Genomic DNA, 243,793 nt, shown 5'->3' with positions numbered 1-243,793 from the left:
CTCTATGGCCACCCCGCTACCAAAAACCAGGCCATGCAAAACCAACACACCTACCTAGACATGAATTGTCATAGCACGGCATCCCTGGCTGGGTAATAATTAGCATTGACTCCATGATTCCAGAAGGCTGATCAATCGCTTTATAATACTATACTTATTAAGAAACCCATCGCCCTTACAGACAGTCTGATACAGTTTTGACCTAATTGGTCCTTGAATCCAAACACCATCCCCACTGGCCAATTAAGAAATCACCCTTTGGTAAACAAGTGTCCATAACACATTCCACATGTTCACAACAACAGGTGCAGCAAGTGAAGATAAGAATTGTTTCTCATTCTTTTCTCTGATCTTCTCACAGCCTTCCCCAGGACAATGCCTGGGAAAGTTGTGCCTGTTGCTCTCTGTGGCCAGAGAGCTGCTGCCACAATGAATCACATTCATATTTCAAATTAATTCTTTATTAAAGCAATTAGTCACTTTTTTTTTTTTAATCCAGAAACCTGCAAAAAGAAAGTTGATTGGAATTTGGCTATCAAGTTAGATATTTTTTCATGTGAAAGCATTTTAGAAAGTTCTCTATAGTGGCTAAACTAGCCTTCTAACCTGCAGCAGATAGCCCTCTTAGACATCCTGTGGCCCTCATGAAGAAACAGTACAGTGAGAACAGAAAATGAATGTGCAATAAAATGAAATAAACACAAATAACTCTTTAAATTATAGCTGTTAACATAAATTTGTAATGAAATGTAATTTATTGATTATAAAATAAAAATGGAAAAGGAATAAGGATAAATACATCAGTAGACGTTTTCTAAATGCTGAATACTCCTCTTATAACTTTAAAAAAATTTCTATTTTCTACCTGGACACATATTTACAACTTGCTTCTCAGTGTGGTCATAGGGACAAACATCAGTCTATCTACTTTGTCAGCACTTCAGAAGATGTTTGGATGCTCCATTACTGAGCCAGAAACCAGTGTTAACTTCATGTGATTTCATTTCTTACAGACTTGCAATAGCATGTATTCTGATGCACAAAGCCTTTTTTTTTTTTTTTTAACTTTTGATGGGGACAATAACTGGTCCATAAAATTGAATTATTGACTCAGAGAAGCTGCCCATGGTTTTACAGTGCAATTAAGTACAGATAAATGTCTCTGCCTGGGTGATGCAACTCCGTTATAGTGTAAAAAAAAAAAAAAAAAAAGATTGAGTCAAGAATACACCTTTTAGGAATGCTTAACATGAAATTTTCAAATAGCCATATGTGGGGTGTGAGATTTGTTGTGGTAGCTCAGGATAGTTCCCCTCCCCTGACTGAGTATGTAAGAGTCCCGAGCACATCCTATCTCATCATCACGTAACCCAAGATAGTTCGCTTCCCACCCCTCCACAATTGCATATATCCCTGTATGGGTGCCAGCCTGGCAGCCAGCTGAGGATCTCAGAATTCAGACAACAATACCTGCACTACATCAGAGTTCACTAATGAGCAAAACAAGACATTACATATATATGATATGTTAATCAGTGCAAGTTTTATTACCCACCCCTGTGATTTCTTTTGAGCTTCACTTCCTAGCAGGGGTCCACTGTGTCAGGTCCCCATTTGATTAGAATCAGTGTCCCAGGGCTTCCGCCATGGTAATGCTTTCATTAAATCAAATTATTTCAGTTGCTGAGTGTTGTGCCTCATCCCTGGGGAAACTGCACCTGCTTTTTGCTCATAGCACCATAACTTAAAAACCAAGTCAAGATGATCTATTAATGAAAATTAATCTTTTATGTACTGTGATGTATTTAAATTCTAGGTTTCAATGTTTAAATTTCTCTATTTGTCCTCCCAATGTTTTAAAATCCTACATGACTTCCCTCAGATTCCCTAAACATAATTGCCCTTTGAAGACAAGAACAGCATAGAAAACCTTGGCCTAAGAGGTATATATTTTGAAAAATAATGGAATAAACCTGAGCAGTTTTCTTAAAGGTTTTGGATAGGTATATGGAAATTGTTCACAAATCTTGACTATAGTAAAAAAACACCAGTGTGCACAGCATTGTTAAATTATGTTAATTTATAGATTAGTTACTATTGAACATTTTATAGGTTTACCAACTTCCTTTACTGTATTCCCAGTAAATATTTCAATACAGTGCAAGTAATCATGAAAAATCATGTAGTGAATCTTCTAAAGAGGCTGTAATATGTATACCTGTGCTTTTGCTAGTACGTTTTCCATGCAGAGTTCAATGTATTAGGATGGCCTGTTATCCATAATTTTGTTGTTAGAGGAAACATATTACTGCTAGTTATCATAGACAATGTTCTTTAAAATCACTATAAATAGTTAAATTTTCTGGAACAAGAACAGCCTTCATGAGAACACGAATACATGTCACCACCCAAAACAAAGGCACATGTATGTGTCGTGTATTAGTGAATATTTTGAGGATAGGCATGTATGAGAAAAAAAGAAATAACATGTCACAGATACAGATGCAGAGAAGATGCTGTCTTGGTTTGAAAGACAGGTGCCTGCCAAGGAAGGTAGGAACTTCCCTTGGAATGGAAAATATTACTCACTTGTCTCCAAATTACTATAACTTTGAAATTATGGGGCTTTCAGGCAAAGATTGGGAAATACAGTTCTTTACTAAGATAGATATAGATATAGATAGATATAGATATAGATATATAGATATAGATATAGATATAGATGTATAACAAGACAAACAACAACAACGGAAGCAACAACAACCAAACAAAAAAGTCCCAATAACAGCCTTCTCTCGGCTGTCAAGCACTTTCCCCTTCAATGTAGTTAATGGTCACAGGTGGCAGGGGTGCTGTTGGCTCCCAGGCAGGTAGGGCAGGTGCGATAATTCCCCCGCGGATGCAGGGGGCGCTGTGGCGTGAGTTTAGCCTCCTCTTCACGAGATAATGGCGGCTCAGCTGGTGGGAAGAGATAGAAAAGGGGCTTCCTTTGCAAATTCACAAGAAGCAGCCGGTCTCAGAGCCCCTCAGGAAGCTGAATGGACTGTAGTAGGAATCTGGGACCAGCAGTCTGGAACACCAGAGGTGAGGAAACATCATGCATGAGATATATGAATATGCAACCGGCTACTTCTTTTAAGGGTTATTCCTTTGTTCACAAGGCATGTTTTTGGCAGCTTAGTGTCCAAAAATGTCCGGAGGTCCGTAATTATTTGCTTTTTATTGTCTTGCAATTGTCCTAACTCTAAATTTTATTGCTCTAATTGTATTACTATATTTATAATTATTAAACTTGTGAAATTTTAAAAACCAAGTGATTGGCGTTTTTCACAATTATGGTAGCAGAAGATGGTTTCTAACACCTCTCTGCCAGTGCCTTAGGAGGGTCAGGGTGAGGAAGACTCGTCCTGCCCTGATTAGGCAGCCTCACTCTGTTCCCCTGGAGTGTACAAGAAGAACAAAACCCAAGGACAAAGGATAGATGAGTATTTGTTGGATGGGGCGGATAAAGGGGGATGAATGTGTGTGAATGAGAGGCTGGCTGGTTATCCCAGACTTGCCAAGTGAGAGTGGAAGTCTCCCATGCTGCATTTCCGTCTTTTTCTCGAGAAAAGCGGCCAGTAAAGAGACCAAGTGAATGATAACAAAAAAGTGAGAGAATCCCCCCAGGGAAAACTGGGACTGGGTCTCAGGGAAGGAGTGGGACCCCTTGGGGAGAAGAATAAGAGGGTTTTTCTGGCATAATCCATTGGGGAAGAAAAGTAAAAGGTAAAAAGTGGGTTTTCTTGGCATAATTCATTGGCGAAAAATAAAAGCTAAAATGAGTGAGAGTGGCCCCTAAAAATTCTGGATTGAGGGATAAGATTGCCTAGGAGCATCCAGGATTCAAACCTGCTGCGTTGAGGGATTAACATTCCAAGAACATCCAGGGCTGCCGGAGTTAGAATATGCCCAAGAGGATCTATGTGGATATTCTCACTTCAGACAGAGAGATAATAGAGGGTTTCTAACCAGGCAGAAGCCTGGGAAACAGTTGCTAAGGAATGTAAACAATTTATTATCTCTCTTGTTGTTCACATTGTTTATAGATAAGTTCTGCCACTGAGTGTCATCCACTGCACACCAATGGTTTTGAGATGTTTTTATTTACTCTAGGACCAATATGAAATGAATAGGGTCTATGCCTTTATTAGTGTTCAGCTCTTTATTAAAAAGTCAGCTCGGCAGGGGGGTGTTGTAGCTTCTTCCGGTAGCCGAAGGGTGAGAAGCCGTGCAGAGTCTGTCCCTGGAGTCTCCGTGGCACACTGGTAGCCGGAGGTGAAGAGGTGTCCAGTCTGTATTTGAAGTCCCGATCAGCAGACCGTCCTCTCTCCTTTCCTCCTGGCACACTGGTAGCTGAAGGGTGGGGGGATGTGCAGAGCCTGCTGCTGAGGTCCAGCAGCAGCTGTCCCTCTCCTTCCCTCCTGGTAACACCAGGAAGAGTGTCTGATACCTTGTGTCTGCTTCCCACAGCCCAGTCCAATCTGGTCCTCTGCAGGTTATAGTGACAGGTTAAACACAGACTAGGGATGGGGTTCCCTTTTCCCCAACCAGCACACCCATCCAGCCCCCTCCATTGTGCCCCTCTTTTTCATTTTGGGGTGTTTTTCATCCCCAAAACCCCCTCTCATTATTCCACTGGATTATTTTGCATCCCAATCCTAGTTTGGGTGGGGGTGTAGGTGATTCCCAGGAGCAATTGGCTAATTAACATTTCAATGTCAGTACTTAGTTCGAGCCAAGTGTCCCAGCCAGGCTGTTTTGTTCATAACAAATAGAATTGGTGTGGACGATGTTCTCTATAAAAGAGTAATGTATTTGAAATAAATCAGAGTTTTACTCTCAAACCTTCTGAACTGGAGTTCTTTCTTACAGTCCTGCCTCAACGGCGTCAGATCTGGGGTTGGACAACACAGCTGGACTGAGGGATAAAAATGTCCAAGGGGAACTGGGGTTGAAAAACACAGCTGGATTGAGGGATATCCAAGAACACCGGGACTGGCCAGTAACACCTAAAAGTGTAATCAGGTGAATTGAAAGTAAAAGGTACTTTGTTGTCTTGCTGTGTATGTGAGGGTGGGTCCCACAGCAACAAGCAGTTTCCCCTGTGGGTGGGGGCTGAGGCAAAACCCGAAAAACAAGCCTTGTTCCCCCGGGCATGAGGGGGAAGCTGTGACTCCAAGGTGTGAGTGGCATGCAGCCAGCCTCAAAGGTGAATTGGCACCAGAGGCAACCAAATTCAGGGCACTTCCCGGAGGGCTGGAGGCCTGGCAGTACTGAAGCCCAGAGAGGCTGACCCCAAAGCAAGGATGGCTCAGTATCCTAGGACCTTTTAGCACCGCGGCTGCGCAGGGTAGTTGTGTAACCCATTCCCCCGGGGAGGGGGGGGGGGGGGAGCCAGATCCGGCAAGGTGCAGAGGTCTGAACTCCTGACTCTGAGGCTATATCTAGGGAAGAGGAATAGCCAAACCTCGGGGAGGTGAAAGGGGTTAGGGAGGAGGCTTACACGATCCGGGATTCTCTGGCTACAGAAATCGCTTTGTCTAAGTCTAAGAGGTTTGCTAACGTTTCCTTCCTCTGTGCAATAAAATAAAGGGAAATGTATGAAGTGCTGAAACTAAGTCAGTGAGAAACTTAGGGGTGTCAGTACTTAAGGTTCTGGGGGTAAAACGCACATGGGGAATGCCAGGTTTGTGAGGTATGCGCCCAGGATCCCCAGGCAGAAGTCGAGAAGTATGAATGAACAGGCCTGAGGGTGTGAATGTCTGAGAGTGAGTAAAAAAATAAAGGTGAGTAAATGGAGATGAATGGAAGTATATGTAATGTAGATTGTTTATTTTGAGCTTTACTTTATCTCCTTGGAGGGAGGTGTATTGTGTTGAATAGTATTGTGAGAAAAAGTATTTTTTGTGTGGGTAGTTGAAAGAAGGTGGTATTCAGGTTGTTAGAGAAAGTGGGAAACAGAGGCAGGGGTTGAATAGATAAGATCTTGAAAAATGGGACAGAAAACCAGTAAGTTGGGGAAAAAAAAAAAAAAGAAAAGAAAAGAAAAAGGGAGTAAAAGGGTACCAGCAGAGATACCCCAAGATAGCCCTTTGGGGGGTTATGTTACCTAACAGATACAAATCCCTGTACAAAGAGAAAATACAGGGTATGCAGTAGTTGATGGGAAAAAACATGCAAACTGTGAGAAACTGCATTGACTTGTTTGTTCATCAAAAGTATGAAATTAGGATAAAAGGGGGGGAAGTCGGGACATGGAATTTGCAGGCTTGACTGGTAACCACAAACAAAGATTGTGAAAGATTTTGCAGGACTGGCTGGAACTGATAACCGCAGTGGAAACCCATTGTTGCTGAAAACTGATAAACCCCAGTGGAAGGAGACACACCACCCCACTTGTGAAACCCATTGTTGCTGGGACTGATAACCACGGTGGAACTGAGACTCACCACCCCCACTCATGCAAGATAAAAAGGGACTGAAGAGAAGGAAAGGTTGTCAGCTTTTGGCAGAGCCAGGCTCCCAGCTGAACCCAGCGCTGTTTTGCTTGCTATCGCTTGCTGTAATTAATAAAATTATTAATTGATCTTAACAGGCTGAATCAAATTATTCGCCTCAACTTATAACAAATTTGGTGCCGTGACTCGGATCGGAACACCTGGAGAGGAGGTCTCCTAAGGAGGCGCCCCACTGCCTTTGCTTTAACAGTGGCCTTACGGGGACGCTCCTCCCCGGACTCCGACCGACGAACCTAAAATCCGATAGCAAGCAAGGAACTGCCGGCTACCCCCTTAATCTTTGTGCACGAAGCCCCAGGCGAAGACACCGGATGGTGTAAGTATTTTCCGAAGGACCTGGTGTCCGGAGGAGGCCTGTTCTGGGAGAACGGGACCGCCTGGTCGGGGGTCGGGGATCCTGGAGTGTGACGAGTGTGGTGTATGAGAGGGGAGCCAGCAGCTCGGACTCCCCAAGCAAGTGCGGACCTCATAGTAGTGCGGTTCCCATATCCGGTGACGGACTGGGCCACGAATTGAGGGAAGCAAGTGTGTGTGTGTGAGAAGGCACTCCAGAAGATGGGTCAGAGGAAAAGCAAGCCTGCTGAACCCATGGGTGGGGGAATCCCTGTAAAACTTCCCCATATTTCAGAGGATAGTCCATTTTTCTTAATGATTAAATATTGGAATGCCTTTCCTTCTAGGAAGGGAAAAGATAAAGTGAAAATGGCTCATTACTGCATGGAAGTTTGGGGGGGGAAACAAATAAGAGGGGATCAGTTATATTGGCCAGTATTTGGGTCTTCTGAGGATTGGATCTGTCAGGCCCTAAATATTTACGTTAATTCAAAAGAACCCTTTAATCTAGAAGAAAGTTAATATGCAACCCTCTGGATAAGAGGAGAGACAAGGGCAAAATTATTTGCTCTCAATACCGAGAGGAAGAAAAAGAGGTCAAAATAAATTGAATTACCTCCAGGCATTCCCCCTCCATACATACCGCCACCACCCCCACCTCTTCCATTGCCACCTCCACCGCCACAGCTTTTAGACCCCCCCCTCCCGGAACCTTCGCTAATCAACCACCCGGGTCCCTCGGCACCCACCCAAGAATTATCGGAGGATGAGGGACCGGAAGGTGAAAGGTTGGAGGAAAATATCCCTGAGGGTTCTCGGCGAGTAACCCGAAGCCAGACCCAACAAAAGGGAAAGCAAGAATTGGGTATATTTCCCCTTAGAGAGCATGGAATGGGAATGGTGCCTAACCCAAATGCTGCGCAACCAGGACAGCCTGCCCAGATTCTGGGAATAGGATATATATATCCGTTCCATTAAACTCAGGGGATGTTAGGGAATTTAAAAAGGAAATGGGACATTTGTTAGAAGATCCTTTAAGGGTGGCAGAGCGGTTGGATCAATTTTTGGGATCTAATATTTATACTTGGGAGGAGATGCAATCCATGTTAGGGATTTTGTTTTCTGCAGAAGAAAGAAGAATGATTAGAGAAATGGGCATGAGAATCTGGGATGATGAACATCAACAGGGACCATTAGCAGATATTAAATGGCCCCTACATAATCCCCAGTGGAATAATCAAGACCCGTTACACCGTACCCATATGGGCGATTTGCGAAATATAATAATACAGGGAATAAGGAAGGCTGTCCCTCGTGGACAGAATGTACAAAAGGCATTCAAGGAACAACAAAAGAAGGATGAAGATCCAACTGAGTGGTTGGAGAGGCTGAGAAAAGCCTTTCAGTTATATTCAGGGGTGGACCCTAACACTCCTGAAGGAGAGACATTGTTGAAAGTTCATTTTGTGGTAAATTCGTGGGTGGATATTCGAAAGAAGTTGGAAAAGTTAGAAGGGTGGCAAGCAAGGGGGCTGGATGAGTTACTGCGGGAGGCTCAGAAGGTTTATGTTAGGAGGGAGGATGAGAACTACAAAAAGCAGTATAAAAATATGTTAGCAGCTGTAAGGGAAGGACAGAGGCAATCTCCCCAAAGAAGGGGTGGTAGTCACCCAGGAGGTTTGAGGGGAGCTGGTCAACAGGTGCATGAAGGAAGACAAGGTGGAGGAGATAGGATTGTTTGTTTTTACTGTGGGAAAAGGAACATATGAAATGGGAATGTCGACAAAGGATGGCTGATGAAAAGCAGTTTAAGGAAGATTAGGGGTGTCAGGGGCTCCATGTGCTGGGGACAAGAGAAAGAACAGAGCCCCTGGTAAAATTAAAAATAGGTCCCCAGCAGCAAGAATATGAGTTCCTTGTGGACTCAGGGGCGGAAAGATCGACCGTCCAGACCCTTCCCCAAGGGTGTAAGATTTCATCTGAAATAATACAGGTGATTGGAGCCAAAGGGGAACCCTTTGGAGTACCTATAATCAAGGATGTACTCTTAGAAAGTAACTCCAAATTAGGAATTGGGTCATTTTTATTAGTACCAGAGGCAGATTATAATTTACTGGGAAGGGATTTGATGATTGAATTGGGGATAGGGATAGATATTAGTGAGGGAGAACTGACAGTAAAATTGTGTCCTCTCCGGGCTGAGGATGAGAAAAAGATTAATCCAGAGGTTTGGTACACCCCTGATAGTGTAGGAAAATTGAATATTGAACCCTTTGAAGTAACTATTAGGAACCCAGAGATACCTGTCAGAATTAGGCAATATCCTATATCTAAGGAGGGGAGGCAAGGACTGAAACCGGAAATAGAAAGGCTTTTAGAAAAGGGACTTTTAGAACCATGTATGTCCCCTTTTAATACCCCCATTTTACCAGTAAAGAAACCCAATGGTAGTTATAGGTTAGTACATGATTTACGGGAAATTAACAAAAGAACCGTTGAAAGGTTCCCCGTGGTAGCTAACCCACATACCCTTTTAAGTCAACTTGGCCCAGAAAACCAGTGGTATAGTGTAATAGATCTCAAAGATGCCTTCTGGGCTTGTCCCCTTAAGGAAACTTCTAGAGATTATTTTGCCTTTGAATGGGAGGATCCAGATACACATAGAAAACAACAATTGAGGTGGACAGTCCTTCCCCAGGGATTTACAGAATCCCCAAATCTGTTTGGACAAGCTTTGGAACAAGTACTGGAAGGTTATTCTTTAGGGGAAGGGATGGTGTTACTACAATATGTGGATGATTTATTAATTGCAGGGAAAGAGGAAAAAAAGGTAAGGGAAGAAAGTATAAAACTCCTAAATTATTTAAGCCTTAAGGGACTTAAAGTCTCTAAGTCAAAATTGCAATTTGTAGAAGAAGAGGTCAAATATCTCGGGCACTGGTTAACAAGGGGAACCAAGAAATTGGACACTGATAGAATCCAAGGAATACTTTCCCTACAGGCCCCACAGAACAAAAGACAAGTCCGACAGTTACTGGGACTCTTCGGGTATTGCCGACAATGGATCGAAAATTTTAGTGGAAAAGTCAAATTTTTATATGAAAAATTAACTAATGATGGGTTATTGAAATGGAGCACCAATGATGAAGATCAATTAGAAGCATTAAAAACTGAACTAGTCAATGCTCCAGTCCTTAGCATTCCAGATTTAAAGAGATCATTTTACTTATTTATTTGTGCAAATGAGGGAGTAGCATATGGTGTATTAGCTCAGGATTGGGCTGGGAAAAAGAAACCAGTAGCATACCTCTCCAAACTCCTGGATCCCGTTAGCCGGGGGTGGCCCACATGCTTACAGGCTATAGTGGCTGCTGCTCTCCTGGTAGAGGAAGCTGGGAAGATAACCTTTGGAAGTGAGCTAAAAGTCTTATCTCCCCATAACATTCGTGGAGTTTTGCAACAGAAGGCTGATAAATGGATAATGGATGCCAGACTTCTAAGGTATGAAGGCATCCTAGTCTCTTCTCCTAAGTTAAGTATAGAAACAACGAGCCTGCAAAACCCGGCCCAGTTTTTATATGGAGAACCAATTACAGAACTAACACATGATTGCCTTCAACAAATAGAGGAACAAACAAAAATAAGGCCGGATCTTGAGGAAGAAGAGCTAGAGGAAGGGACTCGATTGTATGTAGATGGGTCCTCTCGAGTTCTGGAAGGGAAAAGGAAATCCGGGTATGCTATAATAGATGGGAAAACATTTAAGACAGCAGAATCGGGTCCCCTTAGCCCCAGCTGGTCAGCCCAAGCATGTGAATTATATGCGGTGCTTAGGGCTCTAAAATTATTGGAAGGAAAAAGTGGGACTATTTTCACTGATTCTAAATATGCCTATGGAGTAGTTCATACTTTTGGAAAAATCTGGGAAGAAAGGGGACTTATTAACTCACAGGGAAAGGGGCTGGTACATAAAGAATTGATTCGGCAGGTATTACAAGCTTTGAGAGGGCCAGAGAAAATAGCCATTGTCCATGTAAAAGGACATCAAGCAGGGATTGGAAATTCGATACGAGGAAACAATTTGGCGGACCAGGAAGCGAAACGAGCGGCCCTGATGAATTTAAAGCCATGGACAGGGCTTGTCACAAGGAGAGAGGATTGCTCCACTTGTGGAGCTGACTTAGAAGATCCACCGTGTTGGGTTTGCTGGAAATACTATGGGATAGACTCAATAAAATGTGCCTGTGATACCCCTCAAAAGAAACATTGCTGGTTTCATGGACCTATTGATTACATACTAGCCTTCACTGTGCAAGAAAAGGAGAAATTAGGCCAGATGGGGATAAGAGAAAAAGAGGAAGGCAAGTGGGTATTGTCCGACGGGCGGGAAGTACTCCCAAAAGGGATGGCAATGAGGGTCCTACAAGCAATCCATGAGAAAACCCATTGGGGTACACAAACCTTGGTTGATCACTTTGCTATAAAATATATGTGTATAGGAGTCTATAACCTTGCAAAACAGGTAACTCAACAGTGTTTAACTTGTCAAAAAGTGAATAAACAACAACTGAGAGAAAGACCAATGGGTGGCAGGGAGCTAGCACAAAGACCCTTCTCACACATACAAGTAGATTTTACAGAATTACCAAAGGCGGGGAGGTATAAATATTTATTGGTACTGGTAGACCATTTGACCCATTACGTGGAAGCCTATCCTACTGCCCGAGCCACCTCAAATACCGTAGTAAAAGTGTTACTAGAACAAATTATTCCCCGATATGGATTAATTGAATATTTAGACTCAGATAGGGGACCTCATTTCACTTCTAAAATCGCAAAAGATGTTTTAACGGCCTTAGGAACCCAGTGGAAATATCACACTCCTTGGCATCCACAGAGCTCGGGGAGAGTGGAAAGGATGAACGGGGAAATAAAAAAACAACTGACGAAGTTGATGATAGAAACCAAGATGTCATGGGTAAAATGTTTGCCTCTGGCTTTATTAAATATTCGAACTCAACCCCGAACTGATGTAGGAATCTCCCGATTTGAAATGCTATTTGGAATGCCTTATGATATGGAAGCCCCTACAGACCATCCGTGCTTGAAGGATTCTCAGATTAAGCATTATATCATACAAATTATGAGCCAAAGGCAGGAATTGAGGGAAAAAGGGATGTTGACACAGAGGCCACCTTTAGACATTACAATACATAAAATCAAACCAGGGGACAATGTGCTTATTAAATCCTGGAAAGAAAATTCTTTAACCCCACGTTGGGAAGGCCCCTTTGTTGTTCTGCTTACCACAGGAACTGCGATACGGACAGCCGAGAAGGGGTGGACACATGCCAGTCGAGTTAAAGGTCCGATCACCACAGATGACCAGTGGAAAGTGACCAGCCTGCCTGGGGATTTGAAGGTTACCATTAAGAAAAACCGATGAACTCTGTGTGTACCATTCAAGTTGATCACAAAGGGGAACAAAAGGGATATGATTACCTGCTTGTTAGTGATTATTTGATAATTTGTAATAAGGTAGATTGTGATTGTTATCCTTTTGTGTGCTTTGCGTGTAAAGTTTGCCAAGAACGGTGGTGGGTCCATTGCCAAAAGGGGAGGCCGCCAACTGGGGTCTGTACAGAATGCTATAAGGCTGAACGAAAGTTAACCAAAATTGTGTTAAAATTAGGGGAATTGGAAAAACAGTGGGTTCGTTTCGAGTCTGAGGATTGGTGGAAAATATACACAAAAGGAGTGCATCCAGGAAACTTTTGTTTCCATACTAACGAACCCACTCCATTTGTTGCCCAAATTATAAAAGGGTGTTGTCGGAGGGAACTAAAGGGGGTCCCGTGCGACCTACCCCCGGTCAAGGATAAAAATTGGGAACAGTACAAGGTTAGGCAGGAGCAGGGGAAGGGACGCCCAGGCGAGTACCGCTGCTGCCGAGAAGATGGTTCACCTCGCGGCTCGAAGCAACCGGGTCGGCGAGCGAGGCAGAGGGGAAAAAGCCAGGTCCCCCCGCAATGGAATAATGCTGAAATGCTCCAACTATTGCTAACCGAGTACTAGGTTCCCCTGGACGACCCGTCTGATTGCCTCTGAAACACCAAAAAGGCAACAAACCCAAAAAGGGAAAACAGGATATTATGCAGTAAAAACAAGGTCAGGACCCCACCCTTATTGGCAGATTATAAGTATTTTAATGCTTTGTATCATACATAAAGGGGAGGGTTCCCCGGCTCTGCACCAGCCCTTTAAGTGGACGCTAACCGGAATAGATGGCAGGGTAATTCGGAGTCAGATAACATCCGGACCCCCTATTTTTACCCCACAGTTATGTGAACTAGCCCCTGTAGAGCCCTGTTTTAATACCGCAGGATTTTACATGTGTCCAGCATTGAACCCAGGAAAGGGGTATTGCAATTACCCTGGAGAATATTTCTGTGGGTACTGGGGGTGTGAAACAATAGCCTCAGACTGGCAAGCAGCAGGAGATAAATTTCTTAAAGTATCATGGGGACCCTATGGGTGTACCCCTCCACAAAAGGATTCTAGTGGCGCCTTCTTGGGCGGGTGGAAAGGGAGTTGCCAATTTGTGCATTTAAACATAACTGAGCCCACAGACCCAGGATGGATGGTGGGAAGATCATGGGGCTTTCGGTATTGGGAACCTGGAAAAGACAGAGGGAGCGTATTTACCATAAAGAAAGGGCCTGTACCAGCAGACACACAGGCAGTGGGCCCTAATCCTGTAATAGTTGGGGATTTAACAGCTAGGAACCTGATAACGGATAACCAAACTACAACTCCTACAACACCGCCAAGTGGGGATTCCCGGTTTAACACTCTCTGGAAATTAATGGAGGGAGTATATAAAGTCTTAAATGCTACTCAGCCAGAATTAACAGAACACTGTTGGCTCTGCTTTGATGTTAGGCCTCCATTTTACGAAGCTGTAGGGATATCTGAAAAAGCGAGACGTCTTAATGGTAGCAATCCCCCGCAATGTAATTGGAAAGATTCCCGGGGTAAAGGAATGACTTTGGCTTCAATAACAGGGAGGGGACGATGTATTGGCAGAGTACCCACACACCTGGAATATTTATGTGAGACTGTTACTAAAGCTAAACGGGAAGATACTCCAGCTAAATGGCTAGTTCCCGCTAAAAACACCAAGTGGATCTGCTCAAAAGGAGGATTCACCCCCTGTATTTCCTTAGAAATATTTGACGAAACCTCTGACTATTGTATACAGGTGGCTGTGATTCCCAAAATTATCTATCACCCCAACGAATATATGTATAATGTACAAAACATCCCAGAACACCACATACAAAAACGAGAGCCTTTCACCGCACTTACAGTGGCAGTTTTAATGCTTGCAGGGGGAGCAGGTGTCGGTACAGGAGTAGCCTCCCTAGTAAAACAAACAAAGGAGTTTAATTCCCTGAGGATTGCTGTAGACGAAGATTTGGAACGTATAGAACAATCAATATCAGCATTGGAAAAGTCAGTAAGGTCCTTATCGGAAGTAGTTCTGCAGAATAGAAGAGGACTAGATCTTCTATTCTTACAACAGGGAGGACTGTGTGCGGCTCTCCGGGAAGAATGTTTTATGTATGCAGATCACACTGGGGTGGTACGAGACACTATGACAAAACTGAAAGCAGGACTTGAGAAAAGGAAAAGGGAAAGGGAGGCCCAGCAGAGCGGGTATGAGACCTGGTTTAATCACTCCCCTTGGTTAACTACCTTGCTATCTACAATTGCGGGTCCTTTAATATTATTAGTGTTAGGATTAACATTTGGCCCATGTATATTCAACAAGGTAATTGAAATAGTAAAAAGAAGATTGGAAGCAGCACACCTGATGCTAATCAAAGCCAAATATGAAACTCTCCCTAGAGATCCTGAAGTAGAAGAGACTTTGATTCTAGCCCACCAAGAAATAAAACGATTTGATTAACAAAATGATAAAATATGAAATGGGGGACTGTGAGAAACTGCATTGACTTGTTTGTTCATCAAAAGTATGAAATTAGGATAAAAGGGGGGGAAGTCGGGACATGGAATTTGCAGGCTTGACTGGTAACCACAAACAAAGATTGTGAAAGATTTTGCAGGACTGGCTGGAACTGATAACCGCAGTGGAAACCCATTGTTGCTGAAACTGATAACCGCAGTGGAAGGAGACCCACCACCCCCACTTGTGAAACCCATTGTTGGTGGAACTGATAACCACGGTGGAAGGATACCCATCACCCTCACTTATGCAGGATAAAAAGGGACTGAAGAGAAGGAAAGGGGGTCAGCTTTTGGCGGAGCCAGGCTCCCAGCTGAACCCAGCGCTGTTTTGCTTGCTACGGCTTGCTGTAATTAATAAAATTATTAATTGATCTTAAAAGGCTGAATCAAATTATTCACCTCAATTTATAACATCATTTTCTGTCATTTAGTAGCCATTTCTGGATCTGTAGTCATGGCTACTATCTGCATCCCCTTAATCACATGTTGAATAAGTTGCACTAAGGAAGGGATCATGCATTGGTGTTGGGCGTTGTTTTTTTTCTGATCTTTCCTTGTTATCTGTGGAATTTTGTTCCCATTGTGTTGCTAATAAGCACTGATGAAGCGCTAATGGTGGGGAGGGGGAACTCCCTCGGTTTTTTCTGGTTTCTGGGGGGGCGGGGGGGGGCAGAGATAGCGCGGGAATGGGGCAGGTGAAAAAGGAGACGGGGGTTGAGGGCAGCCGTCTCTCGTTTTCTGGCATCAGAGGAGGACAGCCAGGCTGTCGCTTACTTCGAGGAAAATTCACCAGCACCGCTGGAGCTCAACCCTGAGGGACCGATCACTATTTGCTGGTGTGCCCCAGGAATCCTGAACTTAGCCTCTCCCTGCCCTGCTCAGAGCCAGGCGCCGCTGTCCCACCCCCGCTGTTTCTTCGGTACTGCTCTGCATTTTCTCCAATCTGTAGCCCCCACCCTGCTGCCTGGCTGGCACATCCCTGCAGGTTCCAACTATTTGCCATCGAGTTTTGAGACATTCTCGTTCACTGCCCCGGGATTTCTGCTCATTCCTGCTGTTAAAAACGGGACCACACTCCTGGTACTAAAAGGGATTTATTATAATAAAAAGAAAGGCCTAAAGCAAGGGGCTCGCGGGCCGAGCAGGAGCATTCCCGTTGAGGATGCTGCAGCGCCGGCGCTGGGTCTTCCTGAGCAGCGATGTCCTTGATGTTCGATGTTCCAGGTGGAGCGGCACAAATTCAGTGGGTCAGATGCCCCTTTTATCCCATTTTTTGTCCCTTTGGATTGGTTTCTTTTTGGATCCTTCATTTGCATGAAGGTTTAAGGAACTTGATTGGCCCATTACAGTTCTGTCCAGGCTGGCTCGTTTCGCTTGGGGGGGTGGTGCACTTTACTTAGGTGTAATATGGTACATTGAGTGCCATATTTCTTATAACTACCCTTTTAACCCCTTTTACCACAAACAAACTAACAGTACATGATTAACAATTATCAACTATTTTACAACCGTTTCTAACCTATTTTTTACACCTGCCATTCCAGCCTGCTGCTTCTGAGTGTTATATGTGGTAAATGTAATTCACACCAGTATGGTATGATATGTATAATATTTGATATTGTTGCAAGCACACACGCCAGCACTGAGAGCTGCCCCCACATATTTGAAAAACCAGTTTTCTGACAAAGCCTCATTTGCAACCTAATACATGTGGCTGCATGGAGATGGGTTGGTCCTCAAGGTGATACAGGAATGCCCCATCATTGATCATCCTGGCAATGACTTGAGATTGGGATCACCAAAATCATCCAGACTGATACATCTGAAAGCCATGTTCCAGTAACTCCATCAAGGAGAGTCATCACCACCAAACCCTGGATTGTTCTACCCCAGCACAATGAAAAGAGACTTTATGAATATGTGAGACTTTGAATGGGAAGAAAAGACAGATTGCCGAAATCCCGGCCTCAGGCAGAAAATTTCCTATAAAAACTGCCTGTGCCAAGAGGGTGATGTGTGTGCATAGGGAGAACCTCTGCTCTGTGATGCACCCAGCACCGATCCCGGGCTCGGCACTGTCCTTTTCCTTGTGGCTGGCTCAGAGAAAATTTGATCTTAAATAAAATTGTTATTTTTCATTTTTAATTTGGCTGGATCAATTTTTATCTATAACAATCTTGGTGATCCCAGCGTGATCTGATTTGGGGCGTCCAGGGGGTTCCCTGCCTTCAATCTGAACATCGCCCCGCTGATTTCAGCAGCCGGACGGGATTAGGGAAATCCTCGGAACCAGATTCTGAAAAAATAGCCAAAAAAACACGATAAGGAAGGGATATAAATGGGACCAGAGCTCTCGAATACTCAGAGTCGGAATCTCTGAGGCTGCTGCAGCATCTTTTTCACTCATAAAAATCTATGTGCATGAAGAATCCACATGGGAAAAGGAGCTGTAAGTATTGCGTGGTTGAGTGGGTGTGATTGAGTGTGTGTGTGAGACATGAGTCTGTCACGACGCGAGAGCGTTCCCCAAGGTCACAGGTCCACTACCCCTCGAGGGAATTAGTCGGTCAAGGGGGAAGCGAACAAGGTTGGGTTTACCCATGACACACGCACAACCTGCAACTCGGGGAGTTCCAGGGATTCAATCACAGAAAGGGTGGGGGAGGGAAGGTACGTTCCTGTAGGTTTGGGAAACTGGTAAACCTCTTCAATCCAGGGCTCGGGGAGTCCGGGGAAAAAAGGTAAGAGAGATCAATTCTTCCAGCTGAAAATCCACAGACTGGTTCGCTGTGTGATTAGTAGGTTGGTAAGGCGCAGTCAGGGGACAGACCAATTTACACTTGGAAATTGACTAACTGGCTTTTTGGATGGATCACGGAAATCGACTCAGAGACACGGTAAGAGAAACTTAAAACATGGGTCAAAGGAAAAGTAAAATCCAGGGAAAAACCCAAGGGAAAATTGCAAAAACTGAGAAAGAGGGAAGGGATGGGTTGCCTGAGATTCCGAGGGAAAGCTCCTTGGGGTGGATGTTAGAACATTGGGAAGATTGCTCCGCAAGGCAGAGAAAGTCCAAAGAGAAAATGATATATTATTGTGTAGAAGTATGGGGAAACATGGAGATTGGGAAATACCAGCACTGGCCCATGTTTGGAACTTTTGAGACTAAGCTCTGCCAGACATTGTCGGACCACCTATACGAGGAAGGTGGGATAGACGATGAGGAATTAGAGTACGCCAGGTTATGGGAATATGCCAGCGCACGGCTGTTCCCAGTTAAAACCTCTGGCAACAAGGTAAGTCAAAGTAAAGCATGGGAACCCCTGGAAAACTTGCGTCCCCCTTACTAGATTCACCCTCCCCAAGCACAAGTCCCTGTAGCTGCTCCAAAAGCTCCCCTGGCCCTGTCTGCACCGCCATTTAATGCACAGCCATCGGCTACGGCGATGCTGGACACACCGGGACCCTCTCAGTCCCTTCACCTCACACAGCACATGGACACTCACAATCACACGTTCCATGCTGGGGGCCACACATCTCCCACCAGTAGAACTCAGTGAAAAACAAGGAGGGAAAACATGGAGGATAGTGATGATGAAAGGAGCAGACCCAATCTATACCCCTTAAGGGAAGTCCTGACTGCCCCCACGGTCATCGGGTTCGTAAATGTCCCTATTAACATGGGGGGATCTAAGAGCTTTCAAAAAGGAGATGTGTTGGGAAGGATGGATAAATATAGTTGCCTGGCAGAAGATTCACAATAGTACAGCCAGGATAAAAACAATCCCCCTACTGGCTGGACAATACCCTTACCTACAGATAAGTCCAAAAGCCAAATGGACTGTTCCATCTCAACCCCCAAAATGTATGGTTCATCCCACACCTGTAACCCTCCCCTGAAGCATCAAGTGTCTGTAACCCCATTGGCCCAAAGTCTTGTTCCAGCCCACCTTGAAGCCCCCTGATAAGGGGTCTCCGAGGGGCCAGACACCCTCTCTTGGAACTTCCCCTGTCTTGGAACTTCCCCTCTCTTAGATCTTCCCCCCTCTTAGAACTTCCACCCTCTCCTAGAGCATCCTCTCTACCCCTTGTCTCTCCCCTCCCCCATCCCCTCAGGCCTTGCCACATGCTGCATCTGGCAGCTCCGAGCAAGACCTTTCACCATCCCTAATAAACCTTATATTCTAAGAGCAGCCTTCAGAAATCTCTCGTCTCCATTCATCTAAGCCGTCCTGGAGCCCAGCGTCCCCTACAGAGATGGGAAAGTTAATGGATGATCCTTTAGGGGTGGCGAAGAGATTGGACAAATTTTTGGGGAACAGCATTTATTCATATGACAATATCATGGCTATATTAAGGTCTTTGTTTAATGTGGAGGAACGAGATATGATCAGGCAGGCGGCCATAAAAGACTGGGAATTCGGAAACCCCCAGGGAGGGAGTGGGGCGGAGAAGTGGCCCGAACAATGACCCTCGTGGGATGCCCAGGCGGAAGCAGACCAAGCAAAAATGATTGGATTAAGGAATATGGTAATACAAGGTATTCATGGAGAGGTATCAAAGGGGCAAAATATTAGCAAGGCATTAGGAGAATGCCAAGGGAAGGATGAGACCCCCACTGAATGGTTTGAAAGAATCAGGAAGAGCCTCCAAATGTACTCCAGAACAGACCCTGACTCTCCTGTGGGGGGAATTTTGTTAAAAACTCAATTTGTGGCAAAATCATGGGAAAACATTCAAAGGAAATTGGAGAACACAGAAAATTGGTGTCTAGGTTCGAGACAGGAGTCTGTGAAGGAGGGCTAAAGCCTCCTGTGCAATGGAGAAGGTAAACCCCCTCCCTCTGAATTACTAGGAGTTTTAAATCAAAAGGCTCTCAGGCAAAGATATGGGAATGGGAGTAACAATTCTTTACTAGGAGAAAACTAGACAACAATTTAAAAAGGCAAATGCAATCGGTACAAACAAAACCAGCGAAAAAGTCCAGAACCTGAGAATTCGGGGTGCCAGCAGCAGTCCCGCTGGGACAATTGCTCCCCTTGCAGTAGTCGATGAATTGCAGCTGCAGTGGTGATCTTTAGAAGGGTATAGTTTTCCTCTGAAGATCTGGTGGCAGTGGGGCCGGTCTTCCTCTGCGCCGGGGTTGCCTCTGAGCTCCGCCGCTGTCGCCTCAGTGCGCTCCGGCAGCTTCGCTGCGAGTGCCACCGAAGAGAGCTGCTTCTCTGGGAATCCTGCGAAGAGAGAGCGAGCTGCCTCTCTCCCCAAAAGCTACCCCTTTTAAAAAATAATAGAGTGCTTGGCTTCCCCCTCTGGGTGGGACCCCTCACAATGGGATGGTGTTACATTTACCAGCCCGGCAGTGAGTCAGTCAATAGTGTATAAACAAACCATTGCCTCTACGGGGCAAACCATTGTCTCTGAGAGAGATAACAAAAACCTGTCCAACCGGTTTGCCTTCAACAGATGGCAAATGGAATACAAGCTTATCTTACAACCCAGGACATTATCCACCCCTTATTCTATTTCCATCTGCACACCATGAAATCTTACACCCAGTTCTCTCTTAAGACCAAGTTTCCCTGTGGTACACAGCGGGTCTCCCCATCTTTCTGCATTACCCACCAAGTGTAACCAGGTCCTTGAGCAAAGACAATCCCACGAATGGGTTGGTCTTTGCCTGAGGTGGGATTAATCCAAACAGTTTTCCCTAAAATACCTTTCATATGTACTACAGGGACCTTATCTCCATCTACTGCGTGTAAGGGTTCTGACTGAGCAGGGCCAGCTCGATTGACAGACCCCCGGGTGTTGACCATCCAGGTTGCTTTTGCCAGGTTAATTTCCCAGTTTCTAAATGTTCCCCCACCAAGTGCCTTCAGGGTAGTCTTAAGGAGTCCGTTGCACCGTTCAACTTTGCCGGCAGCTGGAGCATGATAGGGAATATGATATATCCATTCGATACCATGTTCTCTGGCCCAGGTGTTGATAAGGCTGTTCTTGAAATGGGTACCGTTGTCAGACTCAATTCTCTCAGGGGTGCCGTGTCTCCACAGGATTTGCTTTTCCAAGCCTAAGATGGTGTTCCGGGCAGTGGCATGAGGTACAGGGAAAGTCTCCAGCCATCCAGTGGTGGCTTCCACCATGGTCAGCACGTAGCGCTTGCCTTGGCGTGTCTGGGGCAGTGTGATGTAGTCAATCTGCCAGGCCTCCCCATACTTGTACTTGGACCACCGCCCACCATACCATAGGGGCTTCACTCTCTTGGCCTGTTTGATGGCAGCACACGTCTCACAGTCATGGATAACCTGAGAAACACTGTCCATGGTTAGATCCACCCCTCGGTCTCGTGCCCACTTGTAGGTGGCATCTCTGCCCTGATGACCTGAGGCATCATGAGCCCATCGAGCCAGGAACAACTCCCCCTTATGGTGCCAATCTAAGTCTATCTTTGACACCTCTATTTTTGCTGCCTGATCTACCTGCTCGTTGTTTCGGTGCTCCTCATTAGCCTGACTTTTGGGGACATGGGCATCTACATGACGGACTTTCACCGTCAGCTTTTCCACCCGAGAGGCAATGTCTTTCCATATATCAGCAGCCCAGATTTGCTTTCCTCTACGTTGCCAGTTGGCCTTCCTCCACCTTCCCAGCCAGCCCCACAGAGCATTGGCTACCATCCACGAATCAGTATAAAGGTAGAGCTTTGGCCACTTCTCCCTTTCAGCAATGTCCAGAGCCAGCTGAACAGCCTTGAGTTCGGCGAGTTGGCTCGATCCACCTTCTCCTTCGGTAGCTTGTGCAACTTGGCGTGTGGGGCTCCATACGGCTGCTTTCCACTTCCGGTTCATCCCTACAATGCGACAGGAACCGTCAGTGAAAAGAGCGTAGCAGGTCTCCTCTGCTGGTAGTTGGTTGTATGGTGAAGCTTCTTCGGCCCTTGCCACTTGTACCTGCTCCCCATCATCAGTGAGACCAAAGTTTTCACCTTCTGGCCAGTTCGTAATTATCTCCAAAATCCCAGGGCGATTCAGGTTTCCAATACGGGCACGTTGAGTGATGAGGGCAATCCATTTGCTCCATGTGGCATCAGTGGCATGGTGGGTAGTAGGAACCTTTCCTTTAAACATCCACTCCAGCACTGGTAGTCGGGGTGCCAGGAGGAGTTGTGTTTCTGTGCCAATTACCTCTGAGGCGGCTTGAACTCCTTCAAAGGCAGCCAAGATTTCCTTCTCTGTGGGAGTGTAGTTGGCTTCAGACCCTCTGTAACTTCGGCTCCAGAATCCCAGTGGTCGGCCTCGAGTCTCCCCAGGCACTTTCTGCCAAAGGCTCCAGGACAACCCATGGTTCCCGGCTGCAGAGTAGAGCACATTCTTGACCTCTGGTCCCGTCCTGACTGGGCCAAGGGCTACAGCATGAGCGATCTCCTGCTTGATCTGGGTGAAGGCTTGTTGCTGCTCAGGGCCCCAGTGGAAATCATTCTTCTTTCGGGTAACCAGATAAAGAAGGCTCACAATCTGGCTATACTCAGGAATGTGCATTCTCCAGAAACCTATGGCACCCAGGAAAGCTTGTGTTTCCTTTTTGCTGGTTGGTAGGGACATAGCTGTGATCTTGTTGATGACCTCAGTGGGAATCTGGCACCGTCCATCTTGCCATTTCACTCCCAGGAACTGGATCTCTCAGGCAGGTCCCTTGACTTTGCTCTTCTTGACGGCAAAGCCAGCTTCTAGTAGTATCTGGATGATCCTCTCACCTTTCTCAAACACTTCTGCCGCTGTGCTCCCCCACACAATGATGTCATCAATGTATTGCAGGTGTTCTGGAGCCTCACCCTTTTCTAGTGCAGCCTGGATCAGTCCATGGCAGATGGTGGGGCTGTGTTTCCACCCCTGGGGCAGTCGGTTCCAGGTGTACTGCACGCCCCTCCAAGTGAAAGCAAACTGAGGCCTGCATTCTGCTGCCAGAGGAATGGAGAAAAATGCATTAGCAATATCAATGGTGGCATACCACTTTGCTGCCTTGGACTCCAGCTCGTACTGGAGTTCCAGCATATCCGGTACAGCAGCGCTCAGCGGTGGAGTCACTTCATTTAAGCCACGATAGTCCACAGTCAATCTCCATTCTTTGTCAGATTTGCGCACAGGCCAGATGGGGCTGTTGAAGGGTGAGTGGGTTTTGCTGACCACCCCTTGGCTCTCCAGCTCCCGAATCATTTTGTGGATGGGGATCACGGCATCTCGATCCGTCCGATACTGCCGGCGGTGCACTGTCGAGGTCGCAATTGGCACGCGTTGTTCTTCCACCCTTAGGAGTCCTACTGCAGAGGGGTTTTCTGACAGTCCAGGCAAGGTGTTCAATTGCTTAATGTCTTCTGCCTCTACAGCGGCTATTCCAAAAGCCCACCTGAGTCCCTTTGGGTCTTTGTAATATCCGTTCCGGAGGAAGTCTATGCCTAGGATACACGGAGCATCTGGGCCAGTCACTATAGGATGTTTCTTCCACTCCTTCCCAGTCAGGCTCACCTCGGCTTCCACCAGAGTCAATTGTTGTGATCCCCCTGTCACACCAGCAATGGAAACAGGCTCTGCCCCCACATGTCCCGATGGTATCAGAGTACACTGTGCACCAGTATCAACTAAAGCATCATATTTTTGTGGCTCTGATGTGCCAGGCCATCGGATCCACACTGTCCAGAAGATCCGGTTTTCCCGTGCCTCTCCCTGGCTAGAGACAGGGCCCCTCTAACACTGGTTATCATTCCTTTCCTGGGCATACATACTAGAGGTCCCTTCAAGGGGGTCTGACAGATCGTACCCACAAGCTTGGTCACGGGAGGTTGAGGCTACCTTCACTTTGGTGGAACTCCCCCGGTTAGAGTTTCCCTCCTTAAGTTGACGGACCCGTGCTGCCAGGACAGAAGTGGGTTTCCCATCCCACCTCCCCATGTATTCCCCATGGTCACGCAGGAAGAACCACAGATTAGCCCTTGGGGTGTACCCTCTCTCTCTAGCTGGGGATTGTTGGGCGCTGATTCTGGGGCCTGTGACTCTCACGGGTGCTGTATTAACCTTCCTTATCTCCTCCCTCATCTCCTCTTTAAACTCCTTAATCACGGCTGAGATATGAGCCTGCATTGGGCCATTAATCATACTCTCATAATTCCTAAGTTTGTTGGCAACAGAACCTATTGTCTCCCGGTGGGCGTCAGCATTGATTGTTGCAATGAAGGTGGTGTATTGAGATGGCCCAAGATTTGCCAGACTCCACAGCATTTGTCCCGTACACCTGACCTTGTCAGGGTCATTATTGTGTCGTCCATCCCTCCCAAAGAGTACCTCCAATACTGCCACTTACCTCAGCTGTTGGATCCCTTCCTCGAGGGTCTTCCAGCGCATTCTATGATGGTGCTTTTGCATTCTCTCTCTGTGGACAAACCTCTCCCTGACACTCATTAAGAGCCGCTCCCAGAGAGAAAGGGATCCTGGTTCCCTTACAAAAGTCTGATTTATACCCGAGTCCTGGGTCAAGGGTCCCAAGTTCCTTGCCTCACCACCGTCCAGCTGCACGCCTGTACCCATAAGATCCCAAACCCGGAGTAGCCAGGTAGCATAAGCCTCACGCCCTCGTCGCACAATGTCTTTATGCAGATTACGAAGACTTTCGTACGTCAGGGGCTCGGTGATGATAGCAATCTCTGGCTCCCCTGTGGGTTGTGAGGTTCCTCCATTCCTGTCCCTATCTGCAGGGTGCTCTGCTTTCACCTTAGACTTCCTTGTTTCTACCGGGGCCACTGCTGCTGACCGTGACTGCCTTTGTGGTTCAGCTGGAACCTGGACAGTTGTAACATTTGTGGGTTCCACAGTTGTACTATTAGACTGTCCCTCCTCAAGGCAAAGGGCCGGTTTCTCACCAGCTGGGGAAATGCACTCCTTCAGCATCTCTCGTATCTCCTTAACCAGAACCCTCACCCAATCTGGCCGGTTCATTTCTGAGGTCGGCTGTGGGGCAGGGTCAGGCTCTGGAGCAGCAGCATCTCGAGTCTGTGGTGTAGGTGTGAGGGTAGTTATCCAGGTTAATCTTCCCTTATCTCTGAATGCTAAATATAACAGGACTATCAGCAACACCACCCATTGTATGGTATCATTAGCACTTAGAAAGGATCTTAACCCTTTGAGAACTGGTGGAGCAGACCCAAAAAGATGGTTAAAAGTTTGCGAGAAAGTTTGCCCAGGTGCTATTTCCTCGCAGTAGGTACCGTTATTAAAGTAACCCCAAAAACATACAGTTAACGTGTGATAGCTATGAATCCATGTACCTGCCTTCCAGAGGAAATTAAAGATCCATGAAATCCTCACCCAATTAACCCAGAAGCCAAACTTGATAACAGACACCGTAGACTTAGTTATAGGACCCATTTTTAGATAAGGGTCTGCAAATGGGAAAAGTATAGCTACGATCACGTGCCACCCAAACGAAGGTAAACTAGACCACATGGTGATGCTGAAGATGTTTTTACACGCAACAAAAAACCAAATTACTTAAGAACTGTTAATCCTTTTTCCCTCTCAATGCCCTCGAGCCCCACATTGGGCGCCAAAATCTGTCTAGGTTCAAGACAGGAGTCTGTGAAGGAGGGCTAAAGCCTCCTGTGCAATGGAGAAGGTAAACCCCCTCCCTCTGAATTACTAGGAGTTTTAAATCAAAAGGCTCTCAGGCAAAGATATGGGAATGGGAGTAACAATTCTTTACTAGGAGAAAACTAGACAACAATTTAAAAAGGCAAATGCAATCGGTACAAACAAAACCAGCGAAAAAGTCCAGAACCTGAGAATTCGGTGTGCCAGCAGCAGTCCCGCTGGGACAATTGCTCCCCTTGCAGTAGTCGATGAATTGCAGCTGCAGTGGTGATCTTTAGAAGGGTATAGTTTTCCTCTGAAGATCTGGTGGCAGTGGGGCCGGTCTTCCTCTGCGCCGGGGTTGCCTCTGAGCTCCGCCGCCGTCGCCTCAGCGCGCTCCGGCAGCTTCGCTGCGAGTGCCGCCGAAGAGAGCTGCTTCTCTGGGAATCTCGCGAAGAGAGAGTGAGCTGCCTCTCTCCCCAAAAGCTACCCCTTTTAAAAAATAATAGAGTGCTTGGCTTCCCCCTCTGGGTGGGACCCCTCACAATGGGATGGTGTTACATTTACCAGCCCGGCAGTGAGTCAGTCAATAGTGTATAAACAAACCATTGCCTCTACGGGGCAAACCATTGTCTCTGAGAGAGATAACAAAAACCTGTCCAACCGGTTTGCCTTCAACAGATGGCAAATGGAATACAAGCTTATCTTACAACCCAGGACAATTGGCAAGAGAAAAGTTTGCAGGAGTTGTTAAGGGAGGCTCAAAGGGTGTACATGAGGAGGGATGAGGAGAAACAAAAGACACAGGCAAGGGTGTTGGTGGCAGCAGTTAGGGAAGCCCACAAACAGGAACAAGCTCAAAAGACGGGAAAACAAACTCAAGCTCGGAAGCCCCAAGGAAAGCTAGGACCCTCACAGAAGAAGGACAAACAGGTAAGTACCCCCAAGTGCTTTTACTGCAAACAAAAGGGGCACCTCAAGAGGGATTGTAAAGGAGGATGAAAGATTAAATGATTTTCTAGGAGGAATAGAGGTGTTAGGGGCCCTATAATTTGGGGTCCAGAACATCTGGAGAGCCCTTGATAAAATTAAAAGTCGAACCCCAAAAACAGGAGTTGGTCTTTCTAGTTGATTCAGGAGCTGAGAGGACTACGGTTCAGCGGCTGCTTCCTGGGTGTTCAAAGAGTAAGGATTCAATGGCAATTGGAGCAAAGGGGGAACCCTTCCAAGTTCCCATTTTAAAGGATGTGGAAATTGAATCTGATAATAAAATTTGCTTGGGAAATATTTTATTGGTAGAGGAAGCAGATTATAACTTACTGGGAAGAGATTTGATGGTGGTACTAGGAATAAGTGTAATTGCAAGGGATTCACGGCTAATGGTAAGTCTGTATAAATTAACCACTGAGGATGAGGAAAGGATCAATCTCAGGGTCTGGCACACTCCAGGGGAGGCCGGGAAATTGGACATGAAACCAATACATATAAAAATTGAGAGACCAGAAGATCCCATAAGGATCAAACAGTACCCCATTCCTTTACAAGGGAGAAGGGGACTGAAACCAATAATTGAGGATTTATTAAAGAAGGGTACACTAAAACCCTGCATGTCCAGACATAACACACTTATATTGGCAGTACAAAAACCTGATGGCAGTTACAAATTGGAACAGGATTTAAGGGCTGTAAATCAGCGAACCAAAACCCTGTTCCCCATGGTCTCTAATCCTTATACTCTATTGAATAACATATCTCCCAAAGACACTTGGTATAGTGTAATTGACCTAAAGGATGCCTTTTGGACTTGTCCTCTAGCTGAGGAAAGTCGGGACTATTTTGCCTTCAAGTGGGAAGACCCGAAGGCACAAAGAAAACAACAATTAAGGTGGACCTCACTCCCTCAAGGGTTTGTGGAGTCACTGAATATTTTTGGCCAAGCCCTTGAGAAATTATTAAGTGAGTTTGTGCCAGTTCCGGCGACAAAATTGTTGCAATATGTAGATGATCTATTTGTGGCTGGTCCTAATGAGGAGGATGTAAGGGCAGGAACTATAGCCCCATTAAACTTCTTTGGAAAAAGTGGTTTAAAGGTTTCAAAATCCAAATTACAGTTCACAGAGCCTGAAGTGAAGTACTTTGGGCATTGGTTGGCAAAGGGGAAGAAGAAATTTGACCCGGACTGGGTGTTGGGGATAATCACATTGCCTCCCCCACGGACAAAGAGAGAGATCAGACAATTACTAGGACTTTTGGGCTATTGCAGACAATGGATTGAAGGTTACAGTGAAAAGGTAAGATTTCTTTATGAAAAACTTACCACAGATAGGCTCAAATGGACTAACCAAGAGGAGGAAGGCTTTAAGGAGCTAAAAGAAACCCTTATGACAGCTCTGGTGCTGAGTATCCCCAATGTAAAAAGGCCCTTCCATTTATTAATGGATGTAAGTAATCACACTGCCCATGGAGTTCTGACTCAGGACTGGACACAGACCAAAAAGCCTGTTGGATATTATCAAAACTCCTCAATCCTGTCAGCAGGGGGTGGCCCACTTGCTTACAAGCAATTGTGGCGGTAGCATTATTGGTAGAAGAAGTCAAAAAGGTAAGCTTTGGGGCTTCTTTAGCAGTCTACACCCCCAACAATGTAAGGAACATCTTACAATAAAAGGCAGACAAATGGCTGACAGACGCTAGGCTCCTAAAGTATGAGGCTATCCTGATTCACTCCCATGACCTAGAATTGAGAACCACCTCAGCCCAAAACCCAACGCAGTTTTTGTTTGGGGAAGCCACCGGGGCCCCTTCTCACAATTGTGCTGATGCGGTGGAATTACAAACCAAGATAAGACTTGATTTGGAAGAAGAACTCGAGGAAGGGGATAAGGGGGCTCCGAGGGGCCATGCGGCCTCTTGGAACCTCTCCCCCTCTTGGAACTCCTTCCCCCTCTTGGACCTCTCCCCCTCTCTTAGAACCTTTCCCTCCCCTCCTAAACCCTCCGTTTGTCTCTCCCCTCCCCCGTCCTCTTAAGCCCGGCCACGTGCTACGCCTGAGAGCACGAGGCTCGGTCCTTCCTGGTCCCCCAATAAACCTCTTTCCCCAAGAGCAAGCTTCAGAGATCTCTGCCTCCCTCCACCCACACCGTGCTGGAGCGTGATCCCTCCCACAGTAAAGGACTAATACATGAGGAAACAATTAAAAATATTCTAAAGGCAATCAGGGGACTGGAGGCTATTGCTGTCATCCATGTAAAAGGACACCAAACTGAGTTGCAGTTTAGGATCTGGGGGAAAAACTTAGCAGACAAGGAGGCAAAAAATGCCACATTACTGAAGGTAAGGACACCGGAGGTTGAGGAAGAGAAGACCCAGGAGCTTTCCCCCCATTCCCTCTCCAAAGGAGGTGGAAAGTTACCAGAAGATCAAGGGTCGTCGGGAGGAAGGTAAGTGAAAGTTACCAGATGGGAGAGAATTATTATGAAAGGAATACACAAGGAAAATTTTGGGAAGGTTACACCAACAAACACACTGGGGGGCCCAGGCACTCGCCAAACAATTCCTGAGATTTTTAGGTTGCAAAGGCATCTATGAATTAGCAAGACAGGAAGGGCAGGGATATAGAATATGCCAAAAGGTAAATTGTACAAACTCTCAACAAATAGCTCTGGGAAGCCGCCCAGCAGCCTATTGGCCTTTTGAGAGAATCCAGGTGGATTTCACCAATTTACCAATGGTGGGGAGGTACAAGTTTTTACTGGTCATGGTAGATAAATTAACCCAATGGGTGGAAGCTTACCCAAGCTCCCGGGCTACAGCCCAAACACTATCGAGATTTCTATTGGAAGATATCATATCTCAATATGGGTTAGTAAGCTACATAGACTTGGACCAAGGAACGCATTTCACATCAAAGGTTATCAAACAACTAGCTAGTGCTCTGGGAATCTGATGGGAATACCACACTCCATGGCATCCCCAGAGCTCTGGCCAGGTCAAAAAAATGAATCAAACACTAAAAACTCAATTAGCAAGATTAATGCTGTAAACCAAGATGTCATGGGTAAGATGCCTCCCCTTGACCTTATTAAACATTCGGACTATGCCCCATTCTGAAACTGGTCTCAGAAGCTAGGGCCATCTTATAATATGAGGGGAGCTGGACTGGACAAATGCAGATCAAGCCAATATGGTTAAAGCTGCGTTCTCCGTTTATTGTCTAAAAGATGACAGTTTATATACACTTCATCATAGTTTACAAGTTATGAGCACACTATCATTGGTCAGCAAACATTGTTTGTCCCTGTCTCAAGGTGGCAATAGTTTCACAGTTTCATGCTGCAGTTCTACACTAATTCACACCCAGAAAGCCTATTAACACTGTGGTTACCTTAAATTAATTTCTAACTGTGCAACAACTAGTTTCTTACTACACAAAAGGCTTCACAGGCCCCACCAAGGCCGCTTATCTGAGGCCCAGTCAGAGGGTAGCTCAAATCCTTACTCCAAATACAAATCATGTCCTCTCTCTCTCAGAAATACTACAACAATTCCCTCTTTTTCTTTTTGAGCTACTCAGATTGACTTAAATGCACGGTTAGTAATTTTCTGCATGCAATGTAATAAATAAGGTATAAGAACTAGAATGATTATAATAATAAGAAAAAATACAATACCAATATGAACTAAATCTTTGACCCAACCAGAAAAACCTAAAGAATTGAGCCAATTTGCCAACGGAGTGTCTACCACGACAAGTTTCTTCATGTTGTCTTTCAGTAGCCTTAACTGCTTGTAAATTGATTGAGAATGGTCAGATAAATTCATGCAAAACATGCCTTCAAATTCTTCACACCCATGTCCTTGTGCTAAAAGGAGGAAGTCAATGGCAGCTCTGTTTTGAAGAACTGCATGACGGGTGCTATCTACATTGGTAGCAAGCTCACTTAACATTTTAGATGTCAGATTAATTTGCTTTCCTGTCTAGCAGGCCAGGGTTTTCAATTGTGTGAGAGCCTGCGCTGAAGCAACTCCTGGGGAGAAAATTGAGGCTAGCATTACAGATGTGCACCCCCACAATGATACTTGATCTATACAATTGGGGTCTAACTGGAGAACACTCCATTTGGCTTGTTGGAAATTCTGAGGCAATCCAAGAACCTGACGAATGGTGGGAGCACACAGTGTCAATTTACCAATGTAACATGGGCCTCCCATAGCTTTTTGGGGCACTGCAGACCAGGCTCGATCCCCACAAATGAGGAAAATTCCTGGTGACAGTTTTCTTGGGGCAGTTTTTGGTGGTATCATAGATTGTGTTGTTATAATACAATGGAGATCTGGGAGACAAACAAATGTTGTCATCTGTTGGCTGTTTTCCTTCTTTTGTTGGTTTTGTAGCATAAGGTCCAAATATCAAACAGTAATTTCCTGGGACAGAACCTAAAAGATCAAATTCTTGGGGTTTGACATTAATAAACAAAAGATTTTGCATAACTGCAACAGCTTGTGCTCCCAGAACACTTTTTGGATTTATTCTGGCCAGAGTCCAAGCTTTGAACTCTGCTATTGAAACCAGTGGAACTCCAATCAAACAAATACAAAAAGGATTGGACAGGGTGGTGTTCTGGTTTGAAAGCAAAACCAGTGAGAAACTCCAAGTCAGAAATACAATTTATTGGGAAAAGGGAAAAAGACAAAAATACATGCAATGATACAAAAGGAAGACCACTGACAAAGTCAGAATACAACCTGACACCCCTCTGGCCAGCATGCTAGTAGCAGTCCAAATTGGAGTGGCTGCAGTCCTCTTGGAATGGCAGATGTGGTTGCTGTGTCTTCTCGGAAACCTGTGGAAAGGCTGCCTCTCTGTCTAGAAATCCCCGGATTTATCCAGGTGGGAATGCCTAGCTCCTCCCCCTGGGTGGAGCATCTCACAATGGGCTGATGTTATTCTGAGTCACGAGGTGTGTCCTTAATCACCTGTTAAACAGAATTGGTTCTTGGAGAGTGTTATTTCTGAGTCATGTGGCAAGACATTGATGGGCCTATTAACAGGAGATAAGGAAAACTGCCCAGAAACAACTGCTACTCAGATGGTAATAGGAAACATCTTCATGCTTCACTCTTGGACATTATCCACCCCTTTTCCTATTTCCATCTGCATCATTATGAAACCTTACACATAGTTCTCACTTAAGACTAAGTTTCCCTGTGGTACACAACGGGTTTCCCCAGCCTTCTGCACTACCCAACAAGTATAACCGGGTCCTTGAGCAAAAACAATCCCACGGATGGGTTTGTCTTTGCCTGGGGTGGGATGAATCCAAACAGTCTTTCCTAAAATACCTTTCATATGTACCACAGGGACTTTATCTCCATCTACTGTGTACAAGCGTTCAGATTGGGCAGGACCATCTCTATTGATGGACCCCCTGGTGTTGACCATCCAGGTAGCTTTTGCATAGTTCAATTCCCAATTCCTGAAGATTCTCCCACCGAGTGCCTTTAGGGTGGTCTTAAGCAGTCCATTGCATCGTTCAACTTTCCCGGCAGCTGGTGCATGATAGGGGATATGATATATCCACTCAATCCCATGTTCTTTGGCCCAGGTGTTGATAAGGCTGTTCTTGAAATGGGTTCCATTGTCTGACTCAATTCTCTCAGGGGTGCCGTTTCTCCACATGATCTGCTTTTCTAGGCCTAAGATGGTGTTCCGGGCACTGGCATGAGGCACAGGGTAGGTTTCCAACCATCCTGTGGTTGCATCCACCATGGTCAGTACATAGCGCTTGCCTTGGCGGGTTTGGGGAAGTGTGATATAGTCAATTTGCCAGGCTTCCCCATATCTGCATTTCAACCATCGCCCACCGTACCAGAGAGGCTTCATACGCTTGGCCTGTTTGATTGCAGCGCAGGTCTCGCAGTCGTGCATGACCTGTAAGATGTTGTCCATAGTAAGGTCCACCCCTCGGTCACGGGCCCATCGGTATGTTGCATCTCTCCCCTGATGACTAGAAGCATCATGGGCCCAAACAAACTAGGAGTAATTCTCCCTTATGCTGCCAATCTAAGTCTACTTGTGATATTTTCACCTTGGCAGCTCAGTCTACCTGTTCGTTGTTGTGATGCTCCTCAGTAGCCCGACTCTTGGGTATGTGTGCATCCACGTGTCGAATCTTCACGGTCAGCTTCTCTATTTGGGTGGCAACGTCCTGCCAGATCTCGGCGGCCCAGATGAGTTTCCCTCTGCGCTGCCAGTTGGCCTTTTTCCAGCGACTCAGCCATCCCCACAGAGTATTAGCTACCATCCATGAGTCGGTGTAGAGATAGAGCCTTGGCCACTTCTTTCATTCAGCAATATCCAAAGCCAGCTGGATGGCTTTAAGCTCTGCAAGCTGACTCGATCCACCTTGTCCTTCAGTAGCTTGTACCACTTGTCATGTGGGGCTCCACACTGCAGCTTTCCATTTCCAGCTAGTGCCTATGATTCGGCAGGAACCATCCGTAAAAAGGGCATATTGTCTTTCAGTTTCCGGTAGCTCATTATATGGTGGGGCCTCCTCGGCACGTGCCACTTGCTCCTCTTCTTCAGAAGACAATCTAAAAGTCTCCCCCTCAGGCCAGTTTGTTATAATTTCCAGAATCCCAGGACGATTCGGATTTCCAATATGGGCGCGCTGAGTGATGAGGGCAATCCATTTACTCCATTTATGTCTGGGTGAATTTCAAAGTGGCAAATGCCTTGATCAGTGTCAAGGCGTACGTCTTGAGCACTAATCAGATTACTCTCACAGATGAATCCCTGCTGTTCTTGAGCAATGAAAGGCTCTAGGTTAATGGTTTGCCATTTCCCTTGGTTTTTCCAGGCCCATGCCCTGTGTTCTGAGGGGTATAGTACTGACTTTTCATGACTCAACCCTAGAGAAACAATGGGGTGAATAGTATGAACCGTGGCATTACGAATAGTGAGCACAAAGGCAGTAGCAGTGTTAGTGGTGGGATCATATGTAAGATTTACCATGGTCCACCAAGACTGGAGGTCTCTCTCAAAGTCGGTAGCACTGTCCCAGACAACTTTTTGTATTTCAGCTGGAAACACCCCTTCACTCCCTTCCCTTATGATTAAAGCAGCTGTTGACTGTATCCATAATTGCGCTTGTATACAGCTAAGGGCTAAAGATATGTTCTCTTGTGCTCCTTCTAATGCATCTACCAGTAAGCTATGGTCTTGATCTTCAAAGTCTCTCCATTTTGGCAGCACTTTTGAGACTTGCCACTGACTATTTCCTAGTGCTAATAGAGATGACTGTAAAGGCTGTTTTAATTTTGTTACATCGCTAGTCGCTATAGCTAATTTATTCATTAATATTTCGGAGTCAATCCCATTCAAAACTCCCAACCCGGTCCCTAATATCCCAGTTAAATCCCTTTGCATTCTATCTCGGAGGTGTACTTGTTTTCGTAGCCACTTTGTCCATCCTTCGAAGGATGACCTTAGGAAAGGGGAGCAGGCTGGCTGAACTGTCGAGATATTAGCTTGCATTAACAGTTCAACACGTTTAAGGGACCATTCTGGGTTAAATAACAGTTTCTGTTGACCCGTATTCCTTATAACATATGGCCCAATTTCATAAACTCTGGATTCAAGATTGAATGGTATATTTTGGGTTTGCGCTTGAGTGCTGGAGCAGGTTGTAGTAGGTTTGGCTATAGCACTTATTGTAAATTTGAAAGACAGCCCAATAGTGTCACGGGCCCAGAGGCAAACCACATCAACAGCTTGTCTTAATTTGAATTTGTACCAACAGTCTAATTCACTTGGATGATTGCAGATCTTCTGGCGCTTATTCACACTGATTTGGGTTACTTTATTGTGGGTAGTCCCATTAATCATCCGACACCCTATTTCAATTACCTCTCCTATGGTCCCTTGAAGTGACCACAACTTCTGTTTTTGCCACTTTTGTTGTGTATATATTTGGTTACTGTGCATGACCAGAGTTGTTAGATTTAAACCTTTTAAATCGGAAGACTTCCCCATGGATCCCGTGTATTGATTAAAGGCTTGGGACCAAAGCCATTTAGCGTTGTTCTGACTAGGTTTACCTTCTAATTGTTGGAATACAGCTATGATTGTAAACAACATTTCAGCAAGAGTCCCCACCCTCCATGATACATTCATTTTGTCCGAGTAAATTTTAGTTTCAGTTCACCATCACCCGGTGTTATCTTCCAAGTGTCTTCCGGAGCTTTCTTAACCCGGCTGTGGTGAATCCACGTGTTTTGTTCTTTAATCTTGATTGCAGTGAAGGTAGTAAGGAGTACCTGGTATGGTCCCTCCCACTGTGGTTCCAGGGCTTTCTCTGTAAGAGACTTAACATATACATAGTCTCCAGGTTGTACGTCATGTACCGGTGCGTCCAGCCCTGCACCCCGAGTTCCGGCCACATATTTCTCGATTGCTCTAAGTTGTTTATTTAGAGCGATCATATAGGAGGTTAGTGGTATGTCCTGGGCAGACGTTCCCTTCTGTACCCCATATGGTCTCCCATAAAGCAATTCAAAGGGACTCAGTTTTTCTTTGGTCCTGGGTTTGGTTCGAATCTGCAGTAGTGTTAATGGGAGGGATTGAGGCCACGGCAAATTAGCCTCCTGTCCCAATAGAACAATTTGTTGTTTGATCAAATTATTCATTTTCTCTACTTGACCACTTGATTGTGGGTTATATGGGGTGTGAAGTTCTCAGTCTATGCCCAAGTATTGGCTCATCTGTTGTACTAATTTTGCAATAAAATGTGGTCCTTTATCTGAGGAGATTGTAGCCGGGACCCTGAATCGTGGTATGATTTCTTGTACCAATACCTTAGTTACTTCCCAAGCTTTAGAAGTCCTGGTGGGGAATGCTTCTGGCCATCCTGAAAAGGTATCTGTTAAGACCAGTAGAAACTAATACCCCCCTTTTCTTGGCAATTCCGTGAAATCAATCTGCCACTGTTGCCCCGGCCCCTGGCCTTTCCCAATCTGGCCAAGTTTTGGTTTGGGAATATTCTTGGGGTTTGTCTGGAGGCAGAGGTCACATTGTAAAGTCACTTGAGTGATAGTGGCTCGTAAATGTCTGGCTATGATTCTTTCATTTAGATATTTATACAGAGAATCAATTCCCCAATGTGTTTTCCGGTGCTCCTCCCTTACTAGGGACCATAATAAATAGGAGGGTATGACTAACTTTCCTTCTGTGGTGGCCCATCCCTCTGGGTTATAATCCCCTTTTTGCTCTTGAATCAATTTTGTGTCCAATTTATTGTATTTTGGCTTACCTTCAAGGGAAATTTGCCCATCTGGAATCAGGGCTGCCTCATTTATTATTTCAATTTTTGCTGCTTCTTTTGCTTTCCTATCCGCCAGCTCGTTTCCTTCTTCTAATTCTGAGTTTATCCTCTGATGTGCTTTAATGTGCATAATCGCTACTTTCTCTGGCAACTGAACTGCTTCCAGAAGTCTCAGTATTTCAGATGCATGTTTAATGTTGTTCCTTTGAGAGTTCAGCAGTCCTCTCTCTTTCCAGATGGCTCCATGAGCGTGCACTACTCCAAATGCATACTTTGAGTCCGTATATATATTTATCTCTTTCACTTTTGCCAATTCTAAGGCCCGAGTTAGAGCGACTATCTCAGCCTTTTGTGCAGAGGTATTCGTTGGCAGGGGTCCAGATTCTATTACCTCTTTGCAGGTAGTTACTGCGTACCCGGCGCATTCTCAAGAGGGGTGTCCTTCAGGTCAGGGCGGCTGGAATAGGTGGCCTCAATGGTCTCTAGGCAGTCGTGTTCTACTGGTTCTCCTTGGTTTCCACTGAGGAAGGAGGCTGGATTGACAATGTTAGTCACCACTATCTCTACATCATCTTGCTCTACCATAATAGCTTGGTATTTCAGGAATCGTTGTGGGGAAAGCCAGTGCCCGCCTTTCACCTCCAGTACTGCAGACACTGTGTGGGACACTAGCACAGTCATTTTCTGGCCCAGGGTGAATTTACGTGCTTCTTGGATGTTCATGATGACTGCTGCCACAGCCCTGAGGAACCCAGGCCACCCTTTAGCGGCTGTATCTAATTGCTTAGAGAAATAAGCAACTGCTCTCCGGTATGGGCCGAGGTCCTGTGCTAATATTCCCAAGGCAATCCCTTGCTTCTCATGGGAGAACAAAAGGAAAGGCTTACTCACGTCTGGCAATCCCAGAGCTGGAGCTGACATGAGGGCTTTTTTCAGTTGGTTGAAAGCCTGCGTAGCTTCCTTTGTCCATTGGATGTCCCTGCTTTCGGTTGCAATTAGTTCATATAAGGGCTTCACAAACAGTCCATAATTATAGATCCATAATCTGCACCACCCTGTCACCCCCAGGAAAGTTCATAATTCCTTTAGAGTTTGAGGTTTTGGGGTTTGACATATTGCTTCCTTCCGGCTTTGGCCCAGGCTACGTTGTCCAGCACTGACTTCGTAACCCAGATAACTTACTTTCTGTTTGACTACTTGGGCCTTTTTCTTTGATACCCGGTACCCTTGGAGCCCCAGAAAGTTCAAGAGGCTTACCGTCCAGGCCACGCATGCTTCCTTCGTTCGTGTGGCTATCAGGATGTCATCTACGTACTGTAGCAGCTTCCCTTCTTTGGGAGGGGCTTTCCAGGTCTCTAATTCCTTTGCAAGTTGCTCTCCAAACAGAGTGGGTGAGTTTTTGTATCCTTGTGGGAGTCTCGTCCACGTAAGTTGGGTCCTTCGCCCACTTTTGGGGCTTTCCCATTCAAATGCAAAAATTTTCTGACTGGCTTCATGGATAGGAAGGCAAAAGAAGGCATCTTTTAAATCTAAAACGGTAAACGAAGTTAATTCGGGTGTTAAGCAAGTTAATAACATGTAGGGATTGGCCACCACAGGATACAGATCTTCAGTTACCTTGTTCACAGCTCGCAGATCTTGTACTAACCGGTATGACCCATCAGGTTTGCAAACTGGTAGGATAGGGGTATTAAAATCAGACTGACATTCCTTTAATAATCCTAGACGCAAAAAGTTCTCAGTTGCTGGGCTAATCCCTTCCCTATCCTCCCTCTTCAAGGGATACTGTTTAACTCTGACCGGTTGCTTTCCTTCTTTTAGCCGGATCTGTATAGGGGAAGCATTTTTTGCTCTCCCTGGTACATCAGAGGCCCACACCCCAGGGAATACCTGATCCGTTACCTCTTTATCAATTTCAGTTTCTCTCGTGACTTCATTAGTGGTTAATATTAAACTTAATATTTCTACATATTTTTGATCGTTTACCTCCAGGGTCATCTCCCCATTTTTAAATGCAATGGTTGCTTGTAATTGTGCTAGCAAATCTCTGCCCAAAAGTGACTCAGGGGAGTTGGGCATATATAGGAATTTGTGGATTCCCCACTGCTTTCTCAGTTTGTATTTGAGTGGCTTGAAGAAAAATGCCTTTTCAGTTTGGCCAGTCGCACCCGTAACTATAGCATAATCATCTCTTATGGGCATCAAAGCTGTATTTAGAACTGAGTATGTTACCCCAGTGTCAATTAGGAATTTTACTTTTTTCTCCATTTCCCCCAGCTTCAGATTTACAACCAGAGGGCCTGCTGGGTTGGTCTCCTCCGGTCCCCCTTATTTTTCTTGCACATGGGCCACTACTTCCCCCCTTTGATTCCCTTGTCCATTTTGTTTCCATTCTGGACAGTCCCTCTTCCAATGGCCCTGTTTCCGACAGTTTGCACATTGATTTCTGCCCAACCGGGGGGGGGGGGGGGGGGCTTGCCTGGATGGCCCCTGCCTGCTTCCATGTTTTCCTCTCTGCTCCTTCTGTACTATTGCTACTAAATTTTTCATCCCTCACTTATATCCTTCTTCCCTGTTGCTAAACACCCTCCAAGCTTCTTCCAGTAGAGTTTCTAAATTCCAGGCATTTTCTTCTCGAACCTTTTGGAGTTTGCGCCTAATATCCCCTGTGGACTGCCCCAAAAATAGATTAACTAGTTGTTGTATCCCCACCTCAGATGCAGGGTCTAGTGGTGTATAGCGCCGCATTGCATTTCTCAAATGGTCTAGGAACTCTGTGGGGGATTCTGAGGGTCCCTGTTTAATAGCATATAGAGCTGACCAATTTATGGTTTTAGGCATTGCTCTTTCCACTCCCAATACCACCCAGTCTTGATATTTCTTTAGCTTTTGTCTCTCTTCTGGTTGGTTTGGGTTCCAGCCCGGGTCTTGAAGTGGAAAATGTTCTCTTAGATCGACTTGTTGTTGCCTAAAGTGATCTGCTACCAGATCTCCTGCTGTTTTTAGAACTAACTGCTTTTCTGTTTCAGTGAATGCATCTAATAACAATTGAATGTCACCCCAGTCTGGGTTGTGTTGCTTCATAATGTATCGTAAACGTTTAGCAGTGTTGACTGGGTCATTTCGGTAATCTCCTGCGACCCTTTCCCATGCTTCTAAATCAAGGGTGGATAATGGTACCTTAACTAGTACCTTTTCTCCCTCCAATGTTATTGTTTCTCGTAAAGGAGCTTGCAATATTTGTCCTCTGGTTCGAGATGCAACTGGGCTGCTTATGGGGGTTGGAGCGTGTGTTCTTTCTGAAGGAAGAGAAGGGGTAGGTGGAACAGGTGGTGTATGTGGTATAGGTGGTGCAGGTGATACAGGTGATGCAGGTGGTGTGTGTAGTGTAGGTGTTGCAGGTGGTGCAGGTGGTGCTGATGCCTCTCCTAAGTTCTCACCCCTTCCTTCTTGCCTTCCTAAGTGAGGACTAAATAGATCGCTTGGATCTTGTTCTTGTTCTTCTAGTGCTGTGCGATAAACTTTATCTATCCTGGTGCACCTCTGTCCTATACTACAGGCTGAGCAGCACCGTTGAAGTTTCCTCATTTTGCCTCTGTTTTCTTTTTCAAGAGCTAGAACGAGGGGATCAGAGGGGGCTCTGATGCCACAGTCCCTTTGCCAATCAGGGTTATTCCGGAGGGAGAAAAACATATCACAATAAGAAACTTCCTCCCATTTCCCTTCCCTTTGTAAAAATAGCATTATCTGTAACAAGGTATTATATTTTAATGTACCTGTAGGAGGCCATCTGGCCCCCTCCTCTAGGCGATAGAGTGGCCACCAATGGGAGCAATATTTGATTAAACTCTTTATTTTCCACACCCCCTTTGCCTGCTATTTCTTTCCAGTGAGCTAAGATGCATCCTAATGGACTGGCCTTGGATACTTCTTTACTTTGCTTTGCTCCCATTATGTCTCTTTAACTTATTTTAATCACGTATATAACTTGTTGTTTGCCCCTTCCCGCACAAATTACAAATTCCTACGAGTTTAATCCAGACTACTGGGAATTTTTTTTTTTTTTTTTTTTTTGTAGTTAGAAATCAGCAGCAGATGCTCTTGATCCTGAACGGCAGTATCACCGCATAACAAACTCTTAGGAACCAGTGATGCTTGTAAGTGGTGATTGCAAGTCCTAACTTGTACTAGCTGCGCTAGTAGCTAGCCGTGTTTAAAGCGATCTTACAAACCGCGGCTTGTGCACGCCCACTGCGCTATTGGCCAAACCAGGCTTAGAGCACTTCTGTTAGCTCTGAGCTGCCCTCTCGCTCACCAGAGACAGCCCTTGCCCTGCATGCACGCTGCTTCTCAAGCAGATGTGCCCACCTGTCCTATCAGATAGTGCTGACTGAGAGCTGCCTCACCCCCGCGCTTTCAATATCGCAACGCCGCGCCGCGTTCAGGTATCTTAGCACTGCCACGCCTCACCCCCGCGCTTTCAATATCGCCACGTCGCGCCGCGTTCAGGTATCTTAGCACCGCCACGTCTCACACTCTTAAACTCACACAGACACCCACATGTATGCAAGCACGCACGTCCGGACGTAACAAACACACCACACTGAAACTGGGATTTCTCCCTTTCCCCAAGCCGCTCTATCGACCACGGGGAAACCTTCCCCCCCCCCCCCAGCTGCACAATCAGCGTCGGGGGAGAACCTCTCTCCCTCCCCGAGCTGCACAATCAGCGTCGGGGAAGAACCTCTCTTCCGCCGATCTGCTTGCAAGCCCCTTTGGCAAACCTGCGCGCAAAAACGTCTTAATGCGACTTATCAGTGCCTTTCCTTAACAAAAGAAAAGAATACATACCGCTTTTGGTCTGCTTATCGATGGGCCGTAGTCTGCTCTCCGTAGTGTACAGCCGAGGCACAGAGTCCCTCCGGGGAAGTGCCCCTCGGTGCCTGAGGGTCTCTGCCCTCAACTGGACCCACAGATGAGCAGAGAAGTCCCTTCGTGGTCGCCAAATGAAGCGGTATGCAGAATAAATAAATAGACTCCACAACTCAATGTAGTTATGAAGTGGGTATGTATGACAGTGCCTGGCACAAGTGAGATAGCTCTCCAAAATCTTGTGCCCCGAGCTGGAGTTTGTCCCACAATTTTATTCACAAAGGTGTTCCATATGCAATACATTACACAACTTTTCTATGCATATTCAACCCCTGGCCCCGCCTGTCTTCGCCTCTCATGCTAAATAGGTCCACGCCCTTCTGGGCATGCGTGGTTTTTTGTGGTGGTCTTTCCGGGGGTCTCTGATGGCCTTTTGAGGCTGAAACCATAGTCTTCTTCTGCATTGAACTTTTGAACTCTTCTCCTCTGCGCATGCGCTTTTGGTCTTCCGCTCTGTTATCTGGATAAGTCCATCATCCTTGACAGAGGGGCCTCCTTATCTGAGTTCTTTGCATTCCTGGTCTTCTCTGGTATTTGTCTTTTTGCAAGAAGCTTTAAAGAATTTCTTTTTTCTATGTCTTTTGCGCCATGGCAGAGGTTTCTTAAAATTCAACACATGATTCTACAAACATGATACATTCATTTTGATACATTCATTTTTGATACATTCATTTTGTTAGCTCAAGTGATCTCTGGAAAATCTCTTATTTCAGGTACACGTTGCTCTCTTCCTGTAAATAGGTTCTTGAGGTTCCTTCAAGAGGATCAGTTATATCATCATTCCCATATTGTCTGGAATTCTGTGTGTGAGAGACTGGAGCAGCATTGACTCTAGATGAGCTTTTTGTGTTAGGTGTTCTTTTTAGTTCACGTACTCGGGCTGCTAAGGAGGAGGTGGGCTTTCCATCCCATTTCCTCATGTCTTCTCCATGCTCCTGAAGAAAAAAACAGAGGTTTCCTCATGGAGTGTATCCTCTCTCCTTGACTTGGCAACACCGGCTCCTAATGGCAGAGACTCTTGTTGGGTCTGGTGAAATATGGTAGACTTCTTCCTTAAGTTCCTTTTTTAGTTTCTGATTACTTTCTTCAATCAAGTCCCAGACTTGCTCAGCCAACCTTGTTTCCACAGACGAGACATGGGTACGAAATGGGGTGGTGACAGTATCCTCATAAATTCTTAATTTATTGGCTAAGACGCCCACCCTGTCCTCGCCTTCTCTCCACTGCAGTGTTGCCAGGTAACGAGAGTACATCTCTGGTCCAAGCTGTGCAAATCTCAACCACATTTTTGATGTGCACTGGACACAATCTGGACTCTTAGGAAATCTCTCGTCTTCTGAGAAAATTATCTCCAACACAACCAATTCCCTCAGGCATCGGATACCTTGTTCCATGGTGTTCCATTTTCCTTGGTGAACCTGGAGGTCTTCTTTACAAAGGTATCTGTCCCTTACATTTGCGAGCAGTCGTCGCCAGAGGCTGAGAGTTTCTTGGGTTCTCCCAATTCCCTGGTCAATGACCACATCCCGGGACAGCGCTCCCAGTTGCCTGGCCTCACTTCCATCCAGAATGGTGTAATTGGCTGCAGCATCCCAGATGTGGAGCAGCCAGGTCAGGATGGACTCGTTCGTCTGGCGGGTGAATTCTCTCCGCAGGTCACACAGCTCACCCAGGGATAGAGACCGAGTGTTGATTTCCAGCTCTGTCTCCTCTGTTGGGTGCAAAGGTCCAGTCACTTCTTCGTCAGTCAGTATGTGGACTGATTTGCTCCTTGATTTCTTCTTCTGAATGGGGGCAACTACTATTGGTTCAGGCTGCTCTGGTTTGGTGATGGTTTGTGTGGAGATGCTGATGGCGCTTTTGGTTCCTTCCTCCTCTGTGCCAGTCTGTGTAGACATAGACACTCTTGCTTTGCTTTTGGTTTCCTCCTATGTGACAGTCTGCGTCGACATGGATGCTGTTGTGGTATTCTGTACAGACACGGACACTGCTGCTTTGCCTCTTGTTTCCTCTTCCTCAAGAAGACGCTGCACCACACTATGTAGTGTTTTGTTTCTAAGCATGTTGCAGACTGTGCAGAGAAGACAAAGCAGAACTAACAACAACATTATGCTGTCCTTGGCATCCAGAGGGAACTTAACATTTTCAAAAACTGCTATGTCAAACCTGAAAGGTTGGAAAAAATCAATCTTTACCCCTCCCCCCAGGGGCTAGGTGTGGTTGCCAAGGCCCCAGATGTAGCAGCCTAGAGTAGGACAAACAAACAGAATTGAGTACATATTCCAAATCATGTTCATTGCCTCCAAGGTTATAATGCAATAGACATAATAGATCAATAAAGCAATTTTCATACCATACCCTGGTCTACACATGAGCATTACAATTGCCAGATAATTCCCCATGTTTGGGAAAATATAGAGAGCTAGGTATAAGACCCAAAAGAGCATGTTAAGCATCATAGTGAATAGGTACCCTCTACAATACAAAATTTTAACTCTGACTTTTCTCAGTACCTTTTTGCCCCACATTGGGCGCCAAAAATATGTTCTGGTTTGAAAGCAAAACCAGTGAGAAACTCCAAGTCAGAAATACAATTTATTGGGAAAAGGGAAAAAGACAAAAATACATGCAATGATACAAAAGGAAGACCACTGACAAAGTCAGAATACAACCTGACACCCCTCTGGCCAGCATGCTGGTAGCAGTCCAAATTGGAGTGGCTGCAGTCCTCTTGGAATGGCAGATGTGGTTGCTGTGTGTTTTCGGAAACCTGTGGAAAGGCTGCCTCTCTGTCTAGAAATCCCCGGATTTATCCAGGTGGGAATGCCTAGCTCCTCCCCCTGGGTGGAGCATCTCACAATGGGCTGATGTTATTCTGAATCACGAGGTGTGTCCTTAATCACCTGTTAAACAGAACTGGTTCCTGGAGAAAAGCCAGGAAAATCTCAGGAAAACAGGAAGCTGGACAAGACAAACGCAGATCTGAACCAATGTGGTTAATCAATTGTTCTCCCTTTATTCGAGATAAGATGGTAGTTTATGTAAGCTTCTACATAGTTTACAAAAACAAAGACACTCTGATTGGCAAACTAACATTGTTTACCTTTTCCTTAAATTGGCCTAAACCTTACACTATAAACTTATACTAATTCACACTCAAACAGCCCAGTGGTCCCCCCCACACCTTAATACTATTTCTAACTGCGCCACAAACTCTTAATTTCTAACTGCGTCAGAGGCTTGAAGGCCTCACAAGGCTCAAATCTGAGGCCTAGACTGGAGTAGCTCAAATCTCATAATTCATGTCCTCTTTCTCTCAAAAATGCTGCAACACTGGAGTGTGTTATCTCTGAGTCATGTGTCATGACATTGATGGGCCTATTAACAGGAGATAAGGAAAACTGCCCAGAAACAACTGCTACTCAGATGGTAATAGGAAACATCTTCCTGCTTCACTCTTGGACAGGTGGTTAACGAGAGGCAGAATCAATCTTGCCCACTTTGTTTGGCCCAAGTGATACACATATTTTGTCTCTTGTCAATGTCAAGCATTCCAGGTACTTCAGTTACTAAAACACTGCTTAACAAAAACACTCTGACCCACCACATATTTCCCATGTTCTTGGTTACCCTCTTTAACAAAAGAGAAACAAACTTAATTCTAAATATAAACTATGACAATGATAAACTTAATGTTATGCTTATGATTATCTAACTTATTTTCTCGTACTCTACAAAGTTAATTTTCATCAGAACTAGATTTGTCACGGCACGTTCCAGGTAAGTCGTTGTCATCAACATTGTTATCACTGTTGACTGATATCTCTGCTTGTGGACACGCACGTGTGAAGCTGTTCGACAGCCAAACTGGATCAGTACCTGTTGAGACACACATATAACCTCTACCATTAAGCAACACAGGACTTGGCCCTTGCCATTCACCCATCCGCATGTCCTTGTGATAAAGTCCTGGAATTGCTTGTGGTCTTCCTTCTTTCACTGCTTGGTGGTGTATTACACCCGCAGGTTCTTCTCTACCTTCTGCCAAACACAAATAGTTTAGAGTAAACAATACTTTTGATAATCGATTAAATACATCAGTCTCATCATTTTGCTTTTGTTTTCCTAAATATTCTTTCAGGGTACAATTTGCCCTTTCTACAATAGCTTGACCTGTAGATGAGTGAGGGATTCCTGTGGTGTGTTTCACCCCCCCTTTTGCATAAATGTAGCAATTTGTTGACTAACATAAAATGGAGCATTGTCGGTCTTAATTTCCACTGGCACACCCATCACTGCAAAATAGGCAAATAAATGTCTTTTTACATGCAGAGCCTTTTCCCCTGTCTGTGCTGTTTCCCAAATGAATTTTGAGTATCTACAGTGACATGGACATATTTCAGCCTACCAAACTCTGGAACATGAGTCACATCCATCTGCCACAACTCTAAAGCTTTCAGACTCCTTGGGTTTGTGCCAAGTCCGAGGCCAGGCCCATAATGACTACATTGAGGACAGGCACGGACAATCCCTTGCGCATCATTCATGGGGATCTGAAACTGTCAGTGCATGGCTCTCGCATTTTGGTGGAATGTATCATGACTGTTGCGAACTCTCTCAAACTTATTTTGTGGGGGAACATGGACAGCATAACTGACCGCAGCATCCACCAATGCGTTGCCTTCTCCTAAACTGCTATTACATCAATGGCTTCAAATGTGCATGATACAAAAGACATGCTGGCGTTGTTTCAACACACTCCGCAACTGCAGGAACAGTTGTCCAAGATGTTTGTTTTGAGTTCTTCTGAGGAGTGCATCTTCAATCCTTTGCACAATTCCAACTACATGTAATGAATCATAAATGACATTGAGCGGTTCTTTGTTCCAGGTTTGAAAAGCCCAACACACAGCCTTCAATTCAAGGGTTTGTAGACTATCTTTTGCATCACCTCTGATTACATGTTTCAAACATTTCCCTCGTTGTTGCCAAGCGCACACAGCTTTCTTTGTTCTTCGACTGGTGTCGGTAAAGACTGTCTTTCTTTCAACTGCTTTCAATGAACACAAGGGTCTTTCCAACCACTGGTAATGTTTGATGAAATACCACATTGGGCCTTTCGGTTGTTTGTTGTGCACCACTCCTGTGAACCCTTACAATGCTTCCTGCTGCGCAACAGAGTGTCTGAGCAGCCATTCTAGATCTTCATTTTTCACAGGAACGCTAATGTCTGCTGGTTCTTTTCCATCCATTTCTAGAATTCTGTCTCTGCCCTTTTGTATCAATGCAGCAAGAGCATCTGTCCTGCTCATCACACAACTTTTTGGTTGAACTGGTAAAAACACCCATTCAAGCAGAATCACTGCTGAACCAGGTTGGGACTCCCTCTTTTTCTCTTGCCATTGAAAAACAATGGCAAGTCGACAGACATCTGCGTTGGAGAGGAACAGTGACAATGGCAGGTGTTCAACACGGCGAGCACTCCAGCCATGTTGCAGTTTTTCTGAGACTCGACTCAAAGCTTTTTGTTGATCAGGGGTACAAACTCAAGGACTGTTGGCGTCATTGCCATGAAGCCATGGCAAGAAGGGTTGTAGATCATCATTGGTGATTCCCACAATGGTAAGAATCCACTGTAGGTCTCCAAACAGTCTCTGAGCATCATGTAAGGTAGAAATGTCAATGTGTAAGGTAATTTTTTTGAGGTAGAATTTATGCATCTGTGATCAGCCAGCCTAGGTATTTGCAGGGAGCTGATCGTTGTACTTTTTCTGGAGATACTGTCAGTCCATGATGCTTCAATCACAAAAAGAGCCAATTTAAATCTGCATCTGCCAATGGCTGTTTGGTGGTAATGAGAATGTCATCCATATAATGATAAATCATTGCTTTGGAAAAATGTCGACGAATTGGTCACAGGGCCCAATCAACAAACAGCTGACACATGGTCGGAGAATTGCACATTCTTCGAGGGAGAGAAACCCACTCATACCATTTTGCTGGTGCTGCTCTGTTGATAGATGGCATGGTGAAGGCGAATCGCTGGGTATCATGTGGATGAAGCAGAATGGTAAAGAAACAGTCCTTTAAATTGATAACAACAGTGTTCCATCCTTGTGGAATCATGGTTGGTGCTGGCAAACTGGGTTGCAAGGCACCCATTGCCTACATTTGTTAGTTTACTTTTCGTAGATCGTGCACCAACATCCATTTTCCTGATTTCTTGGGGACGATGAAAATTGGAGTGTTCCATGGACTCACAGAGGGCTGAATGTGTCCAGCTTCAAGTTGCTCTTGCACTAATTGTTCAGCAATTCGCAGCCTTTCTCTTGACATTGGCCACTGCTCAATCCACACGGGCGTCTCAGTCAACCAGGTGATCTTGAAAATGGGCGGCTGCTCTGCAGTGGCCATTAAGGAAAATGCTGGTCTGTGGTCAAAACCATTCCAAGCTGAGAGAGTACATCTCTACCTATCAATCCTGGAAGCAGTTTGGGCAAAGGCATGACATATAATTGAGCTACAATAACTTGATTGTCTTCAAAGATGATGCTGATGGGGTCTCTGCTTATTGAAGGAATTTTCACTCCACCCACTCCTACAATGTGGGAACTTGGGGCTTGCAAAGGCCAGTTAGATGGCCAGTACATCTGATTAATAATTGAGATATCTGCACCTGTATCAAGGATTGGTTCCAATTGGATACAGTGGGAACTGCATTGTAATTGTATTTTCTTGTGTGTGATCATTCAGGTCAATCGTGAAAAAGACATCATGACCAGTTGATCCAAAGCCATTGTTTTGTCTTTCAGATTCAGTTGGTTCTTTTGGGCATTGGCGATGTGGTAGGATATTTTTAATTGCTATAATTTGAGCAATCTTGCTTCCTTTTGGAGTTGTCATGGGTGGTTGCAAAGCATAAACCATTATCTTCACTTGTCCAGTGTAATCTGCATCAATGACACCTGGAATCACAATCACACCCTGTTTACTTGTAGAGGACCTTCCAAGCAACAAACCTCCAACTAAAGAAGTTGTGCTGTACATTGGACCATATACATTGGTAGGAATTAAGGTTATTTGTTTATCATTGTCCTGGTTTGTAAGATAAGCTTGTATTCTATTTGCCATCTGTTGGAGGTTGGGCAGGTTTGTTATCTCTTCCAAGAAGAACGGTTTGCTCTGAAGAGGTAATAGTCTGTTAATGGGCCATTGACTGACTCACTGCAGGCCCGGTAACGTAACACCATCCCATTGTGAGATGCTCCACCCAGAGGGGGAAGCCAAGCACTCTTTTATTGTATAAAGGGGTACCTTTTGGGAGACAGAGAGGCTCTCTCTTCGCGGGATTTCCCAGAGAAGCAGCTCCTTCAGCAGGATTCCCAGAGAAATGGCCGGAGCTCAGAGGCGGCCCTGGCGCAGAGGAAGACCGGCCCAACTGCCACCAGATCTTCAGAGAAAACTATACCCTTCTAAAGATCACCACTTCAGCTGCAATTCATCAGCCACTGCAAGAGGAGCAGCTGTCATTTCAACCGGACTGCTACCAACACCCCGACTCCTCAGGGTGTCAGGTTATGGACTTTATCACTAGTTTTGTTTGTACCAATTGCATTTGCCTTTTTAAATTGTTATCTAGTTTTCTCCTAGTAAAGAATTGTTACTCCCATTCCCATATCTTTGCCTGAGAGCCTTTTAATTTAAAAATCCTGGTACTTCGGAGGGAGGGGGTTTACCTTCTCCATTGCACAGGAGGCTTTTGCCCTCCTTCACAGACTCCTGTCTTGTCAAACCAAGACAATCATTTAAAGTGACTTCTGTTGCTGTGGCCACATCCACTCCGAAGCTTCCCTAGGTAGCAGGTTGATTTTCAGCAGGAAACTGTTTTCAGAGTCTGTGGGATCAAGGCATAGATTTATTTCTTTGCGTGGTGCCTTGACGTGCTGTGCTGGGAGTTTCCCGACTTGTGACAAGCCTCTGTGGCATGACTGTACATGTTACCCTTGTTACACCATACAGTCTTTTGGCAGTTTCGTCGGAGATGACCTGATCCACTGCATCGAAAGCAGGTGATGTTAGTTGATCTGATGTTGGGTTGACTTTTGCTGCAACTGAGAGGGTTGCCGAAGTTGTTGCTTGACAGAACAGCTGCAATGATGTGTCCTTGTTGTTGCATTGCATCTTGAATTGCGGCTGTGAACGCTGCAGCTTGATTACTCTGTTCTGCTCGGGTAGCTCGGACAAGCATCTCATCAACTGCACAGCCCTGAGGGAGAGTGGCTAAAATGTTTCTTGTATGTGAGTTAGCATTTTCAAAGGCAAGGGAGCGAAACAAATGTTCTTGAACATCTGTGGGAACATCAGGAGCATCTTTCAAAGCAGCTGACAACCTGTCAATAAATTGTCCATAAGCTTCTGTGGTTCCTTGTTTTATAGTTGCATAAGGTGCTGGCTTCATCTTATCTGGTACTGAAAGCAAAGCCTGATGGGCCAGCTGTTGTGACAGTTGATGCATTTCAATTGGGTAGGAAAGCTGGACCTTGGTTGTAGCATAAGGTCCATGTTCAGTCAGCATATCTGGCTGGATTCCATAAAAAGGGTCACCCACTGCTGTATGTTTGTTGGCTTCTTCAACTGCTAAACGTCTCCACTCCCTCTCAAATATGAGGAACTGTGAAGGTGTCAGCAACAAGGATGCAATACTAGATGAGTCAGAAGGACAAAGCACATCTGCTTTAAATATATATTGAATTATGTTCCTGACTGCTTCTGATCTGATCCCATAATTGGTGACTGCTTGGCTTATTGGAGTATTTTCCACTCATGGGGTTGCCAAGAAGCGCTGTTATTTGCTACAAGGACAGGGCAGGCTAAAGAATTGGCAGCGTCCCCATCACCATCTAATATAGAATTCTTCACCACTGGAAGCCCACCGAGATTGTATTGGATTTTTTAAAAGAACTGATAAAGTCAATTGCTGCTCTGAGGAAGATTCCTCTAATTGAGCTTGCTGATTTGATAGATTGGCAAGCTGGGCTATTTTATGCTGTAATGTATTTATTTTCTGCCCCTTGTTCTGTGAGTGCTTATTTTTGTGGCAATTAAAATCAGGGCACTCCAAATCTGTCTCGTCTGAGTTAGAATTCGGTGGGAGGGGACATCGCAGCACTGCCGCAGTGTGGCGTGAGCTGCCTGCCTCAGGCTGTACAGCCATTGTCTGTGTAGTCGCCTCTGCTGTCCTGTGACCACGGTCATGTTCACACTCGCCCCCTCTCATGTGGGCTTCTGCTGTCTCGCAGCCGCGGCCACGCGCCGTTCCACCCCCCCGTGCGGGGAGCTCTGCTGCCGGTGCCAGGACTCACTGAGCTAACTCTCCGGCGCGCACGCGAGCGGCCGCCGCTGCCGCGTTTCCAGGGAGATGCAGGGGCGGGGCCACCCCGCTCCCATCTCTGCCTTGGTCTCCGCCCCGGTGTTCCCTCTCGTGAGCCAGCCCCATTTCATCATCAACTCCACCTGACTCCTCGCGTTTCACCCCGCCCACAGAGTGGGGCAGTGGGGCTACTTCCTGTTGCTTCTCATTATGCCTGACCATCGTTAGAGACACATCCGCTGACTGCGTGCCCAAGTCCGCTGCGACTGCATGGCTGGCTCCCGCAACTGCTTCCATCCGTGCCACAACTTCCTTCACCGAGGAGCTAACTGGGGCTCTTTGTCCGCGCATCGGCCGTATATTATAAGCACCAAAAAGCCTCTCAACCTGGGATGGCTTCTGCACTTCTGTTTTTTCCACCCTGGGCCCCTCAAATGCTTGGACGGCCACCTCTGCTGCCTTTTTCTCAGCGGACATGCTTTGCAAGGTACATAAAACTTTCTTCCACACTGCTCTGAGTTCCAATACTAATTTTTTATCTTTTCCGCCTTCAACGGCAGAATCCCAAAGCAATTGCCTTAGTTCTTGCCACTCCATTTCGCTAAAAACGAGTGAGGGCTTCTGTAACTTTCCCTTATTTCTCGCCCAGAGAGCCAGCTGTTCTAACTCGGACTGTTATTTTTTCCCCTCTCTTAGAGAGAATATGTGAAAGGAGCCATAGGGCCGCCTCTAAATCGCCATCCATGATGAATTTCTATTTGCATGCGGCTTACCTTTCCAACCAGTGCAAGGCGCTCCTAGTTTTCTCTTGAGCCAGCAGAAACACCCGCTCCAGCCCTCTACTCCGTTTTGTCCACACGAGCCGTGTGGGGCACTGCGTGAACTGCGGAGTCTTCAGTGCCTATTTTGTGCTCCCGTATTCCCCGTCACAAATGCGCGATTTGGAAATCGGTCTTCCTTGTCGTGGCCAGCACGATTTGGAATGTGGAGATTTCACTGCTCTGGCATTCCGATCCCCGTTACTTATAAAATCAATTTGGGATCGAAGTTTCCCGTCACGTGTCATCCCCTCACATGAGTCGGAAATTGCTCCCCGTTGCCCCTAAGGCAATTTGGGAGCCCCTCGGAGCCTCCCAAGTCCCTGCTCCGGGCGCCAGAAGCAGCTAGGGACTTCTTGTAATATGAGGGGAGCTGGACTGGACAAATGCAGATCAAGCCAATATGGTTAAAGCTGCGTTCTCCGTTTATTGTCTAAAAGATGACAGTTTATATACACTTCATCATAGTTTACAAGTTATGAGCACACTATCATTGGTCAGCAAACATTGTTTGTCCCTGTCTCAAGGTGGCAATAGTTTCACAGTTTCATGCTGCAGTTCTACACTAATTCACACCCAGAAAGCCTATTAACACTGTGGTTACCTTAAAGTAATTTCTAACTGTGCAACAACTAGTTTCTTACTACACAAAAGGCTTCACAGGCCCCACCAAGGCCGCTTATCTGAGGCCCAGTCAGAGGGTAGCTCAAATCCTTACTCCAAATACAAATCATGTCCTCTCTCTCTCAGAAATACTACAATAGGTCCCTCCCCTTTTGAAATGTTATATGGGATGCCTTAAGCACAAGGCATGACAATAGGGCACCCGAAATTGGAAGATGGGCAAATGCAACCATATTTGAAAGCTTTAAATAAGAATCCCCAGAAATTGCGAAAGCAAGGGGTGATTATGCAGAGCAGCCCTCTCGGCTTCGCAATACGCAAAATAGAGCTGGGGGACAAGGTGTTCATAAAGGCATGGAAAGAGGTCACATTATCGCCTCATTGGGAGGGTCCCTTTCTTATCCTTTTGACAAGACACAGCAATTCGAACTGCGGTCCGGAAAGGATGCCAGAGTGGAAGGTCACCTCCCCCCCCCCCCCCCCCCCAGAGACTTGAAAATAACCCTGTGCCGGCCAAGTAAATGACTGAAAGCATTTCAGTCAGGTGCACTGTACCGGATTGTGATTGTAATAAGGTGTGGGTTACACATTGCTGGGCTGGAATTCGGTCAAGTGGATTGTGTTTAAATTGTTTTGAACAGAAGTAGAGCTTGACTAACCATTTTCTGCACCTAGCCACAAGGCTGAGATTGATTGATTTGGATTCTCTGATCTGGTTTGTGTATTTCAGAATGGGTTGAGGGGAAAGTTACAAGCAATGGCCCGAGTCATTACTGTTGAGTGCCACAGATTAAATAAGGTACCCTGCAGTGCAGATCCTGTCGAGCTAGGCCGGTGAGGCATTTTTAAGCAAAGATATGCAGCTCAGCCCTGGCATGAAACCACAGACGACGATTCCTTCTGCCAAGAAGATGGTCTACCCCGCTGCTGGCCGCAGCCCAGTGGGCATCAGGCAAGGCAGAGGAATACTAGTGGTGGGAGTTTCTCTGAGAAGCCTGAATCTAGCCATGTGCCTCAGTAATTTATCCAACCCCGGAAAAAGGGGTCCCAGCAACGAATATGGATACAGCATACAAGCTGTTGAAGAAGGACACGGGAGGTCAGAAGGTCTGATCCTCCCTGCCCTGAGGAACTGCAATAAGGGTAAGCCCAGCAAGCCTTGCCTCATGATTAACACTCAGCAGGGGCCACTCAAATTGGGAAAGAAATTTGAAAACCGCTCCTTAAGGGCAGGTCAAGAAAATGGGCAGTCAGCACACTCAATACACTGAAGGAGGGTTGAAGCAATATCAATTCCTGCTTGTAATAAATATAACCGCACGGTGGGGATTGGAGGGAAAGGGGAATCAATCATTGTGGCCTATTTCCAAGCAAATGCATTGTGTTATGACTCAAAATTAGAAATGTGTATGATGGGAGGAAAAACCTACTGGGTGGGAAATAATTTAAAATATGAAAACAAAGTGCCTCCCAAAAATGAACTAATCATCCTGGACCTCTTGGAGGACCAACACGACAGGATCTGCCTACAGTATGAAAAAACATTATGTTTTGCAAGAGATGAGGAAGGAATGGACACAGAAAATAAGAATAAACAAGTAACACAAGAGGTAAAAAGACAGGAGGTTGAAATAAGGAGAAAAAGGATAGAACAAGAAAGGTTGAGAACTCTAAGTGAACAATATGATCAGTTGGAAAAACAATATACAAATTGGGGCTTACCAGCCTCAGATCAAAATTTATTTGTGGATTTGATGCAAGAAATTGCTACAGAATTAGGTCTGTCTAATTGATGGATCTGTGTCGGGCTTAAGTCCACTGAAAAATGGCCCTATAAAGGTGAGAACTTAACCCCAGAGCAATTGTTAAATTTAAACAATGATAAAGGCCCCAAAGGTAACTCAATGACCTGAAGGGTGGGTCCTAGACACAAGAGTGATTGGGACATTCTGTCTCAGCAGAGAGGGGAGGGAGTATTCTGAAGTGGTGGGATACACCCCGTGTGTATCCACTCTAACCATGAATTCTACTAGCAAAGGCAAAGTCTGGCAACCAGAAAACCCTACCGGGTACTGGAGCCAGGAGAAAAAGGGCCAGTGCGAATGGAGTGACAAGCTCAGACTCTGTTGGAACAAAAGTTCTGGAGCCAACCCCTTCCAATCATTGAGTGAGATAAGTAAGTACTGGGATGAACCTGAGAGTGTCAAAAAAGGATGGAAAGCACCAAATGGCCTGTATTGGATCTGTGGAAAGAAAGTCTACAGTGAGCTTCCACAAAGCTGGAAAGGATCTTGTACGGTAGGACTGATAAGACCTGTTTTTTTTACCCTACCCCGATCTGAACATAGCTCACTGGGGGCCCCCTTGTATGAGTCCTTAAGCCGGGAGAGGAGAAGCTTAAAGAAAAAGTTTCCTCTCTGCGGGAGGGTCACGCTCCAGCACGGTGTGGGTGGAGGGAGGCAGAGATCTCTGAAGCTTGCTCTTGGGGAAAGAGGTTTATTGGGGGTGTAGGAATGTTATAAACGAGCACAATAGGCTGTCAAATCCAATTAAAAGGATTTATTAATAGCGGAAAGCGAAAGCAAACCAGCGCGCGCTGGGCGGCAGTTGTTTCAACTACCGCGCCTAGTTCCCCGTTTCCCCCCCACTTATTGGGTTGTCTCTTCCGGATGTGTGACGTTCTGGTGACGCTCTGGTGTCTCTTCTGCGCAGGCGCACCCTGTTGTTAGGTGGTCGTTCTCTGCCTCTTGGTGGCGCCAGTGGTCTTCTTTAAGGTTGTCTCTGCGACCTGGAAATTCCCTCAAAAACAAGAAATGTTATCTCTAGGCACGTTTACATGTTTTGCTAAGTCTGTAACGGAACTGTCCTTGAAACATATCTATTCGCTTAGGTGTTTGGGTGCCTAGCAGCAGCTTTCTCAAAACAGTTTTAACTCCCTAAAAAGTTTGTAACGAAGTCGTCCTTGAGAGATAGTCACTGGAATGCCTGGCAAAATGAGAACATGTTCAGACAAGTGAAAACTCTAATTAAAACTCTATTCTGTGAATATGAGAGACTCTATATTATGAACAAAAAGGCCTTATTTTCCTAACAATATCCCCCCTTTTTATTTTAACCTCCTTTTTGTTCATTAAAGCGCTCTAATTCCCTTTTGCTCAATTCTAAATACTCTTCAGTCTCTACTTCGCTAAGTGGCTCATACTTTGGCCTTACTATCATTAAATGTGCAGCTTCTAACCTATTTTTCACTAGTGTAATAAGTTTGCTAAGAATGCATGGCCCAAAAGTAAGTATTAGAATTAGTAAAATTACTGGTCCTGCAAGGGTGGATAATAGAGTGGTTAGCCAGGGAGAATAGGTGAACCAGGATTCATACCAACTCTGCTGGGATTCTCTTTCTCTTTTTCGTTGTTCTATTTGTTTGCGTAACTCAGCCATCGTGTCTTTTACAATACCTGTGTGATCTACATAAGCGCAACATTCTTCTTGCAAAGCAACACATAGTCCCCCTTGCTGTAAGAATAACAAATCTAATCCCCTTCGGTTTTGGAGGACTACCTCAGAAAGGGATTTTATTGATTTAACTAGTTCACTTATGGCTTTATCTATTCTACTCAGATCTTCATCTACAGATGTGCGCAGAGCTTTCATACCTTGGGTTTGACTTACTAGGGAGGCGACCCCTGTTCCTACTCCTGCTCCTCCTATGCTGAGCAAGATTGCTACTGTTAGTGCTGTAAGTGGTTCCCTTTTAACCAGGTAGTGTTCAGGGGTCTTCTGATGTTCTAACACGTATTCTTTTGGGTGGTATACGATTCTGGGGATTATTAGAACTTGAATGCAGAAGTCTGAATTATTAAAGGCTCTTACCGATAGGCAGGGTGTGACTCCAAGTTGTTGACATACCCATTTAGTATTGACTGCTGGCATAAGCCAATCAAAAGGCTTGTCTGTTCTGCTAATGCTCATTGTTGTGTTGCAGAGGTGTCGCATATCTGCTGGAACTTCTCCTACACATCTTCCTTGCCCACTAACCTGGGACAAGGTAATGCCTGGAACATTATCTCCTTCTTTTTTCCAGAGACACTCTTTTGGATTTGTACCATTTATTTCCCTTGCCTCAGATGTAATCCCAATAGCTTCATAAAAGGGTTGATTTATCATATAGCAAAGCCAACATCCTTTAGTTAGGTTAGGATGGGTATGATTCAAAACTCCAAAGGTAGCTTGCATGATTTTCCATAAAGTTGTATACCTCTGCACTAATAACTGAGGTTCTTGATTACTTTTGTTTATAACATTATCTCTGGTTTTATTATTCTTTTTTAAGTCATTGCTTATTACTGGATTTGGGCCTATAGGGCTAGGGTCATGTGGCGCTACTTCCTTTTTTATTTGAATCAGATTTCCCGGATCATGTCCTTCTATCCAATGCCTAACCCCCCATGTTTTGCCTATTAACCATCCAGAATCGCTTGGTTGAGTGACATTTAGGTAAAGAAAGGTGCAGTTCCCAAGTAAGTTTTTCCCAGTCCAAGGCCACTCTCGTGGTCGTTTACATCCTGCTGGTCCATGTCCTACTTTTAAATATTTGTCTAATCCCCCACCCGGAGCCCACGCTGATGCTATTGTTTCACAGCCCCAATAGGCACAGTAATAATGTTTGGGGTAATTACAGTATTGCTTCCCTGGGTTTGAAGCGGGGCACATATAGAAGCTTGTTAAATTTAACAGCCGCCCGCATTTTAAATTCCGAGTTAGATCACAGATCCCAACTTTGAAGCTTGGTGCCCCAGGTCCCGTTATTGTTTGTAAAATATGACGGGTATCGTGATCCTCCCATCTGCTTAAGGTCCATTTAAAGGGTTCATGTATATTAACTGTAGCACTCTGAAGGGGAAACCATACAAACATAAAAACCCATAGGATTGAGTGATACGCACTGCAGGGGAGGGTGTTACTTATCATGCTCAGTTTTACATTCCCATTTTCCCCCATTCCGTTGTCACCATTCTCATACTCATGATGATTTACGTTCTCTTTCAAGGTTTGGGAGGGCCCCTCATCCCCACTATCTACCTCTCTGTCTCGCCTGTCAACTTGGTTGCTACAAGTTACAGGGCAAGCCATCTTCCCGACAGCAGAGATATTCTTCAGGGGTGGGATCGTTCCCTCTTTCCCACTTTGATCTCCGGGAGATCCAATTTTTCGTATTCAACTGTGGGGTGTCGCACCTGAGTCTTTTGACTAATTTGCGACACTTGACCTGGACTATATCCGTGAGGAACGGACCCAGGGGTTCATTGGAATGGTAACAGTGGAATTCAGGGTTTATTCCCTTTATGAAAACCTCCCACCACTCAGGGGATCCTTTAGTCAATTCCCGAGTGGCAACCTTGTAATTTAGTACTTCAGATGTCAATTTGCGCTGCTCCAGCCAGCAGCGTTGACATACACTTCTTGGAGCTCTCCCCTTTCTGCAGTGAGCCCACCACAATCCTTTACAGATTTTGCAGGAAAAACAGGCAAAAGGGTAACAATGACAATCTAACCAGCTACACCTTACTCTAATACTTTGATGTTCAGCGTGGCCCTCCCCTTCCCAAGGTCTCTGTTCTTTTTCAAGTCGGATGAACCGATAGAAGGGCTGCTGGGCTGAATCCTCTAGACGTTTACAGTATCCTGGGGGCTTTGTTTCTCCAACTAGTTGTACTTGCAGTCCCCAGTTATCTCCAACCCAAATGTCTCTAGAGCTGATAGAGTTCATGAAAATTATTTGTAAGTCCTTTTTACTGTTAGCTTTAAATCCCCCGGCTTCCCGTCAATTTTCCAGCTCGTTTCTTTGGAAGCTGTATGAAATCGAGTTGGATCCACCGGCCCCTTTATTCTGCTAGCATGAGTCCATCCCTTCTCTGCTGTGCGGACTGCGGAGTCAGTGGTGATTAAAACCAGGTATGGTCCGTCCCACTTTGGGGTGATTGAATCTTCCTTCCAGCTCCGGATGAGGACCCAGTCGCCGGGTTGTACCTGGTGTAACACAAGATCTAGGGGTGGTCTTTGGGCCCACATCCCTTTTTCCCATAACTGTTTTTTATATTTCATTAAAATGGTTAAGTATTTATTAATACTTTGATCAGTAATGTTCGGATTGGTTTGAACTTTTTCTAGGGAATAGGGCATCCCATACAGCATTTCAAATGGGGACAGTCCTATATCAGCTCGTGGCTGAGTTCGAACATTTAATAATGCCAACGGCAAACATTTTATCCAGGATAATTTAGTTTCTAGTACTAATTTGGTGAGTTGTTTCTTAATTTCCCCATTCATTCTTTCTACCCTTCCCGAACTCTGTGGATGCCAGGGAGTATGTTGTTCCCATTTTATGCCCAGAGCTTCTGCTAGCATCTGTGTTATTTTTGAAGTGAAATGGGGGCCTTTATCAGAGTCTATCGTCTCTGGGACCCCATATCTAGGTATTATTTCTTCCAGCAAGGCTTTTGTTACTGTCCGAGCTGTTTCTCTGGCAGTGGGGATTACTTCTACATAATGTGTTAAATGATCCACTATAACCAAAAGATATTTTAGTCTCCCTATCTTGGGGAGCTCAGTAAAGTCTACTTGCAGATTTGAAAAGGGCCTCTTTGCCACTGGCCTCCCACCCAGGGGTAGTTTTCTTAGGTTTCTCCTGTTTACCCGTAGACAGGTTGGACAACTTCTAGTAATCCCTTTTGCTAAGTCATGTAGGCCCACCGTCATATAATGGGTGGCAAAGTGATCCACCAGTCCTTGAGCGCCCCAGTGTGTTCTCTGGTGTAATTTACTGAGCATCCGCTGGGCTACGGCTCTAGGTAGAACTTCCCTCCCATCCTTTAACAGCCATTTCCCTGATTCCTCTTTTATTCCTAATTTTGTAAGCTTCTCCTGTTCTTCTATTGTAAATATAAGCTTATCCTGGGTAGTCGACTCAGGGTCCTTTGGGGTATCCACAAGGTCCTTCCTAATTCCCTCACTTAAAGTTAATGTTTTAATAATTGCAGCTTTCTTTGCCTCATAGTCTGCCGCATTGTTACCCCTACTCCGGTAATCCATTCCCTGTTGATGCCCTTTTAAATGGACCACTGCTATCCTAGTAGGGCCTCTCAAAGCCCTCAGGAGGGCTATTATTAGTTTCTGATGGATTAAGTCCTTTCCCTGTGAATTCACGAGGCCTCTCTCTTCCCATAACTTCCCAAAAGTGTGCACCACGCCGTATCCATATTTAGAATCTGTATAGATGGTCCCCTCTTTTCCTTCTAATAGTTCCAAGGCTCTTAGAATAGCGTATATCTCGCAGGCTTGGGCTGACCATGTTTTGTCTAGGGGTCCAGATTCGATTACCTTTAAATCAGGCCCCCCCACTATGGCATATCCTGATCTCCTTTGACCCTCAACTACTCTGGATGATCCATCAACAAACAATTTTTCCCCAGTCTCTAATTCCTCTTCCTCCAGGTCAGGTCTAATTTTGGTTTGTTCTTCTATAGTAATTACACAGTCATGTATCAGTGATTCAGTTTCGGGCTCTCCGAAGAGGAAGGAGGCTGGATTTTGCAATGAGGTGGTTTCTAAAGTGAAATTAGGGGTTTCTAATAGAATCCCCTCATATTTTAGGAGCCTGGCATCAGAGATCCATTTGTCTGCTTTTTGCTGTATCACACTCCGTATGTTATGTGGAGTTAACACCTTCAGAGTGGCATTAAAGGTGATCTTCCTTGCTTCTTCTACTAACTCCGCACAGCCTGCAATTATTTGTAAACAGCCCGGCCATCCCCTGCTTACAGGGTCTAAAATTTTAGACAGATATGCAATAGGTTTCTTTTTCCCCACCCAGTCCTGGGTAAGTACTCCATAAGTTACTCCATCTGTGATATTAACAAATAAAAAGAAGGGCCTCTTTAAATCTGGGAGGCTTAGGACTGGAGCATGGACCAGAGTTTCTTTTAATTCTTGGAATTTAGATTTTTCCTCCTCTGTCCACTTGAGGTGCCCATCTTGGGTAAGTTTTTGATACAGAAACCTTGCCTTCCCGCTATAGTTCTCAATCCACTGCCTACAATATCCTGTAAGTCCTAATACCTGACGAATTTGTCGCTTACTTTGCGGTAGAGGCAGAGATAGGATTGCTTGTACTCTATCTGGATCAATTCTCTTTTCTCCCTTTTTCAAATAATGTCCCAGGTACCTAACTTCCTCTTCCACAAATTGTAGTTTTGCTTTAGAGACTTTTAATCCTTTCAGTCCCAGGAAATTCAATAGTTTGATACTTTCCTTCCGGACTTTATCTTCTTCTTTACCTGCTATTAACAAATCATCCACATACTGAACTAGCTTTACCTCTGGGTCTGTTTTATAGTCTTGCAAAATTTGTTCCAGGGCTTGCCCGAATAAATTGGGTGATTCCGTAAAGCCTTGAGGAAGTACCGCCCACCTGAGTTGCTGTCGCCTCCCCGTGTCTGGGTCCTCCCATTCAAAGGCAAAATAATCTCGACTGGATTCGTCCAGAGGGCAGGCCCAAAAGGCATCCTTCAGGTCTATGACACTATACCATTCGTTCTCAGGTCCCAGTTTGCTCAAAAGAGTATAGGGGTTTGCCACTACTGGGAATCGGGCCACGGTTCGCTTATTAATTTCCCTAAGGTCGTGCACCAGCCGATAGGATCCGTCTGCCTTTTTTACCGGGAGTATAGGGGTGTTAAAAGGCGACATACAAGGTTCTAGCAGTCCTTGGTTTAACAGCCTTTCAACCTCAGGTTTTAACCCTCTCCTCCCTTCTAGTGAAATTGGATACTGTTTTATTCTTACCGGGATTTCGGGATTTCTGATTTTTACTGTAAATGGGGTTATATTTAATTTGCCCACAGTCCCTGGATTATACCACACTTCGGGGTTTATTTTCTCTTCATCTTCTAAACGGAGGGAACAGAGTCTGATCTTTAATTCCTTCTCTACCACCTCAATTTGAACTCCCAATTCAACAATCAAGTCTCTCCCTAACAAATTGTAATCTGCTTCAGGAACTAATAGGAAGTCACCCATCCCCACTTTAGTTCCCGATTCTACCACCACCCCTTTAATAATTTGTACTTCAAAAGGTTCCCCCTTAGCCCCTATTACCGTGGCTGTCTGTTTTGACAAATTACAGCCCTGAGGCAGAAATTGAATAGTAGATCTTTCTGCCCCTGTATCGACCAAGAAATCTATTTCCTGGCCCTGGGGACCCACCTTCAATTTTATCAAGGGCTCTTTTTGATGTTTCCTGGTCCCCATAAAATAGAGCCCCTGACTCCCCTATTCGATTTTGAACTCCTCCTCGTCCCTTAGCCTCCTCCTGCACTCCCTCTTGAAATGTCCCTTCTTACCGCAATAATAACATACCCTTTCTCCTACCTTTCCCTTGTCACCCCCCCCATTCCGAGTGACTCTCTTTTGTTCTTCCTCCACCCGCCTGCTTTCCCTCACTGCAGCAACCATCATTTTCACCTGTCTCTTCTGACTTTCATCCTCTCTGCGGACATAAACCTTCTGCGCCTCTCGCAATAATTCTGCTAAATCCCTGTCCTGCCAATCATCCATTTTCTGTATCTTCCTCCTAATATCATCCCAGGATTTAGAGACAAACTGGACTTTAAGAATTGCCTGTCCCATTGGGTTATTCGGGTCTAACCCCGAGTACAGCTGAAAACTTTTCCTTAACCTCTCTAACCATTCAGTGGGGGTTTCATCCTTCTTTTGTCTGTCGTTAAATGCTTTATTTATATTCTGGCCCCTAGGAACGGACTCTCTTATGCCATCGATTAATATGGTCCGAAAGTCCTGCATGTTAGCTCTATGGGCCGCATCCTGGTTATTCCAATTAGGATTCTGGAGAGGCCATTTGGTGTCGGCTGGCTGCTGGGCATGTGCGGGTTGGGCATCCCAGGCCCGCATTCCAGCAATTCTTATCATGTTCTTTTCCTCGGCCATGAATAAAATGTTAAGTATAGATTGTAATTCCTCCCAAGTGTATATATTAGGACCTAAAAATTGATCCACCCAGTATCGGGGCGCGGCTCTCCGGTACGGAGGCTCCGCCGATACGGTGGTAATAAGAATGCGTACACCACGGCAGGTCGTCTCTCAGACGCTGCTTTATTCGCTGAGGGCTGGGTGTCAGGGAGGATCCGCGACCCGTCCGCTCGGCAAGGGAGCAGGCTCCGAGAGCCCCGAATAAGGGGCGGGGTGGGGCTTATAACAGGTGGCAAATAGGAGGGACAGGGTACAAAGGGTCCAGTAGGAATGGGGTTCGGAGGAGGAGTTGGGGTGGAATAATTGGGGTACAGCAAATGGGGATGAGGGAAGGGGGCGATAACCGGGGAAGAGCCAATTACAGATAGAGAACTTAGGAACATTCTGGAACTAAAGGCAAGTACAAAAATGATTGACATAAAGATGGACATAACTGACAGTTACATAACATAAGGGGAGTGGTAGATTCGATGGGCAGCTTGGAGGCGGGAATTTATACAACAGCCTCCTCCCAAGGCATATTCGGGGGGGCTTTTCCCAAGTCCCCTACCGCACCACCCGCTCTGCCACGCCCAGGGGGTCTTCTAGCAAATTTCCCATCTCCTTCTTAAAGTCTCTAACATCCCCCGAATTTAAGGGCACCGAAATAAATCCAATCCCCGGCTGTGGTCCCCCCATCGGCATTTCCCTTAAAGGAAATAGTTTGCCTTGCGTCTTACTTCGGGTAAGAGGACCACGCGAGCCTGAGGGTTGATCAGAGTCTGAGTCTGATTCTTCCCCATCCGATTGTGGAGGAGGAGGGGGTGCATTTGGCGCAGGGGGAATGTAGGGCGGGGGTGCAATAATTACTTCTTTCGCTCGCCCCTTCTTTTTCTTTCCCCCTGAAACCTCCGAGAGTTTAAATACGAGCACCTCCGGCTTTTCTATCCAGACTCGGGCATAGACACTCTCCTCAGGGTTAGGAGGTTGTTTAGCGTGTATCCAACCATTCAACAGTTGCTTTACCCAGTCCTCTGAGGACCCAAAGATGGGCCAAAACACACCTTTAGAAATCTCTTGTCCTCCCCATACTTCTATGCAATAGTGTATCATCTTTGCCTTATCCTTCCCAGGTGCCCCTGGAAAGTGCTCCCAATTTGTCAGCATAAACCCTAAGGGACTCTCCTTAGGAATTGGGGGAAGTTTTACCCCCACCGGGGAGGGGGATTTATCCTTGCTTTTCCCCTGCCCCATGTCCTCCGGAGTACCTTCAATCACTCACGACAGCACAATCGCTTCCCCTGGTTCGTGGCTCAGGCCCTCGCGGGCTCTGGAAAACGCACTACTAAGGGTCCACACTCGCTTGGAGAATCCGGCTGCCAGTCCTCCTCTCATACACACACACACTCGCCGTACTCCGGGATCCCGAACCCCGCCCGAACGGATCCCCTTTATACTTACGCGTCCTGCGTCTTCGTCCGGACTTTTGTGCACAAAAATTACGAGGTACCCTGGGCCCGCTTCCCTTTCTTTGCTTTCGCTCTCTAGGCTTTTAGGTTCGTCGGTCGGGATGAGGGTAAAAACCCCGGTCTGAGTCCGCTCAAAGGAGCGGAATCGTGGCGCCCCTCTCAGAGAGAGGTTCCCCAGATCCCGATCCGAGTCACGGCACCAAATTGTTATAAACGAGCACAATAGGCTGTCAAATCCAATTAAAAGGATTTATTAATAGCGGAAAGCGAAAGCAAACCAGCGCGCGCTGGGCGGCAGTCGTTTCAACTACCGCGCCTAGTTCTCCGTTTCCCCCCCACTTATTGGGTTGTCTCTTCCGGATGTGTGACGTTCTGGTGACGCTCTGGTGTCTCTTCTGCGCAGGCGCACCCTGTTGTTAGGTGGTCGTTCTCTGCCTCTTGGTGGCGCCAGTGGTCTTCTTTAAGGTTGTCTCTGCGACCTGGAAATTCCCTCAAAAACAAGAAATGTTATCTCTAGGCACGTTTACATGTTTTGCTAAGTCTGTAACGGAACTGTCCTTGAAACATATCTATTCGCTTAGGTGTTTGGGTGCCTAGCAGCAGCTTTCTCAAAACAGTTTTAACTCCCTAAAAAGTTTGTAACGAAGTCGTCCTTGAGAGATAGTCACTGGAATGCCTGGCAAAATGAGAACATGTTCAGACAAGTAAAAACTCTAATTAAAACTCTATTCTGTGAATATGAGAGACTCTATATTATGAACAAAAAGGCCTTATTTTCCTAACAGGAAGGCCCGAGCCTAGTGCTCCCAGGTGTAGCACGTGGCCGGGCTTGAGAGGACGGGGGAGGGGAGAGACAAACGGAGGGTTTAGGAGAGGGGAAGCCCCAGGAGGGGAGGGAGAGGTCCTAAGAGAGGGGGAGAGGTCCAAGAGGGGGAAGGGTCCAAGAGGGGGAAAAGGTCCAAGAGGGGGAAGGGTCCAAGAGGGGGGAGAGGTTCCAAGAGACCTCATGGCCCCTCGGAGCCCCTTTATCAGGGGCTCCCAGGTGGGCCAGGACAAGGCATGGGCCAATGGGGTTACAGACACTGATGTTTTAGGGGCAGGTACAGAGGTGTGGGATGAGCCACACATCTTTTGGGGGGTGGGATGGAACAGTCCATTTCACTCCAGGATTCATCCAAGGGCAGAAGTGACATCCGGCTAGCTGAGAGAACAATCATATCTATCTATCATCTGCAACACCTCTCTTCAGTGGAGGGCACACTTGGGGTGGGGAGGAGTGGCCTGCTGAAAGAATTATTGAATACTATGGCCCTGCCACTTTGGCACAGGATGGGACATGGGGATATAGGACCCCAGTCTATTTGCTAAACCATCTCATCAGATTACAGGCTGTGGTGGAGATTGTAACAAATCACACCTCTGACACACTCGAATTATTATCTAAAGAACATTCCTAGATGAGGGCCTTTGTATATCAAAACAGAATAGCCCTCGCTTACGTACTAGCTGAAGAAGGTGGGGTTTGCAGAAAATTTAATGAATCACAATGCTGTGTGGAGATCGATGATTATGGAGAAACTATTAGGGACCTAGCCACAGAAATTGAGTGGCCAATGTCCCAGTGCTAAAGTGGAACTCGATACTCCAGGCATCTTGGTGGGATCATTTGTTTGATGGGGCATGGTGGAAAAAAGTAATTTTCTTTATCTTGTGTTCAGTAGCTGGACTCATCTTTCTGTCCTGCCTCATACCCTGTTTCATAAGATTGATATACTCAGTGGTACAGGGGATGCAGGTAGCAGCCATGCCCACTGATTCGGAAGGTGCAATAGGAAAAACCAATCAGGTATCCAAAATAATGAAGTTAGGGAGGACAACCCACACTGCAGAGCCACCAAAGCCCTAGCCAAGTTTGAGGGACAAATAAGAGAAGAAGGAAGTACTTATCGATTTTATCACGAAATTCCAAGTGAGGATTGGGATAATGAAAATTAAAGGAGACTAAAGAGGGTTTTTTTTGAAACAACAATAAAATAAAAATTAATAGATTTAGACCTTAGGGCATGAATTAATGGATTAATGTAACGAATTAATATAAAAGGGGAGGGATTGTTATATGTGATGAATGTAATTTGTGCCAGTATGATATGATATGTGTAATATTTGATATTGTTGTAAGCACATACACCAGCACTGATAGCTGCCCCCACATATTCAAAAAACCCTCATTTGCAACCTAATACCTCAAGGTGATACAGGAATGCCCCAGATGGATGCATCTGAAAGCCATGTTCCAGTAACTCCATCAAGGAGAGTCATCACCACTGACTCGGATTATTCTACCCCAGCACAGTGAAAAGAGACTTTATGAATATGTGGGACTTTGAATGGGAAGAAAAGACAGATTGCTGAAATCCTGGCCTCAGGCAGAAAATTTCTTATAAAAACCTGCCTGTGCCAAGAGAGTGGTGTGAGTACATAGGGGGAACCTCTGCTGAGGTTATCCGCTCTGTGATGCACCCAGCACTGATCCAGCTCGGCACTGTCCTTTTCATTGTGGCTGACTCAGAGAGAATTCGATCTTAAATAAAATTGTTATTTTTCATTTTTAATTTGGCTGGATCAATTTTTACCTATAACACAAGTGTGTCTTTTCTTTAATTTGATATTTGTTCAAATACCTGTTCCCCCCACGTTCCTAATCTCCTCCTCTCCCCAGTTGTCAGTCTTCCCTAGCTCTCCCCTAATCCCCTCATCTCCAAGTTGTCAATCCTCCCTTTCCCTGCCCCTTTCCCTGTGTGAAAAACTGCATTGACTTGTTTGTTCATCAAAAGTATGAAATTAGGATAAAAGGTTGGGGGGTCGGGGCATGGAATTTGCATGCTTGGGCAAGGCTGGTAACCGCAAACAAAAATTGTGAAAGATCTTGCAGGACTGGCTGGAACTGATAACCGCAGCAGAAGGACACCCACCACCCCCACTTGTGAAACCAATTGCTGCTGGAACAGATAACCGCAGCGGAAGGAAACCCATCACCCCCACTTGTGCTGGATAGAAAGGGACTGAAGAGAAGGAAAGGTTGTCAGCTTTTGGCGGAACACAGATTCCCCAGCTGCACCCAGCGCTGTTTGCTTGCTATCGCTTGCTGTAATTAATAAAATTATTAATTGATTGTTATAAGTTGAGGCGAATAATTTGATTCAGCCTTTTAAGATCAATTAATAATTTTATTAATTACAGCAAGCGATAGCAAGCAAAACAGCGCTGGGTTCAGCTGGGAGCCTGGCTCCGCCAAAAGCTGACAGACTTTCCTTCTCTTCAGTCCCTTTTTATCTTGCATGAGTGGGGGGTGATGAGTCTCGTTCCACCGTGGTTATCAGTCCCAAAAACAAAGGATTTCACAAGTGGGGTGGTATGTCTCTTTCTACTTCGGTTTATCAGTTTTCAGCAACAATGGGTTTCCACTGCGGTTATCAGTTCCAGCCAGTCCTGCAAAATCTTTTACAATCTTTGTTTGTGGTTACCAGTCAAGCTTGCAAATTCCATGTCCCAACTTCCCCCCCTTTTATCCTAATTTCATACTTTTGATGAACAAACAAGTCAATGCAGTTTCTTACAGTCCCCCATTTCATATTTTATAATTTTGTTCATCAAATCGTTTTATTTCTTGGTGGGCTAGAATCAAAGTCTCTTCTACTTCAGGATCTCTAGGGAGAGTTTCATATTTGGCTTTGATTAGCATCAGGTGTGCTGCTTCCAATCTTCTTTTTACTATTTCAATTACCTTGTTGAATATACATGAGCCAAATGTTAATCTTAACACTAATAATATTAAAGGACCTGCAATTGTAGATAGTAAGGTAGTTAACCAAGGGGAGTGATTAAACCAGGTCTCATACCAGCTCTGCTGGGCCTCTCTTTCCCTTTTCCTTTTCTTAAGTCCTGCTTTCAGTTTTGTCATAGTGTCTCGTACTACTCCAGTGTGATCTGCATACACAACATTCTTCCCGGAGAGCTGCACACAGTCCTCCCTGTTGTAAGAATAGAAGATCTAGTCCTCTTCTATTCTGCAGAACTACTTCCAATAAGGACCTTACTGACTTTTCCAATGCTGATATTGATTGTTCTATACGTTCCAAATCTTCGTCTACAGCAATCCTCAGGGAATTAAACTCCTTTGTTTGTTTTACTAGGGAGGCTACTCCCGTATCAATACCTGCTCCCCCTGCAAGCATTAAAACTGCCACTGTAAGTGCGGTTAAAGGCTCTCGTTTTTGTATGTGGTGTTTTGTGATGTTTTGTACATTATACATATATTCGTTGGGGTGATAGATCCTAGCTGTTAAATCCCCAACTATTACAGGATTAGGGCCCACTGCCTGTGTGTCTGCTGGTACAGGCCCTTTCTTTATGGTAAATACGCTCCCTCTGTCTTTTCTAGGTTCCCAATACCGAAAGCCCCATGATCTTCCCACCATCCATCCTGGGTCTGTGGGCTCAGTTATGTTTAAATGCACAAAATGGCAACTCCCTTTCTACCCGCCCAAGAAGGCGCCACTAGAATCCTTTTGTGGAGGGGTACACGCATAGGGTCCTCATGATACTTTAAGAAATTTATCTCCTGCTGCTTGCCAGTCTGAGGCTATTGTTTCACACCCCCAGTACCCACAGAAATATTCTCCAGGGTAATTGCAATACCCTTTTCCTCGGTTCGATGCTGGACACATGTAAAATCCTGCGGTAATAAAATAGGGCTCTACAGGGGCTAGTTTACATAACTGTGGGGTAAAACTAGGGGGTCCGGATGTTATCTGACTCTGAATTACCCTGCCATCTATTCCGGTTAGCGTCCACTTAAAGGGCTGGTGCAGAGCCGGGGAACTCTCCCCCTTATGTACGATATAAAGCATTAAAATACTTATAATTTGCCAATAAGGGCGGGGTCCTGACCTTGTTTTTGTGGCATAATATCCTGTTTTCCCTTTTTGGGTTTGTTGCCTTTCTGGTGTTTCAGAGGCAATCAGACCGGTCATCTGGGGGAGCCTAGTACTCAGTTGGCAATAGTTGGAGCATTATTCCATGGGGGGGGCACATGGCTTTTTCCCCTCTGCCTCGCTCGCCGACCCGGTTGCTTCGAGCCGCAAGGTAAATTATCTTCTCGGCAGCAGTGGTACTCGCCTGGGCGTCCTTTCCCCTGCTCTCGCCTAACTTTGTACTGTTCCCTATTTTTATCTTTGACCGGGGGTAGGTGGCATGGGACCCCTTTTAGTTCCCTCTGACAATACCTTTTTAGAATTTGGGCAACAAATGGAGTAGGTTTGTTAATATGGAAACAAAAGTTTCCTGATGCACTCCTTTGGTGTATATATATATATATATATATATATATATATATATATATATATATTTTTTTTTTTTTTTTTTTTACCAGTCCTCAGGCTCTAAACAAATCTACTGATTTTTCAATTTTCTTGATTTTACCACAATTTCTGTTCAGACCCCAGTTGGTGGCTTCCCCCCTTGGCAATGGACCTGCCACCGTTCTTGGCAAATTTTACATGTAAAGCACTTAAAAGGACAACAATCACAATTTACCTTATTACAAATTATTAAATGATCATTAAAATAATTACTAACACATACAAAAGGATAATAATTATAATTTACCTTATTATAAACTACTAAATAATTACTAATAAGTAGGTAATTATATTCCTTTTTGTTCTCCTTTGCGATCGACTTAAATGATGTACACAGAGTTCATCGATTTTTCTTAATGGTAACCTTTAAATTCCCAGGCTGGCTGTCTACTTTCCACTGGTCATCCGTGGTGGCTGGACTTTTAACTCGACTGGCTTGCATCCACTCTTTTTCGGCCATCTGTATTGCAGTTTTTGTAGTCTTCTTTTCTTCTCAAATTTTACCAAAAGTATGAACTACTTTATGGGCATATTTAGAATTAGTAAAAATAGTCCCACTTTTTCCTTTCAATAAATTTAGAGCTTTAAGCACAGCATATAATTTGCATGCTTGGGCCGACCAGCTGGGGCTAAGGGGACTAGATTCTACTGTCTTAAATGTTTTTCTCATCTATTGTAGCATACCCGGATTTTTTTTTTTTTTTTTTTTTTTTTTTTTTTTTTTTCTCAGAACTTGAGAGAACTTGTCCACATATAATTGAGTCCCTTCTTTTAGTGTTTCTTCCTCAAGGTCTGGCTTTATTTTTTTTGTTCTTTTATTTGTTGGAGGTAATCATGTGTTAGTTCTGTAATTAGTTCTTTATATAAAAAAAAACCAAAAAAACTGGGCTGGGTTTTTCAGGCCCATTGTTTCTTAACTTAGGAGAGGAGACTAGGATGCCTTCATACTTTAGAATCTGGCATCCGTTATCTATTTGTCGGCCTGCTGTTGCAAAACTCCATGAATATTATAGGGAGATAAGATTTTTAGCTTACTTCTAAAGGTTATCTTCTCAGCTTCCTCTACTAGGAGAGTAGTGGCTACTATCGCCTGTAAGCTTGTTTTTTTTTTTTGTTTTGTTTTGTTTTTTTTTTTTTTTAAGCCTTTCTATTTCTGGTTTCAGTCCTTGCCTCCCCTCCTTAGATATTGGATATTGTTTAATTTTGACAGGTATCTCCGGGTTCTTAATAGTTACTTCAAAGGGTTTAATACTTAATTTTCCTATACTATCAGGGGTGTACCAAACTTCTGGATTAATCTTTTTTTTTTATCTTCAGCCCGGAGAGGACACAATTTTACTGTCAGTTCTCCCTTATTAATCTTTATCTCTGTTTCTAATTCAATCATTAGATCCCTTCCCAGTAAATTATAATCTGCTTCTGGTACTAATAAAAATGACCCAATTCTTAATTTGGAGTTCTTTTTAAGAGTACATCCTTGATTATAGGTACTCAAAAGGGTTCCCCTTTTGCTCCAATCACTTGTATTATTTCAGATGAAATCTTACACCCTTGGGGAAGGGTCTGGACTGTCGATCTTTCTGCCCCTGAGTCCACAAGGAACTCATATTCTTGCTGCTGGGGAGTTATTTTTTTAATTTTACCAGGGGCTCTGTTTTTTCTTTTGTCCCCAGCAGATAGAGCCCCTGACCCCTAATCTTCCTTAAACTGCTCTTTATCAGCCATCCTTTGTCAGCATTCCTGCTTCATATGTTCCTTTTCCCCACAATAAAAGCAAACAATTCTATCTCCTCCACCTTGTCTTCCTTCATGCACGTGTCAACCAGCTCCCCTCAAACCTCCTGGGTGACCACCACCCCTTCTTTGGGGAGATTGCCTCTGTCCTTCCCTTACAGCTGCTAACATAGTTCTCATCCTCCCTCTTAACATAAACCTTCTGAGCCTCCCACAGTAACTCATCTAGCCCCCTCGCTTGCCATCCTTCTAACTTTTCCAACTTCTTTCAAATATCTACCCACGAATTTACCACAAAATGAACTTTCAACAATGTCTCTCCTTCAGGAGTGTTAGGGTCCACCCCTGAATATAACTGAAAGGCTTTTCTCAGCCTCTCCAACCACTCAGTTGGATCTTCATCCTTCTTTTGTTGTTCCTTGAATGCCTTTTGTACATTCTGTCCACGAGGGACAGCCTTCCTTATTCCCTGTATTATTATATTTCGCAAATTGCCCATATGGGTACCGTGTAACGGGTCTTGATTATTCCACTGGGGATTATGTAGGGGCCATTTAATATTTGCTAATGGTCCCTGTCGATGTTCATCATCCCAGATTCTCATGCCCGTTTCTCTAATCATTCTCCTTTCTTCTGTAGAAAACAAAATCCCTAACATGGATTGCATCTCCTCTTATTTGTTTCCTCCCTGCAAACTTCTATGCAGTAATGAGCCATTTCTACTTTATATTTTCCCTTCCTAGAAGGAAAGGCATTCCAATATTTAATCATTAAGCCTAATGGACTATCCTCTGAAATATGGGGAAGTTTTACAGGGATTCCCCCACCCATGGGTTCAGCAGGCTTGCTTTTCCTCTGACCCATCTTCTGGAGTGCCTTCTCTCACACACACACTTGCTTCCCTCAATTCGTGGCCCAGTCCGTCACCAGATATGGGAACCGCACTACTATGAGGTCCGCACTTGCTTGGGGAGTCCGAGCTGCCGGCCCCCCTCTCATACACCACACTCGTCACACTCCAGGAACCCCACCCCCGACCAGGCGGTCCTGTTCTCCCAGAACAGGCCTCCTCCGGACACCCGGTCCTTCGGAAAATACTTACACCATCCGGTGCCTTCGCCTGGGGCTTCGTGCACAAAGATTAAGGGGGTAGCCGGCAGTTCCTTGCTTGCTATCGGATTTTAGGTTCGTCGGTCGGAGTCTGGGGAGGAGTGTCCCCGTAAGGCCACTGTTAAAGCAAAGGCAGTGGGGCGCCTCCTTAGGAGACCTCCTCTCCAGGTGTTCCGATCCGAGTCACGGCACCAAATTTGTTATAAGTTGAGGCGAATAATTTGATTCAGCCTTTTAAGATCAATTAATAATTTTATTAATTACAGCAAGCGATAGCAAGCAAAACAGCGCTGGGTTCAGCTGGGAGCCTGGCTCCGCCAAAAGCTGACAGACTTTCCTTCTCTTCAGTCCCTTTTTATCTTGCATGAGTGGGGGGTGATGAGTCTCGTTCCACCGTGGTTATCAGTCCCAAAAACAAAGGATTTCACAAGTGGGGTGGTATGTCTCTTTCTACTTTGGTTTATCAGTTTTCAGCAACAATGGGTTTCCACTGCGGTTATCAGTTCCAGCCAGTCCTGCAAAATCTTTTACAATCTTTGTTTGTGGTTACCAGTCAAGCTTGCAAATTCCATGTCCCAACTTCCCCCCCTTTTATCCTAATTTCATACTTTTGATGAACAAACAAGTCAATGCAGTTTCTTACATTGATCTTAAAAGGCTGAATCAAATTATTCGCCTCAATTTATAACACCTGGAACCTTCCCTGTCATTCCTCCTAGCCCCCTCCTCTGCTTCCAGAGCATTCCCTGTCTATTTAGTGAGACTCGAAACCCTATTGCTTATTTTGTGTTATTCCACTTCCCTGCTTCCCCTGATAGGTTTGTGATGGGTTAATTCTGCCCTAAACTCCTCCCTTGCTATTCTCTCATTAGTTGCTGTTCCTACACCCATCTCCCTGAATTCTTGTATAAAACCTCTGCCCCCGCTCCCAAGGGGGTCTTGGGGCTCACTGAATAAAACCATCCTGTTCACCCCCAGGTCCACTGTCGCCTCCATCTGTTCCCGCACCACCGACTGGGACGGCAGAGCACTCTGGGGGGGAGTGGCCGCCCATTCTCTTCCCTCGCCGCCCAGCACGCCTTCCGCTCCGGGAATCGCGGTGAGGGGAGCGCATACTGTGATACAACAGGCTACCCCAGGGATTTGTGAAGCAAAGACTCTCTTCCATCCCTTCCTGTCTCAGCTGAACTGCCATTGCCACGTGCTCCCCAAGCCCGCGCCAGAGTGCCCCCTGCAGCCACACAGGGTTCAGCGTCCCTGCCAGCTGTGACCGTAACTACACCAAAGGGGAAAATGCCACTGCTGAAAAGGCTGTTACTGGGTTCCTGGTTCTGTTTGTTGTTAATGCCATAGTTGTTGTTTGTTTGCTTTATTATACATACTAGTAAAGAACTGTTATTCCTATTCCCATATCTTTGCCTGAGAGCCCCTTAATTTCAAAATTCTAATAATTCAGAGGGAGGGGGTTTACATTCTCCATTCCAAGGGAGGCTTTTCAGCCTTCCCTAGCAGATGCCTGTCTTGTAAACCAAGATAATGGTAAAAAAAGATTAGTGTTGCTACAGAACATAAGAGGAGAAAAAGCATTCATTTAAACCATAGTCCACCAGGTAACCACAAAAACATGTCCCATTCCCATCCTTTCCATGTTTGAACTGGTACATGAGCTAACTTGCTTATTCCCTTTATTTGTTTTACCACTTTTCCATTGTCCTCTATTTGCAAACAGCAGTTTGAGCAGTTTAATTTTCCATATGCTCCCCCTTCTTCTGCTAATAGATAATTTAATACCATCTGATGTTGAAATATTGCATTTCTCATCTGAGTGGATTGGTCAGCAAGAAGGTCAAGAGCTGTAGCTGTGTGGTTGGTTATTATTTGAAAGACAGCTTGTAACTTAATTATCTGATTTAAATTATAAATGGGTTCTCTGGCACCTGATATTAATTAATTAGGGATTCCATGTGGCTGGACCGTAGTGTTGTATGATTCTCTCAGGTGGCCATTCAACTTTTCCCCACTTTTGGGTGCTCCCTCCAGCCAGAGATGCATCAACTGACTGCGTTTTTTTCTAATTAGATAATTATATATCTTGAATCCTGATTTCCCTGAACTTGTGGTAGCAAAAAAGAACAATGGTTTAATATACTTTACATAACATATTCTGCCACAGTGCCAATCTGAAGCCCCCTGGCTCCACCTGCCCGGCAGAGGCACAGTCAGCTGTGGGGAACACTCCCCTGTATCTTGAGGACAGTTGGGGAGAGGCTAAGGCAGAGTGCTATGCTGTCTGCCTTGTATGGAAGAGAGGTGGCATCTGAGGAGGTAATAAGGGAGTCGACTCAAGGCTGGGAAAACAGTTTCAGGTTTAATCCAGGCTCCGGGGAGCTCTGAATTACAGAGTATCCAACAGTTGAAAGCACTCTTGAGGCTTTTGCAATATCTTAAATACCAGGGTGGTAGCAAGGGGAAGGGAACGCCCATTGACCAACGGGGGGATTTGGGTGAGTGGAAGGTGAAAGGATAGACAGATACAAAAACCAATGGGGGAAACTTAAGGGAGGGACCCCGGGCCCTCATCCAATCCCTCAACGCCCAGGGTAGAAGATTCTGGAAGAATGGGAGGGGAGTCGAGTGACGGACAAGCTACCAGGGAGGAGAGAGGGGAAGTGACTAAGCATTTTCATGGAGATTGACATTGAGGGGAGGGTGAGAAAACTCGGGGTGGAACCATTGTGAGAAAATGGGGGGTGGAGGGGAAAACCATTGCAGAAGTGTTACAGAAATATAAAAACACAATACAACAATATTCCTTACCAATTTGGAGGTAACCACCCTGTTGTCAGATCTTCCTGGCCTTCTGCAGATCTAACAATTACTAAAGTTGAAGGGTTTTGCTACTGTAGTGGTTTCGGTTTGCCATCCGAGTCACAGCGCCAATTTGATATGGTGGGTTCAGCGCTGGCCAAATGTTAGTGCGCTTACTGGAATTATTTATTCATTTTCTGCTGTTAGATAAGGATTAGGAGAAGGGCAAAAGCAGGCTCAAAACTTTGAAGGGTATAAAGAAAGCTTTATTAACAGAACTAAAAGAAAAATAAGAAGAAATCAGAATAAGCTTTCAGAACACTTTTCTGCCCCCCAACACTTTTTTTCTTTCCCACTGACAATGTAAAGACACAAAACTTGGGACTGCCAGTCAGATTACCACCTCTAAAATAGACTTTTTTCAGTTCACTTAGGGAGAGGAGTTTCTCTTGCCATGCCATGGAGACTTTTCCATAAGAAACAGTTCTCTTGTGGCATCAATGTCACAGTGAATCAGCTGCCCAGGAAAGAAAAATCTGTTTGCAGCGAAAGTCCCTCCCCTCGACATATAGCTTTCCCCAAAACTGTTTTTGAGGGCTCAATCTTTAGGTAATGGGGTACACTTTTAAGGATGAGCTCTTCAGAAGCAAAGGTTCTCTTCATACATCTCTGAAATTATCTTAATCTCTGGGAACAGAAATCTTCCTCTTCTTCCCTGGAGGCAAAGGGAAATGGACAGGGGTCTATGCCTTTATTAGTGTTCAGCTCTTTATTAAAAAGTCAGCTCGGCAGGGGGGTGTTGTAGCTTCTTCCGGTAGCTGAAGGGTGAGAAGGCGTGCAGAGTCTGTCCCTGGAGTCTCCGTGGCACACTGGTAGCCGGAGGTGAAGAGGTGTCCAGTCTGTATCTGAAGTGCCAGCAGACCGCCCTCTCTCCTTTCCTCCTGGCACACTGGTAGCCGAAGGGTGGGGGGATGTGCAGAGCCTGCTGCCGAGGTCCAGCAGCAGCTATTCCTCTCCTTCCCTCCTGGTAACACCAGGAAGAGTGTCTGTTTTCCTTGTGCCTGTTTCCCACAGCCCAGTCCAGTCTGGTCCTCTGCAGGTTATGGTGAGAGGTCAAACACAGACTAGAGATGGGGTTCCCTTTTCCCCAACCAGCACACCCATCTAGCCCCCTCCACTGTGCCCCTCTTTTTCATTTTGGGGTGTTTTTCATCCCCAAAACCCCCTCTCATGATTCCACTGGATTATTTTGCATCCCAGTCCTAGTTTGGGTGGGGGTGTAGGTGATTCCCAGGAGCAATTGGCTAATTAACATTTCAGTGTTAGTACTTAGCTCAAGTCAAAGTGTCCCAGCCAGGCTGTTTTGTTCATAACATGTTCGTGCCACTTTGCCACCAGTGGTGCATTGTGGATATTCTCAGTTCAGTCAGAGAGAAAACAGAGGGTTTCTAACCAGGCAGGAGCCTGGGAAACAGTTGGGAAATAATGTAAATAATTCTTTACCTCTCTTGTTCTTCACATTTTTTATTGTGAGAACCCCGGCCTTGCTCTGGGGTCTCATGTGGTGGTGAAATTTCTCCTCCAACCCGTGCTTCCAAAGAAAAACTCCGCAGGCTTTAGCTGTTCAGTCTCAAGGCAGTTTATTGCTAGTTATCTAACAGATTATGTTCTTGGACTGCGGCTATTTGATCAGCGGCCTGGGTAGAGGCACACACACACACTGACATCCTCTCTATCTGCTGTCTTCTTCGTCTCTCTCTCCACCCAGGGCTGCTGCTATCTTTTATAAGATATATTACGTATAACATGTTTACAATTATTCCCCAATACCTACTACCTACGTTGCCAAGTGTTTTTCTACTCTAAACCAATCTGTGAGTGCCAACATCACCAAGAACATGGAGGTAAGGAAAAAGAAGGAGGAAGAACAGGATCAGCCCACTTTCCTCCATCTTAGAACTTCTGACCCCCATGTACAAAGTGAAAACCCCCCTGTACATGTGTTAAAACCCCCCTGTACAATACTAAAAAAATTTCCCCTCTACTTTGTAACTACTTTTACTATACTATCTAACCTTTTGTGACTGCTAGTTCCACCTCCAAAGTTGGTAATTCATTCCATGGCTCAATCTCAAAATCACAGCTGTTTTTCAGCTGTCTGCCAGGGTCTAGAATGCCTCTGACCAAGGCCTGGAACCTCTAAAAATGTCTGAGAGACATTTTAGTTCCCACAGTTTATAGATAAGTTCTGCCACTGAGTGTCATTCACTGCACACCAATGGTTTGACATGTTTTTACTCTGGGACCAATGGAATTGGTCTGGATGATGCTCTCTATAAAAGTGCGATGTATTTCAAATAAATCAGAGTTTTACTCTCAAGCCTTCTGAACTGGAGTTCTTTCATACCGTCCTTCCTCAATGGCCTAAGTGCTTTTTTTTTTTTTAATTCCTTAACTATGACTCAGTCTCCTGATTGGATGTTGCGAACAGTGAAGTCCAAAGGCAGAGTCTGTGCCAGCTGAGCTTCCTGTCAAAGAAATTTCACAAGAAACAGTACCCTGGCCACATATTGTTTTAAATATACATCACTTATTTCCACCCCTCCACTAGGTTGAGAATTATAAGGGTGATTGCAAACATCAATTCAATGGGAGGTAATTGAATAACTCCTCTTGGTCTGGCCCTTATTCTTGCCAAAGCTAATGGCAAGAGCCGTACCCATGGCATCTTAGTTTCTATCAGCAGCTTCAAAAGATGGGGTCTTTAAATTTGTCCATTAATTCTTTCAACCTGGTTCAAGCTCTAGGGGTGCCTGGGGGTATGGAGATTCCATTGTATTCCTAAAGCAGTCATAACCCCTTGAAGATTTTTTCCTGTACAATGAGTTCCCCTACCTGAGTATTGCTTCCACAATCTCATATCTTGGAATTATTTGTTCCAAAAGTACTTTAATAACTGATCCTGTAGTTGCTGAAACAGTTGGAAATGCTTCCAGTCACCCTGTTAGCTGACATACTATTACCAGAAGATATTTAAACCTTGCCACTCAGGGCATTTCAGTAAAATCCACCTGGCATCTTTGGAAGGCATGTACAGCCCAAGATCTCCCTCCCCTGGCAATTTTCTTTATAACCCTGTTATTTGTTTTAGCACAAATCAAACTACTCTCAACAGCTCGCTTTGCCAAAGTAAAAAGACCCACAGCAACATACATTTCGAGGAAGGCTTCTGCCAGTACTCAAGACCCCCAATGACTCCCTTCATGAAGTTGTTTTAATATCTGTAAGGCCAGAACTTTTGGTATCCACTGCTTACTATCCCTTGTAAATCAGTTATCCCCTCTTTCCTCTGCCCCACTCTTTTTAATTATCTCAAGGTCCTCTGGTGGAAAAGACAGTTTCTCTGGCAGTGGTGGGGTTACTGGGAGCAAAGGGAGGATCTTAAAGATTTCTGGCAACAATGCAGCTTTCCAAGTTTCTTCATCAGCCAGTCAGTTACCTATTGCCTCCTCTGAGCACCCTGTCTGGTGTCCCCTAATGTGTATTATTGCCACCCCTTTTGGTAAATACATCACTTCCAATAGGCAAGAAATTAAGCTCTCATGAACTAACAATTTCCCCGTTCAGGTTAATAAACCTCTTTCTTCCCATAATTTCCCAAATGCATGTATCACCACATATGCATATTTAGAATCAGTAAAAATATTTGCTATCTTGTCCCAATTGTTATAAATGAAAATTGATCCAGCCAAATTAAAAATAAAAATTAAAGAATTTTATTTTGCAATCAGATTCTATCAAGCCAGCCACAAGGAAGAACAGTGCCAAGCCCGGGTGCAGTGCTGGGTGTGCAACAAAGAAGACAGCCTCAGGGGAGGTTTTCCTCTATGCCCACCCCACCATTCTGGTACAAGCGGTTTTTATAGGGAAAATTCTGCCTGAGGCCTGGATTTTGGCAAACAGTCCTTTCTTCTATTCAGAGTCCCATAGTTTGATGAGATTTCTTTTCTTGGCAACAGGGTAGAACAATTTGTTCAGAGTTGTTGAATCCCTTTATGAAATTTACCCTGCATTCACATGTATCTGTCCGGAGGATTTCCATGGTACTTATCTAGGGTCGTTCACGAGATGATCAGCACCTAGGCGTCCCCATAGGCCCATCTGCAGACGAGCCACATCCTTTTACTTGTAAATCGGGTTTCAACATACACCAGGTTTCGTCTGGGAGGGTGGGGGGGACTCCTAATACAAACATGTATACTCCAACAAATATTCAATATCACATATATCATACTAAAAATGGCACGAATTATGTCTGCTACACATAACACAATTAAATACACAGGCTCTCACAAGCACATACAGCTCTGCTGTCTGAGCTGACCATGCGAGTGGCAATCTCCCCCCTTCCTTTAATTCCCTTCCATTAATGATAGCTATCCTGTGAATCGCTTCCTTTCTACCACCCTTGAAGACCCATCAATAAACACATTTTCTCCCTCAGGCCAGGGAGTGTCTCGTAAATCTTCCCTAGCCTGGGTCTGGAGATCTATCACCTGAATGCAGTCATGTTGCAGAGGATAGATAGATATGATTGTAATCTTAGCTAGCTGAATGTCACTTCTGCCCTTGGATGAATCCTGGAGTGAAATGGACTGTTCCATCCTACCCCCCAAAAGATGTGTGGCTCATCCCACACCTCTGTACCTGCCCCTGAAGCATCGGAGTCTGTAACCCCATTGGCCCATGCCTTGTCCCAGCCCACCTAGGAGCCCCTGAAAAGGGGGCTGCGAGGGGCCATGCGGTCTCTTGGCCCTCTCCTCCTCTCTTGGCCCTCTTCTCCTCTCTTGGACTTCCTCCCCCCCTGGGGCTTCCCTCTCCTAAACCCTCAGTTTCTCTCTCCCCTCCCCCATCCTCCTAAGCCCGGCCACGTGCTACGCCTGAGAGCACGAGGCTCGGGCATTCCTGAATCCTACAATAAACATCTCTCCCCAAGAGCAAGCTTCAGAGATCTCTGCCTCCCTACACCCCCACCGTGCAGGAGAATAATCTTCTCACACAGTTATTGGTTTCTTCCTAGCCCCCCTCTCCAGGGCCGTTCAGACAGGAGGCTGGGTTAAACCTTTTCCCACTTGTCAATTCTAAATCTTCCTGTTCCATTAAACAAGATTCATACTGTAATAACCGAGCGCTGCTCATCCACTTAGAAGCTCTTTCAGTTAACAAAGCTTAAACTTGATGTGAAACTTTAACAATCAGATATCCTCCCATTGTCAGTTTTCAAGCCTCAGTTACCATCAAGGCTGTGGCTGCACAGTTCTGCAGACAATGAGGCCAGTCTTTGGCCATGGAGTCTAACAGCTTAGAAAAATAAGCAACAGGCTGCTGTGTTCCCTGTAATGAACAGGCCTTATGCCTTTATTAATGTTCAGCTCTTTATTAAAAAGTCAGCTCGGCAGGGGGCTGTTGTAGCTTTTTCCCGGTAGCCGAAGGGGGAGAAGGCGTGCAGAGTCTGTCCCTGGAGTCTCTGTGGCACACTGGTAGCCAGAGGTGAAGAGGTGTCCAGTCTGTATCTGAAGTCCCGATCAGCAGACCGTCCTCTCTCCTTTCCTCCTGGCACACTGGTAGCTGAAGGGTGAGGGGATGTGCAGAGCCTGTTGCCGAAGTCCAGCAACAGCTGTCCCCTCTCCTTCCTTCCTGGTAACACCAGGAAGAGCTGCTCCTTTGCTCCTGCTTCCCACAGCCCAGTCCAGTCTGGTCCCCTGCAGGTTATGGTGGCAGGTCAGACACAGACTAGGAATGGGGTTCCCTTTTCCCCAACCAGCACACCCATCCAGCCCCCTCTGTTGTGCCCAGCTTTTCCATTTAGGGGTGTTTTTCATCCCCAAAACCCCCTCCCATGATTCCACTGGATTATTTTGCATCCCAGTCCTAGTGTGGGTGGGGTTGTAGGTGATTCCCAGGAGCAATTAGCTAATTAACATTTCAGTGTTAGTACTTAGCTCAAGCTGAAGTGTCCCAGCAAGGCTATTTTGTTCATAACATTCCCTTATGCTCTTGTACCAAAATTCTTTTATCATGGCTCTGTTTAACATCCACATATAACTCAAATTCCTTTTCTGAGTCTGGCAGAGCTAAGACTGGGGCATTAATGATTTTGTCTTTTAATTTTCTAAAGCTTTGCTCTCCTTCTGGTATCCATACCGCAACATTAGGACTGTCTTGGGTTAAAAAGTCATATACAGGTCTGGCCAAAAGAGAAAAATCCTCAATCCATACTCTGTAGTACTACACCAGCCCTTAAAAACTGTTATCACTCCTTTTTTGTCTGGGGAAATGGGACTTGCAAAATTCCTTGTATTCTTTCTGGATTGATACACCACAATCCTCCAGTCAAAATGTGTCCGAAATATTTAACCTTTTTCTCCACCAACTGTGCCTTCTTTTCAGACACTCTAAGTTCCTTTTTAACAAGAAAATTAAGTAACAGTAGCCTCTTCAACCACCTTTTATTGTTCCCTTGATGAAAGCAAATCATCGACATACTGCACCAACCTAATCTCCAAGGCTGGAGTAAACTCTGTTAATATTTTCTGCAAGGCATGCCCAAATAAAACCAGTGACTCTGTATATCCCTGCAGGAGGGCTGTCCATGTCAATTGTTGCTTTACCATCTTCCCTCCTTCCTCCTGTTCCCACTCAAAGGCAAAATACTGTTTATTGTCCTTGGTAATCAGACACCCCGAGAAAGCATCCTTCAAATCCAGTACTTAATAATACTGATGCGAACAAGGGATTTGATTCAAGATGATTTAGGGATCCAGAACTGTGAGATGCCTTGGTTTGACAATTTCATTTATTATTCTTAAATTTTGTGCCATTCTGTAGGTTCCATCTGGTTTCTTAACTGGCAGGATAGGGGTGTTATAGGGAGACATACATGGCTCTAAAAGACCTGCCTTTAGCAGGGACTCAATGACAAGCTGTAACCCCTTATTTCCCTCCCTTGAAATAGGGTAATGCTTTTTAGACACCACTTGTCCTGGTTGCTTCAAAGCAATTTGGAGAGACTCTATGTCTAGTTTTCTATATTTCCCAGGGGCTGCCTACACTTCTGGGTTTATTTCAGCATAAGCCTTCTCAGAGATTTTACACAAAGTTACTGAAGTATTAGATACTGTACCATTTTTTCACAATACTAATTTGCTTTTCCACTTTAGCCATCAAATCCTTTCCCAGTAAATTACAATCACAATTAGGAACAAACAGAAATTCATGCATTTCAAACCTATCTCCCACATCTAATAATAGCAGTCAAATAAAACACACTTGCTCATCCTTTCCACTCACCCCTTGAATAATCAAAGATCTTTTTGACAATTTTCCCCCCTTAGGGATAAAATTCAAGGTGGCTTGAAGGGCCCCTGTGTCTACCAGGAAACACACCTCCTCTCGATCCGGACCCACCTTAAAAGTTAGCAAGGGCTCCAGTGTACTGGGCCCCTGGTATAATGGGAGCCCATGACACTCCTAACAATTCATCGCCATTATCTTCTGGACTTCCTCCTCCTGAGGATCCAGCCATTTCTGTGGACATTCCCATTTCCAGTGTCCCTCTGCCCTGCAGATAGCACACTGATTCTTTCCCTAATGCTGTTTGGGTTGGCTCTCCCCTGTTGAGGAGGGAATGCCTCTGTCACTTCCTTGTGGCAGACCCTGTCCCTTCTATCCTGGGGAACCCCTTGGGTCCTTCAGTTTAGTCCTCCAGGGCTCTAAAAACTCTGCCATCACCTTTGCCTTTGCTTTTGCTTTTTCCTCATCCCTTCTTACATACACTTGCTGTATCTTTCTAACCAGTTAATATAGGGACTTATTCTGTTCTTCCTCTAGTCCTGCCAGCACTACTGCCTGTGGGTACTCATTTTCCCACAGCCTAAAAGAATTCATTTTTCCACTGAACTTAACAAAATCCTTAAAAGAAAATCCTAATCCTTCCACATACAATCTGCATTTCCCAGATAGGTCTTCCGCCTACTCCTTGTTCTCGCTCTCTTTATCACACACGGTGTGGGATGTGCCCCTGGGGAAGGCAGTTCAGGGATGCCATGGGAAACTGCGTTTGTGTAGGACAGGGCATTTCCCCAGAGTTCTCTGCTTCCCCATGCAGATGAGCACGTCTATCATCGGTCGGTTCATGTTTGCCATCTCCCCAAGTTCTGGAAAGTTCCCGGTTCTTGTTACCCCCATTGATTCTCTCTGTAAAACCACTTCTTTCCTTCTCCCTTATCGGTCCAGTTTATGTCACCCCGTCCCTGCTCCTCCCCTACACCCTTTCCCTATTGGACAATTGTACCCTAGTCACTCCTTCCCTTCCTCAGTTAGATACCCAGGTCCCTCCTCCCCCAGTCACTCTTGTAGCCCTTTCCCCCTGTGGGCGGTTGTCTTCCTGCTCCTACTAACGTCTTCCTTGTCCTTGTTCTACCCTCAATAAACCCATGTGGATCCCAGCAACTCAAGAGTCCTTCCGTCTTTTGGTGGAGATTTTATTACGCTATCCAGGCACCTGTAGACCAGCAAGCAGCAGGTTGCCCTGCAGGACTCGGTCTGGGGCAGCCTTTAACACGGTATACCCGACCGGGTCTCTGTCCTGCTGCAGTGCCCAAACGGCTCCTCTGCCACCGGCGCTCCCAGCAGACACAGCTCGGCAGCACCCCAGGCGACCAGGGCATCTCGCAGCCTCCTGAGGGCTGGCAGCCACTGCCGCCCCTGCCCAGGGGTGGCAGGGCCAGGCACTGCCCAGCACTGAGTCCCAGCTTCCCCCACAGCCCCCACAGGCCCCCAGCTCCTGCTCCTGGTCCCGCATCTCCATGCCCGGTCCTGCTGCTCCTTGCCTCAACCATATCTCTCTCCATTCCCCTTCAACTAATCTTTTCTCAACATATCAACACTATTTGTCCATCTCCTGTTGTCAAGACTCCTTCTTGACTTCCCTTATTGCCTCCCTGGTCATGGATTGTTGAGACCCTTTCTTGACTTTCCCTTATTTCCCCCCTTTGGGCATCCATGTACTTAATTACCTCTGGGAGAATGTGTAAACCAATTCCACATTCTTCCAAGGGATTCTTCTGAGACATTTTGGGTCATCATCCCTATGAGAAACACATCTCACTATTTAAAATTAGCCTAAAACAATGTTCTCTATATACTGCTACATTACAGGGAGTACATGCATATTCATAAGAGTATATACATATTCAAACATTCTTTTGAGTTTAGGTGTTCTATGAATTCTTTTGCTTGGTTTTAACCTTTGACTTGTCTTCATGCCATCCTTTAGATGAAATAAATATATTTTATTCCTTCTTATGGTTCCATCCTGTTGTTTTTACACTCCCTGATAACAGAGTCAGTAAATTATTTTCTTGGTGTTCTGGTTTTTGTCACTGTTATCTTATCATCCAGATAAGATATTCCACAAATACAAGGAACCACCTAATAATCTTACACCATTCTCTGAGTTAGTTACATGAATAAAAGCATTTTAACATCACATAGTCTCTATTTCAATATTATGCTACAGCCTAAGATATATTTATCACACTATTATTTATATAAGCTATATGGTGTATACATAAACTGACAGATTACACTATACCAAAAAGCAGTTAAAAGGAAATAGAAATTGCACCATATCAGAATCTTTGCGATTAATAATAATATATAAAAGCTAATACATAAATGTGAAAACCAATACTATATCGTCATTTATAACAATCCCTTTTGCCGGGACTCCTTCCCAGCTTTACCTTTGCAACCCTCCATGGGTGCCTTGTTTTATCTGTGCTGCCTTCCATGTGTGCCCTCCCAGGATGGCTCCCTGAAGATCCCATTTTACTCACCGGTGGTATTTTCAGTAGTCCTTCCCTGTGGACTCTTCATAGACCCCTGTGAAAAACACCAATCACTTGTGCTAAAATTTTAGAAGTTTAATAGTAATAAAATAGTAATAAAAATTAGGACAATAAGAATTTGGACAATCAAAGTTAGGACAATAAAAGACAATAAAAAGCAAAGAATTATGGATGTCCAGATGATCTTGGGCACTAAGCCACAAAAGCATGCCTTGCTAACAAAGGATTAACCCTTAAAAGCAATAGCCTGTTTGCCGCGCTCCCACCCCGGTTCCCTTTTCCTCCGCCCCGGCTAGCTCTTGTGGGGCGAGGGCGGGCGATGGAGGCACCCTCCGCCGCTCCCAGCTGGGGTTTGGAGAGTGCCTTTGTGGGTTCCGGGCAGCGCTAGCAAGCCTCGCGGTGGTAAATGAAGAGCGGATCCTGCTGGGGGCTAAGTCCGAGTTTATTGTAGCCCAACGGGGCCAAATGTCCTAGAACGATGCCAGCCAACAGGAACAAGCACAAGGTGCTTGCACTGGCTTATAAACTGTAAGGGAGGGGTATCCAACGACCAATGGGGATAGGGATAGGGGGTGGCTCCGGGATGGGGGGATATGGTGGGGTCCAATGGGGGAAGGATATGGGGGGAGTCCCAGGTCCTCGCCCAATCACCCGGTGCCCTGAGTAGAAGCTTCTGGATGGATGGGAAGGGGCACTGAGTGATAGACAAGGCACCCGGGGGGGGGTAAAATGCCTCTTTCAGGGTGATGGATAGATACTGGGAAGGCGGGAAGGGAGGACAAGGCGGGAAAACTGGGGATAAACCAAGTTGCACACGGGGGTACAAAGGAATAAACCAATACATAATACAGGGATAATAAAACATATAAATAACGCAACTCCACAGCCTGTTGCATATTCATATATCTCATACATGATTGAAAAATTCTTGTCAAACAAAGGGTGTTTTCTGGCTATTGCCAACTTCCTCCCTCATCTTGTAAATCAATGGTTTTGGCTCCTCGAAATCTGGAAGAAGTCTGGTTCTTCCCGATAAGGAGGCAATAATTATTCTCTTGGAATTTTTGTTGTCTTGTTGCTGTTATCTCTATGCAAAGAATTTCTTATCTTATCCATTCCTTGAGCTAGTTAGAAAAAGTATCTTACATTGCATAGTTTCTATTTTAATATTATAGTCTAAAACTATATTTACCACACTACTTAAAATGATTAATACAGCACTGCAAAAAAATTAATAGAACATAACTTTCCACCATAACACATATAGTATTCATTCTAATATTTGCAAAGAGACAATAATATAATATGCATTTTTCTCAACCTCCCTGGTCCGCCACTTGTCTTTCTCCCAGACCATCTTGGGAACCTAATCAATCACTCGTTGCCGGCCACCACTAAGGGGAGCTGATCACCCAAACTGGGTGAGGTGTGCCCGGATGGTGGAAATATCCTGGACAAGAGCCCCCAAATTGTCAGGAAAATGAATGAACAAACACCAGAGGTTTATGTCCAAAAAGGAGACAGAGGAGTCCTGTAACTTTATTTGAATAAAGAGAGAGGACATGGGGCATTTCCCCAGGGGTATCTCAAATTTTTAGAAGATGCAGACTCCTTTTTATCCTAATTTCCCTGTCTCTTTCCCCATTGGCTGAGGTACTTGAGAGGTACAGACTTCTCAAAATGCCTAATACCTAAGACCATTTTCTAATGTTTACCCCCTCCCTTGTTTTTTTTCCCTGTGTCTCTGTTCTTTTTTCTAAAGCCATAAATTTAGCACAGTCTTGAGTGAGTAACAGTCTATGTCAATTAGTGGAATTCCTATGGAATTTATGGTTCCCCCTGTTATAAATGAAAATTTGTCCAGCCAAATTAATATGAAAAAATAAAATATTTATTTTGCAATCAAATTCTATCTAGCCAGCCATAACGAAAGAACAGAGCTGAGCCCGGGGTCGGCCCTGGGTGTGCAACAAAGAGGTCAGCCTCAGGGAAGGTTTTCCTCTATGCCCACACACCTCCATCCTGGCACAAGCGGTTTTTATGGGCAAAATTCTGCCTGAGGCCAAGATTTCAGCAATCAGTCTTTTCTTCTATTCAGAGTCCATATGTTAATAAGATTTTATTTTTTGGTGATGAGGGAGAACAATTCAGTGTCTGGAGTTGTTGAATCCCTTGATGAAATTTACGGGAATTCGGGAACGCTGCATTCACATGTATCTGTCTGAGGATTTCCATGATATCTATCTCGGGTCATTCATGTGAACGATCAGCACCTGGGGTTCCCGTATCTCTGCAGACATGGCCCATCTCCTGGCGCGCTGTACCTTCTTACTTGTAAATCAGTTTCCAATATACATCCGGTCTCGCCTGTGAGGGTGGGGGGGGGAATCCTAATACAAACGTGTATACGCTAACAAATATTCAGTATCACATATATCATATTAGAAATGGTGCAAATTTTATCTACTACACATAACACTCCCCCACCTTTTATATTAACCCATTAGTTTGCGCCCTAATTTTTTATTTTATTCGATATAAAGCTACAGTATGTGTATATAAGGAACCAGTTTATATATATATACATATATATTTATTTTCTAATTTCCCACATTCTAGTCTTCACCTGGGTTTTTATGGTAAAATTTGTGGGTTTGTTTCTTTCCCTTTATTTGTTTTAATTATTCATTTATCCAGCACCCAGTAGGTTTTTCCCTATTACACACATACTAAATTTATTTGGGTTATAACACAGTGAATTAGCTTGAAAATAAGTGACAAAGACCAACTCCTGCTTCCTACCAATCTATAAAGTATGATTGTATTTGTTATAAACTGGAATTGAGACTTCCCCTGTGCTCCTTCAATGCAATTTATGAGCTGAATGTCCATTTTCAAGGTATGTTTTTGGTTTTTCTTTGAATTTTTATGCCCCCTGTTGAGTGTTTGTTTTAAAACAAGGTTTATTAGGCTTACCCTCACTGCAGTTCCATGGGGTAAGGGTTACTGGACCTTCTGGGTACTTGCTACCAGGTCCCCCCGTCTCAGGATTAGGAAGGTTACTGAGGCAGGAGGCTAGGCTCAGGCTCGCCAGGATTACTCCCACTGATAGGATCCCTCTGCCGTTCCCAGCACCCGCTGGGGTGTCTCCAGCAGCGGGGTAAACCATCTTCTTGGCAGCAGGAATCATTGTCTGTGGCTTTATGCCAAGACCGAGCTGCATACTTTGCTAAAAAAAAAAATGCCTCAGTAGTTTAACAGGATCTGTGCTGCAGGGTACCTTGTTCAACCTATGGCACTCAACAGTAATAATTTTAGTTTTGCTTGTAACTTCCCCCCTTAATCTGTTTTGATATAAACGAAACCAGATTATTGAATCTAATTGTAACAATCTCAGCCTTGTGGCTAATACCAGAAAACAGCTAGTCAGGCCTTGTTCCTGTTTAAAGCGCCTTGCCCGCAATGTCTAATTCCTCCCCAACAATGAGTAAACTAAACTTTATGACAGTATTCACAAGTGAAATGTACAAAGGGATAACAGTTACACTTTGGCACAGAGCATTTGATTGAGATAGTAGTTTACTTGGCTGGCACAGGGTTACCTTCAAATCTCCGGGGGGGAAGGTGATTTTCCACTCGGGTGCCCAGTCCTGGAGATCGACTTTCTTCACTCTTGACGCGTGTGTCTGCCCCTTTTCTGAAGTTTGTATAGCAGTATCTGTAGTTAAAAGGACAATATAGGGTCCCTCCTAATGAGGCGTGAATGTTGCCTCCTTCCATGCTTTTACAAGTACCCTGTCCCAAGGCTGTATTTTACTTATTGCTGTATCTTATATATCAAGAAGCCTGGGGGGGGGGGGGGGGGTGGTGGGGTGCTGTGCTGCATGATCTCCCCCTTGAGATTCTTATTTAATGCTATCAGGTATGGTTGTATCTGTCTATTCTCTACTCCCGAATGCCCTACAGGCATACCATGGTTATAAGGTATCCCATGTAACATTTCAAAAGGTGAAAATCCCATTTCAGAATGAGGCATAGTTCTTATGTTTAATAAGGCCAATGGGATGCATTTTATTTATGACATTTGTTTTTAACATCAATTTGGCAAATTGGGCTTCTAACATTTGATTAATTCTTTTGACTGGCCCAGAACTCTGAGGGTGGCACGGGGTGTGATAGCCCCACTGAATACCTAAGGTATCTGCTAATTGTCTGATAATTTTTTAAGTAAAATGTGTTCCTTGGTCTGAATTAATGCAGCTTACTAACCCATATCGAGGTATGATTTCTTCCAATAAGATTTTTGATACTGTTTAGGCTGTAGCCCGGGAGCTTGGGAAAGCTTCCACCCAGTGGGTTAGTTTGTCCACTATGACTAATAAGAATTTGTATCTCCCAACCTTGGGTAGATCAGTGAAATCTACCTGGACCCTTTCAAAAGGCCAGTAAGCTGCTGGGTGACTCCCCATTGTTAATTATTTCTTCATGAATCAATATTTTTTCCCGTGTATTTAGCAGACCTCCTTCTTCCCAGATTTTCCCAAAGGTGTGTAATACCCCAAAATGCATATTTGGAATCAGTGAAAATTGTCCCCTTTTTCCTAAGAAGTTTAATAGGGCTATAGTTCCTGCCCTTATATCTTTCTCCTTAGGACTAGCCACCAATAGATCATCTATATATTGCAACCATTTTGTCCCAGGAACTGGCACGAACTCAATAATTTTTCAAGGGATTGGCTAAAAAGATAAGTCTACAAACCCTTGAGAGAGAGAGGTTTATCTTAATTGCTGTTTTCTTTGTGTCTCCAGGTCTTCCCACTGGAAGGCAAAGTAGTCCCGACTTTCCTCAGCTAGAGGACAAGTCCAAAAAGGTATCCTTCAGGTCAATTACACTATAATAGAGTATAAGGATTAGAGACCGTGGGTAACTGCTATAAGGTTTTGTATTGCCAATATAGGTGTGTTATGTCTGGACATGCGGGGTTCTAAGGTGCCCCTTTTTATTAAATCCTCGATTATTGGTTTCAATCCCTTCCTTCCCTCTAGAGGGATGGGATACTGCTTTACCCTTATGGGGTCTTCTAGTCTCTCAATTTCAATGTGAATTGGTTTAATGTCTAATTTTCCAGCTTCCCCCGGCATGTGCCAGACCCTAGGATCAATTTTCTTTTCATCTTCAGTAATTAGGTTGTATAAACTTACCATGAGTTGTGAGTCCTTTGCAATTATACTTATTCCTAATATTACCATTAAATCCCTCCCCAATAAATTGTATTATGTTTCTTCCACTAATAAAACATCCCCAACACAGATTTTATTATCAGATTCTATTTCTATATTTTTTAGGACAGGGACCTGAAAGAGTTTCCCTTTAGCCCAAATCATAGTCATAAAATCCTTACCTTTGATACATCCAGGGAGCAGTCATTGAACTGTGTTTTTTTCTGTTCCAGAATCAACTAAAAAGACCAGCTCCTGTTTTTAGGGTCCAACTTTTAATTTTATCAAGGGCTCTCTAGATGTCCGTGACCCAAAATTATAAAGCCCCTGACACTTCTATTCTTCTTGAAAGACCTTTTCATCCTTCATTCGTTTCTTACAATCCTTCTTGAGGTGTCCTTTCTTTTTACAGTAAAAACATTCAGGGGTACTTACCTGTTTGTTTGTCTTTTGTGTATGTGCCGGCTTTCCCTGGGGCCCCCGGGCTGGAGCTGATGTTCCAGCCGTTTGTGCTTGTGCTTTCCTTACTGCTGCCACCAACACCCTGGCCTGTGTCTTTTGTTTCTCCTCATCTCTTCTCATATATACCTTCTGTGCTTCCCTCAATAGTTCCTGTAAACTCTTCTCTTGCCAATTATCTATTTTTTCTCTAACTTCCTTCGAATGTCCTCCCATGATTTAGCAACGAATTGTGTTTTTAAAAGGACCTCCCCCACAGGGAATTCAGGGTTGGTACCGCAATACATTTGAAGACTTTTCCTGAGCGTCTCCAGCCACCCAGTAGGAGTTTCATCCTTCCCCTGGCATTCCCCCAACGCCTTGTTAATATTTTGTCCCTTTGGGACCGCTCCCCAAATACCTTGTATTACCATGTTCCTTAATCCGATCATTTTTGCTCGGTCTGCCTCCGCCTGAGCATTCCATAATGGCCTTTGTTCTGGCTACTTTTCCACCCCACTCCCACCCTGGGGGTTCCTGAATTCCCAATCCTTTATAGCAGCCTGCCTTATCATATCTCGTTCTTCAGCATTAAACAAAGATCCTAATATAGCCGAGATATCATCATATGATTATATACTATTTCCCAAAAATTCATCCAGCCTCTCCGCCACACCGAATGGATTATCAATTTTCCCATTTCTTTTTTGAAAGCCCTTACATCCCTGGTGTTGATGGGAACATTTACCAACCCGATGATTCCGGGAGCTGTGGGGACTTCCCTTAAAGGTTATAAATTAGGTCTGTCCCTTTCATCATGGTTATCTCCCGTGTTTTCTTTTCTCGTTTTCTGCCGAGTTCTACTGGCAGGAGGAGATGTGTTTTCCCTGGTGTGGTATGCGTGTGCGTGTGTGTCCATGTGCTGTGTGGAAGGGGGAGGCTGAGACTGTCACCGTGATTCTTACGACTTCGTAAAGCCTTCTGAGTTTACATTCTTTTGGAGAACTTTCCTACACAATTTCTGTAAAAAACATATTGTTTACATTCTTTTATGGGGGTGGAGAACACTTGATGTATTAGTAGTTTATCCAATGTCTTTGGAGAGGTGGCCTATTCACTCTCCAATCTAATGTCACCCTTGGGAAGGTATAAAAGACAGAGTCAGATAATAAACGGCCCTTTTTTACCTTGCAAACAGCAAGTGGCTCGCGTCGTGCTTTCACGTGTCCTACAGCAACATGAGACGGTCCCAGAGCGCCTGTATCAGAGACTTGTGCATTAGATGGCTGTCCTGGTTTGTAAGATAAGCTTGTATTCTATTTGCCATCTGTTGGAGGTTGGGCAGGTTTGTTATCTCTTCCAAGAACAATGGTTTGCTCGGAAGAAGTAATGGTTTGTTAATGGGCCATTGACTGACTCACTGCAGGGCTGGTAACAGTAACACCATCCCATTGTGAGATGCTCCACCCAGAGGGGGAAGCCAAGCACTCTTTTATTGTATAAAGTAGTACCTTTTGGGGGACAGAGCAGCTCTCGCTTTGCGGGATTTCCCAAAGAAGCAGCTCCTTCAGCGGGATTCCCAGAGAAGCAGCTCCTTCAGCGGGATTCCCAGAGAAGCGGCTGGAGCGCGGTGAGGTGGCGGCGGCGGAGCTCGGAGGCAGCCCCGGCGCAGAGGAAGACCGGCCCAACTGCCACCAGATCTTCAGAGAAAACTATACCCTTCTAAAGATCCCCACTTCAACTGCAATTCATCAGCCACTGCAAGAGGAGCAGCTGTCATTTCAACCGGACTGCTACCAACACCCCGAATCCTCAGGTTGTGGACTTTATCACTAGTTTTGTTTGTACCAATTGCATTTGCCTTTTTAAATTGTTATCTAGTTTTCTCCTAGTAAAGAATTGTTACTCCCATTCCCATATCTTTGCCTGAGAGCCTTTTAATTTAAAAATCCTAGTAATTCAGAGGGAGGGTGTTTACCTTCTCCATTGCACAGGAGGCTTTAGCCCTCCTTCACAGACTCCTGTCTGTTCAAACCAAGACAATGGCGATGCAGACTGAGCTGGGGGCGCTGATGGGGGGGCTGCCGGGACCTGTGCTTGAGCTGGGGGAACCTGGTATGAGAGGCCGGTTTTCTAGGGGTTCCCAAGTTTTTTCCAAGCTTACCTTGTTGCCAGAGGTTTTAATAGGGAACAGCTGCGCACTGGCATATTCCCACAGCCTGCCATAATCCAGGTCCTCATTGCCCCACTCCCATTTTAGGCGTAAAATGCACAGCACAACTTTATACTGACCAGAAACAAAACAAATTCGCTACCGATTTCCAAAAACCATGGTTGGGAAGCGAAAGCACTTAGATTTCAGCCCTGCAGAGCAGCAGCAGCAGCTTGTGCTGCTTTTAAAACTGCCCCCTGCAGAAATGGGGACTCCTCCACGCTATGTGGCTGAGCGGTGACCAGCGCCGCCCGTGCGTAGCAGGAAATCCCGAGCTGTGCTCCCCCGCTGACCGTGCTCCCCGCCGCCACCAGGAGCCCCCTCCCCCTCCCGCCGCAGGGAAACCAAAGCTGCTCCGCACCGCTGCGAAGGGGAGGGGCAGGCAGAGCTCCCCCGCTCCCTCCGAGTCAGCACCGCCGCGTCTGCCATTGCTGCACGGGTTCTAAAAACAGCAGAGCCATGCTGCCTGTGGATGTACGGCGCTGCCCAGCATTTTAAAAATATTAACCCAAGGGGCACCTTACTGCTCCCTTGTCCCATATTTAAAAGTTTTCCTTACCGTATTCCAAGTCAGTGTCCACAAGTCGTTCCAAAAAGTCAGTTACCCACATGCTAAAATGTGTATTTCAGTCCTGTCCCGGACTGAGTTTTACCAAGTGTTTAAACTGGTCTGTTCCTGAAGCGATAAGTGGAATAAATAAATAGACTCCACAACTTGATGTAGTTATGAAGTGGGTATGTATGACAGTGCCCGGCACAAGTGAGATAGCTCTCCGAAACCTTGTGCCCCAAGCTGGAGTTTGTCCCACAATTTTATTCACAAAGGTGTTCCATATGCAATACATTACACAACTTTTCTATGCATATTCAAGCCCTGGCCCTGCCTGTCTTCTCCTCTCATGCTAAATAGGTCCACGCCCTTCTGGGCATGCATGGTTTTTTTGTGGTGGTCTTTAGGGGGTCACTGGTGGTCTTTTGAGGCTGATAGTATAGTCTTCCTCTGCATTGAACTTTTGAACTCTTCTCCTCTGCGCATGCGCTTTTGGCCTTCTGCTCTGTTATCTGGATAAGTCCATCATCCTTGACAGAGGGGCCTTCTTATCCGAGTTCTTTGCATTCCTGGTCTTCTTTGGTATTTGTCTTCTTGCAAGAAGCTTTGAAGAATTTCTTTTTTTCTCTTCTCTCTTTCCTATGTCTTTTGCGCCATGGCAGAGGTTTCTTAAAATTCAACACATGATTCTACAAACATGATACATTCATTTTTGATACATTCATTTTGTTAGCTCAAGTGATCTCCGGAAAATCTCTTATTTCAGTCTCCCCTTTTCTTAAAACATAGTAAATTCTTTTACTACAGGGGTCCTGGTCTAGATTTTACTATTATGACAGTTTTCTTTTAGCAGGATTCCATGAGTTCTAGAGAGTGAAGTCAGAATGGCCACACGTTGTAACATATTCCAATTCCACAAGAGTGTTAAAATAGACATTATTAGACTTATAGTAACTAATATTAATAAAACAATAATGGGGTGACACAGAGTGTTCATAAACCCCGTTGCAGTCGGTGACCATCCAAATAGTGCATCCCACCAGTTATGACTTCCGTCTTGTTTGTCTTGGTTTGATAAGACAGGAGTCTGTGAAGGATGGCAAAAGCCTCCTGTGCAATGGAGAAGGTAACCCCCCCCCCCCCCCCCTCCGAATTACCAGGATTTTTAAATTAAAAGGCTCTCAGGCAAAAATATGGGAATGGGAGTAACAATTCTTTAATTCTTTACTAGGAGAAAACTAGAAAAAAATTTAAAAAGGCAAATGCAATTGGTACAAACAAAACTAGTGATAAAGTTCACAACCTGTCACCCTGAGGAGTTGGGGTGTTAGTAGCAGTCCGGTTGAAATGACAGCTGCTCCTCTTGCTGATGAATTGCGGCTGAAGTGGTGATCTTTAGAAGGGTATAGTTTTCTCTGAAGATCTGGTGGCAGTTGGGCCGGTCTTCCACTGCGCCGGGGCCGCCTCCGAGCTCCGCCGCCGCCGCCTCACCGTGCTCCGGCCGTTTCTCTGGGAATCCTGCCGAAGGAGCTGCTTCTCTGGGAAATCCCGCAAAGAGAGAGAGCTCCTCTGTCTCCCAAAAGGTACCCCTTTATACAATAAAAGAGTGCTTGGCTTCCCCCTCTGGGTGGAGCATCTCACAATTGGATGGTGTTTACGTTACCAGGCCTGCAGTGAGTCAGTCAATGGCCCATTAACAAACCATTACCTCTTCTGAGCAATCCACTGTTCTTGGAAGAGATAACAAACCTGCCCAACCTCGCACAGATAACAAAGAGAATACAAGCTTATCTTACAAACCAGGACACTATCCACCCCTTATTCTATTTCCATCTGCACACCATGAAATCTTACACCCAGTTCTCACTTAAGACCAAGTTTCCCTGTGGTACACAGCGGGTCTCCCCATCTTTCTGCATTACCCACCAAGTGTAACCAGGTCCTTGAGCAAAGACAATCCCACGAATGGGTTGGTCTTTGCCTGAGGTGGGATTAATCCAAACAGTTTTCCCTAAGATACCTTTCATATGTACTACAGGGACCTTGTCTCCATCTACTGTGTGTAAGGGTTCTGACTGGGCAGGGCCAGCTCGATTGACAGACCCTCGGGTGTTGATCATCCAGGTTGCTTTTGCCAGGTTAATTTCCCAGTTTCTAAATGTTCCCCCACCAAGTGCCTTTAGGGTAGTCTTAAGGAGTCCGTTGCACCGTTCAACTTTGCTGGCAGCTGGAGCATGATAGGGAATATGATATATCCATTCGATACCATGTTCTCTGGCCCAGGTGTTGATAAGGCTGTTCTTGAAATGGGTGCCGTTGTCAGACTCAATTCTCTCAGGTGTGCCGTGTCTCCACAGGACTTGCTTTTCCAAGCCTAAGATGGTGTTCCGGGCAGTGGCATGAGGTACAGGGAAAGTCTCTAGCCATCCAGTGGTGGCTTCCACCATAGTCACCACATAGCGCTTGCCTTGGCGTGTCTGGGGCAGTGTGATGTAGTCAATCTGCCAGGCTTCCCCATACTTGTACTTGGACCACCGCCCACTATACCAGAGGCCCTTCACCGCTTGGCCTGTTTGATGGCAGCACACGTCTCACAGTCATGGATAACCTGAGAAACACTGTCCATAGTTAGATCCACCCCTCGGTCTCGTGCCCACTTGTAGGTGGCATCTCTGCCCTGATGACCTGAGGCATCATGAGCTCATCGAGCCAGGAACAACTCTGACTTATGGAGCCAATCTAAGTCTATCTTTGACACCTCTATTTTTGCTGCCTGATCTACCTGCTCGTTGTTTCGGTGCTCCTCATTAGCCCGACTTTTGGGGACATGGGCATCTACATGACGGACTTTCACCGTCAGCTTTTCCACCCGAGAGGCAATGTCTTTCCATATATCAGCAGCCCAGATTGGCTTTCCTCTACGTTGCCAGTTGGCCTTCCTCCACCTTCCCAGCCAACCCCACAGAGCATTGGCTACCATCCACGAATCAGTATAAATGTAGAGCTTTGGCCACTTCTCCCATTCAGCAATGTCCAGGGCCATCTGAACGGCCTTGAGTTCAGCGAGTTGGCTTGATCCACCTTCTCCTTCAGTAGCTTGTGCAACTTGGCGTGTGGGGCTCCATACGGCTGCTTTCCACTTCCGGTTCATCCCTACAATGCGACAGGAACCGTCAGTGAAAAGAGCGTAGCAGGTCTCCTCTGCTGGTAGTTGGTTGTATAGTGGAGCTTCTTCAGCCCTTGTCACTTGTACCTGCTCCTCATTATCAGTGAGACCAAAGTTTTCACCTTCTGGCCAGTTCGTAATTATCTCCAAAATCCCAGGGCGATTCAGGTTTCCAATACGGGCACGCTGAGTGATGAGGGCAATCCATTTGCTCCATGTGGCGTCAGTGGCATGGTGGGTAGTAGGAATCTTTCCTTTAAACATCCACCCCAGCACCGGTAGTTGGGGTGCCAGGAGGAGTTGTGCTTCTGTGCCAATTACCTCCGAGGCGGCTTGAACTCCTTCAAAGGCGGCCAAGCTTTCCTTCTCTGTGGGAGTGTAGTTGGCTTCAGACCCTCTGTAACTTCGGCTCCAGAATCCCAGTGGTCGGCCTCGAGTCTCACCAGGCACTTTCTGCCAAAGGCTCCAGGACAACCCATGGTTGCCGGCTGCAGAGTAGAACACATTCTTTACCTCTGGTCCCGTCCTGACTGGGCCAAGGGCTACAGCGTGAGCGATCTCCTGCTTGATCTGGGTGAAGGCTTGTTGCTGCTCAGGGCCCCAGTGGAAATCATTCTTCTTTCGGGTAACCAGATAAAAAGGGCTCACAATCTGGCTATACTCGGAAATGTGCATTCTCCAGAAACCTATGGCACCTAGGAAAGCTTGTGTTTCCTTTTTGCTGGTTGGTGGGGAAATAGCTGTGATCTTGTTGATGACCTCAGTGGGAATCTGGCGCCGTCCGTCTTGCCATTTCACTCCCAGGAACGGGATCTCTCGGGCAGGTCCCTTGACTTTGCTCTTCTTGATGGCGAAGCCAGCTTCTAGTAGTATCTGGATGATCCTCTCACCTTTCTCAAAAACTTCTGCCGCTGTGCTCCCCCACACAATGATGTCATCAATGTATTGCAGGTGTTCTGGAGCCTCACCCTTTTCTAGTGCAGTCTGGTTCAGTCCATGGCAGATGGTGGGGCTGTGTTTCCACCCCTGGGGCAGTCGGTTCCAGGTGTACTGCACGCCCCTCCAGGTGAAAGCAAACTGAGGCCTGCATTCTGCTGCCAGAGGAATGGAGAAAAACGCATTATCAATATCAGTAGTGGCATACCACTTTGCTGCCTTGGATTCCAGCTCATACTGGAGTTCCAGAATATCCAGTACAGCAGCGCTCAGCGGTGGAGTCACTTCATTTAAGCCACGATAGTGTACAGTCAATTTCCATTCTTTGTCAGATTTGTGCACAGGCCAAATGGGGCTGTTGAAGGCTGACTGGGTTTTGCTGACCACCCCTTGGCTCTCCAGCTCATGAATCATTTTGTGGATGGGGATCACAGCACCTCAATCCATCTGATACTGCCAGCGGTGCACTGTCGAGGTCGCGTATGGCACGCATTGCTCTTCCACCCTTAGGAGTCCTACTGCAGAGGGGTTTTCTGACAGTCCAGGCAAGGCGTTCAATTGCCTAATGTCTTCTGCCTCTACAGCGTCTATTCCAAAAGCCCACCTGTGTCCCTTTGGGTCTTTGTAATAGTCGTTCCGGAGGAAGTCTATGCCTAGGATACACGGAGCATCTGGGCCAGTCACTATAGGATGTTTCTTCCACTCCTTCCCAGTCAGGCTAACTTCGGCTTCCACCAGAGTCAATTGTTGTGATCCCCCTGTCACACCAGCAATGGAAACAGGCTCTGCCCCCACATGTCCCGATGGTATCAGAGTACACTGTGCACCAGTATCAACTAAAGCATCATATTTTTGTGGCTCTGATGTGCCAGGCCATTGGATCCACACTGTCCAGAAGATCCGGTTTTCCAGTGCCTCTCCCTAGCTAGAGACAGGGCCCCTCTAACACTGGTTATCATTCCTTTCATGGGCATACATACTAGAGGTCCCTTCAAGGGGGTCTGACAGATCGTACCCACAAGCTTGGTCACGGGAGGTTGAGGCTACCTTCACCTTGGTGGAACTACCCTGGTTAGAGATTCCCTCCTTGAGTTAACGCACCCATGCTGCCAGGACAGAAGTGGGTTTCCCATCCCACCTCCCCATGTCTTCCCCATGGTCACGCAGGAAGAACCACAGATTAGCCCTTGGGGTGTACCCTCTCTCTCTAGCTGGGGATTGTTGGGCGCTGATTCTGGGGCCTGTGACTCTCATGAGTGCTGCATTAACCTTCCTTATCTCCTCCCTCATCTCCTCTTTAAACTCCTTAATCACAGCTGAGATATGAGCCTACATTGGGCCATTAATCATACTATCATAATTCCTAAGTTTGTTGGCAACAGAGCCCACTGTCTCTCGGTTAGCGTCAGCATCGATTGTTGCAATGAAAGTGGTGTATTGAGATGGCCCAAGATTTGCTAGACTCCACAGCATTTGTCCCGTACACCTGACCTTGGCGGGGTCATTATTATGTCGTCCATCCCTCCCAAAGAGTACCTCCAATACTGCCACTTCCCTCAGCTGTTGGATCCCTTCCTCAAGGGTCTTCCAGCGCATTCTATGATGGTGCTCTTGCATTCTCTCTCTGTGGACAAACCTCTCCCTGACACTCATTAAGAGCCGCTCCCAGAGAGAAAGGGATCCTGGTTCCCTTACAAAAACCTGATTTATACCCGAGTCCTGGGTCAAGGGTCCCAAGTTCCTTGCCTCACCACCGTCCAGCTGCACGCCTGTACCCATAAGATCCCAAACCCGGAGTAGCCAGGTAGCATAAGCCTCACGCCCTCGTCGCACAATGTCTTTATGCAGATTACGAAGACTTTCGTACGTCAGGGACTCGGTGATGATAGCAATCTCTGGCTCCCCTGTGGGTTGTGAGGTTCCTCCATTCCTGTCCTTATTTGCAGGGTGCTCTGCTTTCATCTTAGACCTCCTTGTTTCTACCAGGGCAACTGCTGCTGGCCGTGACTGCCTTTGTGGTTCAGCTGGAACCTGGAGAGTTGTAACATTTGTGGGTTCCACAGCTGTACTATTAGACTGTCCCTCCTCAAGGCAAAGGGCCGGTTTCTCACCAGCTGGGGAAATGCACTCGTTCAGCATCTCTCGTATCTCCTTAACCAGAACCCTCACCCAATCTGGGTGGTTCATTTCTCAGGTGGGCTGTGGGGCAGGGTCAGGCTCTGGAGCAGCAGCATCTCGAGTCTCTGGGGCAGTGTCAGGTTCTGCAGGAGCATACCTAGCCTCTGGTGTAGGTGTGAGGGTAGTTATCCAGGTTAATCTTCCCTTATCTCTGAGTGCTAAATATAACAGGACTATCAGCAACACCACCCATTGTATGATATCATTAGCACTTAGAGAGGATCTTAACCCTTTGAAAACTGGTGGAGCAGACCCAAAAAGATGGTTAAAAGGTTGGGAGAAAGTTTGCCCAGGTGCTATTTCCTCGCAGTAGGTACCGTTATTAAAGTAACCCCAAAAACATACAGTTAACGTGTGATAGCTATGAATCCATGTACCTGCCTTCCAGAGGAAATTAAAGATCCATGAAATCCTCACCCAATTAACCCAGAAGCCAAACTTGATAACAGACACCATAGCCTTAGTTATAGGACCCATTTTTAGATAAGGGTCTGCAAGTGGGAAAAGTATAGCTACGATCACATGCCACCCAAACCAAGGTAAACTAGACCACATGGTGATGCTTAAGATGTTTCTACACACAACAACAACAAAAAAACAAAACCAAATTACTTAAGAACTGTTAATCCTTTTCCCCTCTCAATGCCCTCGGGCCTCACGTTGATGCCCCAAAATCTGTCTTGGTTTGACAAGACAGGAGTCTGTGAAAGAGGGCAAAGCCTCCTGTGCAGTGGAGAAGGCAAACCCCCCTCCCTCCAAATTACCAGGATCTTTAAATTAAAAGGCTCTCAGGCAAAGATATGGGAATGGGAGTAACAATTCTTTACTAGGAGAAAACTAGATAACAATTTAAAATGGCAAATGCAATTGGTACAAACAAAAACTAGTGATAATGTCCACAACCTGAGGAGTCGTGGTGCTGGTAGTAGTCCGTTGGAAATGATAGCTGCTCCTCTTGCAGTGGCTGATGAATTGCAGCTGAAGTGGTGATCTTTTGAAGGGTATAGTTTTCCTCTGAAGATCTGGTGGCAATTGGGCTGGTCTTCCTCTGCGCCGGGGTTGCCTCCGAGCTCCGCCGCCGCCGCCTCACCGCGCTCCGGCTGCTTCTCTGGCAATCCCCCAAAGAGAGAGCTGCTCTGTCCCCAAAAAGGTACCCCCTTATACCATAAAGGAGTGCTTGGCCTCCCCCACTGGGTGGAACCTCTCACAATGGGATGGTGTTACATTTACCAGCCTTGCAGTGAGTCAATCAATAGTGTATAAACAAACCATTGCCTCTACGGGGCAAACCATTGTCTTTGGGAGAGATAACAAAACCTGCCCCAACCTCCAACAGATGGCAAATAGAATACAAGCTTATCTTACAACCCAGGACACATTTCTGGTCTTCTCAGGTATTTGTCTTTTTGCAAGAAGCTTTAGAGAATTTTTTTTTTTCTCTTCTCTCTTTCCTATGTCTTTTGCGCCATGGCAGAGGTTTCTTAAAATTCAACACATGATTCTACAAACATGATACATTCATTTTTGATACATTCATTTTGTTAGCTCAAGTGATCTCTGGAAAATCTCTTATTTCATTCCCGACTGAGCCTTGCCAACCTAGTAACCGCACAGTGAACCGGCCCATGGGTTTTCGGCTGGAAGATGAGTGAGCTCTCTTTTACCTGTTTTCCTGGGCTCCCCGAGCCCAGATTCGGTGAGGTTGACCAATTTCTTGAGTCCACGAGAACATATCTTCTCTCTGTCGACCTGTCCGTGGGTGGATTCCCGTAACTCCCCGAGTTTTAGGTCGTATGCGTGTTGTGTGTATACCCAAGTCCATTCGCTTCCCCTGTAGCCGACCACCTCCCTCGCAGGCTAGTGAAACTGCGGTTTATTGGGGTCCACTCTCATGCCATGACTATGTCACGTTTCTCACACACACCCACCCACGCGCCACCCAACCACGCAGTACTCACGGATCCTTTTCCCACGTGGATTCTTTGTGCACGTCGATTTTACGAGTGAAAAATTGCTGCTGCAGCCTCGGAGATTTAGCTCCAAATTCCAAGAGCTCTGGTCCCATTTATACCCTTTCCTTAAGCTGGCTTTTCGGCTGTTTCCGGAATCTGGTTGGTTCCGTGGAGTTCCCCAGTCCTGTCTGGCTGCTGAAATCATTGGGGTGCCTCCCGGATCGAGGATAGGGAATTCCCTGGATACCCCCAAACCAGACTGTGTAGGGGTCACCAAGTTTATTATAAATGAAAACTTGTCCAGGCAAATTAATATGAAAAAATAAAATATTTATTTTGCAATCAAATTCTATCGAGCCAGCCACAAGGAAAGAACAGAGCCGAGCCGAGCCCGGGGTCGGTGTGCAGCAAAGAGGTCAGCCTCAGGGGAGGTTTTCCTCTATGCCCACACACCTCCATCCTGGCACAAGCGGTTTTTATGGGCAAAATTCTGCCTGAGGCCAAGATTTCAGCAATCAGTCTTTTCTTCTATTCAGAGTCCATATGTTAATAAGATTTTATTTTTTGGTGATGAGGGAGAACAATTCAGTGTCTGGAGTTGTTGAATCCCTTGATGAAATTTACGGGAATTCGGGAACGCTGCATTCACATGTATCTGCCTGAGGATTTCCATGATATCCATCTCGGGTCATTCATGTGAACGATCAGCACCTGGGGTTCCCGTATCTCTGCAGACATGGCCCATCTCCTGGCGCGCTGTACCTTCTTACTTGTAAATCAGTTTCCAATATACACCCGGTCTCGCCTGCGAGGGTTGGGTGGGGGGGGGAATCCTAATACAAACATGTATACTCCAACAAATATTCTGTATCACATATATCATATTAGAAATGGTGTGAATTATATCTACTACATATAACAGTAAATAATTATAAAACCTATGCTATAAAATTGGCATAAAAAGTACTCACATGAAAATACTGTTTTGTAAACATTGTTATATATGTGTAGACTTGAAAATATGATCTTTATATTTTCTTTTTTTCCAGACCTAGTTTCAGAAACTTCATTTAGACTACGTAAATGTGCTGTTTTTATGATTGTCTGTGAAGAGCTTAGTATATTACTTATACTGTGAAAACTTAGATGTTTTCCTGTAATCTGAAGTACTCAAGTTGACTGTCCAGTCTAGGAGCATGTTAAATAGAGCTGTACAGGTGTCCTACATTATGATGCTTTTATCCCCAATCATGTGTTCTATTTGTGCTGGATATTCTATTCTGTGCCTTCAAGATGGGCTCTGAGAGCAGACGTAGGGAGAAGAAGAGCGGAGTCTTATCAGCCTGCACTCACTCCTCCACAGTCTGCTGGACTGTGTTGTCTGGGCACGGATGGGACAGAACAGGACCCTCCTTTGCTTTTTAGTTTGTTTAGCTAGCTGAGGCAGAGAAGTTTTCCCTGGACTGGTTTTCTTTCCCTTTTCTTGGATCCGTTTGAACCTGGTCCAGACTGGGGCCCAGGGAAACACCGAGAGCTCACACTTCGTGGCCTACCAGGGTCCACTCTGGGCAGCAGCCTTTACCAGTGCTGGAGGGACTGATAATAGAGTGATCACCCACCTGAGAGGTTTTCTGAATCTGTCATGTCTTCAGAGCAGCTAATAAGTTTTGTCATCTGGTATTGTTCATTTTTTGTGATGGGGAGTGCTTTGCCTGTTTAAATAAACAGGTTTTTTAGACTTCTCTCTGAGGAAATTTTTCCCAAACTGGTTGGGGGGAGGGGCTGTGTGGGTTTGCTTTCTGAGGAGGCCCCCTTTTGGAGGTTTTCTCACAAATTTGCCCTAAACCAGGACAACAGGTTATGTATTTTGATGTTAATCTCATCTGAGTTTTCCTTAAGAATGCAGTTTCATGAAAAATTAGTCATCTAAACAAGTACTAGTAGAAGTTTGGGGATTTTGTTTTTAGAATCTAGATTAATAAAGGTTAATTCAGCTTTTTCTACTTACTGTGAATTTTGAATGCAAAGATAAGTCCCTTGAGTGTATCCCGTCGATCTGAAGCCTCCGTCTCCTCGCAGCTTTGAATCCGTTAAAAGGAATGAGTTGGTGTCGTGGTTTGACACGGAAAGAGAATTTTTTCCGGAAGGAAGAGGTCAATTTAGATATTGACCAATTGGAAGTAGACACGCCTCTGACAACACAGAGGGGTTGAAAGCAGAATTCCCAGGGGAACTCGCTCTCTTTGGTTCCGGTCAGCGTGCAGTGCAAACCTCCCCTGCCCAGCCACAAGCTGGGTGGGGGAGGGGAAGCCCCCATGGCCTGAAAGGTAGGCCCCAAGGGTGGTGGAAGGACTGGAACCGGGCTGGCCCCTGCAGATGGAAGGGTGAAAGAAATCTGGGATGTCTCCATCCATTTCCCCCCCCCCCCCCCTGGTTTCTCTCCCGAGGGGGAGAGAGAAAGAGGCGGCGGCGATCCTGTCCTGTCAGCAATTCCACCGCGAGGAAGGAGGAGCGGGGGGAGCTCCAAGGTGCCCAGTTGTGTGGGAGTTGCTGGATGTCCGGGCATCGAGCCATCCTGGGAGTTCGGACTTTTAACCCTTCCTTGAGAAATGAAAGCTTTGTGAATTTTCCTTTCCCCTCCTCGGTTTGAAAGAGAGGAAGAGGGACATCTTGGACCCTGGGATGGGATGTTGGAAGGAGGAATTCTGGATGGGAGGGGGACAAGGAGTGGCTTTTGGCTGGACTTTTCCGTGTTAGCCACAACCTGAACCAAATCTTCTCCTTCAAGAGGGACTGTGTTTTGGGAGGATGCCAGTGAGTCTAGAGACCTGCTTCAGCTGGGAAAAAGACAAAAGTGGAGTGAACAGAGAAAAGGTTAGGGGGTTTGTGGTGGCGTCCCCCTGTCCTGGAAAGGAAAGAGAAGAGAAGAAGATCTCTGTTCTTGAGCCCTCGGCCCCAGGGGAAAATTGGGGGGACTGTGGTCCCAAACAATGAAAAACTGAACTGTTGTTTTCTCCCCTCTTGGCAGGGCATCCTTGAAAGGAAAAATCCTAAAGGCAGTCTGACCATCCATGCATTGTGGTGAGAGCACTGTGCATGGAAAGGAGAAGGGTCACCATGGCAAACTTTTTCTCCGGGCGGTGCCATGTGTGACATGGAAACACAGGATGTGGAGCTGTGTTTCTTGGGGGGTCTGTGGCACAGGAGAGACTCTGTTCCCTCAATGGACTGAGTATCGGTTGTTTGGAGGGTGGAAACCTGATTGGGGTCCAGATTGTGTCTCACTGTGGTTTGTTGGGTTGGGTGGTGGGGGGAGGAATGTTTTGCAAGGTTTTCATTTGGATCTTTGTGTGGTTTTTTTTTTTCCTTCTTTAGTTTTCTCTTTTCTTTTGTAGTAGTAGTTTAATAAAGTTTTTTTTTTTTCCTGTTATTAAGCTTGGGCCTGCTTTGCTCTATTCTAGATTCCACTTCACAGCATTCAAGGTAGGGATCACATTTTCATGGGGGCACTGGCATTGTGCCAGTGTCAAACCATGACAGTTGGGCAATGCGAGTTTTAGCTGGGATAGTCACAGGAGGGGTAGATGTTGGCACCATGGCACAAATTTGTCCCATGTAGTCAGCATCTATAACACTTGGATGGACAAAAATGCCTTGTAACATTACACTTGATCTTCCTAACAACAGTGCACTCAGTCCTTTTCCTATAGGCCTATGGACTTTGAGGGGCACTTTATGCACTTTTAATTAATCTATAGTTATTGCATTGTCTGTGGAAACATCCATTCCAGCTGAGCTTCTTGTTCTCCCTGTGAGCTGGTCACATAGGCTCAGGCTGGGGGACAGGAAGGTGATTGTGTCTGTGTGTGCTTCCCATGCACACTCAGGTTCCAGTTTCCCTGATTGCTGAGAGATTGCCCATTAATGTGGAATTTAGATCTACAGTCCTTGGCAAAATGACCACATCTTCCACATCGGTGACAGTTTGCTACTATAGGCTCAGTCCCTTGTTTTTTGCATGACTCCAATGAGTTGGACTTGTGGGGACAACTTTCTTTCATGTAGCCTTGTTGCCCCTTTCTGTAGGATTGACGTGAGACTTACAGCAGCTGCAAGAGAATTGGATAACAAGTCCATGCTGTATGATTCAGTTCCAACCTTAGCACATGCACTAACCATTTCCTCTAAGGATGTATTTTCTGTGGGTAATAAATCTATAGCTTTTCTGCAGTCCTCGTTTGTATTGTTCCATGCCAATTGCAATATTAATTGATTATTTGTGTCAATGTTTGCTATTTGCTTTTCTATAGCATCTTGTAAAGGTTCTATGAATTGCATATATAATTCCTTAGGGCCTTGTTTTATGCTTGAATACCTTTGGGTTGGAACAGATATGTTTGCAATTTTCATCAGGGCTCGCACTCTTAAGTGTCTTGCCTGTGCTAATATTGAGGGATTTAAAGGTGTTTGCATTTGTGGACTTTCAATGGGGGAAAGTCCCATGAGTTGAGAAATCTCTGCCACCAAAGCATGGGTCTTGCTGTGAAAGTTCTGAGTTTCGCAGTCCCTGTGTCACGATCCGCTTGTGCCAGGTGTTGTGATAGTTCGTTAACCAATCCCAAAAGTACAAAAAAGCAAATGGCAGGGAACTATCAGTTTAATCTGTCTTGGTTAGACAAGACAGGAGTCTGTGAAAGAGGGCAAAGCCTCCTGTACAATGGAGAACGGCAAACCCCCCCTCCCTCTGAATTACCAGGATCTTTAAATTAAAAGGCTCTCAGGCAAAGATATGGGAGTGGGAGTAACAATTCTTTACTAGGAGAAAACTGGACAACAATTTAAAAAAGGCAAATGCAATCGGTACAAACAAAACCAGTGAAAGAAAAAGTCTAGAACCTGAGGAATGCCAGTATCAGTTTTGCTGGGACAATTGCTTTCCCTTGCAATAGTTGATGAGTTGCAGCTGAAGTGGTGATCTTTAGAAGGGTATAATTTTCCTCTGAAGATCTGGTGGCAGTGGGGGCCGGTCTTCCTCTGCGCCGGGGTTGCCTCTGAGCTCCGCTGCCGTCGCCTCTGCGCGCCGGCTGCTTCGCTGCGAGTGCCGCCGAAGAGAGAGCGAGAGAGAGCTGCTTCCCCGGGAATCCCGCGCAGAGAGAGAGAGAGCTGCTTCTCTCGGAGTCCCGCGAAGAAGAGAGAGAGCTGCTTCCCCCCTCTGGGTGGGACCCCTCACGGTGTTACATTTTTTCAGCCCTTCATTGAATCAGTCAATGGTGTATAAACAAACCATTGCCTCTACAGGACAAACCATTGTCTCTGAGAGAGATAACAAAAACCTGTCCAACCGGTTCGCCTTCGACAGATGGCAAATGGAATACAAGCTTATTTTACAACCCAGGACATTATCCACCCCTTATTCTATTTCCATCTGCACACCATGAAATCTTACACCCAGTTCTCTCTTAAGACCAAGTTTCCCTGTGGTACACAGCGGGTCTCCCCATCTTCCTGCATTACCCACCAAGTGTAACCAGGTCCTTGAGCAAAGACAATCCCACGAATGGGTTGGTCTTTGCCTGAGGTGGGATTAATCCAAACAGTTTTCCCTAAAATACCTTTCATATGTACTACAGGGACCTTATCTCCATCTACTGCGTGTAAGGGTTCTGACTGAGCAGGGCCAGCTCGATTGACAGACCCCCGGGTGTTGACCATCCAGGTTGCTTTTGCCAGGTTAATTTCCCAGTTTCTAAATGTTCCCCCACCGAGTGCTTTCAGGGTAGTCTTAAGGAGTCCGTTGCACCGTTCAACTTTGCCGGCAGCTGGAGCATGATAGGGAATATGATATATCCATTCGATACCATGTTCTCTGGCCCAGGTGTTGATAAGGCTGTTCTTGAAATGGGTGCCGTTGTCAGACTCAATTCTCTCAGGGGTGCCGTGTCTCCACAGGACTTGTTTTTCCAAGCCTAAGATGGTGTTCTGGGCAGTGGCATGAGGTACAGGGAAAGTCTCCAGCCATCCAGTGGTGGCTTCTACCATGGTCAGCACGTAGCGCTTGCCTTGGCGTGTCTGGGGCAGTGTGATATAGTCAATCTGCCAGGCTTCCCCATACTTGTACTTGGACCACCGCCCACCATATCATAGGGGCTTCACTCTCTTGGCCTGTTTGATGGCAGCACACGTCTCACAGTCATGGATAACCTGGGAAACACTGTCCATGGTTAGATCCACCCCTCGGTCTCGTGCCCACTTGTAGGTGGCATCTCTGCCCTGATGACCTGAGGCATCATGAGCCCATCGAGCCAGGAACAACTCCCCCTTATGGTGCCAATCTAAGTCTATCTTTGACACCTCTATTTTTGCTGCCTGATCTACCTGCTCGTTGTTCCGGTGCTCCTCATTAGCCCGACTTTTGGGGACATGGGCATCTACATGACGGACTTTCACCGTCAGCTTTTCCACCCGAGAGGCAATGTTTTTCCATATATCAGCAGCCCAGATTGGCTTTCCTCTACGTTGCCAGTTGGCCTTTCTCCACCTTCCCAGCCAGCCCCACAGAGCATTGGCTACCATCCATGAATCAGTATAAAGGTAGAGCTTTGGCCACTTCTCTCTTTCAGCAATGTCCAGAGCCAGCTGAACGGCCTTGAGTTCAGCGAGTTGGCTCGATCCACCTTCTCCTTCGGTAGCTTGTGCAACTTGGCGTGTGGGGCTCCATACGGCTGCTTTCCACTTCCGGTTCATCCCTACGATGCGACAGGAACTGTCAGTGAAAAGAGCGTAGCAGGTCTCCTCTGCTGGTAGTTGGTTGTATGGTGGAGCTTCTTCAGCCCTTGCCACTTGTACCTGCTCCTCATCATCAGTGAGATTAAAGTTTTCACCTTCTGGCCAGTTCGTAATTATCTCTAAAATCCCAGGGCGATTCAGGTTTCTAATACGGGCGCGTTGAGTGATGAGGGCAATCCATTTGCTCCATGTGGCGTCAGTGGCATGGTGGGTAGTAGGAACCTTTCCTTTAAACATCCACCCCAGCACCGGTAGTCGGGGTGCCAGGAGGAGTTGTGTTTCTGTGCCAATTACCTCCGAGGCGGCTTGAAATCCTTCAAAGGCAGCCAAGATTTCCTTCTCTGTGGGAGTGTAGTTGGCTTCAGACCCTCTGTAACTTCGGCTCCAGAATCCCAATGGTCGGCCTCGAGTCTCCCCAGGCACTTTCTGCCAAAGGCTCCAAGACAACCCATGGTTCCCGGCTGCAGAGTAGAGCACATTCTTGACCTCTGGTCCCGTTCTGACTGGGCCAAGGGCTACAGCATGAGCGATCTCCTGCTTGATCTGGGTGAAGGTTTGTTGCTGCTCAGGGCCCCAGTGGAAATCATTCTTCTTTCGGGTAACCAGATAAAGAGGGCTCACAATCTGGCTATACTCAGGAATGTGCATTCTCCAGAAACCTATGGCACCCAGGAAAGCTTGTGTTTCCTTTTTGCTGGTTGGTGGGGACATAGCTGTGATCTTGTTGATGACCTCAGTGGGAATCTGGCGCCGTCCATCTTGCCATTTCACTCCCAGGAACTGGATCTCTCGGGCAGGTCCCTTGACTTTGCTCTTCTTGATGGCAAAGCCAGCTTCTAGTAGTATCTGGATGATCCTCTCACCTTTCTCAAACACTTCTGCCGCTGTGCTCCCCCACACAATGATGTCATCAATGTATTGCAGGTGTTCTGGAGCCTCACCCTTTTCTAGTGCAGCCTGGATCAGTCCATGGCAGATGGTGGGGCTGTGTTTCCACCCCTGGGGCAGTCGGTTCCAGGTGTACTGCACGCCCCTCCAGGTGAAAGCGAACTGAGGCCTGCATTCTGCTGCCAGAGGAATGGAGAAAAACGCATTAGCAATATCAATGGTGGCATACTACTTTGCTGCCTTGGACTCCAGCTCGTACTGGAGTTCCAGCATGTCCGGCACAGCAGCGCTCAGCGGTGGAGTCACTTCATTTAAGCCACGATAGTCCACAGTCAATCTCCATTCTTTGTCAGATTTGCGCACAGGCCAGATGGGGCTGTTGAAGGGTGAGTGGGTTTTGCTGACCAACCCTTGGCTCTCCAGCTCCCGAATCATTTTGTGGATGGGGATCACGGCATCTCGATCCGTCCGATACTGCCGGCGGTGCACTGTCGAGGTCGCAATTGGCACGCGTTGTTCTTCCACCCTTAGGAGTCCTACTGCAGAGGGGTTTTCTGACAGTCCAGGCAAGGTGTTCAATTGCTTAATGTCTTCTGCCTCTACAGCGGCTATTCCAAAAGCCCACCTGAGTCCCTTTGGGTCTTTGTAATATCCGTTCCGGAGGAAGTCTATGCCTAGGATACACGGAGCATCTGGGCCTGTCACTATAGGGTGTTTCTTCCACTCCTTCCCAGTCAGGCTCACCTCAGCTTCCACCAGAGTCAATTGTTGTGATCCCCCTGTCACACCAGCAATGGAAACAGGCTCTGCCCCCACATGTCCCGATGGTATCAGAGTACACTGTGCACCAGTATCAACTAAAGCATCATATTTTTGTGGCTCTGATGTGCCAGGCCATCGGATCCACACTGTCCAGAAGATCCGGTTTTCCCGTGCCTCTCCCTGGCTAGAGACAGGGCCCCTCTAACACTGGTTATCATTCCTTCCCTGGGCATACATACTAGAGGTCCCTTCAAGGGGGTCTGACAGATCGTACCCACAAGCTTGGTCACGGGAGGTTGAGGCTACCTTCACTTTGGTGGAACTCCCCCGGTTAGAGTTTCCCTCTTTGAGTTGACGGACCCGTGCTGCCAGGACAGAAGTGGGTTTCCCATCCCACCTCCCCATGTCTTCCCCATGGTCACGCAGGAAGAACCACAGATTAGCCCTTGGGGTGTACCCTCTCTCTAGCTGGGGATTGTTGGGTGCTGATTCTGGGGCCTGTGACTCTCACGGGTGCTGTATTAACCTTCCTTATCTCCTCCCTCATCTCCTCTTTAAACTCCTTAATCACAGCTGAGATATGAGCCTGCATTGGGCCATTAATCATACTCTCATAATTCCTAAGTTTGTTGGCAACAGAACCTATTGTCTCCCGGTGGGTGTCAGCATTGATCGTTGCAATGAAGGTGGCGTATTGAGATGGCCCAAGATTTGCCAGACTCCACAGCATTTGTCCCGTACACCTGACCTTGTCAGGATCATTATTGTGTCGTCCATCCCTCCCAAAGAGTACCTCCAATACTGCCACTTCCCTCAGCTGTTGGATCCCTTCCTCGAGGGTCTTCCAGCGCATTCTATGATGGTGCTCTTGCATTCTCTCTCTGTGGATAAACCTCTCCCTGACACTCATTAAGAGCCGCTCCCAGAGAGAAAGGGACCCTGGTTCCCTTACAAAAACCTGATTTATACCCGAGTCCTGGGTCAAGGGTCCCAAGTTCCTTGCCTCACCACCGTCTAGCTGCACGCCTGTACCCATAAGATCCCAAACCCGGAGTAGCCAGGTAGCATAAGCCTCATGCCCTCGTCGCACAATGTCTTTATGCAGATTGCGAAGACTTTCGTACGTCAGGGACTCGGTGATGATAGCAATCTCTGGCTCCCCTGTGGGTTGTGAGGTTCCTCCATTCCTGTCCCTATCTGCAGGGTGCTCTGCTTTCACCTTAGACTTCCTTGTTTCTACCGGGGCCACTGCTGCTGACCGTGACTGCCCTTGTGGTTCAGCTGGAACCTGGACAGTTGTAACATTAGTGGGTTCCACAGCTGTACTATTAGACTGTCCCTCCTCAAGGCAAAGGGCCGGTTTCTCACCAGCTGGGGAAATGCACTCCTTCAGCATCTCTCGTATCTCCTTAACCAGAACCCTCACCCAATCTGGGCGGTTCATTTCTCAGGTGGGCTGTGGGGCAGGGTCAGGCTCTGGAGCAGCAGCATCTCGAGTCTGTGGTGTAGGTGTGAGGGTAGTTATCCAGGTTAACCTTCCCTTATCTCTGAATGCTAAATATAACAGAACTATCAGCAACACCACCCATTGTATGGTATCATTAGCACTTATAAAGGATCTTAACCCTTTGAGAACTGGTGGAACAGACCCAAAAAGATGGTTAAAAGGTTGAGAGAAAGTTTGCCCAGGTGCTATTTCCTCGCAGTAGGTACCGTTATTAAAGTAACCCCAAAAACATACAGTTAACGTGTGATAGCTATGAATCCATGTACCTGCCTTCCAGAGGAAATTAAAGATCCATGAATTCCTCACCCAATTAACCCAGAAGCCAAACTTGATAACAGACACCGTAGCCTTAGTTATAGGACCCATTTTTAGATAAGGGTCTGCAAATGGGAAAAGTATAGCTACGATCACATGCCACCCAAACCAAGGTAAACTAGACCACATGGTGATGCTGAAGATGTTTTTACACACAACAAAACCAAATTACTTAAGAACTGTTAATCCTTTCTCCCTCTCAATGCCCTCGGGCTTCACGTTGATGCGCCAAATTCTGTCTTGGTTAGACAAGACAGGAGTCTGTGAAAGAGGGCAAAGCCTCCTGTACAATGGAGAACGGCAAACCCCCCCTCCCTCTGAATTACCAGGATCTTTAAATTAAAAGGCTCTCAGGCAAAGATATGGGAGTGGGAGTAACAATTCTTTACTAGGAGAAAACTGGACAACAATTTAAAAAAGGCAAATGCAATCGGTACAAACAAAACCAGTGAAAGAAAAAGTCTAGAACCTGAGGAATGCCAGTATCAGTTTTGCTGGGACAATTGCTTTCCCTTGCAATAGTTGATGAGTTGCAGCTGAAGTGGTGATCTTTAGAAGGGTATAATTTTCCTCTGAAGATCTGGTGGCAGTGGGGGCCGGTCTTCCTCTGCGCCGGGGTTGCCTCTGAGCTCCGCTGCCGTCGCCTCTGCGCGCCGGCTGCTTCGCTGCGAGTGCCGCCGAAGAGAGAGCGAGAGAGAGCTGCTTCCCCGGGAATCCCGCGCAGAGAGAGAGAGAGCTGCTTCTCTCGGAGTCCCGCGAAGAAGAGAGAGAGCTGCTTCCCCCCTCTGGGTGGGACCCCTCACGGTGTTACATTTTTTCAGCCCTTCATTGAATCAGTCAATGGTGTATAAACAAACCATTGCCTCTACAGGACAAACCATTGTCTCTGAGAGAGATAACAAAAACCTGTCCAACCGGTTCGCCTTCGACAGATGGCAAATGGAATACAAGCTTATCTTACAACCCAGGACAAATCACAACAAATGCACCTTTATTTTGGTACTAACAGCAAATGCAATAGAAGGGACAGAAAAAGGAAATAGAGAAGAGAGAGAAAAGAGGGGAAAGAGAAATAGCTACCACTCACTGAGACGAGGTCTGAAATGGTCCAGCCACATGGATTCGTCATCGTCCATGGGGGTTAACCAAAGTCTTCCCAAAAAGCTACTGTTTATATAGTCTTTAACCAAAGTGAATGGCATCTGGCCAAAAGGTGAGGAAGATTAATGGGCCATTGTAAAGAGCCCATTGGTCTGTGAAGCAGGTGCTGGCATGCAGGGACAAGCCACCACTTGTCAAAACCTGTTTGAATGCAATGTTCTGTAGAAGCACAGCAAGTACACCTGCAAATAGTCACTTGGCAAGCATCCACCTCGGCCAGGCCAGAACTACTGTCAGGGGTCTTCAGGGTCTTTGCAATGGTTGTGAGGCAAATGAAGGAAACTTTGCACCATCTCTCACACCCTGCTCCTTTACATAATATCTCCAGTTGGATACAAACATCATGTATTTCACTGGAGTACAGAGTAATTTAGCAATTTGCTTCTTGTCTAAAGGAGTTAATTCACTGGCAGTTAAAAACTAAAGCATATTTGCAACTGCAGGAACCCCAGTCCATGTTTAGTAGCTAATCGGCATAGCTCAGAGAGGACTTGACAATTAAAAGAGATATGTCTATCAGGTGTGGTCCCACTACTTTGCAGGACTGGGAATACTGCAATTGTCCTGCCCCTTGTTTCCAGTCCTCCGATGATAGCGAATGCATGAGCACAGAAATTTGGTCGGCCCCCTCGATATTCACTTGCAACCACCATCCATTTTACCTCCTTCCAGAAGCTAACTGGCTCTTGTGCAGGGATGATGTTTTATCTATTAGAGCCTGGTCTTATAGGTTCTCATAAACAAACATCATACCCTTGATAGTTCAGCTACCTCAGGTGGCATAAAGTAGTAGGATGGCTCCTGTCACAGTGTTGGAAACAAAAAGGTTTTAATAAAAGGCAAAATAAAAAAGCTCTTTACAGAGAAAAATCAAGCCAGGGTAAAAGGTTCTTGCTCCTGCTAAAACACTTCACAAAAGTGATTTTCTTCTTTTGTTCTCTTCTTTTCTAGTAAATTGCTTAGGCGGGACTTTTTGGCTCCAGTCCAATTAGCTATCCTTATGTCTTAGCTTGAAAAGCCATCCAGTGGTGGCTTCCACCATAGTCACCACATAGCGCTTGCCTTGGTGTGTCTGAGGCAGTGTGATGTAGTCAATCTGCCAGGCCTCCCCATACTTGTACTTGGACCACCGCCCTCTATACCATAAGGGTTTCACCTGCTTGGCCTGTTTGATGGCAGCACATGTCTCACAGTCATGGATAACCTGAGAAATACTATCCATGGTTAGACCCACCCCTCGGTCTCATGCCCACTTGTAGGTGGCATCTCTGCCCTGATAACCTGAAGCATCATGAGCCCATCGAGCCAGGAACAACTCCCCCTTATGGTGCCAATCTATCTTTGACACCTCTATTCTTGCTGCCTGATGTACCTGCTCGTTGTTTCGGTGCTCCTCATTAGTCCAACTTTTGGGGACATAGACATCTACATGACGGACTTTCACTGTTAGTTTCTCCACCCGAGAGGCAATGTCTTTCCATATATCAGCAGCCCAGATTGGCTTTCCTCTACGTTGCCAGTTGGCCTTTCTCCACCTTCCCAGCCAGCCCCACAGAGCATTGGCTACCATCCACAAATTAGTATAAAGGTAGAGCTTTGGCCACTTCTCCCATTCAGCAATGTCCAGGGCCAGCTGAATGGCCTTGAGTTCAGTGAGTTGGCTCTATCCACCTTCTCCTTCGGTAGCTTGCGCAACTTGTCATGTGGGGCTCCATACAGCTTCTTTCCACTTCCGGTTCATCCCTACGATGTGACAGGAACCGTCAGTGAAAAGAGCGTAGCATGTTTCCTCTGCTGGTAGTTGGTTATATAGTGAAGCTTCTTCAGCCCTTGTCGCTTGTACCTGCTCCTTGTTGTCAGTGAGACCAAAGTTTTCATCTTCTGGCCAGTTCATAATTATCTCCAAAATCCCAGGGCGATTCAGGTTTCCAATACGGGCACGCTGAATGATGAGGACAATCCATTTGCTCCATGTGGTATCAGTGGCATGGTGGGTAGTAGGACTCTTTCCTTTGAACATTCTCCCCAGCACCGGTAGTCGGGGTGCCAGGAGGAGTTGTGCTTCCCTGCCAATCACCTCTGAGGTGGCTTGAAATCCTTCAAAGGCAGCTAAGATTTCCTTCTCTGTGGGAGTGTAGCTGGCTTCGGACCCTCTGTAACTTTGGCTCCAGAATCCCAATGGTCAGCCTCGAGTCTCACCAGGCACTTTCTGCCAAAGGCTCCAGGATAAACCATTGTTCCCGGCTGCAGAGTAGAGCACGTTCTTTACCTCTGGTCCCGTCCTGACTGGGCCAAGGGCTACAGCATGAGCGATCTCCTGCTTGATCTGGGTGAAGGCTTGTTGCTGCTCAGGGCCCCAGTGGAAATCATTCTTCTTTCGGGTAACCAGATAAAGAGGGCTCACAATCTGGCTATACTAAGGAATATGCATTCTCCAAAAGCCTATGGCACCTAGGAAAGCTTGTGTTTCCTTTTTGCTGGTTGGTGGGAACATAGCTGTGATCTTGTTGATGACTTCAGTGGGAATCTGGTGCCATCTGTCTTGCCATTTCACTCCCAGGAACGGGATCTCTCGGGCAGGTCCCTTGACTTTGCTCTTCTTGATGGCGAAGCCAGCTTCTAGTAGTATCTGGATGATCCTCTCACCTTTCTCAAACACTTCTGCCGCTGTGCTCCCCCACACAATGATGTCATCAATGTATTGCGGTTGTTCTGGAGCCTCACCCTTTTCTAGTGCAGTCTGGTTCAGTCCATGGCAGATGGTGGGGCTGTGTTTCCACCCCTGGGGCAGTCGGTTCCAGGTGTACTGCACGCCCCTCCAGGTGAAAGCGAACTGAGGCCTGCATTCTGCTGCCAGAGGAATGGAGAAAAACGCATTATCAATATCAGTAGTGGCATACCACTTTGCTGCCTTGGATTCCAGCTCATACTGGAGTTCCAGAATATCCAGTACAGCAGCGCTCAGCGGTGGAGTCACTTCATTTAAGCCACGACAGTGTACAGTCAATTTCCATTCTTTGTCAGATTTGTGCACAGGCCAAATGGGGCTGTTGAAGGCTGACTGGGTTTTGCTAACCACCCCTTGGCTCTCCAGCTCATGAATCATTTTGTGGATGGGGATCACAGCACCTCAATCCATCTGATACTGCCAGCGGTGCACTGTCGAGGTCGCGTATGGCACGCATTGCTCTTCCACCCTTAGGAGTCCTACTGCAGATGGGTTTTCTGATAGTCCAGGCAAGGTGTTCAATTGCTTAATGTCTTCTGCCTCTACAGCGGCTATTCCAAAAGCCCACCTGAGTCCCTTTGGGTCTTTGTAATAGCCGTTCCGGAGGAAGTCTATGCCTAGAATACACGGAGCATCTGGGCCAGTCACTATAGGATGTTTCTTCCACTCCTTCCCAGTCAGGCTCACCTCGGCTTCCATCAGAGTCAATTGTTGCGATCCCCCTGTCACACCAGCAATGGAAACAGGCTCTGCCCCCACATGTCCCGATGGTATCAGAGTACACTGAGCACCAGTATCAACTAAAGCATTATATTTTTGTGGCTCTGATGTGCCAGGCTATCGGATCCACACTGTCCAGAAGATCCGGTTTTCCCGTGCCTCTCCCTGGCTAGAGACAGGGCCCCTCTAACACTGGTTATTATTCCTTTCCTGGGCATACATACTAGAGGTCCCTTCAAGGGGATCTGATAGATCGTACCTAAAAGCTTTGTAATGGGAGGTTAAGGCTACCTTCACCTTGGTGGAACTCCCCCGGTTAGAGTTTCCCTCCTTGAGTTGACGCACCCATGCTACCAGGTTTCCCATCCCACCTCCCCATGTCTTCCCCATGGTCATGCAGGAAGAACCACAGATTAGCCCTTGGGGTGTACCCTCTCTCTAGTTGGGGATTGTTGGGCTCTGACTTTGGGGCCTGTGACTCACACGAGTGCTGCATTAACCTTCCTCATCTCCTCCCTCATTTTCTCTTTGAACTCCTTAATCACAGCTGAGATATGAGCCTGCATTGGGCCATTAATCATACTATCATAATTCCTAAGTTTGTTGGCAACAGAGCCCACTGTCTCTCGGTTAGCGTCAGCATCGATTGTTGCAATGAAAGTGGTGCATTGAGATGGCCCAAGATTTGCCAGACTCCACAGCATTTATCCCGTACACCTGACCTTGTAGGGGTCATTATTGTGTCGTCCATCCCTCCCAAAGAGTACCTCCAATACTGCCACTTCCCTCAGCTGTTGGATCCCTTCTTTGAGGGTGTTCTTCCAGCGCATTCTATGATGGTGCTCCTGCATTCTCTCCCTGTGGACAAACCTCTCCCTGACACTCATTAAGAGCCGCTCCCAGAGAGAAAGGGACCCTGTCTCCCTTACAAAAATCTGATTCATACCTGAGTCCTGGGTCAAGGGTCCCAAGTTCCTTGCCTCGCCACCGTCCAGCTGCACGCCTGTACCCATAACGTCCCAGACCCAGAGTAACCAGGTAGTATAAGACTCACGCCCTCATCGCACAATGTCTTTGTGCAGATTACGGAGAGTTTGGTACATCAGGGACTTGGTGATGATCACAACCTCTGGCTCCTCTTTGGATTGTGAGGTTCCTCCATTCCTATCCTTATCTGGGTGTTGTGCTTTCATCTTAGACCTCCTTGTTTCTACCGGGGCAACTGCTGCTGGCTGTGACTGCCTTTGTGGTTCAGCTGGAACCTGGACAGTTGTAACATTTGTGGGTTCCACAGCTGTACTATTAGACTGTCCCTCTTCAAGGCGAAGGGTGGGTTTCTTACCAGCTGGAGAAATGCACTCCTTCAGCATCTCTCGTATCTCCTTAACCAGAACCCTCACCCAATCTGGGCGGTTCATTTCTGAGGTAGGCTGTGGGGCAGTGTCAGGCTCTGCAGCAGCATCCCTAGTCTCTGGTGTAGGTGTCAGGGTAGTTATCCAGGTTAATCTTCCCTTATCTCTGTGTGCTAAATATAATAGGCATAACAACAACACCACCAATTGTATGATATTGTTAGTATTTAGAGTGGATTTTAACCCTTCAAAAACTGGTGGAGCAGACCCAAAAAGATGGTTAAAAGGTTGGGAGAAAATTTCCTCCTCTTTTATTTCCTCGCAGTAGGTACCGTTATTAAAGTAACCCCCAAAACATGCAGTTAGTGTGTGATAGCTCTGAATCCATGTACCTGCCTTCCAGAGGAAATTAAAGTTCCACGAATTCCTCATCTTCTTAACCCATAAGCCAAACTGGATAACTGCTACAGTAGCCTTAGTTATAGGACCCATTTTTAGATAAGGGCCTGCAAATGGGAGAAATACAGCTGCGACCACATGCCACCTAAACCAGGGTAAACTAGACCAAATGGTGATACTTAAAGATATTTCTATATCAGCACACACACAAAAAAATTAAATTACTTAAGAACTGTTCATCCTTTTTTCCTCTCAATGCCCTTGAGCCCCATGTTGGGCGCCAACATCTGTCTTAGTTTGAAAAGACAGGAGTCTGTGAAGGAAGGCAAGAGCCTCCTGTGAAATGAAAAAGGTAAACCCCCTCCCTCCAAATTACCAGAATTTCAAAATTAAAAGGCTCTCAGGCAAAGATATAGGAATGGGAATAACAGTTCTTTACTAGGAAAAAGCTAAATAAAAATAACAAAAAATGTAATTAGGTCAAACAAAACTACTGATAGAATCAGAAACCTGACACCCTAAGGAGTCAGGGTGTTGGTAATAGTCCAGTTAAATGGTGGCTGTTCCTCCTGGAATGGCAGATGAAATGCTGCTGAAGTGGTGATCTGTAGAAGGGTGTAGTTTTCCCTGAAGGTCTGGTGATGGAGTAGATGGGCCTGGTCTTCCTCTGGGGATCCAGCAGGGAAGAAGCTGCTCCTCTGAGAATCCAGCAGGGAAGAAGCTGCTCCTCTGGGAATCCAGGAGAGAAGAAGCTGCTCCTCTGGGAATCCAGAGAAGAGGCTGCTCTGGTGTCCCAAAAAATGCTGCTTTTATGCAGGTAGGGTAGCTTGGGTCCTCCCTCTGGGTGGAGCATCTCACAGTGGGATGATGTAACTTTTCAAGTCATGCAGTGAGTCATTTAATGGTCCATTAACAGAAGATATCTCCCCGGAGGGAGACATTGTTCTTGGAAGAGATAAGAAAACTGCTCAACCTCCAACAGATGGCAAATAGAATACATGCTTATCTTACAAGCCAGGACACTTTAAGTTTGAGGTGAAGTCCTCAAGGTCCTATGAGGTGTCTTTTAACCAAATCTAGGAGAGAAACTACTGGGCTTTTTTCCTTTTAAGGAGACAAAGGGTAACTTGTTTACTCTTTCAACAGGGGGTGCATTCCTACATGATGTTATCCGATAAGAGCGGAAATGGAGCCAGTACCGGCAGTGCTGCGAAGGCTTCCTCTCAGGAGTCAGCAGAAAGGTGGTAGCTTGGGTTCCCTCTGTGGGGGTCTTGAATATCCATCGGCAATATGAGCCCCTCAGACTGTTCACGCCTTGGCTGCAGGCACGGTGGGGTGGGGCACAGTGTGGTGCAGCAGCAGGCTCCGGCAGCATGCTGCTGGCACTTCCGGGTTAAGGAGCCGCTCAACTTCCAGGTTCCGGCACTCTTCCGGGTTCCGGAAGGCATGGTGGGGGGAGTCCTGGGCACTGCGGCAGGGGCAACCCTGTCCATTATGCAGGTGCTTCTGATGTTGGCGGCTTGGCAGCCACTGTGCAGACTCATTCGGCGCCCACAGTGGGGGAGGCTCTGGCCCCAAAAGCATGGTGTACCAGCACTGCGGGGCTAGGGAGCTTGAATAATGGCCACTCCCCTTCTAGCTGCTCCTCCCGTGTGCCTGGTGTGGCATCTCTTCCCCCACAGGCTGACCCCGCACTCTGCCATCTCAAGATGTTTCTGTGGGCTGCATCCACGGCACATGCGCTCCACCATCTTGAGCAAGTACCTCCAGCGCCATGTGGTGTCTGCCATCTTGGACGAGTGGCTCTGTGCCACATGGCATCCACCATCTTGGGGGACTGGTGTCCACAGCATGTGGCGTTCGCCATCTTGGGCGAGTGGAACTCTCAGCACGTGGTAGCTCCTATCTTGGCGTTTTTTGCATGTTTGCGCCATGTGCTCTCTGCCATTTTGATCAACCAGCACAGGCGTCTTTGCAGCCGCTTCTGCATTTTTCTCGACTTATAAAGTTTAACATGTCCATCAATATCCAACAGGTGGTTAAAACACTTATAGCAATTTTTTCACCACTAGAGGGAGAGTCAAAAATTAATTGGCTGACTTGTTCCCAAGATTTTAACACTAAAGGCAGCATCTGAGGTGATTTCTACACCTTGGCTTTTGAAAAACTGTAGTAAAGTCTCTACAGCCTCTTCATCATGTTTAACCCTTCTTTTACTTAAGATTAGAGTCTAAATATTCACTATAGCTTTGTCCTCTGTTGAAATTTTACCACCCATGTCCGCAGTAGTGGCTCATCCTTTTTATGTCCTTGTCTGGATGATCACAGCTCCTTGGCTGTTGGCAGCTCTCCAGCTACCTTTCTCACACAGTTCTCCAGGCTGTTTTTCTCTCAGATCTGGCCACTTTTCTTTTGCAGCCCTGGCTCTATTTCCCCTCACAGTTCTTGGCTGTCCCTCTCTGGTACTCCATCTTCTTTCCTTTCTCGTGGCTTACTTATCACCATCATGTCTGGGCGTACCAAATATTGTGGTTGGGGGATGTTACAGTGTGCTCATGGGCACTCTGTGCCCCCTTCCCCAGGACACTGTGACTCTGATCAAGATAACCCTGGACCCCTCCTTCCTGCCCCAGTGGGGTTGGCGGAGAGCCAAAGAAGCCCACCCTGTCCAAAGTCTAGATAAACCCCTGACACTTCCTGTTTGTCCTCTTTTGCCCCGCTCTCCCCTAGGACATCACAAAATAAGGAGATCTGCACCAACATATATCAGGGTAAGAGCCTCTTTTGGAAATTTTGCCATCTCCTGATATTCCTCCCCTCAAAGCCTCGGATCTCTGGACTATCCTGATAATTAAGGGGGCTGTGAGGGGTGGAACGTCAGTTGGCCCCCAAAGTGTGCTGCTTATAAGCCGACAAAGGAGCTGGGGGCTCTATTTCAGAGGATCTCAATAGCTTTTTGGGACAGTCAACTGCCCTATTACTCTAGCTGCCTTTAAAGGCTTTAAGTGACAGGGAAAGGTCGGGGACCTCGCCTGAGTACCCCAGGCGAGCTGGGTGGAGATGGACCCCAGACGAGTTCACAGACAAGCCCCACAGTTCACAAGCTTGGTAAGTCCTCTGATCGCATCATCCTGGGATGGTGTCTGGCTGGGAGGGTGTCTTAGTTCGACAAGACAGTAGTCTGTGAAAGAGGGCAAAGCCTCCTGTGCAATGGAGAACGGCAAAGCCCCCTCCCTCTGAATTACCAGGATCTTTAAATTAAAAGGCTCTCAGGCAAAGATATGGGAATGGGAGTAACAATTCTTTACTAGGAGAAAACTAGACAACAATTTAAAAAGGCAAATGCAATCGGTACAAACAAAACCAGTGAAAAAGTCCAGAACCTGAGGAGTCGGGGTGCCAGTATCAGTTCTGCTGGGACAATTGCTTCCCTTGCAATGGTTGATGAATTGCAGCTGAAGTGGTGATCTTTAGAAGGGTATAGTTTTCCTCTGAAGATCTGGTGGCAGTGGGGCCGGTCTTCCTCTGCGTCGGGGTTGCCTCCGAGCTCCGCCGCCGTCGCCTCAGCGCGCTCCGGCAGCTTCGCTGCGAGTGCTGCCGAAGAGAGCTGCTTCTCTGGGAATCCCGCGAAGAGAGAGAGAGCGAGCTGCTTCTCTCCCTAAAAGCTACCTCTTTATACAATAATAGAGTGCTTGGCTTCCCCCTCTGGGTGGGACCCCTCACGGTGTTACATTTACCAGCCCGGCAGTGAGTCAGTCAATAGTGTATAAACAAACCATTGCCTCTACGGGGCAAACCATTGTCTCTGAGAGAGATAACAAAACCTGTCCGACAGGTTTGCCTTCAACAGATGGCAAATAGAATACAAGCTTATTTTACAACCCAGGAAAGAGGGTTATTACCATAGTGACTGCAAGGAGCTCCTTGAGAGGGAAGCCAGAACCCTCTGCAAGCCAGCTTGGAACCTGCGAGCTGTTTGGAGCAGAACGGACCGCTCTGACTAACAGTACCTGCGTTCCTGGGGGGAGAAGTGACAGGAGGGAGTCAGCAGGTCTAGCACAGCGGCAGGGGAAACCCCCCTGGCCCTGAGAGAGCAGGAGCCACTTCGGCAGCGGCGGGACAAGCACACCTCCCCCCCGCCCCCTCGCTCGTATTCCCGGTGCTACGGCGGGAATTAACAAAATTTGTGCTGTGTTGCAAAGTCTGGTGGAGAATAGACCAGCGATTAAAATAATGGGTGCAAAAGTATCGGTGGAACAAAAGAGCACACTAAAAGACCTTAGCAATATTTTAAATAATGTATCGTTCTCAAATAAGCTCCTCCTGCGCTTTATATGCTGGCTATCAACAGAAATACCAAATTTCACTGTGCGAGAACTGAATTCGCTTTCTTTTTGGGACCAAATTGGACAGATATTAACTTTAAAAGTGGAAAATGGTGAACATAAAGCTTCTCGATTTATTCTGATATTTTTACAAGCCCGAAAAAAGATTTTAGAAGCAGAAAAGAGCATACAAATACACACTAACAGTCCGAATAATCCCTTTTCACCCACCTACCCACCTACTCAATATCCCAGCCCTGATATCCCTTCACCCACCCTGTGTCCTCTTCTAACAAGTGGTTCTTCTGAGAAATATAGTCCGGAGTTCTCTTCACAGAGCCCTGCAGTGCCTCTGAAACACACGCGGGAGTATAATAGCGGCGACCAGGTGCTCTAACCTCCTCCCCCTACCCCTCCTCCTCACAGCCCTTTCCTGCCCCCACCCACCTGCCCCTCCTCCAATCACTTCCAATCTCCGTCAGCCCCTCCACACCCTGCTTATCAGAGCCAGCCTCCGCCTTGCCTCCGGAACAGGAACGGGGACAGGGCCAGCCGCTGTACAGCTCCCAGCCCCAACGCTGAGGATGGCGCGGGGGGAGGTCACGGCAGCCCAGCAGCTCACAGCATGGGAGGGGCCGGAGTTTCCACTGCGGCACAGATAGCCCGAGAAAGGGGGCGGGGGGGGGAGCTGCCTCTCACCGGGACTCAGGGGGTGGCGGGGAGACAAAACCCTGCCTCTGTCGATAAATCTATACCATCTATAGCACCGGTTGTTTATTTAGGAAGAAGAAACGGTACCAGAACATAGCAACCACTACCATATATAGACAAAACAGAGATCTGTAAAATAGCGACAGAATTTGGGAGGTCCAGTGAGATTTTCAAAGGCATGATTAGGGCAATCTTCAAATGAAATGGTACCTAAAGATACCACTGATTTATTTAAATGTTTACTAACATCTTCTGAATATGAGATATGGGAAAATAAGTGGAAGTTAGCTTTTACAGTAGTTTTACAAGAAATACAACAAACACCCAGTGCAGCCATAGACATGGATGGCAACCCTATTACAATGCATCATTTATGTGGTACAGGAGACATACAATGCCCAGAAAAACAAACCAGACTGTTATCTAGGTCGGTTTTGGAAAAAAATCCATAACGCTGCAGAAAAAACATTGTATCGATTACCAGTAACTGAGGCTAAGGGCAGATATATTAACATTAAACAGTTTCCTTCTGAGAGTTTTTTACAGTTTGTGGATCGTTTGAGAACCCAAGTTGAAAGACAGGTGCAAGACACTAGAGTACAAACAGAGCTGATTAAAGAAATGTCTCAGAGGAATGTGAATGACACCTGTCGTAGAATTATCCTTAACCTTCCTCTCGACCCAGCACCTAGTCTCGCTCAGATGATTGATGCCTGTGCCAGGAGAGCAGAGCTGCTCGATAGCCCTGACAGTCATAAACATCTGCAGAACTACAGCCTGTTGTGACTGCTGCACCAAGTCCAAGGAGACAACCAATGTCATCAGACCAGCTGCAGCACATCATCTGCCTGCATTGCAAGAAACCAGGACACTGCCAGAAACTGTCCTCAAAACCAGAACCAGAGACAGATAAACAAAAAAACTAAGTGCCCAGGGTGTGCCCACTACTAAAACAACTACGTGCAAAGATATAAATATAGCGGGACACATGCGGGACAATGCCTCTCTCTTAACAAATAAGGGGGAGGGTGGGAATAATGGGGGGGGGGGAGGGAGAAATAAAAATGTAAAATGTACAACTCTAGAGACTGAAATAGTTCCCATGACTACTAAGGGAAAATATCCAGTCTTATGCTTTTGGCACATTGCTTACACCCTCCATTTTACCTAGAAAAGAAGCAAATTCTGGCACGAGCCATTCCCATCCCAGTAGAAATAACAGTAAAAGGAAAATCACCAGAAGTCTACTGGGCAGAGGTAGTAGGAGAGGATAGACCCTTGATGGCATGCAACCTAGCACATGGGTCAGAGCACCTTCAGGTGGAAGGGGTTCTGGACACAGGTGCAGACATCACAGTAATACCTAACACCATGTGGCCACCACACCGGGAATTGCAACCTGTGGCAGGCAAACTTCAGGGCAAATGAGGAACCACGTTGGCAAAAATTTCAAAAAATGTTGTGCAAATTGAGGGACCTGATGGGAAATTGGCAAGTGTTCACCCATTTGTGGCAGACTATAAGGCTCCTCTGTGGGGGAGAGACACCATGTCCCAGTGGGGAGTCCAGGGGCAGTGTATGCCTCTGCTCATATAGGACAAAAGGCTGCACATGCCAAACAACACCTAGTGCAAGCATTTTCAGTACTGGGGGTTCCAAAAACGATCAAAACAGATAATGGCCCAGCGTATATATCCAAGGAGTTCCTGGAATTTCTCCAACAGTTGGGAGTGGAACATAAAACTGGCATCGCCCACTCCCCCACAGGTCAAGCCATAGTCGAGCGTACACATCAAACACTCAAACAGGTATTGAAAAAGCAAAACAGTTCAGCTCCGTGGATGTCTCCATGAGAGAAGCTCTGTAAAGCCATGTTTACCATCAATTTTCTGACCTGTTAATTTGAAAACATGAGTCCACCTGTTGTACGTCACTTTAACAGTGGCAACCAGTTCAAATTGACTCAGCATTCCCTGGTCTTGATTAGGGATCCAGAAACTTGGGAAACCAAGGGTCCCTATGAACTCCTGACCTGGGGTCATGGCTATGCGTGTGTAGCTACACACTCAGGCCCTCGGTGAATTCCCCAGAAGTGGGTGAAACCTTTTGTCCCCAAGAATCCAGGTCAGACAGAATGGGACAAGAAGCAAGTAGCTGATGCTTCAAAGAGAAGACGCCGCCGGATGGAAGAAGAGGAATGTTCCTAAGCGTGAATTCCTTCCAGCAGAAACAGAAACTTTAATATGTTCTTAAAATGTTTGTTTTTCCCTTTTAGAGAAAACCTACCTCCCAATCAACCCTGTAATGAACCTCATCCAAGTTGTCATCCTGCTAATGCTGAACGATCAGGCAGCTGCATGGATCGTCCCTCAGCCACGCCAAAACATCTGGGTGACCCTGACACAGACACTACAGCAGGAAGCATGAACAGCCTGATTGGACAAGTTAAGCAAGAAGCCAAGGATTAGTTTACAGAACTGTTTAAGGGCTGGGGATTCACTGGGTGGTGGACATCTATTGTTAGATCAATTTTGTTACTCCTTGTTATTTTGTTCCTTGTAACCTTGGTGTTCGGGATCCTGCGTCACTTGATTTTCAAAGCTATCAAGGGTCTCATACCTTCTACCTCAGAAGTCAACCACATAGATTTGGGAAACCTGAGGAGAACTGACTATGCCACCAACTGTAGGTGGTGGGAAACCCATAGTCAGGATTGAATCGAGCCCAGTAAATTCCTGTAACCTTGTTTAACAAATAAGGGGGAGGTGTTACAGTGTGCTCATGGGCACTCTGTGCCCCCTTCCCCAGGAGCCTGTGACTCTGATCAAGATAACCCTGGACCCCTCCTTCCTGCCTGTCCTGGTTTGTAAGATAAGCTTGTATTCTATTTGCCATCTGTTGGAGGTTGGGCAGGTTTGTTATCTCTTCCAAGAACAATGGTTTGCTTCGAAGAGGTAATGGTTTGTTAATGGGCTATTGACTGACTCACTGCAGGCCTGGTAACGTAACACCATCCCATTGTGAGATGCTCCACCCAGAGGGGGAAGCCAAGCACTCTTTTATTGTATAAAGGGGTACCTTTTGGGGGACAGAGGAGCTCTCTCTCTGCGGGATTCCCAGAGAAGCAGCTCCTTCGGTGGGATTCCCAGAGAAGCGGCCGGAGCTCGGAGGCGGCCCCGGCGCAGAGGAAGACCGGCCCAACTGCCACCAGATCTTCAGAGAAAACTATACCCTTCTAAAGATCACCACTTCAGCCGCAATTCATCAGCCACTGCAAGAGGAGCAGCTGTCATTTCAACCGGACTACTACCAACACCCCGACTCCTCAGGGTGTCATGTTATGGACTTTATCACTAGTTTTGTTTGTACCAATTGCATTTGCCTTTTTTTTAAATTGTTATTTAGTTTCTCCTAGTAAAGAATTGTTACTCCCATTCCCATATCTTTGCCTGAGAGCCTTTTAATTTAAAAATCCTGGTAATTCGGAGGGAGGGGGTTTACCTTCTCCATTGCACAGGAGGCTTTTGCCCTCCTTCACAGACCCCTGTGTTGTCAAACCAAGACACTGCCCCAGCGGGGTTGGCAGAGAGCCAGAGAAGCCCTCCCTGTCCAAAGTCTAGATAAACCCCTGACACTTCCTCTTCATCCTCTTTTGCCCCGCTCTCCCCTAGGACATCACAGAATAAAGAGAGCTGCACCAATATATATCAGGGTAAGAGCCTCTTTTGGAAATCTTGCCATCTCCTGATATTCCTCCCCTCAAAGTCTCGGATCTCTGGGCTAGCCTGATAATTCAGGGGCCTGAGGGGGGGGGGGGGGGAACGTCTGTGGGACACATAGAGACGACACAACACTGAAGTTCATGCATCAGAGAGAGCTTTAATGGCATGCACATCTCTTATATAGGCTATTTAAAGACTCCGCATTCGAACCTGATTGGCTGTGAATTGGTTAGCACCCAGCTCACTGGTTACCTGCTTATGTTCTCGTCAGGGATTGGCTGGCTTCTGCTTTCTCTAGCCAAATCCCTCCTCTTCTCAGTGCCCTGTCTAGTCTTATCAGTTTAAAGTCAGGAATCTATGAGTGTGCAGTCCAGTTGTTCAACATCACAGTGTGGGAACCAAAAGTGAACACAGTATTTGAGGCGTGGCCACACTAGCACTGACTACAGGGGGACAATCACTTTCCTGGTCCTGCTGGCCACAGTATTTCTGATACAATTCAGGATGTTGCCAACCTCCTTGGCCACCTGGGTGATGCCGTTTGTGTTTTGCCTTTTTTCTTTTATATGTTCCCTGTATTGTTTGCACATATATTTGTAGCTTTGTCGCCTATTGGATTAGTGGCTAGTTTACCCAGTAATTTTCCACAGCCTTTCCCTAGGCAGAAAGACAAAACATATTCCAGAGCTCCAAGCCCCAGGGGGTAGAGCGCCCTTCTCCTATCTTGGTTCTTCCTGGGAACCAAGGCCGAGAACAACCCTTTGAGATACATTTTCATGGACAAAGTACAGTTAGTGCTAAGGGAGGGGCTCCAGAGAAGGGACTTGGCAGGGAATTGCTTCACCACTTGTACTCCTAATTAGTACTTTCTATAAATTATGGTAATTTCCTAAAACCTATAAAAATGTACTCATCCCTGTGGGGGTGGGTTTTTGTGGACATCTTTCCATAACTGCCCCTGAAGGCCTTCAAATAAAGATCCACTTGTAGTGAACAAAGTTCCCAGTGCCCCCGGTATCGCAGGGCGGACACGGCCTTCCTGGTTCCCATGGCAACACTGGAACAGTTGCTGGTTCTAGTTAAATACCTATATTGAAATGTTAATTAGCTAATTGCTCTGTTTGTTTTCTCTAAACCACCAGAAAGATCACCTTCCTCCCACCCACGCTGCCATTCTAGGACTAAGATGTAAATAGGGAAACCCATGGAACCATGGGAGCGTGTTTCGGGGGATATGGACACCCCTAAATGGAGAACTAAACACAGTAGAGGGGGCTGGACAGGTACGGTACGCTGGCTGAGGAAGAGGAAAACACATCGACATTTGACCTGTCACCATAACCTACAGAGGATGAGACTAGAGTGGGCTGTGGGAAGCAGGAACAAAGAAGCAAGATTTTCCTGGTGTTACCATGAGGAAAGGAGAGAGAACAATTGCTGCTGGGATTTCAGCAACAGACTCTGCATGCCTCCTCACCCTTCGGCTACCTGGAAAAGCTACAACAGCAGGGGTGAGCTCTGTGTTGTGCCCCCTGCCCAGCTGATCTTTTTAATAAAGAGCTGAACATTAATAAAGGCATAAGGCCTGTTCATTTCACACTCTTATATTAGCTCCTTACTAAAATTATCTCGAGTTTCATTTCCAGGTTGGTAAAAAGGCAACAGTTATTCTGGCACACCCAGACAGGACAAGGGAATCTGCTACCCTTCCTCCAGATTAGAAATATCCTGCAAGGAATTATTTTCTGCTGGCAATCTTAAGAATGCCTTGCCATGGCCTGAGGTTGAGACACCATGGTTCCAAGATTCCGCAGGAGGTAATGAGACAGAGTGAAAATTTAACAGCATAGAAATCCATTTGTATTTAGGTGAAATGTGCCACTTTGAGCTTGCTAACATAAGTGAAATATGCTGTTTAGTCTAGTAACTGCAGCAATAGCAAAGTTGCCCCAGCTAAGGAGAAAAGAATGCAAATTTCCACACTAAAAATATAAGAGATAAGAAAGACTCCTCGGACCTTGAAACAGACAGGGCAGAGTGACCCAGGAGTTCTTTCTGTACTTTCTGACAAAAACTGAGTACAAGTGTAACTAGCTGTAAGTGTAATGCAAAATCAGCAGAATGAATATGCATATGAAAATTAATAAGGGTAATAAAAAAGGATCGGGAGGTCTCGGGGGTGCGCATGTCCATTGAAGGGCAATGAGTCTCCACATACATCCAGCGCTGTAATAACAAACATACTGTTCCCTACAAATCTTTATTGGAATTGTGGGGTTTTGATTTTTCATCTGCGTTTCAGTAATATAAAGGTAGCTCTTTTCATTGTACAGTAGGTAGTTTGCATCTGTGTCTTGTGTCTGTGTAAGGTCGGTAATTGCTAGAAATCCCAGGAAAACCCGGCATGGTGGTGGGGGAATTTGCTTTTGGAGTAGTTTCTCAAAGTTTTTCCTGTTGCCGCTTTTCCAACCTGCCCCAGATCACCTAGGGGGGAGGCGGTGTGTGTGTGTGTGTGTTTGCCACTGTCTGAGATTGTTCATCAGTGAAGACAAGCAAATTACAATGTGAACATTTATTTTGTGTTTAACACTGTGAAAAATGCATATTTTATGATTGGATCTTCGCAAATATTAAATTGAATTCTATATGTATTATGGAGTGTTGTTTTGTAATACTGTATTCATCCTTTTTAAGTAATGCATTAAATATAGTTTTAGGTTACAACATAATGTTAAAATAGAAACTCTGCAATGTAAGATATTTTTTACTAGCTCAAGAAAGGGATAAGATCATAAAGAAATTCTTTGCACAGAGATAACAGCGAAAGGGCCCATAAAAAGTTACTGCCTCCTTATCAGAAAAGACATTCTTCCACCTTCTCTCCATTTTTATGGAACCGCCAGGATTAAGGGGAAGAAGTTGACAAAAACCAGAAAAGTTGTTAATTTGCAAGGAATTTATGCATCATGTATGAGATATATGAATATGCAACAGGCTATTGCTTTTAAGGGTTATTCCTTTGTTCACAAGGCATGTTTTTGGCAGCTTAGTGCCCAAAAACATTGGACGTCCATAATTATTTGCTTTTTATTGTCTTGTAGTGTCCTAATCCTCATTGTCCAAATTTTTATTACTCTAATTTTATTCTTTTTTTATAACTATTTTATTACTAATAAACTTTTAAGATTTTAAAAACCAAGTGATTGGTGTTTTTCACAATTATGGTAGCTGAGGATGGTTTCTAACACCTCTGCCAGTGCCTTAGGAGAGTCAGGGTGATGAAGACGTGTCCTGCCCTGTTAGGCAGCCTCGCTTTGTTCCCTTAGTGTGATCGACAGACGCAGGTTAAGATCCGATGGACAGAAGGAGGCAATAAAACAAAGAAAAGGGAAAGGATTCCCTAAAACCACGGTGACTAGCCCCTAAGACTAAAAGTGTACACGAAGAACAAAGACCCAACAAAGACCCAAAGACAAAGAATAGGTAAGTATTTGTTTGGACGGGGAGGATAAGGGAGGGATGAATGTGTGTGAATGAGGGGCGGGCTGGTTATCCCAGACCTGCCAAATGATCGCGGAAGTCTCCCATGCTGCGGTTTCAACTTTTCGCGAGAAAAGCGGGCAGTAAAGAAAGGAAGGGAGTGATAAAAAGGAGTGAGAGAATTCCCCCGGGGAAACTGGGACTGGGTCTTAAGGAAGAAGTAGAACCCCGTGGAGAGAAGAAGCCCAAGGTTTTCCTGGCATAATTGACTGAGAAAAAAAAAAAAAACAAAAAAACAACAACAACAACAAAAAAAAAAAACAAAACAGAAGAAATAGTGTGGAATTGGCCCCTAAAAATTCTGATGGATTGAGGGATAAGAGTGCCTGAGAGCATCCAGAATTCAAACCTGCTGTATTGAGGGATTATTATTCCAAGAGCATCCAGGGTTGAGCAAAATTCTGCCAGACTGAGGCTATGCCAAAGAGCATCCAGGGTTGGACAACACATCTGGATTGAGGGATAAAAAATTCCCAAGAGCATATAGGGTTGGACAACACAGCTGGATTGAGGGATATCCAAGAGCACTGGGACTGGCCAGTAACACCTAAAAGTGTAATTAGGTGAATTGAAAGTAAAAGGTACCTTGTCTTGTTGTGTGTGTGTGGGTGGGTCCCGCAGCAACAAGCAGATGTTTCCCCTGCAGGTGGGGGCTGAGGCAAAACCCGAAAAACAAGCCTTGTTTCCCCGGGCATGAGGGGGAAGCTGTGACTACAAAGTGTGAGTCACACGCAGACAGCCTCAAAGGTGAACTGGCACCAGAGGCAACTAAATTCAGGGCACTTCCCAGAGGGCTGGGGGCATGGCAAGTACTGAAGGCCAGAGAGGCTGACCCCAAAGCAAGGATGGCTCAGTATCCTAGGACCTTTTAGCACCGCGGCTGCGCAGGGTAGTTGTGTAACCCATTCCCCCGGGGGGGTGGGGTGGATGGGTGGGGGGGGGTGAGTGAGTGGGGAGTCCAGATGAGGCAAGGTATAGAGGTCCGAACCCCTGACTCTCAGGCTATCTCTAGGGAAGAGGAATAGCCAAACCTTGGGGAGGTGGAAGGGGTCAGGGTAGGGGCTTACACGATCCAGGATTCTCTGGCTACAGAAATCCCTTTGTGTAAGTCTAAGAGGTTTGCTAACATTTACTTCCTCTGTGCAATAAAATAAAGAGAAATGTATGAAGTGCTGACCCTAACTCAGTGAGAAACTTAGGGGTGTCAGTACTTAAGGTTCTGGGGGGTAAAAAGCACCTGGGGGACACCAGGTTTGCAAGGTATACTCCCAGGGTCCCCATGCCCATGCCTGCCTGTATAAAACCTTACACAGTCCAGGTGGGCGAAATACAAACATAAAAAAAAAACCTCGAACCGGCAGAAGTTGAGAAGAATGAATGAACAGGCCTGAGGGTGCGAATGTGTGTGAGAGTAAAAAAATAAAGGTGAGTAAATGGAGATGAATGGAAGTATATGTAATGTAGATTGTTTATTTTGAGCTTTACTTTATCTCCTTGGAGGGAGGTGTATTGTGTTGAATAGTATTGTGAGAAAAAGTATTTTTTGTGTAGGTAGTTGAAAGAAGGTGGTATTCAGGTTGTTAAAGAAAGTGGTAAACAGAGGCATGGGACGAATAGATAAGATCTTGAAAAATGGGACAGAAAACCAGTAAGTTGGGAAAAAAAAAAAAAAGAAGAAAAAGGGAGTAAAAGGGTACCAGCAGAGATATCCCAAGAGAGGCCTTTGGGGGATTATGTTAGCTAACTGAGATACAAATCCCTGTACGAAGAGAAAATACAGGGTATGCAGTAGTTGATGGGAAAAACATGCAAACTATTGTAAAAGGGAAATTAACCTTAAACTGGTAAACTCAAACTTGTGAATTATATGCTCTAAAAAGAGCACTGGAATATGTAACACACAAGAAAGGAGCCATGGATGCATTGGGATATTTTGGAGTAGACGGCAAGTGACTGAAAGATGTATAACTTGCCAAAGGATAAATAGAAAGGTGATAAGAAATGTTAGGAAAATAGGGCCTTTTTGTTCATAATATAGAGTTTTCTCACATCCATAGAATAGAGTTTTTACTTAGAGTTTTCACTTGTCTGAATATGTTCTCATTTTGCCAGACATTCCAGTAAGTATCTCTCAAGGACAATTCCGTTACAAACTTTTTCGGGAGTTGAAACTGTTTTAGGGAGTTAATGTTGCTAGGCACCTAAACACCTAAGCGAGTATCTTTCAAGGACAGTTCCGTTACGGGCTTAGCAAAACATGTACTCTTGTGAAATGCAAGTAACTGTGCCTAGAGATAACATTTCTTGTTTTGAGAGAATTCCCAGATCACAGGGACAACCTTGAGGAAGACTACTGGCACCACCTAGAGGCAGAAAACGACCACCTAGCAACAGAGTGCGCCTGCGCAGACAAGACACCAGAACGTCACACATCCGGAAGAGAAGACCCAATAAGTGGGGGGGAACGGGAGACAAAGGCGCGGTAGTTGGAATGACTGCCGCCCAGCGCAGCGCTGATTTGCTTTCGCTTTCTACCATTAATAAATCTTTTTAATTGGATTAGAAAGCCTATTGTGCTCGTTCATAACAATTTGGTGCCGTGACTCGGATCGGGGATCTGGGGAACCTCTCTCTGAGAGGGGCGCCACGATTCCGCTCCTTTGAGCGGACTCAGACCGGGGTTTCTACCCTCATCCCGACCGACGAACCTAAAAGCCTAGAAAGCGAAAGCAAGAAAGGGAAGCGGGCCCAGGGTACCCCTTAAATTTTGTGCACAAAGTCCGGACGAAGGCGCAGGACGCGTAAGTATAAAGGGGATCCGTCCGGGCGGGGTTCGGGATCCCGGAGTACGGCGAGTGTGTGTGTGAATGAGAGGAGAACCGGCAGCCGGATTCTCCAAGCGAGTGTGGACCCTTAGTAGTGCGTTTTCCAGAGCCCGCAAGGGCCTGGGCCACGAACCAGGGGAAGCGATTGTGCTGTCGTGAGTGATTGAAGGTACTCCGGAGGACATGGGGCAGGGGAAGAGTAAGAGTAAATCCCCCTCCCCGGTGGGGGTAAAACTTCCCCCAATTCCTAAGGATAGTCCCTTAGGGTTTATGCTGACAAATTGGGAGCACTTTCCAGGGGCACCTGGGAAGGATAAGGCAAAGATGATACACTATTGCATAGAAGTATGGGGAGGACAAGAGATTTCTAAAGGTATTTTTTGGCCCATCTTTGGGTCCTCAGAGGACTGGGTAAAGCAACTGTTGAATGGTTGGATAAACACTAAACAACCTTCTAACCCTGAGGAGAGTGCCTATGCCCGAGTCTGGACAGAAAAGCCGGAGGTGCTCGTGTTTAAACTCTCGGGGGTTTCAGGAGGAAAAAAAAAGAAGGGGCGAGCGGAAGAAGTAATTATTGCACCCCCGCCCTACATTCCCCCTGCGCCAGATGCACCCCCTCCTCCTCCACAATCGGATGGGGAAGAATCAGACTCAGACTCTGATCAACCCTCAGGCTCGCGTGGTCCTCTTACCCGAAGTAAGACGCAAGGCAAACTATTTCCTTTAAGGGAAATGCCGATGGGGGGACCACAGCCGGGGATTGGGTTTATTTCGGTGCCCTTGAGTTCAGGGGATGTTAGAGACTTTAAGAAGGAGATGGGAAATTTGCTAGAAGACCCCCTGGGCGTGGCAGAGCGGGTGGATCAATTTTTAGGTCCTAATATATACACTTGGGAGGAATTACAATCTATACTTAACATTTTATTCACGGCTGAGGAAAAGAACATGATAAGAACTGCTGGAATGCGGGCCTGGGATGCCCAACCCGCACATGCCCAGCACCCGGCCGATACCAAATGGCCTCTCCAGAATCCCAATTGGAATAACCAGGATGCGGCCCATAGAGCTAACATGCGGGACTTTCGGACCATATTAATTGATGGCATAAAAGAGTCCGTTCCTAGGGGCCAGAATATAAATAAAGCATTTAATGACAGACAAAAGAAGGATGAAACCCCCACTGAATGGTTAGAGAGGTTAAGGAAAAGTTTTCAGCTGTACTCGGGGTTAAACCCGAATGACCCAATGGGACAGGCAATTCTTAAAGTCCAGTTTGTCTCTAAATCCTGGGATGATATTAGGAGAAAGATACAGAAAATTGATGATTGGCAGGACAGGGATTTAGCAGAATTATTGCGAGACGCGCAGAAGGTTTATGTCCGAAGAGAGGATGAAAGTCAGAAGAGACAGGTGAAAATGATGGTTGCTGCAGTGAGGGAAAGCAGGCGGGCGGAGGAAGGACAGAAGAGAGTCACTCGGAATAGGGAGGGTGACAAGGGAAAGGTAGGAGAAAGGGTGTGTTATTATTGTGGTAAGAAGGGACATTTCAAGAAGGAGTGCAGAAGGAGGCTTAGGGACGAGGAGGAGTTCAAAATCGAATAGGGGAGTCAGGGGCTCTACTTTATGGGGACCGGGAAACATCAAAAAGAGCCCTTGATAAAATTGAAGGTGGGTCCCCAGGGCCAGGAAATAGATTTCTTGGTCGATACGGGGGCAGAAAGATCTACTATTCAATTTCTGCCTCAGGGCTGTAATTTATCGAAACAGACAGCCACGGTAATAGGGGCTAAGGGGGAACCATTTGAAGTACAAATTATTAAAGGGGTGATGGTAGAATCGGGAACTAAAATGGGGGTGGGTGATTTCCTATTAGTTCCTGAAGCGGACTACAATTTGTTAGGGAGAGACTTGATTGTTGAATTAGGAGTTCAAATTGAGGTGGTAGAGAAGGAGTTAAAGATTAGACTCTGTTCCCTCCGTTTAGAAGACGAAGAGAAAATAAACCCTGAAGTGTGGTATAATCCAGGGACCGTGGGCAAATTAAATATAACCCCATTTACAGTAAAAATCAGAAATCCCGAGGTCCCGGTAAGAATAAAACAGTATCCAATTTCACTAGAAGGGAGGAAAGGGTTAAAACCTGATATTGAAAGGCTGTTAAACAAAGGACTGCTAGAACCATGCATGTCGCCTTTTAACACCCCTATACTCCCGGTAAAAAAGGCAGATGGATCCTACCGATTGGTGCACGACCTTAGGGAAATTAATAAGCGAACCGTGGCTCGGTTCCCAGTAGTGGCAAATCCCTATACCCTTTTGAGTAAATTAGGACCTGAAAACGAGTGGTATAGTGTCATAGACCTGAAAGATGCCTTTTGGGCCTGCCCTCTGGACGAATCCAGTCAAGATTATTTTGCCTTTGAATGGGAGGACCCTGACACGGGGAGGCGACAGCAACTCAGGTGGGCGGTACTACCTCAAGGTTTTACGGAATCTCCTAATTTATTCGGGCAAGCCCTAGAACAAATTTTGCAAGATTATAAAACAGACCCAGAGGTAAAGCTAGTTCAGTATGTGGATGATTTGTTAATAGCAGGTAAAGAAGAAGATAAAGTCCGGAAGGAAAGTATCAAACTATTAAATTTCCTGGGACTGAAAGGATTGAAAGTTTCTAAAGCAAAACTACAATTTGTAGAGGAGGAAGTTAGGTACCTGGGACATTATTTGAAAAAGGGAGAAAAGAGAATTGATCCAGATAGAGTACAAGCAATCCTATCCCTGCCTTTACCGCAAAATAAACGACAAATTCGTCAGATATTAGGACTTACAGGGTATTGTAGGCAGTGGATTGAGAACTATAGCGGGAAGGCAAGATTTCTGTATCAAAAACTTACCCAAGATGGGCACCTTAAGTGGACAGAGGAGGAAAAATCTAAATTCCAAGAATTAAAAGAAACTCTGGTCCATGCTCCAGTCCTAAGCCTCCCAGATTTAAAGAGGCCCTTCTTTTTATTGGTCAGTATTACAGATGGGGTAACTTATGGGGTACTTACCCAGGACTGGGCGGGAAAAAAGAAACCTATTGCATATCTATCTAAAATTTTAGACCCTGTAAGTAGGAGATGGCCGGGATGCTTACGAATAATTGCAGGCTGTGCAGCGTTAGTGGAAGAAACAAGGAAGATCACCTTTAATGCCACCCTGAAGGTGTTAACTCCACATAACATACGGAGTGTGATGCAGCAAAAAGCAGACAAATGGATCTCTGATGCCAGGCTCCTAAAGTATGAAGGGATTCTATTAGAAACCCCTAATTTCACTTTAGAAACCACCTCATTGCAAAATCCAGCCTCCTTCCTCTTCGGAGAGCCCGAAACTGAATCACTGATGCATGACTGTGTAATCACTATAGAAGAACAAACCAAAATTAGACCTGACCTAGAGGAAGAGGAATTAGAGACTGGAGAAAAATTGTTTGTTGATGGATCATCCAGAGTAGTCGAGGGTCAAAGAAGATCAGGATATGCCATAGTGGGGGGGCCTGACTTAGAAGTAATCGAATCTGGAGCCCTAGACAAAACATGGTCAGCCCAAGCCTGCGAGATATACGCTATCCTAAGAGCCTTGGAACTATTAGAAGGAAAAGAGGGGACCATCTATACAGATTCTAAATATGGATACGGGGTGGTACACACTTTTGGGAAATTATGGGAAGAGAGGGGCCTCGTGAACTCACAGGGAAGGGACTTAATACATCAGAAACTAATAATAGCCCTCCTGAGGGCTTTGAGAGGCCCTACCAGGATAGCAGTGGTCCATTTAAAAGGGCATCAACGGGGAATGGATTACCGGAGTAGGGGTAACAATGCGGCAGATTATGAGGCAAAGAAGGCTGCAATTATTAAAACACTAACTTTAAGTGAGGGAATTAGGAAGGACCTTGTGGATACCCCAAAGGACCCTGAGTCGACTACCCAGGATAAGCTTATATTTACAATAGAAGAACAGGAGAAGCTTATAAAATTAGGAATAAAAGAGGAATCAGGGAAATGGCTGTTAAAGGATGGGAGGGAAGTTCTACCTAGAGCCATAGCCCAGCGGATGCTCAGTAAATTACACCAGAGAACACACTGGGGCGCTCAAGGACTGGTGGATCACTTTGCCACACATTATATGACGGTGGGCCTACATGACTGTCCTGGGTTGTAAGATAAGCTTGTATTCCATTTGCCATCTGTTGAAGGCAAACCGGTTGGACAGGTTTTTGTTATCTCTCTCAGAGACAATGGTTTGCCCCGTAGAGGCAATGGTTTGTTTATACACCATTGACTGATTCAATGCAGGGCTGGTAAATGTAACACCATCCTATTGTGAGGGGTCCCACCCAGAGGGGGAAGCCAAGCACTCTATTGTTGTTTAAAGGGGTAGCTTTTTGGGGAGAGGAGGCAGCTCTCTGGGCGGGACTCCGAGAGAAGCAGCTCGCTCTCTCTCTCTTCGCGGGATTCCCAGAGAAGCAGCTCTCTCTCTCTCTTCGGCGGCACTCGCAGCGAAGCAGCCGGCGCGCGCTGAGGCGACGGCAGCGGAGCTCAGAGGCAACCCCGGCGCAGAGGAAGACCGGCCCCACTGCCACCAGATCTTCAGAGGAAAACTGTACCCTTCTAAAGATCACCACTTCAGCTGCAACTCATCAAGCATTGCAAGGGGAGCAATTGTCCCAGCAGAACTGATACTGGCACCCCGACTCCTCAGGTTCTGGACTTTTTTCACTGGTTTTGTTTGTACCGATTGCATTTGCCTTTTTAAATTGTTGTCTAGTTTTCTCCTAGTAAAGAATTGTTACTCCCATTCCCACATCTTTGCCTGAGAGTCTTTTAATTTAAAGATCCTGGTAATTCAGAGGGAGGGGGGTTTGCCGTTCTCCATTGCACAGGAGGCTTTGCCCTCTTCCACAGACTCCTGTCTTGTCGAACCAAGACAGATATTGGCGCATCAACGTGAGGCCCGAGGGCATTGAGAGGGAAAAAGGATTAACAGTTCTTAAGTAATTTGGTTTTTTGTTGTGTGTAAAAACATCTTCAGCATCACAATGTGGTCTAGTTTACCTTGGTTTGGGTGGCACGTGATCGTAGCTATACTTTTCCCATTTGCAGACCCTTATCTAAAAATGGGTCCTATAACTAAGGCTACGGTGTCTGTTATCAAGTTTGGCTTCTGGGTTAATTGGGTGAGGAATTCATGGATCTTTAATTTCCTCTGGAAGGCAGGTACATGGATTCATAGCTATCACACGTTAACTGTATGTTTTTGGGGTTACTTTAATAACGGTACCTACTGTGAGGAAATAGCACCTGGGCAAACTTTCTCCCAAACTTTTAACCATCTTTTTGGGTCTGCTCCACCAGTTCTCAAAGGGTTAAGATCCTTTCTAAGTGCTAATGATACCATACAATGGGTGGTGTTGCTGATAGTCCTGTTATATTTAGCATTCAGAGATAAGGGAAGATTAACCTGGATAACTACCCTCACACCTACACCACAGACTCGAGATGCTGCTGCTCCAGAGCCTGACCCTGCCCCACAGCCCACCTGAGAAATGAACCGCCCAGATTGGGTGAGGGTTCTGGTTAAGGAGATACGAGAGATGCTGAAGGAGTGCATTTCCCCAGCTGGTGAGAAACCGGCCCTTTGCCTTGAGGAAGGACAGTCTAATAGTACAGTTGTGGAACCCACAGATGTTACAACTGTCCAGGTTCCAGCTGAACCACAAAGGCAGTCACGGTCAGCAGCAGTTGCCCCGGTAGAAACAAGGAAGTCTAAGGTGAAAGCAGAGCACCCTGCAGATAGGGACAGGAATGGAGGAACCTCACAACCCACAGGGGACCCAGAGATTGCTATCATCACCGAGTCCCTGACGTACGAAAGTCTTCGTAATCTGCATAAAGACATTGTGCGACGAGGGCGTGAGGCTTATGCTACCTGGCTACTCCGGGTTTGGGATCTTATGGGTACAGGCGTGCAGCTGGACGGTGGTGAGGCAAGGAACTTGGGACCCTTGACCCAGGACTCGGGTATAAATCAGGTTTTTGTAAGGGAACCAGGATCCCTTTCTCTCTGGGAGCGGCTCTTAATGAGTGTCAGGGAGAGGTTTGTCCACAGAGAGAGAATGCAAGAGCACCATCATAGAATGCGCTGGAAGACCCTCGAGGAAGGGATCCAACAGCTGAGGGAAGTGGCAGTATTGGAGGTACTCTTTGGGAGGGATGGACGACACAATAATGACCCTGACAAGGTCAGGTGTACGGGACAAATGCTGTGGAGTCTGGCAAATCTTGGGCCATCTCAATACACCACCTTCATTGCAACAATCAATGCTGACGCCCACCGGGAGACAATAGGTTCTGTTGCCAACAAACTTAGGAATTATGAGAGTATGATTAATGGCCCAATGCAGGCTCATATCTCAGCTGTGATTAAGGAGTTTAAAGAGGAGATGAGAGAGGAGATAAGGAAGGTTAATACAGCACCCGTGAGAGTCACAGGCCCCAGAATCAGCGCCCAACATTCCCCAGCTAGAGAGAGAGGGTACACCCCAAGGGCTAATCTGTGGTTCTTCCTGCGTGACCATGGGGAAGACATGGGGAGGTGGGATGGGAAACCCACTTCTGTCCTGGCAGCACGGGTCCGTCAACTTAAGGAGGGAAACTCTAACCGGGGGAGTTCCACCAAAGTGAAGGTAGCCTCAACCTCCCGTGACCAAGCTTGTGGGTACGATCTGTCAGACCCCCTTGAAGGGACCTCTAGTATGTATGCCCAGGAAAGGAATGATAACCAGTGTTAGAGGGGCCCTGTCTCTAGCCAGGGAGAGGCACGGGAAAACCGGATCTTCTGGACAGTGTGGATCCGATGGCCTGGCACATCAGAGCCACAAAAATATGATGCTTTAGTTGATACTGGTGCACAGTGTACTCTGATACCATCGGGACATGTGGGGGCAGAGCCTGTTTCCATTGCTGGTGTGACAGGGGGATCACAACAATTGACTCTGGTGGAAGCCGAGGTGAGCCTGACTGGGAAGGAGTGGAAGAAACATCCTATAGTGACTGGCCCAGATGCTCCGTGTATCCTAGGCATAGACTTCCTCCGGAACGGATATTACAAATACCCAAAGGGACTCAGGAGGGCTTTTGGAATAGCCGCTGTAGAGGCAGAAGACATTAAGCAATTGAACACCTTGCCTGGACTGTCAGAAAACCCCTCTGCAGTAGGACTCCGAAGGGTGGAAGAACAACGCGTGCCAATTGCGACCTCAACAGTGCACCGCCGGCAGTATCGGACGGATCGAGATGCCGTGATCCCCATCCACAAAATGATTCGGGAGCTGGAGAGCCAAGGGGTGGTCAGCAAAACCCACTCACCCTTCAACAGCCCCATCTGGCCTGTGCGCAAATCTGACAAAGAATGGAGATTGACTGTGGACTATCGTGGCTTAAATGAAGTGACTCCACCGCTGAGCGCTGCTATGCCGGACATGCTGGAACTCCAGTACGAGCTGGAGTCCAAGGCAGCAAAGTGGTATGCCACCATTGATATTGCTAATGCGTTTTTCTGCATTCCTCTGGCAGCAGAATGCAGGCCTCAGTTTGCTTTCACCTGGAGGGGCATGCAGTACACCTGGAACCGACTGCCCCAGGGGTGGAAACACAGCCCCACCATCTGCCATGGACTGATCCAGGCTGCACTAGAAAAGGGTGAGGCTCCAGAACACCTGCAATACATTGATGACATCATTGTGTGGGGGAGCACAGCGGCAGAAGTGTTTGAGAAAGGTGAGAAGATCATCCAGATACTACTAGAAGCTGGCTTCGCCATCAAGAAGAGCAAAGTCAAGGGACCTGCCCGAGAGATCCAGTTCCTGGGAGTGAAATGGCAAGATGGACGGCGCCAGATTCCCACTGAGGTCATCAACAAGATCACAGCTATGTCCCCACCAACCAGCAAAAAGGAAACACAAGCTTTCCTGGGTGCCATAGGTTTCTGGAGAATGCACATTCCTGAGTATAGCCAGATTGTGAGCCCTCTTTATCTGGTTACCCGAAAGAAGAATGATTTCCACTGGGGCCCTGAGCAGCAACAAGCCTTCACCCAGATCAAGCAGGAGATCGCTCATGCTGTAGCCCTTGGCCCAGTCAGAACGGGACCAGAGGTCAAGAATGTGCTCTACTCTGCAGCCGGGAACCATGGGTTGTCCTGGAGCCTTTGGCAGAAAGTGCCTGGGGAGACTCGAGGCCGACCACTGGGATTCTGGAGCCGAAGTTACAGAGGGTCTGAAGCCAACTACACTCCCACAGAGAAGGAAATCTTGGCTGCCTTTGAAGGAGTTCAAGCCGCCTCGGAGGTAATTGGCACAGAAACACAACTCCTCCTGGCACCCCGACTACCGGTGCTGGGGTGGATGTTTAAAGGAAAGGTTCCTACTACCCACCATGCCACTGACGCCACATGGAGCAAATGGATTGCCCTCATCACTCAACGCGCCCGTATTGGAAACCTGAATCGCCCTGGGATTTTGGAGATAATTACGAACTGGCCAGAAGGTGAAAACTTTGGTCTCACTGATGATGAGGAGCAGGTACAAGTGACAAGGGCTGAAGAGGCTCCACCATACAACCAACTACCAGCAGAGGAGACCTGCTACGCTCTTTTCACTGACGGTTCCTGTCGCATCGTAGGGATGAACCGGAAGTGGAAAGCAGCCGTATGGAGCCCCACACGCCAAGTTGCACAAGCTACCGAAGGAGAAGGTGGATCGAGCCAACTCGCCGAACTCAAGGCCGTTCAGCTGGCTCTGGACATTGCTGAAAGGGAGAAGTGGCCAAAGCTCTACATTTATACTGATTCGTGGATGGTAGCCAATGCTCTGTGGGGCTGGCTGGGAAGGTGAAGGAAGGCCAACTGGCAACGTAGAGGAAAGCCAATCTGGGCTGCTGATATATGGAAAGACATTGCCTCTCGGGTGGAAAAGCTGACGGTGAAAGTCCGTCATGTAGATGCCCATGTCCCCAAAAGTCGGGCTAATGAGGAGCACCGAAACAACGAGCAGGTAGATCAGGCAGCAAAAATAGAGGTGTCAAAGATAGACTTAGATTGGCACCATAAGGGGGAGTTGTTCCTGGCTCGATGGGCTCATGATGCCTCAGGTCATCAGGGCAGAGATGCCACCTACAAGTGGGCACGAGACCGAGGGGTGGATCTAACCATGGACAGTGTTTCCCAGGTTATCCATGACTGTGAGACGTGTGCTGCCATCAAACAGGCCAAGAGAGTGAAGCCCCTATGGTATGGTGGGCGGTGGTCCAAGTACAAGTATGGGGAGGCCTGGCAGATTGACTACATCACACTGCCCCAGACACGCCAAGGCAAGCGCTACGTGTTGACCATGGTGGAAGCCACCACTGGATGGCTGGAGACTTTCCCTGTACCTCATGCCACTGCCCGGAACACCATCTTAGGCTTGGAAAAGCAAGTCCTGTGGAGACACGGCACCCCTGAGAGAATTGAGTCTGACAACGGTACCCATTTCAAAAACAGCCTTATCAACACCTGGGCCAGAGAACATGGTATCGAATGGATATATCATATTCCCTATCATGCTCCAGCTGCCGGCAAAGTTGAATGGTGCAACGGACTCCTTAAGACTACCCTGAAGGCACTTGGTGGGGGAACATTTAGAAACTGGGAAATTAACCTGGCAAAAGCAACCTGGATGGTCAACACCCGGGGGTCTGTCAATCGAGCTGGCCCTGCTCAGTCAGAACCCTTACACGCAGTAGATGTAGATAAGGTCCCTGTAGTACATATGAAAGGTATTTTAGGGAAAACTGTTTGGATTAATCCCACCTCAGGCAAAGACCAACCCATTCGTGGGATTGTCTTTGCTCAAGGACCTGGTTACACTTGGTGGGTAATGCAGAAAGATGGGGAGACCCGCTGTGTACCACAGGGAAACTTGGTCTTAAGAGAGAACTGGGTGTAAGATTTCATGGTGTGCAGATGGAAATAGAATAAGGGGTGGATAATGTCCTGGGTTGTAAGATAAGCTTGTATTCCATTTGCCATCTGTTGAAGGCAAACCGGTTGGACAGGTTTTTGTTATCTCTCTCAGAGACAATGGTTTGCCCCGTAGAGGCAATGGTTTGTTTATACACCATTGACTGATTCAATGCAGGGCTGGTAAATGTAACACCGTGAGGGGTCCCACCCAGAGGGGAGAAGCCAAGCAATCTATTGTTGTTTAAAGCGGTAGCTTTTTGGGGAGAGGAGGCAGCTCTCTGGGCGGGACTCCGAGAGAAGCAGCTCGCTCTCTCTCTTCGCGGGATTCCCAGAGAAGCAGCTCTCTCTCTCTCTCTCTTCGGCGGCACTCGCAGCGAAGCAGCCGGCGCGCGCTGAGGCGGCGGCGGCGGAGCTCGGAGGCAACCCCGGCGCAGAGGAAGACCGGCCCCACTGCCACCAGATCTTCAGAGGAAAACTGTACCCTTCTAAAGATCACCACTTCAGCTGCAACTCATCAAGCATTGCAAGGGGAGCAATTGTCCCAGCAGAACTGATACTGGCACCCCGACTCCTCAGGTTCTGGACTTTTTTCACTGGTTTTGTTTGTACAGATTGCATTTGCCTTTTTAAATTGTTGTCTAGTTTTCTCCTAGTAAAGAATTGTTACTCCCATTCCCACATCTTTGCCTGAGAGCCTTTTAATTTAAAGATCCTGGTAATTCAGAGGGAGGGGGGTTTGCCGTTCTCCATTGCACAGGAGGCTTTGCCCTCTTCCACAGACGCCTGTCTTGTCGAACCAAGACAATGACTTAGCGAAAGGGATTACTAGGAGTTGTCCAACCTGTCTACGGGTAAACAGGAAAAATCTAAGGAAACTACCCCTGGGTGGGAGGCCAGTGGCAAAGAAGCCTTTTTCAAATCTGCAAGTAGACTTTACTGAGCTCCCCAAGATAGGGAGATTAAAATATCTTTTGGTTATAGTGGATCATTTAACACATTATGTGGAAGTAATCCCGACTGCCAGAGAGACAGCTCGGACAGTAACAAAAGCCTTGCTGGAAGAAATAATACCTAGATATGGGGTCCCAGAGACGATAGACTCTGATAAAGGCCCCCATTTTACTTCAAAAATAACACAGATGCTAGCAGAAGCTCTGGGCATAAGATGGGAACAACATACTCCCTGGCATCCACAGAGTTCGGGGAGGGTAGAAAGAATGAATGGGGAAATTAAGAAACAACTCACCAAGTTAGTACTAGAAACTAAACTATCCTGGATAAAATGTCTGCCGTTGGCATTATTAAATGTTCGAACTCAGCCACGAGCTGATATAGGACTGTCCCCATTTGAAATGCTGTATGGGATGCCCTATTCCCTAGAAAGAGTTCAAACCAATCCTAACATTACTGATCAAAGTATTAATAAATATTTAACCACTTTAATGAAATATAAAAGACAGCTATGGGAAAAGGGGTGTGGGCCCAAAGACCACCCCTAGATCTTGTGTTACACCAGGTACAACCCGGTGACTGGGTCCTCATCCGGAGCTGGAAGGAAGATTCAATCACCCCAAAGTGGGACGGACCATATCTGGTTTTAATCACCACTGACTCCGCAGTCCGCACAGCAGAGAAGGGATGGACTCATGCTAGCAGAATTAAGGGGACGGTGGATCCAACTCAATTCCATACAGCTTCCAGGGAAACGAGCTGGAAAATTGACGGGAAGCCGGGGGATTTAAAGTTAACAGTAAAAAGGACTTACAAATAATTTTCATGAACACTATCAACTCTAAGGACATTTGGGTTGGAGATAACTGGGGACTGCAAGTACAACTGGTTGGAGAAACAAAACCCCCAGGATACTGTAAACGTCTAGAGGATTCAGCCCAGCAGCCCTTTTATCGGTTCATCCGACTTGAAAAGGAGCAGAGACCTTGGGAAGGGGAGGGCCATGCTGAGCATCAAAGTATTAAAGTGTAGCTGGTTAGATTGTCATTGCTACCCCTTTGCCTGTTTTTCCTGCAAAATCTGTAAAGGATTGTGGTGGGCTCACTGCAGAAAGGGGAGAGCTCCAAAAAGTGTATGTCAACGCTGCTGGCTGGAGCAGCGCAAATTGACATCTGAAGTACTAAATTACAAGGTTGCCACTCGGGAATTGACTAAAGGATCCCCTGAGTGGTGGGAGGTTTTCATAAAAGGAATAAACCCTGAATTCCACTGTTACCATTCCAATGAACCCCTGGGTCCATTCCTTACAGATATAGTCCAGGTCAAGTGTCGCAAATTAGTCAAAAGGCTCAGGTGCGACACCCCACAGTTGAATACGAAAAACTGGAACTCCCGGAGATCAAAGTGGGAGAGAGGGAACAACCCCACCCCTGAAGAATATCTCTGCTGTCGAGAAGATGGCTTACCCTGTAACTTGTAGCAACCAAGTTGACAGGCGAGACAGAGAGGTAGGTAGTGGGGATGAGGGGCCCTCCAAAACCTTGAAAAAGAACGTAAATCATCATGGGTATGAGAATGGTGACAACGGAATGAGGGAAAATGGGAATGTAAAACTGAGCATGATAAGTAACATCCTCCCCTGCAGTGCGTATCACTCAATCCTATGGGTTTTTATGTTTGTATGGCTTCCCCTTCAGAGTACCACAGTTAATATACATGAACCCTTTAAATGGACCTTAAGCAGGTGGGAGGATCACGATACCCGTCATATTTTACAGACAATAACGGGACCTGGAGCACCGAGCTTTAAGATTGGGATCTGTGATCTAACTCGAAGTTTAAAATGCGGGCGGCTGTTAAATTTAACAAGCTTCTATATGTGCCCTGCTTCGAACCCAGGGAAGCAATACTGTAATTACCCTGAACATTATTACTGCGCCTATTGGGGCTGTGAAACAATAGCATCAGCGTGGGCTCCGGGTGGAGGATTGGACAAATATTTAAAGGTAGGGCATGGACCAGCAGGGTGTAAACAACCACGAGAGTGGCCTTGGACTGGGAAAAACTTACTTGGGAATTGCACCTTTCTTTACCTAAACGTCACTCAACCAAGTGATTCTGGATGGTTAATAGGCAAAACATGGGGGGTTAGGCATTGGATAGAAGGACATGATCCAGGGAATCTGATACAAATAAAAAAGAGGTAGCGCCACATGACCCTAGTCCTATAGGCCCAAATCCAGTAATAAGCAATGACTTAAAAGAGAGTAATAAAACCAGAGATAATGTTATGAAATCAAACAAAGGTAATCAAGAACCTCAACTATTAGTGCAGAAGTATACAACCTTATGGAAAATTATGCAAGCTACTTTTGGAGTTTTGAATCATACTTATCCTAACTTAACCAAGGGATGTTGGCTTTGCTATATGATAAATCCACCCTTTTATGAAGCTATTGGGATTACATCTGAGGCAAGAGAAATAAATGGTACAAATCCAAAAGAGTGTCTCTGGAGAAAGGGGGGAGATAGTGTTTCAGGCATTACACTGTCCCAGGTTAGTGGACAAGGAAGGTGTGTAGGGAAGGTTCCAGCAGATATGCGACACCTCTGCAACACAACAATGAGCATTAGCAGAACAGACAAGCCTTCTGATTGGCTTATGCCAGCAGTCAATACTAAATGGGTATGTCAACAACTTGGAGTTACACCCTGCCTATCGGTAAAAGCCTTTAATAATTCAGACTTCTGCATTCAAGTTCTAATAATCCCCAGAATCGTATACCATCCAAAAGAATACGTACTAGAACATCAGATAACCCCTGAACACTACCTGGTTAAAAGGGAACCACTTACAGCACTAACGGTAGCAATTTTGCTCAGCATAGGAGGAGTGGGAGTAGGAACAGGGGTCGCTTCCTTAGTAAGTCAAAACCAGGGTATGAAAGCTCTGCGCACATCTGTAGATGAAGATCTGAGTAGAATAGATAAAGCCATAAGTGAACTAGTTAAATCAGTAAAATCCCTTTCTGAGGTAGTCCTCCAAAACCGAAGGGGATTAGATTTGTTATTCTTACAGCAAGGGGGACTGTGTGTTGCTTTGCAAGAAGAATGTTGCACTTATGTAGATCACACAGGTATTGTAAAAGACACGATGGCTGAATTACGCAAACAAATAGAACAACGAAAAAGAGAAAGAGGATCCCAGCAGAGTTGGTATGAATCCTGGCTCACCTATTCTCCCTGGCTAACCACTCTATTATCCACCCTTGCAGGACCAGTAATTTTACTAATTCTAGTACTTACTTTTGGGCCATGTATTCTTAACAAGCTTATTACAATAGTGAAAAATAGGTTAGAAGCTGCACATTTAATGATGGTAAGATCAAAGTACGAGCCACTTAGCGGAGTAGAAACTGAAAATTATTTAGAATTGAGCAAAAGGGAATTAGAGCGCTTTAGTGAACAAAAAGGGGGTTAAAATAAAAAGGGGGGATATTGTTAGGAAAATAGGGCCTTTTTGTTCATAATATAGAGTTTTCTCACATCCATAGAATAGAGTTTTTACTTAGAGTTTTCACTTGTCTGAATATGTTCTCATTTTGCCAGACATTCCAGTAAGTATCTCTCAAGGACAATTCCGTTACAAACTTTTTCGGGAGTTGAAACTGTTTTAGGGAGTTAATGTTGCTAGGCACCTAAACACCTAAGCGAGTATCTTTCAAGGACAGTTCCGTTACGGGCTTAGCAAAACATGTACTCTTGTGAAATGCAAGTAAACGTGCCTAGAGATAACATTTCTTGTTTTGAGAGAATTCCCAGATCACAGGGACAACCTTGAGGAAGACTACTGGCACCACCTAGAGGCAGAAAACGACCACCTAGCAACAGAGTGCGCCTGCGCAGACAAGACACCAGAACGTCACACATCCGGAAGAGAAGACCCAATAAGTGGGGGGGAACGGGAGACAAAGGCGCGGTAGTTGGAATGACTGCCGCCCAGCGCAGCGCTGATTTGCTTTCGCTTTCTACCAATAATAAATCTTTTTAATTGGATTAGAAAGCCTATTGTGCTCGTTCATAACAAGAAAAACATTAGGAGGTCGTGAGTTAGCTCTTCGGCCATTTCAAAGTATCCAAGTAGTAGTTTTGATTTGTTAGGCTCTAAAATTTATTTATAAATTGAAAATAACTTTTCAATCCAGAAGAAAAAATATGCCATAGTGTGGACGGGAGATTTTGGGAGAATAAAAATCTTTAAAGTATCAGAAACCACCGAGACAACCCAAGAAAAGCAAAAAAGGGGGGGAAAGAAAATGGCTGGGAACAGGAGGAAGGGAGGAAAGAAAAAGATTGGGATCCTTTGCAAGTGTTGTCTCCTCCGTTCCCACTCGCCCCCCCCCACGGCCCGTGGCTGCCTCGCCGGTCCCAGTTCCCGTCCCGGCCCCGGTCTCGTTACTCGGGGCTGCACCGCCGGTCCCCACCCACATCCCGTCTCCGGTCCCGCCCGTGAATTTGTCTGCCCCGGTCCTGGCCGCCTGGCCTGCAGCCGCTCCGCCGGCCGTGCCGGGGGTCCGTCCTGTCGCGTGGTCTGGGGTCGCCGCGCTGACCTCACGGGGGGGGAGGGGGGGGTCTCGTCTGTCCCGTCTATCCCATTCCCGCCATGCCCTGGCTGCGCCGGCTGCTCTGGCCGCCGCCGCTGCTGCCGGCGCCGCCCCTCCTGCTTTGTCCCTGCCAGGAGGAGCCGAGTCGGCCGCCATCAGCCGTGTGCGGCTTGGTCTCCACCAGAAGATCCCCCTATGGCGGTTCCGGCAGCGGACCCCGCCTAAGCCTTGGAGGACTAAGCCTCGGCTCGGATCCCTCCCCTAAACCCCCCATTCTGCTCTGCGTTCCGTTCCCTCGGTAACCACAACTCCGGCTGTTCAGGGAAACTCTCTCTAGAGGAAGCACCTCCTGAGTGGGGTCAAAATTATGAGGAGGGGAGGAAACATAAGAATAATTATCGTTATTTGATTATTTAAACTCCAACTGAATAGTTACACTTAGGACATTTTAAGAGAAATTGTACTAATCAGGTAAAAGATCTGAAAATCTTTTGAGAGATGGGCTCAGAAGAGGAATAGAGAAGTCATAAGCTCTATATTTTAGGGGACAAATACCATCTTGAGCCAGTGATAACTTTAAAAGTGGGTCCCCAAGAAGAAGAATTAGAATTTGTGGTGGACATAGGGGCAGAAAGAACCTGCCTGTTTGTGAGAAACTATAGACTGAGGTATTGTTTATTAAGATATATATAAAGGTTAGGAAACGGAGTATGAGAAACGACAGACTGAGGTATTGTTTAGGAAACGGAAGATATGCAAATAGCCTGCGGGCACAACATTTGCAAGATAAGAGAACCACAATCACTTACACCTGGGGACTGACAATACAAGATAAAGATAACCACAATTACTTACAGACTGCTTACGTAAACAGAAGGAAACTGCAAGAGGATCCAGGAATTAGCTTGCAAATTCCAGGAGAACAAAAGGAGGCCCCCAGAACTTCATGGAAAGGATGGAATAAAAAGAAGGCTGTTTGAACGAATCGGGGCGGCAGAGGTGGAGCGGAGACTCCCCGGCCGTCCAGCGCTGTCTTTGCTCATATCCTACTTGCTGTAATTAATAAAATTCTAATTGGATTATGATCCGTTGTGGCGTAAATTTATAACACTGTTAAATATTCCAAAAGGTTATAGTGTGAGCAAAGATACTGTAAAGGTAATAGGGGAAAAAGGAGAGAGTTTCACAGTTCCTGTCATTGAAGATGTGGTAATTGAGGGAGAAACTAGAATTTAGATGGAGAATGTCTTCTTGGTCCCTGGGGTAGGTAGCAACTTATGAAGAGGAAACTTACAGGTGAAACTAGAAATAGGGGTTATACCAGAAGAAGGGAAAATTACAGCTAGAGTTTTAAAACTTGGCCAGGAAGATGAGAAAAAAATTAACAAGTAAATCTGGACTGGGAAGGAAATAGGGGAGGATTAGTTATAGACCTGTAAGAGAAGGGTGACCTTTTTGTTCGATGTAGCTGCAGATGTTAATTTGTTTCAAGGATATAATGTAAGGAAATTTGTTTTTACAGCGGTAGTAGGCAATAGGCTGTGCATTGCTCAACTGATAACACACATTCCTAAGATAACACGTATTCTTGAGACTGTGAGAATCCCCAGATCAAAGGACACCTGTGAGGAAGACAACCGGCCTTCCTCCCACGACCATCAGGAGGCAGAAAATGACCACCTAGCAACAGAATGAGACTGTGCAGAAGAAACGAGTGAACTAAGGAGGAAGATAAAAGAGCGAACTAAGGGACCACAAGCGCGGCAGTTTGGCGGAGCGGTGGCTCCCCTCTGTCACCCAGCACTGCTTTGCTTTCATATACTCAATTAAATGAATTTAAATAAATTCTGTTAATTGGATCGGATGGCCTCTTGTGCTCACTCATAACAGACCCTATAAGAGTCACAGTTGAGAGAGAAGATTGTCCCATATGTGTCCTATATCCTTACAAGGATGGGAAGGTTTGAAGCCAGTAATAGAAGGACTAATAAAGGATGGGACATTAGAACCTTGGATGTCTTCTCATATTACCCCTATTCTCCCAGTAAAGAAGCCTGAGGGGAACTATCTTTTATTATCTGGGGAAGCTGAAGTTGGATATGCTACTATAAAACTTTTGATTTTTCTGCGGGGGAAAAAGGATTAAGGGTATCAAAAGGGAAACAGCAATTTTTAGAACCAGAGGTAAAATATCTCGGACACTTAATAAGTAAGGGTAGCTGGAAACTCGACTATGAGAGAATTTCAGGAATTTTATCTCTTCCCCCTCTATATATTGGTGGCTACCAATATCAGGAAGGGGACGTGCCCTGGCTTGTCTGGCCCCTGCTGCTGAACCAAATAGCAGCAATGTGGTGTTTCACCACAGAGACACCTTTGGCTAGCTGGATGTTGCAGCTGGGCGCATGGAGACACATCCAGGCAAGCTGGAACTCAGGTGGCAGCAGGATGGGGCTTGGCGGTGGGATGGGGCTTCCTCTCGCAGAGGTCTACTCCTCAGGTTTCCCACAGTCGGAGAAGCCTTTAAGGCTATGGTGAAGGAAAGGAGTCAGTTCTGATGGAGGGTTTAATCCAGAGCTTTTATTCTGGCCCGCAGGCCTCTGAATCCAGTCACAGCTCCAAACAGAATGCCGAATCCTGTCACTGCTCCATCAGAACTCCCCGACCACGTGGGTCCCCTTTCTTTTACCTGGGGGAGGACAACGGGGGAAGGGATGGGGAGCCCACCAACCAGGTATGGGAAAGGAGGTCTCAGGGGACAAAGGACACCTGAATGGTCCAATGCTCCCCCCCCCCCCCCCCCGGGGGTGGAGGGCATCTTTTGAATCTGCCCAATCACTTGAGGCACTTCTGGAATGTCAGGAGTGACAGAGAGTGTCGGCAGGCGTCAGGGTGGGGAAAGGAGGAGTGATTGACACACCTGGGAGGACACCTTCAGGGGAGAAAACTGTGGTTGGGGTAAACCATGAAATCACACCACAAAACCCCTCCCTCTTCAAAGAGGGAAATGGGAAGATTACTCAGATTATCAGGATATTGCGCATTATGGATTGATGGATACACACAAGCAATAAAATTTTTATATAGAAAATTAACAAAGGGAAATGATGTTAAATTAGAAGAGTTGAAGTTAAAACTGGCCTATGTACAAGCTTTAAGCTTACCCTCATTAGAAAAACCCTTTTCATTTGCACATAAATGTAGAAAATGGAGTAGCTCATAGAATTTTAATTCAGCAGTAAGGAGGAGTAAAGAGATGAGTAACTTGTTTTTCAAAGATGATAGACCAAATAAGCCATGGCTGGCTAGTACGTATTCAAGCTATAGCATCTACTGTGATCCTAGTAAAAGAAGGTCGCAAGCTTATTTTTAGAAGTAAACTAGTTGTGTGTACACCTCATGCGGTCCGAGGTGTGTTGAATCAGAAAAGGGAAGGAAGAAATAAGTTGAAAAAGGGAGGAGGGGTGATTGGCAGACTCCAGGATGTTGGAATGGGAAGTGATGATGTCTTGGTGCTAGAAGAGGACAAGGGTTTGAATGCAGTCTCTGCATAAAGGGCAGAGAAGTGTCTTAACACATAGTTGTTAGGAAGCTGTTCAATGCCAAACTGGGGTCTGGAAAAAGTTTAGCAGAACGGGCCCTCCTTGAAGGGAAAAGAAGATATGTAAAGTAAAGAAATAGAATGCCAAAAGCACCTGGGGACACCAGGTTTAGAGTTGTCAAAGTTGAGAAGTGGGGTCTCAGGGGCTGTGGCAGGAGCTGATTCATGGGGATGACCCAGTGCAACAACTCCCAGTGTTTCACCCACCCAGTGGAAGTGGCGCAGGGCGTGGTTTGCTGGCATTTGGGAGCTCGCTTGGTTGGGCCAGGGTCCCAGAGAGCAAGGGGTTGCAGGATGCACTAGCCACCCTGGTGGTGCTGCTGGGTGTGGATCACATGGGTTTGCTGCTGAGGAGGGGACTGGCTCCATGGTGGAACTACCAGGGGTGGCTCCCAGCCTGCTAAGGTCCTGAGTCCAGGATGGTATTCTCAGACCCAGCAAGCACCACCAAGGGCTGAGAGACAGGATGAGAGGGAAGCGAGGCACAGGTCTCTCCTCCAGCCTCCCCCCATGTGCGTGGCTCTCTGCAAGAGACAGCATTAAAAGCACTGCAGTGAAAAAAGGGAGAGGGGCCAGCATTAGAGAGATCAATGCAGAGATAGCCTTAATCTCTCGCTGGCTCTCCAAACCTCACAAAGTTGTTTAATTTTAAAGCAAGATTTCTTTTTTTCTTTCTGTTTGTTTCTTTTTTGTTGTTAAAAAGAGGAGGCTTTTGTTCCGAAGAATGGGTCTGTAAGGCTAAAACAGTTAAATGTTGCCCAAAAAGTAAAAAGCAAGAGATGTAATATATCTCGTGTTAAAATTGGACTGGTCCTTCTTATTTAATTAATTATAATTCACAGGAAGAAGAATTTGCCTCTGCAGCTTTTAATACAGCTGGATACAAGAAGAGGCAGCTATAGAAAAAACCCATAGTTAAACCCAGAAAGTTTTGAAGAAAATGAATGGTAAAAGTTAATGCAGTATTGTCTTTCTTTTTATTACTGCTATTAAAGAAGTCCTTTGCAGGTGCTACTAAAGCATTAATCCGAACCACAGAAAGAGGGTGAATTCATGCCAGCAAAATCAAAGGACTTGTGAAGAAATTTGAGCAATGGACTATCACATCTCAACCAAGTGATACCAAATTGACTTTTAACTAGGACTGGGTGGTAATAGTTTGGGAAGGCCCAAATAATCCAAGGAAGGTGCAAAGAATAACACCTAACTGAGAAATAAGGAAAAGCTTACATCACTGGTTTTAAGCACTGCCTGAATAAGCCCTGAGATGCCTCCGACACCTCCTTGGGAAAGGAATACTGCCACTTCAAACAGGAGGATCAGGACTGTTTTAGTCAAAGAGTTCTTATATTCTGGCCTTAGCCTGTGACTGGTACAGGGAAGAAGGGAAATTGCCATTAGTACTATACTGTATATTTTATTTGATTCATCCCAATACTGGACATGCTAGCTGGGTTATAAGTAAATGTTCAAATTATGGGCATAATTGGTATTGTAGCTCACAAAAGCTATGTTCTCATTGCAAGAAGTATCAAGTACTGAATTTATCCCCTATACAGATAGAACTCAAAACAACTGAAGTAATAACTTTGTTTTGTGGATGGGAATTTGTGGATATTCTCAGTTCAGTCAGAGAGAAAAGGAGATATTTCTACCAGGCTAAGCCTGGGAAAGAGTCCAAAAGGAATGTAAACAATTTATTATCTCTCTTGTTGTTCATATTGTTTATAGATATGTTCTGCCACTGTGTGCTGTTCATAGTGCACCAATGGTATGAGATGTTTTTACTTTAAGACCAATGAAATTGGTCCTTGAGATGTCCTCTATAAAAGAGTGATGTATTTGAAATAAATAATTCTCTTCTTGCCTTCTGAACTGGAGTTCTTTCATTCTTGTCCTGCCTCAACAGAGACAGGAATTATTAGTGCCTGTTGACTGTGAGATACCTGAGGAACAGTGGGAAACCACAGTTAAGGAGTGTCGAAAACTACTTGCCTGTTCTGGTTTGAAAGCAAAATCAGTGAGAGACTCCAAGTCAGAAATACAATACAATTTATTGGGAAAAGGGAAAAGAAACAAAATACATGTAATAATACAAAAGGAAACCCACTGACAAAGTCAGAATACAACTTGACACCCCTTTGGCCAGTGCGTTGGTAGGAGTCAGAGTGGCTGCAGTCCTCCTGGAATGGCAGATGTGGTCCTGTAGAAAAGGTGTAGTCGGTCTAGTGGAAAAACCCCAGCTGTGTTCTCTTGGGAACCTGTGGAAAGGCTGACTGCTTGGTCTCAAACCCCAGAATATATCTAGGTGGGGATGCTTAGCACCTCCCCCCTGGGCGGAGCATCTCACAATTGGCTGATGTCATTCTGAGTCATGTGCTGGGTCCTTGATTACCCAATAAACAGAAATGGCTCCTGGAGGGAGTTATCTCTGAGTCATGTGGTAAGACATTGATGGGCCCATTAAGAGGAGATAAGGAAAACTGTGCAGAAGACAACTGCTACACAGATGGCAATAGAAAACATCTTGCTTCTTAATCTGGGACATTGCCTAAAAAAATAGTAAAAAAGGAGTGACAAGGGAAACAGAAGGCAAGCCTGGAATGACCACTGTACTCATCACCAAGATCACATATACCTGCTATGGGAAGCAATTCCATAGGCAGAGGAGGTGGAGGTATAAGCCATACCAGACCTCTGTTATTCCTGTTTCTGTCTCTCATTTGTTGTCTTTTCCCTTTCAAGATACCAGCAAGATCATGTCACAAAGGCTACAGAAAGTATTACATGCAAAGAAAGCAACATTCTTTTTTTTTTTTTGTTACACACACCCATGTCAACAGCCACTGTTATTGAAACAGAGATTTTTGGAATTCACGTAAGTTAACAAAATGAATTAACCATTTACATTTTAGCTTGTAGAATTATGCACTGAATTTTAACCTTTTACTTAAGAAACCTCTGCCAAGGTACAAAAGGGCATAAGAAAATGCAAATTACTGAAGTTTCTTGCATAAAGAACAATAACAAAAAGGGACCAAACATACAAAGAACACAGATAAAGAGGCTCCTCTGCTTCCAGGCTTATCAAAACTGACAGATGGTGCTCAGATAAGCACTAAAAGACTGAAAGCGCATGTGCAGAGAGGAAGAGTTCAGAAGTTCCCGCAGGACCACCATGGCAAACCACACATGCCTAGAAGGGTGTGGACCTATTTAGCATAAGAGGTGAGGACAGGCGGGGCCAGGGGTTGAATATGCATAGAAAAGTTGTGCAATGTAATGCATGTGGAACATCTTTGAGAATAAAAGTTTGGGTCAGACTAAGGCTCAGGGTTCAACTTTTGGAGAGCGATCTCACTTGTGCCGGGCGCTGACAATAGATACCCACTTCATAACTACCCCAAGTTGTGGAGTCTATTTATTTATTCTGTGTATCGCTTCAGTTGGCGACCATGAAGCGACCCCTCTGCTCACCCACAGGTCCAGTTAGGGGCAGACACCCACAGGAGCCCCAGAAGTTTTTTTCTGGAGGGACTCTGCGTCTCGGCTGTACACTATGGGGAGCAGACCACGGCCTGTCGGCTGCGGATGAAAGCGGTATGTATTAATTTCCTTTCTAAGGTTGGCACTGATATGTCACATTAAGACGTTTTTGCACGCAGTTTTGCCCAGGGGCTCCCAAGCAAGATCGCCTGCCAGGGATGAGACTGGCGGCAGGAGAAACCACCGAACTGATAGCGCAGCTTGGGGAAGGAGGAAATTGCGATTTCAGTGTGGTGCGTCCTAATTTTGGTGTGGTGTGTCTGTTAACGTCCGGATGTGCGTTCTTGTATGCGTGTGTCTGTGTGAATAAAAGAGTGAAGCGCAGCGCAGCATTGCTGGGAGCGGCGTTGAGACATTGCTAGAAAGCCCAAGTGGTGCGGCATTGCTGAGGGGGGCACGATGTCGCTAAGGGCGGCGTTGCTGAGGGCGACATCGCTAAGCGTGATGTTGCTAAGGGCAGCGCGGCATTACTAACACATCTGCTCTGGCGAGGCAGGAGAGCACAGCGTAGGGCTTAGAGTTGAGACTTGTAAATGTGCTTTAAACATAACCTGATGATAGCGTGGCAGGAACGCGGACGCAAGCCACGGTTTGTAGAGTTGCTTTAAGCACAGCTTGCTGATAGTGCACCAGGCGCGCATACGCAAGCTGCAGTTTGTAGAGTTGCTTTAGATGCCAGTAGCTGATTGCGCAGCTACTAAAGGCATGGTACAAGTCAAGACTTGCAAGCACCACTTACAAGCATCACTGGGTAGTTAGGGGCAAGATCCAGAATAGAAAATACATAAGCTCTATATTTTAGGGGACAAATACCATCTAGACCCAAGTACATTGTGATTTTTTGAAATATGTAACTTACTGTACTCTAAGATGGAAAAAAACCCTAGTTTACAGCTGTGACATAGCAAACCCTGCTATTATTTTTTTTTGAGTCAATGTGAGGCTGTTCAATCAAGTGGTTCTCTGCTGCGTCTCCCCCTCGAATCCACGGGGATGGAACCCCTGTGGAGCCTGGCCAGCTGGGCAGTGGGGCGAGGTAGGCAGAGGGAAGGAACTTCTCCTTGGATCCCCGGGGGCTTGGAGAAGCTCCCATGTGAGTCCAAAGATGATCTGGTCCCACAAGCAAAGGAAAGAGGCACTCTCCCTCAGGATTAGTTCCAAAGTTTAATGAGGGCCAGGAGAGATCCAAGGCCACATCTGGCTTCGAAGGACCTCCAGATCAAGAGAGAGGGTCTCCCGGCCCAGAGCTGCCAGATATAGGGGGGCAGGGAAAACCGAATAGCCAATCGGGGAAGGACATGGGACTGGCTCTCTGTGGGCAAGGCCTCAGAGTGACCACTGAGGAGGGGGGCGGGGAGGAGTCCCAGCCAGGGTCCAGTTACCTGGTGATCCTGGGGGAAGGATCTGGACAAAGGGGAAGGGTCACCAGGTGATGGACAAATCACCTGGGAGGAGACAGGGGGATGGGTTGGGGTTTGATGGACATAAAGGTACTGATGGGTGTGGAGTTGCAGTTTTACATGTTTTATTACATCTTTATTCTGTCATGGTTTGTTCCAGTGTACCCCCATACTGTATTGGTTTCTCCCTGAGTTTTCCCGCCTTTCCTCAAGTGTCAGTTTCCCTAGAAAAATGCCAAGTCAGTCCCCTGCCCCCTCCCAGGTGCCTTGTCTGTCACTTGGTGCCCCTTCCCCTACCTCTAGAAACTTCCATCTAGGGCACCGAGTGATTGGATGAGGGCCTGGGACCCCTACGCTGTCTAGCCCTCACTGGATCAGATCCCCCACATGTCAATCCCCACAAGAGTCACTTCTGTATGTTCCCCCATTGGCTGATCGGTCCCCCTCCCTCTCCCTATGTAACATGTTGCCAGCACCCCTCAGTGGCTCTTGTTGGCTGGCCTCAATAAACATCGGATTTTTGCCCCCAACAAGTGCCTCTCCTCATTTCCTTGCCGTTGGAATCAGCAGCGACCTCAGGACCCACAAAGCACTCTCCAAAGCCCAGCCGGGTATAGCGGAGGGTGCTTCCACTCGCCCTACTCGCCCCGCAGGAGAGCTAGCCGGGGCTGAGGACAGTGGTCTGGGGCGGGGCCGCGGCAATTTGGCGCCCAATGTGGGGCCAGAAGAGAGCCTGACCCCATGGCAGAGGACCCTTGGAGTCCAGGAGACCCATGGATTTATCCTTTCGGCCGTCAAATTACCCCGGTGGGAGCAGACCCACGTCTTAGTGGGCAGCGCTCCCGGGGAAGGCACCGGCAGCTCCAGTCGGCACCACCGGAGTCGGTGCCCCCTTCGGTGTGTCTACAGCCTGGATTTTTTTTTCTCTGCCTGGATGTGACTGGACACTTTTTGCTGGTGAGTGAGGGGGTCCTTGGGGCTTAGACTCCTGCTTTTTTTAAGGGTTTTCCTCTTCTTCCCAGGGTTGGGGGGAGGGATTCCCTCTTTGGGGGGGGTTTTCTTGCTCCCTGGGTGTAGGGGAAAGACCCCACATTCTTTTGTTATAGCTTCCTTTACCGGGGTGTGGGGAGCTTGAAGGGCAGGTAGTCTAAGTTGTTCAGGGTGGTCTTTTCTTTTTCGTTGTAATTCTCCTGGCTGTAGACTTTGTGGCACACCTTAAAATCTGTCAGCATGGGTGCAAAGCTGACCATGCCACAGAGGAGAATCTATTCCCAGGTTGTGAGCATCCTAGTTGGGGGGGATAAAAAATTTAAAAAATCAGATGTTAAAAGGTTTGTCCGGTGGGTGTCACAGAGCTTCCCAGATATTTCTGCAGCACATTATACCAAGTCCCCTTTTGGGACCAAGTCGGAAAGGAAATCCTCAAACAGGGGGATCCTTCCCTGTCCAAATTTACTTATTTGGCACTGCATATTAGGGATATTATTAAAAACAATTATGAAGCTCTGCCACAGCCATGGGCTGACAAACCAAACCCCAGTTCTAAAAATCCTACCCCTCTCTCCTCTCTCTTTTTCCAAAAACCGGGGATTCTTAGACAGGCATCCTGGCTATGTCCACAGGCAGATTCTGGCCCCTCTGAGAATCCTCGGAACCCTTACCAGGACAGTGCTGGCACTGCTCTGGACTCTCCATGTTCCCCTGTTTCCCTGCAATGTACAGCCCCGTCCCGTAGACATTCTGTAAGCTTTATTATCCCTGATTCTGTTCCTAACCCCTTATCCCACAGTCCACAAAATTGTTTCCCCTCTTCTCAAAGGACACAAGATGGCAGGGACCACATGGCTTTTCCCTCCACATGTGCTCCTTCTTCCCACAATCCCTTTCCAGCCTCTTCCCGAAACCCCTTCCAATCAACAGCCAACACCTTCCACTCCCCAGATTTTCCCACCCACTTCTCTCCTCCACCCACCTCAGTCACCTCCCCTTTTGAATTATTTAACATCTCGTCCCCCAGGTCCGCCTCTGGGGGGAGCTTTCCATCAGCCACTCCCCCTGGCCCTGACTCTGCCTCCTCCTCCTCCCTCGGTTCCCACGACCCAACCTCCGGTTCCCACGCTTTGGGGTCATGTGAGGGCAGTGGGGGGGGGGAGGGAGCGTGGGAACTCTGGCCTGCCCCATTCCCTGCCTGCCTTCTCTGCTGCACCTGTCACCTTCACCCCACGGCAGGGGGGCAGGCCCCTCGCACAGTAGTCCCCCATTCCACAACAAGTCATCAAAGACCTCTGCAAGGCCCACAAGGAATTCGGCCGTGAAAGCGAGTTTTTTAGAGGGATGTTAAAGGCAACACTTGCCTCTGCAGAGTATGTTCCCACAGACATGCAAACTCTCTTTTCATGTTTAATAAATCAGGCTGAGTTTTTAGTTTGGGAGTCCGCATGGAGGCGGGAGGTGAGGGAGTTTTTGCCAGACCTCTGGGGCAATGCAGAAACCTCTACGGATGTGGATGGGGGAATGTTATCAATTGACCATCTGTGCGGGGCTGGGGATTGGGAATTTGGGCCAAAGCAGGCTTAAAAAATTCCCAGGGAGGCTTTAGTAGTCACTGCGAAGGCAGCAGAGAAGGCCTTTTTCAAACTAAGGCCTACCGGCCCAATTATTAACTATTTATCTATAAAGCAGGAGCCATTAGAGTAATTTGTGAGTTTTGTGGATCGTCTATGCCGAGCCATTGAGGCACAGGTTCCGGACGAGGGCCTCAGGAGAGGCATTATCACCGAGGTTTCCAGGCAAAATGCCAACGAGGCATGCAGGCAAGCCATCTTGAGTCTCCCACTCGATCCAGAGCCTACACTACAAAGCATGCTGGACGTCTGCTCCCGCAAGGTGACCATCCCACCCAGAGACTCGCAGGGGACTCCCCGAGCACCATCCAGGAGAGTCTCCTTCGCTGAAGCTGTCACCCCATCAACTACTCCTGCTCCCAAACACTGCTTTCCAAAGCCACCTCCAAGAGGATTTAATTCAGATAGACCCTGCAATCTTTGTAATAAACGAGGCCATTGGGCTCCACAATGCCCATTGAGGAACGACTTTTTAAAATTCCGACAGCAGCAGCAAGGGCGAGGTGCCCCCAGCCCAGGGGGGAACCAAAAAAACTAATAGACCAGCACAGTCTCTCCCTGCGCACAGAAATAAATATGGTGGGACAATCAACATCCGAGGAGGGGAGGGACAAAAACATCACCACCAGAAACTACACCCTATCGGATTTGACTACGGCTGAAAAACCAGCCTATATAGGGGAGGATGTGAATTTCATTTCAACAGCCTGGCTTGGCCAGAATCCCGACCACCCCAGGCGCATTCTTAATACACAATCCAATTTCTCTCCCTATAGGTTGGCCCTGACCGAACCTTTACATCTGAAGGATACCGATTGGCACTTTATTACTGTAAACACCAAGGACCCCGGAACCTGGAGGAACCTTCGCAGTAAGTGTATCGTTCTTGGGGACACAAAATTCACGCCACTCGACATCACCATTGCACCAAGTCTGACATCTGCACATCCTAAACACTTGGTCTTGTGGCTGCACTGTGCTCACCCGCCAGTCTTCCTCCTCAAGGGCCAAATCATCGCCCAAGCCATTCCTGTATCTGGGACTCCAGTTTTCCCTGAAGACATATGGAAGCAGACACCCGACAAAATCTACCAGGCATGTCAGGCCCATATACTGGGGAAGGAAAGACCTAAAATTTCGTGCTACATGTGGAAAGGCGGGGAGCACAAATATCTCAATGGACTTCTTGACACAGGGGCAGACGTGACGGTCATCCCCTCGCGGGACTGGCCATCACGATGGGAATTGCAAGATGTGGAAAGACAGATTAAGGGTGTAGGGGGTTCACAATTGGTCAAATGTCATGGTTTGACACTGGCACAATGCCAGTGCCCCCATGAAAATGTGATCCCTACCTTGAATGCTGTGAAGTGGAATCTAGAATAGAGCAAAGCAGGCCCAAGCTTAATAACAGGAAAAAAACTTTATTAAACTACCACTACAAAAGAAAAGAGAAAACTAAAGAAGGGAAAAAAAAAAACACACAAAGATCCAAATGAAAACCTTGCAAAACATTCCTCCCCCCCACCACCCAACTCCAACAAACCACAGTGAGACACAATCTGGATCCCAATCAGGTTTCCACCCTTCAAACAACCGATACTCAGTCCATCGAGGGAACAGAGTCTCTCCTGTGCCACAGACCCCCCAAGAAACACACTGCCACATCCTGTGTTTCCATGTCACACATGGCACCGCCCGGAGAAAAAGTTTGCCATGGTGACCTTTCTCCTTTCCATGCACAGTGCTCTCACCACCAATGCATGGATGGTCAGACTGCCTTTAGGATTTTTCCTTTCAAGGATGCCCTGCCAAGAGGGGAGAAAACAACAGTTCAGTTTTTCATTGTTTGGGACCACAGTCCCCCCCCATTTTCCCCTGGGGCCGAGGGCTCAAGAACAGAGATCTTCTTCTCTTCTCTTTCCTTTCCAGGGCAAGGGGGAGCCACCACAAACCCCCTAACCTTTTCTCTGTTCACTCCACTTTTGTCTTTTTCCCAGCTGAAGCAGGTCTCTTGACTCACTGGCATCCTCCCAAAACACAGTCCCTCTTGAAGGAGAAGATTTGGTTCAGGTTGTGGCTAACACGGAAAAGTCCAGCCAAAAGCCACTCCTTGTCCCCCTCCCATCCAGAATTCCTCCTTCCAACATCCCATCCCAGGGTCCAAGATGTCCCTCTTCCTCTCTTTCAAACTGAGGAGGGGAAAAGAAAATTCACAAAGCTTTCATTTCTCGAGGAAAGGGTTAAAAGTCCAAACTCCCAGGATGGCTCGATGCCCGGACATCCAGCAACTCCCACACAACTGGGCACCTTGCAGCAGCTCCCCCCGCTCCTCCTTCCTTGCGGCTTTCTCTCTCCCTCTTGGGAGAGGAACTCTGGGGGGGGGAAATGGAGACATCCCAGATTTCTTCCACCCTTCCATCTGCAGGGGCCAGCCTGGTTCCAGTCCTTCCACCACCCTTGGGACTTTCGGCCTACCTTTCTCAGGCCATGGGGCTTCCCCTCCCCCACCCAGCTCGTGGCTGGGCGGGGGAAGGTCTGCACTGCACGCTGACTGGAACCAAAGAGAGCGAGTTCCCCTGGGAATTCTGCTTTCAACCCCTCTGTGTTCTCAGAGGTGTGTCTACTTTCAATTGGTCAATATCTAAATTGACCTCTTCCTTCCGGGAAAAATTATCTTTCTGTGTCAAACCACGACATCAAACAATCAAAGAGCATAGTAAAATTTGAGGGGCCAAATGGACAATCAGCTTATTTACGTCCGTTTGTATTGGACTATATGGAACCCTTGTGGGGGAGGGACCTAATGGCCCAATGGGGGGTCACAATTGACATACCAACCCCCCAGGTTTTTCGGGTAGCGGCCACTGAAGAGCGTCCTACTCAGAAGTTGGATTGGCTTACAGACACACCAATCTGGGTAGAGCAGTGGACACTCAACAAACAAAAATTAAAAGCACTCCGGGAGCTCATGAATGAGCAGCTTGCTCAGGGGAACATCCAGGAAACAACATCTCCCTGGAATTCCCTTGTCTTTGTTCTCAAGAAACCTGGCAAAGATGAGTGGCGCCTCCTCCACGACCTTCGTGCAATAAATAAAGTCATTAAAGACATGGGCCCTCTCCAACCAGGGATGTCATCCCCCACAATGTTACCTGAAAATTGGGAATTGGCAGTCATTGATATAAAAAACTTTTTCCAAATTCCTCTACATCCTGAAGATGCGCCACGTTTTGCCTTCTCCATTCCTTCCACCAACCGAGAAGCCCCAATGGAGAGATATCACTGGAGATGTCTACCACAAGGCATGAAAAATAGCCTTATTATCTGCCAGTGGTACGTTTCTTCATTGATGTCCCCTGTGCGTGCAGCCACCGAGGGCGTGATAATAGAACATTACATGGATGACATACTCATTTGTGCCCCCCAACAGCGATTTACTTACACACGCGCTTAACCTGACAACTGATGCATTGGTTGCTGTGGGGTTCGAGCTGCGATCAGATAAAATTCAACAGATGCCACCTTGGAGGTACCTTGGTTTGGAAATAAACAAGCGGACCATTGTTCCGCAAAAATTGGCAATCAAAAATAACATTAGGACCCTAGCTGGCGTTCAGCAGCTGTGTGGATCCTTGAACTGGGTGAGACCCTGGTTAGGTATCACCAACGAAGACCTAGCCCCCCTTTTTGATTTATTGAAAGGGGGGGAAGAGCCTAGTTCTCCTAGGGAACTCACCCCAGAGGCCAAGGCTGCGCTAGAGAGGGTTCAGGAGACAATATCTGCCAGGCAGGCCCACCGGTACAATCCGGGTCTGCCCTTCAAATTCATCATATTGGGCAGACTGCCACACCTCCATGGTGTTATCTTTCAGTGGACAGACACCCTAGGGAAGGGTAACCAGGACCGAAGGGACCCACTCTCCATCATAGAGTGGGTTTTCCTAAGTCACCACCGGTCCAAGAGAATGACATGACCACAAGAGCTGGTGGCAGATCTAATCCGCAAGGCTAGAGCGTGGATTAGGGAGTTGGCGGGATGTGACTTTGAATGCATTCACGTTCCCATTAAATTGGAATCGGGCCAATTCACAAAAGCTATGTTGAAACACCTGTTACAGAAAAATGAATCATTACAATTTGCTCTAGATAGCTACATGGGCAAAATTTCAGTTTTGAGACCGGCCCACAAAATTTTTAATTCAGAGATTCAATTCACACTATCAACAAAGCGAATTCAGAGCAAGAAACCCTTGAAAGCCCTAACAGTTTTTACTGACGTGTCCGGAGGGTCCCACAAGTCTGTTGTGACTTGGAAAGATCCTCAAACTCAGCGGTGGGAGGCAGATGTTGTTGAGGTGGAAGGATCCCCTCAGGTAGCTGAGTTGGCCGCCGTCATTAGAGCTTTTGAGCGGTTCTCTGAACCCTTTAATTTGGTCACCGATTCAGCTTATGTAGCAGGTGTAGTGTCTAGAGCGCAGGATGCAATCCTGCAAGGTGTTTCCAACGATGCCTTGAATAGGTTGCTCTCAAAATTAATTAAGTTAGTCTCCCACCGAGAGCAACCGTTCTATGTGATGCACATCAGGTCACATACTGACCTGCCGGGGTTCTTGGCCGAGGGCAATAGGTGTGCCGATTCCCTTGCTGCCACCCCCGTGCAAATGGCGCCACTCCCTGATAAATTCCAACAGGCTAAAATAAGCCACCAGCTCTACCATCAAAATGCGCCAGGTCTGGTAAGACAGTTCCACCTTACCCGAGACCAGGCTCGGGCCATTGTGGCCACATGCCCGTCCTGTAAGTTGCTCCCCCTACCATCGGGGAGCGCAGGGGCCAACCCTAGGGGTCTGAAGTCCTGTGAGGTGTGGCAGATGGACATTACTCACATCCATTCCTTTGGGAGGATGAAGTACGTCCATGTCTCCGTTGATACCTTCTCTGGGGAAGTTTTCCCCTCTGCCCACACAGGGGAGAAAGCCTCAGATATCGAAAAACATCTGATACAGGCTTTCTCGATGCTGGGCGTCCCCAAATTAATCGAAACAGATAATGCCCCAGGTTACACCTCCAAGGAGTTTGCCAGCTTCCTACAGCAATGGGGAATAGAACACAAGACTGGCATCGCCTATTCCCCATCAGGCCAGGCCGTGGTGGAGAGGACTCACCAGAGTCTTAAACGGATGTTAAAACAACAACAGCCAGTAATGAAGGTAGAGTCCCCCCAGGTTCAATTAACGCAGGCCCTCTTTACCATTAACTTTCTTAACTGCTCCTTTGAATGTTTAAATCCGCCAATCACTCGGCACTTTAACAACTACGAGCAGGGCAAGGTCAGGGAAAAGCCGCCGGTCCTCATTAAAGATCCTGAGACATGGCAGCAGGAGGGGCCTTATGTCTTAGTCACCTGGGGATGGGGATACGCTTGTGTATCCACGCCCTCAGGCCTGAGATGGGTCCCCTCCAAATTTGTCAGGCCGCATGTCCCCAAAGTCCAAGCCAAACCGGAGAGTCCTCAGGTGGGACATGCTGCCTTCAGAAAGCGGAAAAAATCTTCCCTTTTTGAGTCTACCTCTTCCCTTTACAGTTCCCTTGGTTCTTTGTTCCCTTTTGAGCTAGACCTCCCCTACCCTGATTATTAATGTATCTTTAAGTTATTTTTCAGATTTTGTCCCAATTTGGATCCAATCCAAGATGTCACCCACACTGAGCCTCATCCTTCTCACCATCACGATCAATGTAAGACCCCAGCAGGCATGGATTATTCCTCAGCCTCAGGCTAACATGTGGACTACGTTGGCCAAATGCTGTATGAATCTAAGTTTTAAGGCAGAGGACATCCGTGCCACCATAGACAAAATGCAAAATATGATAACACATCTCAAGAAAGAATCATCAGATTGGCTGGGGTCTCTTTTTGAAGGATGGGGACTCTGGTTGGATCCAATCCCTGGTTCGAACTGGACTTTTACTTTTGTTGGCCCTTGTTGTATTTGTCATTAGCTTTAGTATTATAAAAGTTATTTTTACTTCTCTCTTCCCTTGTCTTTTAAACAAAAAAAGAGGGAGATGTGGAGTTGTGGTTTTACATGTTTTATTACATCTTTATTCTGTCATGGTTTGTTCCAGTGTACCCCCATACTGTATTGGTTTCTCCCTGAGTTTTCCCGCCTTTCCTCAAGTGTCAGTTTCCCTAGAAAAATGCCAAGTCAGTCCCCTGCCCCCTCCCAGGTGCCTTGTCTGTCACTTGGTGCCCCTTCCCCTACCTCTAGAAACTTCCATCCAGGGCACCGAGTGATTGGATGAGGGCCTGGGACCCCTCCCCTGTCTTCCCCTCACTGGATCCCCCACACGTCAATCCCCACAAGAGTCACTTCTGTATGTTCCCCCATTGGCTGATCGGTCCCCCTCCCTCTCCCTATGTAACATGTTGCCAGCACCCCTCAGTGGCTCTTGTTGGCTGGCCCCCTCGGATGCTGTTGGATCCTCGGGACCTCAATAAACATCAGATTTTTGCCCCCAACAAGTGCCTCTCCTCATTTCCTTGCCGTTGGAATCAGCAGCGACCTCAGGACCCACAAAGCACTCTCCAAAGTCCAGCTGGGTACAGCAGAGGGTGCTTCCATTCCCCCTACTTGCCCTGCAGGAGAGCTAGCCGGGGCTGAGGATAGTGGTCTGGGGCAGGGCCACGGCAGATGGGAAAGCTGGGATGAACCAAACAGGTACAAAGAGGGGATATGGAGGGACAAACCATTATGAGGGAAAATACAGTTCAAACACAACTCTACATCTCCTCCCTTCAGATATAAAAAATGAAAATGGCTTAAACAGGGGTTGTCTCTGAGTCCATTTCATCTTCAAACCAAGGATCTTGAGTCAGAGGCTCTTCTTCTGGAGTAGAATGCTCATCTTCATCGATGGAGAGATGGGCTCTATTAACTGAGATGGTGGAGTTCAGAGCTTTCAGAATAAGTCCCTTTACAACACTAAAACCCATGACAAGCCAAATAAGAAGCACTAGAAGTAACAGTCCAGTTTAAATTAGTGACTTGATCCAACCTGAAAGACTCCATCCTTGAAAAAGAGACCCCAGCCAGTCTGATGATTCTTTCTTCAGGTCTCCTATCAGGCTCTGCATCTTTTGTATTGTGTTGTGGATGTCCTCAGCCTGTGAGCTTAAACAGCATAGTCCTGCAAACTCCTCACAGCGGTGATTGTGAAGGAGTAAAAGGAAATCGATTGCAGCCCGGTTTTGGAGGGTGGCCTGCCTTGTTATTTCCTCATCTCATAGGAGGTCAGCTAGGATCTTTGAAGTGAAATTGGCCTGCTTAGCAACCCAGCACTCGAGGTGTGCCAATTCCCCGACTGTGTTTGCCATAGCTACTTGCGGGATGGGATCACGCTCCAGCACGATGTGGGTGGAGGGAGGCAGAGATCTCTGAAGCTTGCTCTTGGGAAAGAGGTTTATTGGGGGACCAGGAAGGACTGAGCCTCGTGCTTTCAGGCGTAGCACGTGGCCGGGCTTAAGAGGATGGGGGAGGGGAGAGACAAAAGGAGGGTTTAGGAGAGGGGAAGCCCCAGGGGGGGAGGAAGTCCAAGAGAGGGGGAAAGGTCCAAGAGGGGGGAGAGGTTCCAAGAGGGGGAAGGGTCCAAGAGGCCGCATGGCCCCTCGGAGCTCCCTTATCAGGAGCTCCCAGGTGGGCCGGGACAAGGCATGGGCCAATGGGGTTTCAGACATTGATGTTTTAGGGGCAGGTATAGAGGTGTGGGATGAGCCACAATCTTTTGGGGGGTGGGATGGAACAGTCCATTTCACTCCAGGATTCATCCAAGGGCAGAAGTGACATCCGGCTAGCTGAGAGAACAATCATATCTATCTATCATCTGCAACAGCTACCCAAGGCAAAAGTGCAATGGCAGCTATGTTTTTTGATGTAGACCAATGGATAACCTGAGAGTCACAATTTTGATTCCAATTTTTAAGGTCAGTGTCCCTTTTTTGGCGTGCCAATTGATAGGTTTTGTTTAGATTTTGCCAATGTGAAATTTGAGTTTTGTTAGGTGTAAACAAGCTCAGCTGCCCAAAAGTACAGGGACCTCCGATTAGGCGAGGGGGGATGCCTGCCCAAGCCCACTGGCCACAGATGAGGAAGGTGCCTTTGGGTAGGGAGTGAGGTTTATTATCAGGGGTGGAGTACATGGGGACATGGATTACCCTTGGGCACCATTCTTCTGCAGTGTACTCAGTGGTGGTCTGCCTGATTTCAATGGCAAGTCGGTCTTGGGGGTCAGGGGTGACTGCGAAATGCACACAGGTAGAAGCAGGGGAGGAACCAAGTAAATCTAATTCTTCAGGGCTTTTGTCCATTATGGGGAGCAGTTTGACCCACCTCCTCCATGCGTCTGGTTGATAGGCGATGAATGAGAGGTTTTCTTTGCTAGGGATGGAAGTGGGTTTGGGGAGGGTGAATGGGAATTCATTTATTTGGTATGGGATCCCCACGAGGCAGGATAGGAGATGGTCAGATGCAGAGGATGTGGACAGGCAAATGTGATCCTGATTTAGGGATTTAGCTAATGTGACCCACACATTTGCCTTGGGCTGAGGGACAATCCATGCTAGCTGGAGCGGTGAGATGGTAGCCAGGATGAGGATGAGGCCTTTTCTCAGCAGCATCACAGGTGGGATCCGGGTGACAATGATTTCTGTAAAATAACTGTGATACAAAATTAGTCATTTAGGTTGGGGAGGTCTAAATCAAAAGGGAACAGAGAACTGAGGGAGCTGGAGAGAGAGGATGAATCTGAAAGGGATGATTTCCACCTCCTTCTCAGTGCTGCATTCTCCACCTGAGGACTGACAATAACAGGTTGTACTTTAGGGATGTGTGGTCTCACAAATTTTGAGGGGACCCACCTCAGGCCTGAGGGCATAGACACACAAGCATACCCACGCCCCAGGCTACTAAATCATAGGGTCCCTCCTGCTGCCATGTTTCTGGATTTTTTATCATGACAGGAGGTTTCTCTTTGAATTTAGCTTCTGGGTATGTGTGAAAATGCCGGATGATTGGAGGGTTTAGGTTTTCAAAAAAGCAGTTTAGAAAATTGATTGTAAAAAGTGCCCTAGCAAGCCGGACCTGGGGGGATTCCACCTTCATCACTGGCTGTTGCTGTCTGAGAACTCTCTTTAAGCTCCACCATGGCTTGACCTGATGGGGAATAGGGGATACCTGTCTTATGTTCTATTCCCCATTGCTGCAGGAAGCTCCCGAGGTCCTTGGAGGTATATGCTGGGGCATTATCTGTTTTGATCCCTTTAGGGATGCCCAGTGTGGAGAAAGCTTGTATCAGGTGTTTCTCAGCATCAGCCACTTTCTCCCCTGCATGGGCAGAAGCAAAGACAGCACCCGAGAAAGTATCTACAAAGACATGAACATGCTTAAACCTGCCAAAAGAGTGGATGTGTGTTACATCCATCTGCCACAATTCACAACTTCTCAGCCCTCTGGGGTTAGCCCCTGCACTCACAGATGGCATTGGGAGCGACTTACAAGAAGTGCATGTGGCTACAATGGCCCGGGCCTGGTCACAGGTGAGCTGGAATTGTCTCACCAGGCCGGGTGCATTCTGATGGTAGAGCTGGTGACTGATTTTTGCCTGTTGGAATTTGTCTGGGAGTGGAGCCATTTGCATGGGGGCAGCTGCAAGGGAATCAGCATGCCTATTACCCTCTGCCAGGAACCCCGGCAAGTCGGTGTGTGACCTGATGTGCATCACATAGAAGGGTTGCTCTCTGTGGGAGACTAATCTTATCAGCTTGGAGAGCAAGTTGTGCAAAGCAGTGTTAGAAACCCCCTGCAAAATTGCATCTTGAGCTCTAGATACCACACCTGCTACATATGCCGAATCAGTGAACAGGATAAAAGGTTCAGAAAATCTCTCAAAAGCTCTGACAACTGCGGCCAACTCAGCTACCTGAGGTGAGCCTACCACCTCAGTAATATCTGACTCCCACTGCTGAGTCTGAGGATTTTTCCACGTTACCACGGATTTGTGGGACCCTCCGGACGCATCTGTAAAAACAGTCAGAGCTTTTAAAGGTTTTTTACTTTGAATAATTTTTGTTGACAATGTGAATTGAACATCCAGATTAAAAATTTTGTAGGCCGGTCTCAAAACAGAAATTTGACCAGTGTAGCTATCTAGAGCAAATTGTAGGGCCTGATTTTCCTGTAATAGGTGTTCTAACATTGCTTTGGTAAATTGTCCCAATTCTAATTTTAAAGGAATGTGAATGTACTCAAAGTCACATCCAGACAGCTCCCTGATCCTGGCTCTGGCCTTGCGGATCAGTTCTGCTACCAGCTCCTGTGGCTGTGTCATTCTTTTGGCCCTTTGATGACTTATGAAGACCCACTCTATAATCAAGAGAGGATCCTTCCAGTCCTTCTTTCCCCTGTGGGTGTCTCTCTGTGAGAACCCCAGCCTTGTTTTGGGGCCACATGTGGTGGTGAAATTCCTCCTCCAACCCGTGCTTCCAAAGAAAAACTCCGCAGGCTTAGCTGTTCGGTCTCAAGGCAGTTTATTGCTAGTTATCTAACAGATTATGTTCTTGGACTGCAGCTATTTGATCAGTGGCCTGGGTAGAGGCACACACACACCCTGACATCCTCTCTATCTGCTGTCTTCTTCGTCTCTCCCCCCGCCCAGGGTTGCTGCTATCTTTTATAAGATATATTACGTATAACATGTTTACAATTATTCCCCAATACCTACTACCTACGTTGCCAAGTGTTTTTCTACTCTAAACCAATCTGTGAGTGCCAACATCACCAAGAACATGGAGTTAAGGAAGAAGAAGGAAGAAGGATGGGTTCAGCCCACTTTCCTCCATCTTAGAACTTCTGACCCCCATGTACAAAGCGAAAACCCCCCTGTACATGTGCTAAAACCCCCCTGTACAATACTAAAAAAATTTCCCCTCTACTTCGTAACTACTTATACTATACTATCTAACCTTTTGTGATTGCTTGTTCCACCTCCAAAGTTGGTAATTCATTCCATGGCTCAAACTCAAAATCACAGTTGTTTTTCAGCTGTCTGCCAGGGTCTAGAATGCTTCTGACCAAGGCCTGGAACCTCTAAAAATGTCTGAGAGACATTTTGAGTTCCCACATCTCCCCTCCCTGTTTGAACCAAAAACACCTGCTTTGCTACGTTGTTCAAGGCTCTTTGAATGCACATGAAAATGCATGGCAGAACAAGTAGAACTACAAACGCTATAAGAATATATAACACTATTTTAAAAAGTTTTTCCACAATGGTGAAAGATTAAAAAAGCCAATGAAATCATTTCACCAGAATCTTGTAAGTTTCTTTTTTCTCAATTTGCTGATACTACTTTGCATTTGTTTCATATTTTCATGAATAGATTTTGAATGATCAAGCAAGTTCATGCAGCATGTCCCCTCAAATTTTTCACGTCTGTGCCCATGTGACAGCAGCAAATAACCAACTGCTGCCTTGTTCTGAAGCACCGCTTGTCTTGCACTGCTGATATCTGTTAACATGTCACTCAGTGCAGATGAAATGGCACGATTATGTTTACTCAATCCAGCATGCTATGTGGTCCAATTGTGTCAAGGTCACCCCCAACGCTGTTTTTGGGGTGAGAAAATTGCAACTGCAATTCTCCGAGCCTTGTCCCAAATACAGACATCATTATCACAATTTGGCTATATTGATCAAAGGACCTTTTCTCTTTCCTGTGTGTCTGCTCCTTTAAAGTTTTCAAATCAGGTGTTATCAATGAGAGCTCCTCAATGCTGCATGGACTGCTTTTGACTTTTGCAGGGATAGCAGGCCAAATTCTGTCCCCGCAAATGAAAAAACATTCCCTTCGGTAAAGTGGCTGGGTGTTGAAGGGATAGTTTGCTCATCGCTTTGGTGTGATTGCACCAGGCATTTCTATGAAAGAACTGATTTGGAATGATATCTACTATCTGATTATCTATCTTTGCCACTCTCAATGGATTGAATTCGGTACCAAATCCCATTTTTGTCGATCCAAAAATTTTCCAACTCTGGAGGTTCAAAGTGAGCCACAGGAAGGAACTGTGTCCAGACACGCCATCCCTCCATAGGATCCGAAAAGGACTTCAGAACCTTTTTGGAAGGGTGTCCCCTGGAATTGGACATTCCTTCACTGGCACACCTACCAAACATGTCAAAAATTGTTTCCCCAGTTCTGAATGGGTCAGGCAAATGCTGTCCAGACCCGCTGCCTTTGCCAAAGTCTCCCACACCTTTTCCCTTGGTTGTCTCATGGGAAAGCCTGTCCCATTGCCCAAGGCAACAAGCAAAGGAATGAAGCACATGAACACTATCTGTCTGAACCCCATGTCCATGTCCCCAACCTCTGTGAGAAACCCCGCAATGCAGCAACATCCAAACAACACTTGATTCCCCAGAAAAACCCCAAGTCTCTGAGTTCCCAATCGTTGTCTGACGAGACGTCTGCAGCGTTGCTGTCCATCTTTGTCTGCGTGCTTGCTTCTCTGCTTCTCTGGTCCATGTTCACTGGCATCTGCACCCGATAAGGTTTCACGTGCCTTGCCGACACCCACTTCGATCCTCGTTCTATAGAAACACAAACAAAACCCTTGCCCCAAGTTATTAATGTAAATGAACTTTCAATTTGTCCTGACTCTGGGTTTTTGACCAAAACTGAAGAATTTTCCCTTAGCACTGCTCGTGCACTGTTTGTAAAATGTCTGACAATTCACATACAAAACTTTGTTCAACTGCATGTGAGATGTTGCTCCTGCCTCCTCCTTTTCTGTTTATCCAAATGGATTTCAAGGTATGATATATTCTGTGGTTTCTCCTTTATGTCATGATCCAAAAATTGCTCCTGAAAATGTGTGAACTGAAACATAAATGTGAAAACATATCAACTGAAACACAAATGTTTTCAAGCTTCTCAAAAAATGCATATTTTGTGACATCAGTTTGCCACAGCTGAAGACTTTTTCAAAACTCTCAAATTGGTCACTCCTGTAAATACAGGACGCTGTACAAACTGACACTCTGACAAGCGTTGATGATTTCCTTTGCCTGACCTTTAGAAAGCGAAAGGATTCCATCAATGTTTGTATACTTTTGTGAAAAAATGCATGGCTCAATTTTTCTTGCTCAAAAATGTCTGGCAGTGTTTGTGAGATGGACACTGTGAATCTGTCTACATGAACATTTACTTTTACTAAAAACCTCAGAAATGAAGAATGCATTCTGATGTGCATAACAAAATATTTATGTTCTCTGTCTATCAGGATTATTTTCATACATAATAGATACGAATATAAAACTTCGTTGTCCATATGTTTTAAAAGTGATTCCTCTAATTGTTTGGTCACATTTGCAATATACACTGAATCTGTGATCAGATTGATGGCTTCTGAAATAACTGAAAAACCCTGACTATTACTACTAATTTTACAATTTGTGGTGAGTCTTTTACCATTTTTTACATCTGATTCCCATTTCTCTATTTTTGGAATTTTCCATGTGATTTGTGAGTTTTCCTTGAACTATCAGTAAACACTGTCATCTTTTCTATTAATTCTTAACTTATTTTTGATTTTTCTCTAAAACTTATTTTTGCATTTAATGTATTGTGAGCTAAAAAAATGAACTGTGCAAACTTCTGGGTATTCTAACAACGTGATTGAAAAATCTTGTGACTTTGGATTGTCCACTCAAAATATTTTTTCTTTCTTTAAATGTAAATGAATGATTAGGAAATCTCTGCCTGACATTGTCAGCAATCCAGTGTTTGCCTTAACAATGATCTGAGCCATTATCTCTAAATCTATAAGAACACCTTTTGAAGGCCTGTAAGATAAAAACAAAGATCTATTTTAAATGTTATGAAAACATTACCACGATCCTTGCTCAGAGTTATTAACTTGACTGATTTTTTCAATTTGATCCGTCCAGTGTCTGGCACTCTCCTCATATTTTCCTCGACAATCAGTGAAATCAAATCTACAAAAGAACAATCTCAAAAGATTAAAATATACAAAATTTTCATTGCTTATTCCAGCCTTATTTCAGGCACTTCTTCACTTCTCTTCTTTTCTCTCTTTACACCTTTTTTCTTTTTTCTCTCTTTCTCTTCTTCTCTTTTGAAACAAGAAGGTTAAAATATAAAACATAATATAGAACAAGACAAAATATCGTAATAATAAAATGCAGAAAACTTATCAAAATCAATAACAATTCAAAAGAGTTCAAAAGAAAGATTCTAAATAACATATATAAAATTGAACAAAGCATAATTATCAGAAACATTGTGCCAGTGGTTCAGAGTCTGCAAACAGCTGAAACACTTGTTTCAGTGAAACTTGACATTCCCTTCCCGGGCAGGGCTGACAAGTCTCACTCCAAAGCTGTGTCAGCTGTCAAATTTGTAGGATCGAATCGATGGATCAAAATGATCTATACAACATTCATTTTTGTGCAAAAACCTCTGAATTTTGCTGGCAAACTCATCCGTCCAAGTTAAAGTCAGGGCCTGGCCAAAACCCAAACTTTAAATTGGAGTGATGCTCTTTATCATACTATCTTAAACAAAGCTTATACTAACATTACATATATGATACCTAAAACATAACAACTTATTATAACATTTTCATATAAAATAAACACTCAAAGTTCAAACTGATAAATTGATCAAATGACACGAGGATTCCTTCTTCTTGAAACTCCTTTGAAGGAAACAGATGTGTTTTCAATTGAAAGAAACCATAAAATAAACATTGATAAAACATTGTCAGAATGCTTCAGGCATTTGTCTCTGAGATTTTCTAAAAAACATTCAAGAGTGTTAAAAAATAGAAATGCAATGATTCCACTCACAAGAAATATAAAAACAAACCAGAGAGTTCACCTAGAAAAATGCACAACATAGTTAAAGTCTAAAATGAAACTTCAGAATGACATGTAACCTGGATGAGATTACAAAAACAACAATAAAACATACGAAAATTCGCTATGAAAGAACAAAGCACAGAGCTTCACCTGATAACATGATAAAATTTCTTAACAATAACATTTATAAAACACTTAAATAGTTAAACGCAAAAGAAAGAATTTGGAAACAAACACTCTTTGTATCATTACACAAAGAAATAACAAAATAAACAAGTGATCATTAAACAATGAAATCGATCTCAGAAAAACTCAGAATAAATTTCTCCAAGACTCTTATACACTGATAAACTTACAATAAAACAGAAAAAACTAAAATAAAACCAAAAATCCAATAGACTGTTTTCCCTTTAACTTAATATTCATTATCATCTCATAAACTCTTTCAGTCAAAACCTTCTTATCCTTAAAGAAAAACAACTAAACTTTGTTAATTGAACAAACTTAACCTTTGAAAAACTTAAAATAATTTTTTGAATTAAACACTACTTAAACTTAACATATAAAATATTGGTAAAAAAATCCCTAAATTATATTAACTTTATGAAACCTATATATATATCAAATTAACAATATATAAATTCATTATCAATTAAACACTTATAAACTTAACTTTTTCAGGGCCCAAACTAAGATAAACTTAAAGTGATATACTCTAATTAAACAATACTTAAACTTAAATTAAACTATATATAAAATTCAATTCTATTATTAATAAAATGCTAAAATACAACTTAACTTAAACCTTAACATAATAAATTACTAAAGTTTCATGTTATTCAATTCTCTATCTCAATTCTCATTATATTATCTCTTTTTCACATTATGTTCTATAAACAATATCACTTCACCACACCGGATGGGTGCATGTGCTGATCAATTCTGTCACCTAACTAAAAAATCTGGGGTTAGCATTTAGAAACATTGGAGAAGTTAGAAGGAGACCCTTGATTTCAAGTGGCGACTTAGCTGTATCTTATTTTTTGGGTGAATGTTGGAATTCCATCTCATCATTGCTGTGGGACATTTGGTGTAATAGATGTGATTGCAAAAAGTTATTTACTTTGGCTGCTGTGGTTTCTGGGCTGTGCCGTGTATTTGTTGTTAATATTTTGATGTGCACTGCAGTGGAAAAAGCCTCAGCATCTGTCACACCGCAGCTCTGCTGTGGAGAGGCAGCAACCGAGGAAATCCCTGCCTTGGCTCTGCCCAGTCCCTGCTTGCACGAGCCCGAGCGGAACGCAGGGGAGCAGTTCTGGCACAGTCACACCCCGCTTCTGCCTGCATTGGGGTGACTGTGTCTCTCTCTCCTGCTCTCAGCCCCCGCTCACGCCCAGCGTCGGCTGCACTGAACCCGTGCCTGAAATCTGTCCCTCTCTGACACTTCTGCGTTCGCTTTAACTTCTGCAAACGCAGTGTGCATTCTGGATTCACCCGTCTCTGTCTGTGTCGCCATGGGAACGAGAGAAGGAACACCAGCCCCGACTGCACCCCGCCGCACCGACCCCGGCCACAGCCGTGAGCTCGGGAATGTCCCCTCTCACGCCCGACTGGACCTGGCACCGCTCCAGTCCCAGTCTGGGTCGTCCCGCCCGGCCCCAGTGTCTGTCCCTGTCTCAGCGTGGTTCGGCGCTCTGCTGACGTCATCAGCGCGCGACCGCCGCTCCCCGCCGCCGCCGCGCCCCGCGCCGCGTCCCGCGCTCGGGATTCCCCCCCCGCGCGGTCACCGCGCAGCCTGTGGGCACTTGGCTGGCTGGCGGCCGCCGCCGCCGCTGACGCTGTCAGTGCCTGTGCCGCGCTCGAGATGCGAAAGACCCCGCGCCATGGTTCCATGCACTCCGCTCTCCAATATGTACTTCCGACAATTGATTATATTCGCAAACCCCGTACTAATTCCTGATAAACTTTCAGTCTAACATTTCTTCTAACAACCGATTCATGTGTAACTAATTTTTGATGCAATAACTATTCTGTTCTGGTCGTCTGAAACTCACAGGGGTGGCTGTGGGTTTGTGCTGGCTGTTGCCATGGGAACCGCGACGGACCGTGCCCTGAGTCATCCTGGCCACGCCCCGTCCCTGCCTGCGTCACCCCGGGGGTGAGGACGCTCCTGCTCTGGTCCCGGCCGTGCTTTCGCCTAACTCCGGCTCGCAGCGCCTGGTTCAGAGCCACTGCCATCCCCCCCGGGCTGACGCAATCACACTCTCTGTTCCCATTCCGGTCCCGATGTTTCCCATCTCGCTTTGCCCTTCTCCTGACTGTTCCAGCACCCACAGCCCGCGCGCACTGGCCCCGCCCCGCCTGCACCCGTCCCACGCGTTCCAGATGCGAGAAATCCCCTGCACCCGTGGCTGTCAGGCTTTGCTCGACCTTCACGCGCGTGCCCGCCGCCTGAGCAGCAGCAAGGGACGCCTCTCGCTGTCCCTCTGCTATTTCCTCAGCGGGACTGGCTGCCGCGGTCCGGGAGCTGCCCCCCGCCTCTTGGGTGGCCGCTCTTGCGGCTTCACGGATTCTCGACACCGAACGCGCCACGGGACGCTCGGGACGCCTGGCCGCTGCACCCGCGCCCCTGCCGCCCTGTGTCTGCGCTGTTCCTGCTGCCCCAACTCTCGCCTGCACCGCGGGCTGTTTTGAACTCCCAGCCCGAGCAGCCACGAGAGATTTCTCCTCTCCCCTCCTCTTCCCTCTCTGCTCTGCACTCCCTCTGCACCCTCCCCCACCGGAGACGCCGCCGCCGCCGCTGCCCCTCTCGCCGCGGGTTCGGACTCGAGCAGCGCTTGGTCCCTTCCCCCACCGGGGGCTGCGGCTGTGCTTGGCTTATCTCTCTGTTTGGGGGACTTGCATTGGAGGAGCTCAGGGATTGAGGTTCGAGGGAAACTGAGGAACAGTGGGAACCCGGACACACAGGGCATGATGACAGACCATCCCCTGATTGTCCATGGAAGGCAGTCCTGCTTTCCCTGGATCTGTGGTGAGGAAAACCCCCAAGCTGCTGGCTGGACGATCTTCCCCCTTTGTGCTCCCATAGAAACCCCAGCTGTCCGGCTGGACGTGCCGTGCTGTAGAGCTGGCTATAATATTGTCCTTGTTAAAAGCAAAAGTTTTGCAGCAGTCTTATCTTTTTGTCCTTTTGTGGCTCAGTAATAAAGTTACTTATTGATCTTTTGCCAAAAATTCAATCCCAAGAAAAAATATATATCTGTGTGCGAGTGACTACACCGCACCTATGATAACAAAGCTTTCATTTCATTTGGGCTGTCTCCACCTGATGGGTAGAAGTTTCGCCCTATAGGGCTAAAAAATATCTTTGGTGTGTCCTTGGGAAAAATCCTTCCCTCCCCATGTTCTTAATTTCAACCATTCTCACCAAAAGCTGAGTCAGCATGAAGTCAGTCCGGAGCAGGACGCAGGCGAGGAATCCCAGGCGCGCTTCTGGTTTCTCTCCTCCTGGCTGTCCTCCAGACGAAATGCCTTGGTGAAGGTCAAGTTCTTATCTTGAGCTTTCCACTCCCTCTCTTCTTGAAAATGCGGAGAGTGTGTACTGCTCTTCTTTTTTTTTTTTTTTTTTTTCTTTCTTTTTCTGCCGATGAAGGTTGGAGGTTGTTTGATGTTTCTTTTTCTTCTTTTTGCTGATGGCCGACCAGGGACGCCAGATGTGAGAACCCCAGCCTTGTTTTGGGGCCACATGTGGTGGTGAAATTCCTCCTCCAACCCGTGCTTCCAAAGAAAAACTCCGCAGGCTTAGCTGTTCGGTCTCAAGGCAGTTTATTGCTAGTTATCTAACAGATTATGTTCTTGGACTGCAGCTATTTGATCAGTGGCCTGGGTAGAGGCACACACACACCCTGACATCCTCTCTATCTGCTGTCTTCTTCGTCTCTCCCCCCGCCCAGGGTTGCTGCTATCTTTTATAAGATATATTACGTATAACATGTTTACAATTATTCCCCAATACCTACTACCTACGTTGCCAAGTGTTTTTCTACTCTAAACCAATCTGTGAGTGCCAACATCACCAAGAACATGGAGTTAAGGAAGAAGAAGGAAGAAGGATGGGTTCAGCCCACTTTCCTCCATCTTAGAACTTCTGACCCCCATGTACAAAGCGAAAACCCCCCTGTACATGTGCTAAAACCCCCCTGTACAATACTAAAAAAATTTCCCCTCTACTTCGTAACTACTTATACTATACTATCTAACCTTTTGTGATTGCTTGTTCCACCTCCAAAGTTGGTAATTCATTCCATGGCTCAAACTCAAAATCACAGTTGTTTTTCAGCTGTCTGCCAGGGTCTAGAATGCTTCTGACCAAGGCCTGGAACCTCTAAAAATGTCTGAGAGACATTTTGAGTTCCCACATCTCTCCACTGAAAGATAACTCCGTGGAGGTGTGGCAGTCTGCCCAGGACTATAAATTTAAAGGGCAGGTCTGAATCATATCTATGGACCTGCCGGGCAGACATTGTCTCTTGGACTTTCTCCAGTGCAGCTTTGGCCTCTGGGGTAAGAACCCTAGGAGAATTAGGCTCCTCTGCCCCTTTCAATAAATTGAAAAGGGGGGCTAGGTCTTCATTTGTGATACCCAGCCAGGGCCTTACCCAGTTTAAAGAGCCACACAGCTGCTGGACATCTGCTAAAGTTTTGATGCTATTTTTAATTACCAATTTTTGTGGAACAATGGTCCGCTTACCAATTTCTAGGCCCAGGTACCTGTAAGGTGGCATCCTCTGAACTTTGTCCTCATGAAGCTCGAACCCTGGAGCAATCAACGCCTTGGTTGTCACTTCAAGCACGTGTGCAAGTAGATCGTCATTGGGGGCACAAATTAAAATATCATCCATATAATGATGGATAATCACGCTGTCGTTGGCTGCACGGATTGGGGCCAGCAATGAGGAGACATACCACTGGCAGATTCTCGGACTGTTTTTCATGCCCTGAGGAAGTACTTTCCAATGGTATCTCTGCTGGAGCTTCTCGATTGATAGAGGGAACTGAGAATGCAAAACGTGGTGCGTCATCAGGGTGCAGAGGACTTTGGAAAAAACAATTTTTAATATCTATAACTGCCAGATTCCAATCCTGGGGTAACATTGTGGGGGATGGCATCCTTGGCTGGAGAGGACCCATATCTTCAATTACTTTGTTAATTTCTCTGAGGTTGTGGAGGAGCCGCCACTCGTCCTTGCCAGGTTTTTTAATGACAAAGACAGGGGAATTCCAGGGGTATGTTGTTTCCTGGATGTTCCCTTTGGGTAACTGTTCGTCCACGAGCTTTCGGAGCGCTTTTAATTTTTGTTTGTTTAGCGGCCACTGTTCTGCCCAGACTGGAGTATCAGATAGCCAATTTAATTTCTGGGTAGAGTGCTCCTCAGTGAGTGCTGCCCAAAAAACCTGGGGAGTCGGGATGTCAGTTGTGACCCCCCACTGGGCCATCAGGTCTCTCCCCCACAGGGGTTCTGTGTAATCTAAAACAAATGGATGTAAGTGTGCCAATTGCCCATTTGGCCCCTCAAATTTCACAATGTTTTTTGATTGCTTAGCCAATTGTACCCCCCTTACACCTTGAATGTGGCCACCCACCTCCTGCAATTCCCAATTAGATGGCAAATTCCGTGAGGGAATGTTTGTCACATCTGCGCCCGTGTCTAGGAGTCCATTCATGTATTTACACTCACCTCCTTTCCACAAATAACAGTTAATTTTGGGGCGATCTTTTCCCAGTACCTGGGCTTGACAGATCTTATGGATCTTCTTTGGTGACAGCTTCCACAGATGTTCTGGATGCACTGCTGGGCCAGTCACTGGAATAGCCTGTGCAATGATTTGTCCTTTGGGAATAAACACTGGGGGTTGAAAACAGTGCAGCCACACTACTAACTGTTTTGGGTCTGAATCAGTTAAACAAGGAGCAATGGTTATGTCGACTGGCGTGTATTTAGTGTCCCCTATAACGATATACCTACTGTGGATATTCCTCCAGGTTCTGGGGTTCTTAGTATCGACTGTGACAAAATGCCAATCTCTATCCTTGAGATGCAAAAGCTCAGTTAATGCCAGCCTGAAAGGAGAAGAATTAGAACAGGTGTTAAGCACAAGTTTAGGATGGTCAGGGTCCCGACCCAACCAAAACCTGGAAATAAAAGGCACATCATCTCCCAGGTAATTAATCTCATTTTGTAAAGTCATGTCTGATAAATTATAGTCTGTGTCCTCAGGTGGGTGCTGGAAGTCACTGCCCCCCCTCTCCAGTAATGGTATTTGTCCCACCTCATTTGTGTCTGCATGCAGGGAGGGACTGCACTGACAACTTAGTTTTTTGGATTTCCCCCCTGATGAGGAATTCCTTGCCCCTGTTTTTAATTTTTAAACTGTAAAAATTCGTCCTTTATTGGGCAGTGATGTGCCCAATGTCCCTTCTGGTTGCACAGATGACATGCCGTTCCTTGTTTCAGTCCCTTTGGGGGTGGTCCCGGAAAGCGACGAGGCGGGGCGGCTGCGGCTGCCGGTGGTGCAGTGTCTGTGCCGGAGGCTTCAGCGATAGAAACCCTTTTCAGACGCGCCTGGAATTCTCTAAAGTCCTTTGCAGGGATGGAAACCTTCCGTGCACAAACATCCAGCATGTTTTGTAGGGTGGGGTCCAGATCAAGAGGTAGGCTGAGGATGGTATTTTGACAAGCCTCATTCGCATTCTGCCGTGCAATCACGGTAATTATTCCTCGACGAAGTGTCTCATCTGGAATTTGTGCATCTATCGCCCAATGAAGCTGATCTACAAAATTTACAAAAGACTCTAAAGGCTCTTGCTTTATAGACAAATAATTAACAATGGGGCCACTAGGTTTCAGTTTAAAAAATGCTTTCTCTGCTGCTTTTGCACTCAGAAGCAAAGCTTCCCTTGGTAACTTTTCTGCCTGCTTTTGACTTGAATCCCAATCCTCATTCCCGCATAAGTGGCTTACTGATATCATTGCCCCATCTGAATCAAGTGAAGTGTCCAGATGAACCCAAAGATCAGGCAACTTGTCCCTTATTTCCCTTATCCATGCAGACTCCCACACCAAAAACTCAGCCTGAGTTATTAAACACGAGAAAAGAGTCCGCAAATCTGCCGGGACATACTCAGCAGAGGACAAAGTTGCCTTTAAAAGACCTCGAAAAAATTCACTTTCCCTACCAAATTCCTTTTGAGCCTTGCACAAATCCTTAATAACATGCTGGGGGATAGGGCACCACCGAACCTGGGGCCTGCCTGTCTGCCGTGGGGTGTAAGTTACCAGAGCCGAGTCCCTGCTCTCCCCCACCCCTGCCCTCACTCCCTCAGAGCCAGGGCTGTGGGACTCTGCCAGCCCCGCCCCCCATTTCCGGGAGCCGGGGCTGTGGGACCCCCGCCGCCCCTGCTCCCCACTCCCCCCCTCACCCCCCCGGGGACCACGGGTGGCGGGATTCCCCCCCCCGCACCCTCTTTTCCCCCCTTCAGGTTGCGGGGATCCTTCCCCGTGTTATGAGTGAGCACAAGAGGCCATCTGATCCAATTAACAGAATTTATTTAATTCATTTAATAGAGTATATGAGAGCAAAGCAAAAAGCAGCGCTGCGGCGACAGAGGGGAGCAACCGCTCCGCCAAACTGCCGCGCCTGTGATCCCCTAGTTCACTCTTTTTATCTTCTTCCTTAGTTCACTCGTTTCTTCTGCGCAGTCGCATTCTGTTGCTAGGTGGTCGTTTTCTGCCTTCTGGTGGTCGTGGGATGAAGGCTGGTTGTCTTCCTCATAGGTGTCCTTTGATCTGGGGATTCTCACAGTCTCAGGTATACGTGTTATCTTAGAAATGCGTGTTATCAGTTAAGCAATGCAAAGCCTATTGCCTACTACCGCTGTAAAAGCTTAGGAATGCGTGTTATCAGCAATTCACAGCCTGTTGCCTATTACCGCTGTAAAAAACAAACTTCTTTGAAACAAATTACTATCTGCAGCTGCATCGAACAAAAAGGTCACCCTTCTCTTACACCCGCCCCCCCACCCCCCCGGGCCGCGGACCGTGGACCGTGGGAACCGGAAGAGCGGCTGCAGGTTTCGGGGGAGGGGACGGAGGGAGTGGCTGGTGAGCAGCGTCCCCAGGGGGTGGAGCCGCAGGGCGGGGACATGCATAATTCATTAGGGGAGGGGCCGGGGTAAGGGTCTGGAGATCGGAAGGGGTTTCTGGGAGAGAAGTAAGGAGGAGTGTGGGAAGGAGAAGGGGACCACGAGGTGGGGGAAGCCACGTGGCCGGCGCCATCTTGCGGGGGTGCAGAGGGAGGGGCGGGGTTTAGGGAGGAGGCAAGGAGGGCATTATGGCAAGGAGAAGCCCGAGCGGCACGAACATGGGGAGAAGGAGAGCACATGGCAGGGGCCACGTGGCGGCCGCCATCTTGAAAATCACAGGGGAAAGGAATTTTCGGAGAAACAGGGTCTGGGAGATTAAAATGAACATCGGATGGTGTGGAATAGGGTGGGAGAGTAGGGGTAAGGGAAGGATTCAGGGCAGTGTGGCCTGCACTCTCCTGACAGGTGAGATAAGTGGAAGATCATTTGTTCACTGTGATATGCTCAATTACCTTGGTTTGCATAAGAATGTACTGGTGTGTCTTTGAAATGCTTATTTGCTTACAAGGTGATAAGGAGGTTGATATTAGAGTCCTGGGTATGTGTATCTGGTCTGCTTGCTGTATCTCAAAAGAAGAGACTTAGAAGCTATCACAACAACCAGACTCAGACTACATCTGGAGAGTCACGCCTGCAAGGAGAAGGGGGGGGATAAAAGGAAGGTTGGGACAGAACATTTTTGCACGCCGTTGGTGGAGCAGGAGACTCCCCGGCCGCCCAGCGCTGTGCTTTGCCTGCCTTACTCGCTTGCTGTTTTAAATAAAATTGCTTTATTGAATTAAGACACTTCAAATTGCCGTGTCACAATTTATAACAACAGGGACCCTGGGAATTCTCACAGAAGTCAGGGAATTTCTGCGGATATAACTGGGATGCTTTTCTAAGTGTTATAAATTGAGGCGAATAATTTGATTCAGCCTTTTCAGATCAATTAACAATTTTATTAATTACAGCAAGCGATAGCATGCAAAAGAGCGCTGGGTGCAGCTTGGTGTTATAAATTTACGCCACAACGGATCATAATCTAATTAGAATTTTATTAATTACAGCAAGTAGGATATAAGCAAAGACAGCGCTGGACGGCCGGGGAGTCTCCACTCCACCTCTGCCGCCCCGATTCGTTCAAACAGCCTTCTTTTTATTCCATCTTTTTCATGAAGTTCTGGGGGCCTCCTGGAATTTGCAAGCTAATTCCTGGATCCTCTTGCAGTTTCCTTCTGTTTACGTAAGCAGTCTGTAAGTAATTGTGGTTATCTTTATCTTGTATCGTCAGTCCCCAGGTGTAAGTGATTGTGGTTCTCTTATCTTGCAAATGTTGTGCCCACAGGCTATTTGCATATCTTCCGTTTCCTAAAAAATACCTTAGTCTGTAGTTTCTCACACTCCGTTTCCTAACCTTTATATATATCTTAATAAACAATACCCTAGTCTGTAGTTTCTCACACTCTGTTTCCTAACCTTTATATATATCTTAATAAACAATACTTCAGTCTGTAGTTACTCACAAATGCCCCATTTTCTTTTTATCCCATTATTGTTTATTAGATGCTTCTTTCACTCTTGGCATTGCAAATAAACCTTTTTTCCACAATCCCAACATTTATCATAGCACTCACAAGGTAATACTTCACAATTACAATAGGCGTAGCCCCCACGTGGCACAACACATTCACAACAATCTTCATCTTCATTAATAGATGCACTTTTATATTTTGCCCCCAACCTTGTAGTTAAAATAAGTAGTTTAGCTATGTCAAATTGTTTTTTAACATTGTGTAAAATACAGCGTAATATATAAGGCCCAAATATAAGTCCCAGAATTAATATAATCAGTGGTCCTGCTAAGGCAGACAACAAAGTGGTTAGCCAAGGTGAAACATTAAACCAATTTTCATACCATGACCTGCCCGCCTCACGATCTTTTTTACGTTGATTTAACCTTTTCTGGAGTTCAGACATAGTATCCTGGACTACTCCTGTATGGTCAGCAAAAGAACAACATTCTTCATTGAGAGCTATACATAATCCTCCTTCTTTTAGGAATAACAGATCTAATCCCCTTTTATTTTGCAGTACTACTTCTGATAAAGACTTTACTGAAGTGGCTAAATTTTGGATAGATTGTTCTGTTTTCGCTAAATCCTCATTTACAGCCATCTGTAAACTTTGTAGTTCCTGACTTTTTACTAGGGAGGCTATGCCTGTACCTGTTCTAACTCCACCCGCTATCAGCAGTGTAGCTAAGGTTACCACTGTAATTGGTTCTCGTTTTTGTATATTCAGGTCTCCTTCAAAGTGGCGTAACACCTCCTCAGAGGTGTGATAGATCAGACGAGGAACAATAATCACCTGTACGCAAAACTGAGATTGATCAAACACTTTTAGGGATAGGCAAGGCGTTACTCCGGTGTCTGAACAAACCCATTTAGCTCCTGGTGCCGGGATAGCCCATTTGTCATTTCTATTCTTGTGTCTCTTTATAGTTTTTGTAGTGATTATTGTTGTTTGGTTACACAGAGGCTGATAATCTTTGGGCATTGTACCGATACATTTTCCTTGACCTGTTACTAATTGAATAGTAATTCCTTGCGTATGGTTTTTTTGGTCATTCCATGGGCATTCTTGTGGGTTTGAACCACTAGACCATTGAATCTTATCTGGTTTTCCAATTGCCTCAAAATATGGTGGTCTAACATTATAACATAACCAGCACTCCTTAGTTAAATTTGGTTTCCTTTCATTAAGGGCACGATAAGAGGCTTGCATTAAATCCCATAAAGGGTCTTTGGATTTTGACACTCCTGAATCCCTAACTGTCACCATGTCATTAGTTATTCGATCTGTTACTGATGGGGAGTTTGGACGAGTGGTTGTAACACTTGCGGGGACAATCTTTTTTGTAGGGGAAGTGGGTGAATTTAATACTTTATTCGGCCCAACAGGGAGTGAATCATGTGGTATTTTAACTTTTCTTATGAGAAAGTGCCCTCCCACGTCTTTAGGAATTCCTCCATAGACACGTATTCCCCATGTTTGTCCCACTAACCACTTGTCTTCTACGGGATGTAATACTTGAAATTTGTTGCAGGTACAGACTTCCTTGTCACGTGAAGCTACATAATCTACGTCATGCAGACCTGTAAGATCTACACCTGTTTGTTCACGTACACATTCATTAGGAGTCCAGGTTGCTTTTATATATTTATCAGGAGCCTTTACTGACCAGCCCGAGGCTATTGTTTCACATCCCCAATAACCACAATAATAATGTCCGGGATAATTAAAGTAAGACGGTCCAGAGGCCGGGCATATATAAAATGGAGGTCCTTTTTTACAATGTATTGGTACTAAATCACAAAGTTTTACTATGAATTCAGGTGGACCTGGGTTGCTAAAAGTGGCTATTGTTCTCGTTCCTTCCCAAGATATTAGTTCCCATTTAAATGGTTCATGTGGATTTCCCCCTTCTGCCTGGGTTATTATCAATATCAAGACTAACGGTATACCAGGAAAAAGGGTGTCTGTCAATTTTGCCAATTTAAGTATATTTTTACCAGTCCTGGGGAAGTTTGGCCGTTGCTGCCTTTGCGTCCCATTGTTCTGGTTCTTTTCTCCACAGTTTGTTCCTCTTCTGCCTCGCCCGTTGACTCGGTTGCGTCGAGTCACGGGGGGTATGATCTTCTCGGCAGCAAGGGAATTCTTCAGGAGAACAGCTGTTTTGGGATTTCTGCCTGTTTATATAGGCTTCTCACTTTGCAGCTTGAACTAATGGGGCAAAGCAAGACACAGTTAGTACTTCCCCTCTACACTTTATAGCCAAGATTTCAACCACAAAGGGGACTGGTTCGTTGGAATGGTAACAATAATATTGAAGGTATCCACCTTCACAGTGTGTCCACCATTTATCCTGGCATACCTTATACTTAAAACAAGCAAATGGATAACAATTGTAGTTTATATCATTACCACGAATTTGTATATTTAGAGTACATATATTATTTACATCAGCATACCTTCTATATTCACTATGGTGTGGCTACATATGTCTAGCAATTTCCTTCAACACACTTTGTACGCTTCCATATATAACAGATAAAAAAAGAAATAATTATAGCATATATAAACAGCAATACACACTTTATGCCAAAAGGTAATGCAGCAAAAAAATCAAATAACGTCTATCATTATGTTATCTTTTCAGGGTTATCTTGGTGTCACCTGGGGTACTGATTACTTTCCAGTGGGGTCTCGTTACTGGGCCTTTAAGGCGGCTGGCATGAGTCCATCCACGCTCAGCAGTCTGGACAGCTGTTTCTGTTGTCAACAAAACAAGATAAGGTCCCTCCCAATTGGGCTTTAGGGTTTCTTCCTTCCACACTTTAATCAATATCCAATCCCCAGGTTTAACGTTGTGTATTTTTAAGTCCAATGGGGGTCGTTGCACAATCAGTCCATGTTCCCAAAGCTGGTTACAATGTTTTGCTAATTGTGAAACATATTCATTAATCACACGGTCTCTAATTAAAAGATTTGTTTGTGGGTTTTCAATTCTGTAGGACATTCCATACACCATTTCAAATGCTGATATTCCTACATCTGCTCGGGGTCTGGTTCTTTTGTCTTAAATTCCTCTTTTTCCCACTTAACGATGGCATATCCGGACAATCGTTTACCTTCTACTATTCGTGATGACCCATCTATGAATAATACTTCTCCACATTGTAGTTCTTCTTCTTCTAAGTCTGACCTAATGCGTGTTTGTTGTTCAATTGTTTGAAAACAATTGTGCAATGGTTCATTACTTTCTCCTGAGTACAAAAATTCAGCGGGGTTAACTGCTCCAGTAGTTTTTAAAGATAGTTTAGGGGATTCTATAAGTATTCCCTCATACTTTAATAATCGGCTATCTGTAAGCCATTTTTCTGCTTTTTGTTGTAACACTCCCCTGATGTTATGGGGCGCATATAAGACAACTTCTCCATTAAAAGTAATGTGATTTGTTTCCTCAAGCAATAGGGCAGCAGCAACAATGGTCTGTAAACAACTCGGCCAACCCCTGTTCACAGCGTCTAACATCTTTGATAAGTATGCCACCGGTTTCTTTTGTCCGGCTCATTCCTGAGTTAATACTCCGAATGCCGTTCCTTCATGTATGTTAACAAATAAATGGAATGGCCATTTTAAATCTGGGAGACTTAAAACTGGTGCTTGACTTAGCTCCCTTTTGAGACTGGCAAACTGCTCTTGATCCTGAAGAGTCTACTTGGGTATTTTGTCTTTAAGCAGTTGTTCATATAGGAATTTAACTTTAAAGCTGTAGTTCTCTATCCATTGCCTACAATACCCAAATAGCCCTAATGCCTGCCGAATTTGCCTCTTAGTGACAGGCATAGGTAATTCCAGAATTCCTTTAATACGCTCTGGATCTAATATCTTCTGGCCGTTAAACAGATAATGTCCCAGATATTACGAGCCGATATTTCTCATTTGGTTTCTTTAAAGGCAAAATGGGGGTGTTAAAGGGTGACATACTGTCTTGGTTCGACAAGACAGGAGTCTGTGGAAGAGGGCAAAGCCTCCTGTGTAATGGAGAACGGCAAACCCCCCTCCCTCTGAATTACCAGGATCTTTAAATTAAAAGGCTCTCAGGCAAAGATGTGGGAATGGGAGTAACAATTCTTTACTAGGAGAAAACTAGACAACAATTTAAAAAGGCAAATGCAATCGGTACAAACAAAACCAGTGAAAAAAGTCTAGAACCTGAGGATTCGGGGTGCCAGTATCAGTTCTGCTGGGACAATTGCTCTCCTTGCAATGGTTGATGAGTTGCAGCTGAAGTGGTGATCTTTAGAAGGGTACAGTTTTCCTCTGAAGATCTGGTGGCAGTGGGGCCGGTCTTCCTCTGCGCCGGGGTTGCCTCTGAGCTCCGCTGCCGTCGCCTCAGCGCGCGCCGGCTGCTTCGCTGCGAGTGCCGCCGAAGAGAGAGAGAGAGCGAGCTGCTTCTCTGGGAATCCCGCGAAGAGAGAGCGCGAGCTGCTTCTCTCGGAGTCCCGCCCAGAGAGCTGCCTCCTCTCCCCAAAAAGCTACCCCTTTAAACAACAATAGAGTGCTTGGCTTCCCCCCTCTGGGTGGGACCCCTCACGGTGTTACATTTACCAGCCCTGCATTGAATCAGTCAATGGTGTATAAACAAACCATTGCCTCTACGGAGCAAACTATTGTCTCTGAGAGAGATAACAAAAACCTGTCTAACCGGTTTGCCTTCAACAGATGGCAAATGGAATACAAGCTTATCTTACAACCCAGGACATTATCCACCCCTTATTCTATTTCCATCTGCACACCATGAAATCTTATACCCAGTTCTCTCTTAAGACTAAGTTTCCCTGTGGTACACAGCGGGTCTCCCCATCTTTCTGCATTACCCACCAAGTGTAACCAGGTCCTTGAGCAAAGACAATCCCACGAATGGGTTGGTCTTTGCCTGAGGTGGGATTAATCCAAACAGTTTTCCCTAAAATACCTTTCATATGTACTACAGGGACCTTATCTCCATCTACTGCGTGTAAGGGTTCTGACTGAGCAGGGCCAGCTCGATTGACAGACCCCCGGGTGTTGACCATCCAGGTTGCTTTTGCCAGGTTAATTTCCCAGTTTCTAAATGTTCTCCCACTAAGTGCCTTCAGGGTAGTCTTAAGGAGTCCGTTGCACCGTTCAACTTTGCCGGCAGCTGGAGCATGATAGGGAATATGATATATCCATTCGATACCATGTTCTCTGGCCCAGGTGTTGATAAGGCTGTTCTTGAAATGGGTACTGTTGTCAGACTCAATTCTCTCAGGGGTGCCGTGTCTCCACAGGACTTGCTTTTCCAAGCCTAAGATGGTGTTCCGGGCAGTGGCATGAGGTACAGGGAAAGTCTCCAGCTATCCAGTGGTGGCTTCCACCATGGTCAGCACGTAGCGCTTGCCTTGGCTTGTCTGGGGCAGTGTGATGTAGTCAATCTGCCAGGCCTCCCCATACTTGTACTTGGACCACTGCCAACCATACCATAGGGGCTTCACTCTCTTGGCCTGTTTGATGGCAGCACACGTCTCACAGTCATGGATAACCTGGGAAACACTGTCCATGGTTAGATCCACCCCTCGGTCTCGTGCCCACTTGTAGGTGGCATCTCTGCCCTGATGACCTGAGGCATCATGAGCCCATCGAGCCAGGAACAACTTCCCCTTATGGTGCCAATCTAAGTCTATCTTTGACACCTCTATTTTTGCTGCCTGATCTACCTGCTCGTTGTTTCGGTGCTCCTCATTAGCCTGACTTTTGGGGACATGGGCATCTACATGACGGACTTTCACCGTCAGCTTTTCCACCCGAGAGGCAATGTCTTTCCATATATCAGCAGCCCAGATTGGCTTTCTTCTACGTTGCCAGTTGGCCTTCCTCTACCTTCCCAGCCAGCCCCACAGAGCATTGGCTACCATTCATGAATCAGTATAAAGGTAGAGCTTTGGCTACTTCTCCCTTTCAGCAATGTCCAGAGCCAGCTGAACGGCCTTGAGTTCGGCGAGTTGGCTCGATCCACCTTCTCCTTCGGTAGCTTGTGCAACTTGGCGTGTGGGGCTCCATACGGCTGCTTTCCACTTCCGGTTCATCCCTACGATGTGACAGGAACCGTCAGTGAAAAGAGCGTAGCAGGTCTCCTCTGCTGGTAGTTGGTTGTATGGTGGAGCTTCTTCAGCCCTTGCCACTTGTACCTGCTCCTCATCATCAGTGAGACTAAAGTTTTCACCTTCTGGCCAGTTCGTAATTATCTCCAAAATCTCAGGGCGATTCAGGTTTCTAAAACGGGCGCGTTGAGTGATGAGGGCAATCCATTTGCTCCATGTGGCGTCAGTGGCATGGTGGGTAGTAGGAACCTTTCCTTTAAACATCCACCCCAGCACCGGTAGTCGGGGTGCCAGGAGGAGTTGTGTTTCTGTGCCAATTACCTCTGAGGCGGCTTGAACTCTTTCAAAGGCAGCTAAGATTTCCTTCTCTGTGGGAGTGTAGTTGGCTTCAGACCCTCTGTAACTTCGGCTCCAGAATCTCAGTGGTCGGCCTCGAGTCTCCCCAGGCACTTTCTGCCAAAGGCTCCAGGACAACCCATGGTTCCTGGCTGCAGAGTAGAGCACATTCTTGACCTCTGGTCCCGTTCTGACTGGGCTAAGGGCTACAGCATGAGCGATCTCCTGCTTGATCTGGGTGAAGGCTTGTTGCTGCTCAGGGCCCCAGTGGAAATCATTCTTCTTTCGGATAACCAGATAAAGAGGGCTCACAATCTGGCTATACTCAGGAATGTGCATTCTCCAGAAACCTATGGCACCCAGGAAAGCTTGTATTTCCTTTTTGCTGGTTGGTGGGGACATAGCTGTGATCTTGTTGATGACCTCAGTGGGAATCTGGTGCCGTCTATCTTGCCATTTCACTCCCAGGAACTGGATCTCTCGGGCAGGTCCCTTGACTTTGCTCTTCTTGATGGCAAAGCCAGCTTCTAGTAGTATCTGGATGATCTTCTCACCTTTCTCAAACACTTCTGCCGCTGTGCTCCCCCACACAATGATGTCATCAATGTATTGCAGGTGTTCTGGAGCCTCACCCTTTTCTAGTGCAGCCTGGATCAGTCCATGGCAGATGGTGGGGCTGTGTTTCCACCCCTGGGGCAGTCGGTTCCAGGTGTACTGCACGCCCCTCCAGGTGAAAGCAAACTGAGGCCTGCATTCTGCTGCCAGAGGAATGGAGAAAAACGCATTAGCAATATCAATGGTGGCATACCACTTTGCTGCCTTGGACTCCAGCTCGTACTGGAGTTCCAGCATGTCCGGCACAGCAGCGCTCAGCGGTGGAGTCACTTCATTTAAGCCACGATAGTCTACAGTCAATCTCCATTCTTTGTCAGATTTGCGCACAGGCCAGATGGGGCTGTTGAAGGGTGAGTGGGTTTTGCTGACCACCCCTTGGCTCTCCAGCTCCCGAATCATTTTGTGGATGGGGATCACGGCATCTCGATCCGTCCGATACTGCCGGCGGTGCACTGTCGAGGTTGCAATTGGCACGCGTTGTTCTTCCACCCTTAGGAGTCCTACTGCAGAGGGGTTTTCTGACATTCTAGGCAGGGTGTTCAATTGCTTAATGTCTTCTGCCTCTACAGCGGCTATTCCAAAAGCCCACTTGAGTCCCTTTGGGTCTTTGTAATATCCGTTCCGGAGGAAGTCTATGCCTAGGATACACGGAGCATCTGGGCCAGTCACTATAGGATGTTTCTTCCACTCCTTCCCAGTCAGGCTCACCTCGGCTTCCACCAGAGTCAATTGTTGTGATCCCCCTGTCACACCAGCAATGGAAACAGGCTCTGCCCCCACATGTCCCGATGGTATCAGAGTACACTGTGCACCAGTATCAACTAAAGCATCATATTTTTGTGGCTCTGATGTGCCAGGCCATCGGATCCACACTGTCCAGAAGATCCGGTTTTCCCGTGCCTCTCCCTGGCTAGAGACAGGGCCCCTCTAACACTGGTTATCATTCCTTTCCTGGGCATACATACTAGAGGTCCCTTCAAGGGGGTCTGACAGATCGTACCCACAAGCTTGGTCACGGGAGGTTGAGGCTACCTTCACTTTGGTGGAACTCCCCCGGTTAGAGTTTCCCTCCTTAAGTTGACGGACCCGTGCTGCCAGGACAGAAGTGGGTTTCCCATCCCACCTCCCCATGTCTTCCCCATGGTCACGCAGGAAGAACCACAGATTAGCCCTTGGGGTGTACCCTCTCTCTCTAGCTGGGGAATGTTGGGCGCTGATTCTGGGGCCTGTGACTCTCACGGGTGCTGTATTAACCTTCCTTATCTCCTCCCTCATCTCCTCTTTAAACTCCTTAATCACGGCTGAGATATGAGCCTGCATTGGGCCATTAATCATACTCTCATAATTCCTAAGTTTGTTGGCAACAGAACCTATTGTCTCCCGGTGGGTGTCAGCATTGATTGTTGCAATGAAGGTGGTGTATTGAGATGGCCTAAGATTTGCCAGACTCCACAGCATTTGTCCCGTACACCTGACCTTGTCAGGGTCATTATTGTGTCGTCCATCCCTCCCAAAGAGTACCTCCAATACTGCCACTTCCCTCAGCTGTTGGATCCCTTCCTCGAGGGTCTTCCAGCGCATTCTATGATGGTGCTCTTGCATTCTCTCTCTGTGGACAAACCTCTCCCTGACACTCATTAAGAGCCGCTCCCAGAGAGAAAGGGATCCTGGTTCCCTTACAAAAACCTGATTTATACCCGAGTCCTGGGTCAAGGGTCCCAAGTTCCTTGCCTTACCACCGTCCAGCTGCACGCCTGTACCCATAAGATCCCAAACCCGGAGTAGCCAGGTAGCATAAGCCTCACGCCCTCGTCGCACAATGTCTTTATGCAGATTACGAAGACTTTCGTACGTCAGGGACTCGGTGATGATAGCAATCTCTGGGTCCCCTGTGGGTTGTGAGGTTCCTCCATTCCTGTCCCTATCTGCAGGGTGCTCTGCTTTCACCTTAGGCTTCCTTGTTTCTACCGGGGCCACTGCTGCTGACCGTGACTGCCTTTGTGGTTCAGCTGGAACCTGGACAGTTGTAACATTAGTGGGTTCCACAGCTGTACTATTAGACTGTCCTTCCTCAAGGCAAAGGGCCGGTTTCTCACCAGCTGGGGAAATGCACTCTTTCAGCATCTCTCGTATCTCCTTAACCAGAACCTTCACCTAATCTGGGCGGTTCATTTCTGAGGTGGGCTGTGGGGCAGGGTCAGGCTCTGGAGCAGCAGCATCTCGAGTCTGTGGTGTAGGTGTGAGGGTAGTTATCCAGGTTAATCTTCCCTTATCTCTGAATGCTAAATATAACAGGACTATCAGCAACACCACCCATTGTATGGTATCATTAGCACTTAGAAAGGATCTTAACCCTTTGAGAACTGGTGGAGCAGACTCAAAAAGATGGTTAAAAGGTTGGGAGAAAGTTTGCCCAGGTGCTATTTCCTCACAGTAGGTACCGTTATTAAAGTAACCCCAAAAACATATAGTTAACGTGTGATAGCTATGAATCCATGTACCTGCCTTCCAGAGGAAATTAAAGATCCATGAATTCCTCACCCAATTAACCCAGAAGCCAAACTTGATAACAGACACCGTAGCCTTAGTTATAGGACCCATTTTTAGATAAGGGTCTGCAAATGGGAAAAGTATAGCTACGATCACGCGCCACCCAAACCAAGGTAAACTAGACCACATTGTGATGCTGAAGATGTTTTTACACACAACAAAAAACCAAATTACTTAAGAACTGTTAATCCTTTTTCCCTCTCAATGCCCTCGGGCCCCACGTTGGGCGCCAATATCTGTCTTGGTTCGACAAGACAGGAGTCTGTGGAAGAGGGCAAAGCCTCCTGTGTAATGGAGAACGGCAAACCCCCCTCCCTCTGAATTACCAGGATCTTTAAATTAAAAGGCTCTCAGGCAAAGATGTGGGAATGGGAGTAACAATTCTTTACTAGGAGAAAACTAGACAACAATTTAAAAAGGCAAATGCAATCGGTACAAACAAAACCAGTGAAAAAAGTCCAGAACCTGAGGAGTCGGGGTGCCAGTATCAGTTCTGCTGGGACAATTGCTCTCCTTGCAATGGTTGATGAGTTGCAGCTGAAGTGGTGATCTTTAGAAGGGTACAGTTTTCCTCTGAAGATCTGGTGGCAGTGGGGCCGGTCTTCCTCTGCGCCGGGGTTGCCTCTGAGCTCCGCTGCCGTCACCTCAGCGCGCGCCGGCTGCTTCGCTGCGAGTGCCGCCGAAGAGAGAGAGAGAGCGAGCTGCTTCTCTCGGAGTCCCGCCCAGAGAGCTGCCTCCTCTCCCCAAAAAGCTACCCCTTTAAACAACAATAGTGCTTGGCTTCCCCCCTCTGGGTGGGACCCCTCACGGTGTTACATTTACCAGCCCGGCAGTGAGTCAGTCAATGGTGTATAAACAAACCATTGCCTCTACGGAGCAAACTATTGTCTCTGAGAGAGATAACAAAAACCTGTCCAACCGGTTTGCCTTCAACAGATGGCAAATGGAATACAAGCTTATCTTACAACCCAGGACACATACAAGGCTCTAAGATTCCTTGTGCCAACAATCGATCAATTTCTGGCTTCAATCCTCTACGTCCTTCTAAGGATATGGGATATTGCCTTACCTTCACAGGTATGTGAGGTTCGGAAATTTGGATTTTAATCGGTGGCATTTCCAGTCTACTAATTGTGTCCGGAGAGTACCAGACATTGGGGTTAATTTGTTTTTGATCATCCACGGTCAAAGGATAAGCAGACACTGCCAACTCTTGATTTTTCACTTTAATTTCTAATTGCAATTCAACAATTAAATCTCGTCCTAACAGATTAAATTCTTCTTCAGGGACGAGCAAGAGTTCACCCATTCCAAATTTATTTTCAGTTTCGAATACCACATTTTTGATTTTACTTACTTTAAAGGGTTCCCCTTTTGCCCCAATTACTTGTACTTTTTCAGGGGAAACTTTACATCCCTCAGGTATTTGATTTCTCAGCCCCAGTGTCTACTAAAAAGGTGAACTCTTGTTTATGGGGACCTATTTTTAATTTTATCAAGGGCTCATGATGACTCCAGTCCCCTAAGATATAGAGCCCCTGACTCCCCTATTCTGTTTTCAATGTTCCCTCATCTCTGATCATTTCTCTGCAATTCCTTCTTTTTCTTATGTTTAGTTTTTATTTCATTCAGCGGATAAAGTCCAGCTCCCGGTCTTTCTAGCCACACTTCCACATATTGTCTCTCTTCCGGGTTAAGGAGTTTTTTATTATTTACCCAGAGGTTTAACTGCCGTCTTACCTAATCTTTTTCTGACCCATAGACTGGCCAAAAGACATTTTTAGAAATCTTCTTCCCTCCCCATATCTTAGTACAATATTCTATCATTTTTTGCTTATCTTTCCCTAGGGTTCCAGGGAAATATCTCCAATTATCTAAGATATATGCCAGAGGGGTATTCTTAGGTACAGTGGGTACCCTTCCCATGGGAGTCGAAGGCTTGCTGCCCTTTGCCCCCATCTTCTGGAATATCCCCACACACACACGCACTCGCTCCTCTTGTTCCTGGCCCAGTCCCTCGCGGGAGATGGAAAACGCAGTACTTAAGAGTCCACACTTGCTTGGTTCAGGATATCAAACCTCTCATTCGTTATGGTCCAGGAAACCCAATCCCGCCCGAACGGAAAACGCGTGAACAATTTCGCCGCGAACAGTTTCACTCTGCGAATAATTTCACTACTTATGCGTCCTGCGTCTTCGTCCAGACTCCCGTGCACAGAATTTTTATGGGATTTTACCGGTCCCTCCTTTGCTCATTATACTAGACTTTAGATTCGTCGGTAAGGTTGGGGTAAGCTGTTGGTAGCGGGGCCGCGAAATGTCGCGGGGCGCCTCCCCGGAGGACCAAAGCCCACCATTCCTTATCCGAGTCACGGCACCAGAAATTGTTATAAATTTACGCCACAATGGATCATAATCCAATTAGAATTTTATTAATTACAGCAAGTAGGATATGAGCAAAGACAGCGCTGGACGGCCGGGGAGTCTCCACTCCACCTCTGCTGCCCCGATTCGTTCAAACAGCCTTCTTTTTATTCCATCTTTTTCATGAAGTTCTGGGGGCCTCCTGGAATTTGCAAGCTAATTCCTGGATCCTCTTGCAGTTTCCTTCTGTTTACGTAAGCAGTCTGTAAGTAATTGTGGTTATCTTTATCTTGTATCGTCAGTCCCCAGGTGTAAGTGATTGTGGTTCTCTTATCTTGCAAATGTGCCCACAGGCTATTTGCATATCTTCCCTTTCCTAAACAATACCCTAGTCTGTAGTTTCTCACACTCCGTTTCCTAACCTTTATATATATCTTAATAAACAATACCTCAGTCTGTAGTTACTAAATTGGGAATCTGTGTTCCGCCAAAAGCTGAAAACCTTTCCTTCCCTTCAGTCCCTTTTTATCCAGCACAAGTGGGGGTGATGTGTTTCCTTCCCCTGTGGTTATGAGTCCCAGCAGTAGTTGGTTTGACAAGTGGAGGTGATAGATCTCCTTCCGCTGCAGTTATCAGTTCCAGCCAGTCCTGCAATGTGGGAACTCAAAATGTCTCTCAGACATTTTTAGAGGTTCCAGGCCTTGGTCAGAAGCATTCTAGACCCTGGCAGACAACTGAAAAACAGCTGTGATTTTGAGTTTGAGCCATGGAATGAATTACCAACTTTGGAGGTGGAACGAGCAGTCACAAAAGGTTAGATAGTATAGTAAAAGTAGTTACAAAGTAGAGGGGAATTTTTTTTAGTACTGTACAGGGGGGTTTTAACACATGTACAGGGGGGTTTTCACTTTGTACATGGGGGTCAGAAGTTCTAAGATGGAGGAAAGTGGGCTGAACCCATCCTTCTTCCTTCTTCTTCCTTACCTCCATGTTCTTGGTGATGTTGGCACTCACAGATTGGTTTAGAGTAGAAAAACACTTGGCAACGTAGGTAGTAGGTATTGGGGAATAATTGTAAACATGTTATACGTAATATATCTTATAAAAGATAGCAGCAGCGCTGGGCGGAGAGAGAGACGAAGCAGACAGCAGATAGAGAGGATGTCAGTGTGTGTGTGCCTCTACCCGGGCCGCTGATCAAATAGCCGCAGTCCAAGAACATAATCTGTTAGATAACTAGCAATAAACTGCCTTGAGACCGAACAGCTAAGCCTGCGGAGTTTTTCTTTGGAACCACGGGTTGGAGGAGGAATTTCACCACCACATGTGGCCCCAAAACAAGGCTGGGGTTCTCACACTGCAAGATCTTTCACAATCTTTGTTTGCAGTTACCAGCCTTGCCCAAGCCTGCAAATTCCATGCCCCGACCCCTTTTATCCTAATTTCATACTTTTGATGAACAAACAATTCAATGCAGTTTTTCACATTCCCCCATTTAATCTTTTATCATTTTGTTCATCAAATCGTTTTATTTCTTGGTGGGCTAGAATCAAAGTCTCTTCTACCTCAGGATCTCCAGGGAGAGTTTCATATTTGGCTTTGATTAGCATCAGGTGTGTTGCTTCCAATCTTCTTTTTACTATTTCAATTACCTTGTTGAATATACATGGGCCAAATGTTAATCCTAACACTAATAATATTAAAGTACCCGCAATTGTAGATAGCAAGGTAGTTAACCAAGGAGAGTGATTAAACCAGGTCTCATACCAGCTCTGCTGGATTTCTCTTTCCCTTTTCTCAAGTCCTGCTTTTAGTTTTGTCATGGTGTCTTGTACCACCCCAGTGTGATCTGCATAGACACAACATTCTTCCTGGAGAGCCGCACACAGTCCTCTTCTATTCTGCAGAATTACTTCCGATAAGGACCTTACTGATTTTTCTAATGCTGATATTGATTGTTCTATACGTTCCAAATCTTCGTCTACAGCAATCCTCAGGGAATTAAACTCCTTTGTTTGTTTTACTAGGGAAGCTACTCCTGTACCGACACCTGCTCCCCCTGCAAGCATTAAAACTGCCACTGTAAGTGCGGTGAAAGGCTCTCGTTTTTGTATGTGGTGTTCTGGGATGTTTTGTACATTATACATATATTCGTTGGGGTGATAGATAATTTTGGGAATCACAGCTACCTGTATACAATAGTTAGAGGCTTCGTTAAATACTTCTAAGGAAATACAGGGGGTAAATCCTCCTTTTGAGCAGATCCACTTGGTGTTTTTAGTGGGAACGAGCCATTTAGCCGGAGTATCTTCCCGTTTAGCTTTAGTAACAGTATTAAATAAATATTCTAGGTGTGTGGGTACTCTGCTAATACATCGTCCCCTTCCTGTTATTGAAGCCAAAATTATTCCTTTACCCCGGGAATCTTTCCAATTACATTGCGGGGGATTGCTACCATTAACACGTCTCGCCTTTTCAGATATCCCTACAGCTTCGTAAAATGGAGGCCTAATATTACACCTATAGGGTCCCCATGATACTTTAAGAAATTTATCTCCTGTTGCTTGCTAGGTTGAGGCTATTGTTTCACACCCCCAGTACCTACATAAATATTCTCCAGGGTAATTGCAATACCCTTTCCCTGGGTTCGATGCTGGACACATGTAAAATCTCGTAGTATTAAAACAGGGCTCTACAGGGGCTAGTTCACATAACTGTGGGGTAAAACTAGGGGGTCTGGATGTTATCTGACTCCGAATTACCCTGCCATCTATTCCGGTTAGTGTCCACTTAAAGGGCTGGTGCAGAGCTGGGGAACTCTCCCCTTTATGTATGATATAAAGCATTAAAATACTCATAATTTGCCAATAAGTGTGGGGTCCTGACCTTGTTTTTACAGCATAATATCCTGTTTTCCCTTTTTGGCTTTGTTGCCTTTCTGGTGTTTCAGAGGCAATCAGACGGGTCGTCTGGGGGAGCCTAGTACTCAGTTGGCAATAGTTGGAGCATTTCAGCATTATTCTTTCTGGGGGGGGAACTGGCTTTTTCCCCTCTGCCTCACTCGCCGACCCAGTTGCTTTGAGCCGCGAGGTAAATTATCTTCTCGGCAGCAGCGGTACTTGCCTAGGCATCCTCTCCCCTGCTCCCGCCTAACTTTGTACTGTTCCCTATTTTTATCTTTGACGGGGGGTGGGTCACATGGGACCCCCTTTATTTCCCTCTGACAACACCTTTATAGAATTTGGGCAACAAATGGAGTGGGTTTGTGAGTATAGAAACAAAAGTTTCCTGATGCGCTCCTTTTGTGTATATTTTTTTACCAGTCCTCAGACTCCAAACAAATCTACTGATGTTTCAATTTTCTTGATTTTAACACAATTTCTGTCCAGACCCCAGTTGGCGGCTTCCCCCCTTGGCAATGGACCTGCCACCGTTCTTGGCAAATTTTACATGTAAAGCACTTAAAAGGACAACAATCACAATCTACCTTATTACAAATTATCAAATAATCATTAAAATAATTACTAACACATACGAAGGGATAATAATTATAATCTACCTTATTATAAACTACTAAATAATTTCTAATAGGTAGGTAATTATATCCCTTTTTGTTCTCTTTTGCGATCGACTTAAATGATGCACGCAGAGTTCATAGATTTTTCTTAATGGTAACCTTCAAATTCCTAGGCTGGCTGTCTACTTTCCACTGGTCATCCGTGGTGGCTGGACTTTTAACTCGACTGGCATACGTCCACTCTTTCTCGGCCGTCCGTATTGCAGTTTTTGTAGTCTTCTTTCTTCTCAAATTTTACTAAAAGTGTCAACTACTTTATAGGCATATTTAGAATTAGTAAAAATAGTCCCACTTTTTCCTTTCAATAAATTTAGAGCTTTAAGCACAGCATATAATTTGCATGCTTGGGCTGACCAGCTGGGGCTAAGGGGACTAGATTCTACTCTCTTAAATGTTTTCTCATCTATTATAGCATACCTGGATTTATTTTTATTTATTTATTTATTTATTTATTTTCAGAACTTGAGAGAACTTGTCTACATATAATTGAGCCCCTTATTTTAGTTATTCTACCTCAAGATCTGGCCTTATTTTTGTTTGTTCTTTTATTTGTTGGAGGTAATCATGTTAGTTCTGTAATTGGTTCTTTATATATATATAAAAAAAAAACTGGGCTGGGTTTTTCAGGCCCATTGTTTCTTAACTTAGGAGAGGAGACTAGGATGCCTTCATACTTTAGGAATCTGGCATCCGTTATCTATTTGTTGGCCTTCTGTTGAAAAACTCCATGAATGTTATAGGGAGATAAGATTTTTAGCTCACTTCTAAAGGTTATCTTCCCAGCTTCCTCTACCAGGAGAGCAGCGGGCACTATCGCCTGTAAGCTTGTGGGGTTTTTTTTTTTTTTTTTTTTTTTTTTTTTTTTTTTTTTAAAGCCTTTCTATTTTTGGTTTCAGTCCTTGCCTCTCCTCCTTTGATATAGGATATTGTCTAATTCTGACAGGTATCTCCGGGTTCCTAATAGTTACTTCAAAGGGTTTAATACTTAATTTTCCTATACTATCAGGGGTGTACCAAACTTCTGGATTAATCTTTTTCTCATCTTCAGCCCGGAGAGGGCACAATTTTACTGTCAGTTCTCCCTTATTAATCTCTATCCCTATTTCTAATTCAATTATTAAATCCCTTCCCAGTAAATTATAATCTGCTTCTGGTACTAATAAAAATGACCCAATTCCTAATTTGGAGTTACTTTCTAAGAGTACATCCTTGATTATAGGTACTCCAAAGGATTTCCCTTTGGCTCTAATCACTTGTATTATTTCAGATGAAATCTTACACCCTTGGGGAAGGGTTTGGACGGTCGATCTTTCTGCCCCTGAGTCCACAAGGAACTCATATTCTTGCTGCTGGGGACTTATTTTTAATTTTACTAGGGGCTCTGTTCTTTCTCTTGTCCCCAGCAGATAGAGCCCCTGATACCCCTAATCTTCCTTAAACTGCTCTTCATCAGCCATCCTTTGTCAGCATTCTCGCTTCATATGTTCCTTTTCCCCACAGTAAAAGCAAACAATTCTATCTCCTCCACCTTGTCTTCCTTCATGCAGCTGTCGACCAGCTCCCCTCAAACCTCCTGGGTGACCACCACCCCTTCTTTGTGGAGATTGCCTCTGTCTTTCCTTTACAGCTGCTAACATAATCTTAGACTGCTTCTTGTAGTTCTCATCCTCCCTCCTAACATAAACCTTCTGAGCCTCTCACAGTAAACACATTCAGCCCCCTCGCTTGCCACCCTTCTAACTTTTCTAACTTTTTCGAATATCCACCCACGAGTTTACCACAAAATGAACTTTTAACAGTGTTTCTCCTTCAGGATAGGGTGCACTCCTGAATATAATTGAAAGGCTTTTCTCAGCCTTTCTAACCACTCAGTTGGATCTTCATCCTTGTTTTGTTGTTCCTTGAATGCCTTTTGTACATTCTGTCCACGAGGGACAGCCTTCCTTATTCCCTGTATTATTATATTTCGCAAATCGCCCATATGGGTACGGTGTAACGGGTCTTGATTATTCCACTGGGGATTCTATAAGGGCCATTTAATATCTGCTAATGGTCCCTGTTGATGTTCATCATCCCAGATTGTCATGCCCGTTTCCCTAATCATTCTCTTTTCTTCTGCAGAAAACAAAATCCCTAACATGGATTGCATCTCCTCTTATTTGTTTCCCCCCCGCAAACTTCTATGTAGTAATGAGCCATTTTTACTTTATCTTTTCCCTTCCTAGAAGGAAAGGCATTCCAATATTTAATCATTAAGCCTAATGGACTATCCTCTGAAATATGGGGAAGTTTTACAGGGATTCCCCCACCCATGGGTTCAGCAGGCTTGCTTTTCCTCTGACCCATCTTCTGGAATGCCTTCTCTCACACACACACACTTGCTTCCCACAATTCGTGGCCCAGTCTGTTGCCGGATATGGGAACCGCACTACTATGAGGTCCGCACTTGCTTGGGGAGTCCGAGCTGCTGGCTCCCTCTCATACACCACACTCGTCACACTCCAGGATCCCCACCCCCGACCAGGCGGTCCCGTTCTCCCAGAACAGGCCTTCTCTGGACACCCGGTCCTTCGGAAAATACATACACCATCCGGTGTCTTCGCCGGGGGCTTCGTGAAAAACGATTAAGGGGGTCGCCGGCAGTTCTTTGCTTGCTATCGGATTTTAGGTTCATCGGTCGGAGTCTGGGGAGGAGTGTCCCCGTAAGTCTGTCACTGCCGGTTTTAAACAAGCTGTCCCGAGAGCCCCCCTGAAACCCGGGAAAGGGAGCCCACAAAATAAAACCTTTCCCTACCCATAGGGAGAAGGAAAACCACCAAAAAGGGACAGAAGAAAAATCCCCCTGAAAACCATTTATCCTTAAGTTGTCCAAGGAAAGGCAGGAGCAGGAAAAAAAACACCTCGGTGGTATGGAGTTTTGGGAATATCTGACTCCTAAGGTGCCTTTAGGAGCTACAAGATTTGTCCTCCGGGACTGCAGCTCCTAGAACAAAACGTGCTCTCTCTGAAGGCAACTTGACGGACAGAGATTAAGTCCACGGTCCCTCGGACCTTTGGAATCTTCACTCGCAGGCCAGAAAAAGCCTTTTCAGGCTCCATGATGGGTGCCAAGCCTGCTGCGTCTCTCCCTCAAATCCACGGGGATAGAACCCTTGTGGAGCCCGGCCAGCTGGGCAGTGGGGCGAGGTGGGCAGAGGGAAGGAACTCCTCCTTGGATCCCCGGGGGCTTGGAGAAGCTCCCACGTGAGTCCAAAGATGAGCTGATCCCACAAGCAAAGGAAAGAGGTGCTCTCCCTCAGGATTATTTCCAAAGTTTTATGAGGGCCTGGAGAGATCCAAGGCCACATCTGGCTTCGAAGGACCTCCAGATCAAGAGAGAGGGTCTCCCGGCCCAGAGCTGCCAGATATAGGAGGGCAGGGAAAACCAAACAGCCAATGGGGGAAGGACATGGGAGTGGCTCTCTGGGGGCAAGGCCTCAGAGTGATCACTGAGGAGTCCCAGCCAGGGTCCAGTTACCTGGTGATCCTGGGGGAAGGATCTGGACAAAGGGGAAGGGTCACCAGGTGATGGACACATCACCTGGGAGGAGACAGGGGGATGGGTTGGGGTTTGATGGACATAAAGGTACTGATGGGAAAGCTGGGATGAACCAAACAGGTATAAAGAGGGGATATGAAGGGACAAAGCATTATGAGGGGATATACAGTGCAAACACAACTCTACAGTTCTCAGTGTGTAAAGTTAAACTAAAGGTAGCACCAGCTGCTTAGTACGTCAATAAGAAACAGTTTTTCCTTCCAGCCAGTCCTTTTTCATGTACCCAAATGTGTTTTGCTTTCTTAGTTTTTGTTTTGTTTGTTTGGTAGTTTTTCTAGAAATGCTAATTACTTTCAGTGTACCTACAACAGCAACTAAAGTTGTGCATGCAAAACACTTCTGAAAAATAGGGCTCAATTTTTTTCCCAGAATTGGAAGTGGCTACATATTTATAATAGAACCTACAAAGGTAGATGATGCAAAGGTTTCAGTGTTTTCTAATGTAAGCTGTTAATTTGTTACTTTGAGCATCACTGTGGGTGTGTGACACACACATATGAAAAAGATGGTGGGGGGATCTCTGCTTGCTAAGATAGAGTATTGCAGAGACAAATTCCTTGCTTGTTGTCCCCCCCCCCCACTGTATTAATATTTTGTCCATTCCCTCTTCAAAATATAGAATTAAATTGTAAAACTCATGCTGTGTGTCCTCAGATGCCCTTCCCAAATCAATCCTTGGCTTCGTTGCAAATGGCATTGCACTAACTAGCATTGCTTTAAATTTTTTGGTGCAGGCAGGGTCACTTTAGAAGTAAGTTGCTGTTTATCTTGTTCCTGCCACCTTTTCAAGCTTGTGAATGGAAACAAATTGTGATAACAAAGCAAGTCTTTAGTTTTAGTACTGTGTTAGCTGTGAGTGGTTGCTAGCCTTAGTGGAGAGTGCTGTGAATTGCAGCTTTCAAAGAAGTTAAAAAAAGGGAGAGGGGTGATTGGTAGACTCACGTCTCCAAGATATTAGAATGTAGAGTGTTGTTAGAATGTAGATGTTGGAATGTAGAGTAATGATGTCTTAGTTCTAGAAGAGGACAAGGGTTTGAATGCAGTCTCTGCATAAAGGACAGAGAAGTGTCTTAACACATGGTTGTTAGAAAGATGTTCAATAATGTAGACTAAAGAAAGAGAATGTCAGGAGTGTTATGAAAAAAACAGCCTTGCTGGGACACTTGGGCTTGAGCTAAGTACTGACATTGAAATGTTAATTAGCTAATTGCTCCTGGGAATCACCTACACTCCCACCCTGTCTTGGTTCGACAAGACAGGAGTCTGTGAAAGAGGGCAAAGCCTCCTGTGCAATGGAGAACGGCAAACCCCCCTCCCTCTGAATTACCAGGATCTTTAAATTAAAAGGCTCTCAGGCAAAGATATGGGAATGGGAGTAACAATTCTTTACTAGGAGAAAACTAGACAACAATTTAAAAAGGCAAATGCAATCGGTACAAACAAAACCAGTGAAAAAGTCCAGAACCTGAGGATTCGGGGTGCCAGTAGCAGTCCTGCTGGGACGATTGCTACCCTTGCAGTGGTTGATGAATTGCAGCTGAAGTGGTGATCTTTAGAAGGGTATAGTTTTCCTCTGAAGATCTGGTGGCAGTGGGGCCGGTCTTCCTCTGTGCCGGGGCCGCCTCCGAGCTCCGCCGCCGTCGCCTCAGCGCGCTCCGGCTGCTTCGCTGCGAGTGCCGCCGAAGAGAGCTGCTTCTCCGGGAATCCCGCGAAGAGAGAGAGCGAGCTGCCTCTCTCCCCAAAAAGCTACCCCTTTATACAATAATAGAGTGCTTGGCTTCCCCCTCTGGGTGGGACCCCTCACAATAGGATGGTGTTACATTTACCAGCCCGGCAGTGAGTCAGTCAATAGTGTATAAACAAACCATTGCCTCTACGGGGCAAACCATTGTCTTTGGGAGAGATAAATAACAAAACCTGTCCGACAGGTTTGCCTTCAACAGATGGCAAATAGAATACAAGCTTATCTTACAACCCAGGACACACCCACACTGCTATTCTAGAACTGGGATGCAAATAGAGGAACCTGTGGAATCATGGAAGGGGGTTTGGGGATGAAAACACCACTAAATGGAAGGCTGGGCACACTGGAGGGGGCTAGATGGGTGCGCTGGCTGGGGAAAAGGGAACCCCATCCCTAGTCTATGTCTAACCTGTCACCATAGCCTGCAGGGGACCAGACTGGACTGGGCTGTGGGAATCAGGAACAAAGGAGCAGCTCTTCCTGGTGTTACCAGGAGGGAAGGAGAGGGGACAGCTGCTTCTAGACCTCGGCAGCAGGCTCTGCACATCCCCTCACCCTTCAGCTACCAGTGTGCCAGGAGGAAAGGAGAGAGGATGGTCTGCTGATTGGGACTTCAGATAAAGACTGCACACCTCTTCACCTCCGGCTACCAGTGTGCCATGAAGACTGTAGGGACAGACTCTGCATGCCTTCTCCCCCTTTGGCTACCAGAAAAAGCTACAACAGCGGCGGCGAGCTCCATGTCAAGCCCCCTGCCTAGCTGATCTTTTTAATAAAGAGCTGAACATTAATAAAGGCATAAGCCCTGTTCATTACCATTTTGGCAGCTCAGTTCTGGATAGCCATGCCCGAAGAGGATCCCTGGACAGCTGGACAGCTCAACCACCTGCTTTGAGGGACCCTTGGGATTTGCTGGCTACCTCTGGGCCCTAGGAGCAGCGTGAGATGAGCAACGCAGAGGAGCAACGCGGAGGGACGACAGATTGGTGTGAAAAACCGGGAGACAAGCGAGTGAGTGAGACAGGGGTAGGCAGCACGGACCCTCGAAGTGAGAGGGACCCACTAGTACTGCGTTTCCGGACTCCTGTGAAGGGGCCGTCTGGGAATGGGGGGAAGCGAGTGGAACAGAGGAGTGACTGAGGTGTCTCCTTAGAGGTTAAGGCCCTCCTCTGGGCATGTGGAGATTCTCTAGGGATAAAGTAAGTCCCTGGCAATCAGGGCAAGGGGATTGTCCACAGCAGGGCAGGTGGGATATCTCTGGCAGAGGGGGAAGGATGTCCTGGCAGGCAGGAGCGGCAAGTCCCACCAGGCAGAGGGCATGTCTGTGGCAGGCAGGGGAACTGGGAGACAGAGGGCATGTTCTGGCAGGCAGGGCATGTTCTGGCAGGCAGGGGAATGTTTTGGCAGTCAGGGCCATGTCCTAACAGGCAGGGGGCAAGTCCTGGCAAGAAGGGGGCATGTCCTGGCAGGCAGAGTAAGTAAGTAAGTAAAGAAGCTGGTAAGAAGGCAAGCAGGCTAAGCCTAGTAGGAGTCAGGTGAGGGGGGCTTGTCTGGAGTTCGAGTGTATGGCTCGGCAGGACGTTTGACCTTATCTCGGCAGGGAGACCAAGCTTCCTAAGCCTAGATGGAGTCAGGTGAGGGGAGGCTTGGCCAGAGTTCATGTGTAAGGCTCGCCAAGATGTTCAACCTTATCTCAGAAGGGAGACCAAGCTTCCTAAGCCTAGTAAGAGTCAGGCGAGGGGCGCTTGGCCGGGGTTCGAGTGTAAGGCTCAGCAGGACGTTCGACCTTATCTCGGCAGGGAGACCAAGCTTCCTAAAGCCTAGTAAGAAGGTTGGGCAAAATTCCAAGTAAGAATTGGTGCAAGACTTAGCAGGGGTCCAAGCATAGAAAGTCCATCAAGAAGTCCAAAAAGAACAAGAAAACAGAAGACAATATATGTGAGTGTGATTAGTGGTTATCCTGAGCAAGAGACACTGTAAAGTGTCCAGAGAATAATGCCAAGAGTGGGAGGTTAGCTAGAAGAGATTAAGTTCAGTCAAGAGATTTAAAATACTAAGTTGTTGAAAAGAGCCAGATGAACTTTAGTTGCATATCTGTATATTCCATTTTAGAGGGAGGCACCATTTAAAGTATATTTTTTTCTTTTCTTTTTGAGGCCTGATAATGGGAAGAGGTTATAGCAATGGAGCGGATCCTTTAAAAGAAAAAGCAAAGAGAATTCCCCCTAACAGCCCCTTAAAGCAATTGTTAGACCAATGGGATTCTTAAGAGACCACAAAGGGTCTAGACAAGAGTACAGAAGTAAGGCCAGAGTTAAAATTACAGGGAAAGTGGTCATGGTATGGAAACCGAAATCATTAAATGTGTAATCAGTTAAACCAACACCTAGAAGCCCTAAGAGTATATTTAAAGAGGAAAGAAGAAAAAGCTAAAAACTAAAGCTAGAATTATGATCGCAGTTGCTTGAGAAAGTATAAAAGCAAACAGATCACCAGCACTGCCGTCTAAGTCAAGTTAAAATAGACCAGGGCCATTACAATTAAAAAAAAAAAAAAAAAAAAAATAGAAACCAACCAGCACCGTCATATGAAACAAATAAGAACTTTAATAAGTTCAAGAAACCTGAGGCTTCACAAAGCAACAGGAGGGGTTATTACTGTGGTGAGATAAGACACCTTAAAAAGATTTGTAAAAAGTTTCAGTTTGATGAAGTAATGCATAAGGGACAAGAAGTCAGAAGAGATTTCAAGGGGAGACAACTAGGGGTGTCAAGGAGTCTATAAGTTAGGGGATCCGATGAAACATCAAGAAGACCCCTTGGTAAACTTTGAAGTAAGTCCCCACTATGAAGATTTTGAGTTCTTAGTTGACACAGGGGCAGATAAGTCCAGCATAAACAAATTACCAGTAAGAGTCACCATTGAGAAGAAGGTCTGCAAAGTTTTAGGGGCGGAGGGAAGGCCATTTAAAGCATCTATAGCTGAAAATATAGAAATCAAAGGGAACAAGGAGAATGGTTAACTCCTGATGGGTGTAAGTTCCTAAATAAAGCGCTAGCTTGAAGAGTGTTAGTAGAATTACATGAATTGACCCACTGGGGAATCCAAGGTTTGTGCAAACACTTTTTATGGGAGAATTTATGTATTAGAGTGTATAACCTGGCAAAAGCAGTCACAAGAGGGTGTGCAATTTGCCTGAAAACTGGCCAAAAGGTAATGAGAAAAACAGCACATGGGGGAAGAAAACTGGCTTTAAGATCTTTCCAAAACATACCAATAGATATCACTGAAATGCCCTCTGTGCAGAGGTATAAACATTTACTAGTAATCATAGATCACCTTACTCACTGGGTGGAGGCTTTCCCAACCAAAAAGGAAACTGTGCAAAAATTGCAAGAATGATCTCAGAAAACATCATACCTTGATACGGGCTAGTCAATAACATTGACTCAGACCGAGATCCACATTTTGTCGCTCGAACTTTGTATCAAGTAACAAAAGCCCTGGGGATAAGGTAAAGATTGCACACCCCATGGCATCCTCAAAGCTCGGGAAGGGTAGAAAGGATAAATAGAACTCTTAAAAATATAATAACCAAATTAATTGAAGAAACAAAAATTAATTAGCTCAAGTGTTTACCTCTTGCTCTCTTGCGCATCAGAACAAGACCTCGGTCCAACATAGGGGTTTGCGGTGGTGTGTCTTTTCTTTAATTTGATATTTGTTCAATATCTGTTCCCCCCCCCATCCCTAATCTCCTCCTCTCCCCAGTTGTCAATCTTCCCTAGCTCTCCCCTAATCCCCTCATCTCGAAGTTGTCAATCCTCCTTTACCCTGCCCCTTTCCCTGGAACCTTCCCTGTTATTCCTCCTAGCCCCCTCCTCTGCTTCCAGAGCATTCCCTGTCTATTTAGTGAGACTCAAAACCCTATTGCTTATTTTGTGTTATTCCACTTCCCTGCTTCCCCTGATAGGTTTGTGATGGGTTAATTCTGCCCTAAACTCCTCCCCTGCTATTCCCTCATTGGTTGCTGTTCCTACACCCGTCTCCCTGAATTCTTATATAAAACCTCTGCTCCCGCTCCCAAGGGGGTCTTGGGGCTCACTGAATAAAACCATCCTGTTCACCCCCAAGTCCCGTGTCGCCTCCGTCTGTTCCCACACCACCGACTGGGACAACAGAGCACCCTGGGGGGAGCGGCCGCCCGTTCTCTTCCCTCTCACCGCCTGGCACGCTTCCACTCAGGGTATCGCGGCGAGGGGAGCGCGTGCTGCGCTACTACAGCGGTTTCTCCTTATGAAATGATGTTTGGACTCCCTTTTCTAATCACCCCTTTCAGTACTGCAAATTATTTAGAAGGGGAGGCAGCAACTCAAAAATATTTAAAAATCATAGGAAAGTCCCTAGAATGCCTCAGGAAGAAGGGGTATGTCCCCCAACTTCCCCTCTGGATACCAATGCCTACAACATCAGTCCCGGGGACTGGGTGTTAATAAAATCCTGGAACACCACTCCACTAACCCCCAAATTTAAAGGACCTTTCCAGGTGTTACTCACCACACACACTGCGGTGCGAACCCAAGAAAAAGGCTGGACACATATCCCCAGAGTAAAAGGACCAGTGCCACCCCCAGACGCCAGACCAGACCCAACAGCGTCACCCACCTCCTCCTGTGCATGGACGGTAATTAAGGGACCAGAAGACTTAAAATTAACTCTTAAAGAAGTCTTGCTAGAAGCTGATACACAGTAAGGTGGTAATAACCATTTCTGAGTTAAAGTACCATATTAAACACTTAAGTACTTTGTAACTGTTTAACAAGAATAAGTGTTCTTTAGCCAAAGAATTCAACTGAAAAAAAAAATTTAGTTAGAATATTATTAAGTGTTACTTCATTTCTAGAAATTAGAAGAATTACCCAAAGAAGCTAACCCTCAAAAGCCAGAGACTGTAAGTTGATGCAGGCTTAAGCCTGATCAAAGAAATAGAGGATGAATTTGTTATGAACAAAAGGCCTTGCTGGGACACTTGGGCTTGAGCTAAGTACTGACATTGAAATGTTAATTAGCTAATTGCTCCTGGGAATCACCTACACTCCCACCCACATTGCCATTCTAGAACTGGGATGCAAATAGAGGAACCTGTGGAATCAGGGGAAGGGGGTTTGGGGATGAAAACACCCCTAAATGGAAGGCTGGGCACACTGGAGGGGGCTGGATGGGTGCGCTGGCTGGGGAAAAGGGAACCCCATCCCTAGTCTATGTCTAACCTGTCACCATAGCCTGCAGGGGACCAGACTGGACTGGGCTGTGGGAATCAGGAACAAAGGAGCAGCTCTTCCTGGTGTTACCAGGAGGGAAGGAGAGGGGACAGCTGCTTCTAGACCTCGGCAGCAGGCTCTGCACATCCCCTCACCCTTCAGCTACCAGTGTGCCAGGAGGAAAGGAGAGAGGATGGTCTGCTGATTGGGACTTCAGATAAAGACTGCACACCTCTTCACCTCCGGCTACCAGTGTGCCATGAAGACTCCAGGGACAGACTCTGCATGCCTTCTCCCCCTTTGGCTACTGGAAAACGCTACAAGAGCGGGGGCGAGTTCCGTGTCTGTGGGAATCCAGAGCTTCTCTCTGGCTGCCCTGGAAGGCCCGGGACCCTGGCAGGGGGTCAGGAACCCCCCTGTACAGAGCCCCGAGAGACACTGTCTCTGATCTCTTTCCATGGAAAAGAGTTTTCAATCTTACAGGATGAATTACAAGCTCTGAGTGTTTAATATAAGTAATAATTAAGTGTGGCATGGGTACAAAAGTAAAATTTTAGGCTTCTAGATAAGGGTTCAAAGGGGACAAGGTAGAGGAAATTGGGTGTGTCTTGTCCTTTTTCTCCTTCTTCATGCCCTCCATGTTTCACTGTAGTGTTGGCATTTTTCTATTGGTTTAGGCTGGGGACACACTGTTCAATGTAGATGATAGATATTGGCACGTTATTGTAAATATAGCACACGTAGTTTCTGGTATATAATGTTTGTAACATCCCACTGAGGGGCAGAGCCCCACACGCTGCCCTGCAGGACAGACCTGCAGCAGGGCAGCAGAACATGTTATAGATAAGCAAGAATAAACAACCTTGAAAACCAGCACAGACGAATTATGACTTCTTCTTTGGCAATGGGGCAGAAAGACAGAGACTTTTTACAATCTCGGAATCATCAATACCACAAATTCCGACATGTGTCGAGCCTCCTGCCTGGCTGATGTTTTTAATAAAGAGCTGAACATTAATAAAGGCATAAGTCCTGTTCATTACAAGGAGCACCTAAAGACATCAAGTTAAAGATTGTCAGGGTTAAGAGGTGTTTAGCTGGGCTCGTGCGAGCGGCAAGGTCTCAGGGGCTGCGGCAGGGACCGATTCATAGGGGCCACCCAGAGAGGCCACTGACAGTGTTCCCCCACCCGGTGGAAGCGGAGCAGAGCGCAGTTTGTGTGAGGTGCCGCTGGGGATTGAGACCTGGCTTGGTTGTGCCAGGGTCCCGGAAGGTGTGGGGTTGCTGGATGCAGTAGCCGCCCCGGCAGCAGTGCAGGGTGTGAATCGCGTAGGTTTGCCGCTGGGGAGAGGGCTGGTTCCGTGGCGGAACTACCAGGGGTGGCTCCCAGCCTGCCGGGGTCCTGAGTCCAGGGGGGTAGCCTCAGCCCCAGCAAGTGAGTAAAGAAAGAGTGAAAAGGAGGCGAGGATTATCCCCACCGTCCCCATGGCTGTCTGTAAGTTCTTCTCATCCCCCCCCACACCCCGCCCCGCTGCTCCCGCTAGGTAAAGTGGTGGCAGTGGGGGAAGGGCGAAGGACAGAGTTAAACGCAAGGCTGTGAAAAAGACGGAGAGAAGGACCACCGCTAGATATAAGATCAAGGCAGAGATAGCTGACTCTCCAAAACTTCACAAAGTGCTTTAGTTTTTTAAGCAAGGCATTTTTTTTCTTTCTGTTTTTTTTTTTTTTTTGTTGCTGTTGGTAAGAAAAGGAGGCTTTTTGTTATGAAGAATAGGTCTGTAAAACTAAAACAGTTAAATGTTATCCAAAAGGTAAAAAGCAAAAGGATGTGATGCATCTCATATTAAAATTGGCCTAGCCTTTTTTTTAATTTAACTAATTATAGCTCCCAAGAAGAAGAAAGAAAGTTTTGAAGAAAACTAATAGTAAAAGTTAATGCATTATTGTTATGAACAAAACAGCCTGACTGGGACACTTGGCTTGAACTAAGTACGGACATTGAAATGTTAATTAGCCAATTGCTCCTGGGAATCACCTACACCCCCACCCAAACTAGGACTGGGATACAAAATAATCCAGTGGAATCATGGTAAGGGGTTTTGGGGATGAAAAACACTCCAAAATGAAAAAGAGGGGCACAGTGGAGGGGGCTAGATAGGTGTGCAGGTTGGGGAAAAGGGAACCCCATCCCTAGTCTGTGTTTGACCTGTCACCATAGCCTGCAGAGGACCAGATTGGACTGGGCTGTGGGAAGGAGGCATAAGGAAAACAGACACTCTACCTGGTGTTACCAGGAGGGAAGGAGAGGGATAACTGCTGCCGGATCTCGGCAGCAGGCTCTGCACATCCCCTCACCCTTCGGCTACCAGTGTGCCAGGAGGAAAGGAGAGAGGACGGTCTGCTGATCGGGACTTCAGATACAGACTGGACACCTCTTCACCTCCGGCTACCAGTGTGCCACAGAGACTCCAGGGACAGACTCTGCAGCCTTCTCACCCTTCGGCTACTGGAAGAAGCTACAACACCCCCCTGCCGAGCTGACTTTTTAATAAAGAGCTGAACACTAATAAAGGCATAGACCCTATTCATTTCTCTATTGTTTTTCTTTTAACACTGTGTTACTAAGAAGTCTTTTCCAGGTACCACTAAAACAACAATCCAAACCATGAAAAGAAGGTGAACTCATGACTGCAAAATCAAAGAATTTGTGAAAAAACGTGAAGAATAGACTATCACATCTAAACCAGGTGATTCCAAATTGACTTTTAACTAGGACTGGGTGGTAATGATTTAGGAAGACCCAAATGAACCAAAGAAAGTACAAAGAATGACACCTAACTGAGAAATCAGGCAAAGCTCACATAACTAGTTCTAAGCATTGCCTGAATAAGTCCTAAGATGCCTCCGACACCTCCTTAATAAAAGAATACTGCCACTTCAAACAAGAAGATCAGGACTGTTTTAGTCAAAGAGTTCTTATATTCTAGCCTTAGCATGTGACGTGTACAGGGAAAAAAGAAAATTGCCATTAATACTATACTGTATACTTTGTTTAATTCATCCCAATACTGGACACACTAACTGGGTCATAAGTAAATGTTTAAATTATGGGAATAATTAATATTGTAGCTCACAAAATCTATGCTCTCATTGCAAGAGGTACTGAGTACTAAATCAATCCCCTATACAGATAGAATTCAAAACAACTGAAATAATAACTTGGTTTTGTGGATGGGAATTATCAGTGCCTGTTTGCTGAGAGATACCAGAGGAATGGTTAGAAACCACAGTTAAAGAGTGTCAAAAAGGACTTTCCAAAAAAATTTAGTAAAAAAGCGTGACAAGGAAAACAGAGAGCAATCCTGCATTGACCACTGTACTCGCCACCGAGAAGATCACACGTACCTGCTATGGGAAGCAACCCCATAGGAAGGGGAGGTGGGGGTATAAGCCATACCGGACCTCTGTTATTCCTGTTTCTGTCTCTCATTTGTTGTCTTTTACCTTTCAAGATACCAGCAAGATCATGTCAAGTATTACATGAAAAGAAACAAAAGTTCCTTTTTGTTACACACACCCATGTCAACAGCCACTGTTATAACCCATCCAAATTAAGTACCTGCAGACAAAATGGGGAAAAATATAGGATTACAAGGAACTTAGGACATTTGATCTTAGAAATATAGAAAAGATTTGGCAAAAAGTCAATTAATTAATATTGAGTCAGCAAAGCCAAACAAAAACTGTAGTGTATTAGAGTAGGTTGGCTTTAGACTATTTATAGGCAAAAGAATAGGGTGTTCAGATTGTTAAAAATAGATGACAGTAGGGAAGTCATCCTGGGAAAAAACAAAGGATATCAGAAAAAATTATAACCCAGGTATTAGTCCAAAAATGGGAAAACAATGTTAAAATCTAACTAGTATGGTAATGTATTAAAAAGGGGATGGTGGATTAAGATTCTTCCTTTTATGTGTTACAACTGTGAAAAATTCATTGACTTGTTTGTTCATCAAAAGTATGAAATTAGGATAAAAGAGGTCGGGGCATGGAATTTGCAGGCTTGGGCAAGGCTGGTAACCGCAAACAAAGATTGTGAAAGATCTTGCAGGACTGGCTGAAACTGATAACCACAGTGGAAGGAAACCCATCACCCCCACTTGTGCTGGATAAAAAGGGACTGAAGAGAAGGAAAGGTTGTCAGCTTTTGGCGGAGCCAGACTCCCAAGCTGCACCCAGCGCTGTTTGCTTGCTATCGCTTGCTGTAATTAATAAAATTAATAATTGATCTTAAAAGGCTGAATCAAATTATTCACCTCAATTTATAACAACTTTGGTGCCGTGACTTGGATTGGAACACCCGGAGAGGAGGTCTCCTGAGGAGGCGCCCCACTGCATTTGGTTTAACAGTGGCCTTACGGGGACACTCCTCCCCAGACTTCGACCGATGAACCTAAAATCCAATAGCAAGCAAAGAACTGCCGGCGACCCCCTTAATCTTTGTGCACAAAGCCCCGGGCGAAGACACCGGATGGTGTAAGTATTTTCTGAAGGACCTGGTGTCCGGAGGAGGCCTGTTCTGGGAGAACGGGACTGCCTGGTCGGGGGTGGGGATCCTGGAGTGTGACGTGTGTGGTGTATGAGAGGGAGCCAGCAGCTCGGACTCCCCAAGCAAGTGCGGACCTCATAGTAGTGCGGTTCCCATATCCGGCGACAGACTGGGCCACGAATTGTGGGAAGCATGTGTGTGTGTGTTAGAAAGCACTCCAGAAGATGGGTGAGAGGAAAAGCAAGCCTGCTGAACCCATGGGTGGGGGAATCCCTGTAAAACTTCTCATATTTCAGAGGATAGTCCATTAGGCTTAATGATTAAATATTGGAATACCTTTCCTTCTAGGAAGGGAAAAGATAAAGTAAAAATGGCTCATTACTGCATGGAAGTCTGTGGGGGGGGGGGGAACAAATAAGAGGAGAATAATACAGGGAATAAGGAAGGCTGTCCCTCGTGGACAGAATGTACAAAAGGTATTCAAGGAACAACAAAAGAAGGATGAAGATCCAACTGAGTGGTTGAAGAGGCTGAGAAAAGCCTTTCAGTTATACTCAGGAGTAGACCCTAACACTCCTAAAGAACAGACACTGTTGAAAGTTCATTTTGTGGTAAACTCATGGGTGGATATTTAAAAGAAGTTAGAAAAGTTAGAAGGGTGGCAAGCAAGGGAGCTGGATGAGTTACTGCGGGAGGCTCAGAAGGTTTATGTTAGGAGAAAGGATGAGAACTACAAGAAGCAGTCTAAGATTATGTTAACAGCTGTAAGGGAAGGACAGAGGCAATCTCCCCAAAGAAAGGGTGGTAGTCACCCAGGAGGATTGAGGGGAGCTGGTCGACAGGTGCATGAAGGAAAACAAGGTGGAGGAGATAGGATTGTTTGCTTTTACTGTGGGGAAAAAGAAACATATGAAGTGGAAATGCCGACAAAGGATGGTTGATGAAGAGCAGTTTAAGGAAGATTAGGGGTATCAGGGGCTCTATCTGCTGGGGAAGAGAGAAAGAACAGAGCCCCTGGTAAAATTAAAAATAAGTCCCCAGCAGCAAGAATATGAGTTCCTTGTGGACTCAGGGGCAGAAAGATCGACCATCCAGACCCTTCCCCAAGGGTGTAAGATTTCATCTGAAATAATACAAGTGATTAGAGCCAAAGGGAAACCCTTTGGAGTACCTATAATCAAGGATGTACTCTTAGAAAGTAACTCCAAATTAGGAATTGGGTCATTTTTATTAGTACCAGAAGCAGATTATAATTTACTGGGAAGGGATTTAATAATTGAATTAGAAATAGGGATAGAGATTAATAAGGGAGAACTGACAGTAAAATTGTGCCCTCTCCGGGCTGAAGATGAGAAAAAGATTAATCCAGAAGTTTGGTACACCCCTGATAGTGTAGGAAAATTAAGTACTCAACCCTTTGAAGTAACTACTAGGAACCCGGAGATACCTGTCAGAATTAGGCAATATCCTATATCTAAGGAGGGGGGGCAAGGACTGAAACCAGAAATAGAAAGACTTTAAAAAAAACCCAACAAACAAACAAACAAAAAAAAGACTTTTAGAACCATGTATGCCCCCTTTTAATACCCCCATTTTACAATGGATCGAAAATTTAGGTAGAAAAGATAAATTTTTATATGAAAAATCAACTAATGATGGGTTATTGAAATGGAGCACCAATGATGACGATCAATTAGAGGCATTAAAAACTGGACTAGTCAATGCTCCAGTCCTTAGCATTCCAGATTTGAAGAGATCATTTTACTTATTTATTAAGGTAAATGAGGGAGTAGCATATAGCATATAGTGTATTAGCTCAGGATTGGGATGGAAAAAACAAAACAAAAAAAAAAAAAAGAAAAAAACAGCAAGCTTACAGGCGATAGTGCCCGCTGCTCTCCTAGCAGAGGAAGCTGGGAAGATAACCTTTAGAAGTGAGCTAAAAATCTTATCTCCCTATAACATTCATGGAGTTTTGCAACAGAAGGCCGACAAATAGATAACGGATGCCAGATTCCTAAAGTATGAAGGCATCCTAGTCTCCTCTCCTAAGTTAAGAAACAATGGGCCTGAAAAACCCAGCCCAGTTTTTTATGTATATAAAGAACCAATTACAGAACTAACGCATGATTACCTCCAACAGATAGAGGAACAAACAAAAATAAGGCCAGATCTTGAGGAAGAAAAACTAAAAGAAGAGGCTCAATTATATGAAGATAAGTTCTCTCAAGTTATGAAAAAAAAAAAAAAAATCCAGGTATGCTACAATAGATGGTAAATATTTAAGAGAGTAGAATCTAGTCCCCTTAGCCCCAGCTGGTCAGCCCAAGCATGCAAATTATATGCTGTGCTTAAAGCTCTAAATTTATTGAAAGGAAAAAGTGGGACTATTTTTACTAATTCTAAATATGCCTATAAAGTAGTTCATACTTTTAGTAAAATTTGAGAAGAAAGAAGACCACAAGAACTGCGATACGGACAGCCGAGAAAGAGTGGATGTATGCCAGTCGAGTTAAAAGTCCGGCCACCACGGATGACCAGTGGAAAGTAGACAGCCAGCCTAGGAATTTGAAGGTTACCATTAAGAAAAATTTATGAACTCTGTGTGCATCATTTAAGTCGATCGCAAAAGAGAACAAAAAGGGATATAATTACCTACTTATTAGAAATTATTTAGTACTTTATAATAAGGTAAATTATAATTATTATCCTTTCGTATGTGTTAGTAATTATTTTAATGATTATTTGATAATTTGTAATAAGGTAGATTGTGATTGTTGTCCTTTTAAGTGCTTTACATGTAAAATTTGCCAAGAACGGTGGCAGGTCCATTGCCAAGGGGGGAAACCGCCAACTGGGGTCTGAACAGAAATTGTGTTAAAATCAAGAAAATTGAAACATCAGTAGATTTGTTTGAAATCTGAGGACTGGTAAAAAAATATACACCAAAGGAGTGCATCAGGAAACTTTTGTTTCCATATTAAAGAACCCACTCCATTTGTTGCCCAAATTCTATAAAGGTGTTGTCGGAGGGAACTAAAGGGGGTCCCGTGCGACCCACCCCCGGTCAAAGATAAAAATAGGGAACAGTACAAAGTTAGGCGGGAGCAGGGGAGAGGACGCCTAGGCAAGTACCGCTGCTGCCGAGAAGATAATTTACCTCGCGGCTCGAAGCACCTGAGTCGGCGAGCGAGGCAGAGGGGAAAAAGCCAGGTCCCCCCCCCCCCAGATAGAATAATGCTGAAATGCTCCAACTATTGCCAACTGAGTACTAGGCTCCCCCAGACGACCGGTCTGATTGCCTCTGAAACACCAGAAAGGCTACAAACCCAAGAGGGGAAAACAGGATATTATGCAATAAAAACAAGGTCAGGACACCACCCTTATTGGCAAATTATGAGTATTTTAATGCTTTATATCATACATAAAGGGGAGGGTTCCCTGGCTTTGCACCATCCTTTTAAGTGGACGCTAAGCAGAATAGATGGCAGGGTAATTCAGAGTCAAATAACATCCGGACCCCCTAGTTTTACCCCACAGTTACGTGAACTAGCCCCTGTAGAGCCCTGTTTTAATACCGCGAGATTTTACATGTGTCCAGCATCGAACCCAGGGAAAGGGTATTGCAATTACCCTAGGGAATATTTCTGTAGGTACTGGGGGGTGTGAAACACTAGCCTCAAACTAGCAAGGAGTAGGAGATAAATTTCTTAAAGTATCATGGGGACCCTATGGGTGTACACCTCCACAAAAGGATTCTAGTGGTGCCTTCTTGGGCGGGTGGAAAAGGGAGTTGCCAGTTTGTGCATTTAAACATAACTGAGCCCATAGACCCAAGATGGATGGTGGGAAGATCGTGGGGCTTTTGATATTGGGAACCTGGAAAAGACAGAGGGAGCGTATTTACCATAAAGAAAGGGCCTGTACCAGCAGACACAGAGGCAGTGGGCCCTAATCCTGTAATAGTTGAGGATTTAACAGCTAGGAACCTGATAACGAATAACCAAACTACAACTCCTACAACACCGCCAAGTGGGGATTCCCGGTTTAACACTCTCAGGAAGTTAGTTGAGGGAGTATATAAAGTCTTAAATACTACTTAGCCAGAATTAACAAAACACTGTTGGCTCTGCTTTAATATTAGGCCTCCATTTTACGAAGCTGTAGGGAAATGGCGAGACGTCTTAATGGTAGCAATGCCCCGCAATGTAATTGGAAAGATTCCCAGGGTAAAGGAATAACTTTGGCTTCAATAACAGGACGGGGACGATGTATTAGCAGAGTACCCACACACCTGGAATATTTATCTAAGACTGTTAATAAAGCTAAACGGGAAGATACTCCAGCTAAATGGCTAGTTCCTGCTAAAAACACCAAGTGGATCTGCTCAAAAGGAGGATTCCCCCCTGTATTTCCTTAGAAATATTTAACAAAACCTCTAACTATTTTATACAGGTAGCTGTGATTCCCAAAATTATCTATCACCCCAATGTATATATATATATAATGTACAAAACATCCCAGAACACCACATACAAAAACGAGAGCCTTTGACCGCACTTACAGTGGCAGTTTTAATGCTTGCAGGGGGAGCAGGTGTCGGTACAGGAGTAGCCTCCCTAGTAAAACAAACAAAGGAATTTAATTCCCTGAGGGTTGCTGTAGACGAAGATCTGGAACATATAGAACAATCAATATCAGCATTGGAAAAATCAGTAAGGTCCTTATCGGAAGTAGTTCTGCAGAATAGAAGAGGACTAGATCTGCTATTCTTACAACAGGGAGGACTGTGTGCGGCTCTCCGGGAAGAATGTTGTGTCTATGCAGATCACACTGGGGTGGTACGAGACACCATGACAAAACTAAAAGCAGGACTTGAGAAAAGGAAAAGGGAAAGAGAGGCCCAGCAGAGCTGGTATGAGACCTAGTTTAATCACTCCCCTTGGTTAACTACCTTGCTATCTACAATTGTGGGTCCTTTAATATTATTAGTGTTAGGATTAGCATTTGGCCCATGTATATTCAACAAGGTAATTGAAATAGTAAAAAGAAGATTGGAAGCAACACACCTGATGCTAATCAAAGCCAAATATGAAACTCTCCCTGGAGATCCTGAGGTAGAAGAGACTTTGATTCTAGCCCACCAAGAAATAAAACGATTTGATGAACAAAATGATAAAAGATTAAATGGGGGAATGTGAAAAACTGCATTGACTTGTTTGTTCATCAAAAGTATGAAATTAGGATAAAAGGGGTCGGGGCATGGAATTTGCAGGCTTGGGCAAGGCTGGTAACCGCAAACAAAGATTGTGAAAGATCTTGCAGGACTGGCTGAAACTGATAGCCACAGTGGAAGGAAACCCATCACCCCCACTTGTGCTGGATAAAAAGGGACTGAAGAGAAGGAAAGGTTGTCAGCTTTTGGCGGAGCCAGACTCCCAAACTGCACCCAGCGCTGTTTGCTTGCTATCGCTTGCTGTAATTAATAAAATTAATAATTGATCTTAAAAGGCTGAATCAAATTATTCACCTCAATTTATAACACAACTGTTTTGATGTTTCTTCCTTGTTTAATCCCATGTTTTATTTGATTACAAACATAGTCCAAAGAATGCAAGTGAATAAGAAATATTTCTCAAGCCATATGATTTATAAAAATAAGAGGAAAGATTGTGAAAAATACATATTTTATAATTGGCTTTTTGCAAATGTTACAATGAATATTATATGTATAATATTAGAAAATTATGATGTATTAATTCTCTTTAGTAGTGTGTTAAATATATTTTTAGTTTACAACATAATGTTAAAATAGAAACTTTGCGATGTATGATTTTTTTACTAGCTCAAGCAACAGATGAGAATTAGACGATGTTAAAAATCGTGGCCATTTTGACTTCACTCTCAAGGACTCATAGAATCCTGCTAAAAGAGAACTGTCATGATGGTAGATCAGAATTTAGATCAAAACCCCTATAGTAAAATAATTTATTATATCTTTAAGAAAAGGGGGGACTGAAACAGATTTTTTGGAATTCACTTAAGTAAACAAAATGAATTAAGCATTTATATTTTAGCTTGTAGAATTATGCATTGAATTTTAACCTTTTACTTAAGAAACCTCTGCCAAGGTACAAAAGGGCATAAGAAAATGCAAATTACTGAAGTTTCTTGCATAAAGAACAATAACAAAAAGGGACCAAACATACAAAGAACCCAGATAAAGAGGCTCCTCTGCCTCCAAGCTTATCAAAACTGACAGATGGTGCTCAGATAAGCACTAAAAGTGCATGCACAGAGAGGAAGAGTTCAAAAGTTCAACCATGAAGAAGACCACGATCTTCAGCTTCAGAGACCACCAAGAGACCCCCACCAGACCACCATGGCAAACCACGCATGTCTAGAAGGGCATGGACCTATTTAGCATGAGAGGCAAGGACAGGCAGGGCAAGGGGTTGAATATGCATAGAAAAGTTGTGTAATGTAATGCATGTGAAACACCTTTGGGAATAAAGGTTTGAGTCAGACTAAAGCTCAGTGCACAAGTCTTGGAGAGCGATCTCACTTGTGATGAGTGCTGACAATACATACCCACTTCATAACTACCCCAAGTTGTGGAGTCTATTTATTTATTCCACGTATCACTTCAGGGGCAGGTGGTAAAGGAGAAGGTGTGAACGATTCGCTTGTCCTAGGACGGGCACAGGCTGTCCCAGGGACCGCAGATCCAGGAGCCTCAAATGACACCAGTGCAAATCTGGAGGAAGGGGACAAACCAAATTAATCTGGGCTCAACAGAGCTGGGTGCCCTGTCCTGCCTGTTGAGGCTGGGTCCCTCGGCCCTGCTGCCACTGCTGGCTTTCTGTGGGAAAAAAAAAAAAAAAAAAAAAAAAGGGGGGGGGGTGGAAGAGCTACCGTCTTCACTGACAGCTCAAAGTACTGGAAGGCCATGAGTCAGGCTCGACCCAATTGGTTGAATTAAAGGCTGTGGCCATGGCATTCCAGCGATTTTCTCGGTACCTCCGAATTTGATAACAGTTTTACACAGAAAAAGTAATCCTGCAAACCCTCCAATTAGAGGTTGGGCTGTGGCCAGGCCCTGACTCTATCTGAGTGGGATGACTGACAATCAACCCAGATGTTTCCTGCATCCAAAGGATTCAAGTAATTTTGTCTTGGCAATCTGATCATATATATATGACAGCTGAGCCTACTTTCCAAGGGAGTTTGGAAAACCATGATCTGGACATTATTCAAATTCTCTGCTGGTTTATCAGCTGTTGCAGACTCTGGGACGACAGTCAGTGCTATAGTGCCTGATAATTATATAATGTCACATGTTTTATTGATTATGTACATTATCTGATTGATTCCTAATTGTTGCCAATTTCTTGTTCATTGCATGCATTGGTTTTGCTCTGATATTTCTTCATACTCATAATCAAGACACACCTGTGTCTGGAAACATATAGAAGCAATTTGTCACTGAAGCTTTGTCATCAACATAGTATTAGGTCCCTATTAACCTTCTTCAGCTGTTCTCTGTTTCAGGATTCAGCTGTTCTCTGTTTCAGGACCAAGAAGGACATTCAGAGATGTCAAAGATCAACATCTCCAGCTAATGGACCTTCTCCTGAAATTCAGCTGTTTGGACTTTAAAACAATGATCATTCATTGCATTCTCCAAAGAGACATTGTTATTTGGTTTTCTTATACCGTAAACCTTGTCTCAATGATAATATAGAGATAGATATTCTACCAGTAGAGAATCTCCCTGACCATTCTAAGTCAACATGTGATTGAGGTTCTGACTGACAACCAGCAAATTGCTAAGGGAACCCTTGAGCTGTGTTTGTTCTCCTTCCTGCAAAGGACCCTGCAGAGGACTACAAATGCTGCCTTTCTTTTTAAACACAAAAGTGTGAGCTGTGGCAGCAGCTCTCTGGCCACAGAGAGAAACAACATTCTCAGACATTGTCCTGGGGAAGGCTGTGAGAAGATCAGAGAAAAGAACGAGAAAAAAATCTTAGCTTGCTGCACCTGATATTGTGAACATGTGGAATGTGTTATGGAGATTTGTTTACCAAAGGGTGGTTTCTTAATTAGCCAATGATTATGGTGTTTGGATTGCAGGATCAATTAGGTCCAGGTATATCGTAACTGTCTATAAAAACAATGGGTTTCTTAATAATGATAATATATAATAAAGAGATAGATCAGCCTTCTGTGAATCATCTAGTCAATGGTAACTATTACCCAGCTGGGAACCTGTGACAACAGAACAATTCTGTTTGTTATTATCTCTACAACTGCTTGGAGTCTTATTATACAATTCAACATATAAATTGGGGTCCAATATCCCCAACTCCCATATTGTGCCCAGGTGGCTGGCCCATATGTTTCTACTATGCATTCAGGGTCCACTCCTCATCTCTCCATTTTTGGGATCCCCCAGTCAAGTCCCTTTTATTTCTTTTTAGGTCCTCATAAACTGGTACTCCTAATTGATCTCCATTTTGTCCTGGTAGAAGAAACAATCCTGATTGTATAATTCCCAAAGTGCAACTCCCTTTCCAACTAGAGGGGAGTCTTGGGTATGCTCTCTTCCACATATCCAAAAAAAGCCATCTGGTGCTTTCCAATAATAATTTTTTTGTTGATTTATATTTTCCCAAAATTTGGATATTTCTGGGATCCCAGAATAAGGATTTTTTCTTTGTATCATTACAATGAAAAAGTCCAATTTTGTTATTATATTTACAATATTTTGCATTTCTTCTGAAGTCCAATACTGAGTTGGTTCCTCTGGGATCCACCATGTAAAAGTTCCATTGCTAACTTTATATCTCTTACAGGGAGTTTTTCCTACTTCATTATGAAAATTTTTCCCAGTGCACCAGAGACATTCCCCTCCTATCACTGTTGAGCTTAAAATCCATCTTTCTGGTCGATTTCCCCCCCTTGTATTTGTCTGGTTCTTCTGAAGGAGTTCAACTGGGCTTAAACTACTGCCTTTCCATGGCCATTCTTCTGACATCAAAACTCCTCCACAGACCCAACAGTTGGCTATGTTAAGTTCCTTACTTATTCTTTCCTTCAATTCCACAAACAGATTTTTCCCCAGTCTCGAGATATTTATTTCCTTTCCTAATTGCTGTTCAAGTTTTGTATCTAAATCTTGAAGTGAAATTGACACAGAGGGAGATAAGAGAGGATCACAGGAGGGAGATGATGTTCCAGGAGAGGGGGAGTTCCAAGAGGGTGTTTGGCTCCTCAGGGACTCCTTATCAGGGGGCTTCAAGGTGGGCTGGAACAAGACTTAGGCCAATGGGGTCACCAATACCTGATGCTTCAGGGGAGGGTTACAGATGTGGGATGAACCATACATTGGGGGTGAGATAGAACATTCAATTTAACCTTTGGGCCTATCTGTAGGTAAGGGCATTGTTTGACCAGAAGGGGGGATTGTCTTCATCCTGGCTGTACTATTGTTTTCTAGTTGTTCAGTAACTAAAGTTTGGTATCTCAAAACTTGTTATCATCTCAATCTCTGTATTTTCTAAATCTTTTGCCAGGCAATCATATTTATAAGGCTTTCCTATTTAATCTTCCCGAACACATCTCTCCCCTTTTGGACATTCACTTCCCAACCTGTTACCATTTGTTCCTAAATTTTCCGCAATCCAGTACTTTTTCCCATTTTGTATACAATTGCCTAATTTAGATGGGTTATAACAGTGACTGTTGATATGGGTGTGTGTAATAAAAAAGAAACCTTGGTGTCTTTCCATATACAGTTTTTGGTAACATCTGTGACATGATTTTGCCAGTATCTTGAAAGGGAAAAGACAAAAGATGAGTGACAGAAAAAGGAATAACAGAGGTCTGGTATGGGTTATAACCCTACCTCCCATGCCTATGGGGTTACTACCCATATCAGGTGTATATGTTGGCAAGTGGCAAGTACAGCGGCCAATCCAGTTTTGCCCTCTTTTTCCTTGTCACTTCCTTTTTGCTAATTTCCAGGTAAATTGTTTTTGACACTCCTTAACTGAAATTTCCCACCATTCCTCAGGTATTTTCCATTCAACAGGCAGTAGCAATTCCCATCCACAAAGCAAAAGTTATTATTTCAGTTGTTTTGAGTTCTACCTGGATAGAGGATAGATTTTGCACTCAACACTTCCTGCAAAGAAAGCGTCGATTTTGTGAACTACAATACCAATTTTTCCACAATTTATACATTTATATTTAACACAGCTAGCATGTCTGGAATTTAGGTGAATCAAACAGGGTATATGATATGGCACTGGTGGAAGTTGTAATTCCTCCTCTTCTTTGTATAAGTTACAGGCTAAGGTCAGAATATGAGAACTCTCTGACTGAAACAGTCCTGATCCTCCTGTTTGAAGTGGAAGTATTCCTCCCCAGGGGGGGTGTCAGAGGTGTCTCAGGACTTGTCCAGGCAGCACTTGAAACCACTGATATAAGCTCGGCTTTATTTCCCAAGTAGGTGTAATTCTTTGTACATTCCTTGTATAATTTCAGTCTTCCCAGTTCATTACCACCCAGTCCCTGCTTTAGAGTCAATTTGTTATCACACGGTTTAGATGTTATAGTCCATTCCTTAGGTTCTTTCACAGGTCCTTTGATTCTGCTGGCATGGGTCCACCTTTTCCCTAGTCCGGATTGCTGCCTTAGTTGTCAGTAGTACCTGAAAAGGACCTTCCCATTGTGGAGTTAAAGATTGTTCTTTCCATGTTTTCACTAGTACCCATTCCCCTGGATGGATATTATGGATTTTAAATTCTAAAGGTGTGGTTTGAGGGATTATCCCTTTCAACTGCAAATTTTCAAGAGTTTTTGCAATTGTGGTGATATATTTTCTAACACTCATTTCCCCTACTTTATAAGTAGCAGTTTTGTGTCAGGTGATTGTCCTAGATTGTAAGGCAAGATGTATTTTATTTGCCATCTGTTAGAGGTGTGGCAGTTATCGTCTGTTAATTAGGCAGTTTTCTTTATCTCTTCCACAAACCAATCCTCCCTTCGTGAAGACATCTGCTGTTAATGGCCTATTGAATGTCACTGCATGACTGATAAAAATTACATCATCCCATTGTGAGATGCTCTGTCCAGAGGGAGGAGCCAATCATTCCTAACTGGATATAATCTGAGTTTTTGGGACACTAGACTCAGCTTTCCCACTGGATTCCCAGAGGAACAGCTTGGGTTTTTTCCACTAGATCATCAGAAGAAGACTACACCCTTCTACGAGATCACTGCTCCAACAGAACCAAATCTGCCACTCCAGGAGGACTGCAGCCATTCCAATTTAGACTGCTACCATCACCCTGACCAAAAAGGGTGTCAAGTTGTATTCTGACTCTGTCAGTAGTTTTTATTTTGTATTATTGCATATATTTTGGGTTTTTTTCTTTTTCCCTTTTCCTAATAAATTATATTTCTGACTTAGAGTGTCTCACTAGTTTTGCTTTCAAACCAGAACAGTGGTCAGAAAGAGTAATTGGAACATCATCTCATAGGGTGACACTCCCAGGTCTGACCTGGGTTCTTTTCGGACCCTCAATAGAACCAAAGGTACACATTTTACCCATGACATTTGGGTTTCAATCATTCATTTTGTTAAAGTTCTCTTTAAAGTCTGGTTCATCCTCTCTACCCAGCTCAAACTCTGTGGATGCCATGGGGTATGTAATTCCCATTTTATTCCCAAGGCTTGAGTTATTTACTGTAAGACTTTTAGGTGTAAAATGTGTGCCTATGAGTCTATCCTATTAACCATTCCATACCTGGGAATAATTTGTTCCAAAAGGGTTTTACATACTACATTGGCTGCGGCTCTGACAGTGGGAATAGCTTCTACCCAATGAGTTAGATGGTCTATTATTACTAATAAAATTTTCTATTTCTGTACTTGGGGAAGTTCAGTAAAGTCCACTTGGATACTTTGAAATGGTCGAAGAGCTAACTCATTACCTCCAAATGTTATTTTCCTCATTAAGTTTTTATTTACCTTTTGTCAAATTATACACCTTTCAGTTACTTGTTTTACCAATCCAAAAATCCCAATACACCCATAATTCCTTTGAAAGTGATCACACAGAGCTTGAGTACCCCAATGAGTATTTTTATTCATTTTTCCTATTATTTTGCTTCCCATCAGGAAGTTTCCATTTCCCTAACTGATCTTTCTCTCCTCCTATCCTTCTTAGTTACCTCTCTTCTGCCTCACTAAACATTGGAACTTCCAATTCTTCCTTATCTGGGGTAAAAAATTAACTTAACCCTTTTGGTCCCATTTTCTGCTACATCTCTAGCCTCTTGACCTGCCAAATTTTTTCCTCTTATTTCTAAAGTTATTCCCCTTTGGTGTCCTTTAACATGTACTACAGCTATTTCTTCAGGCAATTTTAATGCCTCTAAAACCTCCAAAATGAGTCCCTCATGTATCAGTCCCTTTCCTTTTGAGTTTAGTAACCCTCTTCCCAAATTTTTCCAAAGGTGTGTACTACCCCAAAAGTATACTTTGAATCAGTATATATGGTTCCTTTCTTGTGTGCTAAATATTCCAGTGATCTTTTAAGAGCATATAATTCACAAGATTTAGACGACCAATTTGAAGGCAGTTTTCCTTTTTTGATGGTCTGCATCTTTTGCCCATCAACCAAGGCATATCCTGACATTCTTATTCCTTGTATGCTTCTGGATGAACCACTAACATATATTCTTTCCCATTCTGGGAGGTCTTGCTCTGCTAGATCTTCCCGAACTTTAGTTTAGTATTGGATAATTTCTAAACAATTATGTGTCAAATTACTTTTTGGTTCCCCATATAAATTGTGTTGGATTAAAACTTTTGTTTACTTCCAGTGTTAAGTCATCACTGTCTATCAAAATAGTTTCATGTTTTAATATCCTAGAATCTGTTAACCATTTTTCAGCTTTTTGATTTAATACATTTTGGACTGCATGAGTTGTATACATGTAGCAAGGGCTGGTCCTGGACGGTCGGGATGGATGGAGGCAAGAGATCTCTGAAGTCAGGTCTTAGAATATATGATTTATTGTGGGGGCCCTGCTTGGAGCTGCCAGCTGCAGCTCGGAGCAGGCCCCAAGGAGTGGGGTCAGGGAGAGATAGCGAGAGAGGTAGCAGGGATGGGAGAGAATGCCAAGAGAGGGCTCCAAGAGGGAAGAGAAGGGAGAAGAGAGAAGGGGCCTCTCGTCCCCCAGGTACACCTTATCAAGGGGGATTCAGAGTGGGTGTGGAATAAGCCTTTGGACCAATGGGATTACAGATACATGATACTTCGGGGAGGGTTACAGATGTGGGATCAACTATACATTTTTGAGGGATGAGACAGAACATTTTATCTGACCCTTGGATCTGTCTGTAGGTCAAAAAGAGGGGTTACCTTCCACTGGCTACCCCACTGTTATCTAGTTGCTTAGCAACCAAGGTCTGACATCTCAAAGCTCATTCTCATCTCAATCTTGCTCACAGTCTCTGTATTTTCCAAATCTTTTGCCAGGCAATCATATTTATAAGGCTTTCTCATTTCATCTTCCCCAATATATACACAATAAGTTTACTTCCAAAAGTAAGTTTACAGCTCTCTTCTACCAAAATAGCAGTAGCTGCTATAGTCTGAATACAAACTGGCCACCCATGCCTCACTGGATCCAAAAAATTTGATAATCTTATTGGTCTTTTTATTCCCCCCCATTCTTAGACTAAAACTCCATGAGCTACTCCACCTTCCACATTCACATACAGAAGTGTCCTAGGTTATAATATTGGGGCGTATTCCATTACCACCTCGAGCTGCAATTCATTTTTTTTTTCCCTTATCTTGTGGCTGAGAGATAAGTCCCTCCAGGAGGACCTGTTCTTTTAGCCACATGACTGATAGGATCACAGCATTCTATTGTGAGATGCTCCGCCCAGAGGGAGGAGCCAAATGATGCCATCAAGGATATAAGCAGGGTTGTGCAGACAGCAAGTAGATCCCCTCTTCCAAGAGGAACAGCTGAGACCTTCTCTACACTGGACCTCCAGAGGGAAACTACATCAGTCTACAGGACCACTACTTGGACAGAACCATATCTGCTACCACCGCCCTAGCCAGCAAGTGTCAGGTTGTATCTCTAACTCTGTCAGTGGTTCTTCTTTTGTGCTATTGTATATATTTGGTTCTCTGTTCCCTTTTCCTAATAAATTGTATTTCTGACTTAGAGCCTCTCACTGTTTTGCTTTTCAAACCAGGACTAGAAGAAAGGGCTTTTCTAATGAAGGTAAGCTCAAAGCTGGTACTGAAGCCAGCTTCAACTTCAATTCTTCTAATTTATTGTCATCTTCCCTAGTACAATCTATATTATCTCCCTATGTAAATTTTTAAATAAAAATTTTACTGCCTGTGTATACCCTTCTATCCATAATCTACAATATCCCAATATTCAGCCTTTAAAGTTCCTTCTTTGAAGAGGGAGGGGGAAGAGATAAAATCCCTGCAATCCTCTCAGGATTTAGGTTTTGGCTACCGTTGTTTATTAAGTGGTTGAGATATTTCACTTCTGGTTCTAGCAATTGTAGTTTCCCTTTTGATACTCTTAATCCCTTTTCCCCTAGAAAATGCAAAAGTTTTATAGTAGCCACCCTTATTTCAACTTCAACTGCTCCTGATAGTAAAAGATCATACACATATTGGGTAATTTGTATTCAAGGAGGAGTGGGGAAAGATTGTAATATTTCTTCTAAAGCTTGTCCAAATTGGTTTGGAGACTCAATAAATGCCTGTGGTTACTTTGTCCATCTTAGTTGCTGTTTTCTCCCAGTATTCAGATCCTGCCATTCAAAGGCAAAAATATTTCGGCTTCTGCCAGCTAATGGGCAAGTCCAAAAAGCATCTTTAAGATACACCACACTAAACCACTGATGCTGGGGTGGAACTTTACTTAAGAGTATAGGGTTTGGGTACCACTGAGTAACGGGTCCGAGTTCTCTTGTTAACTTCCCTTAAGTCTTGTACTAATCTATAACTCCTGTCAGATTTTTTTTACTGGGAGAATAGGAGTATTATGAGGAGACATACAAGGTTCCAATGTCCCATCCTTTATCAATTCTTCTATTACTGGCTTTAAGCCTTCTCTTCCTTCTAAGGATATAGAGTAAGGACGCACATATATGGGACATTATTCTCTCTCAATCGTGACCCTTATGGGGTCAATATTCAGCCCCCCCCCCCCCCCTATTTTCTTTCCCCAGCCCAAACCTCTTTGTTTATATTTTACTCATCTTCTTGGCCCAGCTTTAACACTTTAGCTGTCATCTTCCCTTCTTCTGGTATGACACCTATTCCTATTCCTATTCCTATTTGCACCTGTAAGTCTCTCCCCAATAAGTTGCTGCCTGCTCCAGGAATTAATAAGACATCTCTCATCCTTATTCTGATCTCCCCTTCAATTACTACATTTTTAATGACAGGGACTTTAAACCCCTCTCCTTTTGCTCCTGTTACCTTCACAGTGTCATTACTCACATCACATCCCCTTGCAATATTTACCACACAAGTTCTCTCTTCCCCAGTATCAACTATAAGTTGTAATACCTTCTCTTGGGGACCTACTTTTAAAGTTATCAAAAGCTCTAGAAGGTATTTGTCCCCCAGAAAACAGAGCCCATGACCTTCCTATTCCTCTTCTGGGTGTATCTCTTGGAAAATTTTCAGATCCTTTTTTAGGTGAGGGCATTCCCTCTTATAGTGCCTTTCTTCCACACAATAATAACAGGCACTTTTAGATAGCCCCTGGAATTTTGATTGTGCCAGGATTCTATTTCTTCCCTTTTCCCTTTCTCTAAAATGTGAATGTTTGGGAGTAGTACTTGGGGGATTTAGATTCCTCTGGAAATTACTTTGTTGCATAATGGATATCATAATATTTGCATCCACTTTGGCTTTTTCTTCATCTCTCTGTATATAAACCCTTTGCTCTTCTTTTAATAGAACATTTAAGGGTTTTTCATGCCAGTCCTCCATCTTTTCCATCTTTTTTCTAATATCTGGCCAGGCATGAGTCACAAAATTAACTCACAATAGGGCTTGCCCTGCTATGGTTTCAGGGTATATTCCAGAGTATTGTTTCATATTCTTTCGGAGACTCTCTAACCACTCAGTTGGGGTTTCTTCTTTTCCCTGTTGTCCTTCAAAGGCCTTTTTAACATTTTGCCCTTGAGGTGCTGCCTCTTTTATTCCTCTGATTATCAGATTACGATAATCATTCATATGTCCTCGCCCCGCCTCTTCATTTTGGTTCTAGTTAGGATGTGCTATTGGCATTTTCTGCTCCCCTGGTAGACCTTGTTGATTCTCCATTTCCCAAATTCTCATTCCAGCAGCTCTAATCATCTGCCTCTCTTCTTGGGAAAGTAATATTCTCATTATTGACTGCATTTCTTCCCAAGTAAAAATGTTGGGACCTAAGAATTGATCTAACTGTTCAGCTGTACCTATGGGATCTTCCAATAATCCTTTAATCTCTCTTTTAAAATTTCTGACTTCTGAAGAAGTCAAGGGGATGTTTACAAATCCTGTCCCCCCCTTGGACTCCACCCATTGGTACTTCTTGTAATGGAAATAAACTAACCTCTTGATCCCAACCCTTTTGTTCTTCATTCTTTATAACTTTTTTCCCTTGTTTTGGGGAAGTGTCGGGGCAAAGATAATTAAGCTGCTTTATAACTGAACTTCTTGTATTTTTGTATGGTGCTCCTCCTTTAAGGAGAAAGTTCCCTTGAACTTCAGCAGCCGTCGTTACCAGGGAGGGGATTGATGGGGCTGCCAGAGAAAGAGGGTTGAGGGCGGCAGTTGGTACTGAGGCTGAGGGCTGAGTCCTCCAAAAGGGAGCGGGGGGGGGGGGGGGGTGCGGAGGCAGAGACCGTTGTCGGAAGTGCCAAAGGGACGGACCCTTCTGGCGGAAACCAAAATGGGGCGCGGACAGTTTGTATGAAGTCCATGGCGGCTGGAGCAGCAATGCCCAGCGCGGCTGGCGTCGGCGCGGACGGAGTGGCCACAGTTGGGATGGCTGGAGTGGTCGCCAAAGAAGAGGCTGGGGGTGGGACGGCGAAAGTGGCTGGGGCCGGCACAGGCAGGAATGCTAGCGAGGCTGGGGAAGCTGGAAAAACCGGGTCAACCTGAGCTGCTGGAAAAAGCGGCATGGCCGGCGCACGCGGGAGTCCTGGCGCAGCCAGAGAGACTGGAGGAACTGGAGCAGTCTGGGTGGCCGAGGCGGCCGGGGCTGGGGTGGACAGAGCTGCTGCAAGCGGGGCGGCAGGAGATGGTGCAAGCGGGAATGCTGGTGCAGTTGGGGCTGGGGCAGGCGGAAAAACCTGAGCTGGCGAGGGAACTAGCGGGAGCAGGGGAGGCAACATTTCCAGGGAGTCCCAGCCCTTTTCTTATTTTTTTTTTTCTTCTTTCTCTGTTTTTGGGGTTTCTACTATTTTAAAAACTTTTATTCCCAGGGGTTCCATGTCTCCTGTCCAGCACGCAGCTTATTCTTCCTCTTCCGGATTAAATAGTTCTTTAGAATTTACAAATGTGTTTAAGGCTTGGCAAATCCAACTTTCAAAAGAACCATATCTAGGCCAATAAACCTGGCCGAGTCTTATTTCCTTTTTTGTCCATTCTATCATACAGTACTGAATCATTTTTACTTCATCCTTTTTTTCTTGTACAAGGATCAATAACCCAGTTAGCTAACATCATTCCCAGGGGACTATCTGGGTATATCTGCTGCCACCCTTTTACTCCCTCCTTTCCCTAAGCCTGATTTACTGTTTTTTTGTCCCATTTCTCAGGATTTTATCTATTTATCCCTGTCTCATTTCCCACTTCCCCAACCACTTGACTATCACCCACTCCCCACAACACAAAAAACTGCCTACTTCCTGTAACACCAAAAATCCTTTCTCTCAACAACACAAGACACCTCCTTCCAGAAAATAAAGTTAAACCCAAAATCAACAATATACATTACATATACTTTCCTGCATTCACACTCACTCACTTTTATTTCTTTATTATGTCTGTCTCATTCTCACTGATAACAGGACAACACAAAAACAAGGTACCTTTGTTCTCAAATCACTTGTTCCACCCACAGGTCTTATAAAATGAAATCTGGATGCTCTTGGGCATCTTATCCCTCAATCCAGTAGAATTTTTTAGGGGCCCTCTCCACATTTTATCCTGCTTTCCCAGTGGATTGTGACAGGAAAACCCTTCACTCCCTCTCTCTAAGGGGTCCCATCCCTTCCAGGAGATCCAGTCCCAGTTACCTTGGGGGCTTCTCTCACTCCTTTTATCTCTCACTTTGTTGCTTTACTGGCCATTTTTCTTGAAAAAGAACAGAACTGCAGCATGGGAGACTCCTCACTCATGTAGCAGGTCTGGAATAACCAGCCGCCTCTCATTCACAAACATTAATCCCCCGTATTTTCCCCCCCGAAAGAATACTTACCAATCCTCTTTTCTTCTTCGGTTCTTTGTACACAAGAATTTGTGGGACTACCGCGGTTTAGGGAGCCTTTTCCTTTTATTTGCTTTATGTGTCTCCTTTTGTCCACTGGGTGGCGACCTGTAACCACCGATCCACACCAGAACAAGCTAGCGAGGCCACCTATTGGAACTCAAAATGTCCCTCAGACATTTTTGGAGGTTCCAGGCCCAGGTCAGAATCATTTGAGACCCTGGCAGGCAGTTGGAAACAGCTGTGATTTTGAGTTTGAGCCATGGAATGATTTACCAACCTTGCAGGAAGAACAAGAAGTCACAAAAGTTTAGATATTATAGTAGAAGTAGTCACAAAGTAGAGGGAAGAAATTTTTAGTGCTGTACAGGGGGGTTTTAACACCTGTACAGGGGGGTTTTTGTTTTGTACATGGGGGTCAGAGGTTTTAAGATGGAGGGATTTTGGCCGGTCCTGTCCTTCCTCTTTGTTTTTCCTTACCTCCATGTTCTTGGTGATGTTGGCACTCACAGATTGGTTTAGAGTAGAAAAGCACCATTTAATATAGGTAGTAGGTATTGGGGAAAAACTGTAAACATGTAACATGTAATGTACCATATAAAAGATAGCAGCAGCCCTGGGCGGGGGGAGGGAAGAAGACCGCAGACAGGATGTCAGGTGTGTGTGTGCCTTTGCCTGAGCTGCTGAGCAAACCACAGCAGTCCAAGAAGACAATCTTTTAGATAACTCGCAATAAACAACCATGAGACCAAACAACAAGAGACTACTGAGCCTTTCTTTGGAAGCATGGGTTGGAGGAGAAGTTTTTTCACCACACGAAGCCACCCCACGACCTAGGGTGGTCTTTGACAGCCACCGAACTTGGGCAGGGCACGCTCCTTGCTCTGCATCCCCTGGGGTCTTGGAGGCAAGGTGTTAATCCCAGGTCAGATCTCCAAATTGTGAAAAACACATTCACTCTCCTGTGAAAATGTAAAAAGTTTAATAAAGGACAATAGGAGACAAAGACAGTAAAGCAAAGATTACGGCCGGGTGCATCTTGGCACTCAGCCAACCTTCACCTTCGAGGATATCCCTTAAATACCTTTTCCATTACATCAGTCCATTATTGCATATTCATAGACCCTTATGCATATCCATAAACAAGTTTACATATTCCAGGAACTATTGTACATGGCCCCTCCTTGGGTTTGCCTTTTTAGAGCATGCGTGTTTCTTGGCTGTCATTTTGGCGCCTTCTCTTTATCACTTCCAGGCTTAGGCCTTGGTCCATATTTCTTCAAATGGCAGATGCTGATAGTTGGCATATCAACAGCAGGGTCCTCATTACATGTTCACTGGATGTTATCCCGGCCAAACAGACAGTTCACTCATAACTATATCAGCTACCACTACAACGATGTCTAAGTTTTTGTTAATAGCAGAAATAAAAGCAAAGTTATTTTAACATTATACATATAGCATTCATCCTAATATTCGCGTAAAGCCAACAATATTATATGAATTTATAACATCAAGGAAAGTGAATTTTTATAAAAACATATTCTAATATTGGCTTTTTGCAAATATTAAAAATGAATTCTATATGTATAATGTTAAAAGAACTTTGCTGTGAAAAATGCCAATCACTTGTTTTAAAATTTTAAAATTTTAATAGTAATAAAATAGTTATAAAAATAGTAATAAAAATTAGAGCAAAAAGAATTTGGACAATCAGAGTTGGGACAATAAAGGACAATAAAAAGCAAAGAATTACGGATGTCTGGATGCTTTCCTTCTTTAAAGCATGGCTCGCTAAGATTAACCCTTAAAAGCAATAGCCTGTTGCATATTCATATATCTCATATATGATGCATAAATTCTTTTCAAACATTAATAGAGTACTACAAAATAACTTTCCAACATAACACATATAGTATTCAATTTAATATTTGCGAAGATCCAATCATAAAGTATGCATTTTTCACAATCCCCTCTCTTATTCTTTATAAATCATTTGGCTTGAGCAACATTTCTTGTCCACTTGCATTCTTTGGACTATGCTGGTAATCAAATAAAATATGGGATTAAACAAGGAAGAAACATCAAAACAGTTTTAACACAGAAAAGGAAGAATCCTGATTTCTTCCAACCTCCTATCCCCAATACATTACCCTACCAGCTAGTTTCTTAACATTTCTTTCTAATTTTGGACCGGTACCTGGGTTATTTTTCATTTTTCTGATATATTTTGATTTTTCCAGGATGACATCCCCATTGTCATCTATTTTCATCAATGTGATATATTAAACTTTCCACAAACACCCACTTCTTTAGCCAATAAATAGTCTAAGGCCAGCCTATTCTGATACACAACAGTTTTTGTTTGCCTTTGCTGACTTGATATTAATTCCAATCCCTGAGCAGCTATATTTGTTATCATCTCTATAACTGCTTGGAGTCCTATAATATGACTCAGAATATAATTTGGGGTCAATACAGAGTTAGATCGTTGTGCTGGGTTTACCTTTTTGTTTACTAATTGCATTTTTTACTTAATCTTGGACTATATCTTTAAGGTCAAATGTAAAACAAATCCATCTCTCTCCTTTTGGACATTCAATGCCCCATCTATTACCACTTTTTCTAAGTTCCTTGCAATCCAATATTTTTTCCCATTTTGTCTACAGGTACTTAATTTGGATGGGCTATAACAGTGACTGTTGACATGGGTGTGTGTAACAAAAAGGAACTTTGGTTTCTTTCCATGTAATGCTTTCTGTAGCACTTGTGACACGATCTTGCTGGTATCTCGAAAGGGAAAAGACAACAAATGAGAGACAGAAACAGGAATAACAGAGGTCTGATGTGGCTTATACCCTCACCTCCCCTGCCTATGGAATTACTTCCCATAGCAGGAATATGTGATCTTCTCGGTGGCGAGTACAGTGGTCATTCCAGGCTTGCCCTCTGTTTCCCTTGTCACTCCTTTTTTACTAATTTTTTTAGGCAAGTCCTTTTTGACACTCCTTAACTGTGATTTTCTACTGTTCCTCAGGCATCTCTCATTAAACAGGCACTGATAATTTCTATCCACACAACAAAGATATTACTCTAGTTGTTTTGGGTTCTTTCTGGATAGGATAGATTTAGTACTCGACACTTCCTGCAACGAGAACATCGATTTTGTGAACTATAATACCAGTTATTCACACAATTTAAACATTTGTTTATAACCTAGCTAGCATGTCCAGTATTGGTTTGAATTAAATAAAGTATACAGTATGGCACTGATGAAAATGGTAATTCCTCCTCTTCCCTGTACAAGTCAAAGGCTAAGGCTAGAATATAAGAACTCTTTTTCTAAAGCAGCCCTGATCCTCTTGTTTAAAGTGGAAATATTCCTTTCCCAAGGAGGTGTCGGAGGTGTCTCAGGGCTTATTCAGGCAGTACTTGAAACCAGTGATGTAAGCTTGTCCTTATTTCCCAATTAGGTGTTATCCTTTGTACATTACTTGGATTATTTGGACCTTCCCAAACCATTACCACCCAGTCCCTGTTTGAAAGTCAATTTGGTATCACCCAGTTTAGATGTGATAGTCTATTCCTTAGATTTCTTCATAAGTCCTTTGATTTTGCTGGCATGAATTCACCCTCTTTTCCTGGTTAAGACTGATGCTTCAGTAGTACCTGAAAAGGACTTCTTAATAGTACAGGGAAAGTAATAAAAGGGAAACAAAATCACATTACTTCCTTCCATTGGTTTTCCTCAAAACTTTCTGGGTTTAGCAAAACGCTTTTTTCTACAGCCACTTCTTCTTGTTGTATACAGCTGTGCTTACAGCTGCAGAGGCAAATTCCTCTTCTTTGTGAGACACAATTAGTTAAACAACAAAGGCCAGGCTGATTTTAACACGAGATGAATCACACCTAGTGCTTTTTGTTATTTGGGCAGCATATAACTATTTTAGCATTGTAAACTCATTCTTAATAACAAATGCATCTTCTTCTTAACATCAAGAAAACAGAAAGAAAAATCTTGCCTTTTTTAAAAAATAAACAATTTTGTGAGGTTTTGCGACCTAGTGAGAGATTAAGGCTATCTCTGCCTTGATCTTATCTCTAGCACTGGCCTCTCTCTCTCTGTTTTCACAGCAGTACTTTTAATGCTGTGCCTCTCCCTTCTCCCACTGCTACTCCTGCACTGCAGGGGCTTTGGCCAGGGAGATCCTGCCCTAGCGGAGGGGGGGGCAGGGAACTCACAGACAGCTATTAGCTTGAAGAACGTGGGGGCCTGCCCTGGCTCTCTTTCTTTCTCTTTCTCTTTCTCTTTCTCTTTCTCTTTCTCTTTCTCTTTCTCTTTCTCTTTCTCTTTCTCTTTCTCTTTCTCTTTCTCTTTCTCTTCATCTTTCTCTCTCTCTCTCTTAACTCACTCTCTGGGGCAGAGGCTGCCATCCTGGACTGGGGACCGCTGGAAGGCTAGGAGCCACCAGCAGCTCCGCTACTGAGCCTGTCCACTCCCGCGCGGTTTGTGCCCAGCACCACTGCTGAGCCTGTGAGTACATCTGGTAACTGTTAGGAAAATAAGGCCTTTTTGTTCATAATATAGAGTATCTCATATTCACAGAATAGAGTTTTAATTAGAGTTTTTACTTGTCTGAACATGTTCTCATTTTGCCAGGCATTCCAGTGACTATCTCAGGCATTCCAGTGACTATCTCTCAAGGACGACTTCGTTACAAACTTTTTAGGGAGTTAAAACTGTTTTGAGAAAGCTGCTGCTAGGCACCCAAACACCTAAGCGAATAGATATGTTTCAAGGATAGTTCCGTTACAGACTTAGCAAAACATGTAAACGTGCCTAGAGATAACATTTCTTGTTTTTGAGGGAATTTCCAGGTCGCAGAGACAACCTTAAAGAAGACCACTGGCGCCACCAAGAGGCAGAGAACGACCACCTAACAACAGGGCGCGCCTGCGCAGAAGAGACACCAGAGCGTCACCAGAACGTCACACATCCGGAAGAGACAACCCAATAAGTGGGGGGGAAACGGAGAACTAGGCGCGGTAGTTGAAACGACTGCCGCCCAGCGCGCGCTGGTTTGCTTTCGCTTTCCGCTATTAATAAATCCTTTTAATTGGATTTGACAGCCTATTGTGCTCGTTTATAACAATTTGGTGCCGTGACTCGGATCGGGATCTGGGGAACCTCTCTCTGAGAGGGGCGCCACGATTCCGCTCCTTTGAGCGGACTCAGACCGGGGTTTTTTACCCTCATCCCGACCGACGAACCTAAAAGCCTAGAGAGCGAAAGCAAAGAAAGGGAAGCGGGCCCAGGGTACCCCGTAATTTTTGTGCACAAAAGTCCGGACGAAGACGCAGGACGCGTGAGTATAAAGGGGATCCGTTCGGGCGGGGTTCGGGATCCCGGAGTACGGCGAGTGTGTGTGTATGAGAGGAGGACTGGCAGCCGGATTCTCCAAGCGAGTGTGGACCCTTAGTAGTGCGTTTTCCAGAGCCCGCGAGGGCCTGGGCCACGAACCAGGGGAAGCGATTGTGCTGTCGTGAGTGATTGAAGGTACTCCGGAGGACATGGGGCAGGGGAGAAGCAAGGATAAATCCCCCTCCCCAGTGGGGGTAAAACTTCCCCCAATTCCTAAGGAGAGTCCCTTAGGGTTTATGCTGACAAATTGGGAGCACTTTCCAGGGGCACCTGGGAAGGATAAGGCAAAGATGATACACTATTGCATAGAAGTATGGGGAGGACAAGAGATTTCTAAAGGTGTGTTTTGGCCCATCTTTGGGTCCTCAGAGGACTGGGTAAAGCAACTGTTGAATGGTTGGGTACACGCTAAACAACCTTCTAACCCTGAGGAGAGTGCCTATGCCCGAGTCTGGATAGAAAAGCCGGAGGTGCTCGTGTTTAAACTCTCGGAGGTTTCAGGGGGAAAGAAAAAGAAGGGGCGAGCGGAAGAAGTAATTATTGCACCCCCGCCCTACATTCCCCCTGCGCCAAATGCACCCCCTCCTCCTCCACAATCGGATGAGGAAGAATCAGACTCAGACTCTGATCAACCCTCAGGCTCGCGTGGTCCTCTTACCCGAAGTAAGACGCAAGGCAAACTATTTCCTTTAAGGGAAATGCCGATGGGGGGACCACAGCCGGGGATTGGATTTATTTCGGTGCCCTTAAGTTCGGGGGATGTTAGAGACTTTAAGAAGGAGATGGGAAATTTGCTAGAAGACCCCCTGGGTGTGGCAGAGCGGGTGGATCAATTTTTAGGTCCTAATATATACACTTGGGAGGAATTACAATCTATGCTTAACATTTTATTCACGGCCGAGGAAAAGAACATGATAAGAACTGCTGGAATGCGGGCCTGGGATGCCCTACCCGCGCATGCCCAGCAGCCAGCCGACACCAAATGGCCTCTCCAGAATCCTAATTGGAATAACCAGGATGCGGCCCATAGAGCTAACATGCAGGACTTTCGGACCATATTAATTGATGGCATAAGAGAGTACGTTCCTAGGGGCCAGAATATAAATAAAGCATTTAACGACAGACAAAAGAAGGATGAAACCCCCACTGAATGGTTAGAGAGGTTAAGGAAAAGTTTTCAGCTGTACTCGGGGTTAGACCCGAATAACCCAATGGGACAGGCAATTCTTAAAGTCCAGTTTGTCTCTAAATCCTGGGATGATATTAGGAGGAAGATACAGAAAATGGATGATTGGCAGGATAGGGATTTAGCAGAATTATTGCGAGAGGCGCAGAAGGTTTATGTCCGCAGAGAGGATGAAAGTCAGAAGAGACAGGTGAAAATGATGGTTGCTGCAGTGAGGGAAAGCAGGCGGGTGGAGGAAGAACAAAAGAGAGTCACTCGGAAGGGGGGGGGTGACAAGGGAAAGGTAGGAGAAAGGGTATGTTATTATTGCGGTAAGAAGGGACATTTCAAGAGGGAGTGCAGGAGGAGGCTAAGGGACGAGGAGGAGTTCAAAATCGAATAGGGGAGTCAGGGGCTCTATTTTATGGGGACCAGGAAACATCAAAAAGAGCCCTTGATAAAATTGAAGGTGGGTCCCCAGGGCCAGGAAATAGATTTCTTGGTCGATACAGGGGCAGAAAGATCTACTATTCAATTTCTGCCTCAGGGCTGTAATTTGTCAAAACAGACAGCCACGGTAATAGGGGCTAAGGGGGAACCTTTTGAAGTACAAGTTATTAAAGGGGTGGTGGTAGAATCGGGAACTAAAGTGGGGATGGGTGACTTCCTATTAGTTCCTGAAGCAGATTACAATTTGTTAGGGAGAGACTTGATTGTTGAATTGGGAGTTCAAATTGAGGTGGTAGAGAAGGAATTAAAGATCAGACTTTGTTCCCTCCGTTTAGAAGATGAAGAGAAAATAAACCCCGAAGTGTGGTATAATCCAGGGACTGTGGGCAAATTAAATATAACCCCATTTACAGTAAAAATCAGAAATCCCGAAATCCCGGTAAGAATAAAACAGTATCCAATTTCACTAGAAGGGAGGAGAGGGTTAAAACCTGAGGTTGAAAGGCTGTTAAACCAAGGACTGCTAGAACCTTGTATGTCGCCTTTTAACACCCCTATACTCCCGGTAAAAAAGGCAGACGGATCCTATCGGCTGGTGCACGACCTTAGGGAAATTAATAAGCGAACTGTAGCCCGATTCCCAGTAGTGGCAAATCCCTATACTCTTTTAAGCAAACTGGGACCTGAAAATGAGTGGTATAGTGTAATAGACCTGAAGGATGCCTTTTGGGCCTGCCCTCTGGACGAATCCAATCGAGATTATTTTGCCTTTGAATGGGAGGACCCTGATACGGGGAGGCGACAGCAACTCAGGTGGGCGGTACTTCCACAAGGCTTTACGGAATCACCCAATTTATTCGGGCAAGCCCTGGAACAAATTTTGCAAGATTATAAAACAGACCCAGAGGTAAAGCTAGTTCAGTATGTGGATGATTTGTTAATAGCAGGTAAAGAAGAAGACAAAGTCCGGAAGGAAAGTATCAAACTATTGAATTTCCTGGGACTGAAAGGATTAAAAGTCTCTAAAGCAAAACTACAATTTGTGGAAGAGGAAGTTAGGTACCTGGGACATTATTTGAAAAAGGGAGAAAAAAGAATTGATCCAGATAGAGTACAAGCAATCCTATCTCTGCCTCTACCGCAAAGTAAGCGACAAATTCGTCAGGTATTAGGACTTACAGGATATTGTAGGCAGTGGATTGAGAACTATAGCGGGAAGGCAAGATTTCTGTATCAAAAACTTACCCAAGATGGGCACCTCAAGTGGACAGAGGAGGAAAAATCTAAATTCCAAGAATTAAAAGAAACTCTGGTCCATGCTCCAGTCCTAAGCCTCCCAGATTTAAAGAGGCCCTTCTTTTTATTTGTTAATATCACAGATGGAGTAACTTATGGAGTACTTACCCAGGACTGGGCGGGGAAAAAGAAACCTATTGCATATCTGTCTAAAATTTTAGACCCTGTAAGCAGGGGATGGCCGGGCTGTTTACAAATAATTGCAGGCTGTGCGGAGTTAGTAGAAGAAGCAAGGAAGATCACCTTTAATGCCACTCTGAAGGTGTTAACTCCACATAACATACGGAGTGTGATGCAGCAAAAAGCAGACAAATGGATCTCTGATGCCAGGCTCCTAAAATATGAGGGGATTCTATTAGAAACCCCTAATTTCACTTTAGAAACCACCTCATTGCAAAATCCAGCCTCCTTCCTCTTCGGAGAGCCCGAAACTGAATCACTGATACATGACTGTGTAATTACTATAGAAGAACAAACCAAAATTAGGCCTGACCTGGAGGAAGAGGAATTAGAGACTGGGGAAAAATTGTTTGTTGATGGATCATCCAGAGTAGTTGAGGGTCAAAGGAGATCAGGATATGCCATAGTGGGGGGCCTGATTTAAAGGTAATCGAATCTGGACCCCTAGACAAAACATGGTCAGCCCAAGCCTGCGAGATATACGCTATCCTAAGAGCCTTGGAACTATTAGAAGGAAAAGAGGGGACCATCTATACAGATTCTAAATATGGATACGGGGTGGTGCACACTTTTGGGAAGTTATGGGAAGAGAGAGGCCTCGTAAATTCACAGGGAAAGGACTTAATCCATCAGAAACTAATAATAGCCCTCCTGAGGGCTTTGAGAGGCCCTACCAGGATAGCAGTGGTCCATTTAAAAGGGCATCAACGGGGAATGGATTACCGGAGTAGGGGTAACAATGCGGCAGACTATGAGGCAAAGAAAGCTGCAATTATTAAAACATTAACTTTAAGTGAGGGAATTAGGAAGGACCTTGTGGATACCCCAAAGGACCCTGAGTCGACTACCCAGGATAAGCTTATATTTACAATAGAAGAACAGGAGAAGCTTACAAAATTAGGAATAAAAGAGGAATCAGGGAAGTGGCTGTTAAAGGATGGGAGGGAAGTTTTACCTAGAGCCGTAGCCCAGCGGATGCTCAGTAAATTACACCAGAGAACACACTGGGGCGCTCAAGGACTGGTAGATCACTTTGCCACCCATTATATGACGGTGGGCCTACATGACTTAGCGAAAGGGATTACTAGAAGTTGTCCAACCTGTCTACGGGTAAACAGGAGAAACCTAAGAAAACTACCCCTGGGTGGGAGGCCAGTGGCAAAGAGGCCCTTTTCAAATCTGCAAGTAGACTTTACTGAGCTCCCCAAGATAGGGAGGCTAAAATATCTTTTGGTTATAGTGGATCATTTAACACATTATGTAGAAGTAATCCCCACTGCCAGAGAAACAGCTCGGACAGTAACAAAAGCCTTGCTGGAAGAAATAATACCTAGATATGGGGTCCCAGAAACGATAGACTCTGATAAAGGCCCCCATTTCACTTCAAAAATAACACAGATGCTAGCAGAAGCTCTGGGCATAAAATGGGAACAACATACTCCCTGGCATCCACAGAGTTCGGGAAGGGTAGAAAGAATGAATGGGGAAATTAAGAAACAACTCACCAAATTAGTACTAGAAACTAAATTATCCTGGATAAAATGTTTGCCGTTGGCATTATTAAATGTTCGAACTCAGCCACGAGCTGATATAGGACTGTCCCCATTTGAAATGCTGTATGGGATGCCCTATTCCCTAGAAAAAGTTCAAACCAATCCTAACATTACTGATCAAAGTATTAATAAATACTTAACAATTTTAATGAAATATAAAAAACAGTTATGGGAAAAAGGGATGTGGGCCCAAAGACCACCCCTAGATCTTGTGTTACACCAGGTACAACCCGGCGACTGGGTCCTCATCCGGAGCTGGAAGGAAGATTCAATCACCCCAAAGTGGGACGGACCATACCTGGTTTTAATCACCACTGACTCCGCAGTCCGCACAGCAGAGAAGGGATGGACTCATGCTAGCAGAATAAAGGGGCCGGTGGATCCAACTCGATTTCATACAGCTTCCAAAGAAACGAGCTGGAAAATTGACGGGAAGCCGGGGGATTTAAAGCTAACAGTAAAAAGGACTTACAAATAATTTTCATGAACTCTATCATCTCTAGAGACATTTGGGTTGGAGATAACTG

The 243,793-nt window shown here is 45.6% G+C and overlaps 1 protein-coding gene, 3 long non-coding RNA genes and 2 pseudogenes across 10 annotated transcripts; 3 read left to right on the top strand and 3 right to left on the bottom strand.

The window, feature by feature from the left end:
- Positions 1-2,915: 2,915 nt before the first annotated feature.
- LOC146762969 (uncharacterized) lies at positions 2,916-5,098 on the top strand. The gene is made up of 2 exons (XR_014952642.1): positions 2,916-3,084; positions 4,915-5,098. It is a non-coding gene; the product is annotated as an uncharacterized LOC146762969 (long non-coding RNA).
- A 24,936-nt stretch (positions 5,099-30,034) lies between these two features.
- LOC146762968 (syncytin-A-like) lies at positions 30,035-32,844 on the bottom strand (annotated as a pseudogene).
- Positions 32,845-43,790: 10,946 nt separating this feature from the next.
- On the bottom strand, positions 43,791-51,394 carry LOC146762967 (uncharacterized). The gene is made up of 2 exons (XR_014952643.1): positions 50,941-51,394; positions 43,791-44,838 (listed from the first exon to the last, which is right to left on the bottom strand). It is a non-coding gene; the product is annotated as an uncharacterized LOC146762967 (long non-coding RNA).
- On the top strand, positions 50,335-128,764 carry LOC146762965 (uncharacterized). Of its 6 annotated transcripts, none has more exons than XM_085571243.1 (4): positions 50,335-50,654; positions 88,894-88,955; positions 118,501-118,595; positions 127,255-128,764. In XM_085571243.1, the coding sequence occupies exons 1-4, from the start codon at positions 50,438-50,440 to the stop codon at positions 127,289-127,291; spliced, it is 411 nt and encodes a 136-aa protein (XP_085427369.1). In that variant the 5' UTR covers positions 50,335-50,437; the 3' UTR covers positions 127,292-128,764. The 6 variants fall into 6 exon arrangements, 2 of the variants coding, with proteins under 2 accessions (XP_085427369.1, XP_085427368.1); XM_085571242.1 differs by lacking the exon at positions 127,255-128,764 and adding an exon at positions 124,666-125,830; XR_014952641.1 differs by lacking the exons at positions 88,894-88,955; positions 127,255-128,764 and adding an exon at positions 124,666-125,830 and having other exon boundaries at positions 50,378-50,654.
- On the top strand, positions 120,514-123,326 carry LOC146762966 (uncharacterized; annotated as a pseudogene). Its single transcript, XR_014952588.1, has one exon. The product of XR_014952588.1 is annotated as an uncharacterized LOC146762966 (transcript).
- Positions 128,765-160,657: 31,893 nt separating the features above from the next.
- LOC146762964 (uncharacterized) lies at positions 160,658-161,809 on the bottom strand. Its single transcript, XR_014952574.1, has 2 exons — positions 161,732-161,809; positions 160,658-161,445 (listed from the first exon to the last, which is right to left on the bottom strand). It is a non-coding gene; the product is annotated as an uncharacterized LOC146762964 (long non-coding RNA).
- Between the last annotated feature and the right edge of the window lie 81,984 nt (positions 161,810-243,793).

The sequence above is a fragment of the Lonchura striata genome, chromosome W (genome assembly GCF_050655825.1).
Source record: "Lonchura striata isolate lonStrDom1 chromosome W, ASM5065582v1, whole genome shotgun sequence".
NCBI classification, from domain to species: domain Eukaryota; kingdom Metazoa; phylum Chordata; class Aves; order Passeriformes; family Estrildidae; genus Lonchura; species Lonchura striata.
The sequence above is the reverse complement of the archived record's forward strand: the minus strand, read 5'-3'. Positions and strand labels throughout refer to the sequence as shown.

Coding starts and splice junctions, on each gene's coding strand:
- LOC146762965 (XM_085571242.1), top strand. CDS start 50,438: ATGGCTGGCTCCCGCAACTGCTTCCATCCGTGCCACAACTTCCTTCAC. Junction 50,655..88,893: donor CAGCGGACATGCTTTGCAAG/GTACATAAAACT, acceptor TTGTGTCTCCAG/GTCTTCCCACTGGAAGGCAA. Junction 88,956..118,500: donor TAGAGGACAAGTCCAAAAAG/GTATCCTTCAGG, acceptor CTCTTTCAACAG/GGGGTGCATTCCTACATGAT.